The sequence below is a fragment of the Choristoneura fumiferana genome, chromosome 12 (genome assembly GCF_025370935.1).
Source record: "Choristoneura fumiferana chromosome 12, NRCan_CFum_1, whole genome shotgun sequence".
Lineage (NCBI taxonomy): Eukaryota > Metazoa > Arthropoda > Insecta > Lepidoptera > Tortricidae > Choristoneura > Choristoneura fumiferana.
Window position 1 is genome coordinate 1,561,327 of NC_133483.1, and position 274,597 is coordinate 1,835,923.

General features: G+C 38.3%; 14 protein-coding genes and 1 long non-coding RNA gene across 27 annotated transcripts in view; 7 read left to right on the forward strand and 8 right to left on the reverse strand.

Annotated features, from left to right (window-relative positions):
• Window positions 1-4,941: 4,941 nt before the first annotated feature.
• On the forward strand, window positions 4,942-37,812 carry Cad74A (cadherin 74A). The gene is made up of 26 exons (XM_074094897.1): window positions 4,942-4,985; window positions 11,205-11,415; window positions 11,758-11,901; window positions 12,614-12,762; window positions 13,650-13,778; window positions 14,238-14,456; window positions 14,752-14,964; window positions 15,272-16,096; window positions 16,189-16,384; window positions 16,674-16,974; window positions 17,509-18,391; window positions 18,479-18,664; window positions 18,746-18,920; window positions 19,265-19,384; window positions 19,936-20,156; window positions 21,724-21,850; window positions 23,121-23,296; window positions 24,181-24,301; window positions 24,458-24,624; window positions 25,783-25,849; window positions 26,263-26,371; window positions 26,814-26,951; window positions 27,728-27,788; window positions 31,872-32,026; window positions 33,206-33,456; window positions 35,104-37,812. Exons 1-26 carry the CDS (start codon window positions 4,962-4,964, stop codon window positions 35,211-35,213), a joined length of 5,478 nt encoding a protein of 1,825 aa, XP_073950998.1. The 5' UTR covers window positions 4,942-4,961; the 3' UTR covers window positions 35,214-37,812.
• A 2,654-nt stretch (window positions 37,813-40,466) lies between these two features.
• LOC141433077 (esterase FE4-like) lies at window positions 40,467-48,404 on the reverse strand. Of its 2 annotated transcripts, none has more exons than XM_074094899.1 (4): window positions 48,211-48,404; window positions 45,354-45,485; window positions 43,598-44,895; window positions 40,467-41,563 (listed from the first exon to the last, which is right to left on the reverse strand). In XM_074094899.1, exons 1-4 carry the CDS (start codon window positions 48,298-48,300, stop codon window positions 41,380-41,382), a joined length of 1,704 nt encoding a protein of 567 aa, XP_073951000.1. In that variant the 5' UTR covers window positions 48,301-48,404; the 3' UTR covers window positions 40,467-41,379. The 2 variants fall into 2 exon arrangements, with proteins under 2 accessions (XP_073951000.1, XP_073950999.1); XM_074094898.1 differs by having other exon boundaries at window positions 48,148-48,404.
• Window positions 48,405-59,328: 10,924 nt separating this feature from the next.
• On the forward strand, window positions 59,329-65,819 carry tap (Basic helix-loop-helix neural transcription factor tap). The gene is made up of 2 exons (XM_074095839.1): window positions 59,329-59,454; window positions 64,407-65,819. The coding sequence occupies exon 2, from the start codon at window positions 64,419-64,421 to the stop codon at window positions 65,676-65,678; it is 1,260 nt and encodes a 419-aa protein (XP_073951940.1). The 5' UTR covers window positions 59,329-59,454; window positions 64,407-64,418; the 3' UTR covers window positions 65,679-65,819.
• A 25,267-nt stretch (window positions 65,820-91,086) lies between these two features.
• Window positions 91,087-102,617, forward strand: LOC141433079 (tubulin alpha chain-like). Of its 2 annotated transcripts, none has more exons than XM_074094900.1 (9): window positions 91,087-91,242; window positions 92,162-92,390; window positions 96,437-96,609; window positions 96,720-96,848; window positions 97,708-97,878; window positions 98,533-98,673; window positions 99,399-99,614; window positions 100,491-100,654; window positions 101,630-102,617. In XM_074094900.1, the coding sequence occupies exons 1-9, from the start codon at window positions 91,240-91,242 to the stop codon at window positions 101,760-101,762; spliced, it is 1,359 nt and encodes a 452-aa protein (XP_073951001.1). In that variant the 5' UTR covers window positions 91,087-91,239; the 3' UTR covers window positions 101,763-102,617. The 2 variants fall into 2 exon arrangements, with proteins under 2 accessions (XP_073951001.1, XP_073951002.1); XM_074094901.1 differs by having other exon boundaries at window positions 92,165-92,390.
• A 467-nt stretch (window positions 102,618-103,084) lies between these two features.
• LOC141433088 (uncharacterized protein ZK1073.1) lies at window positions 103,085-202,282 on the reverse strand. 10 transcript variants are annotated; one of them, XM_074094913.1, is made up of 10 exons: window positions 199,903-200,150; window positions 196,410-196,767; window positions 157,194-157,244; window positions 150,742-150,765; window positions 146,637-146,700; window positions 145,769-145,886; window positions 145,196-145,517; window positions 142,877-142,998; window positions 142,307-142,469; window positions 103,085-106,732 (listed from the first exon to the last, which is right to left on the reverse strand). In XM_074094913.1, exons 2-10 carry the CDS (start codon window positions 196,614-196,616, stop codon window positions 106,544-106,546), a joined length of 1,260 nt encoding a protein of 419 aa, XP_073951014.1. In that variant the 5' UTR covers window positions 196,617-196,767; window positions 199,903-200,150; the 3' UTR covers window positions 103,085-106,543. The 10 variants fall into 10 exon arrangements, with proteins under 10 accessions (XP_073951014.1, XP_073951019.1, XP_073951018.1 ...); XM_074094918.1 differs by having other exon boundaries at window positions 196,410-196,545; window positions 199,903-200,124; XM_074094917.1 differs by having other exon boundaries at window positions 196,461-196,767; window positions 199,903-200,124.
• On the reverse strand, window positions 117,337-119,927 carry LOC141433089 (retinol dehydrogenase 13-like). Its single transcript, XM_074094924.1, has one exon. The coding sequence runs from the start codon at window positions 119,881-119,883 to the stop codon at window positions 118,894-118,896; it is 990 nt and encodes a 329-aa protein (XP_073951025.1). The 5' UTR covers window positions 119,884-119,927; the 3' UTR covers window positions 117,337-118,893.
• LOC141433614 (tubulin alpha chain-like) lies at window positions 126,283-131,613 on the forward strand. The gene is made up of 3 exons (XM_074095724.1): window positions 126,283-126,294; window positions 130,098-130,222; window positions 130,627-131,613. Exons 1-3 carry the CDS (start codon window positions 126,283-126,285, stop codon window positions 130,757-130,759), a joined length of 270 nt encoding a protein of 89 aa, XP_073951825.1. The 3' UTR covers window positions 130,760-131,613.
• On the reverse strand, window positions 137,976-141,374 carry LOC141433090 (retinol dehydrogenase 12-like). Its single transcript, XM_074094925.1, has one exon. The coding sequence runs from the start codon at window positions 140,088-140,090 to the stop codon at window positions 139,101-139,103; it is 990 nt and encodes a 329-aa protein (XP_073951026.1). The 5' UTR covers window positions 140,091-141,374; the 3' UTR covers window positions 137,976-139,100.
• Window positions 202,283-207,514: 5,232 nt separating the features above from the next.
• LOC141433092 (uncharacterized) lies at window positions 207,515-208,809 on the reverse strand. Its single transcript, XM_074094929.1, has one exon. The coding sequence runs from the start codon at window positions 208,572-208,574 to the stop codon at window positions 207,837-207,839; it is 738 nt and encodes a 245-aa protein (XP_073951030.1). The 5' UTR covers window positions 208,575-208,809; the 3' UTR covers window positions 207,515-207,836.
• Window positions 208,810-218,024: 9,215 nt separating this feature from the next.
• LOC141433094 (uncharacterized) lies at window positions 218,025-221,498 on the reverse strand. The gene is made up of 3 exons (XM_074094931.1): window positions 221,221-221,498; window positions 219,984-220,194; window positions 218,025-218,231 (listed from the first exon to the last, which is right to left on the reverse strand). Exons 1-3 carry the CDS (start codon window positions 221,328-221,330, stop codon window positions 218,049-218,051), a joined length of 504 nt encoding a protein of 167 aa, XP_073951032.1. The 5' UTR covers window positions 221,331-221,498; the 3' UTR covers window positions 218,025-218,048.
• A 5,157-nt stretch (window positions 221,499-226,655) lies between these two features.
• On the reverse strand, window positions 226,656-230,886 carry LOC141433091 (NAD(P)H-hydrate epimerase-like). Of its 2 annotated transcripts, none has more exons than XM_074094928.1 (4): window positions 230,806-230,886; window positions 229,803-230,002; window positions 228,536-228,859; window positions 226,656-227,587 (listed from the first exon to the last, which is right to left on the reverse strand). In XM_074094928.1, the coding sequence occupies exons 2-4, from the start codon at window positions 229,970-229,972 to the stop codon at window positions 227,353-227,355; spliced, it is 729 nt and encodes a 242-aa protein (XP_073951029.1). In that variant the 5' UTR covers window positions 229,973-230,002; window positions 230,806-230,886; the 3' UTR covers window positions 226,656-227,352. The 2 variants fall into 2 exon arrangements, with proteins under 2 accessions (XP_073951029.1, XP_073951028.1); XM_074094927.1 differs by lacking the exon at window positions 230,806-230,886 and adding an exon at window positions 230,119-230,641.
• Window positions 230,887-231,003: 117 nt separating this feature from the next.
• LOC141433095 (uncharacterized) lies at window positions 231,004-235,596 on the forward strand. Its single transcript, XR_012451899.1, has 2 exons — window positions 231,004-231,092; window positions 233,175-235,596. It is a non-coding gene; the product is annotated as an uncharacterized lncRNA (long non-coding RNA).
• Window positions 235,597-236,752: 1,156 nt separating this feature from the next.
• On the forward strand, window positions 236,753-245,276 carry LOC141433080 (transmembrane protein 115). Its single transcript, XM_074094902.1, has 4 exons — window positions 236,753-237,351; window positions 238,425-238,620; window positions 241,510-241,686; window positions 243,507-245,276. The coding sequence occupies exons 1-4, from the start codon at window positions 236,841-236,843 to the stop codon at window positions 243,736-243,738; spliced, it is 1,116 nt and encodes a 371-aa protein (XP_073951003.1). The 5' UTR covers window positions 236,753-236,840; the 3' UTR covers window positions 243,739-245,276.
• A 1,464-nt stretch (window positions 245,277-246,740) lies between these two features.
• LOC141433082 (uncharacterized) lies at window positions 246,741-257,518 on the reverse strand. Its single transcript, XM_074094907.1, has 8 exons — window positions 256,911-257,518; window positions 256,377-256,564; window positions 255,670-255,744; window positions 254,737-254,838; window positions 252,932-253,033; window positions 251,512-251,694; window positions 249,281-249,434; window positions 246,741-246,883 (listed from the first exon to the last, which is right to left on the reverse strand). The coding sequence occupies exons 1-8, from the start codon at window positions 257,122-257,124 to the stop codon at window positions 246,774-246,776; spliced, it is 1,128 nt and encodes a 375-aa protein (XP_073951008.1). The 5' UTR covers window positions 257,125-257,518; the 3' UTR covers window positions 246,741-246,773.
• Window positions 257,519-257,617: 99 nt separating this feature from the next.
• Window positions 257,618-274,597, forward strand: part of Lk6 (MAPK interacting serine/threonine Lk6 kinase) — a 78,641-nt gene continuing 61,661 nt past the window's right edge. Inside the window, exon 1 of the mRNA XM_074094904.1 lies at window positions 257,618-257,714. The gene's annotated coding sequence lies outside the window, so the exon portion shown is untranslated. The remainder of the gene's footprint in view (window positions 257,715-274,597) is intronic.

Below are 274,597 nucleotides of genomic sequence, written 5' to 3' on the forward strand. Positions count from 1 at the left end.
AATGACGAAAGTACGAAATCCCGAAAATGGGGTATGTTATTAAATACCGAAAAATCATATTACCTACAGTCGAAATATCGACACTTAACAAATCGAAATTCAGAATACCGAAAGTACAAAACCCCGAAAGTAAAAAAAAATTTGATATGTGCGAGCGAGCGAAGCGAGCGAGCAAGACGGTTCGAGGCAAAAGCGACTTGGATAGGTTAGGTTCAGAAGGCTAAGGCGGGAGCGAAGCGGAGCGTAGCTCCCGCCTTAGCCTTTCGATGTTAGGTTTTTTTTTATAGCAGCCCGGATAATATTGCTTCACAAATGATCTTTGCTGTTGAATCTTATCCAACCTACTTTCTAGTGGCAGTTAAGTATCTGCCTGCTATTAAAAAAAAACCTAACATCGAAGGCTAACGCGGAACTACGCTCCGCTTCGTTCCCGCCTTAGCCTTCTGAACCTAACCTATCAGAGTCGCTTCTCTGCGAACCGTCTTGCTCGCTCGCTTCGCTCGCTCGCACAATCTTTTCCTGCTATATTTGTTTTCGTCTTTGGTATAACGGCAGTTTCGGTTATTTTTGATTTTCGATATATTGATTGTCGATTATTTTACTTGTAGTGATTATGACTGCTCGGCATTATGAGTTTTCGACCTTTCGAGTGTAGGTATTTTGATCTTCGGGATTGTAGTCTTCGGGTTTTAGGCTGCCGGTCAAAATGTACTTTCGGGCTTTCAAAACTTTCGGTCATATATCCATTCGACGTTTAATATTCGGCCTTCCATCCATAGGTCTTGTAAATTCGGTCTTTCGTTTATCGGTATTTATAATACATACCCCTAGGTAGATACTGTACTATCGAAACAACTGAATCGTCTCTCTCTGGAACCTTGTCAAAGAAAATAGCCGATATCGCACAATATTGTAAAGAAAAATAAAGATAACACTTTTTGTGAGAATATTCTGCGACGGGCCAAGAATCAATTGGTTCTTAAAATGGTATCGATCTCAAAAGGAAGGATTGGAACCTTACCTATAGGATCACTTCGTTGTCCGTATTCATCTGTTAAGACCCTTTTTCTTAATGGCGCGTGGGGGTATCCAGCTGAAATTAAAGAGTTCCCAGTACGCTCGAGTCCCCATACAAACTTAGTTTCGTTCTAATTTACAAGCAGCATTACAGTGCCCTTAGTGTAAGTTTTCGGTTACAAAATACGTCTCGATCGCGTTCGCGTCAAAATCTCAATTTGTATGCAAACACGAACAGCGCTTCTAGCGGAACGTTTGCGATGTTCAAGTTTCCATACAAACGCAACTTTGCAACTATAATGGGAGCAGCCATTACGATGTTTATAACTAGTTTTGGTTAAAATAAAATGTAACGGAAAAAAACAATAACGAATTTCCATTTCTCATACAAAACTTAAAACTGTGATTTTATTTTGTTACATAGAATATGAACGAAAACTAATTATAAACATCAAAATAGCTGCTCCCATTATAGTCGCAAAATTTTATTTTGTTTCAGTGTGTTGTTTGTAAATTAGAACGAAACTACTTTTGTATGAATATGCGAGGATTACTGGCGACTCTCAATCGAAATTAATATCAAATAGTGTCCCTATCCACCTAAACCCGGATTTTGAATCCCGCGGAAAAACAAACACAACAAATGTAAACAAAGTTTCGTCATTGTCAAAGTGACATTTCAGGGGATTTCAAGGTATGGGCCGCTAGAAATATTATATAAAGTCCTGTTGTCGCCATGTTTTTTTTATATTTTCGATAAAAGAGCCGTTTTTACAGGAGACAACTTACAAGTCGTCTTTTGACCGAGAAATACTCGGACCGGAGTCCATGTTTCAACAAAAATGAACGAAAAACAACGGGAAACTTAATAATGAACCACTTAACCAAAATATATAACAACAATGTCGACAGTAAAAAAAAAACAGAACAAGAGTCACTGGAAAACGATTACGAATTCAGTCTCGAATGTTAGTGCATTGAGTGACGTCTGGCGTCAAGCGGCCCACAGCTTAAAAGCCCGGGTTTAATACCAGGACAATAAATAAATTATGCATACGAAAACAGTATTCTCTTTGTAAATTAATATATCAAAGCGTAGTAAATGTCATCAGTAAATTAAAATATTTTATCTTGATTACGAAATACAGTTTTTTAATGGGAAGTCGATTTCTGGCAAATGTGGACAGAATAAAATATCTTAAATTCGGCAAATGTTTTTTGATAACGGCAACACCTTTGTTTACATTTTTTCCATGGGATTAAAAATCCGGGTTTAACCTAGTCAGGTCTGCTACTCCTGAAGCAGTGCAACAGCGCAACGCAACCAATTGAAGCAGCCGTAGTATTTTGATATCAATGTCAGCTTAATACCTCCACGCGTTCCTGAGAAAAATAATCTTGACAGACATACAATTAAGTGATGTTAAGGGTTCCATTTCTTTTTTAAATGTGGCTAATTTTCGAAAATACAAACTGAAACATAAATGCACAGAAAAAACAGAAAAAGAGACCAGCGCTGGAAATCGAACCCAGGTCCTCCAGTACCGCTACACCACCACTGGACAGGAGTACAGAGACAACTTTCTCCTATGCACCACATATCTCAGCTTGTTTGTTTCTTATTTAGTCACTTAAGCAGCGACACTAGTTTTATTAATTTGGCTAACTTTGTAAAACTCGCGAGGTCTATAGCTATCAGAGTCACTAGCTGAAATCGGTTCAGCGTACAGTCAAGTTCATAAATGTAATGTACCTACGTTTTAATAAGACGTCAAAAATATTTATTCTCTTTTATGACACTAACCGTCAAGTCGCTGGATATACTTACTTATATTAATATCGCTATACAGATAATTTATGCCATCGACTGTGCACAAAACGTCAAGGTATACGTACCTATGTACCATCAGCCAAATAAGTGGTCTATCAATTTTTAAACAAGTTCATATCAAAAATGAATTTGTCGCTAAAGTCGAACTTTCAAGTTGACTGACAGAGGGGTTACTACGAAACTCAAAGTTCGTATTGCACCGTCTCTTTCACTCGCGTATTAAATGACATAAGAGTCAGCGGGACGGCAACATACGAAGTTCGAGTTTTGCACTCCGTAGTATAGGGCCTGACACGTCTATTGGCATTTGGTATTGTTTTATGTCATGCAGCTTTAGGGTGGTAGACCACATATTTGACTGATGGTACCTATATTGAAAATACAAACTGAAATATAGATGCACGGAAAAAACAGAAAAATAAGACCATCACTGGGAATCGAACCCAGGCCCTCGTAATCCGTACCGCGTGCTATACCGCTACACCACTGATGGTCAACGGTACCGACACGAATTTCCCTATGCACCTCATATCTCAGCTTGTTTTTGTTTCTTAGTCACTAAAGCAGCGACGCTAGCGACATCTATGCCGTAGCCCTCATCGAGAAACTTTTTAGGTTTTACGGGATGACCGTAAAAGTAAAAATTTGAATTGAAATAAAAAATACAAAAAGATTCCAAAAAACCAATCTTGACAGTACCTATGTCATATGTAAATATTTTGCCTTGAAGTAAGCTCCGGATCCATTCGACATTTAACCTAGCCATCGAGCCGGAAGGAACAAACTTTTTCAAACAGCGTAGCATAACTGTGTAAGTTCTTCACAAAAACACGTAAACCTTCAATGGGTTCCCACGAGCATTGTTCGCGGGTCACTGGCATGCCACGCGTAAGGCTTGCGCACGCGCTTATGCTATACTCTGTTTCTACGGCAAGCGAAAAAATGAGCATTGAAGAAGTAAGTATATATTTTGTCCGATACACTTTTTATCATTTGCTCTTAGGACAAACTTTCAAAGTATGGGCTGTTAGTGGTCACTCAAGACTATAAAACTTGGCCTGCCATAGAAATAGAGTATAATGCAATGCGGATCGAATCCACGCACCCAAAACTTAGTTGCAAGCACAGACATTTTTTACGGAGAGTTTTCAAGTAAAAAATAAGTTTTACATAGATACTGTCAAGGACTTTAATTCCTGGCCCACCATGGAACCTTTTCATAGGAAAAGTCATTACGATTTTCATTGTTAATTAATGCGATGTCAACATGACGTTTACTGTGAAATGGTTCCTTGGTGGGTCAGGGATTCAACAATCACACTTCTTTCCCAACGAAGTATGGTAAGCAGATCACTATTGGTTTCCATCTGCTTCGGAAGTACTTTATAATGATTTTCCATCGGAAAACAATCAATAATTGTATTAAATGAGTGATGGTCTTATATCCATTAATATGGAACTTTATTATGTGCACTGAAGCTAATTCAGAGTGCATGAATATGAACTTTTCTGTTAAAATACCATTGCGCACTACATGGGTGAGTAGCAGAGCCCGGACTTCTCACTTATCGACTTCCGATATTCGATATCAATATATCGATACACAACATGTTAAAAAGATTTAAAGTAGAGGTCATGAATAGATGGTTTTGTCGTTGAAGAGCGATCTCTTCCAATTAACTTTTGAGCAGTCGAAAATGTGAAATAGACGTAAATATGCATTATACAATGAAAACAATGAATAGTTAACAAATTTCTAATTTAATAATTCAATTTCATATTCAAAGTCTGTTGTAGTGCCAATAAATGTTCCATTAAGTCACTACTTATGATACTTTATGAAAGATATTACGATTATTATTGTTAGAATTATATAAACCAAACAATTTAAGTAGACCATTTAGTACCATAAACATCTGTAAGCTGGCGCCACTGTCTATGGCATTTTTACCTACCACACTTGGTTGGTTTATCTTTCTCTTCTTCTATATCATTGTTGGGCTGTCATTACAATTTATTTCGCCAAAATCCAATCAATTATTTTACGATAATATCATTATTGACATCATTTAGGTATATTTGATAAGTGAGAAGTCACTATGACAGATCAAAAATGCCGCGAAAATTCCGGGCTTTGGTGAGTAGTAACATTTCTCACTAGAGAGCTTTCTAGTTTAAAAATCAGTCTTTAACACACATACAAACAATCTCGCCTCATTCCCAACGAAAGGGTAGGCAAGGCAGAGACTATTTGTTTCCATCGGCTACGACGGCCCTAAAATACTATCATTTATAAAGTGTACCTACTAAATATTATTATGTATGTATGAGTGTGTATGGGTAATCTACAGCAACTTTTCTGTTCCACTTACCGACACTAACTTGAACTGTTACATTGTGTCGCTTCGCTACGCCTCGTCGGATATGACCGTCGGCCCTTGTAAACTTTGTGCGCTTATGTGCCTATAAAGACTCGCTTACATAAGTCAAATTGTTAGTACGTGTTTAGTGTCAAAATCGAGCCTGCTTAAGTATTTATTAAAAAAAAGCAATTAATAAACCACATCCACAGCGCAGCAGGGCTACTACGAAACTCGAAGTTCGTGCCGTGCGATCCCTCTGACACTTATACTATTTAATACGAGAGCGAGAGGGACGGTACGATACGAACTTTAGCCCTGCATGTCCATTTATTAGGCACGCGTGCTAAATCTTAGACCACATCTTTGCTTACCATCAGACGTGATTGTAGTCAAAAGCAAGCCTGCAGGGCTACTACGAAACTCGACACTCGAAGTTCGTGTCGTGCGGCTCTCGCTCTCGTATTAAATAGTATAAGTGTCAGAGGGACCGCACAACACGAACTTCAAGTTTCGAGTTTCGTAGTAGCCCTGCTGTTTATGTATAAAAAAAAAGTTTCATTAGAGATATCAAGAAGCTTCGTCAGACCACTGAAAACACAGCCCTAAAAAATTTTAGCAGTTGAATTAAAAAATATATATTACTAGCTATTGCCCGCGGATTCGTCCGCGTGGAACTCGGTTATCGCGCGTTCTCTCGGGATAAAAAGTAGCCTATGTCACTCTCTGGCCCATAAACTATCTCTATGCCAAAAATCATGACGATCCTTCGCTCCGTTTCGACGTGAAAGACGGACAAACATACAAACACACACACTTTCGCATTTATGTATGTATGTATGTAAACTCTTTATTGCACATAAAAATAAAAATACAAATACACAGAAAGGAGAACAAAGGCGACCTTATCCCTGAAAAGGGATCTCTTCCAGCTAACCTAGTTAGGAAAAACATTTGGTTATATAGAGGATAAGCAGACAGTGAAAATTACGTGCGGTAAAGAGACAAAACAGAAATACTCAAAAGAGATAAAATAAATACAACATGATATTAGTATGGGTATGGATGAATATATCGTGGTCTTCATTGACGTTGCACTAAAAACAACTATGACAAATATCATGACTCTAAACCCAGTGGTTGAGATTTGTCAGTCCAGATGTCCAGCTATCCACATACCTACCAAAATACATTCAAATCTGTCAACTGTTTTATCATGAAGAAGTAACAAACATACACACACATACTCACAAACTTTCGCATTTATAATACTCTTAAAAATAGGATTAGGTAATTTATTTAACACAAATAGCATGCCACACGCTAAATACGTGCCTCAGCAACGCAAAGCAATGTCGACAGCAAAAAAAGGCATCATCAAACAACTAAATAGCAACGAGGCAATATTGAAGACACAAACACTCGCTAAAACCAGAATTACCGTGTTTTACGTTATGTATGATTGCTGTTATGGTTGGTTTAGTACTAATTTTAATTGAACATTATTTTTGCGGTGGTATTAATCGCCGATTATAGCTTTTGTCACTAATTGCTGCTATTAATTATAAGACAGTTTTATGACTGTACTTTTTTTATAGTTTTAATGTACTTACGTGGGCGGCCAAGAATGGAGTTTTTTTTTTTGTTAAAACGTGTGTTTCTGGACAAAATACGTATTTCTATTTACATGAATAAGCTTGAAAGATACAATGTTAACTAAATAAATACCAGATGAAAAAAACAATCGCTTTGGACCTAGATTTTAATAGATCTCTAGTTTACTAGTCCAATAATACTTTACCGCTGAACCACCCTCACCCTGTATGCCTCTGTCTCTCAAGACATCTGCCAACTCTTTTACCCGGAACGCGAGGAGAAAACAAGCTCATATGCAGAGAGCCGGAGGAGTCTAAAAGAGCGAAAATTTTACCCCTAGGAGCTTTGAGAATTTCTAAAATTAGTTTAGACTACCTACTTGCATACCAAATTTGAAGAATCATGTTTAAGGAGATATGGTTCATCATCTCATCATGTCAGCTGAAAGACGTCCACTGCTGGACAATAGGCCTCCCCCAAGACTCTCCACTCAGACCGGTCTTGTGCTTTCCGCATCCACCGCGATCCCGCGATCTTAACCAAGTCGTCGCTCCATCTTGTTGGAGGCCTACCGACAGCCCGTCTCCCGGTCCGAGATACGGTTGCTCTGAATCAAATATAAAATCATGTGCGTGCATCATCGCTACCTGAATAGGACTCCACCTGACCATATCCTATGAAAATTCTTGTGTCTTGTGTCGGAGAGCGACTCAAATCGTCGGCTGCCAACAATCTGATCGACTTTACTCCTTGGCGCTGCGTAGAGATACAGCTGCAAAGTGCTCCGAGGAGTTCGGGTTGATCCCTGCCGCATCCTTCCGCCACCGCCTTACGCAACAACACTTCCATCCTCACTATTTAGATGGTTGGCAGTCCTACTGTGCGTTTTTCCAGAAACTTCCTGCCTTGCACAGCAAACCTCTGGGATGAACTGTCACCTACGGTATTCCTGGACCGATATGACCTTCGAGCCTTCAAGAAAAGAGCGTACTCCTACTTTCCGGTGTTGCAGGTATCCATGGGCGACGGTAATCGCTTACCATCAGGCGATCCATTTGCTCGTTTGCCCCCTATTCCATAAAAAACTACTCTAAGCTCTTGTTTCGGGCGATCACGGTACCAACAACTTCTCATGGAGACCCAAAATCAAAGGGGTATACATTACCTAACACAGTATTTACTACACTGTAGCAACACCTGCGCAAACGCAATATTAACACATTTAACTAAATTCTCAGCGGCGTTGCCTCAGCTTGATCCCACTGGCCACAAGCTTCGCAACGAGATCTTGCGATCTCGTGATGTAACGCATTGTCTTTTATAGTAACCTAGTTAGGGTTGCCATCGTGGGTTTTTGTGGCCTTACTGTCTATGCCGTTTTTATAAGAAAAGGAAACAGAGCAGTTGGGATTTCCTACGGAATATAAGTATCTATTCCATCAACTGGCAGTGCCATCTGCGCGAACTGTTACTTGTAGGTAGCTTAAATTATGCGAGTAGAATCCGCCCTGGACTTTAATTTGCTGATTTGGGACCATTTCGTGACATGCATAACTTTATTTTTATTTTTTTCTTTATTTTATTTTTATCCATTGTTCTTATGTTTGTCACGAATAAATGTTTTCTCTTTCTTTCTTTTTTAAAGCCCCATAGTCAGAGACACCCATAGTCACCGATGGTTTGGGAACTTTAGGCTACACTATGCCAATTCCCTTCTGGCATGAGCAGCCCATGATGAGCTTCGTGTAATTCATTATTATTTAATTGTTTTTTGTTCTATTCTGTCTTATAGTGCCTTAGTATTTTAGTTGTCATGCTAGGTAAGTTGTTATACATAAATCTCTCTAATATTTATTATAAAGTGATTCTTTCTGTTAATGGACGTTTTCCAGCTGATGATGACGTAGAGAGATGAGAAAGAAGAGGTCTTAAGAGATAGGGACCAGGACCTTTGTTGCACGTTGATACTTTACTGCCCGCCCTCTTGTTCTGAGAGGAGGCCTGTGTTTGTAAGTTTTGACGCAAAAATGTCTCAAACATGTTTGCTTTATGGTCTCATTATTATACATACCGAGCTACCTAAGGAAATAAAGGTGCTGGTCAACAAATCCTTTTTGGCAACCGCATCCCTAGCTGTAGCTAGGAGTATCGTTTGGTGGTGTCGTTAACACCGAACGGCCTCGAGAATTGCTTTGCCTATTGGCTCTGAGATGGTACGATAATCCGGTCCTAATTAGATAGGTAAGTACATATAATACAGCGGCGGAGCAGCAAAGCAGCGTGTCCACCAGAGATGTGCTAGGATGTGTTACGAGGAACTTATTTTTCATTAACCAATAGAAACTATTCAAGTACCTCGCCTCGCTCCGATTAGCTGTTTCCACCAGAGATGTGCTGAGCGAGGATGTGTAAATGAAACGTTTCTATTGGTTAATGAAAAACATCCCTCGCAACGGGTATGTATTATAAGACCGACAAATCATAATACCTACAGTTGAAATGTCGACGCATAAACACATCGAAATTCAGAATACCGAATGTACAAAATACCGACAACCGATACACCGAAGGTCGAAATATCTATTTTTAAATGACCGAAAGTACAAATCCGAAAATGGGTATGTGTTATAATACCGAAAAATCATATTACCTACAGTCGAAATGTCGATATTTCTTAACAAACGAAATTCAGAATACCGAAAGTACAAAATACGAAAGTAAAAAAGTTTGATATGTGCGAGCGAGCAAGCGAGCGAGCAAGACGGTTCAGGCAAAAGCGACTTGGATAGGTTAGGTTGAGAAGGCTAAAGCGGGAACGAAGCGGAGCGTAGCTCCCGCCTTAGCCTTCGATGTTAGGTTTTTTTTATAGCAGCCCGAGAATATTGCTTCACAAATGATCTTTGCTGTTGAGTCTTATCCAAACTACTTTCTTAGTGACAGTTAAGTATCTTGCTGCTATAAAAAAAAACCTAACATCGAAGGCTAAGGCGGAACACGCTCCGCTCGCTCCGCTTCGTTCCGCCTTAGCCTTGTGAAACCAAACCTATCCGAGTCGCTTCTGCTTTAAACATGCTCGTGCTTCGCTCGCTCGCACAAATCTTTTCCTGCATTTTGCGTCCTTGTATACGGCAGTTTCGTATTTTGATTTCGTTATATTTATTGTCGAGATTTGCTTGTATTGGCTCTGACTGGTACGATAATCCGACCTTTAGATGTAGTATTTTATCTTCGGGAGTAGCAGCGCTGTGGTAAATGTACTTACGGGATTCTTACTTTTCATTATCCATTAGAAAGTATCGCCTTCGTCCGATAGATGTTTGTCGGTGTTTGAAACGTTTATTGGTGAATGAAAAACCTCCCTCACAACACATCCTCGCACATTATTGGTGGAAACGCTGCTTTAGATGGAACTTACACTAAGGCAACCCTACTACTACCCTACTTAAACAAGTATTGTAAGCATCTGAAGAACCTTGTCGCAGTGAGCCGCATGCTGACATTCCGGAGAACTCATTACGACACTTTGTTGTGAAAAGGTACTAGCGAGCAAACCAGTACAATGAACTGAGTCCAAAAGTGGGATAATAGTGCTATTACAATGTACAGATGATGCGTGACCGGCGCACGATTCGATTGTAACTGCCAGAACGCACTATGCGGTTAGCCGCGCGGTTTTTGTGCGCCGTCCCTCTTCAAAGTGTCGCTTGAGAAAGAGACGGCGCCCTAAATCTGCGCTGTAAGCCGCTTAGAGCGTAAGTAGCCTAAAGTTTTTTTATTATGAGAGGGAGGAAAACGAGCAAGCGGTTCATCTGATGGGAAATGATCTCCACCGCCTACTCAAGGAGAGTCATTGGTCCATTGCCGGCCTTTTAAGAAAGTATTTATAAGCCCTCCGATATCATACGAGAGTTGTCCGGAAACACCGCTGACGGAAGTGTAAAGTTACAAGAACGCACTATGCGATTGGCTACGCGATATTAGCGCGCCGGGAAAAAAAAGGTCGTAAATAGAAAGTAAATCTATGTTACCCCAAATTTAACGCGAGCGAAGCTAGTTGATCATAAAACTAAATATTCTGTGAATATTTCAAGCGTCTTCCTGTTGTCGTTATTAATATCAAGCAAAAAATGGCAAAAATATAACGTTTGTTGTATGGGAGCCCCCCTTAAATATCTATTTTATTCTGTTTTTAGTATTTCTTGTTATAGCGGCCACAGTAATACATAGTCTGTGAAAATTTCAAGTCTGTAGCTATTACGGCTCAAGAGATAGAGGCCTGTGACAGACGGACCGACGGACGAACAGACAGCCAGACGGCGGAGTCTCAGTAATAGGGTTCCGTTGGCACCCTTTGGGTACGGAACCCTAGAAAGTGTTTTATGCATATTCTTTTCTTACAGATGGCAGAAATTATAGCGAACCGCCGCAAGGTGGCGACGATAGTGAATGAGCCAAACCCCCTTATCATCCTCCTTATCCTGACGCTGCTGCAGTACTGCGCCGCGCAGGTGGTCAACCGAGCCCCGCACTTCGTGCCCCAGATCGGGGACATGTCGCAGTTCAGCCTGTCTGAGGATACTCCCGTTGGCACGCCTGTGTACCACTTACAAGGTACGATGAAATGATTGTATTACAAAAAGATAGAGCGAAAGAGTTAAAAAAATACATTAACTTATTCTGTAAGTAACTCAGAAGCCTGCAAAGTTTTCTTTTGCATGTCACTTTTTATAGTACTACCAACGCTTTCGGAAAGACCATCATTGCCAAGCAGACTGCGCCGTATGAAACTTGGCAACACAAAATCACTATGTTTTTGTTTTCCGTTAACTTTAAGAGAACATTCTACAGGTCAAATGAAGTTAACTTCTCCAAGACACTAATGGCCGAACGCTTAGGTACTGTTTAAAATATAATCAAGAACTAATTCATTATTATAATCATTTATATTCACAGGTATTGATCCAGAAAACAGCCAACTCCGGTACTCCATATCGGGGCAGTTCTTTACCGTGGACCCGCTGACCGGCGTGGTCACTCTGGCCAAGAACCTGGACCGCGAAGAACAGGCGTCACTGGAAGTGATCATCAGTATTACAGGTCAGTAGACTTCGTACTCCAAACCCGTTTTTTTACTTCAGGGGAAAGGTATACTGTATTTTATACAATACAATATAGTTTTTTTTATGTATGTAAACTCTTTATTGTAGACATTGAGATATATTTAAAAGGCGAATTTATCCCATTAAGGGATCTCTACCATGAATTCTCCTCTCATCCACTCAAAGGTTGACTGGTAGAGATCCCTTAATGGGATAAATTCGCCTTTGTAAATATGTATATCTCAATGTCTACAATACAATATAGTAGAATATAAAAAGTGTTATGTTTTCTTAATCACGTGCTACAAACAGTTTATTATTATACCAGTATTTTCAGAAAAACCGCCAATGCCCAAAAAATAATATGCTGCAAGGAACTCCACAGAAATAAGTTTTTATTTAAATATTAGTTTTTTCCTTCTGTATATGGATTGACTACTTGCATTGTTATCCAAACTAAACAAGTTTCATGTCGATACCATTGCCCATTGAAGAATTCCGTTTTGCGGAAAAAATCAGATTTTTTTTATAACCGTTGAATTTCCCGTTAAGTTTTTAATGTTAACAATACTATCAGAAAAACAATTGCATTGCCAAAAAGAATGCACCGCAAGAAACTTGGCAAAAATACAATTTCCTGTCTAATAAATGTCACTAGTACTGTTGCAAACTAAATAACTACGAGTAAACACTTAAATAATCGTTTGCAGATGAAGGCATAGCCAACACTGACCCAAACACGGTGTCGTTGCGCCGCGTCATTCCCGTCAAAGACGTCAACGACAACCCACCCGTCTTCCACAACAGGCCGTACATCCTGAACATCAGCGAAGCTGTTCTTGTTGGCAGTGAAATTGAGGTACCTATCGTATGTTTCTTGAGCTTGAAGGCAGGCCCGCCGGGAACGTGTAGGACCTGCACCACACATAGGTGGCATTGCTAAGGGGGCCGCAAAACCATATCGAAACGAAAACGAAACATTCTCATAATTCTCAAAATTTGCATGAGGTTGTATATGGGGCAGCTTAATCGGTATTGCACGCGGGCGTTACAACAGCTAGCGGCAGGCCTGCTAAAAGGAATACTAATACTATTTGATTCAAGATAAATGAGTCAATGCCATGAAGCGGACAATCATTGATTATATACTTTGAACAAATAGCGCCATTATTCTTCTTCTAGGTCGTTATACTCTTAATAGAGTTTGATCCTAGTCCTCGGTTGAATATTAGTAGCACTAAATCTTCAAGTAGTGTGGTGGCTTTCGATTGGCTTCCACATTGCAGTGCTGGAGTCTGGTGCTCGTGATTGGCAATTGAAAGCACTGCAGCCCACTGTCACATCAGATTCCTTTGTCATCTTTTGGGACAGTCATGGGAAGAGATGGGTTCATTCTAATCTTAAACCGGGCATGGCACGGAAATAGACCACTAGACTAGAACTGTACAGGATTTATTCTATTGGATTCTTCACTGATTCACTTAAAGATACATAAGAATGAGAGCGGGGCGCGTGTTATGGTTCCTCTTCATGTTAGCAGAAAGTCGTGGAATCCTTTTGGATCCATTTGGGAGGAAAATCCGTGCTTGCTAGGGCACTCTGGACATACTCGTATTTTGGATAAACCGCATGGAATTCTCTATCAGATTGAGATTGTTTTTTGGAATCTTTTTGTATTTTTTATTTCAATTCCAAATTTTACTCTATCAGAGTTCTGTAACTCACTCTAAAATATTTGGTTTATAGGTAAACCCTAAAATAATAGTGACGGACAAAGATGAAGGCTACAACGCTGAGATCAAAGTGACGTGCACTACCAAGGCGAAGGGAAGCGACGCCGAAGCGTGCGCCACCTTCAGGGTGGTCACTGATATGGTAAGACTTTAATTTATTGTCAGAACTTTTTACAACGTACTTAATTTTCTATGGACGTAATCCTTAAATTTTAATGACGTTAGATTTGCTACGAGATGTAAACTGTGATAACTTTTAATGAGCTTAACATTTTACAACGCGGTCGTATTCTACAAAACCTTGGATTTTTTATTCTTCAATAGGTACTACTAGGTTCAATTTCTGAACTGAGTAGGTACGTTTTCTTTAACCTGTGACGCAATTATTTATTGTCACTAGAATCAATGATGCAATACAATACCAATATTCTTTATTAAACTCCACAAACTAGCAAAAAAAATACAAAAAGTAGTAAATACAAAAGGACTACGAAACCGTTCAGAAACAAGTTAAAATATTTAGAAGCATTGCAGGTATTGATTTCAAAGCAAATGACTACGCTACACTTTCTCCTTGAACAACTCATCATCTCCTTCCCAGATATCCCCCAACGAGTTCCAGGCACGTCTCTTCCTCCAGCAGCCTTTGGACTTCGAGAGCCGTTCAGCATACGTCCTCAGCCTGGAAGCTGCTGATGTGTCGGAGCGACCGCTGCGTGCGTTGGCCAGCGTCGCTGTTGCAGTGCGAGACGTCCAGGACCAACCGCCGGTGCTCATCAATGCACCATACTCTGCTACTGTTGCTGAAAACACACCACCAGTAAGTTCCTTAGCTTAGACATGATATCTTATTGTCTATCCCACTTCGAATCCCAATCGTTTTCACCACTTCTTTCAGTCACACGGTATAAGGCGAGGGTAAAATGAGATGGTGATTGTGATAGCGAATGTCAGCGCATTAGACAACGCAGATAATGTAATTAGTAAACTGTCTCCTAACAGTAAACGTCTTTCAAGGGCTAGTATTAAGAGAACATGCATGCATATTTAGAACAAGTTCAAAGAAAAAAGAACTAGCAAATACTGGCTGGCTGTACTATTTCTTCCATTTTCAGAATACCAGCATAATGGAAATCATAGCCAAGGACGGTGATACCGCCAATCCTCGACCAGTATTGCTGACCCTCGAAGGTGATGGCGAACACTACTTCAAGCTTCTGCCAGAGAGACCAATTGGTCGGGCTGTGCTGGTTACTACAGAGAATCCTATCGACAGGGAAAGCGATATAGTCATGCATAGTGGGGGAGTTTATAATCTTTTTGTTAAGGTAAGCACGTGTTTTACAAAATGAGTTGAGAAATTGAAATGTTTTTAACTCCTATAATCTGTATCTTAACATAACCATTTGCAGAAAATTTAGCCAACAGACTAACAGCTTACTTTCTCGCATTCTTCTTAATAATGATGGTATTTTCAGAAGCGCTGGTAGTTTTAAAAAAAAAGTAACGCACAAAAGAGCCCTTTGTGGCTTACTAACAAAATAAACGATTTTTTTAATGTCATACTTTTATTTCTACTAACTTATTTCATTAAAAAAAATGTAAGTACCACCTATTGAATTATTTTTATTTCAGGCAACAGAACTGATTAATAATGAAGTGCCATCAGACTATACAGTCACGCCAATAACAATAATAGTAACAGATGTGGATGATCACGTACCGAAATTCAATAAAGAACAATTTGATATATCGATCCCTGAAAACATTGAAAATGGAAGTCCTATACCTGGCCTATCCATTTACGTAGAAGATAACGATATAGGTCAAAATAGTAAATACGATTTGTGGTTAAGAGATGTATTTAACTCTGAAGGAGTATTTTCTATTAGTACAGATCATGGTGAAGGCAGAACACCCGTCAGTATTAAAGTTAAAGATTCGTCACGTCTTGATTACGATGTCGACGATGATGATAAAAGACTGTTTAGCTTTGATATAGTAACATCGGTGGGTAATATTGAATTAAGTTCGGCCAGAGTTAACATTAAACTTCTAGATATGAACGACAACGCACCAATTTTTGACCAATCGAGTTACAAATTTAACGTTAACGAAAATGCTACAATCGGAACTAAAATCGGTGAAGTAGCAGCCACAGATAAAGACTATGGTATATATGGTGAAATTGAATATTCTATCACTGGTTTTGGATCACATCTCTTCAAAACTGATAAGGCAAAAGGAGGTTTGTATGTTGGGCAAAAGCTTGATTATGAAAAGCAGAAAAGTTACAGTTTAACGCTTATCGCCAAAGATGGAGGTGGTAAGGTAACTACTACCAGCCTGTATGTCGAGGTGCTGGATGTCAATGACAATGCTCCAGTTTTCGAAGCACCGGAATACAGCAGGACCATAAGAGATGGAGCTACAAGCTTTGAGCCTCAATTTGTTGTTCGTGTAAGTAAAGTACTTATTTTACTAGAGTAGTATCTCACGGTAGTTTTAATTCAAAGATTTACAATATTATTAAGATAAATTAATTTTAACAGGCCACAGACGTCGATGGTCCCACACAAGGTGGCGGTCACATCAGATACTCCCTAGAATCTGACAACAGCATCACACATAAAGGCAACGTGTTCACGATAGATGAGGACACAGGCGAGATAATGATTATTGAGAAAGTGGAAACGATGGATACGCCAAGAGGACAGTATGAATTAGTTGTGAGAGCCACTGATTATGGTGAGATTTTGAAACATTATTTTATGACGATGTTGGTATCTTAATACCACCCAGATTTTAGTGCAAATACTTATTCTCTGCAAATAAATATATTCTGTTCTATTCGTCACATAATAAGAAGTGGTTGATCTGTCTGCTTTTAATTTTTTAACACAAGGTGTGTTTCAAGTTTAAGGCTGCCAATAATACAGTAGATTGTAAATAAGTTTTAATATATTTTACTGGCTCTTGCTTAATCAAACCACAAAGTCAAGTCTTGCACCACTCCAATCACCATTCCTTTTCCTAGGTTCACCACCCCTCCACAATGAGACTCGCGTCTACATACGCGTAGGAGTCCCCGGCAATCAGCGCCCCACTTTCAAAGGCAACTACCACCATTACAAATACACGGTCACCCAACATCCTGACAGCAGCGAAGACTTCACCTTCGACCTCAACCCCATGAATTACAAGGCCAGCATCAAAGAAGATGCAAAGCCGGGGCAGAATGTGACGATGGTGATAGCTAACGACCCAGATGGCTTAGATGATCTGTTGACGTATCATATCGTAGCTGGCTCGAAGGATAACTTTGTTATAAATGAGAAGTGAGTAGTAGAGTGAGTGAGAAGTGAGTGAGTCAGGGTTGGACCTTAGTTCCCACATGGGCCCACCGGGATTGGGTAATACACAGATAGGTACCAGTCGAATCCCGGTCGGGGCAGATATTTGTATGAATAATACGAATGTTTGTTCTCGGGTCTTGGATGTTTAGTATGTATGTTTTGGACTAGGTCAATTGGTGACAAGACTGTCAAGTGTCCCATGATTTAATTTCTTTGCAGGTGTGTTTAGGTTTCCTCGCGATGTTTTCCTTCACGGTAAAGCTAATGGTAAATTTCAAATGTAAAGGCTCGAACCTATGACCTTCGGCTTGAGAGGTCATAGGTCAAACTATTCAGCTACTGTACCACACAATGAACAGTACCAGTGCAATGAATTCTAAATTTATTAAATCCATCTTGGAGTAGTTATGTACTCAAGACTATAAAACATTTAAATATACATATCGTGACGATAAGAAAATACTCCCTACGCTACTTCATTGTTTCGATTAATTATATAGTAACGCTTAATTTTAGGACCGGATTGATCACAGTCTCAAATGACGCTAATCTAGATCGTGATGTTAATGCTGATCGATATGAAATCATAGTATCAGCGGTGGACAGCGGTATGCCAATACCCGAAACCGCAACTACCACCGTATTTGTGACCATCCAAGATGTTAACGACAAGCCGCCGAAATTCAACGACACTGATTCCACGACGTACATTTCAGAAAAAACTAAAGTTGACGATGTTGTTACTCAGTTAGTTGCATACGATACAGATGTGAATTCTAAACTTAAATATAGCATTATAGATCCTATAAAGGCATTTTCTAAAGCTGGTGTACAATTAAAACCGAATACACCCTACGACTATAAACACATTTTCCGTATCAATGAAGATACTGGGGAAATAATAGTCAATGGTACTTTAGATTATAGTCAAGCGTCTATTATAATTCTCACAATAAAAGTAGTGGATATAAATGGAGAAATTGAGACAGATAAACAATTTGCTGTGGTTGAACATACAATTTATATTCAACCTTACGCCGATAAGAATCCACAATTTACAAATCCTGGTTGGACTACTTCTCACCCTCTAATATATCACAAAATAAAGGAAGAACAACCTATAGGCAGCACTGTCTTAGTACTTATGGCTGAAGATCCAATTTCAGGGCATTTGGTATCAAGTTTTAAAGTAATCAATTCAGAGACTGGTTTATTACAAGTAGATCCACTAAGTGGACAAGTTGTGTTAACTAAACATCTTGATTATGAGGAACTAACTACGCCAAATCTGACATTGACTGTGAAAGCAACGAGTAATGATGGCAGTAAGCATACAATGGCCAAAATTATTATTGAAGTTATGAATTTGAATGACAATCCACCAAAGTTTGAGAAAGAGGTTAGTTATATAAACAACATCGAATTTATAAATACTGAAGTAATAACAGTGGTATTTAAGTAACTAAGTAATAAAGTTGCATTTCAGCTGTACAAGGTGAGCGTTTTAGAATCAATAAAGGATCAAGAACAGATCCTGACAGTAACAGCAACCGACGCAGATGCTGTGTTGACTGGCGAAGATACAACTAAAGGCTATTCAGAATTGAGATACACGTTAAGAGGGGACAACTCTGATCTATTCACTATAAATAATGTTACTGGTGTAATAAAGGTAAAAGATACTGATTCTACTAAGCTTTCCTCGCGTCAACTATTTTCTGGAAAGAAATGTAATATTTTTATAATGTTTCAGCTAGCACCTAATAAAACGTTAGACCGAGAGCGGCAGTCTGTACTTAGATTAGAAATAGAAGCAGTGGATATGCCTGGAGGAGGCGCGGAAAGGTTGAAATCAACAGCAACTATATTAGTTGATGTACTTGACGTTGATGACAATGCACCAACTTTTGATAAGGCCGTGTATACGGGTAATGGAAATTTTCTTACTAATCAGGTTATACAGTGAAGTTTAATTCACAGGGAAATAGCTTGTATTTCTTAAAGAAACCAAGATGATGATTCCATTGCCATATCACCATTTAATTAGGTATCGTGCGTGAGTAAATCGAAAGTGGATAATTACACAAGATTTTAAAACAAAAGTTCTTAAGGTTTTGAAACAAAACAATCACTTGTATACATCATTAGTAATACTACCTACATTATGATATTAAAAATCAGAAGCTATAATAATAAAGCTCACTAGGAAGTCACAGACTAAGGATGAGATGAATAATTTAAAACATTATTTTAATAATTGAATTGGTTACAGCGGTGGTTCCTGAAAACGTACCAATAGGAATCAGCGTGATCAATATTACCGCTACTGACCCTGACGAAGGATTAGGAGGGGAAGTTAAATACGAGTTCCTGGACGAAGGGGAAGCGAATGGTAAGTCCTTTTTCACATTAACTATCTTAAAACCTACGATCTTGATGTAAATTACATTACGGTTTAATTATTATTTATTTATTTATTGAAGGCTCCAAATTGGTCCTCAGCCTTCAGATTCTAAGAGATCTGTTCCCGCCTGAGGGTCTTATGTAAGCTGGAGATGACAAAACACTCCACATTCTACCGCCGATACCTTCCATAATTATTATATTTCGTTAGCATCGTCATGATCATGTTGCTGATCTGTAAAAGTTTTTAGAAACTATCTTCTTTTTCATCATAATATTGTCTGTTTTTTTCTTAAACTAACCTGGTACAAAGGCCTGTAGATCTCTTCACCTCATGTTCTGGCGCAATGTGAAGCTAATCCCTTGCATATGCGTCCAAATCGTCTCGCCATCTTCTTCTCAGTCTTATGTTTAGGTTATTATAAGTTTTTCAAGAGACATGTAATCATTTCAATTACCTATCTATTTCAACTATCAATGCAACCGGTTTTAAATCAATAACCTCTAAAAACATCACTGATGATCATACCTGTTTCGCAGGTCTGTTCACAATCGACGCAAAAACGGGCGAAATAAAGTCCCGACGCGACCTGACGGGTCGAGGGCGGACGGATCCGTACCTTCTACTGGTGGGGGCGACTGACGGCGGCGGGCACATTGGGGACGCGTCGCTGTCCTTGTATATTGGGGACGTGAGCGCCAACGACGGCGTGCCGAGGTTCATTAGACCGGCGGCGGGGGAGCAGCTCAGTGTTAGCGAGGTAAGACAGCTTAAGACCAGCCAGTAGCCGTATTGTCTAACGCCCGGGCACTTGCGAACACCACCACTCACCATCACCACCACCATCTCTTTTTATCATCATCGTCCACCGTGTAACCGAACAAAGTGGTGAAACCGATTGTGACAACGTAGAGCCTTTACGATTGAAACTAGAGATTTGAATTTTGGTAAACATATTCTTTGTATAGAAGTGATTTTTCAAAATTCTCATAAGATAGAGACCAACCATTTTTAGGGTTCCGGAGCCAAAATGCCAAAAACGGAACCCTTATAGTTTCGCCATGCCTGTCTGTCTGTCTGTCTGTCCGTCCGTCCGCGGCTTTGCTCAGGGACTATCAATGCTAGAAAGCTGTAATGTTGCACGGATATATATGTAGGTAAACTATGCTGACAAAATGGTATAATAAAAAATAAAAATTTTTAGGGTACTTCCCATAGACGTAACGATTGATTTTTTTTTCGCATCCAGCCCTAAAGTGTGGGGTATCGTGGAAATCATTAGGGGTTTACTAAGACGATTTTTCGATTCAGTGTTTTTTTTTTGCGAAATATACAACTTTAAAGTGCAAATTTTCATTAAAATCGAGGTTCCCCCCCCCTCTAAAATTAAACAAAATTGTTAGGAAATTGGTGGAAAAAAAAAAATTCAGGATGGTAGGCTAAGTTTGCTTGAGAATTATTAGTAGTTTAAGAGTAAATAGCAGCCTAAGGTATAAAATATACCTAAACTTCATTTTTTCGTAATGGCTACGGAACCCTATTTCGGGCGTGTCCGACACGCTCTTGGCCAGTTTTTTTATTTTCAGTCAATGATAGCCACCGATGTCGTGTCGCTGCGGGGAGAGTAGGGATTTTGGTACGGGGGGGTTTGGTGTGTGGGCGCCATCTTGTGGGTTGTCAATATTAATCTCAATCGATGACACCTTACTAACAAATTCGATAGATGATATTGTTGCAAGTGGTGTCAAACCTTTACTTGGTCGGTTTTTAGGGCTCCGTGCCTCAAAAGGTAAAAACGGAACCCTTATAGGATCACTTTTGGTTCGTCTGTCTGTCTGTCTGTCTGTAAAGAACCTTTTTCCCAGGAACGCGTGAAGGTATCAAGTCGAAATTTATATCAAATATTGAGGTCTACTGTCCCTTGGAGCTGTCATTAAATCAAACTTCTAAGCCAACGCAATCAAAAGATGCAGCCGTTTATGCTGCAAATTTCCGCAAATTTTCGAAGCTCGCAAGGGAATCAAAACCTACCTATAGGGTACTTCTCGTGAACTCAGAATCTTGAAATTTGGTATGAAGGTAGCTATTATAACACAACCAACTAGAAAAGTCTGAAAATCTTGATTTTTTATGTCTGTCTGTAAATATAATCTGACCCCATACTGCATTCACTGGATGTATTAAATCACTCGGAAAAAGCGAGAAATACCTTCAAGACACGATTCCCGTTTACTTATATACCTATAAATGTGCACTTGCCCGGTTTTTTCCATACGTCTATCCTGTCCTTGGTTTGGGGTTTAACATCCATTGCTTCTCTATTTCAGAACGCAACGATCGGCTCGCCTGTATACCAGGCAGTGGCTAGCGACCCGGACGACCCCACGCAGCCGTCGGGGCAGCTGTACTACTCCATACAACAGTCTAACGCCGACGCTAAAACTTTTGCTATTGGTAAAACATCTCTTATTTAATTACAGTTTATTTTTTTTATTAACAAATTAGCAACTGGGTCACCATAAATATCTTCCTTCTTTGCGTGTCTATATATATCAACTCGCATGTGTTTAGATTCTAAACTTAAGAATATATTCTTCCCTTATTCTCTCCTATTACCCTCTGCTGGCCTGTAGGGTACACATAAATGTCTTCCACTAACTTTCGGTCAAGTCTTCCCCCCTATCCTCAAAACAACCATCTCTTGCTATGTGGAACCACGCCAAGAAGTAGTTTTGGTGCGTCATTGCAGGTGGTAGGACCTTGTGCAAGGTCCGCCCGGATTGCTACCACCATCTTGCTCGCTAATCCTGCCGTGAGGCAGCAGTGCTTGCTGTTGTGTTTCGGCGTGGAGAGTAAGACAGCCGGTGAAATTACTGGCACTTGAGGTATCCCATCTTAGGCCTCTAGGTTGGCAATGCATCTGCAATCCCCCTGATGTTGCGGGTGTCTATGGGCAGTGGTGATCTCTTACCATCAGGAGACCCACTTGCTCGTTTGCCATCCAGTCGAATAAAAAAAAAGTGTTTCCTGGACCATTCTGGAAGTGGGTTTCGGGGGACCAATCAAAGATGTACTAATGCTAATTTATGAAGCCGTGCGAGGAAGATACACCACTCGCGAACATCCATACATAGCCCACGCATCCAGGGCACGCATCTTTTCATATAATAAACATAGCTTAGTCGAACCAGTTTCCACCAGTGCTATGCTGTGAACCAATGAATATGATTGGTGGGTATCAAACGCATCCATAGCAACGAAGCATAGACACTCAATGAACAATGCACCCAATGCCATAACTACGCAGAAGTGTAAAAACTTTAAGATTGGTTTTTGGAGTATTTTTGTATTTTTTATTTCAACTCCAAATTTGTTACTTTTACGGTCATCTCGTGAAATTCAACGAAAATACAAACTGAAACGTGGATGCACAGAAAAAGAGACCAACGCTGAGAATCGAACCCAGGTCCTCAGCATTCCGTGCTGCGTACCATACCCCTACACCACCACTGGGCAGGAGTCTAGACACAATTTTCTCCCATGCACCGCACATTCTAGCCTGCCTTTTCTTAGTCACTTAAGCAGCGACACTAGCGATATCTATGTTTTAGCTCTCATCGAGAGATCAACATTCGAGCGCTGGTCTCTTTTTCTGTCTTTTTTCTGTTCATCCATGTTTCAGTTTGTATTTTCGTTGTTAAAACTTTGTTTTATTTGTCCCCAGACCCTCAATCCGGCTTAGTAACGACTCGGCAGTCGCTGGACCGCGAGCGCAAGGCTTCGTACACGCTGGTGCTGCTGGTGACGGACCGCGGCGCGCCGCCGCAGCAGACCACTCGCATCGTCACCGTCGCCGTCACAGACGTGGACGACCACAAACCGCACTTCGCCAGGAACCTGGTACAGTAACTATGCTGAGTGGGGCCACTTTATACTATTCGATGTTATTTTTTTTTCCATCTAATGTATTTTTATGTGTATGGAATATGTGTAAATAAATGTTTCTCTCTCTCTCTCTCTCTCTCTCTCTCTCTCTCTCTCTCTAACAATCCGACTATTATGGCTGAGAAATCATTGACATTCCACTTACTAAAGTCATTCATTAGTCAAGCAAGGTCAGATAAATCGCACATGAAATCAAAAACTGTCGTAACTGAAAAATTACTCGATTTTTCTGTACCTATGCCTTTTTTTAAAGCCCCAGAGTTACGACAGTTTTTGATGTCATGTGTGAAATGTTGGGCGAGATAAGTCCTCAGATCATCCGTCCATCTCGTTGGTTGGGTTCTCTAAGTTTTCGCCGAAAATAAGTTTTACAAATGATTAATTTCTCAACTGCTTCATATGGACAAACGACTTTTTTAACATTACTGGAAATATTTCAGTATTGTTATAAAAACTAACCTCTCCAAACCTATAGGGTTCTACAGGATATTCTTGAAATATATCTTGAATGGTTTAAAGTTTTAGAAAGAAAATCGTTCGTCCATATAAGAAAGAAAGAAACATTTATTGACTATTCGCAAAAACAACAGCACATGGAGTATACAGCTTGAAAAAAAATAAAAATAAAAAGCAAAAAAAAAAAGCAACAGTTATATGAAACAGTTGGAAATGAATTATTTGCGAAATATATATTTTCTGCGAAAAGCTAGGATCTCCGTTGGTGGACATCCTACGCTGCTATGCTATGTTGGTGTTCTCCCAAATAGCTTCGACATTGCCACTATGTTTAATTGTTTCACGGGTGAAGCTGACAGAAGCTACATTAACTTCTTCAACAGGACGACCCTCCAGTCCTCCTGACCACGAGAGAAGAGGTTCCAGTCGGCACCGTCATCGGACAGCTCCAAGCCGTTGACGAGGATATTGGAGACAATGCCGCTATTGACTACGCCATCACAGGTGAACTTTGAAAATTATGTAGTTAGCATTCATAAAAAAAAAGAATTTTAGGCTAAAAAATAGTTTTCTTTAAGTATTAGATTGCTTACTGATTATTGCGTTATGGGTGTCAAGACTGTCAAGTCAACTCCTTTGTAACTTTTTTTATTTTTTCAGCTGGCAACGAGCTCGGCTACCTCCGTCTGGAGCGGACCAATGACAGCAAGGCATCCATCGTGGCGGCGGCACGGATCGACCGAGAGGCGGTGTCTCGCTTACTCATCACTGTAAAGTGCTTCAAGTATGGGACCAAACCACGACTGAATAAAGCTTACAATCGATTGGTGAGTCGATTGTAGTGTAGAATTACATAGCTCTGGTAGTCCTGTTCCTGTTTATTGAAGTTTACGATTGAACTGCCTGCAATAGGTATTTGAACTTTATTTTATTTTTTCTAAAATACGAGATACCGTCTAAAGGTCTCTACACATTACATCGTATCGTACTAGAGCATCTACACATAATACACTCGTAAATCATACTAATGACCTGTTAATAGAGAGCTTGTCGGCTCTATGCAAAAATATTTATATTCTTTGTATCGAAAAGTATGAGATTATCTAGAGTATATAACACGTTTCAGTAACAAACCGTCGACGTCGCGTGTCAATCGTGCTATGTTATGTCATTTATGCGTTTGACATTCCGTTTGACTCTCCGTCTGACACGTTCCTGTTACCGTCACGGCATGATAGATAAGGTGCAGTGTGTAGAGACCTTTAGACAGTATAAATTCATGGACTGCACATGAGATACTTGGAAACACGTTGTTCAAAACCTCTTATTTTAGAAAAAATGTGTAGACCTTAATACACGTTTAACGTGTCTGTCTACATCGCAACCATTATTGAATGTTGAACTAATAGTTATTTATGTGGCTGGTGCATAATGAGAGGCATTAAAGTACGAGTGTGGCTCGTTTCATAATAAGATCACACGAGTGTTTTAATGCCTAGCCGCATACATAACTTTATCTACATGCATATCATAAGTTTTCTATAATATGTTCAGATATGGCCTGTATTTTTAAGTTAGTGTTACTGATAACTAGTTTGAAGTACCTACCAAAGCTTAAATAAAACAGATGATAAAAAACTAAAGTTTTATTTATAATAATAATTATTATCTACATGCATGTCATAAGTTTTCTACAATATGTAGTATTACCGATACTTTAATGTAAACATTAAGATGCACCCGCAGATACCAGGTTTCTTAATAAAGGCCATTTGATAGTCGTTTCTGAACATATAATAGGGAAGTTATGATATGCATGTAGATAAACTTTTGTAGGGAATCATTGGTCATTAAGGGATACTTATCAATATCGGGACCATATCCTTGCGAGGCCAAACCTCTGGGCTACCACAGCTAGTAGGTAGGTACTAACTAAAAATGATTATTACTAACCATTTAACCAACAATACCTACTTGTTTCCCAGGACCCATCAGAGACCCAAGCGCTCATAAAGGTGCTGGACATAGACGACCACCTGCCGCAGTTCGAGGGCAACCTGACCAACCCATAGACACCTCGACCGTCGCGCCATGCCGCACCATAGACACCAGCATCGCCACCGTACGCGCCACCGACAGGGACCCCGACGCCCTGCCTATACACTACAGGTATCAAACTAACATAGACACCAGCATCGCCACCGTACGCGCCACCGACAGGGACCCCGACGCCCTGCCTATACACTACAGGTATCAAACTAACATAGACACCAGCATCGCCACCGTACGCGCCACCGACAGGGACCCCGACGCCCTGCCTATACACTACAGGTATCAAACTAACATAGACACCAGCATCGCCACCGTACGTGCCACCGACAGAGACCCCGATGCCCTGCCTATATACTATAGGTATCAAACTAACATAGACACCAGCATCGCCACCGTACGCACCACCGACAGAGACCCCGACGCCCTGCCTATACACTACAGGTATCAAACTAACATAGACACCAGCATCGCCACCGTACGCGCCACCGACAGAGACCCCGACGCCCTGCCTATACACTACAGGTATCAAACTAACATAGGTACATACAAGTAGTCAGGTATAGCTACAGCTATCACACTGCTACCTGTGTCTGCGTGTGATAGCTGTAGCTGTACCTGACTGCCTGTATGTGACCATCCCCAATCTTTTCAACGGGTCCATATCGGCTCTCATACTTATTGGAAGTCCGAATGTAATGGTTGTCAGAACGATCGTTATCATAATTCTTTTTTTTTTCTCTGAGTCCAATAATCAGTTCAGAATTGTTATAAAACAAACCTACGACTAACCTAACATATAGTTTTCAATAGGATGACCATTTAAATTTTTCACAAAACTGTAAGGTTTCAGTGGGAAATAAATTATGACAAACGATGATTCGGACAAAAATTACGGTATGACTAGCGAAGAGTATGCGAACTTTGGCGCTCCCCATTTCAACACTCGTTTCAACCTTTTCCATAGATTCGTCAACACGAGCTTCGAGTCCCCGATCAAAGCGCGTTCCTCCAACAACGTGTCAGACGTCATCGTACTCAACAATGCCACGGGAGATCTGAGGATCATGAAGAACCTGATACACTACGCTGATGGTATATTTAGGTAAGTTTGACTTGGAAAGTCTGCAAACCGCCGTCAGAATCTCCGTTATTGTCTAAAGCCTAAACTCGGCCGTAAAGCCAACTAGTTTGTAGTGGTCAATCGAGCGCCGCAATGGTCGCACGATTTTTCTTGCAAGTCTAAACTCGGCTTAACGCGCTCACGTTCGCGATCGCATTCACCATCTCTTTCTACCCTCGTCTTGTAACGTGTGACAGAAGGAATGAGGGTTTTCACAGAAGCGAAATATCGCTAGATGGCGTTCGTATCGCGAGGTCCATTTGACGTTTGACGTTTGCTTGCGATTGGCTCATTTCGTTTTTTAACCAATCACGAGCAAACGTCAAACTAACGCCATCTAGCGATATTTCACCTCTGTGAAAACCCTCAGGTGCGTTAGACAATAGGATAGGTAAGGCCTAAGCTTTTATTTAGCTTGACAGCCATGATAGTCTAGTGGTTTTTACCTATGGCCTCTCGTCCAGAGGATCGTGGGTTCAAACCCGCATCTCTGTGTTTTTAATTTACTTGGAATCAATGTTTTAAGAATATTTTTTTTTCATTCATTTTAATTCCATTTTGTATACCTACGAATGTTGGCGCATATGTGTGCGTGGCTCCATGGCGCATGTTAGCATGTTACGTACCTACATGTAATAGATTTTTTTTTTAATCTTCCCCCGTTCCATGTGACCAAGATTCGCTGACCAAACCTTACAAACGAATTTTTTAACAAAAACTGATTGCTCTTTTAATTTTACTTCGCAATATCTTTTCAGGTTGACAATAAGGGCTAATAATTCTCAAGATCCGGAACGGTTTAGTGATATCCTGGTCGAGGTAAGCATTATAACAAAAAAAATCAAGATATTTACAATCTTTGAACGTTATTTCGACACCTCCTACGTATACTGGTACAAGTGCATAATCATAAATTTACAGGAGAGCTGTTCAAAGGTTCCAAAACTTGTAACTTTCTCATTTGATGATATAACTTTTCAAAATTTTGCATTGGTTCCAAAGAAAATATTTGCTTTCTACCTGTATTCATGGAATTTTGAAATTTCTTATAGTTTTTGAGAAAATTGCAGATACACTACTATACGCGTATTTTACATCTTGTAGTTGTGCGGTATACTGAGCTAATTACCACTTGCTCCAGTATACGGCGTAATGCGTAGATTACTGATCTAACGATATTTTTATATTGTATATGAATTTTTAGATGAAATACTTATATGGCTTGCAATGAACAATAAAACAGATGCTCTTTTACCTTCATCTATTGATTTATAAACGTTTTTATCACTTGCATCAATATACGCTAACATTAGCATGCCACTTGTACCAATATACCGCTAGTAATGTTTTAAACGTGCTATACAAAATACAAAAATATACCTTTATAAAAAACCTCACTTGAAATATAAATGGTTTTATTAAGAAAAGTAATTGTATTAAGTGCTTTAAATTAATGGAAGCACATTCAATGGATTCGTATTCCTGTTCAAATGTGTACTCGTATTTTATTGTTAAAGGTTCCTCATGTGATACATATATCGCATCGCACCCATTTGTACATAACGGTTTAGCTTTTTGTGCCTCTTCAGGGTTCCGTACCCAAAGGGTATAAACGGAAACCCTACTTCTATATACTACTTCGCTGTCCGTCCGTCTGTCACCAGGCTGTATCTCATGAACCATGATAGTTAGACAGTTGAAATTTTCACAGATTATGTATAACTGTAGTCGATATAATATATATATAACAAAAATAGAACAGAATAAATATTTAAGGGGGCCCCCATACAACAAATGTATTTTTTTTGCCATTTTTTTGCTAATCCTAATGAAGTTGTATAGATGGTATGAACCCTTCGTGCGCGAGTCTGATTAGCACTTTGCTTAAGCCAAGCTTTGACATGAAATATTGAGTCAAAGTCAAAATATCTTTATTCAATTTGGATTGTAACAAGCACTTATGAATGTCAAAAAAATCTACCACCGGTTCGAAAAAACCTCTGTTGAGAAGAGTCTGGCAATAAACCTAGGTATATTTTGTAAACAGATTTACAATCATATTTTAGTGATATCTATACATCACAAGTATTTAGCACAACTACATATTTAAAACAGTTCTCAATTCGCTATTTGGAGTAAGCACTCGCCAATACGGATCGGAATTATTTCCAAATTTCCCTATACATGATATAATCATTAATTTTAATAATACGCCTTATATATTAATGTCTTCTTGACAATAGATTTAAATTTTGTGTCTGTTTCTGAGTCTTGGGAAACTTCTATAACTTCATACGGTTTACCCGTTTTCGCCATATACATAGCCAGGTACCATTTCTTAGGTGTGTATAAAAAAATGTGTATAGGGGGTTATTAAAAACCTGTACTATACTTTAAACCACATTAGGGCTACTAATTACTAATATGATCCAAGTAGAAAAATACTGTGATTCGAAAAAAAAAAGTTTTGCATGGAAGTGGAGTCGCAAGAAGACTTTCTAATTTCGATGTTTTCCCACTTATATCGTATTAGTAATCAGTAGCCCTAATATGGGTTACAGTATAGTACAGGATTTTTTTTATCAACCTGTAGGTATATTGAAATTGAGCATGCATGCCTTCGCCTTCTTTTTGGGGATGCTCAACTACCAGAATGCAATGTAATACTGCAATGTTATATATTTATATTTATAGCACGCGTACATGTAGGTATAGCCGAAGAAACTGAATCACGTACTGGTACTGGGGTGGAACCGTTGTACTACCAATGTTATGTTGACATCCCATACATTTGCCAAAGAAATCATAGCGAAATAGATCACGAAAAGGTTTCACATTGGATTTAGTTTCCATGACTGTCTATGAGAAATACGGCAATTGTGGTCTCTCCCTCCGCAATTGTCAGACCAAAACATGTTTTTTTTTATATATACTATCAAATTATGTGTTCGTAGAACAGTTTAAACGGTCCGCACGCAGTGACGGCTAGCGCGTACACTGAGGCAACTGCCAGTTACACTGGACTTCCCCGGCCCCGCGACAATATCGGTGCCGCGTATAGTGGTGCATGTCGGTTGCCTCAGTATACGTTGTACCGATTAGCAAAACGGTGTTAGATGCATTCATATACGTCACTTTATTTCCAAAACTAATAGGAATATCCGTGCAAATTTTTTGTGGTAGGTAAATAAGGAAATATTAATCACAAAATTGCAAAAAACTAAAAATCAGAAATTTGTCACTTGTACCAGTATACGTAGGAGGTGTCGATTTCAATCATTGTTATACCATTCCCTGGCTCTCGTGATATTCGTAACAACACATTATCGTAAAGGAAAAAAGCAAAACAAAAAGTTTCTTTTTCTAATAACATACTTGCCTCCACCCTCATCTTAAGCCCAACGACACATAGAGGGAAAAAAATACGATAATCAATAGAGCGCTTCTAAAATTGGCCCTAAATCTAGCCAGAGCCACCCTCGCGGTGGGGAACTGAAAAAAAAACCATTTCAAGGGCGAGTTACCTTCGGGGAGATTAACTAGTCTGTTTAACCTCGAAAGATTAGGCAATTACAAGAAAAAATTGAGTTTAAGTTTTGAATGGCCTCTCAGGAGCCAGGACGAACGGCGATCGGATGTCTAGAGCCGGGTCCAGACGAGTGTAACGTGTAATGTAACATTACGTGTAATTTAGCGTCAACAGTGTGGAAAAGCCGAACGTTCGGCACACGAACTCAAAGCAAACGAGCACTGCGAGCGCCTTTGTGTTCGCGCGAAAAACCGACAGCCGATGGATCAACACCGAGCGCCGCGCGAGCGTTACATGTAATGCTCGTAGTGACGTCCACACGTAGAATTCGTGTTACATTACACGATAGATTACATTACACGTTACACTCGTCTGGACCCGGCTTAACTTTTTTTTATTAACAGTGTTATCAAGGTGTTATTGAGACATTAACTTTATAGTGTTCTAATGAATGACAAATAAATTTAATTGTCAGGGGACCACTCGGTTTGCAATCATTTTTTTAGGAGCATCCCTAATTTATATTTAATTAAATAGCGTAATGTAAGCTAATTTACGCAGTTTAAAGTGATAGTGGTAATACATTACGCTACGTTCAGCAACTAAAGAACATCAATAACGTGATCTATGAACATTAATGTATTTAAACGAAAATAATTTGTTTTGCTCACCCGCGACCTTATGATAGCTAAGTTTATGCAAGATATGCGCGTACCGTACACCATGATACCAGATGTTAGACAAGAAGGTGTTGCTCTGAAGATGAGCTCTGGTTGAGGTCGAAACGGGTCAGTTTAGTGTGGTGATGGTGATAGATGTGTTTGTGTGTATTCTTACAGTGTGGAGGTGGAGGAACTGCATGAACACGCATATCTTGCATAAGCTTAGCTATCAAAAGGTTGCGGGTGAGCAAAGAAATTATTTTAGTTCATTGATATGGACCTCCGCAAAGTAAGGCCTGATGAAATAAATTACAATAATTGAACAGTTCGGATGCCGTCGTATTCCGATAGAGATCCGACTTTTCCCGATGGAACACGTTATGCACCACAGATATAGATTACACTAGATTACGCAAATGCATCTACTTCGCGTGTCCGAACCCCGACCAAACGTCGGGGTTGGCCCCCATACAAAGACTGACCGCTAACTGACTAATCATGACTAGTGACTGACTCGAGCCCCACGGCGCGGGCGGGCGGCGCATTTGAATCGATTTTGCGCAGACATCGGGGAATTCACATCGCTAATTCGCTTTAGAGACGTCACAGTAGATATAAAAAAGTGACACGGTTGGTTTTCATACAGATTGAGGTGTTTGCGCTATCTAGTGTAATCTATATCTGTGTTAGTGACTGTACTGTCGTCGGCAGGTGGTGGTGGTCCGCGAGCGCGACCTGTTGCGGCTGGTGGTGGCGGCGCGGCGCGTGCCGGCGCTGCGCGCGCGCATCCAGGCGGCCGTGGCGCCGCGCGGCCTGCGGCTGCAGCTGCATGACGCAGCGCACGCGGCTCTGCTTGACAACCCCGGGTCAGTCTGGGTTTGGGTCCCCCACTATTAACGTCAGCCGGAAGAAGAAATTTCAAAGAGTCATTCGAAAAAAAAAGAAAAAAAAAAAGGGTAAATTGAAAATACAAACTGAAATATAAATGCACAGAAAAAACAGAAAAATAAGACCATCACTGGGAATCGAACCCAGGTCCTCGGTAATCCGTACCGCGTGCTATACCGCTACACCACTGATGGTCAATAGTATTATTTTTCTGTTTTTTCTGTACATCTATATTTCAGTTTGTATTTTCAATTTAGGTTTTACGGGATGACCGTAAAAGTAAAAATTTGGAATTGAAATAAAAAATACAAAAAGATGCCAAAAAACCAATCTTAAAATTAGGGTATTTTGGAACTAGAGTGTTTTGAGAACTATGCATTATGAGAATAAAGTATTACGCCACCTACAGGTGAACACAATTTGGGGTATTTTGGGAAAGGTGTATTTTGGGACTAGTTCTCAATGGTTCTCGTGTAAATCGAGAATGAGCCTTTTTGGAAATATGGTGTTTTGGGCCTAGTTTCTTATGAGAAGAGGGGCTTTCGAAATTAGAGTATATTGACTAATAGTGCGTTTTGGGACTAGTGCATTCGCCACCGGAGAGCTATTTATTGAGACACAGTTGCTTGCATCATGATCACGGGTAGATGGAAGAATTTGCAGTTGGATGTGCATAACATCCCATCGAAGGGAAACCTTTGGAGACCTATTTTTAACCCCCGACGCAAAAAGAGGGGTGTTATAAGTTTGACCGCTATGGGTGTCTGTGTGTGTCTGTCTGTGGCACCGTAACTTTTAAACGGGTGAACCTATTTGAATGAGTGTTTTTTATTTGAAAGCAGGTTTTCTAGCGATGGTTCTTAGACATGTTTTATCAAAATCGGTTCAGCTGTTTTTGAGATATTGAACTTTGAAGTGACAAAGTCGGGGGTTTTCCAACTTTTTGTTGGTTAGGTAATCACGCATGACTTAGGTAGATCGTAATCCTAGACTATTAAAGTCTAAGCGGCTGTTTCACCATCCATTGATCAGTGTTAACTGACGGTTAAAATGTGATGCCGTCTCCGTCTATTCGAACAAAACAAATAGAGACGGCATCACATTTAACCGTCAGTTAACACTTATCGCAATTATTAACGTGCATATTATGTTTTCAGCCCATGCTTCCAATTCCGCAAAAGCGACACCGGCGAAGCGCTAACACCTAAAGCTATGAAAGCCATCATCCGTTCGCTGGGCGCGGAGTTCCAGCAAATACTGCAAGCGTTCGACGTCCACAACATAACGAGTTGCGGCGTGTCGCGCGCAACGCATACTCCCGCGCAGCACGCGTTGCTGGCTCTGGCTGGCGCGTTGCCGCTGGCTGCTTTGATCGCCGCGCTAGTGCTGTGCTGTATGCATTCAAACGGTTTGTGTTCTAACGCATTAAAGCCGTTAAGGCTGCGTCTCCACTAGAGATACAATTTATTGCACACCAACACATAGCAAGCAGTATAGAAAACGGTTTACTAATGTATCGGCGAAAATTATTTAGCAAATTATTATCTCCCAAACTATTTATCCCATATTTTTATTTAGGCGAAATGTTATTTCCCAACTCAACGTTTCGCACTGATATCATTTCCCAACTAATGATTCGATAAATTATTATTATGCAAATTATTACCTGGAATTTTTTTAAGATGTCATTTATGTTTTCGTCAAATGTATTGATTGGCATACCTTGATTAAGCAACTTATTGAATGGCATCCAACCTACTTTTCTAGTGTCATTTATCCTGGCTGCTATAAAAAAAAACCTAACATCGAAGGCTAAGGCCTTAGCCTTCTGAACCTAAAGTATCCAAGTCGCTTCTGTTCCGAACCGTCTTGCTCGCTCGCTTCGCTCGCTCGCACAAATCAAATTGAAGTATAACTTTGCAATGTGAAAAATTGCCCAAATGATATTTGACAATTTGTTATTTGCCTAAGCCAATCATTTGCTACATAATTATTTGCCACATAAATGTGTGATGAAGTAAAATTTTGCAATGTAAAAATGTTGCGAAATAAAAAAATGTGAAGTAAAGTTATGCCAAATATTAGTTTGCCAAATGAAACTTTGGCGAAACATATTTCGCCGAAAAGGCAGTACACCACAGAAAACAGGTATATACACAGAGACTTTCTGAGGTAAGCAATAGGCGGCCTTACCGCTTGAGAACAATCTCTTACAGGCCACCTTTACAATGGAATGGATGGAGAAGTAAGGATTAAATTTTAGCAGGTGGTGAATTTACATTACATTACAGCAATATCACAGTATAACAAGTTTCCCTCCAGTAATCCGATGGAGACGTCTAGACCGAGCAATCGTGCAGGGCGTGGGGGTGAGACGCGGGTGGGAGGAGCCCCAGCTGCATACTTCGCCGTTCTTAGTAGCTTGGGACAAGTCTTCTAGGGCTATCGCTTTTTTAACATTTAAATTTATAATAAAATTAATTATTGTGCATAGGTACGACATGTATTGTGAGTGCGTGCAAATCTTCATATCGTATAAATAAGGAACTAAGATTTCATCTATTTATATAACTATATTTATTTATTTTTTATACAATTAATTAAATTCAATAACAGGAAATTTAAGTCCGTTAAGTCTAGAAACCGAAAGTACGTATTTGTCGGTTAGGTACTAATCTAATCTATGAAAGTATATTTTGTAGAAAAAAATGATTTTTATTTAATAAATAGTATATTTTGATAATTCTTACCCCTAATAAGTATGCCACACCTAATTTATTTTGTTTTATATAATTTCGCAATACCAATATGTACTAATTGGTAAAAATGCCGGTGCCGATTTAGTTTACAATAGGTATTTTAATCCTTGTTACAAAATACCTGCAATAAAACAAATCCGGACCGAGAATCCTACAAAACCGGTCAGCCATGTGCACCCACTATCCGATTTTGGGTAACATTATAGTGGTGCCATCTGTTGATAGATTCTAAATCTAAGGAATTTGATAACAGCGCCATCTAACGAAACCAGTACACATTTTTTTTTATTTCACAGCCAACCGTCGAGCGAAATCGGTCATGCTTCTGTCCCGGGAGCCTCCATCAGTGGCCAGCAACATATCTGCACCTACCAGACTATACGCGGAACCTTTGTACAGGACGTGACAGCGTTACTCTAAAATACAAAACCTGTGTACTTTAGTCATCCCGGGATGTAAGTAGCCATTACAATCCGCTACACGCAGAAAATTCCACTTTCTCGAGGAGACTTTCTTGGCCTGATGAAGACGTAAAATTGTGGAAACATACATAGAACTATGGAACAGTCTCGTCATTCCGTGCACAAAAATACTACCTGAGCGACGAACGCGCCTACTTTTTGCTGTTTTCCAGAATTAGTTATTTTTCAAAATATGTAATAATTATTTAAAAAATGATATGTTCGATTGGTGTTACCAATAAGGTACGTAACCTACACTTTAACAGCATGAATTACTTTCAAACAGTAAAGCAGATGAATCGGTTATTTAATTGTAGGTATAGCAGTGAAGACAATCATCATCATCTCAGCTTATACAGTGGTGGCCACGTAATTAAGAACGATTTGAAGTTCCAGATTATTTTTAACTAAATCATGTCATGTGTAGTCGTGGGTCCTTCTTAGAAGTAACTAGTTACGTTATGAAATAGGCACATGAATAGAGCAAACGGGATTTAGAATAAAGAATAAAATTACTGTCATTTTTACTCAAATTTTGTTTTTATTCTCTTTAGTAACAAATTCAAATAGTAATGAAGCTGGACAAATAATTAAGAACGATTTATTGAACGGTTCGAAAGTTTTTTTATTTGAAACTTAGATTAACTAAATCACACTAACGTGAAGTTTGTACAGAAAAAAAAGCAATGTTATACATTTTAACTAAAATTAATAGTTAGTAGCATGTCCACGGCTTTTTATTACTGCCTTACACCGGCGAGGCATTGAATCTATCAATTTTTGACATTTCGCAAGAGAGATAGAGTTCCATTCTTCTAAGAATACGTCATACAGTTCTCTTAAATTGCCACACTGTCGATTTGAAACTTTTTTCTTGACTTCGCACCAAAGATGCTCTATTGCTCTAAGATCGGGGCTGTTGGCTGGCCAATCTAAGACAGAAACTGATTGCGATGTGAGGACTTAACTGTACGTGCAGTATGCTTGGGATCATTGTCGTGCTGGAATGTCCAAATAACCGGAAGCACGCCTTCAGCATATGGTAACATTGTTTCTTCCAGTATGTTTTTGTATTGAAATTGATCCATGTTTCCTTCTATCAGCCTAACAGGTCCAACACCATGTCCAGAAAAACATCCCCAAATTTTTACATTTCCCCCGCCATGCTTTAAAGTTACTTTTGTGTACTTTGGGTCGGATGCTTTATTTGGAGGCCGTTTTACATATCGTTTGCCATCAGAACATACCCTATTTATTTTTGTCTCGTCAGAAAAAAGAACGTTTTTCCACTGTCTGACTGTCCAGTTTTCATATCTTCTTGCAAATGCAAGCCGGGCTTGCCTATGACACCGTTTCAACATAGGCACCTTCCTTGCTATCCTTCCGTGCAACTTTTCTTCCACCATACGCATTCGAATACTGCGTGCCGAGATTGCTGAAGGGTTGTTTTCGCCAAAATATTCTTTTCTCAACTCATTAGACCCTTTAAAAGAATTTTGTTTTGCCAAACGAACGATATTTCGATCATCTCGACGAGATGACTTTCTTTGTCTAGGTACACGCGGAACATTTGAAGTAGTTTGATACGTAGCAAAATGCTTTATGGCGTGGAAAACCATAGTTTTTGAACATTGCAGATGATCGGCTATGTGTTTATACGACCAATTCTTGTCGCGAAGTTTTAGTATTACTTTTCTTGTAGATTTATCACAACTTTTATATTTCCTCGTTGTTTTTATATGAAGCAATCGCCTTTAAGACTTTTACGGCACTAAATGGCGCCAAAATTATTCAAATAATAACCTAAAACCACAAAGCGGCGGTCCGTTCTCTATTTAAATTTGAATAAAAAATAAACTATTCAGCGTTCTTAATTATATGACCAGCCAGTAAGTAGTAATACTAGGTTTAGATGTAATATATAAAGTTTATCTATTTATTTTTTAGCCAATTATATGTATAAATGAATTTACCGCTAGTAAGGAAAAGTTTTACGATACCGAGAGAAGTACAAAAATATACATACAGTTAGTAACACTTGTCAGTTTGAAAAAATCTTCTCTATAAAAAATCGTTCTTAATTATATGACCACAACTGTATACGTCCAACTGCTGAGCACAGGCCACCTCCCAAAATGAGAGGGCTTGTGCCTTAGTTCCCACGCGGGCTTAATGCGGATTGGGAACTTAAGACACACCATCAAATTTCTTTGCTTGTAAGTGTAGACTTCCTCACGCTGTTTTCCTTCACCGCAAAGCTCGTAGTAAGTTTTAAATGTAAGCCTTATGCTCGAATCCACAACCCTTTGCTATACGGGGCGAAAATGATCAGTTATCGTCCATGAAAAGGAAATGGCGTCACAATTCGATTTCAACATTGGTCATCTCAACTATGTATAACCAGTAACGTGTGATTCGCTGTCTGCTGTCAGTAAACTTCGTCGAATAGCACGAACGCACTATATTTTATGATCATGCTTTGACATTGGTTGTTTATGATAGTGCTCCACTGGGCGAAAGTCACGAAAATGCATACATTTTGCTCAAAGCATTTTGCTATTGACAAGATTTCATATTTCTAAGACTATAATTTGATTCGTTCTCTGTATTCTGTTTGGAAAGAGAAAAACGCTGATATTATTAAAATTTCGCTACAACTATTAATTAATTTATTACAATTTTTTTAAGATGTGCTTATTCTAAAAGGGCATAACTCCAAAACTACGACACAATAGATCCATTACTTTTGTCTAGTCTCTTAAAAAAAAGATCACGTAAATCTCACGTAGACGTTGCATAGAGACAATATCAAAATTATGACAGCTCCTTTTTCTGGTGATAAAGGCAAAGGAAAAATATCTATTCTGTTGTAGTGTTGGCAAATTCAGACATATTTTTTAAATTTTTTGTATTTTTTTTAATATGGAGAAATCAATTATAATAAATATTTTCCCATGTTCAGGAGGCAAAACTCTTTCGATTCCTGTAGTAATTAAAAGATGTTAAAAAAATGAAATCTTGTCAATTAGAATTGTCTCGGTGAGCGGTTGGTTCCGAAAGAATGTGACGTCTGTCGACGCAACATAGATGTCGCTAGTGCTGCTGCTTAAGTAGCATAATAGAAATAAGCAACCTGAGATATGTATGCATAGGAAAAATTCGTGTCTAGATTCCTGTCCAGCAGTGGTGTCGGGGTTATATATAGCACGCAGCACGGATTGCTGAGGACCTGGGTTCGATTCCCAGTGTTGGTCTCTTTTTCTGGTTTTTCTGTGCATCCATGTCTCAGTTTTATTTTCGATATAGTTTCACGGGATACCCGTAAAAGGAACAAATTGTGGAGTTAAAATAAAAAATACAAAAATAATCCAAAAAACCAATCACGTACCTGAATATCGAAAATTTAAATATCGATAAGGAGTTTAAATATCGACGGTCAAAATATCGAACCTAACTTAACCTAACCAACTTTCGATATTTTGACCGTCGACTTTTTAACATTAGATAATATTAATTTTCGATATTCAAATACGTCCTCATTAGTATTTCTGCAGTACCGTGTCAATTAACTAATAATATCATTTATTAGTTTTTTTTGTATATTTTTTATCATGTACAAAACTGTGTCATGAAATTAATATAAGTGTGATAGTAAATATTAAAATTTATTTCTAAGTCACAAATTTTAATTAATTTTCAATTAATATAGAGGTACCTTGATTATTTCATAAAATGTATATAGAAAAATAAATTATTCGTGTTTTTAAATTTTGTTTTATTTACAAATTCAGTGTAAAAATAATTTACAGGTTTTTTTTTTACCTATTTAACCTCTTCTATACAATTGCATATAAATATTTTAGGAGTAGGTATAGTAAAAATATTCTTTAAAGCTCATTAATTACATTATATAACCGTTTTTACCTGTATGCAAACATATCGTTAAATCATAGTGATTATTGTAGGTGGACCAATAATAAAATGGTACTTGCACGTTGCTTTAGAAATTCGTACTCCATTTTAAGAGCATTTAATTTTAATCATCAACCATGAATTTATAATTATAAGTATTTATAAAATATAACATTTTTATGTAAAAAAATAAATATTAAATCGTACTTAATTTAAATATTTGAGTTTTACTCGTCAACCAATTAGAGTATTTTTTAGATAATATTGAGACATAATAATATGTAAAAAATATATATATATATATACAGTTGTGGTCATATAATTAAGAACGATTTTTTATAGAGAAGATTTTTTCAAACTGACAAGTGTTACTAACTGTATATTTTTTTGTAATTCTCTCGGTATCGTAAAACTTTTCCTTACTAGCGGTAAATTCATTTATACATATAATTGGCTAAAAAATAAATAGATAAACTTTATATATTACATCTAAACCTAGTATTACTACTTACTGGCTGGTCATATAATTAAGAACGCTGAATAGTTTATTTTTTATTCAAATTTAAATAGAGAACGGACCGCCGCTTTGTGGTTTTAGGTTATTATTTGAATAATTTTGGCGCCATTTAGTGCCGCAAAAGTCTTTAAGGCGATTGCTTCATATAAAAACAACGGGGAAAAATAAAAGTTGTGATAAATCTACAAGAAAAGTAATACTAAAACTTCGCGACAAGAATTGGTCGTATAAACACATAGCCGATCATCTGCAATGTTCAAAAACTATGGTTTTCCACGCCATAAAGCATTTTGCTACGTATCAAACTACTTCAAATGTTCCGCGTGTACCTAGACAAAGAAAGTCATCTCGTCGAGATGATCGAAATATCGTTCGTTTGGCAAAACAAAATCTTTTAAAGGGTCTAATGAGTTGAGAAAAGAATATTTTGGCGAAAACAACCCTTCAGCAATCTTGGCACGCAGTATTCGAATGCGTTTGGTAGAAGAAAAGTTGCACGGAAGGATAGCAAGGAAGTGCCTATGTTGAAACGGTGTCATAGGCAAGCCCGGCTTGCATTTGCAAGAAGATATGTAAACTGGACAGTCAGACAGTGGAAAAACGTTATTTTTTCTGACGAGACAAAAATAAATAGGGTATGTTCTGATGGCAAACGATATGTAAAACGGCCTCCAAATAAAGCATTCGACCCAAAGTACACAAAAGTAACTTTAAAGCATGACGGGGGAAATGTAAAATTTGGGGATGTTTTCTGGACATGGTGTTGGACCTGTTAGGCTGATAGAACGAACATGGATCAATTTCAATACAAAAACATACTGGAAGAAACAATGTTACCATATGCTGAAGGCGTGCTTCCGGTTATTTGGACATTCCAGCACGACAATGATCCCAAGCATACTCTCACATCGCAATCAGTTTCTGTCTTAGATTGGCCAGCCAACAGCCCCGATCTTAACCCAATAGAGCATCTTTGGTGCGAAGTCAAGAAAAAAGTTTCAAATCGACAGTGTGGCAATTTAAGAGAACTGTATGACGTATTCTTAGAAGAATGGAACTCTATCTCTCTTGCGAAATGTCAAAAATTGATAGATTCAATGCCTCGCCGGTGTAAGGCAGTAATAAAAAGCCGTGGACATGCTACTAACTATTAATTTTAGTTAAAATGTATTACATTGCTTTTTTTTCTGTACAAACTTCACGTTAGTGTGATTTAGTTAATCTAAGTTTCAAATAAAAAAACTTTCGAACAGTTAAAGAATCGTTCTTAATTATTTGTCCAGCTTCATTACTATTTAAATTTGTTACTAAAGAGAATAAAAACAAAATTTGTAAAAAAATGACAGTAATTTTATTCTTTATTCTTAATCCCGTTTGCTCTATTCATGTGGCTATTTCATAACGTAACTAGTTACTTCTAAGAAGGACCCACGACTACACATGACATGATTTAGTTAAAAATAATCTGGAGCTTCAAATCGTTCTTAATTACATGGCCACCACTGTATATATATATATTTAAAATAAATATTCCATAACCAACGCGGTCGTTTAAGTATTTGTGGTATTCTTATCATAAAAAACTTAAACACGACTTAAACATTCCTTAAATGCTAGTTTTCTACGAACTGAGTGTTAAACACATGTTCAACGGTTATCCTGCGGTAACGGCAAGGTTAAAGCTACAAGCTGCTCTTAGTTATATGAGGCAAGCCGACTTCTGCATACATCTTGTCCCAGAACTCTGTTCGCTCCCTTTCCGCGTATTTGCCTGGCGTCAGCTTAACGTTTATGTCCAAGAACTCTTTGTTCTTTACTGTGTACTGCGGCCACGATACGCCTAAACTTCCATCTGGGGTTGGGTTACTGAAATAAAAAAAACATGGTAATGATTAGGGATCGGAAATTCGGATACATATTTACCTGAAGTTGACAAAACTCCGGAAAAAGCTAAGAAATTTGGAGTCGGCTTTTTTTAATTTTGTTTTTAATTATCTGAGTGCCGGGATTCCGGGATTGAACACTAGGACGTAATATAATAACATATAGTATACTAGCTATTGCATACTAGCTATTGATAGTTTTCCTGTCAGTTTTGACTGACAAGGTAAGTACAAAAATTACGAGTATCGAATTTGAAATCAAATTAAATTACTGACTTAGCAAAAACATACGAATATTATACGAATAATTAAGGCGTAATGTAGCATTGTATCAAACTAACCTAAATAGGTACAGTCAACTAAAAAAAATAAGTACCTATATATTCGAACCAATCAAAAATATGTTACTTACTACGGCCTTATTGCGTCGGAATAAGAGGCCTGGTACTTATTTTTGAAACTGAACAACTTCATATTTTTACACTTGACTGTACGTAATAGTTTTTGTTTAATAATAAACTTGCTAACTGTAGTGTTCATAGACTAGTACTTTTGTATATAAGTATGCCAAATTTCAAATCAACCACTGGAAATGGATTTAAATTAATTTGCAAGATTTGGACCAAACAGAAATCAGCAACTAATATTTAGGGCAAGCTAAAAAGAACTTGTAAAAAGACAGTTAGGGTTTCTGAGTCTGAGATTTTCAGTTATTTAATTGTCACCTTGTTTAACTACTCCACAAAAGTCTACGCGTGTATTTTCAGCATTAGGATTCCATTTTCATCGCGATCCAGTACCAGTAAGACAATGATTTGATTACTTACTTTTCTAATGTCATTTATTCATGGACATTGGATCTGATAAGATAATCTTATGCGGTAAATGATAAAGGGATTATTTTAAAATTTCTCACAATATGTCGGTCGTTCAACAGCTAATAATGTCTGCAGACTTTATTTTATCAATATTGTTATACCGATGGGACAATTTTTTTTTTGGATGATGTAACTTGTACGCAATTTTTCTAATTTAACTGTACACCTAATCCGTTTATTATGTATGTAACTAATTATTTGTGATTACTCTTAAATTCTTCATTCATTTCATTATTTGTAATTCATCATCATCTCCAGCTTATATACGCCCCACTGCTGGACATAGACCTCTCAGAATGGGAGGGCTGGGACCGTAGTTCCCACGCGGGCCCAGTGCGGATTGGAAACTTCACAAGTACCATTGAATTACTTCGCAGGTTTGTTCCAGGTTTCAACACGATGTTTTCCTTTACCGTAAAGCTAGTTGTCAATTTAAAATGTTATTTCGCACGTTCACGATCCTCTGCTTGAGAGGCCATAGGTCTAACCATTAGGCCACCACGGCCTACAAAAATCACGAAACTATTCGTATGACCGTTAGAACGTCTTAAATGTTTTTGATGGCTTTATCTTATCCAGTATTACTGTCGGTGACTTACAAAACCCTAAGGAAAAACCAAGTAGATGACTATGCATTGTCATGACTCATTGGATTCAAAATTACTATTCAGTGGTTTACATGAGTCAGTGTGGTAACTACAAAATCCCCAGTTAAGGAAAACGTAATAGAAACAAGAACTATTAACTTAGCCTTTGTTCGCGGCTTCGCTGGATCTCCGCAATTCTACTAACTTGCCGTGGGAATTCCTATAAATTACACAGTGATTTTAATTTGACACCCATATTTGTAACAATTAAAAAAAACCTCCTCCATATTTTTTGCCGAACGCCATTTTGAAACTAACTGATATACGTACATACAATACGCTCGAGAAACATAGCCCTTCTTTGGGCTGTCGGGTATAAACTGCCTCTATATTTTACTGCCGAGACCCAGCTACCTCCATAGTAAATTTCATTCGAATCCGTCAAGCCATTTTAGTGTGAAAGAGTAAATAGGTATCTAACAAAAACACACTCAAACATTCGCACTTACAATATACCCTGCCTAGTTGAATTAGAAGTCATCTGTTACTAACCTGGTTTTAGCGAAGTCAGTCCACATCTTCGTCACATTCCATACATAGTTCTTCAATTTATCTTGCGCTTCATATACATCTCTTGTCATATTTGTCGTAAACATATAAAACAATTCATCGGCGTGACAAGCTCCTTTGATATTCGGGTTTGATATGTTCTTCACAAAATTGAGATCAGTTTCAAAACTAAACCTGTACATATACATCGGTTTGTTGTACTTAGAGTATAAGTACGCGAATCTGTGAGTACCGTACACGAAATGCATATCCGAGAGCATCGCAGTAACTTGTTCTGCATCTTCTCTCGTGAATTTCCTATCTCCAACGTAAAACTTTCGTATTCTCTCACCGAATTCAGTCATTTTCTCTTGCGTTACTTTTTCAGCGATTTCTCTAGGAACATCAAAGGAAGAATTGGCATTGTAGAAGTCTAATTTCTTCAATTTATCTTCAAGCATTATTATACCTTCAGCAGAATTGTATCCGATCATTAAAGGAACACTATGCGCTCTATTTGAGAGGAGAGTATCTAATGGATTTTCAGTTAAAAACGCTTCGACGTTATCGAATTTTTTCTCGGCGACCGGTGCGAAGTGTATCGGCAGTCCTCTGTATTTCTCATCTGTGGACATTGTCTTCATAGTCATCCTAGTTAAGTCAACCGCTTTGGTGGTTCTTAATAGCTCCAGGAGCTCATTTGTATCGTTGGTTTCTTTACCTAAGACTTTGCCAATTTGGAACGCCCTGCTCCTACCGTCTTTGCCTTCCGCCCAGTCATTGATACTGGTCCCGCTTTGAGCTATAGCTTTGTGGAACAGACCTCGGGACATAGGTGAAAGCAAGTGGAATAAGACGGACGACGCGCCCGCACTCTCGCCAAAGAGTGTAACATTATTGGGATCTCCTCCGAACTGTTCAATATTACTCTGAACCCACTTCAGCGCAGCGACTTGGTCCTTCATGCCGGCATTGCCAGGTACTTCCGGGGTATCCAGGGTTAAGAAGCCTAGCACTTCAAGTCTGTAGTTTAAAGTGACTAAGACAACGTCGTGTTGGACGAAGAACTTTGGCCCGTAGAGATCGTCGTTGCCTGACCCGGACATATAGGCTCCCCCGTGAATGAAGACCATGACGGGTTTCTTAGTGGAGGGTGCTAGAGATTTGGTATAGACGTTGAGGAAGAGGCAGTCCTCGCTGCCTTCGAAGACGGCGCGGGCTGTGAGATCGTGCTGGGGACAAATCTCGCCGTGCTGCGTCGCATTGCGGACACCAGACCACGGTTGGGGCGGTAAAGGAGCCTGTACAAACAATATCAAATGGAGAATTCATCGGCACACGACGCAGTATGTATCATAACGGAAAGCAAAGCTTAAACTGGTTGATTAATGATTGGTTTATGAAGAAGAGTTGTAATGTCAAAGTCTCTGTGTATATACCTGTTTCCTATACTGCTTGCTATGTTTTTGGTGCGCAATAAAGAGTTATTGTGTTGTATTGTATTGTATTGTCGGCGAATTTCAATAATTTTGGTGGCTACCATATTTCTGACTTAACTCGACGGCATTCTTTGCTTTTCGTTCAGATACCATACCTACTTTTAGTGGAGGATTACATAGTTCACAAAATAGAAATAGGGCTGCAACATTTTGTAATAAAACTTCAGTAAGTATCCTCTAAATCTATAGCTCAAAATAGGTATAGACATGTATACTTCTAAGCCAGAATAAATAGTTCGTGTGATTCAAGCAGAACTTACCCGAAACCTCAGCTGGCCGACCGGAGGCTGGGCATATGGAATACCCTTGAAGCTGTAGAAGGATGAGCCATCATACAGCTGGTCCACAGCACCCAGCAATTTGCCCTGCTTCACTGTCACCACCGGATCATTCTAGAAAACGAGGATTGCCATTGTCTAACTAAAATAACAATAATAACCCAACCAACAAAAAACCCCCGACATTGTCACTTCAAATTTCAATATCTCAAAAACGGCTGAACCGATTTTGATAAAACATGTCTAAGAACCATCGTTAGAAACCCTGCTTTCAAATAAAAAACCGCATTCAAATCGGTTCACCCGTTTAAGAGCTACGGTGCCACAGACAAACACACATAGCGATCAAACTTATAACACCCCCTTTTTGCGTCGGGGGTTAAAAAGAACGGTTTTGAAGTTGACTTGTGTTATCTATGAACTATAAACAATTACTTTGTTCACCCGCGACCTTACGATAGCAACAAATGTGTGTTCATGCATCTCCTCCACCTCCTCGCTGTAATAACACACACAAATCTCACAAACCCAACTATTACCACAACCACATTACGCTGACGCGTTTCGAACTCAATCGGAGTTCATCCTCAGAACAACAAACCATGCTTACCAGATTAAATTTTTTAAAAATTAAATTTTTCTATGCAAATTATTAATTCATGACATGTAGAGTAGGAGTTGCCAACCGATGGGGCACGCCCCCTAGTGGAGCATTGAAAGATGTCAAGAAGGTGGAACATCTTGACATTTTTGAAAGGCTATGGCTTTTAATACTCATTGTTTGAGTTCATTAGATACTGACCTATATATTACAACACTGTCAGTAGTAAATAATTTATTGAATCATGCGTTACTTTGCGGAGGTCCATATCAATGAACTAAAAGAATTTCTTTGCTCACCCGCAACCTTATGCTAGCTAAGCTTATGCAAGATACTCGTATGCGTGTTCATGCAGTTGCATAAGCTAAGCTATCATAAGGTCGCGGGTGAGCAAAGAAATTATTTTTGTTCACTGTCACTTGATTTTAAATAAGTATTTCACACTAACCAACTTATCTGTGAATTAGACCAAGCAATACTACACTTTATGGAAACAACATTAAAACTTTTTTGGTTCACTCACAGATAAGTTGGTCAGTCTGTAAACAATTGTTTAATGGTTGTAGTTATACTCTAATTAGAGTTTATTTTTACAAGCTTTTATTTGTGTTTGTATTTAAATTGCTCTCTCTGTCGTTGGTTTTTATTTGGGTCAAATTCAAATTCAAATGATTTATTCAGTAAATAGGCCGCAATGGGCACTTTTACACGTAATTTTTTTTAAACTACCAGCGCTTTCGGTAAGACCATCATTGCCAAGAAGAATGCGCCGCAAGTAACTTGGCAGAAAGTCATTTTTTCATAAAAATATAATTACAAATAAAATACTTAAAAACTATATTATACAATCAAAGAAAAAAAAATACAAAAAATAATAATAAAAGAAATACAGGGATGTATGGGATCCCTCAGGTCAAATCTTGAAGTTTGTTTTGACCCACTACCAGTGGTTGGATAGACTTGAAATTTGGTATACAAATGTAAGTCGAATGAGAATGCAGGTTACTTACAGTCAACAAAAAGTACAGTCAGAAAAAAAAGCTTGTATACCATCCCAGGCAATATACATCCCACTGCTGGGCACAGGCCTCCTATCAGAACAAGAGGGCATGGGCCATAGTTCCCACGCGGGCCCAGTGCAGATTGGGAACTTGACACGCACCATTGACTTGCTTTGCAGGTTTGTGCAGGTTTCCTCACGATGTTTTCTTTCACCGCAAAGCTCGTGATAAATTTCGAATGTTATTCCACACATGAATTTCGAAAAACTCAAGAGGTACGAGCCGGAGTTTGAACCCACGACCCTCTGCTTGAGAGGTGATAGGTCAAACCACTAGGCCACCACGGCTACTTCAGTCAGAAAAAAAACTTGTATAGAAATGATTTGTAACAGAAACTGGTTTTAAATCAAATCATGATAATATATAAGTATGTAAATATTATTTAGAATTGGGGAAGCCAGTCAGTAAAATTGTTAAGAAATCCTGTAGTAGAAAATGACAAGATAAAGAGTTTAACTGACATTTTAATTTTCAATATTTTAAATCAATATGCAAATAAAAGGTGCAACACAATAACTATTAAAATAATCTGATTCTTTTATATTTAACTAGCTGTTGCCCGCGGCTTCGCCCCCGTTGTTTTTTCTGTATTTTCTTCCATAAAAACCTTCTCCTGGCAGTAATGAACACAACAAAAAAGAATTAGCGAAATTGGACCAGTCATTCCCGAGTTTTGCGCTTAGCAACACATTTTACGATTCATTTTTATTTATATTATTATTATTATAATTTAATTAATTAATTTAATTATTTAATGAAAAGATTTACGTTTCATCATGGTTATGCCTAGTAATTGCCATATCAATAAATAATGAAAAGTTAAGCAGATTTAGGAAATGAAAAAATTAATATTTGCTCATTTTCAGTTACAATTTCAACTTATGTTAACTAACTAAACTGACTAAACTAATCTTCATTTAGCTACATCGTAATAAAAATAAATGGAATGATGGACCATACTCATTCCGAATCGGTTGACATTGCACTTAAATCAATTCGTAATTCAAAATAAAATCCCTTCATGGTCAACTGATCCCTCGTAAAAATCATCCCGCGGGCTGAAAATTAGCAAACTTTTTAAGAGCATTTAAATAAACTTGAACTTTGTACATACTTTCCAGCCTGACGTTTCCAACACAACACAAAATAACATAAACAGCGGGAAATACATAATCACCATTGCTTCGGCGGCGAAGGATAAGCTCTTTATGAAGCGCTTTGGAACTTGCACTGCTGTATTTATATAACTTGTTACTAACTTAATCATTCTAGTATAACTTATTTTTTTATTATTAGTCACTTGTTATGAGGTACTCTGGCTGGGATGATGTTGTTTTTCTTTTTCGTCTTCGTCCGTCCGTTTGACAGTGACAGTGACAGTTAAGATGGCGACAGATGGCGATAGTGACACAACAATGATTTTAAAAGTCGATATCGATAATTCGAGGAATAAATAGTAGCTGCTACCCGCTACTTCGTTTACGCTAATTCTGCTCCAAGGAAATCTGAACTGAACAGAAATAAATACAGTTTTTATTTTTTCAAAGTTTGACACTGTATGAATATGATGGTATCATACTCTCATACTTTAGTAATACAAATAATTGTAGGGCTTAAAAACGTACCACTATTTGTTACATTTTATTTTTTTATGATGGCCACATTAACTACTGAATTGGTAAAAAACATTTCATAAGCCTGCTACTTAATTCCACCAATTAGTAGGGCTACTACGAAACTCGAAACTCGAAGTTCGTATCGTACCGTCCCTCTCGCCCTCGTATTAAATAGTATGTGTCAGAGGGACCGCAAGACACGAACTTCGAAATTCGAGTTTCGTAGTAGCCCAGCAGGTGTCAATAAAATGTCGGGGCGGCGAAAGAGTATTTCAATTTCCAAGGTAATTATTTATGTTTTTCTATATTGTTCTCTATGATACATCGCATGCTTAGTAATAAACGGGCCTAACTCAAAATTGGCGTAAAATTAGTTATTGTATTAAAACGGCTTATATCTGACAGTCGTATCGGCTCTCTTTCTTAAACCAGCCTAAATCGGGTATTATATAATAAAAAGATAGCACGACTTGGTGCGTTTTTAACCGACTTCAAAAAAGGAGGTTATCAATTCGGTTGTATTTTTTTTATGTTTGTTACCTCAGAACTCCGTCATTTATGAACCGATTTGATTTTTTTTTGCGTTCGTCTAGGAATGCTTTCAATTAAGTCCCATAAGCACCAAATCAGGATCTGATGATTGGATCCTAAGGAAATCGAGGAAACTCTTCAAATGTTGTAGGGACACCTATGGTATTTTGATATATTTAGTAGTAACTCGAGCATTTGCACTTGAAAATTATCATTTGGTGAAGTGGAACTGAATATGAAGACCACAGTTGACCATCGGAGTTAGTATTCAATAACAAGTATTTCGTGGGTTGAATTTCAATTACTTTAACACAGTTGCCAAGCAATCTATGCTCCTCGTAATGCGTATGGTGAAATGGAATGGGTGGTGAAGCACCAGGACTCCTCAATAATGAAAGTCTTTGCATCGGAAAAAGCAATCTTTTGTAAAAGGTGACGAGCAGTTGACATTAAACTATTGTATCTTAGATTATTTACAGTAAAAAGGTTGAATTTTTTTTATATAACTAACAGAAAATTGAACCGACTATAAAAAAAGATGAAAATAATTTTCTAACAGTCTGAAGTCGGTGCCTCAGCACGAACCAAAACAAATTTTCGTTGCTAAAACCATTTTTCGATTCAGTGATGTGTTTGAAAAATATTCAACTTTAGTGCAAATTTTAATTAAAATCGAGCGTGTCCCCCCTCTCCCCCCCTCTAAAATCTAAACCGGGGGGTGGAAAAATTTGAAAAAATTCAGGATGGTAGTAAGTATTTTCAAACTTACAAGGAAAACTATAACAGTTAAGTTTTCTTAAGAATTATTAGTATTTTAAGAGTAAATAGCGGCCTAAGGTATACGAAATCCTTAGAAAAATATTATGACCTATTTCGGACGTGTCCGACACGCTCTTGGCGGCTTTTTTTTTGTTTTTATACTTAGAATTTTTTTAGTGAGTTCTGAAGAAGAAGCCTTCGTTTTATTGCAGAGTATTTACGTTTTTTATGTATTTCGTAAATAAATAATAATGTAATATGCTACTAAAGCTTGTTGTATTTTTTTCTCATCAACAACCGTTTATTTGGCAATGTATGCTGTGACATACATATTTATATTTAAGATTGGTTTTTGGAGTCTTTTTGTATTTTTTATTTCAATACCAAATTTTTGTTACTTTTACGGTCATCCCGTTAAACCCGTATCGAAAATACAAACTGAAATATAGATGCACAGAAAAACCAGAAAAATAAGACCAGCGCTGGGAATCGAACCCAGGTCCTCGGCATTCCGTGCCGCGTACTATACCGCTACACCACCGCTGGACAACGGTACAGACACGAATTTCTCCTATGCACCTCATATCTCAGCCTGTTTTGTTTCTTATTTAGTCACTTAAGCAGCGACACTAGTGACATCTATGCTGTAGCCTTCATCGAGAAATATTATTAGATATGTTATTTATCTGGTTTTTCTGTGCATCTTTATTTCAGTTTGTATCTTCGATATATTTATATTTATACTTGTTCAGAATAAAATAAATATATTTTTTAAATATTTTTTCATGATTAACTAGACCTACTACTGCTAAGTTTCTTGCGGCGCATTCTTATTGGCAATGATGGTCTTTCCGAAAGCGCTGGTAGTTTAAAAAAAATGACGTGTAAAAGTGCCCATTGCGGCCTATTTACTGAATAAATCATTTGAATTCGAATTTGAATTACGTAAGGTCGAAAAAAGAAAGCACAATATACATTTTCACCAACAAACTGTTATATCAGTTTGGCGAGTGGAAATGTACAGTACGTATGTGTATGTAATACCTACCTATGAGAAATAAATAAATAAATATTAAATACTTTTTTTTGCCTGCCAAATTAAGGATTAAAGTTTAAAATTATTTCACTCGATATCGATACTAACGTCTTGCTGAGGGTGTTGTGAAAACACGAACATCGCAAACGTTCCGCTAGAGGCGCTGTTCGTGTTTGCATACAAATTGAGATTTAACACGAACGCGATCGAGACGTATTTTGTAACCGAAAACTTACACTCAGGGCACTGGATATTTGATTTTACTTAGATTTTTTGACAATAGATTATCATTATACATTTACGAAATAATAGTTATTAAATGATAATGAAACGGATAACTCACCGAGTTTAGCTCGACATGTTTCGGGCTATTTCGTAGCCCTTCTTCATAGGAGCGCGCGAATCGGCGGCTGCCGCAAGACGCGCACTAAACGCCACCGCTCTGCTCACGCGCCTGCCCGACAAAACTAAAACCGGCACACAATTACCCGCATTTTAAGCCCCCCACTCCCACGTCCCACCCGCATTACCCACTTTACGCGCATTACCCACATTTCTTTGTGCTCCTATGAAGAAGGGCTACGAAATAGCCCGAAACATGTCGAGCTAAACTCGGTTTAAGACGTGAGTTATCCGTTACAATATCATTTAATATGAGTGAGTCTCACGGTAGTTTCATGTTCAAAATAATAGTTTTGTTGTTTTATCTTACAAAAAATATGTTTTTTTTTTTAATTCGACTTGATGGCAAACGAACAAGTGGGTCTCCTGATGGTTAGAAATCACCACCGCTCATAAACATCTGCAACACCAGGGGTATTGCAGATGCGTTGTCAAACTAGAGGCCTAAGATGGAATACCTCAAGTGCCAGTAATTTCACCGGCTGTCTTGCTCTCTACGCCGAAATACAACAGTACAAGCACTGCTGCTTCACGGCAGGATTAGCGAGCAAGATGGTGGTATCCATCCGGGCGGACCTTGCACAAGGTCCTACCACCTGTAAAACACCTGTCCTGTGTGATCTTAATCTAAATCTGTGTAATATTATCAATTGTCGACGTGATTATTATTGTTATTATTATTGTTATTATTATTGCTATTATTATTGTTATTATTATTGTTAGCCTATTCTATCCTATCCCACCAACTTCTGAGCAAAGGCCTCCCCCCGATACTCGTACTTCCACTGCTCTCTCTGTCCACTGCATAGGAACTGTCGAAGTGACACCAACAAAAAAACATTTGTTCACACCTCTCCTTCAGAAAAGTAACTTTTCCTCCCTGTTGAGAGGGAGCAAAGTGCAACTTTTCTGTTCAAGGCTTTTCGAAGTGTTTTATTGCAAATGGCATTTTTTGAAGTTGATAATTGTAAAGCCACGCCATTTTCTATGCTGGTTGTTTTTTAATTATATCAAGATATATTTTTTTCAAGTTTCTTAATGCTCGGTGGGAAAAGTTGTATGAGCCACTTGGGAGCAATATTATTTTCATCTTGGGCATTAACACTTGAATCCCTCATTATGCTCAGGATTCTATTGTAGAATCATTCGCTACATTCTGGGTTCAATGTACGCCCTCGCCGTAAATACACTATTTTGCTCCCTTGTGACACAAATAACTATTTCCCTCTAAAAGAAAACACAATTTAATAAAGTGTAAATTTAAGTATTTTACCTTCAACATTTATGGTCTACATATACTTTTCTTTTCATTTCTCGCCACATACTATATGGAACTTTTTTGCCTGGTATCATCGGAATAATATAGTAATGAATTTACAAAGTTATGTCTCAGTGTGACCAAAATAGAACTCAACTAGTCCACATACATATTAACGATTCAGCATAGACAGTGGCGCCACTTCTAGCTGCATGAATAAGTTGGCATCGCAAATACGCGCGCGATCGGACTCACGCACGTGGGTGTAAATAATGACAAAAATGGCACAAAAATATTAATGTATTTTTGTTAAAATACAGAATATTGTATTATAACGGGTGTTTGCTGTTCCGATAATAAATTCATTCCCCGGCTCCTGCGTTCGAATGACAGATTCGCGTTAAAATTTGCGATATGAAGTCAAAAATCCACCAATAGAAATGGCTGATTTTGTCTACCTGCATCCTTATCTGGCCACCCACTTCACCCACATTCAGTGTAAATAAAGGATTAGTAGTTTTATCAATAAAATTGTGGCCAGGAATGATTTTGAATCGCCCATTAGCTGCGATAGTTTGTAAAGTCGAACAATTGTGCAAATATGCGAATTTGTTAGATATTTTTTATTTGTTTAGGATTTATTATGGTTGTTTTAGATTTTTGAGGGCTTGCACGTGTTTTTTGTGTGTTTAAGTCACATTTAGGCGGGTCTACGCCACGCGTAGAGTTGCTACGCGCGGCGTCGATTTGATGCGTTTAGTGAAGTAACCTATCGCCTAAGACACTAATTTACGTAGCTTTATTTTGATTTTCATGACGACAAAAAATAGCTTAAACTCTTCGATATAACTTATCAATTGAGTAGTATTCGATTGTGTAGATATTTTTTGAAATCAAATAGAACTGTGGTATTTACGGTTAGCAAATTTGAAACAATCAAACAATATTTGCTCTGTCAGTACCTGTGCAGCTCTCTTATATTTAATTTTTTCTCAGTCTATAAATCTAAAGCAACATTTTCGTTTTTGTAATAGTCAAGAAAATTTAATTCATTTCCATGCGCAAAAACTTAAAATAAAAGATAGTACTTTAATTTACATCCAGAAATAATGTACTTTTACCGCCAGGAGTATGTGTATTCAATAAGAATTTAATAATTGTAACTACAATAAGAATCGCAGAAAATTATTTTTTACACGTCTACATGGAGGGCATAATATGTTTAGCAAAAAAATTGTAATTTTACTAAAATAATTTTAAATAAGAATGTTAATGGTTCCTGTTACTGCCACAAAAAATATGCAAAACAAGTTTTTAACCAAGCTCGTGACGGCTATTTCAATGCTGCAAATTTTGCCCCCAACTTATTACATGTTTAATCGCGAATCAAAATAAATAAAGTAAAAGTACTTTATTACTATTTGCTCAACAATACCGTGAGGATCAATTACTTCGAAACAAATCACGCTACAACTCGAAATCGCATATGTCACTGATCCAACAAAACTTTATTGCAAAAATTAATGAAACCACTATCTGTCACACAGCTGTAGCTGACGAAAATTTCCCACGATATTATCTCTGGACAAAACTATTCTTCACATTCTTATTTTTTATACCGAAAAAAGGGACTTAATAGCGAGAGTTAGTGACACGTTTGACGTGTTACAAATTTGTTTTGGATAGTAATAAAGTTAATAGAAATGTCAGCTTTTGACAGGTTGTCAATGCATATCGAGATAACTATGCAATAGATATGCAACGGAGTGCACGGGCGATATCATAGATGCAACGCCACGGTTAGTAACAGCAATGTGAAGAAAGATACTAAAGGCTGGGACAATGCTTATTAATATTATAGGTAATGTCGAGTGTTTCCAATAGAAGAAAAAAAACATTTGAATATAGAACTCAAGTTATCCTTCGTGGATAATTCTGAAAATAATCGTAAAGTGCGTTCATAATTATTTTTTTTTCACTCACATGTCTTCTGTATTTTTGTCCAAAATTTTTGCCAACGCACCACTATGCAAAAACTACCATCAAATAATATTTTGCTCTCACATTTTTAACCCTTCTAACGACCGTTTAGTGCACAGTGGAGCTGGAATCGCTCAGTCATTATTTACAACCCTTTGGCTAAACCCTTAACAACAAACCTTTTTAACATTTTAAAACGGCGTCTAACAATAGATGATGTATGTTTTTTTCTGACCTGCCAGGATTACGAGTCGGATTTGTAAATGTTTTAATATTTAAAAGATTAGCTTCGTGTACCGTATTTTGAGTATAAGTAAATATTGTAGTTCAAAATATTTATACAATAGATTTTTTTGACGTGCTGATTCATTTCAATTCAAGAATTATTAGAGTAGGTATGTTGGTCTATAATAAAAGACAGTTTTCAAAAAAATAATATAATATTGCATATTTTAAATAAACAATAATAGTGTTATTATTTTTCAGATACTTAAATTGTCAAAATTGCATTGGTGAACTTACGTTGCTGTACCAAAATATTCTACAAATGAACTACACCATCCTTTGTGCGGTACATAAACACCTTATTTAATTAATTAATTATTAAAAATACGTGATATACATTTCAAATACTCGAACTGCGTGCAAAAATAATATCCTTCGAAATTAGTTTTTCACGTAGTTTAACTAAATTATTATTTTTGTCGTATCCTTTTTTATTATAATACAACGCATTCTTCTTCAGTCAAAGATTGACCTACTTTTTTACTCAATCAAGTTACCATCAACACAATAAGAAAGGCATACATTTTAAAATCATATCCGTATGGTAATTGAAAGACTAAACTTTAATTAAACATCCAAAACAAGTTGATAAGTCTGAAACAAGCAAATAATCGTAGCTCAAACGACCCGAGTCCGCAGAATTATGCTCGGTGGCGAGCGGCGCAGGCCCGAGGGGCGCGCGCGCAGGCTAGGGGTAGCTCGCTAGTGCTGTGCTCAAGCATCGATGAACGAAAATTATAGTACTTTTCTTAATTAAATCGCCTACTTCTACAGACGAATTCTTGTGCAATCATCATCTTTCCAGCCTATGTACGTCCCACTGCTGCCTGCTGGGCACAGGTCTCCTCTCAGAATGAGAAGGCTTGGGCTGTAGTTCCCACACGGGCCCGGAGTGAGAACTTCACCCACATTATTGAATTGCTTTCCAGGTTTGTACAGGTTTCAAAATGTTTTCCTTCCTTCACCATAAAGCTCGTGCTATACTATACCCATTTCAAATGTAATTTTCGCACATGAAATTCAAAAATCACAGAGGCACGAGCCCGGATTTAACTCACGACCATCAACTTGCGAGGCCATAAGTCAAACCACTAGGCCTCTACGGCTTTTTCAATCAATACAATACAGTACAAATATTCGTCATTGATTGCACACTACAAAGCAGTACAGTGATTTGTAATAAAACACAAAAAGTGGCCAAACCTTCAGAATACAATACAATACAAAGACTCTTTATTGTACACCAGACATAGTAAGCGATACAGAAAACAGATACACAAATACTACAAAATAAAACTAAATAGAATTATACTACATTATATTATTTTTACTGACCTTACCGAAAGTATGCCAAATTTCATGTAAATCGGAACCCGGAAGTGGTCGAAAAATGGTTTGCAAATTTTTAAACCACATCTTACATAACTAATATTATTATATGAACAGTGCACATTAAATAAAAATAAAACTTGTAAAACAGTTACTTCTTGAGATATGAATAGTTAATTTGTTTTATACTTGTTCCATACTAAAATTATAATGTGAATTATCAACCTCACGGTCCTGCTTCTGTGTAATTTTCTTCCCTTTGCCGAATATAAGTCGATGAAATTAATATCGATATATTTATGTCATCGTCAACCCCGTCCCTTCCCTTCCAACCCTTCAACTGCTACACATGTCGGAGTAATGCATTCATGGGCTCTCGAGCGTGGCGGCGCAAAGTAACTAAACGGACACACCCCAAGCTTTCGTTTTATTATTTTAAACTGCGACTCATAATTTTCAGATTTGAACATTGAAAGGGTTGAGTAGGGCACCTGTTTTATTTTAGAGATTTTGGAGTAAGTCATTATTACTAAATTTGTTACGTATTTTACTGTGCCGTCAAGCATTTAGTAATTGGATGAAGCGAAGGTGCATTGACAGTACATTTATTACATACTAGCGTTTGCACGCGGCTTCGCCCGCTTTGAATTCGGTTATCGTGCGCTGTTCCCTCGGGAACTGTGCATTTTTTCGAGATAAAATGGAGCCTATGTCACTCTCTGGCCCATAAACTATCTCTATGGACAAACATACACACTTTCGCATTTATAGTATAAGTATATGGATTTTACTGTGCCGTCAAGCATTAAGTACTTAATTAGATTTAGCGAAGGTGCATTGAAAGTACATTTATTACATTTTAACGTGCTTGAGAATACGTTATTTTCGAGTAACTTTAGCAAGCCGCATTTAATTTCAAAATTAGTTACAAAAACAAGTAAGTCAACTGGTGCTAAAACTTTTTAACCCTTCAATAAAAGACAGGACCATGACGCAATTTGTCAATATTTGGCATGAAATCGCCGTTGAACTGTATCGAAAACCATTACGTTGACATGCCTACTCCAGCATTTACTTAACCAATGATGTAAGTACAAATGTGGCCGATCCGACGCGTGAAATATAGATCGTGTTCGCTTAGCTCGAGTACAATACAAAATTTTTGTAAAATATTGTCAACAAAATATTGTAAAAAGTTCAGTTTTGCACAGGAATAGTGTCACCGTACTTGATTCACAGATAATGGTTACCCGTGTCACCTACACTAGGCTAGACCTGTCCCGTTGGATGACACCTTTACAGTATAACGTTTTAAGCTTTCGTGATTCTCACTCATAGTCAAAAAAAATAATAGCGTGATAAAGAAAGAAAGAAAGAAAGAAAATATTTAATTGCCAACAGTACAAACAATGCAAGACAACAATATAACCAATACAAGTTAGTAGTCTGCCCTGCGGCAAAAGGAGCAAACCCGTCCCGTATATGGTATTTTGACACCTTTACAGTGTTTACCTATTCCTATTACACTATTCAAATGTTAATGAAAATACAGGCTAATATTATAAATGCGAAAGTGTGTGTGTTTGTATGTATGTCCGTCTTTCACGTCGCAACGGAGCCACGGATCGACGTGATTTTTGGCATAGAGATAGTTTATGGGCCAGAAAGTGACATATGCTACTTTTTATCCCGGAAAAATGCACAGTTCCCGAGGGAACAGCGCGCGATAAATGAATTCCACGCAGGCGAAGCCGTGGGCAAGACCTAGTCATAAAAATATATGCTACTTAACAACAACTTTATACTTATTCTAAACCAAAGATTTGTGTTTGTGTGTGTGTGATATTTAGATATAGGTATTTATGATCCGCACTGGGCCCGCGTGGGAACTATGGCCCAAGCCCTCTTGTTCTGAGAGGAGGCCTGTGCCCAGCAGTGGGACGTATATAGGCTGGGATGATGATGATGGATGATGATGATTTATGATTTATTGATTGGAAAAAAAACTCAAAAACCTAACTGCCTAGTTTTATTTAAAATATTTTAAAGCAGTTGGGTTATTATGAATATGGTCATGTCGAAAGTATGTTTGGCTTTAATATCACCTATGTTTACTTTTTTTATTCCAGGCCCGAAATCTTTCTTTCTTATATATTTATTATTTTATTATAGTCTGGCTTTCATGCGCGTCTATTTTTAAAAGGCATAATGCTTCAAAAGCTTAAATATCACAAAATAATCAGTAGGTAATTACACTGGACAACAACCTAAAAACTTTATAAAAGTAGTCCATTATTTACCATACACCCACCTGCAAATACGACTTAAAAAAAAAGAAAAGAAAAGAATAAATTTATTCGCCAAACTTGGCAGTTATATTTCCTCTCTAGTCCTCTAATAGGTTAATAGTGCGTGAAAACTTTTTTATTGCAACCCTTTTATCGATACGCAATAAATTATATCAATATTTGATCAGACACGGATTCGGGCTATTTTTTATTGATCTTTATGACACTGCCACATCTGTTCGGCTTTTGATCTGGCTCTCAAGAATGAAGGTTATCGTAGAAACCCCTTGGCTCTAAAAAAAAACTGAAAACGGACTTATTTTTTCCTTCTTATTTGATTTATTTAAACGGGTGTTTTTGATTGAACATGAAACTACCGTGAAACTCACTCATATTTAATGAAATTAAACCGGATAACTCACGTCTTAAATCGAGTTTAACTCGACATGTTCCGGGCTAATTCGCAGCCCTTCTTCTCGGTCTCGGAGCAACGCGACTGGTGGCCGCTGTAACACGCGCACTGCGCGCGTTTGATTGTTTTGATTAAAAATATATTTCATAATTTTTTAATGATCCTGTAATAATTGTATAATAAAAAAGCTATAATATAATACTAATTCATTTTCAAATGAGAAAGTCATCATTTTACTATAAGTATATAAATACCTTAAAAAAATTAAAATACCTAATGGCTAGCAAACATTTTCTATTTTATTTCCCCTCTAGCCCCTTGAGCCAAAGGGGCGTGCCCCCATACAGCCAGTCCTTATAACTGGGCGTCGCACGCTTAACCCCACAGTGCGTCGCCGGCGCACCACTGTGCAGGCATGGTTTGGACATTGGACAGTGGTGTAGTTTAATTTGAAGTACATGGTGGTCGTGCTTTGTGGAGAAATAGTTGGATTTTGACGAGGTTCTGAATTGTGACAGTGAAAGAGTAAGTTGCATCAGTATTTTTTCATTTGATATACTTAACTAAATAGGTAAGGCGGTTTGGAAGCGACTGTTTTTAACCCCCGAAGCAAAGAGAGATGGTATAAGGTCAATGTCTGTCTGTTTGTGGCATGGTAACTCTCAAACGGATGGACCGATTTCGATGCAGTTGTTTACGTGAATGGCCAATAAAAATTTTTACCGACACTAATCTGTCCGCGACATTTTTCAAACAATTGCAGATTGTTGTAAGTAAACATGTTTTTTTTCTGTAATTTGATAGATGGTGTACCATCAGCCAAATATGTGGCCTACCACCCTAAAGTTGATAATCGTTTGCATGTCATAAAACAATAACCCCAAAAGACGTGCCTGTCAACATGAAAGTTCGACTTTAGTGACATGTTTATTTTATAGGAACTTGTTTAAAATTGATAGACCACTTATTTGGCTGATGGTACATGAATACATGCCACCCTACGTAAGCTCAACCTATTATACCGTGAAATATATTGTTGGAAGTACGATTTTTTGGTAACACCAGAGACAATTTTGGTAACGCAGGAGACGCCCAGTGTCGGTAAAATAGTTGATTGGCCCGAACACGAGTTTCCTTGCGATGATTCTTTGCTAGGTATGTTTTGAGAAAAATCGGTTCAGCTGTTAAAATTAAAGTTTTGGCTAAAAGTGCCAGAATCAAAATTAACTATTTTTATTATTATTTAATTTAATACAGATTAGGTAGTGAATTTGAATAAAAAAATCCTGCAAGAATGTATCATTATTTTAATACGCAATCCTAAATAGCTAAATTAAACTTGGCAAACTTTGTAAGTACTATATTTTTTTTGATCTCAAGAAAATGATTTTTATACGGTTTGAAAACAAAAACGTTACAAACGTCTTAACAATAGGATCTATTAATGTACAGATGTATCTTTCACAATTAACTTCAGTAAACTTCAGTAAGCTAGTTGAGAAATCAAGATTAATACGAACTTTTCCGACAAATACGATGACAAAACATTATTTAATACATGTGTAACAACTAGTTGTTGCCCGCGACTTCATCTGTAAAGACTTAGTTAGATGCTATCCCGTGGGAACTATGCAATTTCCGGTATAAAAGTATTCTATGTGTTAACCACTAACTGTGTGCGGGAATGCTGCCTGCGTGATGGGCATCATGCCAAGAGGCCAACCTCTCTTTTTTAATTAAAGTTTTAGTTTTAGTTATTTTAATTTATAGTAGTTTTAGTCCTATGGATATTTTGTATTTTCTTAATATTTTCTTAATAAATCTATCATGCACTGTGTGCCAATTTTTATCCAAATCTGTTGTGACATCGCTGCGTGTTAAAGTATTATTCACAATACAATACAATACAATTACTCTTTATTGTACACCAGAAATAGTACCTAATACATAGTATTTAGTAATACATAATTTTATTTTATTATTTCCATGCTGTCGCAAATAAATGTTTCCTTTCTGCTCAGGCCTGAAATGTCTGTTTTCCTAAAATGTACAATTCTCAAAACGTCTGCGTTTCCACAATTAGCACTTCTTTTTTGTCAGCTTTCTCAAAATGTCTGCTATTTAAAATGTGTACAATCTCAGGAAGTCGTCTATTCATAATGTTTACATTCCTATAATATTAGCATTACCATAATTTATGCTTTCCTGTTATGTTCACTTTTTTGAATAGGCTTTAGTCTTGTTATGTTTGTTTACCCTAATGTCTGCTTTATTTTCAAATCAATTTTCCAAGGGATTTTCGTAGTTTAATTTTTTACTAAAATCAATGCTAATAAATGCGAAAGTAACTCAGTCTGTCTGTCTGTTACTCTTTCACGGCTAAACCGCTAAACCGATTTAGATGTAATTTGATTAGAGACATTTTGGGAATAAGACTTTTCTGGAATGGCAACAGTTGCAGACATTTTCATAATAAGCACTTTCTGAAAAGTGAAAATTATACAAAAACTGTCATTCTTGGAGACAGGAAATTTTAAATAGCTGACATTTTGAGAAGCTGACATTATGCAAAAGACGTGTTGACATTCTGCAAAGCAGACATTTTGCCAAAAATACATTTTAGGAAAACGGATATTTTAGGCCTGAAACCTTCTTTCTTTTTTTCAAACAAAGATAAAGTTTCTAATTTATAACATTTTAGAATCATAGTTCAAACTTCCAACCATATTTTTACATCATTCGAAATGTATTCAAATAATAATGGGCACCTTACCACCTGGCAGTGGTTTTGGGCAACTTTTTTATTTATAATTTTAGTTTGTATGTAGTTTTAGTTACCTTTATTTTGTTTTATATTATACAGGCATTGTGAAGTTTTAATTTATTCAAATAATTGAAGTAAACATTCAACCCTAAAGTGCCCAGTGGAGCAATTCTGCCTGGTCACCGACTATCGTACTGTAATCACATTGCCATTAACTTCCACCGTCACGCTCTAGCTAGCGTAGCCGCGGACACGTGGCCGTCGCGTGCCGGGCACAGGTGGCCAGAAACGCCCCCCTGGGCTTTGGCAGGGTTATTACAGAAAACTCTGATAATCAGTTTACCTTTAACGAGCCTGAAAAATGTATTTCCAAATGTTGAAAAAGCTTTTTTTAGGATTTAGGAGTTATTGGAGTTAAATTAAAACCAGTTGCAGCAGCTGCAACGCTAAGTTTGCACTATTTAACGCTAATTTATTTTAAAGCTGTTATGAAGATTAACAAAATAAAAAAACGGCCAAGTACGAGTCGGACTTTAGCATTGAGGGTTCCCCAATCAAATGGTCAATTTAAATAAAATTTTCTGGATTTCATTTAATTTTAAGCTCTTAGTTTTTATTAACCCCCGACGTAAAAAGAGGGGTTCTATAAGTTTGACCGCTATGTCTGTCTGTGGCACCGTAGCTCTTAAATGGGTGTACTGATATAATTGCGGTTGTTTGTATGTTTTTAACCCCAGACGCAAAAAGAGGGGTGTTATAAGTTTCCTCGGCAGCATGCCCGACTCATCTGGGAATTGCTCAGTGACCGCTATGTGTGTCTGTCTGCCTGTCTGTCTGTCTGTCTGTGGCACCGTAGCTCTTTAACGGGTGGACTGATTTTAATGCGGTTTTTTAATTTGCATTCAGGTTTTCTAGCGATGGTTCTTAGCCATGTTTCATCAAAATCGGTCAAGCCGTTTTTGAGATATTGAACTTTGAAATGACAAAGACGGGGGTTTTCCAACTTATTGTTGGTTATTCTCTGAATCCAATAATTAGTGTTTGTTGTTATAGCGGCAACAGAAATACATAATCTGTGAAAATTTCAACTGTCTAGCTATAACGGTTCATGAAATACAGCCTGGTGACAGACGGACGGATGGACAGCGGAGTCTAGTAAAAGGGTCCCGTTTCTACCTTTTGGGTACGGAACCCTAAAAAAAATAGGTAAAGTTCATGTTAGTATGTTCCGATGTATTAAACCACATATCAGTAATTTCTCCCTTGATACTGTGGCATTTGTTATGGGGCTTTGTACATATACTTTCTCCATTTATTTTAACATTTGAAACTTAACGCTAAAATTTGCACACGTTTCTAAATGAAACAACGAAACTATTTAAAATTGAGTAAACTTCTATAATAAAAACATAATAAATACAGCTAATAAATGTACATGTAGGTATTCATAGTCAATTTGTGTTCGAAATACCGAGAAACGTATGTGTTACTATTTGACCGTTAATTCAAACCTTAAATTAAAGGGGGTCCTATAGGTTAGAAATAGGTAGGTACAGTCAAGGAAACTGAATCACTTCCTACATACCAGGGTGTATGGGATGTCAACACGACATGACATTAATTAGTACAAATTAAGGTTCCACCCTGGTACGCGTTTCGTTTCTTTGACTGGACCCTAAGTAACACGTTCTATTCATCTCTGTTGAGAGTATTTTTGTATAAATAAAAATTAAATAGAAATCATAAAAATTGCTTTTAATTAGCGACACTTAAGAAAACAAATTACACCAACCCCTAAACGGAAATCACGCACCGGAAGTAGGAAGTGATAAAGTTCAACTGACTTCCTGACTTATCGACTTGATTGCGCCACCTGTCGGCGGGACACGGAAATTGCTGCAAACACATACAGGGTGGAATGGACACATTTGGCTGCTTGTAGTTTTTAATTATACCTACAATGAGCACGAGTCGCGCATTGAAATAGGGTTAGGTTGGCGATAAGCTAATTTTTTTTTTATAACAAAAGAGACCCTGCCTTTATATATTTCCAATTTACGTTGTTTTCTTAGCTTTTTTTTTAAATATAGGTAACTAATTATTGTTTTCAAAACCTAAGAAATCGCTTTATTTAATTACACGCTTTAAAATGACAGAAAATTCTTTAATTTACTTTTACTAAATTAAAGCAATGACTGAATAAGAATAAGAAATCCGCCGCAAGAAACTTGGCAGAAATTATGAACTAATCCATAGCTTCTGCCAAGTTTCTTGCGGCGCTTTTTGGTCCTTCCTAAGCGCTGGTAGTTTAAAAATCAAGTGGCATGCAAAAAATCCCTTTGCGGGCTACTTACAGCATAAAACCAAACTTCATAATTCTATTATCAACGCAAAGTACTTAACTACCCTTTATGAGGTTTTACTATGAAAATATACTTTTAAAAGGCTTTATCTCTTGACCGCGTGAATTTTGTAACAAATTTTCGCCTCTGAAACAAGTTAAGAAAAAAATTCTTGACAAATGGACAGACGGAGGAACAATTTCATCTTTCCTAATATCCTTGTAAGACGATTTTTTTTCCTTTTGAGGCAAGGAACCCTAAAAATCATAATATTTGTGACTAGCACTTCTACTGTCAGATTTCTCATATTGCTTTCTTACCGAACAATTTTGGGACTCAATCGACTAACATATCATTTCTTTGTTCCAAAGGCAAACCTCAAAATGTTCACCAACGACTTCGGCGACTACTGCGACTTCAACGACAGCATCTGCAGCAACGACTCCGGCTTCGAAAGGTCCTACAACGACTCCAACGCCACCGCTTCATCTCTTCACAGCACCCCAATGAAGCACGATACCTCAGACCTCGTCTGCGTAACTCCAATCAAATCACAAACAAGAAGAAAACTATTCAGCGATTCGTACGAATTCCCGTTTCAAAATCAAATCGAAGATATGAAGGTTTTTGAAGATAATATACAAATGGCCGTGACTTCAACTCCAGTGAAGAAAGAGAGAAAACCAAAAGACCCGAATAAACCGAAAAGAAAATACGCTAATGGAAAGAATAGAGTCACAAGGTGCAAGAGCCCTACGCAGATTATGAGGATAAAGAGAAACAGGAGGATGAAGGCAAATGATAGAGAGAGGAATAGGATGCACATGCTAAATGAAGCTCTTGATAGGCTCCGATGCGTTCTACCAACTTTTCCTGAAGACACTAAGTTAACCAAGATAGAAACCCTCAGATTCGCACACAATTACATCTTTGCTCTCAGTCAAACATTGGAATCGTTAGACAACATAACCTCTGGAGAAACTATCCCCGACAATTTAAGCTTAACCTATGAGAAAGTCCAAAGTTATTCTGCTGCCGGTGAAAAAGTAGCAAAAGACGCATTTAGAGATATATTTTCGATAAATAATAAAACAGAAGATTTCAATGGCGATGGCAGTTATAGGAGTTTCCAGGGATTCAGCAAGCCTTTTCCTAATGGTTCTAATTTTATGCAAACTTCTGAAGGAGTGCTTATTAACGTCGGTAATGTGACAGTATCAGTCAACAATAGAGGGGGTAATTGTATTACTTCTACTACAGGTAGTGGCTTTTTTACACATCCTTCTACATTCGGAGATGACACGACCCAACAGAACTATTACTACCAAAAACCATACATTCCATGTGTTAATAGTCCTAATAATCTGTATGATTCTACAGTCAATAACGGCACTGAAGAATATTTTAATCAAAAGAATTACGAGATATTCAAAAATGCGTTTGATACAGCTAAGAATAAAAGGTATCCTAAAACTGAAGATTATACAGCAAATAATGGTGAATATACCAATGTGTATGGGTACAACGAAAGACAAGATTATGGTAGAGGAGATTATAACTATCAGAATAGTTTTTATAATAATGACCAAAGACTGTACAGGAACTTTTATAACCGACAAAGTATAGTAAACGCTCAAATATAACGTTTGTATCCTAATTGTAAACTAGTCATTTACCTTTGTACAAAATATTATTAATAATATAAATGTATTTAGAATTAATTGAAACGGAACTAATTAAACAATTAATTGTGATTGTTAAATAGACAATAAAAATAATGTATACAGAGATTTTACCAAAGAGTTTCTAGTCATATTTTGATTTTTGATAATGTAATAAATATTTTTACAATTATTTGAGTTTTTTTTGTGAAGTTTATAGATGATTTACCTTGTATGAGTTCCAGTCATACAAGGAGCCATGAATATAAATCAAATTGGAACAATGGCCGTTAAAGAGCGAAAAGTTGTGAATGGGAGCACGGACCCCTGCGCCAGCGCATTGTTCGAGATCTTTTGAAAATCGCCAACTAAACCTTTGCGGCGCGATCAAGCTAAACTCGACTTTGTTTCGAAACCATAGGGGTTGTTTGAAAGCAAGGATAAATCAGCCAGGGGTGTTTACGGGGCACCCGTTCGGATTGAGTTGCGAGAATAATGTTTGCTTTGGAAATTCGTTACGGCCCATTTTGTTGCCTCAATGATTTGGGTGTTATAGAATTACATGTAAAATAATAATAAATGCAATCTTTTGTATGACGGAAGTTAGTGATCTGTATGGTCTTGCTCTGTTACTAGTGGATTTGAAGAAAAAATAACTAGTAGAATCGTATATATCTACTGTGCTTCGTATAAGTCTACTGTGCTTCGGATGGAAACGACGCATCCACCGACAAACTACGGCTTTAATCAGGTCATCTGTCCATATCATTGGTGGACGTCCTGCGGCTGATATGATGATGATGATGAAGTATACTTTAATATATGTTGCGGGATGATCTGGACGCGTTCTTCAGCCACTGACCAGACAAATATTCTTCTATTTCAAATCGAGGGCAAACTTCAAATTTTATAGGTACACCTATGGTGATTTTGGTATTTTTAGCATTAATAGCCGATATTATTTTCCAACCAATCACACAAAGTTTTTTTTTATATTTTTGATAGGATTGGTAGCAACAATTTTGTGTACACAATCTGTCAAATTTCATAAGACCGTCAGGTTGGCCGACCAAACACTAGATTTTTCACACTATGCAGGCTAATTTTATAGCAAAAATAAAATACTTGTGTTACCAATGCAATAAAGGATTTTCGTACATTATTTCTGCTCTAGAGCAGAAAAGTCCCGCTTTGTGCTGGATATTTAGTGCGGTTATGATAAAATTAAAGCATAGTTAGAAGAAAAAGTTATTTAATGTCGCCCAGATCCAGCATAAATACGAACTTTACGAGCATAAGAAGTGAAAATGGTATTTATGTGCTGTACGGAACGCCTTCTGTAGGTCTTGATCAAGGTAGAGCGAGATTGTCTACACCGCTTCCGCGCCCCTAAAAAGGTGTCAACAGAATTTTATTTAATATGCACGCAATTTTATTTAATATGCACGAAATTTTATTTAATATGCACGAATTTTATTTATTTAATTTAATATGCACTGGTAACTGGAAAATGGCGCCCCTTGCCATCGGGCGCCTAGAGCAGTGTTCCGCAAAGTGTGTGCTACGGCACACTGTTGTACCGTGGTCATTAGTTGGTGTGCCTCGGAAAAATAAGGTTATCTCATAAAGCTAAATAGACGATCGAAAAAAAGACTTACACAGATGTAAGTCATTTATGGTGTACCTCCAAAAATTTTAATTTTCCTAGATGTACCTTGAACACAAAATGTTTAACTTGCGGAATACTGGCCTAGAGCGACCAATCCTCTTGGTCTACCCCAGGGCCGACGATGGTGCTGTAAAATCATCTTCTAATCTTCAACCCAAGAATGCGTCGTCAGCCTCGCCTAATGTAATTAAAGCCACCCTCGGCGGTTTGCTGGTAATCCCAACAGCCCCTACCGCGATTTGTAATAACAATTCTACTTCTGTTCAAATAAATGGTTTCTAGTTTTTGCTATTTGCTGGGGATATTAAAAGTCACGTAAGAGCTTGAGCATGTTTATTTGCTCGAGATCATACATAGTTGAAACCACTAGGCCACCACGGCTGTTCTCTACACTCAGATCATATACAAACAAGGACTGTAAGTAGGTATGTAACATGTTAACTACGTATCTAAAGTTTTAGCGAACTCAAAGTCTTATACCGGGTGGGCCCTTTAAAAGGAGCCAACAATTAAAACAAGTAGATCGTAGTCTTCTAACTAAACGACATTAGTTTAGCGACTTTTCAAAATAATTGAGTTTTTAAAAGTTCCCATTTTCATATTAATTAAATAGTAGGTATTATCAATGCGCTGTTACCAAGGACATGGAACGAGCGCAGGACATACTGACAACGCAGGACCAAGCGTCCTGGCGCCTGAAAACGAGGATGGCCGACCCCACCAAGTAGCCACCAAGTGATGGGAGAAGGCACGGAAGAAGAAGAAGATAATGTACGCCTGTACGCCATCTTAGAGCCCAATCGACGTCGCCTGTCCTATCATGCTATAAACTTCAAAAATGTTGTTTTACACTGCTTCTTCCATCTTCTGATAAACTTTACAGTGTAATACTTACAAATAAAAATAATCTATTTTTTTTTAAACACTGAATTAATGTCGGTCACTTTGACGAGTACGATCTATGTTTTAACATATATATGTATTTTAACGCTAACGCGACTAGAAGTTCAAGCTGTCCGATCAAACAAAGCTGAAACCAAACCCTTATGTAATAAAAAATACTTAACAAAGCTAACTAAAACACATGGACGTCCAGCCCGGGGCTAATTGCCTCATTGTCTATCTTGTTTAATATTCATCCAGTTTCTTATTTGCTCAGTCCGTTAAGTTAATAATGGAAAACCAACTTAATTCATGACTTGTCTAAACATAAAATAACTACCATGGTACCCTAAAACTATGATAACTTAGCACTTGTAACAGTTCTTATTGCGTTAAAGTAAGGTCTATTATAGTTGTATCAGTGGTATTTGATATGGTGTTCGCTATGCAATGGTAGCGACATAGTTAAGTGCAAAGTTAAATTGGTAATTTTAGTTGGTTTGGCTTTTTTTAATAATGTTTTGGGGCGTTTTAATGGGGTAATTCAATGATTTTTTATTTGGTTTTGATAGAGAGTCGTTATGTTCGACATTAGTTTGGAATTTGAACTTGAGTGAAAATTATTGAGTTACTACCGTATCTCATTACGCGGGGTCGGCTTTCAAGACCTTAAGGCGCTATCTATTCACTGTTTCCTATCGCTTACTGACAGATCATGAAGAGAAGAAGACTGTAAGGTGTCCTGTCCACTGGAGCGGAGCGATGAGCAAGATAAAATCCACCATTAAGCCGCATTATAAAGGTATCGGTTTCATACATTTTATATGGTTGTGTTCACATTTATCTGATGCAGTGTTTTGTGATGGCTTGTGTTGTGTCGCATCACAAATATAGAGAGAGAGAGAGAGAGAGAGAGAGAGAGAGAGAGAGAGAGAGAGAGAGAGAGAGAGAGAGAGAGAGAGAGAGAGAGAGCATCAAAACACAACACGAGTACACGACAGATAAATGTGAATTTGGCTTTAGAATTTCATAAAATCCTATAAATTCATACTAACTGGGAATCGGAGCGAGGAAGCTCCGTCAGTAAGAACAGCGAGATATAATAATATACAGTTAAATTAAATTAAATAAAACTTTATTTCAGACGTTAATACATCCATAAAACGACCGGATGGCCAAGTGGTTAGAGAACCTCACTATGAAGCTTGAGGTCCCAGGTTCGATTCCCGGCCGGGGCAGATATAACGAATGTTTATTCTCGTGTCTTGGATGTGTTTGAGTATGTATTTATCTATAATAATAATAATAATAATAATAAAATCTTTATTCAATAAGACAAAATTGCACAAGAGAGGAATGAAAATTACAAAGAAAAAAGACAACTTAGGTTAAACATAGCACAATTAAAAAGTTGAATCCTGACTCACAAACTAGGCAAGGCCCGTATCTTGCAAGTCAGTGTTCGTCACGTATGCGAGCTAACAGAGAATAAACTAATAGAGTAAACTACGTATATCCAAGTAGCTACTAAGTAAACTGAAACATTTTTATTAAGAAAAGGAAAAATTAATAATTAATAAAATTATGTGTGTGTGTGTGTGTGTGTGTGTGTGTGTGTGTGTGTGTGTGTGAGTGTGTGTGTGTAAATGTGTGAGTGCGCGTGTGAGTGTGTGTATGTATCTATGGGTGTCGAAGTTTCTGAGTCTATATGGGTGACAGTATATGTGCAGGTACGTTTAAGAGAAATGTTGCTGTCTTAAGTCTTAAGTCAGAAGATACTCGGTATCATCATAATCGAGTTTTTGCAACCACTGTGAGACTTTCTTTTTCATTTGAAACCTACTTAATCTAATTATGTTTAAAACATTATTTATCTTATTATAAAGAAATGAGCTAGTGATTTGGAATTGTCTCGAAGAAAATTTAGTTTTATGGGGTATGGGAGGGCAAATTCTGTAGTGATTTCTTTTAGTAAGATCTGGTTGCCGTACTTGCGCGTGCCTGCGCAAAATGGAGCGGAGTATAAAGAGCTGTCTCACTGTCAACACTTTAGCGATATTGTACAGGTCTTTCGTTGGGAATCTAAAATTTTTGTAGTGTAAGACTTTGAGCACAGCTCTCTGAGCTCTCTCGACTTTAAGGAAATAAGTTTTAGCCGCACCACCCCATGCAGGCACACAGTAAGTCAAGACTGAGGTACAAAGTGCAGAATAGACAGTGTTTAGGGTTTCTGTGTCGGCAGATTGTCGAAGTGTTCTAAATATGTGAATAAGACGTCTGATTCGAGTGGCAAGCATGTCGACTTGTGGATACCAATTTAGGTTTCGGTCAAAATAGACACCAAGATATTTTATAATTTTAGTTTGCGCTATAGAAAGACATCTGCAGTTACCAGCATTGTTGCAATTTGCGTGAACCCTAATTTCATAGTTTGTAGGAGGTTGGGTATTGTTTTTAATGGAAAAGGGGATAAAAAATGATTTTGAGATATTGAGGGTTAGTAAGTTTTGCGTTAACCAATTGCTTACTATGGTCAAATTGTCCTCAGCCGTAGATTTGACGTCAGTCCAGCTCGAACCCTGAAAAACTAGTGCTGTATCATCAGCGTAGGTAAAAATTTTGCAGTTCGGAAGATTCAAGTCGCAGAGTTGGTTGATGTAGATTTGGAAGAGCGTTGGTCCAAGTATTGAGCCTTGAGGGACGCCGTACTCGATGGAAGCTTCGTCGCTTTGAAGTCCGTTAATTATGACTCTTTGTGAGCGGTTTCTTAGGTAGTCACGGAAAATATTTAGAGCAATACCTCTTACGCCGACGGAGTCAAGTTTAGACAGAAGGGCGGGAATATGTACAGTGTCAAAAGCCTTTTGCAAATCGAGGAAAACACCTATGCATTTAAGACCCTGATCAAGAGCAGATGTGATGTGAGAGGCAAGATCGACGACGGCGTCCTCGGTGGAAATTCCTGGTCGAAAACCGTATTGCTGAGCAGATACAATATTATTTTTATTCAAAAAATTTATTAGACGTCTGTTAAGAAGTTTCTCGAGTATTTTAGAAATAGTTGATAGGACGGAAATAGGTCTATAGTTTGATATTATACTACGATTACCATTCTTGTAGATTGGATGAACTAGGGCTTTTTTACAGGCGTTTGGAAATACACCTGTGCGGAAGGCTGTATTTGCAATGTGAGTTAAACTTGGAATTATGAAACTACGGATAGATTTCAAGATAGAGGGAGACAAGCCGTCCCATCCGGTGGCAGAATCGGACCGTATTCCCATAATAATGGATTCTATTTCTTTCTCATCGGTTTCGAGGATAACCATTGAATTGGGGTTATAGGTTTTCGGTAAGTATGATGCGATGCTTGCGTTTGCTATCGAATTCGACGTTAAATTTGAGGCTAGGTTTTTACCGATTTCAACGAAGTAATTATTTACACTGTCTAATGACTTACATGTGTTTTCTGTTAGTTTAAGTAATTCTAGAGGTGGGTTACGGGGTTTTTCTGTGTTTGTTATTTTCTTTATAGCTTTCCAAGTCGCTTTAACATCGTTTTTTGATTTCAATAAGATATTTTTCTCATGTGTTACTTTTAGTTTGCGCAGAAGGAGGTTACAAAAATTGCGGTAGCGTATGTACGTTGTCTTAATAATTTGATTGTTGGGGGCATTTTTAGAATCTTTATGCAGACGGTCTCTATTTCGAATACAGCGAAGTAATCCTGGAGTGATCCAGGGCTTGAGGATTCTCTGTTTCCTAGGTACTGGTATTAATATGGTATGCTTAGCGACGACGGAGGATAAAATAGATATTAAACTATCGGTTGCGGAGTTTGCATCATCTATAAGCAGAATGTGAGAGAGATCAGTATCAGCCATTTCGAGTTGAATACTAGCGATGTCAATGGTTGACCTAAGTTTATTGTCATGATTTTTGTTGTGTTTCAGTTGAAGGCAGAGGAGAGTCGGCAGATGGTCAGTAATGTGGGATTCTATTACAAGAGTGGTAGCTGTAAATTTAGATTTAAGTAAAATATGATCGATGCACTTATTTAATCTAGTGGGGAAAACATGTGTTGGTGACAACGCGTGAGAGGCATTCAGAGTTAAATATTCATCAGAAAATCTATCTTCGTTTAAGGGTTTGATGTCAATGTTAAGGTCACCTAAAAGAGCTATGTTATTATATGATTTTAAATTCGTAAGCGCATTGTTCAGGGTTTCAAGAAAAATTTCGAACTGATCCAGTAGGGTATAAGATGGAGACCTGTATACGGCTACTATAGCGATTTTATTATCTATGATACATATCAAGCTGTCAGCGTATTTAAGATGAGGTTCTGAAATTGTATGTGTTAGAGAGGATTTTACGTAAATTGCTACACCAGCGTTTTGATTGGAGTGATTTGAAGTGGAGTAGGAAATATAACCATCCAAAAGGGGCAAGTTCACATGATTTTGAAGCCAGCATTCGGTCAAAACTAGAACGTCGCAAGAAACTTTCATCTCTAGGAGAAGAATTCTAAATTGGTCGAAATTTTTATTTATAGAGCGAATATTAAGCTGGAGTATGGTTAATCCATTATTTTGTGAAGTCCCTAACATAGTTCTGCAGCTCTCGGGGTTACATATATAAGAGTTGCAAGCATTAAGGGAATCCAATTCAGAATTAATATCAATTAAAGAGGTCATTTTTGAAATGTAATTTAGCAATACGGTTTTGTAGTAAGATTATGAGTTTTAAACTGAGACCACAATGCCTCCAACCCACAATGGGAGTATGTCCGAGTATCAGCAACACCTTCAAGAGCTGGCTAGATATTTGGATGTGTGTATTTGTGTATGTGTATATTTGGATGTGTTTGTTTGTGTGTGTTTGGTTGTGTGTTTGATTGCGTGTTTATGTTTGGATGTATGTATGTTTGTTTGTGTGAGAATTATACGTGTAACTTTGACATTAACAGAAGTTATTAGACAAAAATTATAAACGGATACGAATAACAGATGAATAGACACTATAAATAATAAAGGCACTAGAAACACAATAAAAGCACAGGATAGTCACATTTCCTTTTGAAGATCGCGCAGTGTCTGCTCCGATTTGACTACAATGTATTTTGCTCCTTGCTCTTTACGAAGGAAGACTTTACCGTTACTCGACCAACAAAACCTGAAATTATTTCGGTTTGAAAATTCTCGGGCCAGGAAAAATAATTTCTTGATTGAGCTAGGAAGATGTTCTGCGACGTAGATGGGTTGGCGAACTTTACTGAGCCCGATGTGAGAAGTGTTGAGACGGTCGTCCTTAGACCGGCCCTTATTGTAGGTTTTCGCTGCGGTGATTACTTTATTTTTAACATCAACCGAGTTGAACTCTACCACAATTGGTTTGATGGTGTCGGGTTTGCCTGGGACGCGGTAAATGTCACGTATTGCATTCGTGGATGTCAATAATACTTTGCCAAGGCTCGACACTATTTGGGTAGGTCGGCCGCGGATTCGTTTCAGTGGCCGGTACATTGCGTATCTCTACTGAGGAGCAGCGCGAGCTCAGCTGTAAATCTAGCACTTTTTTCTCAAGTTCCTCAATAGTGAATAGATATTCCTTCCTTTCCCGATGGAGTGTATCAATTTGCCTCTTAATTTCCTCGTACTGCTGGTTTATGAATGCGACGGACTTTTCGATTTCAAGATTTGTCTTTTGAATCGACATTTTTGTGCTTTGAGTTCGGAGATGTCAGCAGATAACTTGCACATTAGCACATTTTGTTCCTTAAGGATATATATAATAAGTATGTTTATCCGTTGCTTAGTACCATAACATAACACAAGTTTGCTAAGCTTACTTTGGGACTAGGTCAATTGGTGTGAATACGGTATTATTATTATGCATATCGAGGTTACCTGTGGTCAAACCGATAAGTCGAAATAATTGACTGTTGAAAAAGAACACTATGTGTATTAAGTAGTTTAAATACGATTTTTTATGAATTATTAGATCGAGTTATTGGGTTTGACCAGGGAACCCTCGATATCGATATGTGATTCTGAGCTAATTGTATATCTTAGTATGTCAGTTTATTAACCTACTTAAATTAGAGAGTAAAGCTTCGCGCCTGTGAACAGACAACCCCCTCGCTCCGTTCCGCTGCCTCCGCTCCAGTGGATAGGCAGTCTAATTTCAATTCTTAGTCCAAGCCCAGTAATGGCTTTTACCAAGCTTTTACTCTATCATATAATTTTACCAGCCATAACGGGATAAATAAAAGCAATATTCATAACTATTAGGTCCCCTCGGCAATAAAATCGATGCTGTCACCGCTAATGCCTCTAGATGAATCGACCCACAAATTGGCCGCACGAATTATTGTTTGCTTTGGGATTGTGCCAATATATGACGCGTATCTGCAGAACTTGGAACGTAAACACAAAAATTGTGTTAAAATTTAGCTTATCTATTTCTACCGATTTATTAAATTACAGTAAATCTACTACTGTTACAACCGCTATCAGTTTCCTGTTGTGTATGAAAGACATGAAATAAATAAATAAATAACCTACCTGTTTAGAATACTCGTACAATTTTAACAAATTGAAATTGTACCCTAAGCACACTATTTCGTTTTTGAAAATAAATCCGCTTGGTATCGCTCATTGCTTAAATATATGTGACAAGACCACTAGTTGAATTGGTCTATTACTATATAGGTACTATATAGGCTGCATTTTCCGGGATAAAAAGTAGCCTATGTCACTCTCGGGCCCATAAACTATCTCTATCCCAAAAATCACTTCGAACATCACACACACACACACACACTTTCGCATTTATAATATTACTATGGATCAGTATGCTGCGGGCACAATTGAATTTTCCGGATTAAAAGCTATCGGTCCATTGTATCTAAAAGGGCAGTCGGGCACTTTAGTACCTAGGAACACCAGGCAAAGTTGGTCTGAACATAAAACTGTACCCCTAGTGTAAGTTTTCGGTTACAAAATACGTCTCGATCGCGTTCGCGTAAAATCTCAAGTTGTATGGAAACACGAACATCGCAAACGTTCCGCTAGCGGCGCTGTTCGTGTTTCCATACAAATTGAAATTTTAACGCGAACGCGATCGAGACGTATTTTGTAACCGAAAACTTACACTAAGGGCACTGTCATGTTTCAAACGAAAGAAACTTAAAAGGTACCAGAAATATCGTAAATCCCATATAACTGCGAAAGTTTGTAAGTCTGTTTGTTTGTTACCCGATCACGTTTAAACCGCTGAACCGATTTAGATGAAATTCGGTATACATATAGTTTGAGTCCCGGGGAGGACATAGGATAGGTTTTATCCTGGACAATTGCAAAGTTTCCGCGCGATAGCGATAAATGAATTCTACGCAGACGGAGTCGTGGGTAACAGGCTAGTTATTCATAAATATGTAACTCTTCAATTAGGTACTTGTACTCCTACCCTCAAACTTGTTTTAAAAACCCAAATGTGCAATAATAAAGTGCAACGGTATAAAAACCAAAAATTGCATGCGTCTGGTTGATATTTTGTTTGCCTTTGCCTTCCCGTCGACCATAAACACTTGAAAAATCTACCAACCATACGCAACCAGAGAATCAAAGAATGTTCAACCTTATGGCAAAGTGATAGAATCTAATATACAAACGAGATGTTAAGCGGCGTTACCAACTTAACTCGAAAACAGATTCAGTGAAAAAAAGACGTTATTTTCTACGTGTGTAGAGCGAGTGGCTTTTAAAATAGGGTTGCTAAATTTTCAAACATTGTTGTAACATTTGGTACTTTGTATCCCTTAACCTCTCGAGATTGATTGAAAACTAACGGTAGCTTTGTCGGTCTGTTTGTAGAGATAATAACGTGACGTCACTTGTGCTTGCGCATCTGCACTTTTAATTATACATTGCCAATCGTTTAGTGGGAATAGTGGATTGTACTTGATGGTTAAACTGGCAAGTGGCAACAGGTTGTATACAATTAATCATTATGATATAGAATCACTAAACATAATTCTATTATTATAATTATTGTTAGCCTATTCTGTCCCACTGCTGAGCAAAGAACTCCCCTCAAACTTCCACTACTTTATGTCTACTATATCCAAGGGCCAGTCTTTCAAGGTTTGCCAGGTTGCCTTTTCGAGTTGATGGGCGTCCACTCGGTTCATGTGTATTCATGGGGCATGGGACATGGGAAACCAATTGACCTAGTCCCAAACTAAGCAAAGCTAGTACTATGGATACTAGGCAACGGATAAACATAATTATATAGATAAATATATACTAAAATACATATTAAACATCCAAAACCCGGGAGAAAATATTCGTATTATTCATACAAATATCTCGAACCCGGGACCTTAAGCTTTGTAGTCAGGTTCTCTAACCACTAGGCCATCTGGTCGTCCATTCATCTGGCAAGTCTTGGATAAACATGATTATAACTAACAGAAAATATACGATGCTATGCGGTGCTATGTAGGACTGAAAACAATTGTTAATTTGCTGTATAAATTAAATTTTCACATTACATCACTCAAAAAACTCGTACCTCAAAATCGATAATTTTTCAGAATGAACTTTATAAATATTACTAGCTGTTACCCGCGGCTTCGCACAAGAAACAGCAACAGACAAACTGAGGTACCCTAAAAACTAGGACCTATGTAACTTACGGCTTATATGTACTTGAAGGTTTCAAGGCCGTCATACTTATTAAGCTACACCACATAAATTATGCTTGCCACAAATTAACCCTTAAACAGTTTATCCAATAAGTATTGTGGGTATAAGTCACGTGCGAAACACGCGCGGGTCGCGTGCATATAGTTACGCTTCCTGAATGGGTTTATATTAATACGTAAGCGATATCTTGATAGAGCTTGAGCCGATGTTGTTTGACACGTGTTAGGATCTACGCCACTTCAACAGGTCTTCCCCCACGCGTAATTAGTCAGTTAACAGTTTGTGTAATAAGCCTGGAGGGTATAAGTCACGTGCAAGTCGCGCGTCGGTCGCGTGGACATGTTCACGCTTCCAATGTGCTTATCTGTTGGTGATATCTTGCTTAATAGAGCTTAGTACGGTATCAAGTACATATAACGATAAACAACCTAACCTATCTAACTAAGAGAAATTGAAAACCCGCCGACATCGTCATTCCAAAGTTCAATCTCAAAACTATTTTCATGAAATATAGCTAAAAAAACCGCAAGGAAACTAGCTTTTCACTTTAAAAAAACTGTATCGAAATCGACCCTTCCGTTTGAGAGGTATGATGCCACAGACATAGGCAGACAGACATTGGCGTTAAACTTATAAAACCCTTCTTTCTGCGTCGATGGTTGAAGATGCCAAATCAGCCGTCAAATCTTAGCTTGAGTAAACTTTTTGTTCGCAGAAATTTACTTACCCTAAGATTTGACTCAACTATGTAACTTTGTTTAACTTGTACAACTGTTTTCATTAAACTAGAGGTGGATTTCAGTTTTTTTTTTGATGCCTTGGCCCAGTAACGCCTACAATACAATACAATAACTCTTTATTGCACACCAACACACAAATAGTAAATGATCATTTTTTTGCTCACTGTACAAAATGCTCCAGGTGTTCGCCAGGCAACCCTGTAATTTAAGACATACCTTTTTAATATGTAACACCCTAATAGATCAGTCGCATCTTACTACTCGATGAGGTAGGGTTGCATACGCCCCCCTCTTAGTCTATAAGCAGTGTAGAAAACAGATAATATAAACAGAGATTTTCTAAGGTAAGCAATAGGCGGCCTTATCGCTTCAGAGCGATCTCTTCTAGGCGACCTTTACAATGGAATTGATAGAGAAGTAAGGAATAAATTTTAGCAGGTGGTGAATTCACGTTATTTACGTAGACTTTATTACGAAACTTAATCACGAACAGACTATATCACGAAAAGACTTTACCAGAAAAATACTTTATCACGAAAACTTAATCACGAATAGACTTTATCACGAAAAAACTTTATCACGAAAACTATATCACGAATAGACTTTATCACGAAAAATGTTTGTTACTTCTTCACGCTGAAACTATGACCTACCGCCTACTACAGGACTACTACAGGAATCAATTATTTATAACTATTACCAATTGTTCAAGTATTTCAAGAGCCACAGTGTAAATACAACCGTAATGATCCGTTTTATCTTGGTGCCATAAAATAAAATAGATATACCTATCGAAATTATTGAACATTATTTTAAGGGTAAATTTTCTTGAGTATTGATTTAATATACGCATTCTTTTAAAGTAGTCACGATAGGCTTTTAATGTCTCCTAAATATTGTGACTATTTCATATAAATAATATCAATATTCCTTTCAAAAAAACGATCCCACGACCTTTTCTATTGTAGGTATATATATACTCTAACCAAATGCGTGCCAAAACGATCCTAAACAAACTTTCGCACGGTTATGATTAACCCTATTAATGCTCACAGCTTTTTAAACACCATGTAATTGTCACATCATCCCACTTGAGGTGACCCGTGCTGTCACTAGCGACTAAATGGCACGAGTGGGAAACTGAGAAGCACGCTTGCCAAGTTTCAAGTGTGTGTTTAGGCGGATTTGCAAATGTGTAGTTATAGTGTGGGAAAAAATATTTTAGTTTATTCCAAGTGTTACGGATGGCTTAAGAGACCGCTTAAGTGTTAACAGGACTAGAATTTCCTAAATCGTACCAAAACAAGAAAACAGGAAAAAAAATATCACTGGTAAGAAAAGGTATATTAGCCTAAGTTTTTTGTGCAAGTTTTTATATATTAATGGAAGTAGCTAAATTAGTATTTAGCGGTACTTATGTAGCTAAATTAGTAATTAGTCTTTACCGGTACTTATTTTCTTTATGGAAATAGAACCTGAACTGCCAAGTCCTTTATAGTAATAAATAAGTATGTCACCATTTATGTTATAGTAACTAGAGAGATTAGTCTAGTCTATTGTTGTTTAATCAGACAGAACAGAATACTAAGGGTTTGACTACTTCAGAATTTGAATATATTTATCAAATTCCTACTATTATGTGTGAAATCGCCTGCATTAGTATTCGCCACAGGGGAGCGTGCAAAAATATTTCACACGTCGTACCGGTCCTAGAAATTGTCGTTTCAAATACTTATGCACGCTTTTTTGTGTCAAATATTGGTGCTGGCGTCTGTACCTAGTGGTAGTTTAAGTATCACTACTTCGGGCTTCATTTTGTCAGTAATGTGATGGTGAATTTACACACTTTCACCCCACGATCCACTGTACACAAGCCACCACAACCGTTCTCTTGACCGATTGTCGTGGTGTCAAACCGTTTACCCTTATCGAGCCATCTGTCGATGCAACTACAATGGAATGCATTCATGCCGAACTTTATCAAAAAAATACCTTTTTTATCAAAAAAAATGGATTTTGGTGAAAGAGCTTTTTATACGGGGAAATTGTGCGGCGAGGGTTTTATGCTTGCTTTGTTAATTGGGTAAAAGTTTAGTTGATATCGATTTAGATGGACATAATACAGTATATAAACTCTTAGGTAAGAGAACACATAAAGTAAGAGAACGTTGTGGCATAAAAGATGATATATTGAGACTCGAATAGAGTTTTGTTAGACATGTAGGGTGGATGGAAGATTTACGAAAGATATAGTATTTACTTACAGATGAATCCATACCGTGTCAGTAAAGGCTTATCTAAATTGCCACCTCACTTTCCAGCAATGTGACAAAAAAAAATCAGTTTAGAGAATTCCGAGTTTTTTTCTCCAACATCACATTTAAAATACTCCATTATAGAAAAATGAAAATATAAGCGCTTTGACTAGGTGTTTCTGTTTCGTTTTACGAGAGATTGTCTATTACAGTACATACAATACAACCAGTATGTAAATCTCGCTCGGGGCTCCTCGGTTTTCTTCATTTTCCTGAAGATTTAAATGGGAAAGAATAACAAAACCGACTTTTTGTTTCGAGTTCCTAACGACATTAGCAAATTAGCTTACCTAAGTGTACATACATGTTACAATTATTGTCCCTAAATTAATGGATTAGGAAACAGAGCGCAAGCAAAAACACAGACTTTCTCTGACGCAATAACATACTTACTTACTTACCGACTAACAAGTCACTATGAATTCTAACACCCTCGCGATAATAACGAACCATGAAATAGGCTGTAGTCTCCATAAATAAATACAAACAGATTGCTGCGCGGGCGCCAGCGGCGTAGCGAATTTACCAATAACACTCATTTCACGGCCATCGGGATGGTAATTGGTTAAACATTATCATATTGGACATGGATTTGTCGTTTACTTCTACTGTTACACGTGTATGGTTTTTATATTCTGTCGATGCCCATTTTGCCCAATCGTCAAGAAAATCGTAATAATGTCACAATAACCAATTTAGATAAGTTCAAACCTCCAATCCGACATTCTCTAACATACAATAGTTCAATAACTCAAAAACAGCTGAACCGATTTTTAACCCCCGACATAAGGAGGGGTGTTATAAGTTTGATCGCTATGGTGTGTCTGTCTGTCTATGGCACCAAAGCTCTTAAACAGGTGAACCGATTTGAAAGCGTTTTGTTTTATTTGAAAGCAGGTTTTCTGGCGATGGTTCTTAGACATGTTTTATCAAAATCGATTCAGCCGTTTTTGAGATATTGAACTTTGAAGTTATAATGTGGGGGGTTTTGCAATTTTTTGTTGGTTAGGTTATTATCAAATAAACTATATACATAGAGAAGAAACTCCTCAAGGAAACTTGCTTTGACGTTAAAAATCCGCATGGAAATCAGTCCATTCGATTGAGAGCTACACAGACAGGTTTGACAGGCCGACTAACATTGGCGTTAAACTTACAACGCCCCTCATTTTTTTTAACCCCCGACGCAAAAAGAGGGGTGTTATAAGTTTGTGGTTAAAAAAGATCTTACAAGTGGTAGATGAAAGTTTGCAGGTGGTAGGACTTTGTGCAAGGTGCGCCCGGATTGCTACCACCATCTTGCTCGCTAATCCTGCCGTGAAGCAGCAGTGCTTGCACTGTTGTGTTTCGGCATGGGGAGTAAGACAGCCGGTGAAATTACTGGCACTTGAGGTATCCCATCTTAGGCCTCTAGGTTGGCAACGCATCTGCAATACCCCTGGTGTTGCAGAGTTTATGGGCGGTGGTGATCTCTTACCATCAGGAGACCCACTTGCTCGTTTGCCATCCAGTCGAAAAAAAAAAGATCAGTGTTAATAAATATATAATTGCTCGTTTAAAGGTGTCGGATAGATAACAAGACATTAGATAAACATTGCTCATAAGTATCAGATGGCACTACCAACATGGCACCAAATTAGTGGCACACGCCGGCACGCTTCCTCACTTACTGGCACGTGCCAACTGTGCCAACCGAACGGGTGTTGGGCGTGATAAGCTAACACTCAGCGTGCTAATATACTTTGACAGTTGGGCGTTGGGCCAGTTGGCAGAGTTAGCTAATTAAAGAAATAAGAACTATACAATAACTCTTTATTGTACACAATATTGTAAACAATAAGACTACCCGAGAGCTTAGCTAGTAATTAGAAAACAAACAACAACTACAAAATATGAGGTCACAGGTTCGATCCTCAGTCGAGGCAGATATTTGTATGAAACATAGGATGTTTTTTCTCGAGTCCTGGGTGTTTAACATATAGGTTTAGGTTAGGTTTAAGATTCTTTATTCCCATTAAGAATTTAACAATTCACTTACATGAGAACTTAAAGTTATTTAATACATTACTATTTTATGGAATGAGCGAAAAAAGAAAAAAAAACAAAACAAAAAGGGTAATTTAACAAAAATAACTAATATCAGCCGATAACTTCAACATAAACAAGGTAATTAGTGAGGTGATTCCGGTTCTGCCAGTGAGAAATTCGTTAAACATGGTAATATGGCTCTTAGTGGTTTAAAATTAGAGTCGTTATGATCGCTTCTTTATCAATCACTGTATCTTTGTAAAGTACAGGTAACTCACCGATATGTATTTATATGTATCTATCTATGTTGCAGTTCTGAGGGTGGACATCTACCTGTCTCGGTTGGAAAAGAAGACGACGCCTGAGAAGGTGTTCGAGGCTTCGAGCACGTCCGCGAGACGGTACAGCGCGGTTACAGGGAGCCCAGCTAGAGCTGTCCATCATCCCGCTCGAGTCTCAAAGGGCTAGCAATTTTAACTCATTTAGACTCCAAGTGCCTGCCAAGCACCAGCAGATGTTCCTGCGCTCAGACTTCTGGCCGGAGGGTGGGGTGTTCCGTCGTTTTTGGGTAGCAACGAAGACGACGTTCGAAAATCCCTAATTGTTTTTTTTTGGTTTTTTTTTATGTTTCTCTTATGTATTTTTTTGTGTATAATTTGAATTTTCCAGTGCATTAGTTTTCTAACTGTAATGCTGTAATTTTTTATTGATAAATAAATAAATGATTAATATCCGTTGCCTAGTACTCATAACATTAGCTTTGCTTATTTTGGGACTAGGTCAATTGGTGTCAGTGTACCGTGATATTTATTTATTTATATACCTAATACAGAAAACAGGTATAGTTTTTATAGGTCTCCGCTTTATTTAGGCTAACAAGGACACATAGTTCGACTAAACTCTATTGTATTTACTTAGCAGATCGATAAAGCAAGTAGCACATCAAAGGGAAAGCCACCATTGACACGCCATAACTACGTCACTAAATCACAAACGAAATAAAGTCAACCGACTCTTTTGAAGAATATGCCAACTTAACATTACCGTGGCAGAGGGCGCCGCTGCCATCGAATCTCGAACATTTTACTAGCAAATGGATTAGTTTTATAGTTCACCACCGGCATTGTTAAGTTGGTTTTGACGTCACCTGGTGAGGGAGCTATTGTGTGCACCCTCCCTTACTCTCCCCATAGAAGTAAAATATTTAATTACTGTATTTCGACTGATTTGCTTTGCTACTGGTTTGTTGTGAGATCGAAAAGTATTGAAATAGTAAGGACAGTTCGATGATCACGCGCAGGCACCGTATCGAGGGAAGTTTTAGTTTGGGAACCACTAGCCTCCACCCGTGGCTTTGCTCACATTATCCATTATATCTGGCATTTGAATTGAATTCCAGGAATTTCCAAGAAATCCAAAGGGGATTTCCTAAAATTGAGAGGAGAAAACATCTGTGCCAATTTTAATCTGTAAACCTACCAGTTAAGATTTGGGTATAAATAAAAAGTGCCTACCGTAGGTAAGGGCTAGGTTACTTTGTTTGAAAAATTACAAAAATTAAACGATTATAAGACAAGAACGGTACCTACGACTAGTTTCGATCTTTTCGGAAGATCTTTTTCAAAGGTGTGCTGTGCGCGTTCACGACAGTGGCGCTCCCCGCAATTCCTCGCAAATCAGAGCTTCCGTTAATCAATTTATAGCATTGGTTTTCTCAAAATATTTTCCTTCACCGTTAGCTCGTAGTCGTAAATGTCATTCTAGATATCCAGCTATCTACACACTACATTTTCATTAAATCCGTCCAGCTGTTTTAGTGTGAACAGACACAACTCACACACTCGTATCCCATAAAACTTTCACATTTAGGTATAATATTAGAAGGTAGGATATTATCTAGATTTTTTGACTTTGATAAAGAATTATGAAATTAATTCTTTATCAAAGTCAAAAAATCTAGATAATATCCACGTCAGGGGATCATTTAAAGTGGCCCCCCCAGTCGCAGAGAAACTTAAAGAAAGTCGACTTCGCTGGTACGGCCACATAAAAAGAAGAGATGAGAGCTACTCCGTTAAGATAGCGCTAAACATCCCTACTAAACCCCGTGGTAAAGGAAGACCGCCGTCTACATGGTGGACTAAATTCGACACCTCCTAAGTATACTGGTACAAGTGCATAATCATAAATTTACAGGAGAGCTGTTCAAAGGTTCCAAAACCTGTAACTTTCTCATTTGATGATATAACTTTTCAAAATTTTGCATTGGTTCCAAAGAAAATATTTGCTTTCTACCTGTATTCATGGAATTTTGAAATTTCTTATAGTTTTTGAGAAAATTGCAGATACACTACTATACGCGTATTTTACATCTTGCAGTTGTGCGGTATACTGAGCTAACTACCACTTGCTCCAGTATACGGCGTAATGCGTAGATTACTGATCTAACGATATTTTAATATTGTATATGAATTTTTAGATGGAATACTTATATGGCTTACAATGAACGATAAAACAGATGCTCTTTTACCTTCATCTATTGATTTATAAACGTTTTTATCACTTGCATCAATATACGCTAACATTAGCATGCTACTTGTACCAATATACCGCTAGTAATGTTTTAAACGTGCTATACAAAATACAGAAATATACCTTTATAAAAAACCTCACTTGAAATATAAATGGTTTTATTAAGAAAAGTAATTGTATTAAGTGCTTTAAATTAATGGAAGCACATTCAATGGATTCGTATTCCTGTTCAAATGTGTACTCGTATTTTATTGTGAAAGGTTCCTCATGTGATACATATATCGCATCGCACCCATTTGTATCCACATAACGGTTTAGCTTTTTGTGCCTCTTCAGGGTTCCGTACCCAAAGGGTATAAACGGAAACCCTACTACTTTATACTACTTCGCTGTCCATCCGTCTGTCACCAGGCTGTATCTCATGAACCATGATAGTTAGACAGTTGAAATTTTCACAGATTATGTATAACTGTAGTCGATATAATATATATATAACAAAAAATAGATCAGAATAAATATTTAAGGGGCCCCCATACAACAAATGTATTTTTTTTGCAATTTTTTTGCTAATCCTAATGAAGTAGTATAGATGGTACGGAACCCTTCGTGCGCGAGTCTGATTGGCACTTTGCTTAAGACAAGCTTTGACATGAAATATTGAGTCAAAGTCAAAATATCTTTATTCAATTTAGATTGTAACAAGCACTTATGAATGTCAAAAAATTTACCACCGGTTCGTAAAAACCTCTGTTGAGAAGAGTCTGGCAATAAACCTAGGTATATTTTGTAAACAGATTTACAATCATATTTTAGTGATATCTATACATCACAAGTATTTAACACAACTACATATTTAAAACAGTTCTCAATTCGCTATTTGGAGTAAGCACTCGCCAATGCGGATCGGAATTATTTCCAAATTTCCCTATCCATGATATAATCATTAATTTTAATAATACGCCTTATATATTAATGTCTTCTTGACAATAGATTTAAATTTTGTGTCTGTTTCTGAGTCTTGGGAAACTTCTATAACTTCATACGGTTTACCCGTTTTCGCCATATACATAGCCAGGTACCATTTCTTAGGTGTGTATAAAAAAAATGTGTATAGGGTGTTATTAAAAACCTGTACTATACTTTAAACCACATTAGGGCTACTAATTACTAATATGATCCAAGTAGAAAAATACTGTGATTCGAAAAAAAAAAGAGTTTTGTATGGAAGTGGAGTCGCAAGAAGACTTTCTAATTTCGATGTTTTCCCACTTATATCGTATTAGTAATCAGTAGCCCTAATATGGGTTACAGTATAGAACAGGATTTTTTTTATCAACCTGTAGGTATATTGAAATTTACTGTTCTCATTTTAATTAAAGCATGCATGCCTTCGCCTTCTTTTTGGGGGTGCTCAACTACCAAAATGCAATGTAATACTGCAATGTTATATTTCTAGCATGCGTACATGTAGGTATAGCCGAGGAAACTGAATCACGTACTGGTACTGGGGTGGAACCGTTGTACTACCAATGTTATGTTGACATCCCATACATATGCCAAAGAAATCATATCGAAATAGATCACGAAAAGGTTTCACATTGGATTAAGTTTCCATGGCTGTCTATGAGAAATACGGCTATTGTGGTCTTGCCAAACCAAAACATGTTTTTTTTTATATATACTATCAAATTATGTGCTCGTAGAACAGTTTAAACGGTCCGCACGCAGCGACGGCTAGCGCGTACACTGAGGCAACTGCCAGTTACACTCGACTTCCCCGGCCCCGCGACAATATCGGTGCCGCGTATAGTGGTGCATGTCGGTTGCCTCAGTATACGTTGTACCGATTAGCAAAACGGTGTTAGATGCATTCATATACGTCACTTTATTTCCAAAACTAATAGGAATATCCGTCCAAATTTTTTGTGGTAGGTAAATAAGGAAATATTAATCACAAAATTGCAAAAAACTAAAAATCAGAAATTTGTCACTTGTACCAGTATACGTAGGAGGTATCGTAATGTTGAGAGGGACCTGAAAGCCCTGAATATCTCACCAACGACAACCCAGGACAGAGCGTCCTGGCGCCGACGTACAAGGAGGCCCGACCCCAGTTGAAATGGGAGGGGGGCAAGAAGAAGAAGAAGATAAAGAATTATGAAATTGAAACTCTTAGCCTTACCTAAAATTAACGTCTCGAACTTTTGTTACGGGGGTTTTAAATAACATTTCGCGACCAACTAATGCTTTCATTCCATATTCCATTCAAAGCTCCCTCAAGATCTTATCTCGGCACATTAGCGATCATTGCGGAGATATATCTTATATCTGACACTATCTGACCATCTCCCCCTGGTGTTACTGCTATTTGTCAGATTCCCTGCAAATGGACCGGCTTTGACGATGTCAGTTAAAATTATTAGACATACCATCTTGATACATTAGAATTTCAAGGTTACATCTCGTGGCACGTACCTAAGTGTAACGGTGACGGTAAATGCGTAGAAGTATAATACAGGGTATCGCGGGGGACTGAGCGAGGTGCGGGGCGGGCGGGGCTGGCAAGCTGAGGATCGTGAGTGTGTGAAGTACCCAATCCGCACTGGGCCAGGCCCACATGGGAACTACAGCGCAAGGCCTCTCAATCTGAGAGGAGGCCTGTGCCCAGCAGTGGGATATATAATGTGATGATGATGATAATAAATAAATTGAGATGCCGAGACTAAAACTTGATGCTGGGACTCCCCCCTATTAATCAGTCACCCTGCGTTACGGCAATACCAAAAAACTAGATACATAAGGAAAGCCCAAAAATCCACATCATTCGGCCCAGTGGCGGAACACAAACGACAATGCCTCGAGGTGTGGGCAAAATAAAAAATCCCATTTGGCCCACGGACGCGGAATAATGACCGCTTTTTACCGGTTTAATCCGGATCAGATAGCTGGAGCCCTGCTACGTGCTAGTAGGGTTGTCACTTGTCAATGTTGAGCTGCTGTTTGTCGTGTTTTGAAAATTTCTGGTAATTTCGTTTCCGGTACATATGTGACATTCAAAACTTTGAACTATAGACTGGTGAGAATGGCCCATTCCCACCCATCATATCCCACGAAAGTGGGCGTGCATTACTCGTGTTTATAGATATTGAAGCTTTAAACTTATTTATGCTTTTTTATTTATATTTTTTTGGTCTGCCAGCGCCAAGATTGCAAAAAGAATACTTAGTACGTTGTAAGACACAGCAAATACCTATTAATGTACTAAACTAAAACTAATCTAAATCTAAACTAATCTTAAACACCCCGGGCATTTTTTTATACCGTTTATTCTACAATTGTCAGTCGTCTTCACTTCATTCTTGCATATACGAGTATGTACATATGTACCTGTTACCAATATACTTCATATTTCACCCTATAAACTCTAGGCTCTTTCAAGTAAACAAGTAAGCAAATGGATGGTTCCAACGGAAGAACAGCGTTGGCCGCAAGGTTCACATCATGCTGTTGGGACCATTTCGTGACAAAATTTGTCTCGGTTTCCTTTCTTGTTTCTTTTTATCTGCTTTGTAAATGTCACGAATAAATGTTTTTCTTTCTTTCAAATACGTATTAGAAATACAAAATTGACAGCACAACACATAACCAGAACACACCGCAACTTTAATAAAATTCAAAGCAAACTTGGCGAACAAAATTTCGATTGTTGGAAAGATGACAGCCCTAGGGTAAAGAGCACTATGTGATGCTGGTTTGATATTCATGATAGATCTCCCTCAGGATTGCTAAAGCAGAGATTTGGTTTCATTTGATATTAATTTAGATGGGCTCGTAATTGCTGGTGGTGTCGATGGCTCAGAGAAAATATTTATTTTCAAAGACAATTAGATAATTTGGATTAAGAGAGACATAAGATCTGGTTTGAAGTAGATAAGCTTTACAGTTTATCGGTAGTTTTCTGCATACTATACACATTACATTTTTTTGGTCCTTTTATTTTACGCAGAAAACATTTTTCCCATGATTAATTTCCCAGTGTTTCTTGATAAAATTAACCTAATCCAACTTGTAAGGCTCTACAGGACAGTTCTAAACTAGATTTATCCCGAACTGTTTACAGTTATATGTAGAAAAAAATAGTTCGTTTATATGAAACAGTGGGGCAATGAATAATTTGGGAAAGAAAAATAAGAGAACCAGAAAATTTTGTGGTTTAATTTTGTGCAACTTCGAATTAAATGTAATATGTATTAATTTCAAATCAGCTCCTACGTCTCTCTTAATCAAAATGATCTTATTCTTTATAATAATTATAAAATTAATCTAAAAAACCATTTTTACCACCATTATTACCAATTTTAGATTAATTTTATAATTATTACAAAGAATTAAATCATTTTGATTAAGAGAGACGAAGGACCCTGGTGGGTCCCAATTATGATAAACTTAAAATTGTATCTCATCGTACAAACTATACTTTTCTTTTAATACATAAATAAATCGTTACGGCACACGAAGTGATGTTAATAAGTATGACTAGGCATTAAACGACACCTAACATGACGAATCGATTGTCTCGCTCTTTCCCGCTTTATTTACCCTAACCACTGTGACAACAACACAATGACACAATTAAATATTCAAAATAATTCACGCACTTGAAAAGAATTGCCAATTATTTATTCAAGAATAAACATAAGCATAAGTGGCATAAGCGACATTTTTTTAAATTAGTACACGTCAAACATTCGCTGGAGTTCTTTTAAGTTTAATAATATACTTATTCTTTCTTAACTAAAATAGTCATGGATTTTCAAGTTCAAATTAATTTCACTTCGTAATCTATTGAGTTTTGATTCATTTACATTTTAAACACTATCACTGGTTATAATATCTAAAAAGTCTAATCACTGAAAAACATCTAGCACAAGCACAATAGTGTTCTACCATTATACCATATAAAACTTATGCTACTTAATATTCTGCAGAATTATATTCGGTGATACAGTGTTCTGCTGTTTAATATTCTGAGAAATGACTATTATACCAACTGATAATTGTGCAAAGTAATCATTATGCGAAAGTATCATTCGGCTAAAATTGTTTCTGTGAATTGTTTCTATTACGAGGTGTATTTTCGGAGAATCGATGTTATGCGAGGTACAGGGAACCCTGCTTGTAAATTTATTCTTTAAAACCGACACTTGAAATTCTTTGCGGCTTAGTATCCGTAAACGTATCAATAAAATTTAAATTAAATTTTTCAAGAAGTGTTATTTTGTCGCTTAGCACTTTTTGCTCTGCAACTTCAAACCGACGCGACGCTAACGTTTACAACTATTAACAACGGACCATGTCACGCTGATTACGTGACAAAAGGTAGTCAGTTGATTTACAGTTAATCCTTTGTGCGGTTTGTTTTGGTAGTAAAATGATTTGTGGTCATCATTTGCATTTCCGTGAATAATTTTAATTATGAAACTGCGATGGTTACGCCGGTGCCACCTGCCGGCAGAGCAGAATGAACTAAAAATGTTTATAGCTGGTGCAGTGCTCATACTCTATACAATACTTTTCCACCAATATCTTGGATACTTACGTACTAATTTGGCACTAATTTTATAACCTTTGACAGTTGTCAGTCGAAGACGCACTTCGAAGGTAAAACTACAGTGTTCTTATAGAAAATATCCCACCATCGTCAAAAACGCAACACTTTGACACATTTCCTTGAACGGTGGTGCGTAAGTTGTAGTCGCCAAGAAACCAAATACTGACATTTGGGGAGTCTAAAACTATTTCTATTCTCTAAAGTTGTGTGCGAGGGTGCCAAGTGTCACAAGTAGTGGGGGAGGACCCCAAAGCCGGGCTATTAGGGCACAATGCCGATCGATCCCACTGTTGGGCGTACCCCACTGACCCTCTGCGAGTTAATTTGCATTTTTATGCTGTAGTGGATTGATATTTTCTTATTTTTAGGGATGCGTATTCAAAATGGAAAAGGAGCCCCTATTGTTTAACATGCCTGTCTGTCTATATACCTACGGCTTAGCTCAGATACACTTACTTGAAAGCTGTAATTATTCGGATTGCAACGCACCTGTGATACCCCCCGTGTTGCTGGTGCCCATGGGCGGCGGTGATAGCTTTGCATCAGATGACCCGCATGCTCAAAAATATCGAAAAGACGCAAATTATCTAAAAGTGCGTGTTAAGATATGATGTCCCTTCAAATCTTCTTCAAACTCTTACAATAACAATATTGTCACACAAAAGCAAAACAAGCACACAACCAAATGTTTTTCATGACAACATACATAGTCATAAAATTCCACCACATTTTCACACTTGCAGACTTCGATCATCAATACTTGCAGAGTTTTAAATTAATTGTAGTACTAATGTAACCTCTTTCATGTGTATGTATTTCCATAACCTCTTTACTTCGCGTAACAATACTGGCAGCTTTCAACTTACAATGGACTTGAATTCAAACATGGAATAAAAAGTTACAATAGATCCAAGCGGCCCATCAGACGGGCGGTGATTCGCATTTTTTTTTCAAAATTTCAGTCTGTACCAAATTTTTGTAGGAAAACAGTTTTATTTTCTACTTATTTATATTTATTTTTACACCGGATCCCGCAAAATTATAAAGTGTTCAATATGGTAAGTTTTTCTAGTGTTCTTTTCTTTGCTTATTCGAGTCAGTAATTATTAAGTAATTACATTTTCTCAAGAATTGGTGCAATGGGTTTTTTGGTCAAACTTTCATAATTTAAAAAGAACCTGAATTTTTGTAAAGTTGCACATTTTGTTTATTACGTTTCTGTGCAAGCAACAAGTGAGAAAGTAATTAGTTAACGCCGAAGGTTTAGTGAGTATAACTTTCTTGTTAATTTATTTAGTTCATCTGTGGCTGTAATGATAATATTTACACTCAGTAATAAATAATATCATATGATTATTAAGATTTATTCATACTTTTGACTTAACTGAAGGAAATTGACATATGACACAAATTTTCAATTCCAATTTCGAAGTGTAACCGTTTTCTTGTAAAAGTAGATTCCAGTGCATTGCATATTGAAACTAGATTTTATTTGGTATAAAGCTAATAATACCAATTTCTAAATATTTTGCAAACTTAAGCCAAGACGTTTTTTATTGTTACATTTTTCCATGCTACCCCAATCGTGGTGATAATTTGGTTTTCATAATTTCCTGGTCCTGAATCGTTTCAAATCATACCCATACCATAGCAAACATTTCCCCAGGTCCTTATGCCTAGGGTTATTGGCGTGCGGTGAGGGTAGGCAAGGTAGCAGCTGCACCAGTCATTCGCCAGCACCAGCAACAGCCCTACCTAGACCAGCCACGTCTACACGCCCCAGCTAGGGACCTAATTCTGAAGAATGAGCATGAAAAGTTGTATCTATGCTTCAGGGTTTAGAGACTTCGATAGTACGATGCAGGATGTTCTAGTTGTTCTCTGTGACGACTAGATGGCACTAGGAGTTGCGACGTCAGCATTAGAGGTTATGCTGATGATAACGATGAATAACGTGTAATCTTTTTTGCACGCGAGCAGAGGGAGTGCATCTCTATCCACGTCGGTCAGGCGGGAGTCCAGATGGGGGTGGCTTGCTGGCAGCTCTACTGTCTCGAGCACGGCATCCGGCCCGACGGGACCCTGCCCGCGTGCGACACTGACCCTAACTCTAGTGACTCCTGCTTCAACACCTTCTTCTCCGAAGCGGATCGGGGCAAGATGGTGCCGCGGGTGGTCATGGTGGATCTCGAGCCTACTGTTATTGGTAAGTGGGGCAAATTGCAGATTTCTTTGCATGTGACATTAACTCTAGTTAGTATGCAGAGGGTAAAGCAAGATGACCAGTAAAGGAGAAGAATACTATCGTAGACCTAACGATCCTTGCACTGCAGCACTGGCATAGTTTAACATTCATATTTCTTCAAAAGTAAGTTGCATCATTCCGGGGCAATACGGGTGGGGTGCTGTTGATGTAGGTACATAAGTCCTGGTAAATATTGTCCTGGTAAGTCGCGTCTCCATTTCCATTTGAGTTCAATACATAAATTGTCAAGCCTTACATTATTATATCTTACATTCTAGGCTGTATTTTTTAAGACTCGCAATACCCGCCTTCAGTCCACTTGTGCGTGGCAAAAACAAGCTGTATATCGCCATAGCGTTCTTATCAATATGACAGGTTTAAATCTAAGTCACGTGGCGTGCCTAGTTTTAGAATAACTCAAAAAATCTTTTTAATTTAAGATTAGAAGCTAAGGTTAATCAAGTAATTATGCAATTTTTATTGAAATAAACATTTTAAAGTTTAGTTTTACTACAGGGGAGACTCTTCTCGAGGGTGTCATAAAAGATGACAAAGCAACCTTTTGCGGGAGCGGGCTGCAGGGCGATTATTCGAGCATTTCAACCATCTCATTTTTAGGGTTCCGGAGCCAAAATGGCAAAAACGGAACCCTTATAGTTTCGCCATGTCTGTCTGTCTGTCTGTCCGTCCGCGGCTTTGCTCAGGGACTATCAATGCTAGAAAGCTGTTATTTTGCACGGATATATATGTAAACTATGCTGACAAAATGGTACAATGAAAAATTTTAAAAAAAAACTTAGGGTACCTCCCATAGACGTAAAGTGGGGACGATTTTTTTTTCTTATCCAACCCTATAGTGTGGGATATCATTGGATAGGTCTTTGTCTTTTAAAACCATTAGGGGTTTGCTAAGACGATTTTTCGATTCAGTGATTTGTTTGCGAAATATTCAACTTAAAATGCTAATTTTCATTAAAATCGAGCGAAAATCTAAACCAAACCAGTGGGTGGAAAAATTTGAAAAAAATCAGGATGGTAATAGTATATCAAACTTACAAGGAAAACTATAACGGCTAAGTTAGCTTGAGAATTATTAGTAGTTTAAGAGTAAATAGCAGCCTAAGGTATAAAATATACCTAAACTTGGAAGATTCCGTATAAAATACGCGAAATCCTTAGAAAAATGACTTAATTTTGTCGTAATGGCTACGGAACCCTATTTTGGGCGTGTCCGACACGCTCTTGGCCGATTTTTCTGTACACATTTCTGTAAAAATGGCCGAATATTCTGATAGTTTTTTAGTTATCTGGTAGAAATACAGGAACTCTAACAAATAAATAAATAAATATCACGGGACAATTCACACCAATTGAGCTAGTCCCAAAGTAAGCTTAGCAAAGCTTGTGTTATGGGTACTAAGCAACGGATAAATATAATTATATAGATAGATACATACTTAAATACATATTAAACACCCAAGACCCGAGAACAACCATTCGTATTATTCATACAAATATCTGCCCCGACACGGGAATCGAACCCGGGACCTCAAGCTTCGTAGTCAGGTTCTCTAACCACTAGGCCATCTGGTCGTAATAAATAATTGAAAATGACATCAAAATCTCCAACCAATCTGTAAAAAATGTGGCCAGAAAAATGTGGCTGTTGAAACGTTCGAATAATCGCCCGCAGCGGTCTCTATTCAAACCCGGACTCTACCACTGTGGCATGAAAGACAGGGGTAAACCTGAAACCACCCAACACACTATTCTCCCACTAAAGTTGTCGAAAAGGTTTACAATGATTTAAAAGATAGAATTAGGGGGTGTTTCACCATCCATTGATTAGCGTTAACCGACGGTTAAATGTGATGCCGTCTCTGACTATTTGAACAAAACAAATAGAGACGACATCACACCTAACCGCCAGTTAACACTAATCAATGGATGGTGAAACAGCCCCTAAATCTGTAAGCTACCACCGTATGTAATCCTACTAATATTATAAATGTGAAAGTTTGCGAGTGAGTGAGTGAGTGAGTATGTTTGTTACTTTTTCACGCTTAAACGGCTGGACGGATTTGGATGAAATTTGGCGGAAAGTTAGTTTATAATCTGGATTAAAACATAGGATACTTTTTATCCCGATATTCCCACGGGATAGGGATAAAATCTCGAAATAACAACCGCTAGGCTTAGAGTCATGAAATTTGGTATGTAGGTAGTTGGACGTCTGGAATAAAACATAGGTGACTTTTTGACCCGATATTCCCACGGGATACCTAGGGATAAAATCTTAAAATAACAACCGCTGGGCTTTGAGCCATGAAATTTAGTATGTAGGTAGCTGAACTTCTGGAATAACACATAGGCTACTTTTTATTCCGATATTCCCACGGGATAGGGATAAAATCTCGAAATAACAACCGCTGGGTTTAGAGTCATGAAATTTGGTATGTAGGTAGTTGGATGTCTGAAATAACACTTAGGCAACTTTTTGACTCGATATTCCCACGGGATACCTAGGGATAAAATCTCGAAATAACAACCACTGGGCTTAGAGCCATGAAATTTGGTATGTAGATAGCTGGACCTCTGGAATAACACATAGGCTACTTTTTATTCCGATATTCCCACGGGATAGGGATAAAATCTCGAAATAACAACCGCTGGGCTTAGAGGCATGAAATTTGTTATGTAGGTAGCCGGACGTCTGGAATAACACATACGCTACTTTTTATCCCGATATTTCCACGGGATAGTTTTGTAACTAAGGGACCCCATACATCCGTGTATTATTGTTATTATTATTTTGTATTTTTTCTTTAATTGTATACTTACTGTAGTTTTTAAGTATTTTATTTGTACTTATTTTATTTTGAAAAAATGACTTTCTGCCAAGCTTCTTGCGGCGCATTCTTCTTGGCAATGATGGTCTTTCCGAAAGTGCTGGTATTTAAAAAAATGACGTGTAAACGTGCCCATTGCGGCCTATTTACTGAATAAATGATATGAATTTGAATTTAGATAGGGAAAAATTTTGAAATTTTAGCACTGGGTTTAGAGTCTTGAATTTTGTACAGTTATTCACTACACAACCTCAATGAAGACCACGATATAAATTTTGGAAATTTCCAGGGGAATTTTATAAAATCCCAAAAATTTCAATTGCAACTACCAGACCGAATAGTTTACGCGTGCGAAGCCGCGGGTAAAAGCTAGTTTACTAATATGGCCCTATAACATCCATATTGGGAGGGTGCGAAGTACTAGGTGGGTGTAATGAAATCTATCGCAGCGCTCATAGTGGCCAAAAGAAGAAATAATCTAGGCTCTATCATCTAGCTGTCACACTCATATGAATCTGTCATTAACAAAGCAATTTGTATAGACTTTAACTACCTACTTTTAGTAATAGATGTTTGTTTGATGCGAGCTTGAATTATTGAACACTGTCCCTGTTTTGTTCTTAATTCCTCTACATCTCGGACATGTCCAGCAACAATTTTCCTTATGAAACGGGTTGTGGTTGAGATTTTATATTGAGTGATACTCACAAAACCGGTCTTCAAAATGATACTCATTTTGATCTGAAAACGATATTTAATTGATTACTAGCGATATAAGAACAATTATATAATTTTACTATTATTCAAAGAAACCAATAAGATGGCTTTATCTTTTCGTTTTACAGTAAAAGTACAACTAAACATAAAGTAAACAAACCCTGACATAACGAAAATAAAACACGCTTGTTGAATAAATTTTACTTACCGCATTTAATTTTAATGACCAAAAATTAATTCACAACCTTTTGTCCACCCAAATTACGGTATCACAGTAATTTTGTATTATTAAATAATACGTTATAGGTTTGATTTTTGTCACAATGTCGCGATGAATTTCAAAACGTCTAGCATCAGAGCCAAAAATCGTGCACAGTACCTTTTTCCTCCAAAAATGCCTTGTGATTCCCAAAGCTTTAGGTATAACTGTTGTTCTTCCAGACGAAGTCCGCACCGGCGACTACCGACAGCTCTACCATCCAGAGCAGCTCATCACGGGTAAAGAGGATGCCGCCAACAACTACGCGCGAGGGCACTACTCCACGGGGCGAGAGGTCCTCGGCCCTGTCATGGAGCGCGTGCGGAAGCTATCTGACCAGTGCACTGGACTCCAGGTATGGTCCCATTGTCTAGATGCGTTGTCATGATCCATCAGAAAACACCCATTGCTTGCTGCTACAAGGATTGAGGGAGGGTCAGTTTTTATAAAAGTTGTTGTTTACAGGGCTTTTTCGTGTTCCACTCATTCGGAGGCGGTACGGGCTCTGGCTTTACGTCTCTGCTGATGGAGAACCTGTCTGAAGAATTCGGAAAGAAGAGCAAACTGGAGTTCGCCATATACCCCGCCCCGCAGGTTAGTCGCTTGTTGCCGACTCCTATTGCGTGGATCCCATTTATTTTATAAAACTGTGTAACCCCTATGAAGTTTAGGAATTGAAAATAGTACTAAACGCTTCGGGAGTCACGTGGTCTACTTAGCTAAAAAATACAAATCAACCAGTAACATCTTCTCGCTTTTGTATCCTAGATAATTTAAAACGCCACAAGCACCAGCGACTACCAAGAATGCTCTACACATTTATCCTCCTGGATCCCTCGGCCGGTCGTCACGGACATAAAAAAAATTTGAACTTTACTAGATTGACGTTTGGTTCAAATTGTGAAAACAGAAATTTTACGTCGGGCCCCAGGAGGTTATATCCAACTGTTCTGATAGATAAGCATTGCTTGTGTCTTAGGATAGAAGGAGTTACCCCATATGTTGGCACAAAACCCGCGACAGCTTGGAGTCTTCACCATGGAATGTGTACTCCTGGCTGTTTTCCCACAGATGGTACTACCTACATAAGATACCAGCTATGATCCTCGTCATAAATGGATATAAATTCATATTCCATGTTATTAGCAAATCGATTCAAAAGGAAAAACCGTCTCTATCATTCGATCAATACTAAGAAAACTTACTCAGAACTAGCAGTAAATATAAAAGTTTGTTGTCCGTTCGATGGAACAAGCCTGTCGGACCACATGGCCTTAAGCCTAGTTTAGACTTGCAAGAAAAATCATGCAAGTTGCATTACATTGCGGCGCTCGATTGACCACTTCAAAGTCGTTCGCTATATGGAATCTCAATGTAACCCAACTTGCACGGTTTTTCTTGCTAGTCTAAACTGTTCTTGAGGATAACATGAATGTCACCAATGTGTTTCCAGGTATCAACAGCAGTGGTGGAGCCATACAACGCTGTCCTCACAACGCACGCCACCATCGGGCACTCCGACTGCGCGTTCATGGTGGACAACGAGGCCATATACGAGATCTGCCGCCGGCGGCTCTCCATCGAGCGGCCGTCGTACGCCAACCTGAACCGGCTTATATCACAGGTGAATGCTCATTACTATGTTTTAGACTATCGCGGTCATAACTAAGTAACCCCCGGCGCAAAAAGAGAGGTGTTATAAGTGTGACCGCTATGTGTGTGTCTGTCTGTGTGGCACCGTAGCTCTTAAGCGGGTTGAATGAGGTTTCTTTATTTGAAACGGGCTTTCTAGCGATGGTTCTTAGACATGTTTTACCAAAATTGGTTTAGCCGTTTTTGAAATATTGAACGTTGAAGTGACAAATCCGGGGGTCTTCCCACTTTTTGTTGGTTAGGGTTATTTTACGATTTATATTTTGGGTTTTGTTCCGCGTACCTTGGTTTTAGAGAAGCTCCATATTTCGGCACAGTTGCATGCGCCATGATCACGATAAGAATAAGTATTCGAGATAAACTGTTATTTTTATTTAAACCGTTAATAAACATTTGTTGGTTTTTAAAGAATATAAAAGTCATGAGTAATCATTGGAGTAGACACATTAACTTATATATTAAGAAGAGTTCTATCAGACTACATTTTTAATTTTCATTTAATTTTTATGGAACAATCGAGAAAAACTAACAAAAATGCAACGTTGCCAGCTCAGCAGGTATAAACGCTCTTGCATAATTATCAATTTTTGGATTTGAAAAGCTTCACCCTTGCCTCTGTGAGCAGGTGGTGTCGTCGATCACGGCGTCGCTGCGTTTCGACGGCGCTCTCAACGTCGACCTCACGGAGTTCCAGACGAACCTCGTGCCCTACCCGCGCATACACTTCCCGCTCGCCGCGTACGCGCCCGTCGTCTCCGCTGATAAGGTAGCCTCAGCTGTCTCTGTTAAGGCTTGTTCGGACTAGGCTAGTATTTTAGTCTAGTAGCGAGTAATTTAGTAGCTAAACGTGTCTGAACACCAAATAATTAGTCGAGCAGATTAGTAAGTAATTTAGTCGAGTCAATCCATTTTATTCTATTTTTTTTAGTAGTTTAGTAGTGAGTAGCACCCCCCACCACGCGTCCGTGCTTACTCGGCCGCCGGCTAAACAAGTCCGAACCTGTCGATTTACTCGAGTTCATTAGTTGGCGTGAAAATGTCGTTTCGCTGGAGCGAGGAAACCACTTTAATACTCGACTGTAATGCGAACGATTTTTAGGCAGTAGCGAATAGTTTAGCTACTAAATTACTCGCTACTAGACTAAAATACTAGCCTAGTCCGAACAAGCCTTTAGGGGCTGTTTCACCATCCATTGATTAGCGTTAACCGACGGTTAAATGTGATGCCGTCTTCGTCTATTCGAACAAAACAAATAGAGACGGCAACACTCCTAACCGCCAGTTAACACTTATCAATGGATGGTGAAACAGCCCCTTAATGTTGTAAAAAACTCGAGTCTTTTACTGAGACTTGAGTAGATTTTTCAAGACTAGGACTTATTTTGCAGCGTTGAGACAGTTTTTCCAGCAACGTTCTTCAATTTTTTTAACAACTTAGCTTAGCTTTTGAATCCACTGAAGCATTAAACTAAATTCTGTCCATTTTTCCAGGCGTACCACGAAGGCATGTCAGTGTCGGAGATCACATCAGAGCTGTTCGAGCCACAGAACCAGATGGTCAAGTGCGATCCGCAGAAGGGCAAGTACATGGCGTGCTGTCTGCTGTACCGGGGCGACGTCGTGCCCAAGGACGTTAACGCCGCCATCGCCGCCATGAAGGGACGCGCGGGGATCAGATTTGTGGACTGGTGCCCCACGGGCTTCAAGGTAAAGCGAAGCCGTAACAGTTTTTAGTGATTACTGGTTAATTATGTTAGTGCCGCTTTTTAACCCTAAACTTGTCAAGGTGAGACAAGCCTCGTTGGATTCTTGTAGAGCTAACAAAAATAAATTTTAAAAAATATACAAAAAACTATACGCTGCCAATTTTAGGGTTAACATCGCCTGGTGGCAGAACAAAATGAACAGTCGACATAAGTCTGCGTTTCAACTAGAAATTTGCGAGGATGTTTTTTTTTATTTGACTGGATGGCAAACGAGCAAGTGGGTCTCCTGGTGGTAAGAGATCACCACCGCCCATAGACACCTGCAACACCAGGGGGATTGCAGATGCGTTGCCAACCTACAGGTCTAAGATGGGATACCTCAAGTGCCAGTAATTTCACTGGCTGTCTTACTCTCCACGCCGAAAACAACAGTGCAAGCACTGCTGCTTCACGGCAAGATTAGCGAGCAAGATGGTGGTAGCAATCCGGGCGGACCTTGCACAAGGTCCTACCACCCGCATGTGTTGCGAGGAAATATGTTTTCCATGAACCAATAGAAACGCTTCATTTACCTAGCCCCGCTCTGCTCAGCTGTTTCCACCAGAGCGGTGCTTTGCGGATATTCGCAAACCCCTATATTTTCTATTGGTTCATAAAAAACACATTCCTTGCAATACATCCTCACACATCTCTGGAGAAAAGTAGCCTTAGGTGCCGTCGACCAAAAGTGCCGGTTGTATTTATTCGTGTAATATATTTTTTCCTGTGTATGGAATATGTGTTAATAAATGTTTCTCTTCTCTTCTTCTATTCAGTCGACAATAAATGTAATCGACAAAAAGCATAATGATCAATAATAAGTATTTCGTTTCCTCAGGTGGGCATAAACTACCAGCCGCCGTCGGTGGTGGCGGGCGGCGACCTGGCGCAGGTGAAGCGCGCCGCCTCCATGCTGAGCAACACCACCGCCATCGCCGAGGCCTGGGGCAAGCTCGACCACAAGTTTGACCTCATGTACTCCAAGCGGGCCTTCGTGCACTGGTCAGTTTACTATACCATCAACTACCAGCTTCAGTCGGTCATCGTCGAGGCTTGGAGCAAGCTCGACCACAAGTTCGGCCTCATGTTCTCCAAGCGGGCCTTCGTGCACTGGTCAGTTTATTAATATACCATCAACTACCAGCTTCAATCCGTCATCATCGAGGCTTGGAGCAAGCTCGACAACAAGTTCGACTTCATGTAATCCAAGCAGGCATTCGTGCACTGGTCAGTTTACAATACCATCAACTACCAGCTTCAGTCGGTCATCGTCGAGGCTTGGAGCAAGCTCGACCACAAGTTCAGCCTCATGTTCTCCAAGCGGGCCTTCGTGCACTGGTCAGTTTATTAATATACCATCAACTACCAGCTTCAATCCGTCATCATCGAGGCTTGGAGCAAGCTCGACAACAAGTTCGACTTCATGTAATCCAAGCAGGCCTTCGTGCACTGGTCAGTTTACAATACCATCAACTACCAGCTTCAGTCGGTCATCGTCGAGGCTTGGAGCAAGCTCGACCACAAGTTCGACCTCATTTAATCCGAGCGGGCCTTCGTGCACTGGTCAGTTTACTATACCATCAACTACCAGCTCCTGTTGTTGGTAGTGGAAACAACACCACCGCCATCGCCGAGGCCTGGGGCAAGCTCGACCACAAGTTCGACCTCATGTACTCCAAGCGGGCCTTCGTGCACTGTTCAGTTTACTATTACATCCACTACTAGCTCCCGTCAGTGGTGGTGAGGCAATATAAATTCGAGTTATCTGTTTTGCATTTGTCTTTACTCAATGACCAGTAAATCCCTTTAATAGCGCTAAATTGTAAATCGTTTAAAAACGGACAGAAACGAATTTCATTCCTTAATAGTCTGAAAAGAATTTTGCTTACCCCCCATTTGAGACTGAACCGCAACCAGGACCTACTTTCGTCTTTTTACACTTTTTACATATTTATTAAATCGTTGCATGCTCTCCAGGTACGTAGGCGAAGGCATGGAGGAAGGCGAGTTCTCTGAAGCACGGGAGGACCTGGCAGCGCTAGAAAGAGACTACGATGAAGTGGCGATCGAAACGTCAGACATGCAGCCCGGCTGTGACGATGAGCTTTGACCAGCTTCATGACGTCTCCCAATTATGACCTGTAGGCGGTAACATGCGACACCATTAACTTCTAGCTGAGGTAGCGTCTGATGAGTGCATGATTTTGAACAGTTTTTAGTCTGGCTATATAGTTAAATCTGATTCCTTGGGTCCAAATAGGTATATAGGTGATGGGTTTTCTTAGATAGTACCTGCTGTTAGCATGTAGGGTTTGTGAGTCTAGATGGCGTGGTCAGTCGTAACTTTGAAGTTGGTATACAGCATGCTTTAGAATAGAACCTTGCGCAGTATTCCGTGAGTCTTTTTAAACGCTTTCTTCTGACAAACTTTGACTAGCTCAAGAGCCTTAGTGAATGCTTGGTGGGCGATGTGTGGAGCGCCGACGCGGGCGCCTAAAGCCGCGGCCGTATATTTTTTTAAACAATATTGATTATGGCAGAACTGTGAAAATATTAAAGGTTCGAAAATGTCCGCGGAAGGCGCGAAATGCAATGGCCCTTAACCCCCGCATGCTAACTTATTTCGTAATCAATTTTATCAATAATAGGCGACGTGTCAGAGTGTAGCTCCCTCGTTGCTTTGCATTTTCTCCGTCGAGCAACCTTGCGACTTTTTTTTATTTTTATTTTTGGTTTTTCTTTTAAATTTTTTTAGCAAATGCTCGACAGAGAAGCGAATTTATTCACATTTTTTAAACATTTATTTGAGGTTACTTAGTAATAATAGTCCAGTTGGTGGTTTCGTGGTGTTGAAAACCTAATATTGTAAGTGTAATCGTGTCTTTTGTCCGTTTGTGTTGTTAAAATGTTCAAAAAGTTTTACAGTTCCGTTTAAAGTCCCTGTCTAATAAATTGTACAGTTTTACTGTCCTGTTTTATTTTTTAGATAGAATTATAGTAGATACCTTAAGCTTAACCTCTTCACCGCCCTAGTCATCTAGTCGTGGAATGCCTCAAAGTTGTATTAACTAGCGTACAATTTCGTACATTTTTCACGTATATTTTTTTCTGAATTTGAAAAGTCGACTGCTACATAGTCTAATAGATAGCGCCCGCCAGGAAGGATACTGATACCAGGAACCTATATAAGTATAATGATACCAGGAAGGTGACAGATTATTCATTGTTTTCTCGTAACTACGTGTAGTACACTTTTTTTAATTAGCGTACAATTTAGTAAATTTTTCGTAATTTTTTTGATGTGATTTTAAGGTTAAAATTACAGAAACACGTTAATATAACCTCCCTTAAACAAAGCCTTGTGGTCGGCAACACACTGTAGGTATAGATCTAATCTAGGATCCCAAAAAAAATTACCAAGAACAAAACAAGTCAATTAGTAAACGTATATTTTTTCATAAAATATACATTTCAATAAGTATTTATTTTAAATACACATACAACATTGCACTAAAATAGGTTCCTTAATCAATTACTCTACATTGCTATATTCAAAAATATAATTTAGAAAACAATCAACGATAATGGCATTTAAATATTTATTTTCAAATTTTCCAACAATCATTAAAATTAAAGACTTGGTAGTGGCCTGCAACTTCAATATATAAAATATATTGTAGACGGAATTTTCAGTGGTACATACAGTCGAGTTCGTAAACTTCTGAGCAAAAATTTGTTCAAAAATATCTGAACACGCTTCTACGCCGTTGACAATATTATAGTCGTGTTCATATATTTTTGATCAAACTGACTCGACTGTACCTAAATAGGTACATCTGCTTCTTGAATACTTTCATTTCTCGTTGGCTAAGAATGCAATCAATTATAAGCAAAAATAAAATTGCAGAATTGAATTAAACTATACGCCCAGAATGCATCAGATTTAAATTAAAAACTTGAGCCAAGGAAATGTAAAGTTCCTGGTATTTAGTGACAGATTATGTAAGGATTATTCACGGTAGTTCCTTTGGCTGTTCCTTCGAAGAAACTATTGCGTTTAACCCGACTGCGAAGAACGCGTGTGTATGTATGTCTATTCCTATGTCCTCTCGTAACTACTCAACGGCTTAACCGATTTTGATAAATGATACGTCATTGGATTTGTTTTAATGACGCGAGTGACACTGGGTACATGAAATTCTTAAAAAATCAAAATGGCGGATTTTTGGCGCCAAATTGTTAAGTTTTCAAAAACGTTTTTCATTAAAACCTATGAAGTGGTGTATCAAATAAAAGCTAATAATTAGCCCATTCTAGAAATATATGGGTTATAACCGTTTTAATTTACCATTTTCACAGAAAAGTGTGAAATAAAACAATAAATTAAAAAAATCAAAAAACCTGACTGCCTTAAATGCTAAAAAGAAGAAAACAAGTCTAGGGGTCCCGATTGTTGAACTTTAAGTTAGCTACTTAACAAAGTTCTAGCCAACTATACTTGTTTTCTTTTTAGTATTTTTTAAGGAAATCGGGTTTTTTGATTTTTTAAATTTATTGTTTATTTTTTCGCCCTTGTTCAAAGGAGCAGCACTTTCAGTTCTTGCAAAGACAACAACTGACAGTGCTACTGCGAATGGAACAAGGGCGAAAAAATAAACGCAGTAGCTCCTTCGAAGGAACAGAGGGCCTACTCCGAAATTCGAAAATCGAAGTGATATCATACCGTCCCTCTCACTCTCGTATTAAATAGTATGTGTCAAGGGACGGAAAGACACGAACTTCGATTTTCGAATTTTGTAGTAGGCCCCGCAGCTACCGCAAATAATCCATATGTAATGCCGTTAGTATATTCCTACAAAATATACAGAGATAACATCACTGATAATCTTTGTTATAAAATAGCAGTAACTTATTAGAGAGCGATGACAGTGATGAGACAGGTCCTAACTTTGCCAAATTTGATTGCAGTGCATGTTCAGTTGTAAATAAAAAATATATCAGTATAAAGCCAAATACGCTATACTTTAACTCCTACATAACGCAGTGTGCGATGATAAGAAATAATAAATAAATAAATAAATATCACGGGACAATTCACACCAATTGACCTAGTCCCAAAGTAAGCTTAGCAAAGCTTGTGTTATGGGTACTAAGCAACGGATAAATATAATTATATGGATATAGATACATACTTAAATACATATTAAACACCCAAGACCCGAGAACAAACATTCGTATTTTTCATACAAATATCTGCCCGGACACGGGAATCGAACCCGGGACCTCAAGCTTCGTAGTCAGGTTCTCTAACCACTAGGCCATCTGGTCGTCTAAAATCTGATAATTTACGTCTTTCAAACACAACGTATAACTATAGTATCTGAATAAATAACTATATGAACTAATATCTAGTAGAGATAAATATATAACAATCTTCTAACCTATATTTACGAGTATGTATGAATCGGGCACATACAGGCTTCCACTCAGAATCCTTCTGAGAATGAGAAGCTTTTTGATTTGTAGTCAAAACTGGGTCAAAGATATGCACGTTTTATTTTACTCAGATATACAGGCATTTTTTCTTGTCTCTACCACTTCCACTAGGACAAGTAACATTGTCCGTATTTCAACTAGGGAGGTAATAAGAACAACTTTTTCCTGGTTCTGCTAGTTGTGATAAGACGTATGCATTTAAGAATAATTACAGGTACATTTAACTTTCTAATTTTAAAGTATAAGCTCTTATATAATACAGTACACCTAGAATAATAATAGGTAGCTTGTAGGAAACTGCGCCTGCAAGGAACGTAGCTAAGCGCACTGCGACACTTTTGCTACGAGAATAATTTAGGTGTAGACAGTTCAGCTAAATCAAGTTGCTAAATAACGATTTAAACTTTCGTGATTTTTACTCATAGTTAAAATACCACAAATGGGGCTTATCACGCTAAAACACACGAGTAATATTTACCTCAACATTTCAACCACATTTTACAGTGGCCGTGGTCACGAGTAGACTATAGTGTAGTGTGTCAAGTCTGCCTAGCAGGTAAACGTCGAGGTAAATATTACTCGTGTGTTTTAGCGTGATAAGTCCCGTTTGTGGTATTTTGACTAAGTTGCATAATTTATTAACGTTTTGTTTTGCATTGATAAATGACATAAAAGGGCTATACTTCTAAGATTATATTAACTACTAATAAAAATTGTACAAGTTGCGCTCGAATGACCACTTGAAACTCGTTTGCTCTACGGCTTGGCAATGTAATGCTTCTAACTTGCATTATTTTTCTTTGGGGATCTGAACTCGGTTTATTGAATATTTTATTCTATATGACACAGGCAAAAAATACGCCACGTGTCAGTAGAATCTTGTTTTGACCTATACTAGAGCCAATTTCAACAATCTTTTTACGAGTGCCCGGTATTTCTTGTGACAGATGCTTGGAATTTATAAGAGAATAGTGAAGCAGGTAAACAAGTATTATACAGTCACGAGCGTTAATTTGGGACTTTACTTAAGATCGAATATCTGTCATTTTGTATGACAATTCAAAGGATTTTTTCACGAAATAGGTCCCAAAATAACGCTCGTGATTGTACTAGTTTTCTTTCTTAGTTATACAATGTGATTATCAATGTGATATTTTATGTGAAAAGATTTCACAAAATCACGATTCTATATAAAATAGTATCTAAGACTGAGACTCATCGCTAATGAGCACATGTCGTTTATATTTGACGAAAATCGCTAAAAGAGCAAAATCGACTAACTGCGAATACATACGATCGGAATAATTTAGCTAATCCCGAAATATAGTGCGAACAAGCCAAATCCTCCGCTCACACCGTTCACTCCGGCACGGAGTCGATGGTGGCAGACGAATTCTACAGCTTCCGCGAGGGCGGCGACTCGGGGACGCTCGGTGTGAGTGACAGCCTGCGGATGTTGGGTTTGTCGTATTCTTCCATGGACATGGCGCGGGACATTCGTCGCTCCACGCCTGGCGGCGGCAGCGAGGTCAGGAGACCCTGGCCTTGGCAGAACAGCAGGAGGGACTGAGCCACCTTTGCTGGCTGGAAACAAGTTGGAATAAATTGAAAATACAAACTGATATATAGATGCACAGAAAAACCAGAAAAATAAGACCAACACTGGGAATCGAACCCAGGTCCTCGGTATTCCGTACCGCGTGCTATACCGCTACACCACTGTTGGTCAACGGCACAGACACGAATTTCTCCTATGCACCACATATCTCAGCTTGTTTGTTTCTTATTTAGCCACTTAAGCAGTGACGCTAGCGACATCTATGCCGTAGCCCTCATCGAGAAACTTTCGGCATTCCATTGGAACTAACCACTCACCCGGACAAGAGATGTCGTTATTAAGCAATCAAATTAAGATTGGTTTTTTGGAATCTTTTTGTATTTTTTTATTTCAATTCCAAATTTTTACTTTTACGGTCATCCCGTAAAACCTAAATTGAAAATACAAACTGAAATATAGATGCACAGAAAAACCAGAAAAATAAGACCAACACTGGGAATCGAACCCAGGTCCTCGGTATTCCGTACCGCGTGCTATACCGCTACACCACTGTACAGTGTACATTTCAGTTTGTGTGTATATTTCAGTTTGTATTTTCAATTTAGGTTTTACGGGATGACCGTAAAAGTAAAAATTTGGAATTGAAATAAAAAATACAAAAAGATTCCAAAAAACCAATCTTAAGTTGGAATAAGGTTATTGCCGGTATTTGTTTTTGCTTTAAGGTCTCTACCCACTACACCGTAATAGTAACGTGTCAGGAACAGAATTTCAAGCTCATACATTACACGCGACGGCAGACGGTTGGTTAGGAAATGTGCTTGTGGGCGTAAACCCGGATTTTTAATCCCATGGAAAAAATGTAAACAAAGGTGTTGCCGTTATCAAAAAACATTTGCAGAATACAAGATATTTTATTCTTTCCACATTTGCCAGAAATCGACTTCCCGTTAAAAAACAAGATAAATTACTGATGGAAATCTTTACTTCGGCATTTAGGCTTTGATAATTTAATTTACAAAGAGTACGTTTTCGTATTTATTATCCTGGTATTACAGCCGGGTTTTTAAGCTTTATCCTGGTATTACACCCGGGTTTTTAAGCTGTGGGCCGCTTGACGCGAGACGTCACTCAACATTCGAGACTAAATTCGTAATCGTTTTCCAGTGACTCTTGTTCTGTTATTTTTTTTACTGTCGACATTGTTGTTATATTTGTATTGTAGTAAAGTTGTTAATTGTTACGTTTTCCGTTGTTTTTCGTTCATTTTTGTAGATGGACTCCGGTCCGAGTACCTAATTCTCGGTCAAAAGGCGACTTGTAAGTTGTCTCCCGTAAAAACGGCTCTTATCGAAAATAGAAAAAAATATGGTAACAACAGAACTTTAAATAATATTTCTAGCGGGCCCATACCTTGAAATCCCCTGAAAAGTCACTTTGACAATGACGAAACTTTGTTTACATTTTTTCCATGGGATTAAAAATCCGGGTTTAGTCTCATGCTTTTCAATACAAAGAATATATTTTTGCCCGACACGTTGCTTGAGTATTACGGCAATACAGTCATGATCATGATATGATACGGTGTAATGGGTAGAGAAGAGATCTAACACACTTGGATTGACAAACAATTAAGGGGTAAGTACATGTCAGCAGGGCTACTACGAAACTCGAAACTCGAAGTTCGTGTCGTACCGTCCCTCTCGCTCTCGTATTAAATAGTATAAGTGTCAGAGGGACCGCACGACACAAACTTCGAGTTTCGAGTTTCGTAGTAGCCCTGCAGCAGTATATGTAAAAGGACTTGATTAAATCTCAGGAATCGCAAAGGTTTAAAATTTTATAAAATCAAGAAATTAATCTCATAAGTTGCTAATTTAATGTGCAAAATTAGGTAGGTACTTTTGACATTTACCACAAGCTTTTCGGTGAAGGAAAACATCGTGAGGAATATTACACACACCGGCGAAGAAATTTAAATGGCCCCAATCTACACTGGGCTCGCGTGGGAATTATGGGCCAAGCTCCCTCATTCTGAGAGGAGGCCTGTGTTCACATAGGCCGAGATAATGACGAATATGATGAAATTGCTACAGAACTCTTTTAATTCGGATTGAGAAAGGGATGTTTGGATGGTTTGGGCATGTTGAGAGAATGAATGAGAATAGGCAGATCTATAAGATGAGCGTAAATAGGAACGTTGGGAGAGGAAGGTCTAGACGATTGTACCACGATCAAATCGGGGACGTTCTGAAGAAAGGTCGGGTCAGGAGTACTCTAAACCGATGTGCATGCATGAAAAGATAGATGAATGTAGAGGAAGCGAGAGTTGTATGCCAGAATCGTAGCAAGTGGAAGGACGTAGTCTCTGCCTACCCCGTTGAGAAAGAGGCGTGATTTTATGAATGTATGTGTACTCTTTTAATACCTAAATACTAGTACATAGGAAGTAGTTAACTTTGGTTGACACTTGACTTTCACTTGACCATTAAAACGAACGGAATATTGAAGTTATTTTATTTATTTTTATTTAGGCGCATAACTACTACTTAGGTACATACAGCAAGGTAAACGCGGTCATTAACGATCATTGACACCACGTAGGTTATCATCGAAAATTGCTTACATTGATACACAATCAGTAAAATATAACATTTTTGACGGCATAGTTCATGCCAATTTTTAAATAAAGAGAGAATTAAAAGGTTTTCAACAAAGCAGGGCTGTTCCATGGTGCGCTGATTCTTCCAGAACTGGGCAACAACAAGTATTTTTGTATTGTCTTTTCGTATTCTCTGTTCATTGCAGCCTTACACCTGCCTTGCGATTGCGTATTGGCTTATACAGCGATGAATGTTGCATTCCATCTCAACACCATAAGCCGACGACGAAATATGTTTTGTTTATTTTAAACTAAGTTCCAACTCTTTTTCAGTCAGCTGGACGAGTCGAACAGATTCTTCCCACAGTTTTGCTGTGTCCCAGTACGCCAAAGGTGAGACTAACGATTCTTTACAATTTCCAAACAAGCACCCGCTCATTTCGCCAGTTTTCTCATCCAGAGCCACGTAGATAGCCGTCTGCGCACCTTCTCTAGGTGTCTTGAACAAAAAGTAGCTCATATTTTTGATAAACAATCCACAAAGTCCAAATGGCTTGTAGATTCCAGTTCCCACAAACCCAGGGTTAGCACTGTTGACCACGACGTTAGCTCCTTTCAGCCGTCTCATAAGTTCCCGGGAAAATGATACCACACAAATTTTGCTATTGCAATATTGATAGCTGGGAATCCAGTAATAACCGCTCTTGTTCATATTTTCATTATCAATCCTCCCGAACCAATGTAAATATGACGACGTATTGACGATCCTGCTCGGTTCTGATGGCTGTCCAGTTTTTTTAAGAAGCGGAACAACAGCGCTTGTTTCAGTATTACGTCACAGCGGAGTTACTACGAAATTTGAAAATCGAAGTTCGTGTCGTTCCGTCCCTCTCACTCTCGTATTAAATAATTATAAGCGTTAGCGGGACGGCAAGATATGAACTTCGATTTTTGAATTTCGTAGTTAGTCCCCCAGGTATCAAGTACGTGCGATCAGTTCAATTGAAAGTGACCTAAAATTGAAATTAGGATGAAAAGCACACATAGTTTACGTCTTGAATTAACACAATAGTAGATTGTACAACAAGGATAAAACGAGTCATTTCACCCGAGGCGTTTATATAGCCACCCGAGTAGGTACGGCGAGGGTGGATAGACACGTCGAGGGGAAAATGGGTTTAATGCTCGAGTTTTACACTGCTTTTCACTTCGATTGCGGGAAAATTAAATAGCAACAATGGAAACAATAATGGTTTACTTACTAGGTGCCTTTTATTTTTCATGCATTGCTATAAAATTATATTTTTTTAGTTTTATTGATTAAAAATTACTTTCTTAATTTCTTTTTTTTAAGTAATTTTATGTCGCCTATATCCAGCATAAATACGAAAGTTTACGAGCATGAGAAGTGAAACAGTAGATAGTACAACAAGAGCATAAAACGATCTATTTTACTCGAGGCGTTCATAATAGCGACCCAAGCCGGTACGGCGAGGGTGAATAGACACGTCGAGGGGAAAATGGGTTAAATACTCGAGTATTAGGTACACCCTGCTTTTCAGTTCGATTGCGAGGAGATGAAATAACAACACTGGAAACATTGTTCAATTACTAGGAAACTTTTATTTTTTATGCATTGCTGAAATACTTATAAATATTTAGTTTTATTGATTTACATATTTTGATTTATTTGATTAATTTTTACTTTTATACAAATTATACCTATTAAGATAATACATAGTTTTTTTTATTTGTGGCTGTTGACACCTGGTTACCTTGGTCTTAGACGAAGATTTTACTTTATGCACTAGAGCACAAAAAGTCATTTTATGTCGTCTAGATCCAGCATTAACACGAACTATACGAGCATGAGAAGTGAAAAATATCCCTTTCACCCCTGTTTCTGGGTTTTTTCTGTGCATCCATGTTTCGTTTGTATTTTCGTTAAAAGAATCACTTGTATTTCTAAGTTTTTGCATGAAATTAGGAGTCTCAAAAAATCAAATGTTTGTTAATACTTTAAAAAATACAACATATGTAGGTACTTTAGTTTCCTGCTAACCTTAGCGGTCCCCACTTCCCCAGACACCGACGACGCTTCGATAAAAAATATATTACTAGGTACTTTTACTTAATTAACTTAGGCTAATTTTGCGGGAAATCAGCATAGTCCCCGCGGGATAGGGATAAACGAATTCTTCGCAGATGAAGTCACGGGCAACAGCTACGTAGTGCATAATTATTTTTTACTTTTTATTAGTTGTCTTTTTTGGGGGCGTTTTTATTGTCATAGTTTTTTTTTCGTATTTTTTTTATTTTTGCAGGCGGTTTTTTGTGCCGGGGGTTTTTAAATTTTTAATTTGATTTTTTATTTCATGATTTTTATAATTTGGTATAGGTATATCTTTTTTTCAAGTATACTAGTGAGTTGGATATCCTGGCTGCAGCATCAGCTCATCGTGTTGCCACCATTGCATTGTATGTAGAATCAGTCACTGATCAAAAGGAATCAAACACGACATATCTGCTATTTTTTTTTTTCAAGAGTAAACTGGTGTGCTGTGGATATCCTGGATGCAGCATCAGCTCATCTTGTTGCCACCATTGCATTGTTTGTAGAATCAAATACTGATCAAAACGAATCCAAACACGATATATCTGCTATGGTTTTATCAAGAGTGTACCTACAGTGTTCTGGATATCCTGGCTGCAGCATCAGGCCGAGAATTCCATAATCTTGCATAGTTATATAGCATACATGGGTGTTTCACATTTAAGGTCCCAAATATGTTTAAAAGTAAAGTAAATACCCATTATGCATTAAGCCGTGGTGGCCTAGTGGTTTGACCTATCGCCTCTCAAACAGAGGGTCGTGGGTTCAAACCCTGGCTCGCACCTCTGAGTTTTTCGAAATTCATGTGCGGAATTACATTTTATATTTACCACGAGCTTTGCGGTGAAGGAAAACATCGTGAGGAAACCTGCACAAACCTGCGAAGCAATTCAATGGTGCGTGTGAAGTTCCCAATCCGCACTGGGCCCGCGTGGGAACTATGGCCCAAGCCCTCTTGTTCTGAGAGGAGGCCTGTGCCCAGCAGTGGAACGTATATAGTCTAAGATTCCTACCGCAGCGAACAAAAGAGCTGATGATCTTGAAACGGCTGAACCGATTTTGATACATCATGTCTAAGAACTATCGGTAGAAAACCTGCTTTCAAAAAAAACCCGCATTCAATTCGGTCCACTCGTTTAAGAGCTACGATGCCACAGACAGACACACAGAGACACAGACAGACATACAGACACACATAGCGGTCAAACTTATAATACCCCTCTTTTTGCGTCGGGGGTTAATAAAAAGACACGTCAAGATCGCTTACTTCCTAAAGACGTCATTTGGTAATATCACAGAGGTCTCTCAAAATCTCCACGAGATAGGAAATCAGCCATTTTTATAAAGAGGCGAAACAGAAGGCATTAACTATTCTTAAATAAATACAGCACAGAAATCGCGGCCACGGCCTACACATTACGCAAGCAATTATGTAACACGTCACGACCGGTCATTCACATCGCAAAGGCAGCAAAATTTAAACAGCACCACTAAAAAATTAATATTTATGTAATAAACAATTTTTGATGGCATAGTTAAGACACTCTCTAAGGCACTGTTTCGACCTATAAGAAAAGTCGCGCGAGTTGATTTACATTGCGGAGCCGTAAAGCGAAAGAAAACGAAGTGGTCAATCGAGCGCGTCACGCAACATGCACGGTTTTTTTTTTTGTAGGTCTTAGCATGATTGAGCATATTGTTGTTTATGATATCAAAATAAGTAGATATTAGCTATGGTGAATGGAAGACCGAATGAACTACTTGTATACAGTTTTCTTATGTCTCAATAAAGTCACTCTTCGTTTAGCAGCAGAACTGTGTGTTTGTCTAAATCTTAATAGATACTAGATTTCTCTCAGGTTATGGGCTACCCATGCTCCGTAAAGTAATTTCAGTGCTAGTCAAGAATTAGATTACTAGTTCGAAAATTGTGTTTTTCGTGTGTAATCTGTGACAGAATAACGAAGATGTCGGCTAATTATGTTGCGAACGTGCCGAAGTTATTGGGCCGTGCCAACTATAGCGAATGGGTTTTCGCAGCAGAGAATTTCCTAGTCTTGGAGGGCGTGCAAAAATTCATTGATGAAGAGCCTAACAAAGAGGAAATTGCGGCAGATCAAAAAACCAGAGCGAAGTTGATTTTAACTATCGATTCGTCTTTATTTGTTCATGTCAAAGATGTGAAAACTACGACTCAATTATGGAACAGACTCAAAAATTTATTTGATGATTCCGGCTATGCAAGAAAGATTACGCTACTACGAAATCTTATTTCGATACGACTCGAAAATTGCAGTTCTATGACGGCATACGTGACTCAAGTTGTAGAAAATGGCCAGAAATTGAGCAGAACGGGTTTTAACATCAGTGATGAATGGATTGGCTCGCTTTTATTAGCGGGATTGCCAGAGAAATATTCCCCTATGATCATGGCGATCGAGCATTCAGGGATTTCTATTTCGGCGGACTCCATTAAAACAAAACTTCTTGACATGGAAGAAAAAAATTCAAATTTGAATTTGAACGAGAACGGAACGAATGAAATTGAAAGCGCATTTGCCAGTTCGCATTACCAACATAAGAAGAACAAAATGAAAGTCTATGGCGAAAAGCATGATGGCGGCAATTCGTCATTGTCAAATTCGAAAAATGTCAAATGTTTTCGATGTAAACAAGCCGGGCATTACCGCAATCAGTGTCCTAATGTTGAAAATAGTTCTTCGGCGTTAAAGAAAAGTACGCGAAAACCGTCAAATGCATTCAGTGCTGTGTTTTTGAGTGGCAATTTTAAGAAAAACGACTGGTATGTCGATTCTGGAGCTAGTGCTCACCTGACAGCTAACGAAAGTTGGATTAAAAATGGTTCATATGAGCCGGCCATTCGGGAGATTGTTGTCGCAAACAAGGAAAGCGTTCCTGTGTTGTGCAGTGGTGATGTGCAGATTGCTACAATAGGAAGCAACAGCGAATACGACATCGTTGTTCAAAACGTATTGTGTGTTCCGAATATAACCACAAACTTGTTATCAGTAAGTCAGTTGATTAACAAGGGTAACAAAGTGGAGTTCAATGATGAAAGTTGTAAGATTTTTAACAAGAAGGGAGATCTTGTTGCAACAGCTTCATTGATGAATGGAGTTTACAAGTTGAACATGCCAGAAAATACGACTGTTGCCATGGCCGCGTCTGCTGACACCTGGCATCGCCGCCTGGGGCATGTAAATAGTGCTTATATGAACAAAATGCAGAATGCAGTGGAAGGATTTAACCTACAAGGAAAGGATGGAGGAGGAAGGTGGACCATATAAGCAAGGCATCATGCAAGGTATGTTGTGAAGGGAAACAATGTCGCTTGCCTTTTCCCAATGAAGGCAACAGAAGTGATACACTGCTGAATATAGTGCACACTGACATTTGTGGACCCATGGAAGTTGAATCCATCGGGGGATCAAGATACTACCTGTTGTTTTTCGATGATTTCAGTCGTATGGCATTTATATTTTTCATTAAGAATAAGAGTGAAGCTCTGACGTGTTTCAAGGAATTCAAAGCAAAAGTTGAAAACCAGCTTGGCAAGAAGATTAAGATCTTAAGAAGTGACAATGGCCGGGAGTTCTGTAATAACCAGTTTGATGATTATCTGAAAGAGAGTGGAATCATTCATCAGAGGTAATAATTACAGTCCTGAACAGAACGGCTTATGCGAAAGGTTGAACAGATCAGTGGTTGAGAAGGCACGATGCTTGCTGTATGATGGTGGTTTAAGCTTGGAGTTCTGGGCAGAGGCTGCGAACACTGCGGTCTACCTGCGGAACAGAACTGTGGCAGCAGGATTAAACGGAAAGACACCATATGAAGTGTGGACCAACACCAAGCCAGATCTGAGTCACTTAAGAATCTTCGGTAGTACAGTGATGGTACATGTTGCCAAGGAGAAGAGACACAAGTGGGACAAGAAGTCTCGTCAATGTATCTTGTTGGGTTATCCAGAGAATGTCAAAGGATATCGCTTATTTGACCCGGAAACCAGATCTATCTTTATCAGCAGAGATGTGATAATCATGGAGAAGACTAATGACTCTGATTGTGTCATTGAGGTTCAGGAGAAGACAGACACCAATGGAAATCAGAAAGAAGAGTTGGAGATAAGTCGAGATTCAGTGGGGGATGACTATGAAGACCAGTCCAGTACTCTGGTAGACTCATCAGGAGACCAATTTACTGAATTTGAGACAGCTGACACATCAGAAAACACAAGTACTCCGATAAAGATAAGACCACAGAGAGAAAGACGTCCACCAGAAAGATATGGCATTACAAATATTTGCATAGCAGACAAGATAGATGATGCTAGCGGGCTATCATTGCAAGAAGCTTTACAAGGACCAGAGAAAGCGCACTGGAAGCAAGCAATGACAGATGAGTTGAAAAGCTTTGAAGAAAATGATGCTTGGGAACTTGTCAGTGTTCCAGATAAGGCTAGCATTGTGAAATGCAAATGGGTTCTTAAGAAGAAGTATGATAGTGAAAACCATGTGCGTTACCGAGCAAGGTTAGTGGCCAAGGGCTTTACACAAAAGCTGGGTGTGGACTATGAGGAGACCTTCTCGCCCGTGGTAAGATACACAACTTTAAGACTTTTATTTGCATTGGCTGTGCGATTAGGGTTTGATATCTCACATTTAGATGTAACGACTGCTTTCCTGAACGGTTTTCTTGAGGAAACAATTTACATGCAGATTCCTGAGGGTTTTGTTGGTGGTAATACTGATGGCAAGGTGCTTAAGTTGAAGCGTGCCATTTATGGCCTAAAGCAATCCTCAAGGGCATGGTACAGGAGGGTAGATGATTGTTTAGTTCAGAGTGGATATATCAAGTCAAAACTAGAACCCTGTTTGTATGTTAACAGTAGTAATGGTTTGAAGACTATAATAGCTTTATATGTCGATGATTTTTTCTTGTTTTCCAATGATGAGCAGGAAACAAAGCGAATAAAGCAGGAACTTTCTTCTCAGTTCAAGCTAAAAGATCTAGGACAGGTCAAACAGTGCCTAGGTATGAATGTTAACATTGATAAACAGAATAATGTAATAACATTGGATCAGGAAAGTTATATTGATCAATTGTTGCATAGGTTCAATATGACTGAGAGCAAAGTTGCTGAGACTCCTATGGAGGAGAAATTAAATTTAGAAAAAGCTAGCGATTGCAAAAGCGAATTTCCTTATCAGCAGCTGATAGGCAGCCTTATGTATTTGGCAGTATTGACCAGGCCCGACATAATGTATGCTCTGTCTTATATGAGTCAGTTTAATAACTCATATAATGAGCAACATTGGTGCTATGCTAAGAGGATTCTTAGATATTTGAAAAAGACAAAGCATTATTGTTTGAAATACAGTAAAGATGGAAAAGCAGAAATTGAAGGCTTTGTTGATGCTGACTGGGCACATAATGTAGGAGACAGGAGGTCTTATACAGGGTTTAATTTTATGTTGTCTGGAGGTGCTATCTCATGGGAGAGTAAAAAGCAAAAAACAGTTGCATTGTCCAGTACTGAGGCTGAGTACATGGGTATCTCTGAAGCCTGTAAAGAAGCAATTTATTTGAGAAACTTACAATTTGAAATAACTGGTCACATGTATGCTGTTGTTCTGTACAATGACAACCAAAGTGCTCAGAAGTTGCTGGCGAATCCTGTCTTTCATAAGCGGTCTAAGCACATAGATGTGCGTTACCATTTTTGTAGGGAAAGTGTAGCTGACAAGTTAGTTCAGACTTTGTACTTGCCCACAGCAGATATGCCTGCGGATCTGCTGACTAAAAGTCTTAGTGCAACTAAACATTATAGGTTTATGTTTATGTTGGGGCTAGTGCCAAAGTAGTTTAGTTTTTGATAATGCTTGTATATTTTGATATAGTGGGGGGTGTTGTTTATGATATCAAAATAAGTAGATATTAGCTATGGTGAATGGAAGACCGAATGAACTACTTGTATACAGTTTTCTTATGTCTCAATAAAGTCACTCTTCGTTTAGCAGCAGAACTGTGTGTTTGTCTAAATCTTAATAGATACTAGATTTCTCTCACATATTGATAGCATGATACCTAACTAACTAACTAACTAAAAGCGACTGTTTCTGATTCGTATAAGGATAATAAGGATGATGTGCCACTCTGTCTATTAAGACACTAAATATAAGCACAGTATGTCATATCTATTGCGAAACTTCGAGATACGTAGGTACCTAGATCGGCGTTCGGCGCGCTAACACGCGCCCTAGATTTGGAGATCGCGGCGCCGCTCCGCTATGCCGTATCAGCACAACGTGACAGCCCTCGTGCAATTTACTTAATTAAGATTTTTATTTGAAAAGATCATTGTGAATCTATCATCGATCACTCTCGCACATTAATTTTTAAATTACTTTTCACCTCAGCACCTCAAACAGGCAGGTTTTGCTATGAGAAATCAGTGAGCAAAATCGCATTTTGCTCACTCCGTGAGACAAAGTAACTTTTTAATTATTTTTTTTAAATGCTGAGTACAGTGTTGGGTCTACTCACTGAATTCCAAATATTTGAACTTTGCTTTGATCTGTCATTTCACTTCAACTCGAAAAAAGCAAGAGATAGGATCAAATTTGTCGATTACAAACTTAAATTAAATTTTTGGTATTAAAAATATATCGAAATATTTCCAAAATGTAAATTTTCCCGATCTTTTAATAAAGTATGCAACCTCGTTGCACGAAAGCCGCTTCTCTTGTTTTTTTTTTATAAAATAATTCCGTATACTGCCTCTACAGTATAATTATTATTTGTTAAATTGAATGATTTTTTAACAAATCTATTTATGTTTATGTAATAGAAATCTTAATAAAAATCATATTTAAAGGTTTAATTGTTCAACCTTTTCAATTACCCCCGAGATCAGGCTTTTTGCAGTATTAAAAAATAAGTGTGACTTTAATACAAGAAGTTAAGATTGCATGTTATGAGTATGCGATTTGTATTGTAGCTACTGGACTCTTTTTATGGTTTTAAATGTAATTATTATATTTGATAATAATCGGATTCTATTTTAAAAAAATGTGTTTGTTTTGTAAACAGGTAGGTATATGTGGTTTTATTCTTATGTTACATTTAAATTATGTTCTCGCTGCTGAGGTGAAAAATTGTATGTGTCACACGACACCAAAGTTTTTTTGCATCTCGTGTATTTCAATCCCTTGCTGATCTCAAGATTTTAACCTAGAATCACTCGCTAACGCTCGTGATTCAATTATAGAATCCTTCGCTTACTCGGGATTCAAAATCAACACTCGCAACAAAAAACAACTTTGCTCTCTTGTTGCACAAATAACTATTGTAACTTTAGTTAATTATATTCGCACTTTTTTTTAACTCCTGCCTTTCTCTTGCACCCACCGGCCGGAACCCCTATAAGTAATGATAATTGTTAATTTTGTTTATTTAAAACTAATTTCTAACTCCTTGTCAATCAACTGAACGAGTCGAACGGATTCCTCCCACAGTTTTGCAGTACGTTTTTCCCAGTACGCTAAAGGTGATGCTCGCGATATCTTGCAGTTCTTGAATAAATACCCGCTCACTTCGCCAGCTTTCTCATCCAGAGCCACATGGAGAGCCGTCTGTGCACCCTCCCAAGGTGTCTTATACGCAAAGTAGCATAAATTTGTCATCAACGATCCCCATAACCCAAAAGGAGCGAAAATACCAGTACCCACTGCTCCGGGGTCAACACTATTGACCACGACGTGGGCTCCTTTCAGCCGCGTCGTAAGTTCTCGGGAAAAAGCTATCACACAAATTTTGCTGTTGCAATATTGATAGCTGGGAATCCAGTAATAACCGCTCTTGTTCATATTTTCAACGTCAATTCTCCCGAGCCAATGTACAATTGATGACGTATTGATGATCCTGCTCGGTTCTGATGGCTGCCCAGTTTTTTTAAGAAGCGGGAGCAGCAGGATTGTCAACAGGAAATGTCCGTAGTAGTTGACTTGCATTAAAAAGTTCATGCCGTCTTTGGTTTGGAAGTCTTTCGGGGCGGAAGTGCCCGCGTTGTTTATCAGCAGATCCAATCTTTCTTCTGTTGTCAGAATATCTCCTGCAAATTCACGTACAGATTTCAAGCTAGATAAATCGAGTAACTTGAAAGATATGTTTTTGTTTCCTGTTTCTTCTATGATAGTTTTCAAGGCGTCCGATCCCTCTTGCTTGAACGGGCAAGCTATAATGACCCTCGCACCTATGTGGGCGAACTCCTTAGCAATTTCCAGGCCCATCCCTGCTGTTCCGCCGGTGACGATCGCGGTTCTACCGTCCAATCTCTTCTTGCTGCTGCATACCGCGTTGGTGGACTTTTGGTATAGTCTGATGATAATAATTATAACTGGAGAAGCGAAAATAACTGCAGCTACTAGCAAAGAAATCATTGTGTAACGCGCGAACGCGACGGCAACCAGATAGGAAATGGTTCGTGAGCGCTAGTCGGAAAACTTATTACCTTTTAAATGATATAAGTATACAGGCAATATAAGCAATATGTTAAGTATGCTTAATTTATGAATTTATACAACGCACATTGAGTCACTACTAATATTATAAATGCCAATGTTTGTAAGTGTGTTTGTTTATTTTTTATCTCGTCAACTGATTAAGATAAAACTCGTAGCGTGGGTGTCAGCCGCCCGGGGCGGAAGAAAATTTGGCCGCCCTCTTATTTAGGGTTCTCATTCTAATCGGTCCGAATCGTAGGTGCAACATTTTAGGGTTCCGTAGCCAAAATAGCGGAAACGGAACCCTTATAGTTTGTCTGTCTGTCCGTCCGTCCGCGGCTTTTTTAAATTTTTTTTAGAGTACCTCCCATAGACGTAAAGTGGGGCTGATTTTTTTTCTCATCCAACCTTATAGTGTGGGGTATCTTCGGATAGGTCTTTTAAAACCATTACGGGGTTGTGTATTTCCAAAGATTTTTCGATTCAGTGATGTGCTTGCAAAATATTCAACTTTAAAGTGCAAATTTTCATTAAAATCTTGCGTCCCCTCCCTCTAAAACCTAATCCGGTGGGTGGAATAATTTGAAAAAAATCAGGATGGTAGTAAGTATATCAAACTTACAAGGAAAACTATAACGGTTAAGTTTTCTTGAGAATTATTAGTAGTTTAAAAGTAAATAGCAGCCTAAGGTATAAAATATTAAACTTGGAATATTCCGTACAAAATACAAAATCCTTAGAAAAATATTACTTAATTTTTTCGTAATAGCTACGGAACCCTATTTCGGGCGTGGCCGACACGCTCTTGGCCGGTTTTTTTTATGAAATTATCATCATGATCCCAGCCTATACACGTCCCACTGCTGGGCACAGTCCTCCTCTCAGAATGAGAACTCTTGGGCCGTATTTAGATAAAATTCAGTATACATACAGATACTTTAAGTTCCATGGAAGAATAAAGGATAGTCTTTATCCCGAAAAATTGTATAGTTCTCGCGGGATAGCACAGAGTTTCGGGCGACAGCTAGTTAATATTTCACAAAATATTTACATAACAGGCCAACCTGAAGTCGAGTAGGTACTATGGTTTGGCCATGAGGCTTCAAAGTACCTGCGAGATTTTAAGACTAAGGTCCTATTATGGAAGGAATGCTTACAATACTTTTTATACAAGTTTTAACATTGAAATAATTTAGTATTATGAAGTTTTTTTTACAATAAAGTAAAACCGACTCCAAAAAAATAAAAAAATATCAAAAAAACGGAACCGACTATAAAACACTTGAAAATTTTTTTTTCTAGCACTAGGTACAGTCGCCATCAGATATTTCGGAGCGGCCAAGGTAGTCAAAAATATCGGCACATGCACTTTATTATTAAGGTATTAGAGTTCATGTATCGATATTTTTGATCACCTTGCCCGCTCCGAAATATCTGATGGCGACTGTACCCGGTACCTATTAGCTCGTAGTCGTTGCCTCAGCACGAGCCAGCAGCAATGGAACAATTCATCAAACATTCATCTACCTCACGTACAACCCGTACGTAGGTATGTATACCTACTATGGGTTTCATTCAATCCATCCTGCTGGGTCGTGCGAAGACACCGACTTCGAGCTAATTGAAGGAAACGAGAGTAGCAGGGGTAAAACGAGTATATTGTGTTAACAGTATGCGACACAAGATAGAAGTAATGACAGTAGACAAAGCAGAATAACAGAACAATATTCAAAATACAAAATACACACATATCAAAAATGGCCAGGGTGTTTAATATTATAAATATAAACAAGAAGGTTTAACACCCCCCCGTAATATAAACACTCTGTATATATACAATATATACAAGTAGACATATCAAAAATCTAAACTATACACTAACTTAACACTAACACAAACATAAGAAAAATAACACCCTATATATACAATATATTACACCTACTTAAGACTAACTGTACACACAAAAATAATAAACCTACTATGAAAGCCTAATCTAACTTAAACCTAACTGATTGGCGCACTTGCAGTGCTTGAGCTTTGCCAAAGGTTTAGTAAGAATATCGGCGATCATATCATTCGTATGAATGTATTTGAGATGTAGGTCGTGGTGTGTCAGTGTGTCTCGTATGAAGTGGTGTTTGATGTCGATATGTTTTGTGCGTGCGTGATAAGTGTTATTGTGTGCAAGTTTAATGGAACTTTGATGTCTGTGTGTATGATTATGGGATGAGTGATGGCGAATACTTCCGATATGAGTGACTTTAAGTAAATAGCTTCCTTGCAGGCTTCTGCGAGAGCCATGTACTCTGCCTCTGTGGTAGATAGCGCGACAGTGCGCTGTTTTCGCGCTTCCCAGGAGACAGGTGCTCCACTCATTAGGAATGCATAACCAGTAAATGATCGCCTATCTAATATGTTGCTCCCATAGTCTGCGTCTACGTAACCTACTGGGTAGTTCTGGCCTTTAGTGAAGTGTAGTTTGAGGTTTTTAGTACCTTTGAGGTAACGAATAGGGAATGCAATCCCGACTCGAGATCGTAAAGTCGAGATCCCGCGGGATTAGAAATATCAATCCCGCGGGATTCCGAGATTTTCGAGATCTCGTCTAGTTAAAAAATCACATCACTGTAACGATGAAAACTGTTTCTTGGTTATAGTGAGGTTGAATAAAACAAAAATTATTGGAAACAAAGCCTTTATCCTTTAATTTAACTAAAGTAACGCAATGCACCTCTTCTCACTCACTCGATACAGTTATTATTATCTGTCCCACTTCGTTCACTCGTCATCTGTCGCTAATATTCGGAAATACTCGGAATAGTTGCTCGGTACCCTTAGTGTAAGTTTTCGGTTACAAAAATACGTCTCGAGCGCGTTCGCGTTAAATCTCAATTTGTATGGAAACACGAACAGCGTCTCTAGCGGAACGTTTGCGATGTCGTGTTTCCATACAAATTGAGATTTTAACGCGAACGCGATCGAGACGTATTTTGTACCCAAAACTTACACTAAGGGCACCGGCACTGCACGCACTCCCGCCTACCCACCCGGCCGTCCGTCCGTCAGTCAGCGCACCGCTCGCGTCGCGACGGATGTGTAACGTCGCTGACCATTGCCGCCTAAATCCGTCATTTCGAACGAGATCTCGTCATATATGCTTCGGATTGATCCCAAAAAATTACACGGGATCTCGCGAGATCGGGATCCGCGAGATCGGGATTGCATTCCCTAGTAACGAAGGACCCTCTTAGCGGCTTTCCAGTGTACCCCCCCGTAATGTGCGTTAAATTGTGATAGATACGAGACCGTATGAGCAATGTCGGGTCTCGTACCAATCGAAACGTACCTACATTAACGAGCCGATAAGTTCCCGATAAGGCACTTCAACTTCATCTTCCTTCTCTGGTAAGGTAAGTTTAAGTCCAGGTTCCATAGGTGTAGTAACGGATATAGCGTCATGCATATTATATTTATCGATTAATTTATCGATATAAGTTGTTTGGTCTAGAGTAAGTGAACCATTCTTTTGGATGACTCTCATACCTAGACAGTCCTTGAGAGGACCTAAGTCTTTTACTGTAAAAAACGTTTTAATTCCGTTTTTAAACTCGGCTTTAAGCCGGTCATTGTTGCACAGTATGAAAAAATCGTCGACGAATACTGCTACGACTAGTATGTCGTTTCCGTCTCGTCTGTAGTAGAGACAGTGTTCACTCGTGGCTTGTGTCAATGATAAGGCGGACATTGCGTCACATACCTTTTTATTCCACTGACGTGGCGCTTGTTTCAAGCCATAAAGAGACTTTTTAAGTAGACAAACTTTACGTTTAGGGTCAGTTGAGAAGCCTTCAGGTTGCTCCATGTAAATTTCCTCCTCTAAATCACCATTTAAAAATGCCGTTTCCACATCCAAGTGCTCAATTTGGCAATTTAATTCAACTGCGAATGCCATCAAAATCCGCACTGAAGACAGTCTTGCAACTGGCGAGAAGGTTTCGCCGTAGTCAATTATATTCAGCCTGCATGGCTTCAAACCATTGATCCTTTTGCGGATGCTCTGTGACCTCTTTATATGTTTCAGGTTCCTCTGAAGTCATCTGCACTGTACAAACATACCGCGCAGGAGGATGCCTGTCTCTTGACGGGTATCTCCGTTCTGGTGCTTGGTCTGGTTGTATGGCTTCTGGTTCAGGTTCAGGAAGAGGTTGAGGTTCTACTTGCACAGGTTCGGGTTCGAGCTGTAATGACACAGGTGGTGTCTGGATGTCAGGCTGCGCATGAACATTAATTGGTGGTACTGGCTCTTCGAAGATCGGTATTTGGACTTGAGTTGATTCTTGCTGGGATTCTGGCATGTCGATTTGAGGTGAATTTTGATTGGACTGCTGTGAAGGTGTTTCTTCAATGAAGACAACATCTCTTGCAATTATCATTACTCGAGGATTTTGGGAATTGACGAGTCGATAGCCTTTGCTCTCGGTTGCGTAGCCAACGAAGATGCACGTTTGCGTCTTTGCGTCAAGTTTCGTACGTTTTTCTTTGGGTACGAGAATGTGAGCTTGGCAGCCGAAGACTCTCAGATGAGACAGGTTAACTTTCGTGCCAGTCCATATCTCTTCTGGAATCTGATTCTTAAGAGCTTGAGTAGGCGTACGATTTTTTAAGTAAATAGCTGTGTTGACAGCTTCTCCCCAATATGCCTTTGGTAACTGCGAGTCCTGGAGCATAGATCTGGCTTTCTCCATTATGGATCGGTTCGCGCGTTCTGAAATTCCATTCTGCTCAGGGGTATACGGAATTGTGGTCTGATGGATAATTCCGTTCTCCTTTAAGAAGGTTGACAGCCCGCGATTAACGTATTCACGGCCGTTGTTCGAACGTAGAATCTTGATCCTATGCCCTGTTTGATTCTCTACTAAATGCTTAAACTCTACAAATTTACTAAAAACTTCGTCTTTTGTTTTTAAAAGATATCCAAAAGTTTTGCGACTAAAGTCGTCTGTAAATGTTAGTAAGTAAAGGGCTCCGCCCCACGAGTGCGTACTCATAGGACCACATAAGTCCGAATGAATAAGCTGCAATACGCAACTCGACTTACTAGTAGAGTTCGGGAAAGGTCTCTTGGAAAGTTTACCTTGTAAACACGGAACACAAGTATCGTTCAAACTACCTGCGTAGTCTATGCCAACGTTTTTATTTTTTAAAATGTTTAAACATTTGACATTGATATGGCCAAGGCGTCTATGCCACAACATAGCAGACTCTTTACTATTGGTAAGCAAGGCAGTACTCGAACTTACATCTAGTTTGTACATGCCTTTATGGTTTGACCCTGTGGCAATGACATTAGTTGTCACTTGACAACCTCCGATAGGAAAAATACTCGCACCTTTCGATGTAAACAAAACATCGAAACCATTTTGATTTAATTTGCTAACAGAAAGCAAATTGGTAGCTAGGCCAGGAATATATAAAACATCGCTTATTTTACTTACACTAGGAGATATATTCATATTTACAGTACCTTTACCATGACTCAGTAATTGTTCTTTATTCGCAACTGTAATAGGGATCGTATGGGATGATAGATCAGAAAACCATTCGCTCCTGTTACTCATATGGGAAGTTGCGCCAGAATCAATGAACCAGTCTTGTTGACCTGTGGGAGGAATATTAGCAAAACAAGATGAAAGTGTGAATTCGGATGTATTGCATGATTTGACCGCCGAAACATTCTTGTTTTTGTTAATTTTGATACTCTTACACTGCGAAACTACGTGCCCTAACTTTTTACAATATTTACAAAACATTTTCTTAGATGGCTTGACGTGTAGCGCGGTGTAGTCAGGTCCTTGGGTACTGGATGTGGTGGGTTCAGCTTTAAGGCCTTCCTTGAGAAGAGCTGTCACCACATTCTCCGATGTAAGCTTGATGTTCGCGTGCTCCAGTGTGACGACGAGTGGCTTGAACGACTCTGGGAGTCCCGCCAGCATTATAATAGCAAGGAACTCGTCTTCAACTGCGGCTCCGATTCCTTGCAGCTCTTGCTGTGTCGCTAGCATATTGTTGACATATTGTTGCATGTTACTGTCGAACTTCAGTGCTAACAATTTCTTGATTAGGCTAAGGCGTCTTGTCAAGCCGTGGTCAGCGTAGGCTTTCTTTAAAGATTCTATGGTTTCATACGCTGATGTGGCTGACCTGATGATTGGGTAAACCGATTCGTCGCAGGCGAGGCAGATCTTCGCTCGTGCCTTAGCGTCTCTCTTCTTCACGATGGGGTCTAACGTCTCGATAGGTTTTGAGCAGACGTCCCAAAGATCGAGATCAGTGAGCATGCACTCTAAGGTAAATATCCACGTGCTGAAATTCCTGCCGTTGAGCTTTGTTATGCTTACGGAACCTGATGACGTTGACGTTGCCATTAGTGCCGACGATTCTTGTATCGCCGATGAATTATGTAGACTCATAGCACTTTTTAGATAGCACTTTTTCTTCGTTTTTATTTACGCGACTCTGGGCCCATAACCAATTGAAGGAAACGAGAGTAGCAGGGGTAAAACGAGTATATTGTGTTAACAGTATGCGACACAAGATAGAAGTAATGACAGTAGACAAAGCAGAATAACAGAACAATATTCAAAATACAAAATACACACATATCAAAAATGGCCAGGGTGTTTAATATTATAAATATAAACAAGAAGGTTTAACAGAGCTAGTGGGTACCTAATACTAGAAAAATATTTTCAAGGGTTTTATAGTCGGTTCCATTTTTTGTTATTTTTTTGAAGTCGGTTTTACTTTTTTGTGAAAAAAAATCTTTATTTCTCACTTTTTAGTGATTTGTAGCCAAAGTACATCTCACAACGATGCCATGAAGCCCAAACACGGCTTAGTTACGTTGTTTTATAACAGAGTTCCGTTGCCTACCTTTCGGCTTCAGCATCAGATCAGTTCAAAAGAATCATTAACTTAAATCTCCTTCTTGGTCGCTTATCTAGGTATATTAATAATGATCGTTTATAGACGAGCGAGCATTACTTAGCTTTGACGAGTTCCATTGGTCATCTACGGTCTTCTGCATCAGGTCCAGTTTACTAAATGAAATGCTTATCTTAATGCTTGTCCCTATAAAATTTGAGGTTTGCCCTTGTTTTTCCTAGGATCCCATCATCAGATCTTGACTTGGTGACAATGGGAAGAAGAGTACCCTTTCGAATAAAAAAAGAATTTTGAAAATCGGTCCACAATTGACTGAGTAATCGGCGAACATACATAAAAAATTGTTTTTACAAAAATTGGAACATAGAAGCCCCTCCTTTTTTGAAGACGGTTAAAAATCACTTCCTACTATCTGTACACCTAGATCATTTAAACTTTTTCACGGATTTTTTTTATATGTTTATGTAATTTTTAGCGACGCGATACGATTTCGCGTGGATGTACTTTTTGGGAAATGAGAGCACAAAAGAGCTGAAGTTCCTTTGATACAAGACCTTTATTTTAAATTGAATTGAATTATTCAATTGAATGGTTGCTAGTTATTTAATTTATTAAAATAAGTCAATAAAAATACCATAAAGTTCTCTAATCTTTGTCTATGAGTAGTATAAAAAGTGGTCTGAATTAATTGTCTATTAGTTTTAAGGAATCCCAAGGCAGCAGACTGGGTAGGTGGGTATTAACTAATTTCAACCAATCGGAAATCCTACTTTGTTTCCTCATTTGTTTAATAAATTAATCTTATATCAAATAAGCGCTATTTCATTGCAGACACGATGATTATAATAACCAAAAATAACCAGACTTTTATAGAACATGATTCAAACCATTGAACTTGAATGGTGGTTGTACATTCCAAATTAAGTACTGGAATTGTTGACTTGATTACTTCCAGATTACTTACTTCTATATATTAAGTATACATGTCGGCGGCCGATCGTAAAATCCGCCAGATCACGAAATTCCTAGGCATATCGTGAAATGCCGCCATTTCATGAATTGGCTAAGGGACATCCGCCATATCGTTCAAAACTAACCGTTTAGCGATTTGCCTAGTGACGTTTAGGCAGATCATGAAATTCCTAGGCATATCATGAAGCGCCGCCATTTCATGATTTGGCCAGTTTAGGCAGATCATGAAATTCCTAGGCATATCATGAAACGCCGCCATATCGGTTCTGGCACTTCGCCGGCCGCTGCCGCGGCACGCTCGCTTCGCTCGCTCGGCTCGTGCGTCGTGATCACAATTAATACTAACCACTCCTCGCTTCGCTCGTCGTACCTAAATTTTTCTATATAAATAAATAACAACTAGTGAATACTTTATTTACCAACAAAATACGCCCATGATTTTTTCACATTGTGCACAGAATTCGTTTGATTCACAGAAAAAGAACGGAGCTGATGTTCAAAAGCTTCTTTTGCACTTCTATTTTGAATTCAATCACTATTTCGGTTTAAAGATCATTTTGTTGCGACGCCGACATTTTTCACGCGCTAAACAAACACGGCCGGTCAGCTGGTCACGGCCGCCATTGCATACGCAGCGCCACCAGTGGCCAAATAAGAAACTATTTTACGATGTGCCCGGTATAGAGCTAGGAATATCGACGAATGCGTTGCTCTAATCGATCTGCCGTATTATTTCTCAGGCACATCGTGATATGCCTGGCCAACGTTTAGGCATATCATGAAATGGCGGCGTTTCACGATATGCCTAGGAATTTCGTGATCTGGCGGATTTTACGATCGGCCGCCGACATACATATAAATGAACTTAATAATATACCCCGTTTTTTATATCCGTTAACTTCGGCAGACGGCTCAGTCCATTGATATGAAGTAGGTACTTAACTGAAAATTAACTTTTTCGTCAAATTATTGAAGAAGACAAAAAAGTTTTTCTTCGAAAAAAATCTATCTCCGTCCATCCTCCATCGTCCATTCTTGTCCATATCCATTGTCCATTGTCTAACCTCATCCATCGTCCATCGTACATCCTCGTACAATAACAAAATAATTATAAAATAAGGTTTGCCAATGAAGTAATCTAGTCTGGAACTAGACTTAAGTAATTCAGATTACAGAAGTACTTGATTACCGAGGAATCAAGATAACAGTAGTGGTTTACAAAATACATTCGAAAGGAATGGATTACAAATGTAATCATAGTACAGTATTTTTTATTATCCATGTAATCCATTACTGGGGAATCACAATTACTGGAATGTAATCGTGTAATTAATTCCAAATGCAATTGATTACGCTTAATTCATATCGACATGGATGCACAGAAAAAAACAGAAAAAGAGACCAGCACTGGGAATCGAACCCAGGTGCTCAGCATTCCATGCTGCGTGCTTTAACCCCTACACCACTGCTGGACCATCCATGTCTCAGTTTGTATTTTCGATATGGTTTCACGGGATACCCGTAAAAGTAACAAATTTGGAGTTGAAATAAAAAATACAAAAAGACTCCAAAAAACCAATCATACGCTTGACTCTGTTACGGGTACATAAAAAAACTAACCGGGAACTTTTAAGGCAACTCACTTGCGATATAATTGTTTTCATTAGTTAATGGGATAGTGGGAAGTGGTGGGATTAGCGGGATGTTCATAAAACTAACCCAACCATCTCCTGAAATAACTTGAAGACACCTTGTGTCGAATCGAATCTTGTACAATCAACAACAAAGATACGGCCAAAATTAAAGATATCTATACGACCTCAATGTTAAGTACAGTCAAGTGCAAAAATAAATATCCATTCAAACTAATCAAAAATATGCTACACGGTCTGTTCAGTGACTACGGCCTTATTGCGTCGGAATAAGGGTCTGTGGTACTTATTTAAGAAACTTTGAATAAGTTCATATTTTTACACTTGACTGTACATAAAGTCGTCGTAAAGGTATTTTTGTAACTTTGGGCGTATCGGATATACTGACTCTGTCACGACGTTAGCATGACTGACGTCTGAGGGTATACTCCGAAATTCGAAAATCGAAGTTCGTATCGTACCGTCCCGTTGATACTAATAGGTATTATTCAATACGAGAGTGAGAGGGATAGTAGGTACAATACGAACTTCGATACGTATACGTAACGTCTGTATGCTTTATTAAAAACGTACTCCAAGCAGGCCTTCGTTCACTGGTCAGTTTACTATACCATCAACTACCAGCTTCAGTCGGTCATCGTCGAGGCTTGGAGCAAGCTCGACCACAAGTTCGGCCTTACGTACTGCGAGCGGGCCTTCGTGCACTGGTCAGTTACTGTACTGTCAACTACTAGCTCTTGTTGTTGGTAGTGGAAGCCACACCACCGCCATCGCTGAGGCCTGGGGCAAGCTCGACCACAAGTTCGACTTTATGTACTCCAAGCGGGCCTTAGTGCACGGTCAGTTTACTATTACATCAACTACTAGCTACCGTCAGCGGTGGTGAGGCAATATAAATTAGTTATGTTTTGCATTTGTATTTACTCAATAACCAGTAAATCCCTTTAATAACGCTAAATTGTAAATCGTTTAAAAACGGGCAGAAACGAATTTCAATCGTAGTATGAAAAGAATTTTGCTTACCCCCCATTTGAGACTGAACCGCAACCAGGACCTACTTTCGTCTTTTTACACTTTTTACATATCTATTAAATCGTTGCATGCTCTCCAGGTACGTAGGCGAAGGCATGGAGGAAGGCGAGTTCTCTGAAGCACGGGAGGACCTGGCAGCGCTAGAAAGAGACTACGATGAAGTGGCGATCGAAACGTCAGACATGCAGCCCGGCTGTGACGATGAGCTTTGACCAGCTTCATGGCGTCTCCCAATTATGACCTGTAGGCGGTAACATGCGACACCATTAACTTTTAGCTGAAGTAGCGTCTGATGAGTGCATGATTTTGAACAGTTTTTAGTCTGGCTATATAGTTGAATCTGATTCCTTGGGTCCAAATAGGTATATAGGTGATGGGTTTTCTTAGATTGTACCTGCTGTTAGCATGTAGGGTTTGTGAGTCTAGATGGCGTGGTCAGTCGTAACTTTGAAGTTGGTATACAGCATGCTTTAGAATAGAACCTTGCGCAGTATTCCGTGAGTCTTTTTAAACGCTTTCTTCTGACAAACTTTGACTAGCTCAAGAGCCTTAGTGAATGCTTGGTGGGCGATGTGTGGAGCGCCGACGCGGGCGCCTAAAGCCGCGGCCGTATATTTTTTTAAACAATATTGATTATGGCAGAACTGTGAAAATATTAAAGGTTCGAAAATGTCCGCGGAAGGCGCGAAATGCAATGGCCCTTAACCCCCGCATGCTAACTTATTTCGTAATCAATTTTATCAATAATAGGCGACGTGTCAGAGTGTAGCTCCCTCGTTGCTTTGCATTTTCTCCGTCGAGCAACCTTGCGACTTTTTTTATTTTTATTTTTGGTTTTTCTTTTAAATTTTTTTAGCAAATGCTCGACAGAGAAGCGAATTTATTCACATTTTTTAAACATTTATTTGAGGTTACTTAGTAATAATAGTCCAGTTGGTGGTTTCGTGGTGTTGAAAACCTAATATTGTAAGTGTAATCGTGTCTTTTGTCCGTTTGTGTTGTTAAAATGTTCAAAAAGTTTTACAGTTCCGTTTAAAGTCCCTGTCTAATAAATTGTACAGTTTTACTGTCCTGTTTTATTTTTTAGATAGAATTATAGTAAATACCTTAAGCTTAACCTCTTCACCGCCCTAGTCATCTAGTCGTGGAATGCCTCAAAGTTGTATTAACTAGCGTACAATTTCGTACATTTTTCACGTATATTTTTTTCTGAATTTGAAAAGTCGACTGCTACATAGTCTAATAGATAGCGCCCGCCAGGAAGGATACTGATACCAGGAACCTATATAAGTATAATATGATACCAGGAAGGTGACAGATTATTCATTGTTTTTCTCGTAACTGCGTGTAGTACACTTTTTTTAATTAGCGTACAATTTAGTAAATTTTTCGTAATTTTTTTGATGTGATTTTAAGGTTAAATTACAGAAACACGTTAATTTAACCTCCCTTAAACAAAGCCTGGTGGTCGGCAACACACTGTATAGATCTAATCTAGGGTCCCAAAAAAAATTACCAAGAACAAAACAAGTCAATTAGTAAACGTATATTTTTTCATAAAATATACATTTCAATATTTATTTTAAATACACATACAACATTGCACTAAAATAGGTTCCTTAATAAATTACTCTACATTGCTATATTCAAAAATATAATTTAGAAAACAATCAACGATAATGGCATTTAAATATTTATTTTCAAATTTTCCAACAATCTGCAATATAAAATATATTGTAGACGGAATTTTCAGTGGTACATACAGTCGAGTTCGTAAACTTCTGAGCAAAAATTTGTTCAAAAATATCTGAACACGCTTCTACGCCGTTGAGAATATTATAGTCGTGTTCATATATTTTTGATCAAATGTGTGCTCAAAAGTTAATGAACTCGACTGTACCTAAATAGGTACATCTGCTTTATTCTTGAATACATGCTTTTCTCGTTGGCTAAGAATGCAATCAATTAATAGATAAGCAAAAATAAAATTGCAAAATTGAATTAAACTATGCCCAGAATGCATCAGATTTAAATTAAAAACTTGAGCCAAGGAAATGTTAAGTTCCTGGTATTTAGTGACAGATTATGTAAGGATTATTCACGGTAGTTCCTTTGGCTGTTCCTTCGAAGAAACTATTGCGTTTAACCCGACTGCGAAGAACGCGTGTGTATGTATGTCTATTCCTATGTCCTCTCGTAACTACTCAACGGCTGAACCGATTTTGATAAATGATACGTCATTGGATTTGTATTAATGACGCGAGTGACACTGGGTACATGAAATTCTTAAAAAAATCAAAATGGCGGATTTTTGGCGCGAAATTTTAAGTTTTCATAAAACGTTTTTTCATTAAAACCTATGAAGTGGGGTATCAAATAAAAGCTAATAATTAGCCCATTCTAAAAATATATGGGTTATAACCGTTTTAATATACCATTTTCACAGAAAAGTGTGAAATAAAACAATAAATTTAAAAAATCAAAAAACCTGACTGCCTTAAATGCTAAAAAGAAGAAAACAAGTCTATGGGTCCCGACTGTTGAACTTTAAGTTAGCTACTTAACGAAGTTCTAGCCAACTATACTTGTTTTCTTTTTAGTATTTTTTAAGGAAATTTATTGTTTATTTTTTCGCCCTTGTTCAAAGGAGCAGCACTTTCAGTTCTTGCAAAGACAACAACTGACAGTGCTACTGCGAATGGAACAAGGGCGAAAAAAATAAACGCAGTAGCTCCTTCGAAGGAACAGAGGGCCTACTCCGAATTCGAAAATCGAAGTGATATCATACCGTCCCTCTCACTCTCGTATTAAATAGTACTCTTTCAATTCGGATTGAAAAAGGATGTTTGGATGGTTTGGCATGTTGAGAGAATGAGAGAACAGATGACTAAGCAGATCTATAAGATGAGTGTGAATAGGAACGTTGGGAGAAGGTCTAGACGATCGTACCAGACGATAAATCACTGACGTCCTGAAGAAAGGTCGGGTCAGGAGTACTCTAAACGACGTGCATGCATGAAAAGATAGATGAATGTAGAGGAAGGGAGAGTTGTATGCCAGAATCGTAGCAAGTGCAGTGTAGTCTCTGCCTACCCCGTTGAGAAAGAGGCGTGATTTATGTATGTATGTGTACTCTTTTAATACCTAAAAACTAGTAAAAAGGTAGTAGGTAGCAGGTAGTAGGTAGGTAGTAGTTAACTTTGGTTAACACTTGACTTTCACTTGACCATTAAAACGAACGGAATATTGAAGTTATTTTAGGCGCATAACTACTACATAGGTACTACAGCAAGGTAAATATCATTAACGATCATTAACATCTTGACACCACATATTAAACATCGAAACATTGACATTGATACACAATCATTCGTATAGTTCATGCAAATTTTTAAATAAAGAGAGAATTAAAAGGTTTTCAACAAAGCAGGGCTGTTCCATGATCGCTGAACTGGGCAACAACAAGTATTGTTGTATTGTCTTTTCGTATTCTCTGTTCATTGCAGCCTTACACCTGCCTTGCGATTGCGTATTGGCTTATACAGCGATGAATGTTGCATTCCATCTCAACACCATAAGCCGACGACGACGATATATTTTGTTTATTTTAAACTAAGTTCCAACTCTTTTTCAGTCAGCTGGACGAGTCGAACAGATTCTTCCCACAGTTTTGCTGTGTCCCAGTACGCCAAAGGTGAGACTAACGATTCCTTACAATTTCCAAACAAGCACCCGCTCATTTCGCCAGTTTTCGCATCCAGAGCCACGTAGATAGCCGTCTGCGCACCTTCTCTAGGTGTCTTGAACAAAAAGTAGCTCATATTTTTAATAAACAATTCACAAAGTCCAAATGGCTTGTAGATTCCAGTTCCCACAAACCCAGGGTTAGCACTGTTGACCACGACGTTAGCTCCATTCAGCCGTCTCATAAGTTCCCGGGAAAATGATACCACACAAATTTTGCTATTGCAATATTGATAGCTGGGAATCCAGTAATAACCGCTCTTGTTCATATTTTCATTATCAATCCTCCCGAACCAATGTAAATATGACGACGTATTGACGATCCTGCTCGGTTCTGATGGCTGTTCAGTTTTTTTAAGAAGCGGAACAACAGCGCTTGTTTCAGTATTACGTCACAGCGGGGTTACTACGAAATTTGAAAATCGAAGTTCGTGTCGTTCCGTCCCTCTCACTCTCGTATTAAATAATTATAAGCGTTAGCGGGACGGCAAGATATGAACTTCGATTTTTGAATTTCGTAGTTAGTCCCCCAGGTATCAAGTACGTGCGATCAGTTCAATTGAAAGTGACCTAAAATTGAAATTAGGATGAAAAGCACACATAGTTTACGTCTTGAATTAACACAATAGTAGATTGTACAACAAGGATAAAACGAGTCATTTCACCCGAGGCGTTTATATAGCCACCCGAGCAGGTACGGCGAGGGTGGATAGACACGTCGAGGGGAAAATGGGTTTAATGCTCGAGTTTTACACTGCTTTTCACTTCGATTGCGGGAAAATTAAATAGCAACAATGGAAACAATAATGGTTTACTTACTAGGTGCCTTTTATTTTTCATGCATTGCTATAAAATTATATTTTTTAGTTTTATTGATTAAAAATTACTTTCTTAATTTCTTTTTTTTTAAGTAATTTTATGTCGCCTATATCCAGCATAAATACGAAGTTTACGAGCATGAGAAGTGAAACAGTAGATAGTACAACAAGAGCATAAAACGATCTATTTTACTCGAGGCGTTCATAATAGCGACCCAAGCCGGTACGGCGAGGGTGAATAGACACGTCGAGGGGAAAATGGGTTAAATACTCGAGTATTAGGTACACCCTGCTTTTCAGTTCGATTGCAAGGAGATGAAATAACAACACTGGAAACATTATTCAATTACTAGGAAACTTTTATTTTTTATGCATTGCTGATATACTTATAAATATATAGTTTTATTGATTTACATATTTTGATTTATTTGATTAATTTTTACTTTTATACAAATTATACCTATTAAGATAATACATAGTTTTTTTTTATTTGTGGCTGTTGACACCTGGTTACCTTGGTCTTAGACGAAGATTTTACTTTATGCACTAGAGCACAAAAAGTCATTTTATGTCGTCTAGATCCAGCATTAACACGAACTTTACGAGCATGAGAAGTGAAAAATATCCCTTTCACCCCCTGTTTCTGGGTTTTTTTCTGTGCATCCATGTTTCGTTTGTATTTTCGTTAAAAGAATCACTTGTATTTCTAAGTTTTTGCATGAAATTAGGAGTCTCAAAAAATCAAATGTTTGTTAATACTTTAAAAAATACAACATATGTACTTTAGTTTCCTGCTAACCTTAGCGGTCCCCACTTCCCCAGACACCGACGACGCTTCGATAAAAAATATATTACTAGGTACTTTTACTTAATTAACTTAGGCTAATTTTGCGGGAAATCAGCATAGTCCCCGCGGGATAGGGATAAACGAATTCTTCGCAGATGAAGTCACGGGCAACAGCTACGTAGTGCATAATTATTTTTTACTTTTTATTAGTTGTCTTTTTTGGGGGCGTTTTTATTGTCATCGTTTTTTTTTTCGGTATTTTTTTTTATTTTTGCAGGCGGTTTTTTGTGCCGGGGGTTTTTAAATTTTAATTTGATTTTTTATTTCATGATTTTTATAATTTGGTATAGGTATATCTTTTTTTCAAGTATACTAGTGAGTTGGATATCCTGGCTGCAGCATCAGCTCATCGTGTTGCCACCATTGCATTGTATGTAGAATCAGTCACTGATCAAAAGGAATCAAACACGACATATCTGCTATTTTTTTTTTCAAGAGTAAACTGGTGTGCTGTGGATATCCTGGATGCAGCATCAGCTCATCTTGTTGCCACCATTGCATTGTTTGTAGAATCAAATACTGATCAAAACGAATCCAAACACGATATATCTGCTATGGTTTTATCAAGAGTGTACCTACAGTGTTCTGGATATCCTGGCTGCAGCATCAGGCCGAGAATTCCATAATCTTGCATAGTTATATAGCATACATGGGTGTTTCACATTTAAGGTCCCAAATATGTTTAAAAGTAAAGTAAATACCCATTATGCATTAAGCCGTGGTGGCCTAGTGGTTTGACCTATCGCCTCTCAAACAGAGGGTCGTGGGTTCAAACCCTGGCTCGCACCTCTGAGTTTTTCGAAATTCATGTGCGGAATTACATTTGAAATTTACCATGAGCTTTGCGGTGAAGGAAAACATCGTGAGGAAACCTGCACAAACCTGCGAAGCAATTCAATGGTGCGTGTGAAGTTCCCAATCCGCACTGGGCCCGCGTGGGAACTATGGCCCAAGCCCTCTTGTTCTGAGAGGAGGCCTGTGCCCAGCAGTGGAACGTATATAGTCTAAGATTCCTACCGCAGCGAACAAAAGAGCTGATGATCTTGAAACGGCTGAACCGATTTTGATACATCATGTCTAAGAACTATCGGTAGAAAACCTGCTTTCAAAAAAACCCGCATTCAATTCGGTCCACTCGTTTAAGAGCTACGATGCCACAGACAGACACACAGAGACACAGACAGACATACAGACACACATAGCGGTCAAACTTATAATACCCCTCTTTTTGCGTCGGGGGTTAATAAAAAGACACGTCAAGATCGCTTACTTCCTAAAGACGTCATTTGGTAATATCACAGAGGTCTCTCAAAATTTCCACGAGATAGGAAATCAGCCTTTTCATAAAGAGGCGAAACAGAAGGCATTAACTATTCTTAAATAAATACAGCACAGAAATCGCGGCCACGGCCTACACATTACGCAAGCAATTATGTAACACGTCACGACCGGTCATTCACATCGCAAAGGCAGCAAAAATTAAACAGCACCACTAACAATTAATATTTATGTAATAAACAATTTTTGATGGCATAGTTAAGACACTCTCTAAGGCACTGTTTCGATCTATAAGAAAAGTCGCTCGAGTTGATTTACATTGCGGAGCCGTAAAGCGAAAGAAAACGAAGTGGTCAATCGAGCGCGTCACGCAACTTGCACGGTTTGTTTTGTAGGTCTGAACTGGGCTTAGCATGGTACCTAACTAAAAGGTATCGGGTAAAAGGTATGCAGCGACTGTTTCTGATTCGTATAAGGATAATAAGGATGATGTGCCACTCTGTCTATTAAGACACTAAATATAAGCACAATATGTCATATCTATTGCGAAACTTCGAGATACGTACGTAGATACGCCCTAGATTTGGAGATCGCGGCGCCGCTCCGCTATGCCGTATCAGCACAACGTGACAGCCTTCGTGCAATTTACTTAATTAAGACTTTTATTTGAAAAGATTATTATGAATCTAGCATCGATCACTCTCGCACATTAATTTTTAAATTACTTTATAACTTTAGTTAATTAGGGTAAAGGCACCAGAAGTCAGCCTTTTAACGGAAATTTCAAGTTTAAATAAACCTTTGTTAATTCTACAGGGTAGGGCAGATAATAAAATGTACTACTCAGTTTGGTTCATTATTTACTCTTGTTTTAATACAAACAATGAAATAACAAAAAAACTTCTTTGATAATTTTATATTTAATTTTAAACACAAAATAGCACTTTTTCCCAGTAATCAGCCACTAAAATCTAATAATCGGCCTCTGTGTACCCAGTAATCAGCCTGGCCACTTATTAATTAAAAAGAGATCAAAATCAACAATAATCATAATGATAATCAACAAAGTAAATAGGTACCTAATTTAGTACTTCTTTAAATAAACGGAATATAATATATGTACCTAGCAAGGAACGGCTGAACACTGGCGCCGCAAAAACCTAGTAGGTAGTCAGCCTTATAAAAACATATTTCGAAATACGGCCGATTACTGGGTTTTACTCAAAATTATGTAGGGAACGTTAAATTCCATTTGTATATTTAAATTTAATGGTTTTAATGGGCTGCTCTTGTTAAGATATGAGAAATATGTGTTTTACCCAGAAGTCAGCCCCAGCGGGCTGAGAATTGGATGTCGTATAAAAAAATAGTATCCAGTACCCAGCCCCCTAAATTTTTACGTAAATCAGAGATAATTTAGCTAAATATTGATGAAATTTAATAGATAAACTAGTAATTAACACACACAAGCAAAAAAAATGACACTTTTAACGTAATAACATAACTTTTCTTACCTTTTTAGAAAACACTATTTGCTGTTGAAAAATTAGCCGACATGGCACCAAAACTCTCGTCGACTGACAGCACTTGTTTAAACGAGTTTAATTCTACCCGTTGCCCGCTTACTGCACCAATCACGATATGCACCGACGAATGAGGAATCAAAGCATCTTTTCAACCACTCGTGATTGGTTAATTCGAAAAATACCGCTATTTATGAGTAATTAAAGACGCAAAAGGCTGACAAGAGGATCCTGGCTGGTCACTGGTGCCTTTACCCTATATTCGCACTTTTTCTGAACTCCTGCCTTTCTCTTGCACCCTCCGGCCGCAACCCCTATAAGTAATGATAATTGTTAATTTTGTTTATTTAAAACTAATTTCTAACTCCTTGTCAATCAACTGAACGAGTCGAACGGATTCCTCCCACAGTTTTGCAGTAGGTTTTTTCCAGTACGCTAAAGGTGATGCTCGCGATATCTTGCAGTTCTTGAAAAAATACCCGCTCACTTCGCCAGCTTTCTCATCCAGAGCCACATGGAGAGCCGTCTGTACACCCTCCCAAGGTGTCTTATACGCAAAGTAGAATAAATTTGTCAACAACGATCCCCATAACCCAAAAGGAGCGAAAATAGCAGTACCTACTGCTCCGGGGTCAACATTATTGACCACGACGTGGGCTCCTTCCAGCCGCCTCGTTAGTTCCCGGGAAAAAGGTATCACACAAATTTTGCTGTTGCAATACTGATAGCTGGGAATCCAGTAATAACCGCTCTTGTTCATATTTTCAACGTCAATTCTCCCGAGCCAATGTAGAATTGATGACGTATTGACGATCCTACTCGGTTCTGATGGCTGTCCAGTTTTTTTAAGAAGCGGGAGCAGCAGGATTGTCAAGAGGAAATGTCCGTAGTAGTTGACTTGCATTATAAAGTTCATACCGTCTTTGGTTTGGGAGTCGTTTGGGGCGCCGGTGCCCGCGTTGTTTATCAGCAGATCCAATCTTTCTTCCGTTGTTAGAATATCTCCTGCAAATTCACGTACAGATTTCAAGCTAGATAAATCGAGTAACTTGAAAGATATGTTTTTGTTCCCTTTTTCTTCTATGATGGTTTTCAAGGCGTTCGATCCCTCTTGTTTGAACGGGCAAGCTATAATGACCCTCGCGCCTCTGTGGGCGAACTCCTTTGCAATTTCCAGGCCCATCCCTGCTGTTCCGCCGGTGACGATCGCGGTTCTACCGTTCAATCTCTTCTTGCTGCTGCATACCGCGTTAGTGGACTTTTGGTATAGTCTGATGATAATAATTATAAGTGGAGAAGCGAAAATAACTGCAGCTACTAGCAAAGAAATCATTGTGTAACGCGCGAACGCGAGGGCAACCAGATAGGAAATGGTTCATGAGCGCTAGTCGCAAAACTTATTACCTTTTAAATGATATAAGTATACAGGCAATATAGGCAATATGTTAAGTATGCTTAATTTATGAATTTATGCAATGCACATTTATCCTTTAGTTTTTTTTTTCAGAAAATTTGAGCTTTACTCCTACTAATATTATAAATGCCAATTTTTGTAAGTGTGTTTGTTTATTTTTTATCTCGTCAACTGATTAAGATAAAACTCGTAGCGTGGGTATAGGCACCCGGGGCGGAAGAAAATTTTGGCCGCCCTCTTATTTAGGGTTCTCATTCTAATCGGTCCGAATCGTAGGTGCAACATTTTAGGCTTCCGTAGCCAAAATAGCAAAAACGGAACCCTTATTGTTTGTATGTCTGTATAGTGTCTGTCTGTCCGTCCGTCCGCGGCTTTTTAAAATTTTTTTTAGAGTAGGTACCTCCCATAGATGTAAAGTGGGGGTGATTTTTTTTCTCATCCAACCTTGTAGTGTGCGATATCTTTGGATAGGTCTTTTAAAACCATTACGGGGTTGTGTATTTTCAATGATTTTGCGATTCAGTGATGTGTTTGCAAAATATTCAACTTTAAAGTGCAAATTTTCATTAAAATCTTGCGTCCCCTCCCTCTAAAACCTAAACCGGTGGGTGGAATAATTTGAAAAAAATCAGGATAGTAGTAAGTATATCAAACTTACATGGAAAACTATAACGGTTAAGTTTTCTTGAGAATTATTAGTAGTTTAAAAGTAAATAGCAGCCTAAGGTATAAAATATTAAACTTGGAATATTCCGTACAAAATACGAAATCCTTAGAAAAATATTACTTAATTTTTTCGTAATAGCTACGGAACCCTATTTCGGGCGTGTCCGACACGCTCTTGGCCAGTTTTTTTGGTTATGGAATTATCTTTATGATCCCAGCCTATACACGTCCCACTGCTGGGCACAGTGCCCCTCTCAGAATGAGAACTCTTGGGCCGTATTTAGATAAAATTCAGTATACATACAGATACTTTAAGTTCCAGGGAAGAATAAAGGATAGTCTTTATCCCGAAAATTGTATAGTTCCCGCGGGATAGCACAGAGTCTCGGGCGATAGCTAGTTAATACACAAAATATTTACATAACAGGCCATCCTGAAGTCGAGTAGGTACTATATGGTTTGGCCAAGAGGCTTTAAAGTACCTGCGAGATTTTAAGACTAAGGTCCTATCCTATTATGGAAGGATTGCTTACAATACTTTTTATACAAGTTAAAACATTGAAATCTTTACATAATTTAGTATATGAAGTTTTTTTTTACAAAAAAGTAAAACCGACTCCAGAAAAATAAAAAAATAACAAAATAAATTAAGTTTTAAAAACTGAAACTCGACTACGGAAAAAACGTGAAATAAAAAATAAGAAAATGTTTAAGAACTACACGCAAATAATTTGCTCCTCCGTGACCAAAAATATCAACCTCCGCAGTGACGCCTGATTCAATCAAGCAAGAAAATATTCTTATCTGATATTCTTATATACACAGACTTCAGGAGGAGTGCCGTGGTCGCATGCCACCATAAAATTAATTGTTAAGCAAGCAAGCCTTAACGCAAGTTCTAATAGACCCTCGTTGGTAATCCCCTTCTTACGCCCCTTAATGCACAATGTACTATATCGCGGAGAGCAACGCGCTTGCCGCTAGTGCTAGTAAAGGTAGACTTCCGAGTAGAGCGGCTCCGGCGTCACTAACGCAGCGACAGTAACGCTGCGTTCGAATCGAACGTTAGTTCATACATTTCCGTACGCTTAGTGTATTTCCCCGTTCACAAAGTACGTCTCGATCGCGTTCGCGTTAAAATCTCAATTTGTATGGAAACACGGACGGCGCCTCTAGCGGAAAGTTTGCGCAACAACTTTTGTGAGTGTAGGTTTGCTACGTAAACTATTTCGTCCGCGTATCGTAACAAAAACGGGTGACGACGCCGCACCGTGGACATGTGGCGGCTACGTATCGACGATCGAACGCTCGATTTACGTCTTCGAATGGTAAACGAATGAATTATGAAAACGCCACACTAGAGGCACAGTACTGCAAAATACTATCGCTCTATCGCCGCGTTACTGTCGCTGCGTTAGTGACGCCGGAGCCGCTCTACTCGGAAGTCTACCTTAAAAATTGTAACTCACCGCTTCCGCTAGCACGTCCCCGACCTTCTCTATCTTGAGAATAGTAACTTTGTCCTTATCCAGTTCCTTGTACATCTTCTCCACGACGCTGGAGTACGGACTGAGGAGGCCCGTGATGAGCAGGATGTCCGGTTGACAGCCCCGGAGGATTAGGTCCTTGCGACTGAAATTTATGGAATAAAGCATGCATTGCGAAGTACGAGCCTAAAGTAAACTTATTTTATGAATACATTGTCGTCAATCAATGTCTCAGCAACTGTCGACGGACCTTTCTTTTGGCCGAGTAACGTTTGGTATAATTTCGTTACGCTTATTATTTGTTTCGCCGTATAGTCGGTAGGAGGAATATGGCGGCTCTTTCTAACTAATTAACAAGTTAAAATGTCCATATCTTCATTGTTTTTTAAGGTAGGCATTAAAAAAAAATCTTTCACAATTCGATTTTTCTAACAATAAAGATACAATTGAGCACCCAAAAAAAATCTTACATATTCTCTATTCTAGGGACAAGTGGAGGTACCACGCTAAAATTGATGTTTGACTGATTGTGAGCATCTTACTAGTTCTTACTTGATAAAAGCCTTGACGTAAAGCTTTATGTTGTGCGTGTTGAGGTTTCCGCGCAGGCGCGACCGGTACTCCAACAGCATGCGCTCTCGCTCCCCCACTTCGCAGGAGTCGATCTGGATTTGCTGTAGGACAATTAAAGATCTAATGCACTTTGATACCTACACTATAAATGAGGTATCTACCTAAATCAGTGGCGTGCAGCTCTTATTTTGGCAGCGCAGCAGCAATCGGGTAGGCAAACTGAGGGTGCAATGAAGGTAGGCAGCGCTAGTTTGCCTAGCGTAAACTGCTTCAACTTTGCCCTCTGGCCCCAACATTGCCTGATTCGATTTAGAGTCGATAACAAGCACCATTCTAGGTTTTTAAACTTTTATCCCCCCGTAATAATAATTCCCGTGTAGATAAAAGTTTAAAACCTATAAGAGTGCTAAGTTATCGACTCTAAATCGAATAAGGCAATGTTGGGGCCAGAGGGCAAAGTTGAAGCTGTTTACGGTACCCTGTTCCTGGTTCTGGTGGCTCAGTGCCTGTGAAGCTACTGGCGCTGCCTTCTTGAGCAGTACGACACCGCCCAATATGTATTTAATGTATGGAGCTGTGTTAAGACGGTACCACACCTAGTATGTGCAAACTATCCACTGTGTCCAGTAGATTTGCTTCGGGGTATAGTAATGTAAGGTTATTCCATTACGTAAATTACGTACACCTAATACGCGATATTTTTTTTTTGTCCGTTAACTTTGACAGATGGCTAACTTTACGTCACTTCTGTATCAACGTGCATGATAAATTAATTTAAATTCTTGATTATCTTTTAAACATAAGAGTACGCCAATAACTTTTAAAAGAAATTAACTTCATTTGACCTGCTGAGTGTTGTTGTACCGAACGGTGTACAAATTACAATTATTAAAAAAAAACATTTATTACTACGAAATATAAATTTTATGTTCTTGTATTACAAATTGGCATTGATCACTTTTTTACAATGTGGTCTTATTCCAAAACCATTTCGAAGAATAGGTTTATTAAATCATAAACATTTTAGTAAAAAATACTAATTGATCGTGTGTATATTTTCAAAATAACGTTTGGCCTTTTTTTGACTTTCATCGTAAATAAACGTTATATAACTAAACCAATCCTAACACTGCCAGGGGACAGAAGACACTACGTTTTATTAAATAATTGTGACGGGCAAAGATAAACGTAGTTTTTAACGCATTTATGTTTAGCTATAATTCCGGTAACTTCTAAATAGGGTAATAAATGTAAAACGCAACTAAAACCAAAGTCCTTCAAATAGGTGTCTTAAACTCGCCTATTTTATGAAAAAAAAACGAAAAAAAAATTTAAAATTTAACGTGTGTACGCGACAGAAAACATCTAGGTTTCTTATCATTCAAAAAACGCACGACCCGCAACGCAATATTACAGCCGTACTAAGGGTATATTTTGTTTTTAGAGACGACTTCGGGATTTTTTTCTATGACACGAACTACTGTACTTGGTAGTGAACTTAGTGGTGATTCTACAGTGTACGATTTATACAGTAAATCATCAAATATCTGACATATGATTTTCAAAACTGAAGTTAATGATACAGCAAGGAATTAAATGAATGCGCTACGAATATATGCGCTAGAAGCTCGGCGCGCTCTCTTAAGAATATCTAAGAATTATTTACAAATAATATTAAAGTATTTAGTTTAGGAATAGTTAAATACAACAATTTGATGTGAAAAGCAACTAAAGCTACTTAACTATGTACATATTTTTGTTAGTAAGTTAGTCCACTGAAACTAAGTTATTGTAAGGTAACTACTGGCTAAGAGAATTTTAAAGGTTGGATAAAATGAAGAAGACTACGTAGAAAAAGTAATAGAAAGAGATAAAAATGGTTGCAGTTTACTGATACTATACCTACATTCTAAAAAATTAAAGAAGTTCGATGCCATAAATACCTTATCTAGAGAAAAGCACCCATTTTAGAAATTTTCAAAATATAGATTAAATAATCTGTAGGTACGGTACATACATTAACTTAACCACCTCTGGTGGCTAGATCCATTCAGCACTCGTACTAACTATCCGTATCCGATTTTAATCGAGGTATCAGATAGAATTATTTCTTTAGTAAAATATAATCCGTGATTCATTACATCTTGTCTCAGAATATTTTATATTAATGCAAAAGACCGGCTTTGTGTTCTATTAATATATTAATATCATCACAGTATCACAGTAATTTTCCATTTAAATTCCGAAGTCTCCACCACCCAAATTAGTAGCGTTAGTTAGAAACAGGAAAAGAAGTACCTTGTAGCGGAAACCAATCAGCTCTGATGCATAACTCACATGTCCGAACTTGTGATATATCAGAAAGTCTTCCTCCGACTGTGAGATGTCGGCGCCGCGCCATCGAGAGAACCTGGATCTAAAGGCGTCAGCGACGGAGGAGGTGGAAGCTGTGCAGTTGACGAGGATGAGACCCAGTAGACGGCGGGGGTGCGCCAATCCGCAGCGGGCTAGGACGTTAGCGCCGGCGCCTTCGCCTATGCCCACTGCGTAGCGGACGTGGAGGAAGTCTAGCACTGTTATGAGGTCCTCGCCAAGGGTTTGGAGGGAGGGGAACTGGTAGCTGAAAGAGACAATAAGGTTGACGTCAAAGTTAAAATAGTTTTATTATTTGAAGGTCATCATCATCAGCCGGAAGACGTCCACTGCTGAATAAAGGCTTGCTATATTCAGCTGTTGCCCGCAATTCTCACGATGTCGTCGGTCCACCTAGTGGGAGGCCTGCCAACGTTTCGTCTTCCGGTTCGTGCTGGCCAGTCGAGAACTTTTCTCCCCCAACGGTTATCTTAAGGTTATATCAAGCAAACAACTCACGAATCTGGCAGGTCAGGCGAGTTCTCCTCGTGGCCTGGCACGTCGACGTGGATGAAGCACGAGCGCTCCTTGATCTCGGTCATCGCCGGGCTGTTTACGAAGTCCACCAGGGAGGAGTCTGCAACCACACAGTCACGGCATACAAACAAACAGGTTGGAACTAAGCTACTAATGTCATTTTTGAACATGAAACTACCGTGAGACTCACTCATATTGCTCACGTTTTAAATGGAGTTTAGCTCGACATGTTTCGGGCTAATTCATAGCCCTTCTTCCCGGAGCAACTTCACTGCGCGCCACCGCGGCAACATGTTAAACTCGATTTAAGACGTGAGTTATCCGGTTTTCATTAAATGCTAATAATGTCATATTGATACGACTATACCATAGTTTTGTCAAGAAAATCATAGTGAAATTGATTATTAAAAGGTCCACCAACCAGATGATTGAGTTTCTTGCCGGATTCTTCTCAGCAGAGGTTTTTCCGAACCGGTGGTAGTTTTTTTTTTTGACATTCATAAGTGCTTGTTGTAGCCTAAATTGAATAAAGATATTTTGACTTTGACTTTGACTTTGATCGGAAGATCTGGTTCAGGCCGCGGTGGATGCAGGTTGCTTCCAACCAAAGCAACGGAAGTTCTATGTGCTAGGCCTAGTCCAACAATGGACGTCTTATGGCTGATATGGTGATGATAATGATGAATATTAATAGGGAAGAATTAGGGATCTGTGACAGATAAGAAGCTAACCCCAGAATGAATACAGACTCCGTTTTGTCCCAGGAAAGTGACAATTTCTCACGGGACGCAACCAAAGATACGGGCTATGGCTATTCGTTAGAGTGAGACGCAAGTTTTATTTTACTTACGGTTGGTGCCGAGGTCATGAACCGTGAGGAACACGCATCGCTTGTCCTGCTGGCTGAGGTCCCCCTGAAATGACACAGTCAGCTAATTAAAACCTCTTTATTCCAGGGCTTATTTAAAGACCCTAGTGGTCCACTATATGCCATCGCCATCGTGTAAAATCTAGCGATGACCGTTAATTTCTATGCCAGTGATAGTCGCGCACGCCAATCAGCGCTTGCGCTTGCCAGCCGACCCCGCCCCGCGCATCGCTCAGTCCCCCGCTAAACACCTTGTTTTGTACTTCTGCGCATTAGCAATCACTGCTAGACTTTCGTACCGCCACTTCGGCGTAGTTGATAGATGTATGTCAAACTGCGTTTGTGCGGAGTCCACTCATTAAAGATCGTTTGGTGCACGGTAAGTACACGTCAATTACGGTCGTAGTTCACTGATATGGACCTCCGCAAAGTAACGCCTGAATCGACAAATGATAGTAGTTTCTTGCGGCGCATTTGTCTTGACAATGATAGTCCTTCCGAAAGCGCTAGAGCCACGAGAGTGCTAGAGTAAAAGAGCCGTTTGCGGCCTACATGCAGAGTTTAGACTGAATGACCACCCACATTGGTCATGGGAAATGTTATGATGTAAGTATGTGTTTCGCATATGTCTCCTTGTTTTGTTTGGTATTAAGGAACGAAATAATTGGTATGTAGATGGGCAAGTACGTAACTCACCCACCGCGAATGGTGGCTTAAAATAGGTTAAACCTAACCTATGTAACCCAACGTGACAAAATAAAACTAAGTTTTCTGAGGCTTATAGAAAATAATATTATGTAAATTAAAATGGCAAACAAACAACAGACGATGATTATTCTTTAAGAATTTGTTTTGACTTGTTGCTGATTCTAATTTAAATACAATAGAGATAGGTACAGTCGAGTTCATAAACTTGTGAGCAAAAATTTGATCAAAAATATATGAAAACGCTTCTACGCCATTAACAATAGAGTCGTGTTCTGATATTTTTGATAAAATTTTTGCTCACGAGTATAAACTCGTGAGCAAAAATTTGATTAGAGTTTGATTTGATTTGATTTGATTTATTTGATTTGATTTTGTCGAGTTCATAAGAACTCTACTTTATCTATAGTTGCTACCTAATAAATTCCTGGAAACTGTCTTTCTACTAATAGAAATGCGAAAATGTGTGAGCGTGGGTGCGTTTTTAATAAAGCATACAGACGTTACGTATACGTATCGAAGTTCGTATTGTACCTACTATCCCTCTCACGCTCGTATTGAATAATACCTATTAGTATCAACAGGACGGTACGATACGAACTTCGATTTTCGAATTTCGTAGTATACCCTCAAATCAGACAGCATCGTTTGATCGGTCCGATTTATCGTAGGTAAATTCTTATGCCACACACGCACACACCAAGTTACAGTTTTTGTCGTAGCAATCTTCACTTCAAGGAGGCTAATACAAAATTCGAAATTCGAAGTTCGTATCGTACCTTCCCTCTCACTCTTGTATTAAATAATATAAGCGTCAGCGGTACGGCAAGATACGAAGTTTGAGTTTTGCACTTCGTAGTATTGGGAAAGTTCCGATGGCAACCGACTACGCAGTTGCAACGAAATAACGGTTATGGGTTTAATTTATTCGTTCCGATTTATCTTTCGAATTTTAGTACCGTAAACTGCTTCAACTTTGCGCTCTGGCCCCAACATTGCCTGATTTGATTTAGAGTCGATAACTTAGCACTCTTATAGGTTTTAAACTTTTATCTACACGGGAATTATTATTACGGGGGGATAAAAGTTTAAAAACCTAAAGGATACTAAGTTATCAAGTCTAAATCGAATCAGGCAATGTTGGGGCCAGAGGGCAAAGTTGAAGCAGTTTACGGTACTGTTCCGTTCGACGGTACAGCTTAAAAACCGTACAAAACTGTATAGTTTTTGTTTCACATACACGATATGATAACATAAGTAAACGGTACCGGTTGAACGATGCAATCTGATCGTTAGGATATTAGGTTAGGATTTTCCGTAGCGTCTGTGGGCCCATTCAGATTTTCAAGAAGTCCCAGGGTCATTTTGGAAAATCCCGCAATTTTGTTCAATAAGTAACCAGTGTTAAGTGTGGAACCAGCTTCCAGGGACAGTGTTTCCGGAGCGGTACAACTGGAGCTTTAAAAAACGAACCTATCAGTCTCTCAAAGGGCCGGCAACGCACCCGTGACACCTCGGGTTGACAGGAGTCCATGGGCGGCGGTGATTGCTTCCCATCAGGTGACCCGCATGCTCTTTTGCCCCCTCTTATATAAAAAAAATCTAATCTAATGGTTAACACGTGTAAAGCCACGGGTAAGGCTAGTACTTAATAAATCGACTATCCCGCCCGCTATCTATCCTGAGAAGCCAATCAACAGATTAACAGCTCTGCGGGCGGCGAGGCCACAATACCTACCGCTAATTAAAAGTGGTGTACCCACTACATCTCCGGTTATACCTAAAGGTTGACTGTTAGAAACTGTAGAGGATATCACAAGGCAGGGCAGCTTTTATTTCTCTTTTTGGGTTGTGTTAAATAATGCTGTGTACCGTAAACTGCTTCAACTTTGCCCTCTGGCCCCAACATTGCCTGACTTGATTTAGAGTTGATAACTTAGCACCCGTAATAATAGTTCGGGAATTATTATTACGGGGATAAAAGTTTAAAAACCTATACGGGTGCCAAGTTATCGACTCTTAATCAAATCAGGCAATGTTGGGGCCAGAGGGCAAAGTTGAAGCAGTTTACGGTACCTGCATTGATAACTGCCTCAGCGGAACGTGCAAAAAGTTTTGACACGTCCTAGCAGTCCTAAAAATAGAGTCGTATCAGGTAATTTTATGCACGATTCGTTGTCAGATGGTGCATCACAATAATTATTGTGATGTATTGCGCTGTAACTACTTAAGCTGAGTTTAGAACTGCAAGAAAAATCGTGCAAGTTGCATTACATTGCGAGGAAGAATTTTTGAGCTGGTCATGATTTGAATGGGTCCCGACGTTGAACCTTAAGTTAGCTACTTAACAGAGTTCTAGCCCACTAGACTTGTTTTCTTCTTTTAAGTATTTTTTAAGGCAGTCGGGTTCGAAATCGATGAGTCGGGTTTTCAGTTTTTTTTTTTAATTATTATATTTCATACTTTTTTGATATTTCTGTGAAAATGGTAGATTAAAACAATTATTACCCAAATATATTTAGAATGGGGTAATTATTAGCTTTCATTTGATACTCTACACGATAGGACTGTTTTTTTTAACTCACTATTTGGCGCCAAAAAACCGCCATTTTGATTTTTCTAAAATTTCATGCACCCAGTGTCACACGCGTCGTCAAGAGAAATCCAATGACGTATCATTTATCAAAATCGGTTTAGCCGTTCAGTAGTTACGAGAGGACATAGGAGAGAGGAATAGACAAATCATACAGGTCAAACACAAAACCCTCCTTCTGCAGTCGGGTAAAAAGAAGGCTGTCATAAATTTGACGCCAATGTTTGACTGTCTGTCTGTGGCATCGTAACTCTCAAACAGATGGACCGTTTGTGATGCGGATTTTTACGTGAAGGGGGTCCTTGCGGCCGTTCGTAGCTATGTTTCATTAAAATCGGTTTAGCCGTTTTTGAGATATTAAACTTTGAAATGACAATGTCGGGGGGTTTGCAACTGTTTTAAGTTGGGTAGGTTACGATCTTTCCAATATTATAAATGCGAACGTTTGTAGGTTTGTTGGTTTGTATGTTTGTTTGTTACTTCATCACGTCTAAACCATTGAACCGATTTAAATGAAATTCGGAATATTGGTAGTTTGAGTCCCGGAAAAGGACGTAGGATAGTTTTTATCCCGGGAAATTCTATAGTTCCCGCGGGATAGCGATAAAAGGATTCTACGCTAACGCTAACTACGTAACGGCTAGATAAAAAAAATACACTTTGCCATGGACAAAAATAGATCTCTATTGATAGGTATGTATGTAAGGGCCCCCGCCAAGTCGTGCTCGAGGTAAACAGCTGTAGTACCTTTTCTCGAAGCCTTTTGGTGTATTTTCAAGAAGCACTTACCTGAGAGAATTTGGGAACAATCCCCTGCCGCGTGAAACAAATTCAAAACAATTTATAAACCCAACTGTCACCACCACACAACACGACACGTTTCGAACTCAAACAGAGTTCATCCTCAGCAACATAAATAATAACGCGTCAGTATTGTGTAATGGTGGTGATAGTTGGGTTTGTGTGATTCGTGTGTGTTCTTACAGCGTGGAGGTGGAGGAACTGCATGAACACACATTAGCTGCATAGACGTAGCTATCGTAAGGTTGCGAATGGGCAAAGTAATTAATTATGGTTAAAACTCAAAACGCCTTTAAATTTCACATAGCATTATCATATTAACACCTTTTTCATTTCAATATTACCCACTTTGGCTCGGGCCTGAAATATCCGTTTTCCTAAAATGTATTTTTTTGCAAAATGTCCGCTTTTCAGAATGTCAACACATCTTTTGCGTAATGTCAGCTTCTCAAAATGTCAGCTATTTAAAATTGCCTGTCTCCAAGAATGACAGTTTTTGTATAATGTTCGCTTTTCAGAAAGTGCTTATTCTCAAAATGTCTGTAACCTCAAAATATCCGCCTTCTTATAACGTTGGCATGCCAGAAAAGTCTTATTCCCAAAATGTCTCCAAACATGGTCTTCAAACAATCAAATTTCATCTAAACGTCATTATTCATTAATGTTATCTTGAATGCCAGTAATTTTATTAGGTATAGGTAGATATTTATGTTATCAAAGAGTAAGCATGCAAGCAATTAAACCTTTTACATTTAGAACATTGATTTGAAAATAACATTATTATTATGGGAAAACAAACATAACAAGACTATATAGCCTATTTAAAAAAGGTGAACATAACGGGAAAGCAGAAATTATGGTAATGCTAATATTATAGGAATGTCAACATTATAAATAGACGACTTCCTGAGATTGTACACATTTTAAACAGCAGACATTTTGAGAAAGCTGACAAAATAGAAGTGCTAACATTGTGATAACGCAGACGTTTTGAGAATTGTACATTTTAGGAAAACAGAGATTTCAGGCCCTGAGCCCCCACTTTACTTAACTCTAGGCGGTAGCAGTTAGCACATTCAAGAATTTAGGAGATCCACTCCCGAGTTCTAAATGAAGGTTTTCGTAACCCCTGTTTTGGGTTGGGTTACTATGAAATTCGAAAATCTAGGCTCGTAACGTACAGTCACCAGCACCAATATCTGACACAACAAGCGTGCATAAATATCTTATACGACTCTATTTCTAGGGCCGGAAGGACGTGTCAGATATTTTTGCACGCTCCGCTGTGGCAGATATTAATGCTGGTGACTGTACCATCCCTCTCTCTCTCGTATTAAATAATAGGTAGGTACAAGGTGTTCATTAAATAACTCAAAACCTCAGACACTCCAAAAATATTTTTTAATTAAAAAAAAGACAGTTGATTACATTTATTTTTGAATACCATCATTATTTTAAAAGATATTCGTGTGTTTTGCTTAGTCAGTAATTCTACTTCATTTCTAACTCTACGCTTATTTGTACTTGTCATTGCGCTTTGACGTTTTTAGAAGAAAATTGAAAATCACACATTGACAGCAAAACGGCCAGTATTCAATTATCAAAATAGTATGCAACCTCGCAACCTCGTTAAAATATTTAATTGGCGCATGTTGCAGTCGTAACTTTTAGACCGGGCGCAATAAAAAAAGGATTTTAAAACACAAACACAACCTAATTTAAAACATAGTGTAATCGATTCTACCCTCGATTCTGAGCAAACTCCAATACCTGACCACCTTCAGCTCCTTGGTTTAGAACTCTCAGCTAAACTGAATTTTGGGAGTTACATCGAATCCTTGGCAAAAACCGCTGCGAAAAAGCTTGGTATCCATCCAAGGTTAGGCGATACTTCACTACGGACCAGCTCATTGGTCTTTACCGAGCCCAAGTCCGATCCTGCATGGAGTATTGCTGCCACCTTTGGGACAGTTCTGCTGAATATCAGCTAGCTGCTTTGGATTCGGTAGAACAGCGAGCGAAGAGGCTCATCGGCGTCACTTGCGATGCGGATTTTTGTCGTCAGACCCTTCGTCATCGCAGAAGAGTGGCTTCCCTGTCGGTATTCTACAGGCTACAATTCGGAGAATGTGCTTCGGAATTGCACGGCCTTATTCCACCTGCTCCTTTCTTCCACAGGTCGACCAGAAGTAGGCGGGGTCTCCACCCTTACGTTGTCAGTGTTCCAAAAACCCGCACAAAGCATTTTCGCTCTTCCTTCATCAACCGCACAGCAAAAGAGTGGAATTCCCTGCCTGCGACTGTGTTTCCTGAACACTACAATTTGGCCGCCTTCAAGTCCAGGGTGAATGAGCATTTACTAGGCAAGCGCGCTCCATCGTAGGCCTCATACTCGCTTTCCATCAGGCGTGATTGTGGCCAAACGCAAGCCTATACTGTATAAAAAAAAACTACTTTCTGGTTTTCAGTTATTTAACTAACACCTTGTATAAGTCAGCGGGACGGTAAGATACGAAGTTCCAATTTTGCACTTCTTAGTATAGGGCCAGGCTAGTTGGCCTTAGCCACTTGACAGTCGATAGTGCGCGAGCGCAACCAATACGCCTCAAACCGTCCGGGTTTCATCATCTACGGACGAAAAGCGCCGCGCAGCCACAATTTTCTAACTACAAGGTTTTGAATAAAGAAAAAATACTGTGACATTAAGGGGTATGCTCCTGGTTAGCTCATGAGCAATGTCCCGTTAGATGGCTCTGTTATCAATATTTCCTTTTTTCAGGTTTTTTTCGTAAATTATGGAGAATTATTTCACCAAAAACTAATGTTAACTAAATGTTTACTCATTCAAGTACTATTATTTATGTAATAATATAGCTTATAATAAGATTTGTGCAGAAAAACAAGGTTAAACTTTACGACACTAAAGTATCCACGGACGGGTTGAAGCATTTTGGTTTTGGATACCATGGTATCGTCGGACTGATTAATCCTGAGGTCTGATTAACAACTTTGACATTTGCATCACGTTTATCTCTCTTCTTCATAAATTTAAGAGCTATGCTCTTGTCGGTAGAGTAATCGCCATTCCGCATGGCCTTTGGCCAGCTGTTTGACTTCCTGATACGACAAGACACCCGCCCTTTCCTTCACCAGAGGCCGTATAGCCTAACATTTCTGATGCTTGCAATCGCAATAAAAAAATGACAGTTTTTGTATGCGAAAACTGTCATTTAATTGTGATCGCGAGCGTCAGAGCTCTACCTCGTTTTCCTTCTATTTTGCCTTCCAGTAGGTTAAGAAAGAAATTGTCGTGTCGTATCAAGTGTCCTATCATATTTCCCCTTAGGCAATTTATGGTCTCCGTAACATGTCTATAATGAGGGCTATCGTTTTTTGTCTTTCTAGATGGCGCCACTGTTGCGTGAGGTTTTAAGTGTGTCCCTTTTTGTTCGGAAAAAATGGGAGGACAAAAGTTTCCGAAAGACAAAACTGTCTCCAAACACAGACATTCATTGCCCCGTAACGCATAATTGCCATAATTAATTTAAGGTAATGCAAAATATTCACAAAATTATTCTAATTCTAAATAAACCCGCGTAGCTCATCCAAAAACTATGAGATTTGACATTTCGGAGACTTCACGCTACACTAGCGCCTCTAGCGGCGAATTCATACGCGATAGCCCTCATTGGTTAAAAAACTAAATAAGTCAATCGCAAACAAGACTGTAACGTCAAAATAACACCAGGCCCAGTGTCCAAAATAAATTAAGTGCAACAAATCAACACAAGTGTTCGCGCATCCATGTTCAGGAGTGGGGGCTCGTGACGTCACACCGTGCTGAAAAACGTCACACGGAACTTTAGCTGGCCATATTTTCACAATTTTTTTAATCGAGAAAAGAAAAAATACTTGTTCAATATATATTTACTGACCTAATTGACGGGCAAGGTAATAAGATTTAGATAATTACAGCACATGTAACGTTATGTGATACAAGGGCTTCACACCATTAGTATTTTGCGTTTTTTAGATTTTTTTTAATGAAAACCATTTTTAATTAATTTCCAAAGCGAACAATTGCTCCCATCAATTGCTGCTCTATAAATAGTAGACGGGCAGTTATCGAAATGCCAGACGCCGAGCCTCTATTGGTATTATTTATGGCCATCAACGACCGTTGACGGTCTGGATGCAACCAGTCTTAGCCAGAATTCAGACATCAAAGCGAACTGAACTCTAAATAGTGAAGCGATGCGAATAGCACCATAGTTTGAGTGCGCGTGCACTCTATTTCTGCACTGGGTTAGAACTTAGAGTGCACGCGCACGAGGCCGGCCGCCGCGCCTACATATAAAGTTACGTCTAGATTTTACAGTGTACCTACAATAAAACCGCAAATCCTTAGGATATGAAAGTTCCACTAATTGGGTAGTCCTGTCCTGGGTAAAAAAAGAATAATCTAATATATAAACCTCCGATACGGCTTGACCGATTTTCATGAAATTTTTTGTTGAAGTATATTCGGTAGGTCTCAGAATAAGCCGTAAGCTATTTTTCATACTTCTACGCGGACGGAGTCGCAGGCAACAGCTAATAATAAATAATATAATAATAATAATGAATTCATTTATTTCGGGAAACGTGGCTCATACAATAAATACCTTACATACTGATATACATATAAACATAAATATCATGAGGACAATTGGCACAAACTAAACAAGCAAAGCTCGTAACGGCAACGGATAAACATACTTAGGTATATAAATAGATAAATACATGCTTAAATACAAATTAAGCATCCAAGACCCGAGAACAAACATTCGCATTATTCACACAAATATGTATCTGCCCGACCGGGGATTGAACCCGGACCTCAAGCTTCATATTCAGGTTCCCTAACCATTTGGCTATCAGGTCGTCAAAAAAAATGTCGCCGAGACGAGACCATATGGATCGCATTGATTGTCAAAAAGGTATCAGATCTCATGTCGAGCCAACTTCAAACTCTAAACGCCTTAACTCTACAAGCCCTAACTTCACAAACTCTACGCCTTAGTCAAAAGATGTGGCTTATTTTTATTATACTACAAAACAGAAGCAAGTTACAACAGGAAAGTACCTAATGGACAGTAAATAATTTTTTCACTTTATTTTGACTGAAGTGTAGAATTCGTAAAGTTTTTATAAACTAAGAAAGTTAAGTTAAAACTACGGAACCCAAAATAAAATGCCTCATGTTTCCTTGACCTTTCATTAGTTTCATGAGCCAAGATATTACTAACCCTGCTGTAGAATCGAATCGTTGCGCTGATTAAATTCTTAACTTAACAAATTTTTCTGATGTTTTTATTTCATCTATTTCTATTTAATCCATTCATATAAGTCAAACGTGGGGCCCAAGAAACCAAGGTGTGGACGTAAATAGCCAATAAGAGAGGTGACATTTTAATTTCCCACCGGGTTTCGACAAAATGGCGACTAATCGCCATCTTGGGACACCTTCGGGGCCGATTATGCGGGAAATGATTAAAAGAGAAGGTTATGTTTCCTGAAATATGAAGGGAGCGAAGATTCTTTTTGTGATCACTGGGACTTGTAATTGAATTATTTTATACTTCGTTTCATTTAATATTATGAATAATATAACGGTAACTTTCGTTTATGTTTTTAATAAAACGAATATGTTACTGAAGATCTTGTTAACATATTTTACGTTTGCTCGCCTCCCCGCTCCGTGCAAACTGCGTCAGTTGCGTAGGCCCTTAGGCTACTTTTGTGCTTGACTGTACTGTGAAGGACGTTAAGATAAGCTTTGGTTCCTTTTCCTTATTACATCTTTTCCCTCCAACTTAATAACCATCGTCATTATTTTCTTTGAATTTAATAAGAGATATTAGACGTCGCCTATCCGTCTTATTTTATAATTTAAACCGCTCTTCCGTAATAACAAACATAAAAGCGAAAGTAACTGTCTGACTGACACTTTTTCACGAAGGAAGGAAGGACATAATAATAGTTTTATACCGAAAAAGTGCATAGTTTTTTTTTTTATTCGACTGGATGGCAAACGAGCAAGTGGTAGTTCTCGTAAAAGAGCGATAAATGCTATTGCATACAATACCTAAACATCTTTATTGAGCACCACATAACAGTACAAATAAATTAACATAAAAAGACATACTTAATGCAGGGTAGAGATAGGCGTCTTATCACTTGAAAGCGATCTCATCCAGACAGTCATTAAGATATAGAAACTAATATAAATACGTACGAGTAAAAGAAGGTAAGGCTGCATATTTAAAGACAATCGTACGGTACGATTCGTACCTACTTAATAAGTAAATTCCAGTTATACGTCGGAATTACACACACACACACACACACACACACACACACACACACACACACACACACACGTATTTTTTTTACCTCACCTGGACATGGACATGGATATCACCGCTCCGGTCTGTGCTGACCACGTATTTCTGGAACAATAGACAAATATTATTCAGAAAATTGAAAAACTTCTATTCACTTCTACTTCACTACTTTCTCAAACAGCGCACTTTTCACATATAGCACATTCTCAGATGGTACAGTTTTCTAGAAAAAAAAACCGGCCAAGAGCGTGTCGTAAAAAGTTTGTATCCTTACATAATGGTAATTCTGAATTTTTTCAAATTTTTCTATCCACCGGTTTAGATTTTAGAGGGGGGGCGCTCGATTTTAATGAAAATACATACATATTCGTGCAAAATTACAGCTTTCTAACATTGACTGATTGTTTTCTGAGCAAAGCCGCGGACGGACGGACAGACAGACAGACAGACATACATGGCGAAACTATAAGGGTTCCGTTTTTGCCATTTTGGCTCCGGAACCTTAAAAAGCCATGGTGTCCTAATGGTTTGACCTATTGCCTCTCAAGCAGAGGGTCGTGCGTTCGAGCCCGGGTTCGCACCCTTGTGTTTTTCGGAATTTATTTGCGAAATTACCTACATTGTAAATTTAACACGAGCTTTAAGGTTTAGGAAAACATCCTGAGGAAACGTGCACAAGAAATTGAATGGTGAGTGTGAAGTTCCCAATCCGCACTGGGCCCGCGTGGGAACTACGACCCAAGCCCTCTTATTCTGAGAGGAGGCTTATGCCTATGTGTATACAATATTAGGTATCCAATCATCGCACAAATACATCGTTTTGTAAGATCACATTCACAAATTGATAATTCTACAAACTCTTTATTTGACAAACCATCATATAACAAATGATTATTTGGCAAACTACTCATTTATTATTTTCGTCATTAGATAAAACCACGATTGGCAAAAAAATGCATCATTTGGTAAACACTTTATTAAGAGTAATTAGAGGTGCCTGTAGGTTAGGTTAGAACTGAGAGTGAGACCCTAAGAAAAACTAACATAAGCCAGTAAAGTTGGTAAGGTTAGGTTAGAACTGCAACCTTCAGAAAAAACAAACCGCTGCCAGTACAGTAGGTTAGAACTGCGACCCATAAAAACTAACTATTGTCAGTACCTACAGTTGGTTAGATTTGGTTAGGTAAGAACTGCGACCTTATGGAATGCGAAACAAAAACGAGCCACGAGAACCAAAACCTACCAAATTAAACATGTTATGTAAATACTTTGTCAAATAATCATTTATAAATTGTTGTTTTGTAAAAGATAAGTCCGAGTTAGATAGATATTTATTTTGGTGTAAATTGTCATACAATATTTTATTCACAATAAATCTTTGGACTATCTTTTAAAAGTTAAATCTTTGGAGGGCGGAGGTGGCAAGTGCCCGCCGGCACGACAATTGTTGTTGCGGGCGAGGCGGTCCAGATCAAGGATCACATCAAGTATCTGGGACTTGTTCTGGACCGCAAGTGGGATTTTAGGGAGCTGGATAGGGAGTGGGATTTGATTGCTTAGAAACGATATCTCTTGTCCGGGTGAGCGGTTAGTTCGAAAGGAATGCCGAAAAAAGTTTGAGGGCTTACGGCATAGATGTCGCTAGCGTCGCTGCTTAAGTGACTAAGTAAGAAACACCAAGCTGAGATATAAGGTGCATAGGGAAATTCGTGTCGGTAACCGTTTGACCATCAGTGGTGTAGCGGTAATAGCACGCGGTACGGATTACCAACCTGGTTCGATTCCCAGTGATGGTCTTATTTTTCTGTTTTTTTCTGTGCATCTATATTTCAGTTTGTATTTTCATTTTCGGTTTTACGGGATGACCGTAAAAGTAAAAATTTGGAATTGAAATAAAGAATACAAAAGATTCCAAAAAACCAATCTTAATTTTAGGGAGCATTTTACACGACTTGCTCCCAGAATATTGGGCGCCGCCTCAGCTCTAAGTCGGCTGCTTCCCAATATAGGTGGGCCCCGCGCTCCTTGCAGACGCCTATACGCAGGCGTATTGAGGAGCATGGCACTTTATGGGGCGCCGATCTGGGCTGACCGGCTCTCGGAAAAGAATCGGGCCCTACTCCGCCGGCCGCAGAGAGTGGCAGCCCAAAGAATAGTTAGGGCCTATCGAACTGTGTCCCATGCAGCAGCATGCGCTCTCCTCTGCACTCCCCCATGGGAGATGGATGCCCAAATGTTAGCGGAGAGGTACGTAGTACAGTCAGAGGCCAGGACGAGGGGGGAGCGTCTTGATCCCGAGGAGGCAGAGCGAGCGCGTCGGCTGGCTACAGATAGGATGAGGGATCGGTGGAGGAGCAAGCTGGAGGACTCCTCCTATGGAACCGCACCATAGGGGCACTCCTCCCGTTTGCTTGACCATTGGTTAGAGAGGAACCACGGAGCCTTGAAAATACGGCTCACGCAGATAATGACTGGGCATGGTAGTTTCGGCCATTATTTGCACAAGATAGGGCGAGAACCTAACCCAGGTTGCCATGAGTGCGGCGATCCGGACGATACTGCCCAACAAACCTTGGAGGTGTGCAGTCGATGGGCTGTGGAGCGCCAAACACTCATAAGCGTCGTGAGGTTAGCCAATCTCTCGCTGCCTAGCATCGTCAAAGCCATGCTTCACAGCGAGAGATCATGGAATGCAGTGGCCTCCTTCTGTAACACTATTATGTTACAAAAGGAGGCCGCGGAGCGTGATCGCGAAGAAGCTGCAGACGCGCATCCGCTCCGGCGTAAACGTAGGGGGAGACGGCAAGCGTATAGGACTGGGGCCACCGGGGAGCGTCATGGTTGAATGTCCGCGATCCCATGGCGCTCCCATAACGGCAGAGTGGAGAAACGCCGATGTGTTTTTAGTGGGTATGCCAAGAAGAGTCCCACATAACTTTCTACGGAAGTATGCATAAAGCATTTTCACATCGCAAAAAAAAAAAAAAGGGTTAGATTTATAACAGCCCTTAAGTACAAATACTTCAATAAATCGTTCATCCGTAACAGTCGCGAAATGAATTGGGAAAAATATATTCGACAATAAATGGGAGAACCATCAATTACATATTTCAATTTTTAACATGCAAACCTACTTGATTAACAAGTCGTATTAAAAAAAAACTATGAATCAAAATGCAAGCAGCAAATACAAAGCTGAAAGTAAGCCGATTTCCCGCAGCTCCGCTCGCTAACGAGATTAACGCAACTAATACTGGTCGACACAGTTCGGTCATTAGGTGATTGTGATACTTTAAATAAGTTATATATATAGTTACAGTTAGTTGATTGATTCAAGCGTTGCTTTGCAGAGGTCTACATCAAAGGTATGATGAGATGCCAATGGTTATGGTATGTAGATTTGCTTTTAACCTCCCACTCCAAACAGAAGGGTTATAAATTAAACATTTGTGTCTGTGTAGACACGCTGTGGACACGATGAACTAAGTTTGACTAATAATTTTTGATAATGTTTTAATGATTCTACTCGTAAGCTAAATAAATGTCACTGGAATCGGTGAAAATATCGGAGAAATTTAAACTGCACTGAGTTTTTTGTTGGACATTAAAGTTGAAAAAAAATCACAAAATAAATAGTTCAACATACTTATATGAACATTCACATCCCCATTCAGAACTGATAAAACAACAATCCAACAAGAGCAACTTCATAATCCATTGTCTTTCTTAATCCTGTTTATCCTGATAAATATGAACACAAAAAAGGGCACGCAATCATAATCAAAGCACAGCAAACACGTATAAATATGAAGACAGAAGTTGCATACAAATACACACACTCTGTTATTAATGAACTAAGTGGGTAAATGTTGGATGCTGTACACGTAGCAGCCAATATTACACGCACCATTCAACATTCAGTAAGCCACACAGCTTTTTCCTTTAAGTACAATTTAGGTGTCCCTTGGTTAATCAGACCATTATCTCCTACGATAAATAGGGCAGAAATTATGATTGGTTATTTGGAGTATTTTGTATTTTTTATTTCAACTCCAAATTTGTTACTTTTACGGGTATCCCGTGAAACCATATCGAAAATACAAACTGAGACATGGATGCACAGAAAAACAACAAAGGTTCCGAAAGAATGTGACGTCTCTCGATGAGAGCGAAACATAGATGACGCTAGTGCTGCTGCATAAGTAGCGTAGTTGAAATAAGCAACCTGAGATATGTATGCATAGGAAAAATTCGTGTCTAAATTCCTGTCCAGCGGTGGTGTAGGGGTTATAGCACGCAGCACGGATTGCTGAGGACCTGGGTTCGATTCCCAGCGCTGGTCTCTTTTTCTGGTTTTTCTGTGCATCCATGTCTCAGTTTGTATTTTCGATAGGGCAGAAATGATCCTGGAACTGAAATCGTTTTTAGAATTCCGTAGCCAAAATGGCTTCTCCCATGCGCTGGGCTGACCAGATAAAAGCCCTAACCAATACTCCTCTCAACACTTGCGTCAGAGAAGCGACAGCCAGGGAGAACTGGCGTAGAATTGTTCAACGTGCTACGTGTCCACAACTGCTCTGCCAAGAGTATCTGACAAAGAAGAAGAAGCCAAAATGGCAAAAATGGAACCGTTATAGTTTCGCCATATCTGTCCGTCTGTCTGTCTGTCTGTCCGCGGCTATTCTCAGGGACTATCAATGCTAGAAAGCTGTAATTTTGCATGAATATAAATGTAAACTGTGCCGACAAAATGGTACAATAAAAAAATCAAATAACATTTTTTTTAGATTACCTCCCATAATCGTAAAGTGGGGGTGATTTTTTTTTCTCCATCAACCTTGTAGTATGGGGTATCGTTGGATAGGTCTTTTAAAACCATTAGGGGTTAGCAAAGACGATTTTTCGATTCAGTGATGTGTTTGCGAAATATTCAACTTTAAAGTGCAAATTTTCATTAAAATCGAGCGTCCGCCCCCCTCTAAAATCTAAACCGGTGGGTGGAAAAGTTTGAAAAAATTCAGGATGGTAGTAAGTATATCAAACTTTAAAAGAAAACTATAGCGGCCAAGTTTGCTTGAGAATTATTAGTAGTTTATGAGTAACTAGCAGCCTAAGGTATAAAATATACCTAAACTTGGAAGATTCCGTATAAAATACGAAATCCTTAGAAAAATATTACTTAATTTTTTCGTAATGGCTACGGAACCCTATTTTGGGCGTGTCCGACACGCTCTTGGCCGGTTTTTTATATCATCTTTCAATCTCATTTGCGGTCTGCCCACTGGTCTTTTCTGTTCCCATGGTCTCCAATCCAGAACAACTCTACACCACGAATCGGTTTTTCCCCTCGGCTTCGCTATCCTTCTACCAATGTCGGCGACTTTACTTTACTTTCTGAGCCATTTGTTAGTTTTCCTCTCCCTCCTTGTTGTCCCATCCCAAGGAGGGAAATAAATAAATTAATAAATTAATTAAAAACGAATGATGGCCAAAATGTCAAGGATATGTAAAGATACATTAATACATTAGGCAATAATTCAGTAACAATTTAAATGTCAATGTAAAAACAATAAGATAAAAACAAAATAAGTAATAAAACAAAAACATTATTAACAATTGTAAGAAACCTAGACTATTACCGGCAACTGAGCCGGTACCGAGTAATTGTCTGATTGAAACGTTCGTCAACACCGTTTCGATTTGCGTTGAAAATGCTCGGCAACTCCTGGCAGAAGGAAAACTGTTTCACGCCCGTCAGCGCTTGACAGAACCATTACACTATCTCAAAACAACTAACAGCCTAGTCTCGTAAAATCTATTGGCATAATACCTAAATCAGATTAGGTTATTCGGACAGAGAAATCTTCGACGAAAACCCTCCCTTTGGCGCGCCGATGTCGACAGAATTGGTATAAAAAAACGTAATCTAAGTAAGGCAATTCTTTTATAATTAATGAAAAAGTAGATTCAATAATATGACTCAGAAATTAGTACGCTTTCATAATAATTGCGAATTCATCAAACATACGTTACACACCTGAAATATCTATTCTCCGCACCTACCCAATAATAGGTAGCTAAAGTTCTACATGAGTCGCTTTTTTTGAGCTCAACTCCAAGAGAATCAGTCTTCATTCTCATGTAATAATTGTGGTAATAGATGTTGGTATATTACAGACCATTGCTTAGCCCATTCATACTGAAGGTACCACGCGACCTTTCCAAACGGGCCAGCTCGGCAATTGAGCGCGGCAGACGTCTCCGTTGACCTGTTTATATTTAGTCTAACTTTTTATTGTACATAAAAAGGAGGGAATTAGACGATATTTGTAGGCAATAATTTAAAAGGTTAAAGGGCGTCAACAATGTAATTTTAACTCGATTAATATAAGTAAAACAAACACACAAACAAGCTCTCACCCTTAAGCATATACCCTCTCCGTTCCGTCGTGAGTAAAAAAAGGTTAGATTGGAAAACATTAACGAGAGGTAGCTTAAGGATTACACGGCAAGTGGAGATGCGAAAAGGGCGAAAAAACATTAATTTATCTTTTATAATTTAATCTTTGATAACATGCAACTTTGGTTGCGTCTGCGCTGTTTACGAGCCACAAAAATAGACGTCATGATGCCGCCGTCCGCCGATACTTAGTAAAGCCCACCGCTTAATAGCCGACCGTAAATTAATGACTTGATTTAAACATTTGTAACCCCCGACGCAAAAAGAGGGGTGTTATAAGTTTGACCGCTATGTGTCTGTGTGTGGACCGTAGCTCTTAAACGGGTGAACCGATTTGAAAGAAGTTTGAAGTGAAAATGTCAGGGGTTTTCCAACTTTTTTTTGACCTACTAATCGTAAAATAATAAATACGAAAGTTTTTAGGTGCATTAAAATTTGTTACTTCACGTTAAAACGGTTGTACATAAAATGATGGGCAAATTTGTATGGAACTTGATCTATAGGTAAGCGGCCAAGCGAGCAAGATGGTGGTAGCAATCCGGGCGGACCTTGCACAAGGTATACCTCCATTTATATATACCTCGTTGAGTTTTTTGCTGAATTCTTCTCAACAGAGGTTTTTCCGAACCAGTGCTAGACGTTTTTTTACTGACATTCATAAGTGCTTGCATAATAGCCTAAATTGAATAAAGATATACAATACAAAGACTCTTTATTGTACACCAGACATAGTAAGCGATACAGAAAACAGATACACAGAGAAAAAAATACAAGGTGAGCAATAGGCGGCCTTATCGCTTAAGAGCGATCTCTTCCAGGCAACCTTTTTTACAGAAAGAAGGAAGGACTATACTGAGCCGCAAAAAATCTGGCCCTCAAATGATTGCAGTTTTAGGTAATTTTTATACGTAGAGTGAACCAAATTTTGTGCCGCTGAGTATATTTTGACTTTGACTTATTAAATAAAATGCGTCACAGAAATGTCAGGTGCCAATAAAACAGTTGCAAAAGTCAAGTCGCAAGGACTCTAGGGAAATCAGTCTAGTAAGCACTTCCCGAAAGCTAGCTGACGATAAAGGGCCTCATCGCCTGAAATGGACTTTACTTTTATGACTGACTTCAATAGCGGAGTGGCATAGTTTGAAAATTATAATAACGCAGTAAAACAAGATAGATCTTTCAGTTCGAAATAAAAAAACGATGATGAGGTCATAACACTGAGAACGACCCATAAAAAAGACTGTTGGTTGGGTAATTTGAGATTTTCAGTCCCACAAGCGAAAGAAAGAAAGAAAAAGAAAGAAAGAAAGAAAGAAAAGTTTATTTTGGCTCCAAAATGTACCACCTAAAACTAAGACTAGAACTAGCACTAAAACTATGTTACTAGGTGACACGGCAGGATTCCAAAAAGGGTCTCCACTCAGCATGTGTTGCCGCACATTATGTGCAGTAACGCTGGAAAGTTTGTAAGTCTGTTTGTTTGTTTGTTACATCTTCACTTCTTTAGATGAAATTCGTTATACAAATAGTTTGAGTCCCGGGAAAGGATATAGGATAGGTTATATCTCGGAAAATTACATAGTACCCGCGGGATAGCAATAAATGAATTCTACACGTTGTCTACACGGACGGAGTCGCCGGGACTAGTAACACAGTAAAAACAAGATAGAGTTTTCAGTTCGAAAGAAAAAACGATGATGAGGTCATAATACTGAGAACGACCCATAAAAAAGGCTGTTGGGGTATCTGAGGTTTTCAGTATATTAATAAACAGCTGATGGCCGATGGGGTCAGAAGGTTCTCGAATGGCGTCCGCGGACCGGGAGACGAGCTGTCGGTAGGCCTCCAACAAGATGGGATGCGGAAAGCACAAGACCGGTCTGAGTGGAGAGCCTTGGGGGAGGCCTATGTCCAGCAGTGGACGTCTTTCGGCTGACATGATGAATAAACAGCTTATCTATGATTGAAATGTATCATGTATAAAAGATAAATGATTATGTACTCGTAGGTATACCAAATGTCACATTCCGAGGTCCCTCGTCAAAACTTTTCCCAGAAGCAAAGGTAGGGTTTTCCAATTGTAAAAGTTTACTCATAAAACAACAAACCTTTTACCGAATTACTTTATCTCTAACATGGTGCGATTCGATAAAGAAAATATAAAAAATATTGTTTTAGTTACTGGTTATGTAGTGCATCGAATAGAAGTATAGATTGGTTCACAAGAGCTGGCACGAACTAATTGAAAAGTAACGTCATTTAGATTTTTTTGTATGAAAATGATGGATGCTTGACATTTTCATATTTGTATAAAGTATGTTCAAATAGGTACCTACACAGATACTTTCATTAACTCATTCAATCCATTCGTGCCAGGTCGTGTCGACCTGTAACAAAGTTACAAATAAAATATTTATATTCTATTCTATTCTAAATCTCTCGTAGATATTCATAAAGTAACTTCCTTACCATTAAATCTACATCTTGAAACTGAGCCGTCAGCAGTAACATTGTAAGTAAATATTGTTGCGTTTAACAATATCAGCATTAATAAACCAGGAAATTATAACCAGCCTAAATAAGTAAACATCGCAGGATGCTAATAACCTTCAAATGAGTTTTTCAACTTTCTTCGTTCCTTAAGTGCATCTTTGAAGAAATTAACACTAGCTTCTGGCGAAAATTCTTACGAAAATTAATAAATTAAATATCGAAGAAAAATTCACACTAATTGATGAATCCATACTTCCATAATAAAATATAAATGCGAAAAGTTTACACGACGAAACAGAGCAACGGATCGGCGTGATTTCTGGCATAGAGATAATTTATGGGCAAGAGAGTGACATAGGCTAATTTTTATCCCGGAAAAATGCACAGTTCCCGAGGAAACAGCCCGCGATAACCGGATTCCACGCGGGCTAAAGCTAGTTTAGTATAAAACTTCGGTAGGCCTACAACGACAAATTGTGAATATATTTTTGACCTTGACTGTAAGTACTTACTTACATTAATTGTTATGTTGCGAAAAAACATAAATAAAGTAAGTATCAAAGTTAAAAGAAGACTCAAAGAAAGTAAATATTGACGATATTTTTTTTTATAAATAAAATATCATGGGACAACTGACACCAATTGACCTAGTCCCAAACTAAGCAGAGCTTGTACTATGGGTATACTAGGCAACGGATAAACACATACATATACACTTATATATATATAGATGAATACATATTAAACACCCAAGATCCGAGAGCAAACATTCGTATTATTCATACAAATATCTGCCCCGGCCGGGAATCGAGCCCGGGACCTCAAGCTTCATAGTCAGGTTCTCTAACCACTAGACATTAAAATATTATTTATAACTCAAACAACACATAACCCTTCATTAGTGCATAAAAGCACTAGGAATCTAGAACAAAACAGACTATTTCGGGATCGCGGTCGATACGGCTGGCGAGCAACTCCGTCAACACCGCTGGAAATATTGACTGAGGTATTGACGTCTGTGATCGGCCGGTCAATATTATCAATCGGTCAATTAAGGCTGCGTTTCCACCAGAGATGTGCGAGTATGTGTCGCGAGGAACCAATAGAAACGCTGCATTTACCTATCCTCCCACAGCACGGCTCTGGTGGAAACAGCCGAGCGGAGCGAGGCGAAGTAAAGGAAGAGTTCTTATTGGTTCATGAAAAATACTTTCCTAGCAACGCATCCTTGCACATCTCTGGCTGAAACAGTATGTCGACCTGCTGAAAACGCCTCCAAGGTACGGAAAAACATACGATCAAAGTTTATCTTATCACCTAACCCACCGCCGCAACACTATAATATAATGCACAAGCCTTTTCTACTGGGCCAGTGATGGGCAAAGTACGGCCGCGGGCCAACTCCGGCCCGCGAAGGGATTTAATCCGGCCCGCTGACGTTCCTTCGAAGTGAAAATGTTCTAAACACACTTTTCTGTCGGTACTTAATGATTATTTTACTGTCACCGAATCTGTATAAATGATTAACGGTCATCAAAAATAACACGTTGCTATCTTGTTGACGGTAAGTACTCAAACACGGCGGCAGTGTAGCGTTAGCACAAGTCGATTGTATAAGTTCAGTGTTGACAAAGAACACTGTCAGAAATAGATACGTTGCCCTCCACGCTGGTAAACAAAAATGTTTGCAGCTGATTGCTGCTCGACAATAAAGCACTTACGAACGTCAACCAGCACTGTTAACAAATTGTTCAGTTGTTGTTGGGATGTCCACGTTCGCAGTACAAAATTATAACTGATAGACGAAATTGGATGTTCCTGTGCCTATTTATAACGACAAAGTGGGCAATTATCTTAATAAGGGATTGAATTTGAAGTATTGTTTTGCTGAGTAATCTCTGAGGTTATGTAGGAGTGCTCCCGTCATTTTTATATTGCGTACCCAAGCACGGAGCTTTAATAACTAATAAGTCAGCCTGTTTATCAGCAACAGGTCTTTGTATTTCAGAATGTTTTTCTCTACTACTGAAGTGTTTTACAAGCGTTAATTTAGTTTCACCTAGCCCGTTGCCTGTCTGTCTGTCTGTAATCAAATCTTGCAAGTTAAATTTGACCAACTTCTAGTAGTCAGTTTGACTTGAAATACTTATGTAAATTGCGTGACAATACAATAATCTAGTAGTGACATCCTGTACCCTTAGTGTAAGTTTTCGGTTACAAAATACGTCTCGATCGCGTTCGCGTTAAAATCTCAATTTGTATGGAAACACGAAAACAGTTCGTGTTTGCATACAAATTGAGATTTTAACGCGAACTCGATCGAGACGTATTTTGTAACCGAAAACTTACACTAACGGCATTGGTAGTCCAGCCAGGTTCGTCTCCGCAGGACGGAACTCTTTTACGGTTAATATCATCGACTTGAAATTTGGTATGCAAATGTAGTTTGGGTGACAATGCAAGGACAGTGAACAAAAAGCACAGACAACAAAAAAAGCTTGTATTAAAAATGTTTTTTTTATGGTTAGGTTAGTTTCCAAGCATTTTAAATACATTCCAATTAATTACAATAAGCACCCTCTGCTTACTTGTATCTATCAGGACGTCACATGTATACATAACGCCTGTAATGTGACATGCCTGTAATGTGTTAGTGTTCCGTTAGCCCGGACGAAGCGGTTTGCTTCATCTTTCAAAATGCGAACTGCTAAGGAATGGCATTCGCTCCCGTCGTCTGTATTTCCGGATAAATAGAATCTAGGGCTCTTCAAGGCTAGAGTGAATAGGCTGTTACTGAACTGGTGAGATACACCTTTGGCCTTATCTGCACTTAACATCAAGTGAAATAGGGATCATTCACTGTCAGTTTGGTGTAAAAAGAAAAATTGCAATAAATATTTGAATTTGAATTTGTCGTCACATTCTGGACAGTGGCAAAGTCTAAGAACTTATAGGCAGTAACGAATGCAGGTAGGTACATACCTTATTATAGGAACGTACTTGCATATTACTTTTTTGTGACAACCCTGATACATTTCCAGTGTCTAGCCGATTGTCGGCATTTCGCGCTCAGACAAAGAACATTAACCACTGTACATTTTCTTACACTGTGACAGTGGTCGTGGTTGTCGGATGAGGAACAGTAATGAACCGAGTTTAGACTTGCAAGAAAAATCGTGCAAGTTGCATTACATTGCGAGGCCGTAAAGCCAACAAGTGGTCAATCAAGCGCCGCAATGTAATGCAACTTGCACGATTTTTCTTGCAAGTCTAAACTAGGCTTAAAACCGAGCAATCAGAATGTTTGGCGTGGCCTATCCTGCGAAGGGAGCGAGTATACCGAGGGCGATAGACGTTGGAACCCCAGGCATAGAATAGGAGATAAAGGTAAGATTCAAACATCTTTATCTCATTCCATCGCGACGCCTGTCACTCATTAATTTCCCATAAAGACGAGCGTTGGTGACATCACTTTTCGGCAGTAAAGCTTCTGGTTTAGACAAAGTTAAACCGTTGATCTTCTGCCGTACATCATTCAACTATTTTCATTTCGCAGTGCGATCCGTAACAAATATTATTATGTTATTTCAACACATGTGAGGTGTTTTACGGACTCTCGTAAACATTACTAGGTTCATGAATGCTTTAAAAATACCGCGTTGAACATTTTTATTGCTTCTGTAATATTTCATAGCGGAGGTAGCCTATTGCAATCACTAAAAACGTTAATCCGAGTATAATTTATCCGAAACCGTTTCGTTTTATTATCGTTTAGCTGATGACAGGTGTTCGTAGTTCTTTCCTTTTTCCCTATGGTTGGTGCGTTATTGCGTTGTTCGTGCGAATAGTTTTCCAGGCGCAGTTATTCGCTCTATGCGTTATTTATTTAGTCTTTTTTTGATAGATAATTTTTCACATTCCTGACATCTAATACTCGTACGCATCAATTGAAAAAAAGATATTTTTCTAATAATACTGAATATTCGGTAAGGTTACATTAAAATTTGCTTTAGGCACAAAACGCGTTCACACGTGAAAAAGGAGCTTCACACGTTTGTTAACTAGCTCTCCAAGTAGCGAATTTTATATGAACTGAGGGTTAGTCTGACTTTTTAATAAATAATTTGGACATCTCCTGCCTTAAAATTTGAAATGAAAAACACGCCATTAGTTATTGGTTACCCGCAACTCTCGCAATGCCACCTAGCCTACCAAGGTTTCGGCTTCCGGTTCGTGGAACTAAACACTTTAGTACAGTTCCAGGTTCAGTCAAAACATTAAAATGATTTCGATATTCGTACAATCCCCTTTGTACCTACATATAAAAAGTAGACATTCAAGATACAAGGTTGGTGAGGTCACGTAATAAATAATAGTACAAGTAGTGAGGTTGGTCAACCCAAACTGGGCCGAACTACAATCTTTTAGAGGATGTGCCCAGCAGTGGAACGTATACAGGCTGGGATGATGATGATGATGATGTAGTGAGGTTGAAACTAAGATAAGGATCGTTGGGTAGTTTGAGATGCCCGAACAAACGTCATTGCGTTCATTTAGAAATAATAGCACCTATTTAGTATGAAGTGTTTCCGCCTATTACAAACATAACTGTTCTGTAGTAACTATATGGACAATAATAACGAGGAATTGGCTTTTGTTTAATAGAGAGAGAGAGAGAAAGAGAGAAATATTTATTTACACATATTCGATACAAATAAAAAATACATTAGATGGAAAGAATAAAAAAAATAACATCGAATAGTATATAAAGTGGGCCCCACTCAGCATAATGTTACGGCACGCCGCAACGCTGTTTTTCAGTGGGACCCATTTAAAAATTAAAACATATAAATACACACAAACACTATGACGACACGAACGCCAGCGGAAAGAAGTTCGCAAAGAAACTTTCAATCCCGAAGCATGCATGGCAACACTCCACACTCGATCAGTTTAATCATTTTCAAAACAGTTAAACCGTTAAACCTCAACAATTCAGGTAAAGATAGTAGTGTAATATTTACAATTTTAATAATTATGATTTTGTGATGCTACATGTATTTGTTGACGAGCAATATGTGTTTTGAGATTTATTTCAAGCTCTCTAGATGCTTTATAAAATAGTCAAGTGATGAAGGAAGAATAAAGTTAGAATAAGTTTTTGGTAAAAAAATATTTCTTAATACAAGTTTTTTTTGCTGACTGTACTTTTTGTTGACTGTTTTGATGATGATGATGATGACTTGTATTGTCACCCAAACTACATTTGAATACCAAATTTCAAGTCTATGCCATTAACCGTTAAAGAGTTCCGTCCTGTGGAGACGATCCTGGTCGGACTACCAGGATGTCTTTATCAGATTACTGTATTGTCACCAGATTTACATAAGTTTACCAAATTTCAAGTCGATCGGACTATTGGAAGGGGTTCAAATTTAACTTGCAAGATTTGACCCAAATAAATAAACGAACAGGGCAAGTTAATTATACGAGTTAAAGCTCGTAAAAAGAAAATATCACACGTATTTGAATGTTTAGAAGTTTATCGGAGCATACACTCACGTTTAGTAAATTAAATAGTCATGTTTACATATTATTGAACCATTAACCAATACAGCGAAAATCTATTTTTATACTACTTGTATACTAACAGTAATTTAATCTTGTTTTCGGGTCGGCTAAAATGGATCAGATAGATTGAAGCAAATTGGGTTAGACCCTGAGTCAGGCTTGTTGGTAAACAGTGCGCACTCACACTGGAGTGACGTGAGCCCGACCTCACCTTTCACAGGCCATATTATAAATAAAAAGTACTAATGCAAGTAATAATAATAAATGCTTATGTTGTACATTAAACAGGTACTTAACCTAACCACAAAATTTCCACCAAATACTCGATAGCAGTTCAAAAATAAACAAACCATAATTTACGACTTAAATACACCCTTACTCTGGCAACACCTTCTAACTTAATACGCATATCCCTCAAACTTAAATCTCGTACTATCAATCGAAATCAATCCATCCAAATTCCTTACCTGAATAGATTTATCTTCGGAGTCCGGCATCGTATTCGATTTTCCGAGTTCTCCGAGTTTTCCGAATTGTCCGAGTTGTCCGAATTCGAGTTAGAACACTTAGAGCAGACCGCGAGTCGGGAAGGCCGGGAGTGCAGTGCGCGCGTACGGAGGGACTCCGCGCGGCGATACGCAGGACGCACGCGCAATGGGAGAAATAAACGATATGTATAATTGGTTTGGATAGGTATTATCCTGAATGTAAACAAAACAACGTGAATTGGTGTCTTAAGTATTCCAATTCCCCCATTAAACTATATAAAGTGTTTCATAAATGCCCTTTCTTCCTGGTTGGTCGACACCTCTGGGGACCCAAGGGCTGCTGCGTATTTATCCCAGCGGATCGAACTTGCGGTCCAAAGGGGTAATGCGGCCAGCGTCATGGGAACTCTGCCACAGGAAGATCTTTTGGACGGAATGTTATTTTTATAATTTTAATTTTTATAGTAACATATATATAGATATATTTAGTTAAGGTTTCTTAGGTAAGTTTTCTTTGTCTTCTTTTTAACTATTAATTTCATGTGACTATTTTCTGATGTAAATAAATTGTTGCTAGCGTAACTACGCTGTTGTACAAAGAATGTTCTAAACATTTACATTTCTGTATTGAAATACACTAGTCGAGTTTGTATTACGATGATAGATAAGTAAAATGTATAAAAACCTTGAACATACCAAATCTGGCAGCTGAAGTTTGTTTACATTTAGTTAAATACCTATCCAAACCAAGTATAATTAACTTATATTCGCTGAGATAAGCCTAGGATAAAACGACGAGATTTCACGAGAGACGCGGGGGTTGTGGCATACGGAAGTGAATTGAAATTTATGATCGGACATTGTTTTCTTAACATTGATTTAACACCGTCTATTTTATTCTTTTGGACAGGTGTGTATTTATTGTGTGCTCTGAATAATATAAATTTGCATTTAATTTTCATTTAATTTTTACCGCCTGTCTAATTTTTGTACGTTGTTTGAGTGCCAAGGACCTTAGATCTTTGCTTTTGTTTTTGTTCTAGTTTTTGAAACTTTATATGGGGTGTTTTTTAGGAGATGGGGGAGTGCAGTCGGGAAAAGACTAATAGAAAGGTAGGACCCTGACAGTTCCAGGCTCATGTTGGCTAAAAAACCCGGCTTTACGTTCCCAATTCTCTGGAACTCATCCGTTTATTTACTCGTTGGCCCAACATGTAGAGCTAGGTTAATACTTATCATATCACCAATGCAGTATTCAACAAATTTATTATTATAAAAAATATAGATATACAGACAACGTTTAGCGAAGAGAAAAATGTTTCTATATAGGTAACCTTCTCTTTCTAAAATGCTTTTGTCTATGTAGCAGGTATGTATGGCGCTACTTGCATTTGGCGTCACAATACATGCAAGTATGTCTTTCTCTGTCTAATATCGAAAACGTAGCTTAAAAATTGTTTTTGTATTCGATGAAATGCATTATCAAGCTTTCATTTATAGAATAAATAAAAATTAATAAAATACCGTATTCAACAGAACAGTTTCCTAACACTGTGTGCGTTGACCATTACTCTCCGTACAAACATGACTGTATATGTGTACCGCTTGACGTGCGTGAACCGAAATCGCGAATAGCGGATTTAGTTACTACCCCGCTTAAAGTAAACACCCGTGAGACAGCGGCGTTCGGCAAACATGTTATTGTATATGTGTAAAATTGTAACAAAAAACACCATACACCGCCGAAGACTGGGAGGCCTTCGTACCTTTAAAATTGGCATTGATTACTTTTTTACAGTGTAGTCTAATTCCAAAACCATTTCGAGGAATAGCTTTATTAAATCATTTTATCGTGTGTATTATTGATCGTGTGTATATTTGCAAGAAAACGTTTGACCTTTGTTTGAATTTCATCGTAAATAAACGTTATATAACTAAACCGCCTCATTCTAACACTGCCAGGTGACAGAGGACACTATGTTTTTTTAAATAATTGTGATGGGCAACAAAAATCGTAGTTTTTAACGCCATGGCAACTATGGTTAGCTATAATTCCGGTAACTTCTAAATAGGGTAAAAAAATTAAAATTCAAATAGGTGTCTTAAATTCGCCTATTTAATGAAAAAAAAAAAACATTGTTTTTTTTTAGACCAATGCCAATTCTAAATTTAATATTCACAGTTCCAAAATAAACTTTAAATAAAACACATAAGTAGTTGAATTTTAAAATGAGAAAATTTCGAATTATTTCAGTTTAGTTTTAAAGGTGCGCTATGTTCGACAGTGGACGTCCTACGGCTGATATGATGATGATGACGATGATGATGACCGGATAGCTAAGTTGTTAGTGACCCTAACTATGAAGCTAGGGATTGCGGGTATCCCCGAGGCTTTGTTGTTATCCGTTGTGTACCTCTATAGACGATAGATAGATCCGTTTTCTACCACACATAGTAAAGCTTTGCTTAGTTTAAGGCTAGGTCACTTGGTGTAATTTGTCCCAAGATATTATTATTATATACGTATTTTATCATATTTTTATCATGATCACAGAGGAAGAGTGACGTAAATAAAGACAATATTGTCAATTTTAGAAATTCCCACGAGAATTTTGTGAAATCCCGGAATTACAAATACCAGATCTTACATTAAAGCGAGCAAAGCCATGAATAAAAGCTAGTACCACAACACTTTACTAAGGGACGGTCGGGACCACAGGGTCGCATTCTTTTTGCAGGTGCCACGGTCCCGGTTCGCCCTCGTTTCCCCATATTAATTAATCATGGCGTCGATGGTGACACCTAACACCTATTTCCCATCTATACCTGGCTACGAACCCTCGGAGCCGTTCTCAACGTGCCATCGAGATCTATCTTGATAGTGAGATTTCATTGGATCTATTTCTAGTAGATCTATTATCAATTCCATTCCATTAATGGAGTCACTTCCAGTGATAAGATTAACTTGAAATTTGGTACGTAAGTTCGGGGTACTTTGACCCATTGGAGAGATACTTTGACCCATATGAAAACCACATAAAAACTTGAAATAAAACGTAAAATAAAGACATACAAACGTGATCGATCAATTAACATCTGACACATGGCAAAGAGCCATATTCTCAAAGCAGTAATTAAACTAGGACCGAGTTAATCTCAAGGGCCAAAGTTACCCTTTAGGGCCAAAGTACCCCGACCTTACGGTATGTATAAATTGAATGACAATGCAAATACAGTCAAGAAAAGTTATAGTAAGCAAAAAAGCTTAAACAATTATTTTTTTTCATTATTTGCTCCTGTTGAAGGCCCCACCCGGTATACTCGTAGTATTGTAGTTGTTTGTCTAGCGGGTAGAGATACACCTCGCTCGTCGCTCAATTGGCGTAATTGGGTCGTCGTTAATTGTAGTAAGACTTCCTTTCAGCCAGCTCAGTATATCTGCGCGCCATATCTTTTGCCGTTACGCCACAGATGCGTTACACGAAATATAATAACAAATTCATAATACTAGCTGTTGCAACTCCATCCGCGTAAAAGTATGAAAAATAGTTTAGATCCTATATTCTCAGACCTACCGAATAGGTATGTAATGTACGCAAAAAAAATCGGTCAAACCGTTTCGAAGGAGTTTAGTCAGAAACATTTTTGACCAAAGAATTTTAATCTAATTTAAATGTTATGTTATTTTTAACCGACTTCAAAAAAGGAGGAGGTTATCAATTCTGTTGTTTTTTTAATCTTTGTTACCTCAGAACTTCGTCATTTATGAACCGATTTGAATTTTTTTTTGCGTTCATCTAGGAATGTCTTCAATTAGATCCCATAAGCACCAAATAAGGATCTGATGATTGGATCTTGAAGAAATCGAAGTAACTCTTCAAATGTTGTAGGGACACCTATAGTAAATTGTATATATCTAGTAGGAACTCGTGCATTTGCTCTTGAAAATCATCATTTGATGAAGTGGAACTGATGATGAAGACCAGAGTTGACCATCGGAGTTACTTACTACTCAATAACAAGTATTTCACGGGTTGAATTTTAATTTCTTTAACACAGTTGCTAAGCAATTTATGCTCCTCGTAATGCATATGGTAAAACGGGTGGTGAAGCACCAGAAATCAGATAAAATATTTTGTTCTACAGCAGCGTTTCCACCAGAGATGTGCGAGGATGTGTTGCAAGGAATATGTTTTTCATCAACCAATAGAAACGCTTCATTTACCTACCCATCCTCGCATAGCACATCTCTGGTGGAAACAGCTAAGCGGAGCGAGGTTTTTGTAGATAAAAAAAAATAGAAGGATGTGTGCGGGGATGTGTTGCGACATTATGGGAAAACCAACATAACAAGACTATAGTTTTATTAGTATTTAAAAAAGTGAACATAACGGGAAAGCAGAACTTATGGTAATGCTAATGTTATAGGAATGTAAGCATTAGGAATAGACTAGACTATAGACTAGGAATAGATAAGAACAACGCACCGCGAAAAAACCTGCTTTTCATTTAAAAAACCGCGTCCAAATCCGTTCACCCATTTCACACCTAACGGTTACATTCACAAAAAATGGATATAATTTACTCTTTCCTTTTACATTTTTTTTTATTGAATTAATAGTTATAGGTATTACGGGTGTCAGTTACCAATATCTTTCAACATACCACCACCACCACAATAGCTGACGGCAGTCTACTACAGCAGGGCTAGATACTATGAAATTCGAAAATCGTAGTTCGTATCGTACCGTCCTCGGGACGGTACCTACGACACGAAAATCAATTTTCGAATTTCGCAGTAGCCCTGCGCAGTTCGTTTCTTGCGGATCTCTTTTCCACGCACGGTGAAAATTTGGAATCAACTGGCAACACCGCCAGTATTTCCGGACCGGAACTTGGGGACCTTCAAAAAAGAGCCTAGGTACTCTTTTCTCAAAAGGTCGGCAACACATCAGTAACTCAGATTATGTCATGGATTTCCATGGGCGGCGGTGATTGCTTTCCATCAGGTGACCTGCCTGTTCGTTTGCGCCCTATCATAACAAAACATTATGTGGTCTGACTGTTAGACGAAACATTATAGTCCAATATTTTTATTATCAACGCCATCTGCCATCGACGTGCGAAAACAAAACACGGAAAGCTTCAGCTGAAACCTGAAACAGAAATAGTTCCAGCGTTTTCCATTCTTCAGCGTGGCGGTTGAATGTCGGCGCTTAGTAGTTTCATTTTAGAATTATAGATGGCGGTACGAGTTTAATAATGGAACTCCATTTCGACAGTACCATGATACCTTTTCACAGTAAAAATTATACTGACATCGCATTAATTAACAATGAAAATCGTAATAACGTTTCCTTTGAAGAGATTCCATGGTGGCACCTCAGATTAAATAAAAAAGTAAAGATGGAGAGCGGTGAACAGCCGAGTGAGGCCGATCAAACTACACCAATCAGTGTGCTTACACAGTGGCACGCACACACTTGCAACCAAACTAAACCAAAACCTTATCACTTAGCAACGCATTCCCGTGGAGCATGACGTATCTTAAACTTCGACAAATATAACTAATAATGCTAAATTGTGTCGTGAAAGGATGTAAAAACTATACATCCAAAAAAAAAGCAGGATGGAATCACTTTTCACACGCTAGTAAACTCGAAAACCAATATTTTCATTAAAAATCGAAATAATTTTGTTTGAATTTTGCTTTGAACACAAAACGTCAATACTAGTGTTGCCATTATAATAATTGTAGTTACCCTATTATTGGGTAAAAGTCGCCTAGGTAATACAATCTTTTATTTTTTATTTTTAAATTCTATTCTTTCTATGGCTTAAAACTTGAGAACGTGACACGTAACGTAAAATTATTTGGTTCTTGTAAAAGTTCATCAACGTTTTTTATTGTAGTAACGGTATTAACGTGACACGCAACTTAAAGTTATTTGTTTCCTGTAAACGTTTACTAACGTATTTAAATGTAGTTGTTTTAGGCTGGTTTATGAATTTAAAGCAATAAATAAAAACGTTATTAACGACAACGATAACGATATTTTTGTAGTTGCGGGGTACTGGAATTATTATGGCAACACCGGCCTACGAACACATGTTTATAAAACAGGCCTCACTTGGCTGTTTACCGCTCTCCATCTTTACTTTTTTATTTAATCTGAGGGTGGCACATGAACTAAAAAGTCCTTGACCGTACTTACAGTTTTAAAAAAAATCGTTCGTCCATAGGAATCATTAGGGAAAAACATTTTCCGTGAAAAGTTAGAGAACCATCTCAGATCTACAGAGAATCGAATTTATGTATTTATGTCACATCCATCACTATCACTCACATCATTTATTGTCAATTAACAGCACCAGAAAAAAACACAAGCTGTCTTTTATTCTGTTGGCACAATAAACATTCAACGTAGCGTTGTCATTTCGTCTGTCAGTACGTATAAAAATAGTTTATTATTAGAAAAGAATTCGGCGCTGTCATCGTTCATCCACCATCACCGCTCATATTTCGTTTTCTAGAATTTTTTTACCGTACAACGGCAAAACAAAAACTACTAGACACTGGCAAAATTGTCCTCCAATGGACAGAGCCATATTTTTTTAAAGAAACGACAACGATTAGAAAAGAAGTGCAAGCTACGGCCGTGAAACGAGAAAAAAGAAGAAATATTTTTACACTTCCGCTTTTTCATCATCATCATCAGCCGGAAGACGTCCGCTGCTGAACAAAGTCCTCCCCCTTAAAACGCCACAATGAACGACAACTCGCCAATTGCATCCACCGATTGCCCGCAACTCTCACGATGTCGTCAGTACATTACATAACAAGAGGTACCCTCTACATACAAGCTTTTGGGGCTCTGAACCTCAAAATGATAAAAGGAACCCTTAAAATATCACTTTCTTGTCTGTGTGTCAAGACCTTTTCTTCAGGAACGTGTGGAAATATCAAGCTGAAATTAATATCCGATTTTCAGGTCAGCAGCGAAGCTGTTGAAACAGAGAGTGGCTCCGGTGTAGTTCGCCCTGTCATGTGCCCCCAGATAATGAGGGCTATCGTTTTTTGTCTCACTAGATGGCGCACTGTTGCGTGAGGTTTTTAAGTATGGCTTTCAAAGTCTGTTATTACGGGCGTGAAAACAAAGTTTAGATTAAAATCATATTTAATACACCTTAAAACCGTACCATAAAAATATCGAGCATGCCACAGTGTTGCATAGTCCCCGTTTTGTTCGGAAAAAAGGGAGGACAAAGGTTTCCGAAAGACAAAACTGTCTCAAAACACAGACATTCATTGCCCCGGAACGCATATTTGCCATAATTAATTTCAGATATTGCAAAATATTCACAAAATTATTCTAATTATAAATTAACCCGCGTAGCTCACCCAAAAACTATGAGATTTGACATTTCGGAGACCTCACGCTACACTAGCGCCTCTAGTGGCGAATTCATACGCGATAGCCCTCATTGCATTATATCAAACAGTAGCACCAGATAAAGACACTGTCCATGTACTGAACATGGCTGCGGGTGGTTCATCCCTGAGGCTGCTTTACCAGAGATATCGTAGGATGTGCTGCGAAGAATGTCTTAGTCATGAACTAGAAACGCTTAATTTACCTATCTCCGCTCAGCACAGCTCTATGTTGGGAGAATAGATAATTTAAGCGTTTCTATTGGTGTGGTGTCGGGTTAGAATTAACCTCTCCATTTCTTCCGTGGATGTTGTAAGAGGTGACTGAGGATATAGGTTAAGGTATAACGTACGCGACAGGCTAGCAATCTGTCACTATTGTACCGTTTTTGTCAAACTTAAAACCTAAAATTGCTAAAAGTGACTCCGAAGCGGTAACGTTTCGTGTGCTCTGCCTACTCCATTTGGGAATACAGGCGGGCGTGATGTTTGTTTGTTTTCATCACACTTGCTCGTAAACAGTGTCGTAAACATGCAGGCTACCTTGGTTGCAACCCCCCAAATAAAACCCTCGACCTTAATGTGCTTGTCATGAAACCCGTGGTCGGTAAATGAGTCATTGCGCGTATAAATTTTGTTGTCATGAAGCCCAAGGTCAGTTAGTGAGTCAATGCCCGTACTGATGATGCTGCGCGCGCTGGCCCACCCGCACCCGCACGCTGCGGCGCATCCTGCTTGGGGGGGTGCTACCAAGAGCGCAGCCTAAGGTATTGGCAATATTTGGAAGAATTATATTTTTTCTTTTACAAATATAAAATTTTACTCGCAAATGTGATGAAAAACATTATATGTCGCACGGGCTGTACTAGAATTACGAACATCGACTCATTAAAGCCCTCAGTCTTCGACTGAGGGCTTCTAATAGACTCTCGGTCGTAATTCCTTATTTACCGCCCTTAAGACACATGTACTAATATCGAAAATACAAACTGAAATATAGATGCACAGAAAAACCAGAAAAATAAGACCAGCGCTGGGAATCGAACCCAGGTCCTCGGCTCGGGTCCAGGGGCTCGGTCAGTTTGTATTTTCGATATAGGTTTTACGGGATGACCGTAAAAGTAACAAAAAATTTGGAATTGAAATAAAAAATACAAAAAGATTCTAAAAAACCAATCTTAACATGTACTTATGTTCTATTGGTTCATGACAAACACATTTCTCGCAACGTATCCTCGCATATCACTGATGAAAACGCCTAACGGGGTCAAGTTTCGTGTCCAGATCGTACGCCTTTGCATCTCGTATCAGTCACCTTATCCTTTATAAAGTGCCTCGATTCGGGACGATGAATTGCCTGTTTACAAGGGATCTATCTTCACGTGTCTTTTCTGAATATCCTTGTATCGATATCGTAGGAATTACAGTAGTTTTGATAAACATTTTTATGTGCATATGACAAAAATGTAGATCTATAAATTGATTGTAAATCACCAACCCACTTGTACGGTTACCTGCATTAATATCTGCCACAGCGGAGCATGCAAAAATATTTGACACGTCCGACCGGCCCTGATAGAGTCGTATTAGATATTTATGCACTTTTTTTTATGCACGTTTTGTTGTGGCAAATATTGATTTTGGTGAATATCATGTTTAAGCAACTAAACGACTGCTTACTGATTTGATTATACACTAAACATAAGTTGTCACTAAAATTACCTATGGTGACGTTGCCTTGATCACACGTACCGAGCAAACGGGCGAGACAGTAAAATTTTTCTCGGCCGAGACAGTGATGTAAGCGAGAACTGTTGATGCCTTGATTACACGTACCGAGTAAACGGCGAGACAGTGCTCTCGGCCGAGTACTCGGTGCGTATAAACATAGCGAGCGAGCGAGCGCTTTACAAAACTCCTTAACATCACTACTAGCTGTCTCGGCCGAGAAACATTTTACTGTCGCCCGTTTGCTCGGTACGTGTGATCAAAGCATTAGAGAAGGTAAAGTTGCCTGCACAGAAAAACCAGAAAAAGAGACCAGCGCTGGGAATCGAACCCAGGTCCTCGGCATTCCGTGCTGCGTGCTATACCGCTACACCACCACTGGACAGGAGTACAGACACGAATTTCTCCTATGCACCACATATTTCAGCTTGCTTGTTTGCTTGATTTTACGGGATGACCGTAAAAGTAACAAAATTAAGTAGGAGTTGAAATAAAAAATACAAAAATACTCCAAAAAACAATCTTAATTATATCCTAGTTAGTAAGTTTTATAGTCATAGCCGCATCCTCCCAAGATCGTTTCCTTTTTAACCTTTATATACGGTTGTGGTCATGCGCAGGAGGTCGTGCAGAATAGACAATTCGAAGACTGGTGATGTACCTAATGCTCATTGTTTTTTTCGATTTCATTCAACTTCCACAGAAGGAGGAAGTTAGTTTTTCGTCGGTAAGTCATTATTGTTATGTTTACAGATATACTTTTTTTAATAGGCAATTGTAATTCGCTTTGGAACATTCTTAATTTATGATTGTTTTTTTGTAGTCTTTTGTATTTTTTTTTATTTCAACTCCAAATTTTGTTACTTTTACGGTCATTCCGTGACATCATTCATTCTTTATTTGTTTGAAAGAGATGATACCATCATCATCATAATCCAGTCATAATCATATCAGCCATAGAACATCCACTGTTGGACATAGGCCTCATCTAAAGAGTATTCTCCTTAAATCTCCTATTTCTAAATTGTATCAAAGCTCTGGTACTTTAACCCACCAAAACATTTCATGTAATTTTTTTTGAAACCGGTTAAAAATTGATATTGTAATTGGTACATCATAGAGACTAGTCACTAAGTAGTTCTTTAGTCGGTCCTGATGTATGCATAGTATCATATCATTGCTTTTTTTCTGCGAATGTAGTGGATGGTCACTCTGTCACAAATATTCTAGGACACCGGATGGCACGTCTCTATCCACTCATACTAATCGGGGGGCTCGAGCGTCTATTTCTGCGCAGACTGCAGTAATTGCAGTGGGTCGCGACTGAGGCGTAGGCGCACTAGCCTACGAATATAGCACGCTTCCATCTTACTGCCGTTAAGGATTGACCACACTATCTCATAACCTAACCAACAAAAAGTTGGAAAATTGGATTCACAAGAAATTTGAAAACACGACTGCTACGCTAAAAGATAGCTGCTACGCTAAAAGATAGCGCCCGCCAGGAAGCATCCTTCCTGGCGGTGACAGATTGATCACTGTTTTCTCGTAACAAGGGTAGTACAATTTTTTTAACTAGCGTACAATTTCGTAGATTTTTCTGATTCACAAGAAATTTGATAAGTCGGCTGCTTCACAGGGAAATAGATAGCGCTCGCCAGGAAGTATCCTTTCTGGCGGTGACAGATAGATCGTTGTTTTTTCAGAACTACGTGTAGTACTATTTTTTTTAATCCGCTTTCATTTTAGTACATTTTTAGGGTTCCGGAGCCAAAATGGCAAAAACGGAACCCTTATAGTTTCTTCAAGTCTGTCTGTCTGTCTGTCCGTCTGTCTGTTCGTCCGCGGCTTTGCTCAGGGATTATCAATGCTAAAAATCTGTAATTTTGCACGGATATAATGTAAACTATGCTGACAAAATGGTACAACAAAAAAAATCAAAAACAATTTTTTTAGGGTACGTCCCATAGACGTAGTGGGGGTTATTTTTTTTTCACCCAACCCTATAGTGTGGGGTATCGTTGGATTGGTCTTTAAAAACAATCAGGGGTTTGCTAAGACTATTTTTCGATTCAGTGATTTATTTGCGAAATATCCAACTTTAAAGTGCAAATTTTCATTAAAATCGAGCGTCCCCCCCTCTAAAATCTAAACCGGTAGGTGGAAAATTTTGAAAAAAATCAGGATGGTAGTAAGTATATTAAACTTTCAAGGAAAACTAGAACAGCTAAGTTTTCTTGAGAATTATTAGTAGTTTATGAGTAAATAGCAGCCTAGCAGCATAAAATACGAAATCCTTAAAAAATATTTCTTAATTTTTTCGTAATGGCTACGGAACCCTATTTTGGGCGTGTCCGACACGCTCTTGGCCGGTTTTTTGATGTGAGTTTGAATTCCATACGACACCATGTCACGCTAGGAGGTATGACACAGTCTGACGCGTTCTTATCACGCTCATGGCTGATACGGCGTTGTGTAGAGACCTTTATACTAAGACTATTCTTCAATCTAGTCGCAGGATAAGACCATTTATTTGAATATGCGTAGTAGGGGCAGGATTGTTTTTATTTACGATGTATTACGTAAGCCAGAGGTGTGTTTTATTTAAGACTAGCCGTTGCCCGCGACTCCGTCCGCAGAATACGTTTATCGGTATCTCGCGGGAACCATGCAATTTTCTGGGATGAAAACTATCCTATGTCCTTCGCTGAGACTCAAACTATATGTATACCGAATTTCATCTAAATTGGTTAAGCGGCTTAGACGTGATTGAGTAACAAACATCCAAACATCCAAACATCCATTAGTATGAAGGTATAGGATTAGTAGGATATTGCAATTATGTTGCACAGGGGACTGATTTTTTAAATCGCATCCATTAATATATTCGATGCTCCTATCGATTTGGAAAAAACTAAGTAAGGTAATCGTACGAGTGTTCGTCCCTGCCCCAATAGTTGGCATCTTGAACCTTATATCATTAGCAATAGAGATGACAGCAGGGTGTCGTCTATTGGGCATTAGCGTGTCGAGCACTGGGACGTTTACCTTACTTTCAGTTTTTCAGTTGTTGTATTAAGATCTTGTATAAGCCAATTGTAATTAATTGTTCATCCCAGCCTATTTTACGTCCTACTGCAGAGCACAGCCCTTCTCTCAGGATGAGAGGGCGTGGCCCGTAGTACGATTGAGCCCAGTGCGATTTGAGAACTTCACATACACCATTAAATTGCTTCGCCAGTGTGTGCAGGTTTCCTCACGATGTTTTCCATCACCGTAAAATTAATGGTAGTATCCATAGTACAAGCTTTGCTTAGTTTGGGACTAGGTCAATTGATGTCAAAGTGTCCCATGATATTTATTTATTTATTTACTAGCTTTTGCCCGCGGCTTCGCCCGCGTGGAATTCGGCTATCGCGCGTTTCCCTCGGGAACTGTGCATTTTTCCGGGATAAAAATTAGACTATGTCACTCTCTGGCCCATAAACTATCTCTATGCCAAAAATCACGTCGATCCGTCGCTCTGTTTTGACGTGAAAAACTGACATACATACAAACACACACACTTTAGCATTTATAATATTAGTATGGATCATACATACGGCTTTCAATGCCTGCAAAGCATTTTAAACGCTGTGGCCGCTTAACCGAAGATCCCGAGTTTTACTAAATCACTTTTTAAGTGCCACCAAAATAGATTTGGCATCGCTCAATACCTACAGCTTGCATAATTAACGTCCCATTGTCTGTTTGTAAACAAGATAGTAAAGTATATGTCGGACTAAATGCTGCTAATGTAATTAATGAAATGATTTTTGTTTTCCTTAATCAATGTCTGCTCGTATTGTTTTGTTAAGATCGTGGATTAAGACGATTTTGGTGTTAGGAAAACTCTGAACAACATTACGATGTAGATAAGTATGAATTATATTAGACTAGCCTAGCCGTTACTCGCGACTTCGTCCGCGCAGAATTCTTTAATCGCCATCCCGCGGGAACTTTGCAATTTTCCGGGATAAAAACTATCCTATGTCCTTCTCCGGGATTCCAACTATGTGTATACCGAATTTCATCTAAATTGGTTCAGTGGTATAGACGTAATGCTTAATGAAGTAACAAACAAACAGACTTACAAACTCATTTATAATAATATTTTTCTTTCTATCTCTCTACTCTGGTAAGCGATTAATAATATATTTCATCATCGTCCTCCCGGCCTATATGTATAATAATAAAAGTCCCACTACTAAGCACAGGCCTCTTCTCAGAATAAGAGGGCTTAGGACGTAGTTTCGGCGTGGGCCAGTGCAGATTGGGAACTGCACGCACATATACACATTGTAGGATCGTGCAGGTTTCCTAATAATGTTTTACTTCACCATAAAACTCGTAATGATTTTTTAATGTAATTTTGTACTTAAATTTCAAAAACCTCAGAGATGCGAGCCTTGAACCCAGGATCCTCTGCTTGAGACTCCATAAGTCAAACCACTGAGCCACTGGGCCCTTACGAACTACCCTAAAACTTTGTGTTTATACCAAAAATACCTACACGTTATATGGTAAAAGCTCGAATACCTTGATACTGTCACAGTACTGCAAAAAGACAAATTACTGACAGAATTTTTAATTAAAAAAAAAGAAAAGAATAAATTTATTTGCCAAATTTCGGCTCAGCAAAAAGAAAAAAAAACACAATTAAAAATAAGACAACCTTATTACATACTCTTACATACTAAAAAAGAAAGAAAAAGAAAAAAACATTGTGCCGAAAGAAGCAAAAAGGACTCAGCGTGTTGCCACGGCGAGCCGCAGCGCTGGTTTTCAGTATGACCCTTTAACATTATTCTGTCATTTCTCGGTGTAAATATGCGGGAAGATCATTATAATCACAGATGTCGTGGACGCGCTTCGCTAAATATAAGTCTACGTTTGTCTAACGTGCAATTACCTACTCTATTTATTGCTCCTCTGTTTCGAATTAGATCGGCCCACTTTCCCGCAGAATAATTTGATATTAGCAAGACCACTCGTTGAAAATTAAAAAAATCTTTTTCACTTCTCATGCTCGTGAAGTTCCTGTTTATGCTGGATCTAGGCGACATAAAATTACTTTTTATGCTCTAGTGCATAAAGTAAAATCTTCGTCTAAGATCAAGGCAATCAGGTGTAAAAAGCCACAAACAAAGAAGTTTCTACATATTTTGAAAAATATTATTGATATAAAACTAAAAATCAATCAAAATCTATACTAATATTATAAATGTGAAAGTGTGTGTTTGTAGGTTTGTCCGTCTTTCACGTCGAAACGGAGCAACGGATTGACGTGATTTTTGGCATAGAGATAGTCTATGGGCCAGAGAGTGAAATAGGCTACTTTTTATCCCGGAAAATTGCACAGTTCCCGAGGAAACAGCTCGTGACAACCTAATTCCACGCGGACGAAATTGCGGGCAAAAGCTAGTAAATCAATAAAACAAAAAATATATAATTATACAGAAATGGATGCATGAAAAATAAAAGTTACATAGTAAGTGAAAAATTGTTTCCACTGTTGCTATTTCATCCTCGCAATCGAAGTGAAAAGCAGAGTGTAAAACTCGAGCATTAAACCCATTTTCCCTCGACGTCTCTATCCACCCTCGCCGTACAGGCTCGGGTGGCTATATGAAAGTATTTTGTAAAACGGCTCGTTTTATGCTCTGGATGTACAATCTACTATTGTTGTTGGTGAGCGGACAGTTTATCAGCGCGTCGGTTTTTAAATTGGTCATTGCATCCCTATAAGTTCTATACAAGTGGTAAAAAATCCTATGTTTTTGGGTTTATTCATTACCTACAAAGAAATATACATTTAAAAGGAGAATGTTCATATAATATAAGTATCTATAAGTATTATCATTACTTGTTATAATGAAACTAATTCCATCAGTGGCCGCCGATTGCCTAGTTTACCCATTCCATTCTCCATTTTCTCTTTATAATATGTATGTATGTAAACTCTTTGTTGTACAAAATAAGTTACAAACACAATTGACAACCGTAACCGAAATTGGTAAAACCGTTGGGGGAGAAAAGTCCTCGAGTGGCGACCCCGAACCAGAAGACGAAGCGTTGGCAGGCCTCCCACCAGGTGGACTGACGACATCGTGAGAGTGGCGGGAAACCGATGGATGCAAGTGGCGATTTGTCGTTCATTGTGGCGTTCTAAGGGGGAGGCCTTTGTCCAGCAGTGGACGTCTTCCGACTGATGATGATGATGATGACAATTGACAGACATTGAGATATATGTACAAAGGCGAACTTATCCCTTTATGGGGTCTCTATCAATCAACCTTTGAGTGGATGAGAGGAGCATTTTAATATTATACAAACTAAAAGAAAGTAAGGGGCCACGTGAACAAATTATGTATGTATGTAAACTCTTTATTATACAAAAGAAAAGAAACAAAATACAATTGACAAACTTTGTGTTACTGGTACAATCGCGGATTTATCCCTTTATCCCTTTTTAAATCAAATTGAATTATTTAACATTTCTTGTCTAAAAATTGTTTTAGGTATGCAACATAACACAATACAAATATTTAGGTAATTTCATTCAATCAAATGTATTCAAATAAAAACGCAAATGTAGTTTCTATTTCATTCTACACATGAAACTCAAGTGGCCCTTGTTCTCTTTAGACTAAGTAGCATAGTTTACATTAGTAAGAGCGTTTTACTATGCAAGTGAATCATCTTCCGTTAGCTTCGTGTTTACTATCGTCTGTCTGCAGACGCAGCCATATATCACCCGCACCGAATTTTTCTCAGTCGCGGATATTGTAAGCTACGCTATGGCAGTTTGGCACTTTGTCTTTTGCTAGCTCGTGAATCAGCGGGATATGGTAATGGGGATCGGTTTTATTGCTAAAAAAACCTGTTAAAACGAAAGGTTGATATTTTACACGATATGTAAAATAACGTGACTGAATTTACGATTTGGGGAGTTTCTCTTTTTACCCGACTGCCCGAAGAAAGGTTATATAATGTTTATCGAGAGTGTCATTACTGAATAAAAATTTAAACCGTCACGATTTTGAACTTTACGTTATTTAACAGAATTATAGACTAGTACTGTACTAGATTTGTTTTCTTCTTTTCAGTTTTTTGAGGCAGTCGAGTTTTTGATTTTTATTAAATTCTTATTTTATTCGGATATGGCACAGCACACGGACCAGCAGCCTGTGTGACAGCTGCAGCAGCGTACTGATACTTGAGTCCGAGTGATGTTGAGATTGATGCATGTTTTTAATGCCCGACACAATAAAGTTCAATATCTCAAAACGGCTGAACCGATTTTGATGAAACATGTCTAAGAACCATCGCTGGAAACCGTAAATAAAAAATAACGCATTCAAATCGGTTCACCCGTTTAAGAGCTACAGTGAGCTACTCTGTCACCTGTAAAAACGATCGAGTCAAAGACATATGAATTCTTTTTTAATGTTTTTTTTATTCTGGACTATGGAACAACCCGTAACCGACCGGACTGTCGTAATTTGGCGGTAAAGAAAACTCTTTCATTTTTTTAATTAATTGATGCTACTTAAAAATTTGATATTTTTTTCTGTTAATTAGAAAGGATATTTCCATTGATATAAAGTTTCAAGTGTTTCTAAATTTTTCAGACATTCCCCCATTGACATTGACACCAATGAGGGCTATCGCGTATGAATTCGCCGCTAGAGGCGCTAGTGTAGCGTGAGGTCTCCGAAATGTCAAATCTCATAGTTTTTGGGTGAGCTACGCGGGTTTATTTATAATTAGAATAATTTTGTGAATGTTTTGCAACATCTAAAATGAATTATGGCAAATGCGTTCCGGGGCAATGAATGTCTGTGTTATGAGACAGTTTTGTCTTTCGGAAACCTTTCTCCTCCCTTTTTTCCGAACAAAACGGGGACTATGCAACACTGTGGCATGCTCGATATTTTTATGGTACGGTTTTAAGGTGTATTAAATATGATTTTAATGTAAACTTTGTTTTCACGCCCGTAATAACAGACTTTGAAAGCCATACTTAAAAACCTCACGCAACAGTGCGCCATCTAGTGAGACAAAAAGCGATAGCCCTCATTGACTTAGTGCTAGTTCCATACTGAGCAAAGCTTGTGCTATGGATACTGGGGAACGGATAAACATACTTAAATAGATAAATACAAACTTAAATACATACATATACTAATATTTGCCCGACCGGGGACCGAACCCAGGACCTCAAGCTTCATTTTTAAATGACAGAGTTTGGGCTTTTTCAACGTCTCTATAAGATGGTTAGGTTAGGATGGACGGTAATATAAAAAAGGTAATGTCCGAGTAATGTTTGCATGTTTGTTCTCGGGTCTTGGATGTTTAATATGTATTTAAGTATGTATCTATCCATATTATAATTATATTTATCCGTTGCTCAGTACCATAACACAAGCTTTGCTAAGCTTACTTTGGGACTAGGTAGGTCCCCAGATATTTATTTATTTATTATTATTTAATGTATAGTTCGGCATTACGCGGCAGTGTTATTGATTATTAAGCCAGGGATACACTAGGGGACAAATGTCCTGCGACACGTGTAGCCAGCGACGTCGGGTGAAGTTGCGCGACCTTGCCGCACTTCGCTTGACGCGTGTAGCTAACGACGTCGGCGGTCGCCAGGGGTGTGTAATGTTTGTCATAAGAATGATTTCATTTCTCATAAGACAAATAAATATCAGAATTTCAATCTGTCGAAATATTGAGAACTTATAAAAACAATATGCATATGAACAAATTGCCGAATTTCTCAAATCATATTATTCAATTAGCGTATCGTCACTACTTTTAAAAAAACTCGTAAATCAAAATAGATAATTTTTCTGAGTGAACTTTATACATATTACATCAAGGTTCAATTTTGTTGACATATTGATTTTAGATACGAGATTTTTTCAAAGTAGTGAGGATATTGTCTTATGCATATTAAGGTACCTACTGTATAATAATCATGCAGCATAATTAATCAAAGTTCATAATAAACGATTTTTATACAAACGTCGAGGAATGATCGAAAAGTATAAAACACCTGGTAAAAAACAAACAGCAAAGATCATTTTGTGGAGCAATTTTATCCGGGCTGCTATAAAAAAAATACCTAACATCGAAGACTTAGACTTCTGAACCTAACCTATCTGAGTCGCTTCTGCTCCGAACCGTCTTGCTCGCTCGCACAAATCAAATGTTTTTTTGCATTAAGATTGGTTTTTTGGAATCTTTTTGTATTTTTTATTTCAATTCCAAATTTTTACTTTTACGGTGATCCCGTAAAACCGAAATTGAAAATACAAACTGAAATATAGATGCACAGAAAAAACAGAAAAATAAGACCATCACTGGGAATCGAACCCAGGTCCTCGGTAATCCGTACCGCGTGCTATACCGCTACACCACTGATGGTCAACATGACCACAACTGATGGTAGTTGACCATCAGTGGTGTAGCGGTATAGCACGCGGTACGGATTACCTGGGTTCGATTCCCAGTGATGGTCTTATTTTTCTGTTTTTTCTGTGCATCTATATTTCAGTTTGTATTTTCAGTTTTTTTTGCATTTGGCACGCATGATGTTATACCATCTAATCATTATTCTAAACGTTGTTATAGATTTTAATCATTATATGAATAACCGATATTCGAAATGAAATTAAGGTTTTAATATAAGCATTATAGCAATTTATTGTTGCTATGACTAATGAATGTTATATTATTTAAAGCTTATGCTCGGTAATAATATGGAATCCCTTTTTATGCTAAATGAATATTATGATTCTTGAACGTAGTAAAATGAAATTATGCTAAAAGTTTGTATGACGATTGAACGGCACCCGTCGCCAGATGTCAGGCGAAATCGGCCGGCTTCGCTTGACATGTCGCCGACACATGTCGTGAGACATTTGTCCCCTAGTGTATCCCTGGCTTTACTCGCATTACAACAAGTCTCCCGCCCTTCGCATTGGCCCACGAGCGACTCCCACGCATCGCAGGTGTTTTTTTTATTTACCGCTCGTTCGCGGCGAGTGTGGAACATTATCGTAAATTTAATATTTTATTTCATAACACTGCCGGGAAAAATCAGCTGTCCACGGCGTTCCACTAACGAGGTTTTTGAAAAGTCGTAAAGAGCTCTGACGCACTGCAGCACTGTCGCGAATATAGCATTATTTGAGCGGTGGATACAATGGAAATAGGTACCTTTAAAACGGTTACGTAGCATAACATCTACAATCAAATGTCATAAGTTCTTTTTTCATAGTTTAGTTTAGTTTAGTTTATTTATTCATTCAATACATCATAACATTATAATTTACATAAATGTCAGTTATAAGAATTTGTATTGAAATCGTCAAAGGTAAAATGATTAGTAATAATTATTAATAAAATTCTAAGCATGTCATGTGAATGTAAACAATTAAAATTAGACTGGTTCTCCTCAAGGGATCGTCAGACTGAAAAAACATTGAAATGTATATAAAGAACGACATACGATCAAAATATATTTCAAATTGCATAACGTACGATAATAATAACTTCTTTTATCATAAATTTAAACTCGACTATCACCACCACACTACGCTGACCCGTTTCGAACTCAACCAGAGCTCATCTTCAGAACAACACAACCATTCACCATGCTACCTTGGTTTGTGTGTGTTAAAGTCTGGAGGTGAAGAAACTCCATGAACACACATTTCTTGTTTGGGGTTTTTAATTTTTCTAAGCCAATTGCAAGCAAGACTGTTGTAACGCCAAACGTACCATCAGCCAAATATATATGGTCTACCACCCTAAAGTTGATACTTGTTTGCATGTCAAAAGTATTTGTCAACTTGAAAGTTCGACTTTAGCGACATAATAAATTCATACACTAAAAGCGGTTCCAAAGCGGTAACGTTTCGTGTGCTCTGTGCCTCTAGTGTGGCGTTTTCACAAAACATTCGTTTACTATTCGAAGACGTAAATCGAGCGTTCGATCGTCGATACATGTCCACGGTGCGGCGTCGTCACCCGTTTTCGTTACGATACGCGGACGAAATAGTTTACGTAGCAAACCTACACTCACAAAAGTTGTTGTGCAAACTTTCCGCTAGAGGCGCCGTCCGTGTTTCCATACAAATTGAGATTTTAACGCAAACGCGATCGAGACGTATTTTGTGAACGGGAAAATACACTAAGCACACTGCCTACCCCATTTGGGAATACAGGCGTGATGTTTGTTTGTATTCATACAATACAATACAATAACTCTTTATTGCATACCAACACATAGCAAGCAGTACAGAAAACAAGTATATATACACAGAGACTTCATTTCATAGGAACTTGTTTAAAAATTTATAGACCACTTATTTGGCTGATGGTACCTCACGAAATTAACGCTATCTAACGATATTTCGCCTGTTAATAAACCCTCATTAGAGAATCACTCATTAGAGTGAAGCCGTGGTGGCCTAGTGGTTTGACCTATCGCCTCTCAAGCAGAGGGTCGTGGGTTCAAACCCCGGCTCGCACCTCTGAGTTTATCGATATTCATGTGCGGAGTTACATTTGAAATTTACCACGAGCTTTGCGGTGAAGGAAAACATCGTGAGGAAACCTGCACAAACCTGCGAAGCAATTCAATGGTGTGTGTGAAGTTCCCAATCAGCACTGGGCCCGCGTGGGAACTATGGCCCAAGCCCTCTTGTTCTGAGAGGAGGCCTGTGCCCAGCAGTGGGACGTATATAGGCTGGGATGAGAGAATCACAGGGCTTTTCATAGCCGCCGCTTTAATACAGATAGTCGCAAAAATTTAAGACAACATCCCACCAAGGCCTTGTTGGCACGTTCATGCAGCGGCGCGTACGCAGGTCGCACAATGTAATCGCAATCAGAACGATATTTTCACTGTCGCGACTGATTTAGCGGCTGACGCGAGCGCCGACCTCCGCGGTAAACAATGCCCGCGACTCGAACAGCCGGGCTACTACGAAACTCGAAACTCGAAGTTCGTGTCGTGCGGTCCCTCTGACACTAAAACTATTTAATACGCGAGCGAGAGGGACGGTACGATACGAACTTCGAGTTTCGTGTTTCGGAGTAGCCCTGCTGGATCGCCGCGCCCGTGGAAATGGATACTTTTTACTAAGGAGGTGAGACCCCGATGCAATAAGAGGGATGTTATAAGTGTCTGTCTGTCCGTGGCACTGTAGCTCTTAAACGGGTGAACCGATGTGAATGCAGTTTTTTTATTTGAAAGCAGGTTTTCTAGCGATGGTTCTTAGATACGTTTTATCAAAATCGGTTCAGCCGTTTTTGAGATATTGAACTTTGGAGCGACAATGTCGGGGTTTCCAACTTTTTTTGGTTATACAAGCTTTCATTTAGTTTCACTTGCCCTGAAACCTTATTGTCTATTGAAATCACAATCATTTTCACCAGTTTTTAGGGTTCCTTGTGGAACTGTTTTCTCTGGCGAGAGATAAGGCGAGATATGCGGAGCTGACCGTCAACCTAAAGTAGTGGAGAGGCACAGCAAGAAGAGAAGAAGTCCTAGTACAGTCACCAGGAGTTATTTCTGTCACAGCGGAGCGTGGAAAAATATCTGACACGTGTTACCGGCCTTAGAAATAGAGTCGATCAGATATTTATGCACGCTTTGTTGTGTCGGATATTGGCGTTGCTGACTGTACAAGGAACCCACTCGCCATGTCCGTCTGTCCGCGGTTTAGTTTAGACATGAGATAGAGACTGCTAGTGCTAGAAAGCAGCAATTTTGCGAGAATGAACTACGTCACCGAAGCGGCACAACGAAATGTTGAAATATTTTTTTGACAGACCTTTCCATAAAGTGAGGCTTTTTGGTCTTGTCCATAGAATAACTATTTATTTTAAAGAAAATCTGAATGATTTACATTTCCCTTAGTAGTAATTCGCTCTAACTGACCTTTTTGTAAAATAAAAGTTGACTATAAAAATAAATATATAAGTATGATTCTTCACATTTTTAGCATCCCTCGTTTTTTTCTATTTATCTCATTAAACCTAAAAGATACTCTTGAGCTTATTTCGTTGGTTATCTTTCTATTATACCCATCCCTTTCATTTTCAAGCAATTAGAACATGATGCTGGTTTGGCGACAAACAAAACATGCTACGCAACAAACTGCGTTTAGCCGAGGGGGTCTATTTCAATCGTTCTCGTATAGGCCCGATTTAGCACGCGCTATCGCCGATAAAATGTTTAGTCTGTGGCCGAGTCGCCTAAACAGAGGTGACAATCCATCAATAAACAATACTTACAGCAAACTTCAAAGTACATGTCCAACGCGGAGTAGCAATAGTAGTTTTTTTACAAATTCTCGCTAAAAAACATGAATGTTCCTAAAAAAAGGCCGTTTATTTTTAAATCAGTCAATCACTCATAGGTAAAAACTTTAGAAAACCTCTCTTGCCTTTACTTTACTCTTTATAGTACAGTCACCAGCATTAATATCTGCCACAGCGGAGCTTGCAAAAATATCTGTCACGTCCTTCCGGCCCTAGAAATAGAGTCGTATCAGATATTTATGCACGTTTGTTGTGTCAGATATTGGTGCTGGTGACTGTACAAGTATAGTATATGCAGAAAACTTGACATTCCAAATGTAAGTAATTCATCAAATTATAGAAATTAGAGATATAGGTACCGTAGATATCTCAGTTCTGTACACTACGCAGTTCTGAACGTTATGTGAATTAGATTTTGTATACAATAGACATTCGACACATGCATATTTATATACGCGGTGTTTTCCTCCATTTCCGTCAACTTCGACATACAGCTCAGTTCTTTGTTAGAAACTACCCAGTAATTAACTTTTTGGCCAAAACGTAATATTTTTTTGTAGGTACCTACTAATATAACTTCAGGGTAAAAAGTTACAGGTCAAATTCACAAACTTGACGAGACGTGACACTTAAAACATAAAAACCCACTGTTTAATTTCCTTTTGCTGTACTTTTTCTTGACTTTCCTTACATCGACATTCAATCAAACTACATTTGCATACCAAATTTCAAGTCGATGCTATTAACCTTGAAGAGTTTCGTCCTGTGGAGACGATCCTGGCCGGACTACCAGGATGTCACTAGCAGATTATTGCATTGTCACGCAATTTACATAAATATTCTAAATTTCAAGTCAATCTGACTACTGGAAGTTGATCAAATTTAACTGGCAAGATTTCATTACAAACAGACAGTCACACAGACAGACAATGACACTTTAGTTACGGACTTTATATAGCATCCTAAATTAAGAACCTTTAAACTGTTTTACTGCGCTTAATTATCTAAGTCTCGATTATCTTTTAAAAAATAAGAGTTAGACCACCATTGTCTTGGAGATATTAACTTCATTTACCTGTCGAATGTTCCTTCAACTTAACGGGAATCAAAAAAAACACATATTATAAAGCTTTTACTTCACAAGTCACAATCTTTCATAAACCTTTAATGTTTATTAATTTGTCGTTCATGAATAAATTAACATCTCAATAAAGAGGAGAATACCCACAGAGAATACCCAATAACTCGATACTCCCGGCTACTAAGAAACAAAGACCCAATAAACTAAATTGTGTTTAAGTTTGCTCTTAAGAATTAATATTGTTCGACAGTTTAGATAACAGCTACAGTAACTCTAAGGTCTTCATTAGTTACTTACGTAATAGTGCTTATGCTTATATCAAAGTTATAAATGTAGCTATATAGTAACGCCGTGTACCTACCTACTTTTAAAATAACAAGTTACTGCGGTCATTCTCCAATTTCACCAGGGAAACCTTCACACAATTTATTGACTAAAGATTTCTGGACAGAGATAACTCCACGTGCGAAGTTTGGAACTCGAGGTATCTAATAAATTATTTAAGCATTGCGACTTAGACTTATGACCCTTATGGGCATCACAACAAGAGCCTATCCTAAATGAACAATCACAAAAGCACACCACACATTAGTGAACAGTCTAAGGTAAGTTAACAATAGAAGGAGAACTATACCTGTGTACAGCATTTTCTCGGGCAGGGTACCAAATGGTAAATGTGGCTCACCGGCGTAAGCGCAGTCGGGATGCTCGAGGTCCGTAACATGGACAGCTTGCGACGCTGCTCCGCCGACAGCGACGCACGGCGACTTCTGCCGAGACCATAGCCGGACACGTCAGGCACTTCCGCGCTCAGGCCGCGGATGAGCGACGGGCGGAACATCGCGGGCACTTAGCTTAGCTGACGCACTGAGCTTGGCTCGGGCACTTAGCTAAGCTGACGCACTGAGCTTAGCTCAGGCACTTAGCACCGTTAAAATTAATTTGTAGCTCGAATTAGTGATGAAAAACAGACTGAAGTATCAGCTTAGATACTGTGTTGAAAAAATAATTAGTTATAGAGGCTATAGTTGCATTGCAATTCTGTCGAGGCTATACAGTTTAGGCTTTGCCGAATTCAAGCCAATGATGATCAACGGACGCAATATAGTGTGTTTTTGACTTATTTGGTTTACTTAGCTTAGGTAGGAAGGATATATAGGTCAGGTTACTTTCGCTAGCATCAGTGCATTCAAGGTCCGTATCATGGACAGCTTCACGGCAGGACACGTCAGGCACTTCCGCGCTCAGGCCGCGGGCACTTAGCTGACGCACTGAGCTTGGCAGGCACTTGGCTACGTAAGTGAGTTTGTAGCTAAAGTTAGTGATGAAGAGTAGACTGAAGTTTAAGTTTAGGGACTGACTGTGTTAAAAAGACATCATTATAGAAATATTAGTTACAATTATGCCGAGAAAATAACGTTCGTAGGTAATTAAGTCTTGACTTGGCCTGAGATATACCTACATAATATTAGTTACACTCAACCCTTAATTTGGCAGTATACACTATATTGGACACAATTTAAGGCTTGCTGTTTGTTTTTTTTTACATTGAATTTTTAGGACTTCAAAATTACGACGAGGCTTGAATCACGAACTTTTTTATTTTTTGTCAAATTGAGGGTTAAATTATTTCGGTACCTATATATCAATGAATTTCCTGAATTTATATTAGCATACGAAAATAATTAAACGATAGATAAGGATAGCAATCAAAGCTCCACTCATAAATTGCTTATTTATCTGTCTGATTGCGATCATAAAAACGCCGTCCGAATATTTATTCAGAAAAATATGAGTCGCCTTCACGGTCGGGCATTAGTTTGTTATTTTTGTGGGACAATGTAACGTGGACTATGTTGTTTAGTTATTTATTGCGTATCAGTAGTCACTAAATTTGTTAGCCTTCAATGCGGGCATAACGTTTTTATATTGTTTACTCGTATATCTTTAAGTAAACAATTCTTAAGATTGGTTTTTTGGAATCTTTTTGTATTTTTTATTTCAATTCCAAATTTTTACTTTTACGGTCATCCCGTAAAACCTAAAAAAATAGATATCTATATTTCAGTTTGTATTTTCAAAAAATTTGGAATTGAAATAAAAAATACAAAAAGATTCCAAAAAACCAATCTTAATTTGATTGCTTAGTAACGACATCTCTTGTCCGGGTGAGCGGTTAGTTCCAATGGAGTGCCGAAAGTTTCTCGACGAGGCGTCACTGCTTAAGTGGCTAAATAAGAAACAAACAAGCTGAGATATGAGGTGCATAGGGGAAATTCGTGTCTGTGCCGTTGACCAGCAGTGGTGTAGCGGTATAGCACGCGATACGGAATACCGAGGACCTGGGTTCGATTCCCAGTGCTGGTCTTATTTTTCTGGTTTTTCTGTGCATCTATATTTCAGTTTGTATTTTCAATTTAAACAATTCTTGTTTATTTCTTTATTTGTATACTTATATATATAATATTATATATATATATATATATAATATATATATATTATACACCGGATGCGGCCTATAACACGAGCAAATAATTAAACATTGATCGTACTCGTCAAACTGAATGACATTTAGTTCAGCGACTTTAAAATAATTAGTTTTGTTTCTTTCTATTACACTGTAAACTTTATTCGAAGAAGCAATGTAAAGCAACATTTTTTTTTAGCGTTACAGGTGAAGTCAATTGAGATCTAAGATGATAATATTTAATTGTTTTGAAAAACCCGCAGTCCTAATAATGCTGTAGGTGTCCATGGGCGGCGGTGATCACTTACCATCAGGTAACCCGCATGGACGTTTTCTAGCTGGTATTTTATAAAAAAGGGAAAATCCAAAGACTCAATTATTTTTAAAAGTAGCTGAACTAGTTGTCACTTAGTGGCGAGTACGATCTGTGGTTTAATTATTTATATGCTCCTGTTAAAGAGCCCACCCGGTATAATTGGGTTTACTTTAAAGCTTATAGGTTCTTAAAATACGTATCTTCACCAAAATATATCATTTACCTACCTGACGAAAAAAACTTCAAGCAAAGCTCGGTCGCATAAATATCTTTATATCTTTCAACAAGCAATACGGTATTTGACTAGTTTGTATATGTTTTATAAATTAAAACTACACAATGCCTGTTATCGAATAGAAAAACAATTTTTAAGCTACCTTTACAAATAACAAAGTTATAAAGGTTTGAAATTCAAGATTAGACAGAGAAAGACATACTGGCATGTGACGTCACACGCCAGTACCGCCATACTTGCTGCATAGAAAAAAGCGTTTGAGAAAGAGACTGGGTATATATAGATTTTTCAAAAAATCACTATAAATCCAATTTTCAACCGATTTAAATTTTCTCTTCGCTAAACACTATCTGTATATCTATATTTTCATAATAATATAAAGATATGGCAAAATCAGGAGTTGTCAAATACCGTATTCCCGTATAATATATAAGTATTTATTTCTTGTTATATATTTGTATATTTATTTCCTTCGATTATGTTGGAAACAGTTCTAACGATTGCAATGAAATTTGCTATGTGGGGGCTCTCTGTGGTAAACAATAATAGATTCATGGTCCTACCTAAGTACCTACATCTGGGAAAATGCGTGTTTTCGAAATATTATGGAGTTTTAGTGCATGCGCTCGGTAATTTCGATAACTGTTATCAGCGCGATGGTTTAGCGGTATAGTGTTGGAGGTTTAGTTCAAGTCTAAACTAGTGAAAATTGAAGGGTTATTGTCAAAAAGTGCCACAGGAAAGTGCTGTTTTATAATAAAGTTCGACTTTCACTAGTAGTTAGTTCATTCTCATACAGTGACATTAATACAATTTTAAGATTTCTCACTAAGAGAGGGTCCATCAAAAGCTTGAATAAGTTTAAAGCAATTCAATGGTGTGTGTGAAGGTCCCAAGCCGAACCGGGCCTGCGTTGGAACCACAGCCCGAGCTCTCTCTTCTCCTTCTGATAGGCCTGTTTCCAACATTGGCTGTTTCCAACACTTGATTATAAAACAAATGCGTAAATATCGCTATAAATGTTAAATTGACGTAAAACCTTAGAGACATTGTTGATTATTTATTATGTAAAGGTACACTTAATTAAAATTCCCTTTATCCTTAATCACCTTTTCCTTTCCATAGTTCCGATTAAACTTTTAACATCACATTCAAAACCGTTCTTAACACTCCTACCGAGCGACCGTAACCAGTAACGCGCGCGTTAGCGTAACCCGTTTGCGTAGACGTTGGGAAAGCTGAGTTTTCGGGAAACGAGGAAACGTGGAACGCGTGTATCAGGGCGAGACGCGGACTCAAGTGCCGAAACGAACGCGTTTACGAATGAAAGTGTATCGCCGAGTCGTCGCCAACGCGTTGCACAATTATCTATCTGACATTTAAAATAGGATCAGAGATTAGAGCGGGAGCTGATGCGTAATTATGTCGGCTAAATTCGTTTTAGGTAAATGTTTATGTGTTGTGTTGTTGTGGTCAACTAGTGGTTTGATTTATGGATTTTCAAGCTCGGATTTTTTCTCTGAGTTTTTCGGACTTTTTCTCTAACTTATATGGGCTCGGATTTTTTCTCTAACTTATAAATCACTGAACTCTTGACACCAATTGACCCAGTCTCAAGGTAAGCAAAGCACGTGGTACTTGGGTTAAAACTTAAGAACAAACATTCATATTTTGTCCTAGAGAGATTTTTTGTGATTTTTTTGCCAGTCTCAGTGATAAACAGAGAAACGGTCAGACACATAAGGGTGACTTGTTAGAGCCCTGTTGAACAATCTGGGCACGATAAAAATATCTTAAAAGTGAGTCTTTAATTTTTTATCTTGATGTAAATTTTAGCCAACCAGCGCCCGCGCACACTTAGTTTGTTGACACCGATTTGTACACGGTATTAATATTTTCTAAAGCCGGCGCCGTTTGTTATAATGGATACTTGGCAGACGGACCATTGTCTAAACATATGTATGTATACATTGTCGATACACGTTTAAAAAAAATCAGACGTAATATGTTTTTATGAGACACAAGAGGTGTCACGTGGGAGAATTTTCCGCCCACACTATATTAAATATGATGAACATAACTGTATTATATATAGTTTTTATTTTTATTACCAGAATATTTGCTCAACAAAATGTATATTTGAAACACAAAAATTTGAAAAAGTTTTTCGACTGTACGGTAGCACGGTCGGCATGGTCGGTCAGCCGTCGAAATCCCGGCACCCGAGGCTCCCGAGGGCACCCGAAGCAACTAATAGGTACTTATAAAAAAACTATAAAGTTATAAAGTTTATTTCTATTTCTATTTCTAGTTCTTACTTTGATATATTAAGATGTTAGGATATGGCTTCGCCGGTCGCCACTTGACTCCAACTCCAATGGAATGATGAGCAGTGAGCATGCTCTATAATAATAAAGGCACACTATAGGACACATTTGGATGATAAGTAGTTTACTTTTCGTTTTTCCTACGGGTAATGGGTACGTGCGGTATAAAATTCCAAAATTTCAACCGCTAAGATTAGAGAAATAAATTTTGGCGCGGGTGTTTTAAATGCGGTGTTAATGAAATCCGTAATACTATAGGTGCTTTTGTGAATTCACGTTGGAATTTAGTAAAATCCCGGAATTTATCTAACTAGCAACTAATCATTAAATTAAATTTGTTTGATGGATACGACACAATATAAAAACGGCCGTCCAAGTGCAAGAAATTGTAGGTACCTCTAAAACAACAATGATAATTATAACTACTTAATAGCATTTTTTATTAATAAAAATAAATAACGCTCAAAAATCGTTCTAAAAAGATGTTTTTCGCATTTATGTCGAAAAGGTGTAAATTTAAATTTACGGAAGTGTTGTTATAGAGGAAAGAAATATGCTCACATATTTGCATTAAAAAATATATAAGTAAAGTACCTATATGATGTTTCCAGGGATCAAATTGGTTGACTTTACGAGTATCTGCGAATACATAATTGGAATATGGAAAAGTAATTACGAACCATAGCCTAAAGCAGCGTTTCCACCAATAATGTGTGAGGATGTGTTGCGAGGGATATGTTTTTCATTAACCAATAGAAACGCTTCATTTACACATCCTCGCACAGCACATCTCTGGTGGAAACAGCTGAGCGGAGCGAGGCGAAGTAAATTAAGCGTTTCTATTGGTTAACGATAAACATATTCCTCGCAACACATCCTCGCACATCTCTGGTGGAAACGCTGATTAAAACCTTCCTAAAACAAAACAAAACCCTCATATTTATTTAGGACTGGCTGAAATCATTCCTTAAACCTTAAATACCGACTAAAAAAAACTTACCCGTTCAACAACAATACGACGTCGAAAAAAATCCGAAATACCGCACAAATACATTATCACTATCCTTTTCACACGTTCAACACACTGCACTTAAGTTACTAAATGTTACGTATTATTAAGGTATTTATTTAAAAATATATTTACATAAACTTAAGCTTGACCGATAACAAGCAGCTAAAGATTAAAAATGATGGCGCGGGTAGCGATCATTTTACGAAGCTAGTGTCGATGTATCTCCTTGTTGTTAATTGCAGGACCGGTACAGGCTGATACGATTGTTTATAGAACTAGCTTTTGCCCGCGGCTTCGCCCGCGTGGAATTCGGTTATCGCGCGCTGCTCCCTCGGGAATTGTGCATTTTCGGGATAAAAAGTAGCCTATGTGTCTCTGGCCCATAAACTATCTCTATGCCAAAAATAACGTCGATCTGTCGCTCCGTTTCGACGTGAAAGACGGACAAACATACACACAAACACACACTTTCGCATTTATAATATTAGCATGGATTAGGTATACTTACTTTAAGAATGATAATCCATACTCCATACTATATACTATATATACTATATATACTATATATACTATATATACTATAATATTATAAAATATTATAAATGCGAAAGTAACTCTGTCTGTCTGTCTGTCTGTCTGTCTGTCTGTCTGTTACGCTTTCACGCAAAAACCGCTGAACCGATTTGGATGAAATTTGGTACAGAGATAGAATAGATCATGAGAAAGAACATAGGCTATCTTTTATCGCGAAAAAAAGGCTTTAAGGGGTTGAAATAGGGGGTGAAAGTTTATATGGTGGAAGTTCGTCGCTGTCGGAAATAAAACCATGAAACTTGGCATTTAGGCACTTAATAAGAAATAAGTCGGTATGTGTTTTAGCTTTTTTGAAAATTTGACCTGTGAGGGGATGAAATAGGGGATGAAAGCTCATATGGAAGGTCGTCATTATCGAAGATAAATCGATGTTTCTTTATAAAACTTGGTATTTGGGCACGTGATAAGAGATCAATTATTGTTCGAGCGTTTTTTAAAATTCTTCCTGTGTGGGGGTGAAATAGGGGGTGAAAGTTTATATGAAGGTTGACATTGTAGAAGATAAATCGAAGGTTCTAGGGCACTTTGAAAAATAAATAGATATTTGTTCAAGGGTTTTTGAAAATTTTACCTGCGAGGGTATGAAATAGGATGAAAAAAAGAATGGGAGAACAAAAAAATTAGTTTAGATATAAAGCAATGTATTAAAATAGGTTATTGTCTATAAACCGTAGAAGTTTCTATGGGCTATTATTGGCAGAATACGTACCCTAAATAAATTAAATACTTTCCAAAGTTACTATTCCACGCGGACGAAGTCGCGGGCAAAAGCTAGTACCTTTAATATACAAGATTATGTTGTTGTTTTTAGTTTTGGCTACCTATAGGTAGATAACTACCTATACTATACCTATAGACTACCTACCTATAGGTTTCTTAGGCCTCTAGGTTGGCAACGCATCTGCAATACCCCTGGTGTTGCAGGTGTTTATGGGCGGTGGTGATCTCTTACCATCAGGAGACCCACTTGCTCGTTTGCCATCCAGTCGAATAAAAAAAATAAAAAAAAACTCGTTTAACCTGCAGTTCGTGAGATTTATGTTTATGGCCTTCAGATATAATATTGTATTGTATAACGCTTTATAGTACATAAAACATATAAAATGTGAATAAGATGTATAAAGGAACCTATCGCTTAAAGATCTCTTCCAGTTAACCTTTGAACTATTGGCAAGACATCAACAAGAGTAGACACTACACTAGGTATGGATAAAGATAAAATTACCGAAATTACTGTATCGGAATTTAGTAAAATACTGCTGGAATTATCATTCAGTAGCGGCGTTAGGGGAGGGCGCGGTGGGGCGACCGCCCAGGGCGCCGGACTTAAAAGGGGCGCCTGAAGCCTATAAGTCTATAAAATTCCCAAAGAGAAAGAAAGAAAGGTTTATTTTGGCTCCATAAGTACCAATACAATACAATACAATAACTCTTTATTGCACACCAATACAGTAAACAGTACAGAGAAAACAAGTATATACATAGAGATTTTCTAAGGTAAGCAATAGGCGGCCTTATCGCTTCAGAGCGATCTCTTCCAGGCAACCTTTACAATGGACAGAAATAAGGAATACATTTTAGCAGGTGGTGCAATTTACAGTAGATCAGAGCTGTATCAAGAATACATAAAACTAACACATACAATACACATACACAACAAATCTAAACAGATAGATAGGTAGATGGATACCATAACAACACATAAATAAGCTAACTATAACATTTATACGCAAGATGACAGGTAGTGCTCCCTAAGCATAGACCTAAAGATAGGCAAGGACTTTGCGCGCCTCAAGTCTATCGGTAGGGAGTTCCACAACCGAGTGGCCTGGACAGTGTAAGAATAAACATAGAATTTAGAGTTTGAAAGTGGGACAGTAAGGAGGAAGTTCTGAGAGCAACGAACAGAAGTAACATAGCTAAATCGCTCTTTGAGGTAGCAAGGAGTTGCAGGGTTAAAGAGAATGCCGTAGAGAAGATGGAGAATGTGAGAGTTTCGGCGAAAGCGGATGGGGAGCCACCTGAGCTGTGATCGGAAATTAGAAACATGATCATATTTACGTAGGCCAAATATGAACCGAATGCACAGATTTTGAATTCGCTCAAGTTTATTCAAGTGCTCTTCTAAAAGATCGGGATAACAAATGTCAGCATAATCGAAAATAGGGTGCAGTAAAGTCTGTGCAAGCGCAACCTTGGTAGCAAATGGAAGGAAATTCTGAAGGCGTCTTAGGGATCCCATCGCAGCAAACACCTTCCTGCTAATCTCACATACATATGGAGTCCATGACAGAGTGCGGTCCAAGATAACACCCAGATTTTTTACCTGATCGGCAAATGGTATCAGAACTCCGTCGAAAAATACAGATGGCAAAGATACAAAGTCAACCCTTGGGATAAGTTTCGAGCTGCCAACAATAATGACTTGGGTCTTTGTCGGGTTAACCTTTAGGCCATATCGTTGGCTCCACCTTAAAATCTTTGTCAAATCCAGGTTAATGGATTCGATAACCGACGGAAGGTCAGCAAGCATGCCTTGGGAATAAATTTGTAGGTCATCAGCATAAAGGTGATACGAAGAATGAAGATTATGAGAAATAGAATCTATGAAGATAGAGAAAAGTAATGGAGATAACACTCCACCTTGAGGTACACCAGCGAGCGTGTTGCACCATGAAGATCGTGAATCATCCACCTTTATTCTTTGCCGACGACCCACTAAATAACTACGAAACCATTCAATAACCGCAGGAGATATGTTAAGAGAACGTAAAATACCAAGCATAATGTCGAAGTCAACCATGTTGAACGCATTGCTGAAATCTAATAGGGTTAAAACCGTAAGTTTCCTGTTATCCATGCCTATTCGGATGTCATCAGTGATCTTCGCAAGCGCGGTTGCCGTACTATGACCGGGACGGAAGCCTGATTGGAATGGATTGAGAAGATCGTTTCTGGTTAGGTATGATGTCAACTGCTGGTGTACAAGACGTTCTAAAACCTTGGAAAGAAAAGGAAGAATGGAAATTGGCCGGTAGTCAGAAAAGGATGCTGGACTAGATTTTTTTGCTAAAGGAACAATTTCAGCGTCTTTCCACGCTGAAGGGAAAATATTGGATGAAATAGAATTGTTTAATATAATAGTGATGACTGGGACGAGTATATCAAGGATAGGGAGAATCATAGCACGGCTTACACTGTCGACGCCAACAGCGTTAGAAGCGATGGATAATACGTTCTTCCTAACATCACTGTCGGTAAATTGATTGAAACAAAAGGAAGAAGTATCAGGAGTTGATAGCGTAGAAAGATAAGAAAGTGTCGTGTCTTTTTCAGGACCATGAAAAATAGCCGAAGACGAGAAATGTTGGTTTAGCTGATCAATATTGATATCAACTGGAACAGAGTTTTGCCGAGATTTACCAACTCCTAATGATTTTAAAAATTTCCAAACTTTGGCAGAGTCCCCGTTTTCAACTGCGTTATGAATATGGCGTCTTTGAGCGTCTCGACAGATGGTGCTGCAACGATTTCGCAAAGCACGATACCTGTCCCTGTTCCTATCCGAAGGGTCAGCCTTGTACTTAGATCTAGCCAGATTTTTCTTTCTAATCAGCGTTTTGATGTCATCGGTGAGCCAGGGAGCAGGAAGATGTTTAACCTTAATAGGTTTGACTGGAGCATGCACGTCGTAAAGCTTGGTGAGAAGAGAGTTAAAAATATCAATTTGTTTATCAACCGTGCTAGCTTCAGAGACAGACCCCCAATCAACCTTCATTGCATCCTTACGAAGCAAATCAGTGTTCATACGACCAAAGCTGCGCTGCAGGATCACTTTATGTTTAACCTTAGGGGGACGAATTTTGTAAGAAAGGTAAATTAGATCATGGTAGGAGAAAGCATCAGCAGAACACTGGCCCGACTTAGCAACATGACCAGGGGAAGAGGTCAGAGCTATGTCTAGAAGAGAGGGAGAACAGTTCGGGAAATGATGAGTTGCATTAGAGGGAATTATACTAAGATTGCAAGCCTCGACGACCGACTTAAGGGACTTAGAGCGAGAATCATTTTTAAGGAGGCACGTGTTAAAGTCACCCATTAAAATATGATGCTTAAACGACGGTGAAATATCTTCAAGGAGCTTTTCAAGAGATGCAAAGTAATTTACATGGATAGAAGGGGAATAGAAAACTCCAAGAAGTACCTTTTCGTGAGACAAAGTTACATCGAGAAAAAGATATTCGGGGGCGTCGGAGGAAGATGACTGAGGTGACATGCTGACTATAGAGTAGGGAAAGCAAGAACGAAGATAGATAGCAACTCCTCCACCACCCCTACCAGAGCGATCATTGCGGATGAGACTGAAGCCAGGTATAGAATATGAGGTAGATGGAAGGCACGGCTTAAGCCAGGACTCAGAAACAAGTATAGCATGGAGGTTCTTTACATTAAAGCTTAATAACATATCGTTAAAATGGGCTGGGATACTTTGAGCGTTAAAATGAACTAAATTGAAATTATTCGGGACGTCGCGAAATTCAGTGTTAATCATGTCAAAGAGTGTAGGAGGTAACGAACTAAAACTTGTTTCACTGTCGGAAATGGAAGAAAGAGAAAAATAGCGAGCACTACCAGCGCTATCATCATGACATATAGATGACATAAAGTTTAAAGAGACTGTTTAATGTTATGTATACAATATATATAAATATACTTAATATGTGAAATTAAACCTAATTAAACAAGTTCAGCAACCACCTGCCAGCAGTATACAAAAAAAAAGGAGATAGTTTTAAGCAAGTCAACATAAACAAAAATACGAAGAACCAAACGCAACAACATCAAGCTGGCAACATTATAATTTGACGCCTACATCCAGGTGTCAACTGCCAGATATAGCTAGCTGTCAATTGTCATGCCGCAACGTCAATACACTTGGCAAAACGATAAAAAAAGTAACACATATTTGGAGGTAATTATAGTGAAAGTAATGACAATTTGTGGGTAAAGGTGATGGTAAAATACGCCCAAAAATGAGAGACACTTAGATCAAAAAATACGTTGAGAATATAAAGGAAAAAGTGTAAATGAAACAGAAAGAACAAAGTAATTATGCCGGTGCCTTCTTTTGCTGCCTTTTGGGTCGTCTCCGTTGTCCGTCACCCTCGTGAGGCGTCCCAGCGAGGCCCGCAGTCCCGGACATCCCGGTTGGGATCTTCTCAAGCTCGGCGAGAGAAGTGACGCGGTGCCTCCCACCATCCCCATCCAGCACGACAATGACGCCCTCCCTCGTCCAACACTTGTCCACTCCGAAACGCTCCCTGGCTGCCATGAATGCAGCATGCCGAGGATGAGTCAAGAACTCAGATATAACAATACCTGAGCCCCTCAATGCAGTCTTGGCAAACCAAACTTTATCACGAAGTGCAACATCATTGAAGTGAACCAGAATGGGCCTCCTTCGGCTGGACTGCGAACGCCCCGTCCTTAAGCACCTGCTCACATCAGCAGCAGACATGTCGCATTTGACCCGCAGCTTACAGACATCCACTGCCAGCTTGACTGTGTCCTCGTCCTCCACCTCAGGGACTCCATGAAAGAGAAGCATCTTCCGTCTCGATCTCGCTTCGATCTGATCCACCTGTCTAGTCAAGCAAGCCACTTGCTGCTGCAGGCACTCGAGAGCATTTGAAATAAAACTCTTGAAAGCATTAAAATCAGCAGCCACCGATGTCACAGTTGGGTTCCTCGTGTCCGCCTTGTCCAAGTTACCTTGGAATTCAGCCATCTTGGAGTTAAAAAGCTCCGCAAGGTTATCCAAGGTTTGCTTGACATTCTTGTTCGACATATTAGAGGATGGTATTAACCTGCTGAATTGTGAAGTGATCCGCTGAGATGTTAGTGTAGAACACTAAGTGCTTAAATTCGGTAAAACTTGCAAATGAATAGTAGATAACTGCCGATAGGTAAGTTGCACTATGTACACATAAGTCTAGACACAAATTTTTCAGAAAAACCAAGTATTAAATTTTTAATAAATAGTTTCTTAAAAAGTGACTTTACTCTTATAATGCCTACCCGCCGAAAAAACCTAAAACTAAGACTAAAACTAGCACTAAAACTATGTTACCTACTTGGTGACACGGCAGGATACCAAAAAGTTAGGGGCGTCGTGGAAATCTCGCCCAGGGCGCTGGAATTGCTAAAACCGGCACAGAAGCATTACTAACAGCTTAGGAGAAATGTGATAGTAGCGACATCGATTCTGAAAGGAAATACCATTACCATACCATTTCTATTCGACATATTATTATAGTTCTTTGTGGTGATATCATTGGACGGTTTCGAGGACAGGCCAGTACCGACGTCAGTCTCTGGTGTGAATTTATAAAACAACAAACGTGTTGGACGCATTTGCGTTTTTATTTAAAAATGTGTGAAAACTTTTTCGTATAGCCCAGGCATTCCCAATCTTTTTTGTGCTGCGTCTCTCTTTAGTGTCTCTACTGTTAGTAGATAAAAAAACAAAGAAAATGTGCTATAAAAACTATAATAAGTTATTTAAAATTTGTAATGTAATACCAGTGAGCGAAAAAGTTAATTATTTGTTAGCGTTGGATCAATATGAGAACCTGGAGTTTAAGCAACTTAAAATATACAATCGTTGTTTTAGACAGGCAATACGTAAAAAATATGTGGAGCCTCGAGCCCGTAACTATTAGGTATGGTAAAAGGACGAGGAGGTAAATTGTTCCAAAAATAAGTTAAAAACATGGTTGATAAAACTCTTTCCATACCTACAAAAAAAAATAGTTTAATCAGTACTGTATAGGTAATGTAATGTACTGTAACTATTGTGCACAATATTGTTAAAATTAGTGGTTCGCCAACAAATTGTTTTGTAATTTGGCGAAATATTTCTTATGGTAAAATGTGTATAATAATATTTTACAATGTAATATCCCTGTTTATATGTAATATCATTGGTTGCGTGTAGCTCTGTACAAGCGTATTACTTTTGATTTCCATTTTAAGGGAACATTCAAAACAGATCAAATTAAGTTCATTTCTGCAAGACATTAGTAATTTCACGGTTTAAAATATAATAAAAAAAATATTAATTATGCGTAGTAAAACAATGCCAAGCTTTTTAACCTATTACTCTTTTTTAAAGCCGTATTCGACTTATTCTTCCACCCTTTTCAAATGATGCAATTATTGTCGTCCTGAATATTTTATTTGTAAGTTTTCAACATCCTGTAGAATAAATTTAATTGATAGGGTATCTACAAACGAAGCGTAGATACTTGCGGCACTCCTAAATTTGTCTTTTAAATTAAGTATGTTGTTAAGTATGTTGAATTCATCGAATCTTTCAATGAGGCTGGCATAGTCACACAGGTGCACTTATGCCTCAAAAAAAAGAAAAAGTATGTTGAATTATTTGTAGATTATTGTACACGTGAATCAATGAAAGGCCGGATAAGTAAGAGTCACAAGCTTTATTTGCTGGCATTCACTCTACACACTTTCACAATATATCAATAACGTTTTGAACATGAGACGGAATAATTAAACGCCCAAACACAAGACATAAAGAAATGAAAAACGCAATGCGCGCGGAGCGAGCTCGGTCCCGTGGCGAGGCGACGCGCTAACTGACATTTTGGCGGGCGGTTAATTTGAAAATCGGCCGGGCGCGCGACGGCGGCGAGTGGATCGGCGGGAAGACGAAAGGTTTACGATAAGATATTTTTTTCTATTTATTTTTTGAGTTCTCTTTCTAATATACATAAATTTGACTGTTAGCCTATTTTTATAAATTTTACTTAACTGCAGAAAGAAATCCCACATATTAGACATAAGTTCGTATTTGTTTCTACTTACGTCATTCTGTGTAACTGTATTTTACAAGGTTTTTTATTTAACTGTCCCTGTTTGTTGTTTTTGTTGTTGGGTCAAATCTTGCAAGTTAATTTTGACCCATTAAAACGACAAACAACAAAACGATAAACAATGTTTTAGACTAGACTATCGCGGTCATTACTAATTTTATGAGCGTGTTCGTGTGGTGTTTGTGATAATACGAAAAAAGTGAGTACTGTGTATATTTTGCCGTGACTTTAAAGCGAGTTCGAGTTCCAGTAGTAGTGGGCAACTTGTCAGGAAGAGGGTAGATCGGTTACGTCCGATTTATTTTTCTGACTGACAGTTATACCGGCATACCCACAATTCTTCAGTCGTCTCGTGATCATGGCGCATGCGACCAAAGAGTATATAATCACTACGTTTTAAGAGTCGGAACTCTCATACAAAAACAATACCACGATTGTAGTATGAATTCAGTGTCTTTTTGGTGCCAATATCAAGAAACGAACTGCACAGACTAAACAGGGCCGAAAAAGTCACATTGACAAGTAGTGTTGTTAGGAACAGTCGATATTATCGATATTGTAACAGCATAGTGTTTGTGCTTTTTTATCGATATATTGTCAAAAAACGGCACGTAATGGTGCGCTTTTTATTAATTAAATGATCGAATTAAAGAAAAAAAAGTTGTTTTTCTTAATAATAATTTATTTTCATGTCATGGATCTGTTTTTCTTTACATATGTAAATACAGTTTCACGTTACACAAGTATTGTATTGTAGTATTGTATTGTCCGTTTTGCACTGCACAGCACTTGTGGAAGGCTGTGCATGTAAATATTCCACACTGGGCAACTCCAAAGCTGAACCTGAAACAAAGTTAAATTTAGCCAGTAGCTTACACTAACTAATGCAAGATAAAATAAAATTGGTACACACAATCCAATTTTTGTCATATTGCAGGTCAATGACCTATGTTTACCTAGACAACTTTCTTACAATTTCTTGCCTTATTGTCAAATATGTCTTTACTTGTAAAATGAATGAAATGAAATGAAGGTGATCTTGGAGTTAGTTGACAATACATAATTTTGTATACCTCTGATAAACAACCTACTTGCCATGCCAAATGTAATGAAATTAATTCTGTAGTTTTTACCCGATTCTGGTGAAGCCCAAAAGGAGGATTATATTTTGACCTGTATGTATGCAGATCCATTTCTATCTCCTCTAACTACTAAGCAGCTCAACCTATTTTAACCCCTAACGCAAAAAGAGGAGTGTTATTACATGAAGTGTACCATAAACACAGACAATACAGAAAAAATGATCAAGTACGAGTTGGACTCGTACATGAAAGGTTCCGTAAACAGTTCAATAAAAGTTTTTCTGAAAATTCTTCTAATATAAGTATTTTTTTTGCTGACTGTACTATATGCCCCTGGTTACCAAAGTACTCGTCAAGACGACAAACGAGTCCAAACTCGATGCAGTTGTGTTGTTTATCACAGTGTTCCTATGGTCACCCGCTAGCTTTATCATCAGATCAACTCTAAAATTCTAAATTACGCTATAAGTATAGATTTTTATCAGTGATAGCTTACCTGTTGTATTGTCAGTTTTACACTGCGCACCACTTGTAGAAGGCTGTGCATGTAAATATTCCACACTGAGGCAACTCCAAAGCTGAACCTGAAACAAAGTTTAATTTAGCCAGAAGCTTCCACTAACTTATACAGGTGAAATATAATTAGTGTGTATAGCCAATTTTTCTGTCTATTACTAATGCTCTGACCGGCAACTATACTATACACTCAAAATACCTAGCATTATTATTGATGACGAAGCAAATTAATTTATAACATATATTGTATGTAAAAAAAATATGTGCATGTGTATTGATGGTATTTATTAGGGTTATGGTTTATGGGGGCGACTGAAAAACAGCGCCTGTTAGCCAAGGGACTTTGTTCTGCAAGGTGCAGGCATAAGCTGAGTCGCTTTCCCTTTTGATAGTTTGATTGTACTTATTATTTGTTATGTACCTATGTAGAATTTGTAAACAAACTATTAAATCAATATCTTTTATTATTTTATTATTATTATTATAAGATGCAGTAAGTCAAGTTGCAATAGAGATAAATTGAAAATAAAATAAAGTGTTTACCTTGGCTGTTCTTGCCATCTTTAGGGGAAACCCTTCAAGAATTTCTTCAGAAAGAGGTGGCATGGGAAGTCCCAATTTTGGTATGGCTTTCTTCTTCAGCCGGGTTTTCGATTTTGTGAAATCTCGTTGCCAACTACTTTCACCCACTGCTTACAACTGAAATAAAATTTAATTGTCGTGATACTATATAATACGAATTGACGTCGGCCAGCCAAATATAACCTCAACACCTATTATCAGATTTATCAGTAACTTTACTTACACATGTAAACTTAGAGGAATCTAGCAAAGAACATTTTGTTTTCACAATGTTTTTCTTGAATACCACAAATTTCGCATCTCCTCATGTTGAATGGTTTCTTAGTAAAGGACAGCCGTGAAAATAACGGTAAAAACTAGAGTCCTGTCTCGAATAAATGCACTTTAGTGAAGGAAAAGTTAATGCGGAGGAGAAATCACGTTGACTCCCTATGTGGCAGGTTAAGCAGTGCGGCCTATGCTTTGCGCAAATTAAAGCCCATTCTGGCAGATGATGCACTAAAGCAAGCATACTTTGCGTATTTCCACTCGTTGCTTTCGTATGGTACCATACTATGGGGAAACTCCACGGACTGTGAGCGCGTATTGGTTCTGCAGAAGCGGGCAGTGCGGGTCATTGCCGGTATCAACCAAAGGCAGTCGTGCAAAAAATTTTCACAGAACTTGGTATCATGACCCTATCTTCGTTGTATTTGTTTCAAGTTATTATGTATACGCGCACAAACATATCTAACTTCAGTCGAATGGGCGTAGCTGGTAAGATCACTCGCAGCACGGGTCGCTTACGGGCAGTCCCTCATAGAATGGCATTAGCGGGAAAAAACCCGCGCGTTATAGGGCCCAAATACTATGAACACCTACCCTCACACCTAAAAAGCGAAAAGAACGATGAAACGTTTAGCCGTCGACTAAAGACCTTTTGTTGGAAAAAGCGTTTTATTCCGTAAATGAATTTATGAATCTGACATTTTAATTTTATTGTTTAAATTGTTATTATTATTTCTTGTTTTTATTTATTGTTTTTATATTGACATTTAAATTGTTACTCAATTATTGCCTAATGTATTAATCTTTACGTATCCTTGACATTTATTCTTTATATACATTTCAATGTGTTTTCAGTCTGACGATCCCTTAAGGAGAACAGTCTAATTTTAATTGTTTACATTCACATGACATGCTTAGAATTTTATTTTTTATAATTATTACTAATCATATTACCTTTGACGATTTCAATACAAATTCTTATAACTGACATTTATGTAAATTATAATGTAATGATGTATTGAATGAATAAAAAATGAAATGAATGAATGAAATGAAATAATCTCAAACTCAACGCTATTAACAAAAACAAAACACAAAATACACGAAAATTCAAACAGTAAACACAAAATCTCGCGAAGGCGTCCGTTCCCACGCAGCAGATGAAGGTTTGTGGGGCTGCCATATAAAATTGAAAAATAGAACTAAATTTTTTTCATTTACTTAAATAAAAAAGGATATCCAGTCAGAATTATTTTTATATTGTATTATTTATCTTAGTAATATTTTTTTCCGCTTATTTTTTTTTCACAGCTTAAAATGTGAAGAATTGCAAATATTATAATTTAAGTGAAATCTTCTAAACACAGATCATTTCATAAATATGGCAACAATAAGTTATTTTGGAGAGGTTGGTACAAAAAAGTCACTAGCTCCATACATTAGATTTTTTGTATGGATTTCAACCCACTGCATGCGACTGTGCCGAAATATCGAGCGTCACTAAAATTAAGGTCCGTGGAACAAAACCCGAATTTAAATCATAAAATTACCTAATTTAAACTCAGTTGAGTCTCTGGTACCTATTCAAAATCAAAATTCCCCGAGTCCCGACCGTTGAAGTTTGAATTATTTTACAGAGTTCTCGACTAAGTATCAGTTTTTTTTTCCTTTTTTGTTTCTATTTAAGGCACTTGTCTCACCGCCAGCGAGGAAGCGATTGGCTATCGACTATTTTCTCGCTCAAGAAACGAACAAAAGATATAAGATCCTGTGTGAGTAAAAGAGACACATATATTAATAGTTGATCGCTGGCTGTTCACACTGTCGGCGGGAACTCGCTCTTACATCTTGTGTCGCAGCGACAAGAGCTATAAAACTCGCTGAGCTATAGATACTCGCTCAGCGATGTCAGCTTGGCGGCCGCCCGCACGAGCGAGTCGAGTGGAGCTAGTAATCGCCCGTCGCACGCGAACACTCGCTTACAGCGAGCGACAAAACTACACTCGCTTCTCGCTGCTCGCCCACTCGTTTCTAGTTACTCGCTCTATTCGGTTCTCGCTCATCGTCAGCGTGGGACAAGTGCCTCAGTAAAGTTTTTTAATGCAGTCGGGTTTTTTATTATTATTTTTCAACAATTATTTAACAAACCTCTTCGCTTGCAAGCAACCTTCGTAACCGCCTCGAACCCGCGGGAACCAAATCCCATTAATTGTCGCAATTACTGGCAACAACGCCGCGATGTAACGTCAATCATTTACGTAATGTTTACGTTCGAACGGAAAGACATTGGTTATGGCAGATACTGGAAATACGCTAGGAAAAAAACCCAGAGGGGCTACTACGTAATCCGAAAATCGAAGTTCGTATCGTACTATCCCTCTCACTCTTGTATTTAATGATAAAAGCGTCAGCGGGACGGCAAGATACGAAGTTGAAATTTTCCACTTCATATTATAGGCCTTATAAAAGCCGTGGTGGCCTAGAGGTTTGAGCTATCGCCTCTCAAGCAGAGGGTCGTGGATTCAAACCCCGGCTCGCACCTCTGAGTATTTCATTTTCATGTGCGGAATTACATTTGAAATTTACCACGAGCTTTGCGGTGAAGGAAAAACATCGTGAGGAAACCTGCACAAACCTGCGGAACCATTCAATGGTGCGTGTGAAGTTCCCAATCGGCACTGGGCCCGCGTGGGAACTATGGCCCAAGCCCTCTTGTTCTGAGAGGAGGCCTGTGCCCAGCAGTGGGACGTATATAGGCTAGGATGATGATGATGATGATAATTATAGGGCTTGGAAATACGCAACGTATGAAACCCAGGGCGGCTATGTACGGTCCCTCTCAATTTCGTATTAAATAATATAGCGTCACCGGGACGGCAAGATACGAAGATTCATATTTGATGCAGAATTATTGTTTGAAAAAATAACGGAAATATAGGCAGCAGACTCCTTGAATTTAGATTTTTTTCTTAAACTTCGTTGTGGTGGCACCAGAGATGTGACCTGGGATGCCCTCTCCCAAATTCGGCCCTGACCTACCCACAGTACCTACCTACCTAAGTACTAGCTATCCTATATGTATACCTTTTTATTTAGGTTATATTGTACAGTCGACGAAACTGTATCACGTACCAGAACCTACTAATGTCTCGTTGATATTAATGTTGAATATTCCATACATTTTCCAAAAAAATCAAAGCGAAATTGTTTATTAAAAGGTTCCATCCTGGTAGGTACGTGATTCGGTTTCCTTGTCCTACTATAGTATAGTATAGTTTACTACTATAATATATAGTTTACGGATGAATTTCTGCTATCATTTGCACACTTGCTTGCAGGTTGAGTACGTATGCCCTAACATAATTTAAGACCTTTAACTAACCGTATTCTTGCAAGTAAAATATTTCTATTTCTATTTCACATTGCGAGGAAAAAAATGCAAAAAATTAAATTATTTTGTGTCCAAACACTTCACAGCTCAGCTCAAGAAAGACGCTAAGAAAACAACTGAATAAAATATGGCTACCCGCCAATACAGGGGGCTACTACAAAATTCGAAAATCGAAGTTTCACTGTCGTATTAAATAATATCAGCGTCAGGAAAACGATATGAACTTCGATTTTCGAATTTCGTGGTAGGCCCCGATTGTCACTTTTTTCGAGTCGTCTACCATAGAACCGTGTTTAGTTTAGAATGAGGGCTATCGCGTATGAATTCGCTACTAGAGACGCTAGTGTAGCGTGAGGTCTCCGAAATGTCAAATCTCATAGTTTTTTTGTGAATATTTTGCAATATCTGAAATTAATTGTGGCAAATATGCGTTCCGGGGCAATGAATGTCTGTGTTTTGAGACAGTTTTGTCTTTCGGAAACCTTTGTCCTCCCTTTTTTCCGAACAAAACAGGGACTATGCAACACTGTGGCATGCTCGATATTTTTATGGTACGGTTTTAAGGTGTATTAAATATGATTTTAATCTAAACTTTGTTTTCACACCCGTAATAACAAACTTTGAAAGCCATACTTAAAAACCTCACGCAACAGTGCGCCATCTAGTGAGACAAAAAACGATAGCCCTCATTCGAATGGTCTTACGGCCAGATTATTCCAACTTGCTAAAAAAATATCTACTCAAATTATTGCAAAACAATTTGATATAAATTTGAAATATAAAAATAACGAAGTTTCATGAAGCGTGGCAAAGTTTTATGGTGTAAAATTAGGTTATAGCTAAGTTTTAAAAATTTAAATAAAACGTTGACTGACTCGAGATCTCTTTAGTCTGAAATGACGTAGGTACCTGCTATTTTTTTAAACTAAAGTCATACCTAACACCCTTGGGGAGGAAAACTATACGCAAATCCATAATTCCCGCGGGAACAATTGAGGCAATTGTCTTTTAGTATACAGGCATGGAATACATCATTGACGAGCAAGTATGATGAAAAATAATAAATATTCTGCCCTCCTACGCCACTTTTGCGTTGTTAATGCTATTGTGTACCTAAGACATTTTGCATCACATGGTAGTTATTATGTAAATAGCTCAAAAGTGTTTTTTCAGGTAGCGGAGCAATTCACACAACTGACCGACAACTAGCTTTTGATAGGTGCGTATGAAATCCCAATCCACACTGGCCCCACGTGGGAACAACCAGAACACGTAGGAACCCTGGACAAAAACAGCCTAGAGTTTGTAGGCCATACATCCCTGTATTTTTTATTATTATTTTTTTTTCTTTAATCGTATAATATAGTTTTTAAGTATTTTATTTGTAATTATATTACTTATTATGAAAAAATGACTTTCTGCCAAGTTTCTTGCGGCGCATTCTTCTTGGCAATGATGGTCTTTCCGAAAGCGCTAGTAGTTTAAAAAAATGACGTGTAAAAGTGCCTATTGCGGCCTATTTACTGAATAAATCATTTGAATTTTGAATTTGAATTTTCAATAACCAACAACAGCTGTCGAGCAACCGTTTATTCAATCTGCGTGAGCGGCAAGTCGTCATCGAGCGTGTAGTTATAGCAGAAGACCCGGACGCGCCCGCGCAGCGGCCGGCCCGGCGGCGCGCGCACCAGCACCACGAAGTGCCGGTAGCCGGTGCCCCCGCGCAGCAGCGTCGGGATGCCGCCGTCTGTCTCCGCGGCTACGTGGTTTATCTGGCGAAATTGATACTTGGATTGGAACGTAGGAGTAGTGAGTCATGGCGTACCGATGCAAGCAAACTGCACACATACGACCGTCGACAAAATACCTTTTCACTTCTCATGCTCGTAAAGTTCGTGTTTATCATGGATCTAGGCGACATAAAATGACTTTTTATGCGCTAGTGCATAAAATAAAATTTTCGTCTAAGACCAAGGTAAGGTAATCAGGTGTCAACAGCCACAAACAAAGAAGTTTATATATATTTTTTTATAATTTTGAATTTGTATAAAAGTAAATATCAATCAAATATTATAATTAAATAGTAATTCATGAAAAATAAAATGTACATAGTAGGTGAACAATTGTTTCCACTGTTGCTATTTCGTTTCCTCGCCATCGAAGTGAAAAGCAGAGTGTAAAACTCGAGCATTAAACCCATTTTCCCCTCGACGTGTCTATCCACCCTCGCCATACCGGCTCGGGTGGCTATATGAACGTCTTGGGTAAAATGGCCCGTTTTATGCTCTTGTTGTACAATCTACTATTTCATACCTACGCTCGGCGGTCGCTCTAAGGTTGTCAACTATGGCTTATGCACCAAAAAACTATCGTGGTAGTGGCACTCGTATCTAGTTGTTTGATTTTGTTGAGAATGAAACGGGAAGAATGGAAATATAAATTAATAACTAAAATATTTTTATTGTCATTGTTATAGTTATTATAAATTTGCAACAGAAAATATCTTGAGACGATTTCGTTATTGGCGAAATTCACGATTATTTAATTTAAACAACCGTCCACTGAACAGTTATAATAACTTTTTTTTTGTTGCTCCATTATTGCACAAAAAAGTTCACAGACGCGTGTCTCAAGCGTTCCCAACCGGTCCGAGATATCGTGTCCGTGAGCAGTGTCTATGTGTGCGTTGCTCGAGCGTACTTGTATGGAGATTGATTTCTGAACCACGAACTATCTGTGTTTTGTGACTGTACTAAGTATGCATGCAATGCCAAGGGCGGATTTAGGGAAGCACATTGGCATACCTATGCCCCTCCCTCAAGGCGGTTGTGAAGCTTCCGCATGACTTTACAGTTGAACCATTTGATTCCTGACCCACCGTAGAACGTTTTCACAGTAAGCGCTATAATTAATTCCCTTGTCAAGCAATGCGATGTCACTATGACTTTTTCTACGAAAAGGTTCCAGAATGGGTCACAATTCAGTTGATTCGAATGTACATACTTTTTGTTACCTACCAAAATTCTTTGGTTCGTGGTAACCAAAAGTTTCCATAGAAATTACTTGGGACAATTTGCGGAAATCAAGCTCAGTATCGTTCAACCTAGTCGAAACTAAAATTGGCTTTTCTGAGATCATCAATATCATCATCATGTTAGTCGTAGGACGACCACCTGGACACAGGTTTCCCCACAAATCTCGAGTTGCTTCGTTTGAATGCGGCCAGCATCCACAGTGAGCCTGTGGCTTCAACCAGATCATCGTCCATCACGTTGGTGGATGTCTCATGCTGCGCTTGCCGATCCACCTTTTCAGCCCCAACGGTCATCTGTTCTCCGTGCTATATGGCCTACCCATTGCCACTTCGAGCTAATTCCCTTGACTATGACTATGTCTGTGACCCTTGCTCTTCTCCGTATTTCCTCATTTCTGATTCAATGCCATAGACTCTGTCTTCTAATGATATAGCTCGCTGAGCTCTGAGCCCAGATTTTTGAGATCAGAAAGAAGTAAACAATACTTACAACACAAGCAAACTCCCCTCTACAAAATAGTTGCTGGCCTGAGGGATTCTCAGTGTAATCAAATCGGTTGTTGTAGACACGTTTGTCCCCCTTTCGGCGCGCCCCCTGGTAGATGTTGTTGTAGGGGGAGCGGACGTAAGGGTCGGGATCCGCGGTCGTCGGCAGAGGCTCCGGGTGCTCCTTGGGATTGTACAGCCGACGGTAATTCTGGCTGGAAGTCAATAACTGAACTACTGCTTTTTACTTTGCAACTCCGCAAGCGTCAAAGGCAAGCATGGGGACAAAGGGTGAGCGTTCAGCATAATATCTAGTCACATAATTTTTTAAGGTCATTCATAATGTAATGTTTGATATAATTTATGTTAGTCATAATTTTTTTCCCACCGAAAGCAGAAAATTTTCAGATTTTTAAATGGTCATCGTGTAGAACTCTATAGGTTAGGTTAGGTTTGTTTTATAACAATTCTGAACATTCAATCGATTCAGAGGTCATTTGTAAAACGAAAATCGTAACAGATATAATTCTTTATTTATTCTTTGTCTATAACCTAACAAACAAAAAGTTGGAAAACCCCCGACTTTGTCATTTCAAAGTTCAATATCTCAAAAACGACTAAACCGATTGTAATGAAACATGTCTAAGAACCATTGCTAGAAACCCTGCTTTCAAATAAAAAAACCCGCGTTCAATATGTCCACCGGTTTAAGAGTTACGGTGCCACAGACAGACAGATAGACACACCCCTCTTTTTGCGTCGGGGGTTAAAAAAAGTTATATGACAAACATATTATGACTTTCAACAATGATGCGAGCCGATTATATTATTTAGATTAGTATTTAAGAGATAAGAGAGATGAAAGAGGCGAGGGATGGGCTGTACAAAGGCGAACTTATCCCTTAAAGGAATCTCTTCCAGTTAACCTTTGAACAATTGAAAGGACATCAGAATCAAGAGTAGACACTACAATGGAAAGATAAAAGGAACGAAATTTTTAACTTTATCGAAACAGTACAGTAGGTATAGTATAGTAGTGTAGTACAGTCACCAGCATTAATATCTGCCACAGCGGAGTGTGCAAAAATATCTGACACATCCTTCCGGCCCTAGAAATAGAGTCGTATCAGATATTTATGCACGCTTGTTTTGTCAGATATTGGTGCTGGTGACTGTACCTAGTATAGTGGCTATACTAAGTAAGTATAGTAGATAAAGATAAGTTATCAGAAAGTACTTACATAACACGGTTCCCCAGTCCATAATGATTCATTTTCTCGTAAAAATAACTCTGACTAGATCCCAGACACCACGCCACATAAATAATACAAAGTGTCAAAATTAATTTCATTTCTAGATTAACGGCTAATTATAAACTGAAAACGTATCCATTGTTTGGGAATTGATCGGTTTCGCCATACATTACACGGTGGGTTAGTTTACGACTCGGCGGCTTGTTTATGGCATTTTTTTATTATTATACGCCTACGATTTATCGGCATATGGTAGCTGTAAAATTTTCTGAAAACAATGAAATTCTGGACGGCCATTATAAAAGGTGGAATTTTGAACGTTATACAATAATGTTTCAAGCTCAGATAATGCGGGACTATATTATGGCATAAATTTATTTGATAAAAATAGTCTGATTAAATTTGTGAATTAACTTTTTTGGTGATTTGATAATTTAAAAACAGTATGAACATCCTAAATTTTATTAGATTAATTTCAACAAATTAATTACGTATTTAATTTACTATAATTTATCTTATGAAATAAAACGTAGTAGTAGTAGTAGGGGAGCCCAAGAGGGGATTTCGGGATTTACTAAAGCGCGACAGATTAATATACAGGGGGATACCTTGTACCCGGTTAAGTCCTTCCACCAACTATGAGCCCCATATACATGGCCGCCCGTCAAGGATAAAGGATCAGATTAGTAAAAAAAAAATCATCATCTGAAATTCCCGAGCGCGTCAGATTAAGGTAGGATGAGTTAGTTACATACTAAAACGTGTGTATTCTACTAATCTGACAATTTGAGAGTGACGTAAAGAAGGGGTAGGGCTAGAAAGTTGTAAAAAAAAAACGTCATCTCGACATTCTCGAGCGTGGTTAATTTTATTTTTATTTTGAAGGGAATAATTCAAGAATTACGAAAAATATATAATCTGACGGTTTCCACAAGCCGAAATAACAAACATTCATCGATAAAGTTTATTGCGTCCAGCTCAGCTACGTGATGCCTATATTCCCCTCTCCGCGTTTCTATTCCTCTCTCACTCTTTCTCTATCTATTACTCTCTCACTCCGTCCCCACTCTGGTTTCTGTTGCCATGACGCTATCACAGCTGATCACACAGACTCGTTCGTGGCATGATATTGTTTACAACGTATTTCCAACGTTTTTGCTTATTTGGTGATTTTAATATAAGTTATGTGAATAAAAGATTATAAATATTTACTATGAGTGATATTAATATAAAGTGTGTATTTTGTGGTGAAACCAATTTGCAAAAGACAATTAAATTTACATTAGAAACATTACAAAAATGACGATGATAATTGAGAAAAAATACTAAAAAAAAATAAAAAATTTTATAATTATTTCCTTATAAATACAGTATTCTACTTAAAAAAACATACACTTTTTTATTTGCATACTATTTCCTGAGCTTTTCAATAAATTAAGTTCAATGATTTAAAAAAATAAGATTTTTTTTTTAATTGTCAGATTAGGCGAATCCCTCCAGATAATCGTCAGATTATGAGACAGCACGTCTAGGGCATGAAGATGAACCATATATATCTTAATCTGACGCGCTTGAGGATTTCAAAATGGCGAATTTTTTATGCACATTCTAATAATGGCTACGAATTTGCGTCACATCCAAATCGTCAGATTATTATATAAGAGCCTTTTTTTAGGATCTCTTAACATCCCCTTAGAAAATCTGACGCGCTCGATTAAAAATTTTTTTTTTTCATTTTCAACCCTTACGTACGACCACCCCCATCATGGAAACAATCAGAATAACATACGTACATTTTTAAAAATACGTAGGACATGGATGATATCAATATCTGACGCGCTCGAGTATGTCCATGCACAGTTTTTTTTTACATTTTTGAAAATCTATAACAATTCCCCCACCGATGAAAAGGTATATATTATATGACATTTTTTTCTTCTTATGACCTAAGCTTCGCAACCCAATAGGTCTCTATGACGCTCGAGTAAATCCCGATTTAGCATCGTGGGCTCCCCTACTATAGTAAGTAGTGGTTTGAAAGTTGTATCTGAGTTTATCGCAATTTACGTGGAAAATTACATTTGAAATTTATCCACTTTGTGGTGAAGTTAAACGTAATTCCTGCATAAACCTGCAAAGTAATCCTTGTGACCCGATTCGCAATGAGCCAGCTCAAGCCCTCGGAGACGTGTATAGGTTTGTGTTATTTTCCACCAGAGGGAGTCACCAGGCAGACAAATACTGAAACACGAACCAATGTTATTGACACGTATATTGTGACTAACTGGATGCAGGATGTAGCTACGTTTCTATTTAAAGCTACCCACATAACAGTTTGATATGAGATGCACAATTTGTAATTTAGATGTAAAATAAAATTCCACTTATAAACATTGCATTTACTTAATTTTTTTTTATTGTATAGGGGGCAAACGAGCAGGCAGATCGCCTGATGGTAAGCGATTACCGTCGCCCATGGACACCTGCAACACGAGAAGAGTCACAAGTGCGTTGCCGGCCTTTAAGGTAGGAGTACGCTCTTTTCTTGAAAACTTGAAGGTCATAGCGGTCCGGGAATACCGCAGGCGATAGCTCATTCCAGAGTTTTGCTGTGCGAGGCAGGAAATTTCTGGAAAAACGCACAGTAAAGGACCGCTAACCATCTAAATGGTGAGGATGGAATTGTTGTCGCGTAGGTCGGTGGCGAAAGAATGCGGCAGGGATCAACCCGAATAACTCCTCGGAGCACTCCCCGTTGTACATGCGATAGAGGATGCACAGTGAAGCTACATCTCTACGCAGCGCCAAAGAGTCAAGTCGATCGGAAACTCGTTGGCAGCCGACTATTCGAGTCGCTCTCCGTTGTATGCGGTCCAGAGGGGACCTTAGCTGGTACTGGGGAGCCCCTGCCCACAGATGAGAGCAGTATTCCATATGTGTTAATATGTAGGTATTGTTATTATGTTGAATGATAGTCATTCAACGATGATCACATGTGAGCCACAGGCTGCAACACTTGCAACGCTGGTTCCTAATATAAAGCGATGTCAAAAAGTTGGATGTTTTCAATGAAATATAAAACCTTTTGTACCGACTCCCAGCGCCATCTAGTGAGCAAATATAGAAACTCCAACATCCAGCATTGCGCTATCCAAGTTCCTCAACTCGGACGCATATATACAAGTTCCGACGCTCGTCCTTCAGACTTCGGTCCCCAGGCATACTCATAGCATCTGCCTGGAGAGGAATCTCTGTATTAAGGTCTATCCCCGCTTGATTTATGTGGAAATGGAGGAGGGCGGGTTTCTGTACGATAATACGAGTACAAATGTCGCACAGACGAAACTTTCATGTATGCTTGCAGGGTAGCAAGATGAAAAGGTTCACTGGATGTTTTCTTAGACAAAGATTTACTAGCTGCCACAGTGATTATCGTAAAATTAGTCTTGTAATACAGCATGTTGTTTTTAATTTCCGTTAACTTTAAGGGAACATTCAACAAGTCAAGCACTTGGTGTAACTCTTACTGTAAAAGGGCCAATCAACTATTTTACCGACACTTTGGGCGTCTCCTGCGTTACCAAAATTGTCTCTGGTGTTACCAAAAAATCGTACTTCCAACAAGATATTTCACTGTTTAAAAGGGTGAACTTACGTAGGGTGTAATCTATTCCTGTACACCATCTATTAAATTACAGAAAAAACATGTTTACTTACAAAAATCTGCAATTTTTTGAAAAATGTCGCGGACAGATTAGTGTCGGTAAAAGAGTTGATTGGCCCAAAAAATACAATCAAGAATTAAGATAATTAATTATTATTACAGGCTATATAGCGCCTGTATTACAAGCGCGCAGTCAGCGGTATCGGCAATTTTTGAAAAAATATTAGTTTTTCTTTTACAAATATACAATTTTATTTTACTCGCAAATGTGATGAAAAACATTGTATGTCGCACGGGCAGTACTAGAATTACGAACATCGACTCATTAAAGCCCTCAGTCTTCGTTCGTAATTCCTTGTTTACCGCCCTTAAGACACAATGTACTATTGTTATGCCGATATTCCTTTGTTAGGTTAGTTAAGTTTTGTATAGGTACCGGGTGTGGCCTGTAATACGAGCAAAAAATTAAAACATAGATCGTCCTCGTCAAACAAAACAACATTAGTTCAGCGACTTTTAAAAATAATGGAGTCTTTGAATTTTCCTTTTTTCATACAAATTAAATACTGCTATCAATGTACGCCATCCTAGAACCCAACTGACGTCGCCTGTCACGCTACAAACATCAAGCAGTTTGCTTTACATTTCTTCTTCGAATAAACTTAAGTGTAATCCATTTTTTTTAAATTAAGTCGCTGAACTAATGTTGTTCAGTTTGAGGAGTATGATCTATGTCTTAATTATTTGCTCATATTACAGACCACACCCGGTATATTTTATGTTTGCTACTGACTTAAGAGTAGCAGTACAGGCAGGTGAAAAAGTGTTTAATTTAATTTAATTTAAATGTGTAAAGTACGAAAGCCGTACTGCGGGTATACGTTTGTGAGTATACGTTGCCTGTATGTAAGAACATATAATAGATTAAGGAGGCGTATTAGAGGCTATATAGCGCCTGATACTGGCTCTGAAATACAATCGTACCTATTACTATTACATGATTCAAATAATGAATGGTTGACACAACTAGCTTATTGTTACTTGTTGTGCTGACGAACTGACTTACACACGTCGTATGCTTGTATTTTGATTTATTTTACCTTTAAATACATATATTATTTCTGCTACAGTTCTACACAATTTCATTTATTACTAGATGAAAACCCGGCTTCGCTCGGGTAAATGTAGACTCATAATAACATGTTTGAAAAACATTTTTTGCCAGTGTAAAGACTGTCGTACCAACTTATCGAAAAATCTGACGTATAGCCTTAATATTATCACAAACGTACTTTCACAGCTAACGTACGTATCGGTATTTCTCTAGCAGATATTTCTCCTAAATCTTACTTGCCCAAATAACTATGATGTCTCTGTCTCATAATCAAAGAAATTAGACCTAAAGGGCCCCATATACGGAACGATTCGTCTGTACGATCGATCTGATGAAAATCGACGAATCGTACCGTGTGTGGGACCCTTTAAGAGGTCACTATGGAGAACGAAATACGAACTTGTGACACCTGTGACACGTGATGACGTGACACTAACGCCACTTTGATGTGATGACATTGACATGTTTACTTCGCAACGCCATTATATACTTAGTAATTTATTCAAGTTTATATTGAAAATACTCGATAATCCGAATTTTCCGCCTACAAGTTGTCGACTCGGATTGACTAATTTTTTACGCTCTTCAATTTGATGTGCATTTCGTTCGAGTCTACCGTACCCCTTGACGAAATTATTAATATAGATGCGCAGTAAAAGAGAGTAACAGTTCTCAATTTATGAGGATTCCAAAATCCGTAACCGAAGTGTTTAAATCACAGATATAGACTACACTAGATAACGCAAACACCTCAATCTGTATGAAAAAAAACCGTGTCACTTTTTGAAATCTACTGTGACGTCTCAAGAGCGAATTAGCGATGTGAATTCCCCGATTTCCGCGCAAAATCGATTCAAATGCGCCGCCCGCCCGCGCCGTGGGGCTCGAGTCAGTAGTCATGATTAGTCAGTTAGCGGTCAGTCTTTGTATGGGGCCAACCCCGACGTTTGGTCGGGGTTCGGACACGCGAAGTAGATGCATTTGCGTAATCTAGTATAATCTATATCTGTGGTTTTAATTCACAGATATTTAGCAAAAGAAGGTTCGAAAAGCGAATTTTTTTGATGTCCCTCTTATATTTCATGCCAACATTAGGTACTCGCCAAGTTTGTGAATTTTACAATTCGACCTTTAAAATGACTGTGAAGCTACATTATGTATAAAAGAAAATTGATGTAGCCAAAAAGTTAATTACCATGTAGCTTCTATCAATGAAAGAGCCATATGTCGAAGTTAACGGAAATCAGCAAAAACACTGTGTAATATGTTAACCCCTTTTTAGCCCATTGATTACAAAACACTTTATATTATACATATTGCACAAATAAAGCTTCCTTTAACTTCAACAAGATAACTGGACCATTTGTTCCTGCCCCGGATACGGTGGTAACGTTAAATTATACTTGGCGATAATTCCGGGAGGCAGGAACCTGCCACCAAGGTAATGCTTGGCGTCCTGTAGGTACTGCGGTTGTGCGCACAGTTTGGGGGCCGAGAGAGAGATCAGGAGACTTGGCTTCAGTGCTGGCTCGGAGCCGGGCCCGTTTTCCACATCCCAACCGCTTGGTATGTCCACACTAGAAAGAATGAAAGATATTTTAATTTAACAAATGGTGTATTTTGCTTTAGACATGGTAAAATTGGTCTTAAGGTGCTGAAAAACTTGAGCATTCTCTTGTAATGTAACAGAACATCGAGCATTCGCCGTTTTTAGGGTTCCGTAGTACATGTAAATGCTCAAGTTTATCAGCACAACAAGTATAATAAATAAATAGTGCTTGTAGCAAGTGATTCACAGTTCATTACTTTAGACATAAAATAATTTGCTACTCATAATCATGGTCTTCTTCATGTAGACAATAATGATTACTGTAATTTTTCTTATTTTCAACACAAAGTTACTTTACTTTTTTCTGTAACCTATTTGTTTTCTATTTATACAATATAGAATATAAACAAACAAACAAACAAAGTAACTCTGATTTTTAATAATTTTATGAAGTGTACAGGACTAAGCCAGTTTTCTTTCAGGACATTTTGAAAATATCTCACGTCCATGACTTGGAAATGATTTGATTATGTTAGGTAGAATTTACAATGAGTTGGCAAATGTAGCTTCCATTTCCATACAATAAATTACCAAAAAATTACAACTTTAAAACATCAGCAATAATGCAGCTTATAAAAATCGTACTTGAATTTTTTTATAACTTAATCTTTTTACTGACTACTGGAAAGCCAAAAAGAATGGTTGCTTATGTTATTTACATGGGGGTAACTATATGGTGGCAGGGCTGGCAAAATGCCACGGGCCCCGACCCAAGAGGGCCCCTGCCCAGGAGGCCGCAAGCTCAGAAATATTTTTTTAACATTGTACCTGAGTATTTTATTTTACTTAAAATTAAACTAAGTACAATGTGACGATTTTTACTGATAGGGCCCCATCAAAAGAATTTGCCACAGGCCCCAGATGGATGAATGGATTGATAGTTACGCCACTGCTTATTTATTATTTTATTCATTACCTGCATACTGGAACATCAGAGTTAATCAAAGCATCCAAGGCAGGTTTTAGTTGCTCTCTCACGGGCGGTTTAAAACTAAATCCAAACAGCGCATCAACAAGAACTTTGTAACTATTTTTCAACTCTGTTGCAGGGGGTAGTTCGTCAATAATTCGGACATCAAATCTCTTGCACTGTTCTAGAAGGTTTTCATACAGAGGTTTGGCTGTGCGCTTTGGGTAGTGGACAGCTACGGTGTACCCAAAAAGAGCCATGTGGCGAGCTGCTACAAGACCATCACCTCCGTTGTTGCCAGGGCCACATATTATTAGGGCTGATTCATGACTGTAATATAAGATTGAAAAAAATTATACAATGAAGGAAATATTTTCTTTTGTCTTCTTATCTATATGCTGGTTTCGTCATACTGACATATATAAATGCACAGGATGATTTTAAATACATAATGATAAATAATGACAATCAACGTTCAATCCTTCCTTACTAGTCCTTACTAAGTAACTGTCTGATCTGTTTGTCTGTTGCCTTTTCATGCTTCAAACGCTGAACCAATTTAGACTAAATTCGGTATGGAGAAAGTTTGAGTCCCAAGTAAGGACATAGGCTACTTTTTATTCTGGAAAAATGTATAGTACCTGCGGGATAGCGATAAGCGGATTCTACGCAGACTCAGTTCCAGGCAACAGCTAGTAAAATATATAGTGATGAAATAAAAAAATAACTAATGCATTTAAAATAAAATGTTTGACTGTGTAATTAAATGTTATTATCAATCAGTTTAATCTTCCTCATAGTCAATAAGTAGTAAGTAAACAACAGCATATTTAAACGATACACATACATACAACTTTGAATCTTCATTGTTGTGTGAAATATACAATTCATAAATATTTTAAACAATAAATAAATCCGCATGGGAACTATTGCCCAAGCTCTCTCATTCCGAGAGGAGGCCTGTGCCCTGCAGTGGGACGTATATAGGCTGGGATGATGATGATGATGATGAATAAATAAATCAGTGTAAAACCTACCCTCAATCATTCTGTATGTAGCTTGGCATCATTTGTCTGTCATCGGCATTAAAATTACGCTGCCTGGTCATGAAGGAAAGTTTTTAAATTTCATAGTGGTGCAGGATTTAAATTTGGGCACACCACGCATTAGATGACTTTCGAGACCCGAGACCCCTCAAACCGCAAGGCTGTAGGCGGTGGCCCTTCACCTACGCCTAACACCGCCTTTGTTAAATTTAATACAAATGTCTTACGTATGAGGAGGGTAGGTTTTAGCGACCGCCGCCGCGACGCTCAGCCCCGCTAGCTCCATCAACTGGTCTACGCTGAACTTGTATTCATTGAAGAGATCTATGTCCAAATCTGTCGCCTCCTTCTGTGTGAGGTATTTCCAGCGGCCGGTGCTGCATTTGTTCCCAGACATCCCGTTGCCCCACACAGATGTTGCTCGTAACTGATAACAATCCCGTTAGGAATGACAAGACAATTTTTAATGATAAGATTACCAATCGCTACCTGCTACTACTTGAAACTGTTGCTGAATAAATCACGAAAGAAAATTAATCTTACCAACAAAGCGCTTCCAAAAAGCCGGAGGAATAACATTTACTCTACTGAAATACTATTTTCTGTATTGTTATAGAACAATACCTACCAAAAGTTACTGAACTTTGCAATCAAGTTAACCATCAATCACAATTCACAAACGTTAGTTCTCTGTATAGTTTGTGACCGTAATAAAACAAATTTTGTTTTGATAAATAGGTTAGGTTAGGGCAAATGTCAGTGTTAAGTTATCAGCTGTCAATTCCTTTTTTAGGGTTCCGTATTCCGTAGCTGAGGGTCTAAACACGGGTCTAAGGCGCGGCCACATGCAAATCGCTCGACGCTCGTTTCCAGCGTCAAATCCGCAGGGCTACGAAACTCGGAACTCGAAATTCGTGTCGTGCGGTCTCTCTTAGTCTTATACTGTTTATAATACGAGAGCGAGAGGGACCACACGGCATGAACTTTTGAGTTTCGAGTTTCGTAGTAGCACCAAAGTAGCACAGACTAATAAGAGATACTATAAAGCTGAAAATGTTGAGCTTTATCGCTGAAAAAAAAAACTATTTCAATTTCGGAAAAAACACTGTATTTTTTTTTCATTCACTCCAATTTATTTTATATGTACCACTGCCACGACTGCCACTATAAGAGGTTAAGAAATCAGTTTCCAAGAACAAGGATCATGTTGTGATCCAAGTACTAACGTACAGAATGGCCACGCTCCGCACCGCACCGATTCGTGTTACCCCACCCCTCAGGCTCATTGCAGGAAAACCGCAGGAAAGCAGTCCGGTCCGCCCAGTCAGCTACATATTAGTAATCTGTGGCCCAGTCCGGTGCGCAACGCGGTGTATGTCGGTCGCAACGCGAGGCACTAAGTTTGGTTGGAAGCAATAATTTTGCGAAATGGTAGTATACTGTGCACTGTATGGGTGTTTGTCAACAGCCAAAGATAAGGAAAGGAGTTTTTTTAGATTTCCGAAGGACGAAAGAAGGTAAGTAACCAATTTTAATTAGCAACATGTACAGTTTATGGTCCATTTTTTCATTCCGTGTTTCCAGTATATAAAAAGTACTCTGTGATTCCGTGCAATTCTTTCATTTTTTAGTGTTACTAGGCAAAAAATAATTGCCGAAAATCTAAACGAGATAAAACCAAAACTAGGAAATAGAAAGCACCAATTTCTTACTATACATACTTATTAAAATTTGACATAATGTAATAAATCATTAATAAATACGTTAGAATAATTTTGGATCAAACTGTTTAGACGTAATAAATTATTTAACCCTTTTATGAGTAAAAAATAAATTGACTCTGGTATCATTGCTATGATTGCCATAATTAAAGCGCAAATCGCAAACCTTCGAACTTAAATTATAATTAATAGTTATTAAGTTTCAATATTAGTCTCAATAGGTTTATAATTTACAATTTCATAGACAAGGTACATAGGTAAGTACTTAAATAAAAAAAATCGACAAATAAATGTCATTCTTCTGTCAAAAAATATTAGTCATTCGTCGCGGCTTCAGCAGGGCTACTCTACTAGGAAACTCGAAACTCGAAGTTCGTGTCGTGCGGTCCCTCTGTAACTTATACTATTTAATACGAGAGCGATAGGGACGGTACGATACGAACTTCAAGTTTCGAGTTTCGTAGTAGCCCTCCTGGGAAACAATAATGTACAACTCGTAATATACGTACGCGCCGTATAATGTACGACACATAAACACGGATTATCAGGCCGTGCATTAACAAGTCGTACATTAACTACACCCGCCCTGCTGACTTGAATGTTTGAATGTGCTAGCTCTCTTGTTTCCGTGTTATTATCGTTGATTTTATTGTTATTTCCTTGTTAAGTTTTTGTTTTTTGTTACGTTTTGGTTTTTGTGACGTTTTTTTTTGTTTTGCAAAACAAGATGAAACCCCAACCAGCAGGGCTACTAGTGCTACTACGAAACTCGAAACTCGAAGTTCGTGTCGTGCGGTCCCTCTGACACTTATACTATTTAATACGAGAGCGAGAGGGATGGTACGATACGAACTTCGAGTTTCGTAGTAGCCCTGCAGGCCCAATAGTAGGTACATACATACATACACTATTTTTTTACTCGATATTTTCACGGGATCGAGATAAAATCTTGAAATCTCATCAGTTGGTTATGGAGTCATGAAATTTGGTACTTACTCGTACTGTTGTTTTGTTTATAATGCAATGTCAGTAAAGACCACGGTTTAAATTCCCACGGGAATTTTGTAAAATCCCGGAATTTCAATTCAGCTGCTGTAACTAATGATTTACGCGTGCGAAGCCGTGGGTAAAGTCATGAAATAAAGAGATTTAAAATAAAAAATGTTTGTTATCTCTGATACGTCAAAATTTTACATCTGTCAGAATTCCACGGAATAAAAAAATAGGGTAACAAAAAAATAAGGGTAGGTAACTGGGGAAAAAACGAATAGGTTTAAAACTTTGTACCTATAATGTATAAGTAGACGTCTTATATTAGTAGGTATTTGTTAAATTGATTTGTTATTTTTTTCCTAACAAAAGATCAATATCTACAATCACTGTACTAATTCTCTAATAAATTGTCTGTACAAAATAAATTAGGTATATACTCATTCACTTATTTTTAAACATTTTAAGACAAACGATACCTAAGTTCTTTCCGCAGCTATCTCTTTCTACGCCGCTATACTGCAGGGCTACTACGAAACTCGAAGTTCGTGTCGTACTGTCCCTCTCGCTCTCGTATTAAATAGTATAAGTGTCAGAGGGAGCGCACGGCACGAACTTCGAGTTTCGAGTTTCGTAGTAGCCCTGCAGTCGCGGCTACGCGGCTCACAGGAGCATGATCTTCCGAACGCTGTAACCTTGTTTTCGGTCCGCGCGGTCATAATAATTATTTGATCAGTTAGAGAGTAGGTATTTTACTTTTTTATGATATTTTTTTCTTACTACGTTATTTTCTTTTTACGCTAATAGTTACAATACGCGATTAGGCTCTTCGAGTAGGTACCTACGGATGAAATTTTATTAACATTTACGTTTTTTTTTTAATTTCAGGTGCAAACTATGGGTCGTAGCGTCCGGTCGTTCAGATTTGATCAATAAAACTGTGCAAAGTCTAAACGTCAGTTACTACATTTGTGATTTACACTTTAAAAGTACAGATCGTCTAGCAAAAAAATTAAAACGTAATGCAGTTCCGACTCAAAATTTGTCACAAGATTGTCTTCTGGATCGAACAAAATATACTCAAACTGAATGTAGTATTTCTCCGCACATGTCAACAATAGAAGATGCTACACAAACTTCAATTCCGAGTGTTTCAGATTGTTCAACACAGATTACTACAAAAGCTTTGCCTGCCAACGCACCACGTAAAAAAAAATTGCTTAAGGAATATAAAACTGAATGTAAACGGAGAAAAAGTTCAGAGAGTCAGCAAGAATTTGCAGCTGCTTATCAAAAAGAATGTGATATACCACCTCAATTTAAAAAATTGATTGAATTACGAAAGCAACTCAAACCCAACTGCCGCAGTAACAAATATGACAGGAGTTATAAGTTATTTGCTTTAAATATATATTTTGCAAGCCCATTGGCTTATAGAGTTTTAGCAAAAACTTTGAGACTGCCAAGCGTACGGACATTACGCCGCATAAAAATCGACATTGGTACAAAACTTGACTCTGACGCGTTCAATTGCTTAGAATCGAAATTAAAAAATCTTACGGAATCTGAGAAGTACTGCATTATTTGTGCTGACGAGATTTCATTAAAACGAAACTTGCACTATCAAATAAACAAAGATAAAATCGTAGGTTTTCATGAAATCGACGGAATACAAACAGCAGAACCAGCGACACATGCTTATGTTATTATGGCTAGAGGGATATTTTCCAACTGGAAACAGCCACTTGGATACTGTTTTTTGGCTAAAAGCAAAAATTACGAGGAGCTAAAAACGTGGTTAATTGACTTTATTTCAAAGATCATCAATATTGGATTTCACGTAGTAGCTTTCGTGTCTGATCAGGGTTCAAATTTCTTAAAATTATCTAATGAGCTCAACGTTTCTGTTGACAAACCTTACTTTCATGTAGGAGAGAAAAAAATTTACAATATTTTCGACGTTCCGCATCTAATCAAATCAGTGCGAAATAATTTTATGAAATATGACTTTGAATTTCTGGACGATGACGGAAAGAAAGTGACTGCAAAGTGGGAAGATATTAAAATATTTTACAGGCAAGATTGTGAAAGAGCTTATCGTTTGGCCCCTAAACTAACCGAATCGCATATCAACCCAAATAATTTCGAAAAAATGAAAGTAAAGTACGCTACCCAGATCTTTAGTAACAGTGTTGCTGCAGCTATGAGTTTTTCCATAGAATCCAACAGATTGAATAAAACTGCCTCAGGGACTGTAAAATTGATTGAGCTGATGGATAAGACGTTTGATGCGCTGAATTCATCGGTTGTGAATGATCCTAACAAATATAAAACTGCTTTCGCTGCCAAGCCACACCAAACTGAAATATTGGACCGGTTTGATTATTTCTTGTCAAACGTCACAATCGTCAACGTTGACAAAAAAAATGTCACTAATTCGGTTCAATGCTTGAAAGGCTTAAAAATTACTTTAAATAGTATTAAAAGCCTCGCAAAAGATTTACAGTCTGATGGTTTCGGTTTTCTATTTACACGCAGGTTGAATCAAGAAGCGCTAGAGAAATTTTTCGGGTCTGTTAGACAGCAAGGCCGGAATAGCCGCGAACCAACTCCAGTACAGTTCAGCATAGCTTTTAATAAATCATATATGATAAATATGCTGAAACACTCCGATCGTGCAAACTGTTCCGATGATTTGGACTATTTGCTCATGAATACTGACAAAACAAGAATAAATACTCAATCTGAGAGTGAAAATTTGCAAAATGAGCAAGGTACGACTAGTTTATTACCTATAGCAGTGGGAACAACAGATTACCGATTCGATTTGCCTGAAAATAACGCTTTTCTGTACGTTTGTGGCTATTTGCTCAAAAAATGTGTGGATATTCATAAATGTGAAGGAATTGTCCAATATGTAGGCTCCAACAACCAGATATCTGATGATAACTTTTTTATCAAGAGCAGATCTTTTAATCAGAATACTTTGTGTCTAATAAACCCTCCAGAAAGTTTTGTTGCTTGTATAAAAGCTATGAATGACCGATTCAAGCTCATTTTTGTAAATAAAATCCCGGATTCAGTTGGAAACCACATTCTGAAAGAACTTGCCGATATATCGGTGACCGATTGTTGTGAATGTTTTCCGAACATTTATTTAAAAAAGTTATTTGTTCGATTTAGAATATACAATGTCATACGATTTAACAATCGATTGTTCAAAGACAAATCCTTTAAAAGGAAATATTTTAGTGTAAGTAATCTTTAATAAGGTCTCAAATTATTAAAACAATAAACTTTAATTTATAAATCATTTATTTTTATTTATTTCCTAAAAACTCGAAAAACAATTATATATTTTAATAATTTGGGCGCTCGTACAATGTTACATAATTTTCCGTGAAATCCGCGCGCCGGCAGTTCATTGCTCGGTGACCGCAAGTCCGCGAGCAAGCGCCCACTTGTCTTGTCTGTGTGCGCGCGAGAAAAGAGGTACTTGTAGCATAGTAAAAGACAAACCAATAGATATTTGGTTTTAATTAGCTTGAATCCGACATACGATATTGAGAAAGATACATATGACAACTTGACAGTAGACATAAAAAGGCATCGACAATAATTTAGGCCAGCACTAGTAAGGAGGTTTATATATCAGTACTTACCTACCCTACCTACTTGGCTACTTCCTTTTATAAAGAAACTAGCGACCCGTCCCGGCTTCGCACGGGCAAAATAAATAAAAAAACGGCCAAGTGCGAGCCGGACTCCCACACGAAAGGTTACATAACTATACAACATTAGACACTACCAAAAAACGGCAAAAAAAACCACGTTTGCTGTATGGGAGCCCACTTAAATATTTATTTTAATTTGATTATTTATTCTCAAAGTGAATGAATATGAAAATACATATTCTGTGAATATTTCAAGCAATTGCCTGTTGCCTTTATTAATATCGAGCAAAAACGGCAAAAAATAATCACGTTTGCTGTACGCACCCTACTGAAATATTTATTTTATTCTGTTTTTAGTATTTGTTGTTATAGCGGCAACAGATATACGAGATATACATACAAACTTCAACTGTATATCGTCACTACTTAAAAAAAACTCGTACCTAAAAATTGATATTATTTCTAAGTGGACTTTATGAACATCATGTCAAGGTTCAATTTTGTTGACATATTGAATTTAGATACGAGATTTTTTCTAAGTAGTGACGATGTAACTAACGGTTCATGAGATACAGTCTATCTTTTGACAGACAGACAGACGGGCATTCGCATTTTGTTAGTTTTTTATTTTTTTACCAAGAAAAACAAAGAAATCTAGTCCTTACAATTTACAATCATTGATTTGATGAAAGCATGGTTAGCTTTTGGATTTAGTTACATTAAAATACGTTTTACAATTTAACTGAAGTTAGCAGAACAAACACATCGAATTTAAAACCCAATTAGATAAATATTATATTCTTAACAACGAATATGGTTTCCGCACGGAAAACAATTGACAGATTACTTACGTCAATTTTCTCAATCAACCGTCACAAAAATGGCTGCGCTAAGAGTATTTAGCCGTAATTTACCATATTTAAGACAACAGTTTTCCGCTTTGCTAGGAAACACATCACCTTCAGTCAAATTTATTTGCGTTGTCGTGGTCATTGGTTACGTGTTATCGTTCTCCGAGGACGTCGTGAACGTTCTAAGTGTTACTCCAGGATATTTGTTGCCACCTTCTTTTCAATTGTGGTCCACTTTTACATTCTGGTTTCTAGAGATACATTTATGGGAGGTGGTTATAGATATAGTGACTGTAGGCTTGTGTGGGAAGTTGATAGAACCGCTATGGGGTCAGATGGAGATGATGAAGTTCTTTTTCTTGACGAACTTTGGAGTGGCGTTTCTGACAACGTTCTACTACTTAGTAATCTTTGCGTGTACGGGGCAGGCGTCGTATCTGTTTGACATACATGTGCACGGCCTGGCGGGCTACCTCGCTGCAGTGAGCGTTGCTGTTAAGCAGATATTGCCTGATCATCTGCTGGTGAAAACACCTTTAGGTATGAGACATCCATATTACTATCCTTGTTAGTCTACTGATGAATTTTTTTATTATAAAAATGCAACATCTTTTTTTTATTAAGTATATTTGTGGAGCTGTGAAATGTCCAGGTGAGTATGTTAGCCTTGTGGGTTGCATTTAGTTATCTTTATAAATTTAAACTTGGTAATGCTAAACTGTTAAAACTAACATTTGTTATTTTGTTGTGCATAATATATAAAAAAAAAACATGTACCATCAGCCAAATATGTCGTCTACCACCCTAAAGTTGATAATCGTTTGCATTTCATACAACAGTAATGCCAATAGATGTGCCCGTCAACTTGGAAGTTCGACTTTAGCAACATATTCATTTGATAGGAATTTGTTTAAAAATTGATAGACCACTTATTTAGCTGATGGTACATAATCTGTACTTAAATAAATATTATTAGGTACCCTCAAAGGTCATGTCATAATAATCCATTAGCATATTAATATATCTCCAATTCAAGGTATGTTCTAATATGTCCGCAATTTCAACAACCAAGGTTATGAGTAGACCAAAGGGACCTTGGATCCTCATCAGCCTATATAATATACGTCCCACTGCTGAGCACAGGCCTCCTCTAATAATAAGAGGGCTTGGGCCATAGTTCCCACACAGGTCCAGTGCTAATTGGTAATTTCACACACACCATTGAATTGCTTCACAGGTTTGTGCAGATTTCTTCACAATGTTTTCCTTTACCATAAAACTTGTGGTAAATTTCAAATGTACAGTCACCAGCATTAATATTTGCCACAGCGGAGTGTGCAAAAATATCTGACGCATCCTTCGGGCCCTAGAAATAAAGTCTTATCAGATATTTATGCATGCTTGTTGTGTCATATATTGGTGCTGGTGACTGTACAATCTAAGAAAAATTTTGATTAACTCTGTGAAAATCCCACAACTTCTGCATGAGGCCATTGATCATATCACTAGACCAGCATGGGTATTTTGCATGCATTTTTCGAGTTAATACTACATATAAAATTTGTCTAAGGTAATTTTTGGTCCATGTCTAATATGTAATTCATAATTTCCAGGTAAGCTTACAAACCGATCCCTGCCGCTCCTGCTTCTCATAGTGGCAATAATCCTGTGGGCCGTCGGAGCCCTGGAGGGCACATACCCGTGCATGTGGGGCAGCGGCACCATCCTCTCCTGGATGTACCTGCGCTTCTGGCAGAGGCATAGCAGTGGCTCCCGTGGTGACATGGCTGACAACTTCAGCTTTGACAAGTGAGTGTGATACTGTTATGTTGGCAATATGCTATTACGCTGCCTGCCTTCTTAAGGCAAAAGAGGGTACCTAAAAATCTTCTGAATTATTTATACCATCTGATGTAAGATGTCTTAAGCTACACAATGGTATAACTCATCAAGTCAAATTTCTTTTATTTGAGATATCGCCCTGTACCTTAAGACAGCAATACAGTAATGTCAGACAGTGGTAAAAAAGTTAGGTCCATGCCTCAAAGTTGGTTCTGACTAATTATTGCCCAAAATGTATTTCTTATTTTTACAAGATTTTGGTGAATTCACCCACTTCTACTGTGGATAGATTGGCTTGAAATCCTACTAATATTATAAATGTGAAAGTTTATGAGTGAGTATAAATGTGAAAGTTTGTGAGTGAGTATGTTTGTTACTTCTTCACGCTAAAACGGATTTGGATGAAATTTGGCAAAAAGTTATTTTATAACCTGGATTAAAACATAGGATACTTTTTATCCTGTATTCCACGGATAGGGATAAAATCTCGAAATAACAACCTCTGGGCTTAGAGTCATGAAATTTGATATGTAGGTAGTTGGACGTTTGGAATAACAGACGACGATAAGGCGACTTTTTACCCGGTATTCCCACGGATACCTAGGGATAATCTGAAATAACAACCGCAGGGCTTAGAGCCATGAAATTTAGTATGTAGGTAGCTGGACCTCTGGAATAACACATAGGCTACTTTTTATCCCGATATTCCCCCGGGATAGGGATATAATCTTGAAATAATAACCGCTGGGCTTAGAGTCATGAAATTTAGTATGTAGGTAACTGGACGTCTGGAATAACACGTAAGGGACTTTTTGACTCGATATTCCCACGGATTCTAGGGATAAAATCTCGAAATAACAACCACTGGGTTAGAGCCATGAATTTGGTATGTAGGTAGCTGGACCTCTGAATAACACATAGGCTATTTTTTACCCCGATATTCCCACGGGATAGGGATAAAATCTTGAAATAATAACCGCTGGGCTTAGTCATGAAATTTAGTATGTAGGTAGCTAGACGTCTGGAATAACACATAAGCGACTTTTTGACCCGATATTCCCACGGGATACCTAGGGATAAAATCTCGAAATAACAACCACTGGGCTTAGAGCCATGAAATTTGGTATGTAGGTAGCTGGACCTCTGGAATAATACATAATCTATTTTTTACCCCGATATTCCCACGGGATAGGGATAAAATCTTGCATTCTTCTTGGCAATGATGGTCTTTCCGAAAGCGCTGGTAGTATAAAATATGACGTGTAAAAGTGCTCATTGCGGCCTATTTACTGAGTAAATGATTTGAATTTGAATTTTGCATTTGAATTTGGATAGGGAAAAATTTTGAAACTTCAGCACTGGGTTTAGAGTCTTGAATTTTGTACAGTTATTCACAACACAACCTCAATGAAGACCACGATATAAATATTGGAAATTTCCAGGGGAATTTTGTAAAATCCCGACAATTTCAATTGCAGCTACCACACCGAATAGTTTACGCGTGCGAAGCCGCGGGTAAAAGCTAGTTTGAAATACTTACCTATGTTTGTTCATAATGTATGTAGTCAACAAATCCTACTTTCCTACATATTATAAATGTGAAAGTTTGTGAGTGAGTATGTTTGTTACTTCTTCACGCTAAAACGGATTTGGATGAATAAAACATAGGATACCTACTTTTTATCCTGATATTCCCATGGAATAAGGCTAAAATCTCTAAATAACAACCACTGGGCTTAGAGTCATGAAATTTGGTATGTAAGTAAGGTAGCGAGAAATCTGGAATAACACAGGCTATTTTTTATCCTTAGGCTTAGGGGCTGTTTCACCATCCATTGATTAGTGTTAACTGATGGTTAAATGTGATGTGTCTCTATTTGTTTTGTTCGAATAGACGGAGACGGCATCACGCTTAACCGTCAGTTAACACTAATCAATGGATGGTGAAACAGCCCCTTAGAGTCATGAAATTTGGCATGGGTGTTTTAATTTAACGTCAAAAACCACAATTTAAATTTTAGGGAATTCCCACAAATATAAAATCCTGAAATTTCAATTCAACTGCTGTATCTAATGATTTACGCGCGCGAAGCTGCGGGTAAACGCTAGTTGTAAATAAAACGGGGCAAGTGCGAGTCGGGCTCGCGCACCGAGGGTTCCGTACACATTTATATGTATGTAAGTAGGTAAACGGGAATTGTGTCTTGAAGATATTTCTCGATTTTTCCGAGTGATTTAATACATCCAGTGTATGCAGAGCCCTACTCTTAGCAAAATGTATGCAGTGTGGGGTCAGATTATATTGGTCGATATTTACAGACAGACATAAAAAATCAAGATTTTCAGACTTTTCTAGTTGGTTGTGTTATAATAGCTACCTTCATACCAAATTTCAAGATTCTGAGTTCACGGGAAGTACCCTGTAGGTTTTGATTCCCTTGCGAGTTTCGAAAATTTGCGGAAATTTGCAGCATAAACGGCTGCATCTTTTGATTGCTTTGGCTTAGAAGTTTGGTTCTATCACAGTTCCAAGGGACAGTAGACCTCAGTATTTGATATAAATTTCAGCTTGATGCCTCCACGCGTTCCCGAGAAAAAGGGTCTTGACAGGCAGACAGAGACAGACAGACGGACAAGAAGTGATCCTATAAGGGTTCCGTTTTTTCCTTTTGATAAAGAATGAGGATAAGCTCTAGCATGGTTTTCTTTGAGTTGCGAGTGTCTTGTCAGTCCTGCTTTAACTTTTTATGTGTAATACATTGTCATTATCATCAATTTCGTAACAAAGTTTCTTTTTACGCATCATATTAAATCAAATTGGTCAAACTTAACTAACAAAATGTTTGTCACTTCCAGCTTTTTCCCAACAGTACTACAGCCTGTAGTGCGAGGAATATTAGGGCCACCGCACCGGTGTCTCGTGCGGATAGGTCTCTGCTCTCCCAGCCAGAGGAGAGTGCATCTGGCGATGAGTCCGCGCGGAGTTACCATCTCCATGCCTGGAGTTGAACCGCAGGATATGGAGAGGCGAAGGTGCGTTTCTTTTAACAATTTTTTAAAGACAACATTTTTCTGGTCAACCTAAGACGGCGTTATGCGTAGACGTGGGCCGTAGCCTACGGCCGCGCGGCCAGGGGCATCGCGCATAGACATTATCTCGTTTTTTGCTGTGTTTTAATGTGTGGTGTGCCCACGCTAAATTTTAGATCCTACGCCGCCACTGTCTTCAACAAACAGACTCCGTACTGCACACAAATTAGTTTTTTTTTTACATCAAATGGAAAAGCAATTTGTGCCAGATATTAACTATATTTAGTTACAGGTAACAAATGATTGCACCACATACATCAAACAGAATCTTGCATATAGAATCTTATTATCAGCTTAAACACATCTATTTACTAGTGTCCGACCGAAACACGATTTTAAGCCGAAACCGAAACCGAATATTCGGTTTTTTCTGATTTCGGCCGAAACCGAAACCGAAACCGAAATTTTTGAAGACGTATCAAAATATTCAAAATTACTGTACAACTCGTAAGGAAAAAGTTATTGCAAGGATTTCTTATATGAGAACAGTTACTTTTTTTGTTAAACAAAATAAAAAAACGTTTATTTCTAATGAAAATTGATATAATTAGAGGTAAATTATGAAATTTTAAACCAAATAAGTAAAATCAAATCTTTAAACTTTTAAACAAAGTTACCTAATTAATATAATACCTGGACAAAGTCAATTGCAAGATAAATCACAGCTTAAACATAAATCAACTTTTACATAAATTATAGTATTATCACTGTAATTGCAAGAGAAATGACAGCATGTATACTACTGTCTCTAGTCCCGGCTGGGACGTCCGCCGATGCATTACCTATACCACCCGGCCGAGCGCGCCCGAATAAAGCCGAGCGCTCCCCATGCGAGAGCCGGGAGAGGCCGCGAAGCAATTTCGGCCCGGCCGAAGGTTTCGGCCGCAGTCTGGCCGAAACCAAAACTTTGGCCGAAATTGGCCGAAACCGAAACTTCGGTCGGACACTACTATTTACCTGGATTACAAGTGTGTTGTCACACACAAGTCATTCAGTCAACATAAAAAGATATCCAGTATTTTTGTAATGGTGTTAATGAAAATTTTGCCATTAAAATAATCTTCGGAATAAGCATGGAAGTGCTAATGACTAAATATCAAGCGGAATTTGTCATTATTCATTTCAATAATACATTTACAAATTTTGTTAAACAAAAAAAATAGTTGTTCACTTATAACCTTAAGTGAAGTCAAAAAGCCCCTCCTACTAATACTGCTACAATCCTACTAATATTATAAATGCTGAAGTTTGTGAGCGAGTGAGTGAGTATGTTTGATACTCCTTCACGCTAAAACGGCTGGACGGATTTGGATGAAATTTGGTATGTAGGTAGCTGGATATCTGGAATAAAACATAGGCTACTTTTTATCCCAATATTCCCACGGGATAGGGATAAAATTTCGAAACAGCAACCTCTGGGCTTAGAGTCTTGAAATTTGACTTGATTGTTTTTAATGTAACGTCAATGAAAACCACGATGTAATTTTCGGGAATTCTTAAAAATCCCGAAATTTCAATTCAGCTGCTGGATCTAATGATTTACGTGTGCAAAGCCGCGGTTAAACGCTAGATCTGCATAATTGTTAAGTTTCTCATACAAAAAAGTGACAATTATGTAGAATTTTAGCACTTGCAACTTTTATTAATTAATAGGGGCCTTAGCGTAAAAGTGCCCTAAAATTCTCTAAAGTAACGGAAACTCGTTTGAAGCGCGTTTTATCTAAACGAGGATCATTGTGTAATTAATTTTATATACATTTCAGACAAATCGCGCTCAAGGCTTTGAGCGAGAGATTATCGAAGACGTCCGAACAGACGCGTCAAAAGAACCTGTCGACGAAAGTGAACATGGAGGCTGTCCGCAAGATGCAGTCCTCGCACGTAATTCCCCAGTTCCCCGCGGAGCCCGAGCCAGGCGCGGCGCCCCCGCCGGCCCCCGCCGAGGCGACGCTAGTCGACCTTGGTACTGATACTCCGACTACTAAACAGTCATGATCAAAGGATGTATTTCTCTAAAAGACTGTTCACAGAACCAAGGTGGAAGTTGAGTTGAGCTCTTAATCAATTAAAAGCCGGCTTTAAAACGTTCACAGGGTACCACGTGTAGTACACAATGCACATGAGTGAGTAACCAATGAGGGTTCCTGTTGGCTAGTTGGCGCTTGTATTGACATTTGCATCACGTCTGTTATTGGTTCGCAATTCGCAATTTGGAGTCGCATTCAAACTGGGATGAGTCCACTCTACCCTCTTAGGAGAGTATCTATCTTGGTCCACTAATCGCACATTGAGAATGAGACTGTCACTAAACTAAACTTGTCGTCTCTCAAAATTACACCAGAAAATTTTTAATGCCTAATTTAATTTTGCAAGTTGACTCATTTTGTTTAGTGACAGTCTCGTTCTCAATGTGCGTAATGTTTCGCAACTAACGTTTGGCAACCAGATTCATTTTGCAACGCAAGTTTAATATTTCTGAAACTGTAAATATTTCAGTATTTTATAAAACTAACTTAACCTAACCTAAAGGGCCCACCGTGGCCCAATGCAAACCAAACCAAATGGCACCATGGCAAACGGACGATGGCCCTGAAATTTAGGTTTGCGAAATGAATCAGGTTGCCAAACGTCATTTGCGAAATGAACGGATACCATCTACCTTATTTGCCTTTTCTTTTGATACCAAAATCGTAAAATTCTTAGAATTAGGCTTGTTTGAAGTTAGCAACTAACTTAATCAGCCAAATAAAGAACAACGGCTAACCGATAGTGTTTATTCCAACCTCGACACTGGCGGAATCATCGATAGTACCGATGGAGCTACATTTTCAAGAATTGAATTGGTTAGATTAGATTTTTAGAAAAATATGGCTCTGTCCATTGGAGGACAATTTTGCCAGTGTCTAGTAGTTTTTGCCGTTGTACGGTAAAAAAAATCTATAAAACGAAATATGAGAGGTAATGGTGGATGAACGATGACAGCGCGAATCCAAGAATTGAATTGAAGTCAGCCAATCGCAAGCAAGAATCAAATGTCAAACGGACTTTGTACTAACGCCATCTAGCGATATCTGTCAAGAAACCCTCATTGAGTTTGTTATATGGGGAATGTCACGAGAGAAGTATTTTACGTAGACTGTGGACGCGTTATGACGTTGTTAGGCTGGAATTGGCGATGATTTACGCTCTTCAGTGCTGAATAAAAATTGCAAGTTTGTAACGTACGCATTCTCTTTGTCAGATTTAGCTCTACTAGGCAATATTTAATAAACTAAAGCACTTTCTACAAATTTAACAGAATTTCTGCAATGGCGCTGTGAATCTGTACAATAGTATTTATTTTTATCTCTTCTATTAAGTCCAGTACTTCAGTATGGAAACACTTGCGAGTATGGTGGTATAAAAAAAAAATATTTTTTGCAGATTTTAATGCATTTGTTAAAATAGAGATATTGGATGTGTGAATGATGCGAGTCTTTGTAAATATAAATGATATTGACTAGTGTTACATTAATAAATAATACACAATCAGTGATGTTTCGTTTTATTTATTTACATTCCAATCTCGTTGCCACAGAGACGCATACTTGTAACTTTTAAAGTACGCTTCCAATGAAGCAAAAGTAAACATTTACAGGGACCAATCATGTTACATTACAAGGGGCGCAGGGCGTAATGAGGATTTTATTCCACTAATATAATTGATCGAATTCTGCAGATATATCTCTTAAAAAGGTAAAGGCGATTTATCGACCACATGCATTGGTTTGGAAGTTCAACCTTATTGCTTTTATAATACGTCACAATATCTATTGGAATTGTTGGAAATACGACAACCTTTAAAAATATACTTTATCCAAGTATGTATTCAATAGCTGCTTTTGATTCTGTGGTAGTATGCTCCAATAAATGGGGCCTATTAAGGGTTCAATGTATTTTTTCTGATTTCTCAATTAAATGACGTTTCGACCTGTTCACCGCCACAAAACAAACGAAGTGACGTGCTCTGTACGCTGAAGAAAAACCAGCGACAAATCAACTTTAACTTATACTCATTGATTGAAACAATGCCGGTGATACATTGCTGAGGTCCATTTCACAATTTTTACCTAGGTTTTCCGCTACAAAGTTCATTAAAATTCACTTTAATTTAAAGTTCACTATTTATCTTATATTTATCAGTTAACTATCTTGATAATTTTCAACCACGTCGACATGGCAGTGCAGCGAAAACCACCCCAAAGCGCGATCCAGTTTCTTCAAGGCCACAAAAAGGTATCTCGAGTGGCGCGGGCAGGCTACCGGTAGCTCATAAAATTATTGAAGGATTCGAGGGTGTCCAGGCTACGATAATAAGTCAGGAAGCGTAACTCAGAACAAATTCCACACAAAAAGTGGCCATACTTTAAACCAAACCGACTTATGATTCAAATAATCATTTTCGAGGTTGCAAATACACGTGCATGTTGATTGGTTAAAATTCAGAAGGATAGCAGGGTTTGTTTTGCTCGCATGATGCAATGACGGATGTCAGTCAAATGACGCACAGGACACGCTTTTAAGCCCCGCCTACTAGGACACGGATGGCCATTTTTATAACGAAGTTGCAATTCCTGATTTATTATTTGGGTCAATCAACTTTTTAGTGTAGTGGTTGCCATGGCAACGTCTCCTGAGTTACTTTTTAAAGCAGTGTGTTTTAAAGTATGATTTAATGGGGTACAAATCCAGAGGCGTCTTCACCTATAGTGCAGGGTGTGCGTTGCACACGGGCGCAGCGGTGTTAGGGGCGCCGGCCGCGGCACTTTGTACCTATTGCATTTTGACCGCGCGCTTCCTAGATGGCGCTAAAATAATAATTGCACACGGGCGCTTCATGGGCTAAAGACGCCGCTGTACAAATCCACTAAAAGTTGGAGGTGTTGTGACAGTTTCAAATTTTTCTAAGCAAGTGTATCACTTTTGCCTCCTGAGTTGACAGAATAACAACACTAAAATGTTGCTTGACGCATTTATTCGTCGTGTCCAGGCTACCGGTAGTAGTGGTGCTGGTTCTGGGGCCAGTGCGGCGGCGCGTGCGACGGCGCGTAGCCGTCCGGCCAGCGCGGGGGCTCCGCCGCCACGCCCGCCAGGCTGCTGCCTGCAAACAACACCCGTATAAGATAACAATTAGGGTTCCGTAGCCAAAATGGAACCCTTATAGTTTCGCCATGTCTATCTGTCTGTCTGTCCGTCCGCGGCTTTGCTCAGGGACTATCAATGCTAGAAAGCTGTAATTTTGCGCGAATATGTATGTAAACTATGCCGACAAAATGGTACAATAAAAATTAAAAAAAAAAATTAAGGGTGGTACATAAACTGGGAGTGTTCTTTTTCTCATCCAACATAGTGTGGGGTATCGTTGGATAGGTCTTTTAAAACCATTATAGGGTTGCTAAACGATTTTTCGATTCAGTGACGTGTTTGCAAAATATTCAACTCTAAAGTGCAAATTTTCATTAAAATCGAGCCCCCCCCCCTCTAAAATCTAAACCGGTGGGTGAAAAAATTCAGGATGGTAGTAATTATATCTAACTTACAAGGAAAACTATAACGGTTAAGTTTTCTTAAGAATTATTAGTAATTTAAGAGTAAATAGCAGCCTAAGGTATAAAATATACCTAAACTTGGAATATTCCGTACAAAATACGAAATCCTTAGGAAAATATTACTTATTTTTTTCGTAATGGCGACGGAGCCCTATTTCGGGCGTGTCCGACACGCTCATGGCCGGTCTAGCAATAAAATTGCATATTTGATTAAAATGCAAATAACATTGACTTTTCGACGGCCTTCACACTAAACTAATCACAATTTGCCCGTTTTGACAGCTGTCATCTCAGTACAGTTTCATTGCAGGTTATAAATTGTACTGGTTTTTTTTCGCACTGTCATCGTTCATCCACCATTACCTCTCATATTTCGTTTTCTAGATTTTTTTTACCGTACAACGGCAAAAACTACTAGACACTGGCAAAATTGTCCTCCAATGGACGGAGCCATATTTTTTTAAAGAAACAACAACAAATTGTACTGAGATGACAGCTCTCAAAACGGGCCTATTACATTGTAATTAGATAAGACTCTTTTTGTTTTGCGAGTGCAAATGAAGTCTTAATATAAAGTCTTCGCATTTCGAATCTAAACGCATTTAAGATTAACGTATTAAGGTGGATAAATGTTTTTTTTATGAAAATCATACATTACATTTCAGACAAGTCAAAAATACACGGGATTCCATGAAACAGAATGATGATCCAAAAAAACGACATCAATTATAATAACAACAAAAATATATCACTGTAGGTATAAAGTTAATTAAATAAAGTCAATAAACGAGTATGAAATATCAATGAATAAAAAAAATATAGTTACAGACTGTGAAAATGTCAAATAAAAACAAAAATAAATAGAAAAATTAAATATGTTATGTCTAAGCAAATGGTACTTAAAGGTATAGATAGACAATAAAAAAAAATCACCAGTCAATTATTTAAAATTAATTTCACTCTACTCTTTTACCGAGTTTTGGTACAAATGTCTAAATATACAATGGTTTGAAACGCCTCATTATCAAAATGTATAACGGTCAAAAAGTATGTAAATGTAAACATGTTATAATGAACAAAAGACAAATCAATTGGATGCCACAAAAACCTAAGAGCCTAAATACATGATAGAAAAAAACGAATAGAAGATAAATGGTCAAGATCTCAAAATAATCAATGGGTTCAAAAATTCCCTTGTCAAATTGTACAAAAGTCAAAAAGTATAATTATGTCAACATGTTTGTAGGGACGAACGACAAAACATTTAGTCAATAGCGTTTTGTACATTTTGGCCCCAGATTATTCTGTCCTGAAAACTTCCAGACACAAAGACATCTGGACCATAGTGAAAGCTGCCTTGGAAACATTTTGAGTAAAAGTGCATGTTGGCCATACCATGTTTTGTCCCTAAAATATTAACACAAATTGACCTGGTGGCACAAAATTTTGTACTTTTTGACAGTGTTTACATCACAACATTCAATGCATTTTGGCATTGGTACCAAAATTACCTGTTACCAAAAGCTTCTGCTCAATTTTCTTAATTTTTTTTTTAACACACGTTGCGACGCATGTACCATCCGCCAAATAAGTTGTCTATCAATTTTTAAGCAAGTTTCTATAATTTAACAAAATGACATGTAATAATGATATTACCAATAAAAGAGTATGAGTATGAGTATGTGTATCAAACGAATATGTCGCTAAAGTCGAACTTTTAAATAATTTATTGAATCAGGCGTTACTTTGCGGAGGTCCATATCAATGAACTAAAAGAATTTCCTTAAGAATTTTAAGTCGACAGACACGTCTATTGGCATTATTGTTTTATGACATGCAAACAATTATCAACTTTAGGGTGGTGGACCACATACTTGGCTGATGGTACAAACTTGTGTTATTTTATCAGTCGCCTAGTACTTGTCAGCGTATCATATAGTTAGTGTTACCTGCGGGCGCCGAGTATGGGGGAGGCGGGGGGTAGGACGCGCCGGTCGCGTAGTAGGGGGGCGGCACGCTCAGGTTGTGCGCCGGTACCGCCGCGCCCGCGCCCGCGCCCGCGCCCGCGCCTGCGCCCGCGCCGCCCGGGACGCCCACCGCCGGCTGACACACATACATTTATCAACAACACAAACATTATTTATAAATTAACTAATTAGTAAAAAAAAAACACATCACGCCTGTATTCCCAAATGGGGTAGGCAGAGCACACGAAACATTACCGCATCGGAGCCACTTTTAGCAATTTTAGGTTTTAAGTTTGACAAAAACGGTGCAATAGTGACAGGTTGCTAGCCTATCGCCTACGGTATACCTTAACCTATATCCTTAGTCGCCTCTTACGGCATCCACGAAAGAAATGGATAGGTGTAATTCTAACCCGACACTACACGGGTAAAAACTTTACTAAAAAAATATTATAATGCCTCAAATCCTACTATCTATCGATCTATCTAATACCTTTAAACGAGCAATTCTTGTACTCGTAAGGTGACCCGGGGCTATTGTAGCTGGGGGATATTGTATCTGAGCCGTCTGATGGCGTCCGTAAGACGCAATGTTCTTCTCGGCCATTTTACGTTGTGTTCGCCAGAAGACTGTCTTCACACAACACACATGAACATGGCGAACATGGCGTCGTAACAGTCTCCAACCACGCCGTAATTACGGTAGATCTACCGTAATTTTTCTAGATCTACCACCTACAGTAGAAATATAATTACGGTGCCCCATTCTACCGTAATTTTGTCAGTGTCCTTATTTCTACAATAGCAACACTTGATTTAGTCAAATATTACCATTTTAATAGGGCAACACTGAAATGAGGGTGCGGTTAAAATACAACCCGCAATTGTCGACCCGGAATGCGCAACAAAAATTGCTCGACCTGACAATTCAAACCTTCATGTCATTGGCATAAGGGTTTCAATTATCAGCTCTGTCATCGGTGTCGCACATTCCAGGTTGAAAAACACGGGGTCGTACACCACCCGCACCCGGGAATAGGCGATTTTTTTGTCTACCGTATTTTTTTTACCATCTACCGTAATTTTGGACCAGCAACACCGTAATTTTGATAGAGAGAGTTGGAGATACTGCGTCGTAAGGACGTCATCAGACTGCTACAATATCCCCCAGCTACAATAGCCCCGGGTCACCTTATATTTATGAGCCGTTTCCGAGATCCCCGAAATATACTGCAACGATTTCGATGAAATTTGGTATGTAGGGATTTTTGGGAATGACAAATCGATCTAGCTTGGTCTTATTGCTGGGAAAACGCATATAAAAGAGTTTTAGCCCGAGCAAAGCTCGGTCGCCCAGATACTAATATTATAAATGTGAAAGTTTGTGAAGATGTTTGGATGTTTGTTACTCAATCACGCAATAACGGCTGAACCGAACTAGATGAAATTCGTTATACAGATAGTTTGAGTCCCGGAGAAGGACATAGGATAATTTTTATCTCGGAAAATTGCATAGTTCCAGCTGGATAGCAATAATCACTAGCGCAAGCGTTGATCGCTATCCTTTGGGAACTATGGAATATTCCAAGATAAGAACTACCCTGTGTCCTTCCCCGGGACTTGAAACTACATCGATCGACAACTAAATCACTTCAGCGGTTTAGACATGAAGAAGTACTTAACAAAAAACAGACTTCGGAACTTTCGTAATTATATTATGAGTGGGATGAGATGCGAAAGTTTGTAAGTCTGTTTGTTTGTTTCTTACCTTTTCACGTCTTAACCGCTGAACCGATTTACATGAAATTCGGTATAATATTTAGCTTCTTTTTTTTTATTTTGCAAATATACTGTTTAGCTACTTTTTAAATTTTACTGTTTAGCTACTATTGGAATTCTAAGATGTAAATGTTATTTTGTTTGCACCTCTGTTCAGCAACTTAACCCCCCGTTTCAAAATCCATTGACTAAATGTATTTGACGGATAGTGTGATGTCGTCTCTGTTTGTTTTGTTCGAATAGATGGAGACGGCATCACATTTATCCGTCAAATAAATTTAATCAATGGATGGTGTGTGTCTAGTAACTTTTGTTTTTATTTCGTTGAGCAATTTTCGTTGCTGACTGTTCTAACAGGGCAGTAGCTCGTAGTATATTGCAGGTATACTGACGGGGTAGTAGCTTGTAGTATAGTATAGTGCAGGTGTACTAACCGGATAGTAGCTGTAATAGCGCTGGTCGGGCGCGGGCGGCGCGTCGTGCAGCGGCACCGTGATGAGATTGCTGCGCGGGTGGCGCTCCTTTCCCCCGCTCCCGCCCCCGCCCCCGCTCCCGCCGCCGCCCGTGGCGCCCGCGGGGTGCGCGTGCGCGCGGGGATCGTTCGCCGCCGGCGCCATCTGACACATACGAAATCTAGATCAAATTCAAACTATGAAAAGATACGTAAAATATACTAAGCGGCAAAAAAAATCTAGCCGTCACCAAAAAATAACAAAATTTAAAAAAAAAACGAAATAGCGAAATTTCCATTACTTAGTTTTTTCCCAAATCCTTTTTTCACAATCGCACTTTTCCCCAATTTTATTGACACAGAAACATAGGTAGGTTGCCTGGAAGCTTAAGCGATAAGGCTGCCGCGCATACCTTGTAATTTTTTCTCTGTGTATCTGTTTTCTGTATCGCTTACTATTTCTGGTGTACCAATAAAGAGTCTTTGTACTGTATTGTATTGTAGGTTTAGGTTATGTTAAGTTTCCATCGGCCCGAAGGGCAGAACTACACTGTGTCTGTGTCGCTACTGTGAAAATAAGCTTCAGTAAAACACCATAGTGGGAAAAAGCATTCAAGAAAAAATGCAAACGGAAAATTTGCTACTAAAAAATAACGCTTCTGGGAAATTGAATGCTATCAGTTGCACACAGCGGGCGTCAAACACGAGTGTCGCGTTTACTACATAGTAAGTAATTAGGGCCTACGTTACCTGACACTGTTTGCTCGGAGCGGGTGGAAACCTATCAAAAAAAAAAAGTAAAACCGACTCCAAAAAAATAACAAAAAATGGAACCAACTACAAAATCCTTGAAAATATTTTACAAGCACTAGGTACCATCAGCCAAATATGTGGTCTACCACCCTAAAGTTGATAATCGTTTGCATGACACAAAACAATAATGCCAATAGACGTGTCTGTCAACTTGAAAGTTCGACTTTAGCGACATATTCATTTGATAGGAACTTGTTTAAAAATTGATAGACCACTTATTTGGCTGATGGTACCTACCAGCTCGAAGTCGGTGCCTCAGCACGAGCCGTCTACCTCATCTACATACTATGGGTTTCAATCGATCCTGCTGGGTCGTACTGAGTAACCGACTTCGAGCTAGTAAGTACCTAGTGCTAGTAAAATATTTTCAAGGATTTTGTACCACAGTTCCACAATTGCTCCACAATTGACTGAGTAATCGGCGAACATACACAAAAAAAATACAATCACTGGAACATAGAACCTCCTCCTTTTTTGAAGTCGGTTAAATATTGTACCAGCATCCGCGCCCGCGCAGTGCACTGGTGCCAGATAGCGTAGGCCCTTGTGAAGTCTGAGGTTGCCAGACTAGCAATAAAAACGTGTGTTACTGTGATGGGTTTGACGACGGCGAGCGCGGGCGGCTCGGGCTCCGGCTTGGGCTCCGCGCCCGCCGACACGTGCCGGTGGTTTATATGCGCCTGCAAATCACGCTGGGGACAAAAATATAAATAGTTAATTTCCGAAAATATAAATAAAAAACACAGTTACATTTATACTGAGCCCTACACTGGGCATCATCATCATCCCAGCCTATATACGTCCCACTGCTGGGCACAGGCCTCCTCTCAGATGAGAGAGCTTGGGCACCTCACACACATCATTGAATTGCTTCGCAGGTATGTGCAGGTTTCCTCACGATGTTTTCCTTCACCATAAAGCTCGTGGTAAATTTCAAATGTAAAAAGTGGGCATGGCAGTGCAAAATTCGAACTTCGTATCTTGCCGTTGCTGACGCTATTATTATTTAATGTGAGAGTGAGAGGGAAGGTACGATGCGAACGATTTTCGAATTTCGTAGTAGCCCCCCCCCCTGTCTCGTGGGGTAAAACAATAACGAACAAACACGAGAGAGAGAGAGAGAGAGAGAGAGAGAGAGAGAGAGAGAGAGAGAGAGAGAGAGAGAGAGAGAGAGACATTTATTTACACATATTCGATACACATAAAAATACATTAGATGGGAAAAATAAAAATAACATCGAATAGTATAAAGTGGACCTCACTCAGCATAATGTTACGGCAAGCCGCAACGCTGTTTTTCAGTGGGACCCATTTAAAAACTAAAACATATAAAAACATACAACACACTATGACGACACGAACGCTAGCGGAAGAAAGTTCGCAAAGAAACTTTCAATCCAGAAATAATGGCAACACTCGATCAGTTTAACCATTTTTGAAACCTCAACAAGTCAGAGCAGGATTGTAGTGACTGCGACTACGAGTTAAGTCTCCACCAGAGCCCCGCGAGAAATGTGTTTGTTATGGACATATAGAAACGCTAGAGTTACTTATGGTCGCTGGGGCGAAGTGTCTGCGGCTTGGCCCAAAGTGGCGAAGCTTTCGCGAATATTCGGCTACACACATCGCGATAAAGCGAATGTTCGCGTTGTGTGTCCCTAGCATTAGCCAAAGCCTCCCAGCACGGCATAGCACTACAACGTTGGTCACTCGATGTGTCCAGCTAATGGCCAACATGCGTCTATAGTTCTATATTCTGAATGCTTCCGGAGTTCTTTTTTAACTGTCTAAACCTCACATCCATAAAGACCATTGAAAGTATTGACTAATAACTCAACTTTTACGACTGATACAAGTTCTTATTAAGCACCGCTTTTTATCGACGTTATCGATAAAAAAAATATGTTTTTTATTATTTATGTTACTTTAATACATAATTGTAAATATATTTTTGCAACAAATATTATTATAAAATACTTTATATTGGCTATAGTAAGAACTGAAGGAATACAAAATAATATTTTCTCTTTTATTTTATCAAACAAACTACCTAACGTGGTCTCAGAGGGATGTTTTCTCAAGTTATAAAATATATAGGTATTCGCAATATTAGTGATTTCAATAAAGCAATTTAAATGGATTAAACTTTCCGATATTTTGAACTTAACTATTTGAAAAAAGTATGTATCATCGGAAAGTTTGAGGTTTTATTTTATAAAAACATTAATAAAAAAAACTATTGATTTGTCGATAAAAAGCGGTGCTCTCTCTCCCTACAATCTGTCAATAGCCGCACGCAAAATTCCGGGCCTTAGTTCTTAAACTCAGGTCACATCTTACTGGTAATAGCCTGCCTTTATAATCTAATGTAAATCAAGAATCAAAATAGGTTTACCTGTGAGAGGTAAGTCCTTCGGCAGCCAGTGTTGCCGTAGCGAGTTCCAGAGTGTGTGCACATGAAAACTGTGCCCAGTCCTGTCTGCTCTACTCTTAACACCTGTAAATTATCGTTAATAAAATAAATATTATCTTAATAACTCATAACAATAAGCAAGAGAATGTTTCAGCGGGTAAAAAAACAATCATTCTCTATTTAAAAACCTTTGGGATGGACTTTTTAGGGTAGATGTCTACTCTCTCCAATAAAGTTATGCATGCATGAAGCTTCCTCTTTGTTATCAATGGTTGATTATTTAAGTATAATAGGGCCCACATACAAAACGAAAAATCAATCCTACAATCAAACTTCACAGGTGTGATTCATCGTAAATTCTTACGCCACTACTTTATCGTAGCGATCTTTACTTCAGTTCCGATGGCGATCGCCGATGCAATAGCGGGTGTGGGTTTAATTATAGCCGTAATTCATCCGTTTCCAAATTTGATACTGTTCCGTGCAATGGTACAGTCACCAGCACCAATATCTGACACAACAGATGTGCATAAATATCTGATACAACTCTATTTCTAGGGCCGGAAGGATGTGTCACATATTTTTGCACGCTCCGCTGTGGCAGATATAAATGCTGGTGACTGTACAATTTAAAAAAAACATACAAAACTTTAGCTTTCCCACACAATACGATAAACAGTACCGGTGGAATGATGCAGTCCGATTGTTAGGATTTTTCGTAGCGTCTGTAGGCTCTATTACAGATAGCGCGCGAGTTGAATGCAGAGCTCAGGAATGCGATAGTATTACGTACAACCTTATTAGAATGAATGTAGACGAATTTATAAAAGAAAAGTTATTTTAATTTTAAATTTTTTTTTTTTTAACCTTTTTGACTGCATTCAACTTGCACGCTATTTGTAGTCAAAAACTTGCCTTCTCTCTGCAGCGTGGGCAATGTGTGTGATCGGACCTCGCGCAAGAAAGACAGAATACGTGTTTGCATGGTATCTGAAACAGATTATTATTATTTATAATTTTTTATAATGCACAGGCAGCTAATAGTAAACTTTTTGTAGTCACGGACCACTTTCACAAATAAAACAATTCCACAGACCTGTCATTTTTTTTTTAATTTTTAATAAATATGTTAATAGACTGACCCATATACACACTCTATGGACTGACCTACTGCGGACCCCTGATTGATATACACATGCTAGGGGTCCGTGGACCCCACTTAAAGAAACCCTGCCCTAGAAGATTGTAATGAAAGTAACATCAAAGATTTTGTTACTTTTGCTACTACTCCTGCAGCAAAACAAACATGATTAAGAAATTTAAAAGAATCTATATGCTGACGTGACCTTTCATATGCTTTGTCCTGGATCAGTCCAAAATTTGAGGCTATCTTTTTGTATTTTTATCTTAATTCCCATTCATTATTAATATTTTAATATTATTTGAAGTAAAGGAGGCTAGAATGCAGGTTTTTTTACATTCAGCATATTATTATGAAAAATTATGACACTGGTTCTTCTCCCAAAACACCGGAGATCCTCTCAACCAATATACTCATAGTCAGGGTCAATGATAGCAGAGCATACATATAATAGAAAAAAAAAAACACCTTTTCTACTAACCATTCTACCATAGATAAGAATAGGCTTTGAGCATATATCACAGCAATATATCATAGGGTTCAGGACTTTCTCCCCAATGAGTGTGGCTCGGTGACTCCAGTCCAGCCTCAGCATAGGTTCGGGGGGGCCTCGCTGCAGCGTTGTGAACACAGGGGCTTCTAATTGGGATATGTCTGATGGTACCTCCACTGGAATGAGAAAATATGGTACCTACTGCAGATTATCAGAATACAGAATATTCAACACTAATTTATGTCTGCGGCTTTATTACCTACTCTGTGATAATTTAAGTATTTTTTGCCTTGACACTGAAATGTTAAAATTATGTATGTAAAGTATGTTTGGGAATTGCACACTTTCAAAACATGACATAAAATCAACATAATTGAATGCCCAGATAAAGGAATTCATAAATCATTACTTACTGACTACCTTTATTACTATATTATGATGATGTTTACTGTGAATACTGTGATTTGTGTTGCTTACTGAATGGAAAATAGACTAACTGTTATTCTAGTGTAATGTACTTACATTTGGGAGGTTCGACTTGTTCAACTTCCTCCTTAGGAGGCTCTTCGATTACGGACTCCTCCTGGTCTTGCGCAGTTTCCTCAACGGAGCACTCTTCTTCATCAGATGACATCACTTTTGGGACCTTTTTGCCCCGACCGCGGCCTCTCCCTCGACCGCGGCCGCGGCCCCTGCCTCGGCCACGGCCACGGGCATTTCTTTTCTCACTATTCATTTAAAATTAACACAGAAACTAACTGTTATTTGCCGTCAAAACGGCGATATTAGTTTTGTTGACACTTAACCTCTATTACAAAGATGTAAGTAGTGTTCAAGTTTTGATAAGAATTTAAGGACTAAAGGTAAACTTTTAAATGTTTCACAAAGTAATAGCACGTAAAAGAAATAGGAATGCGAACCTAAATAATGTCTGTGATTTTCGGGACGCAACCTACTCAAACTAGGTTCAGTCAAATTGAGGCGTTTTTCAATTATCTGTCAGTCAACCAACACACTTCCTACAAGCAAAAAATGTAAGCTGTACCTTAAAAAAAGTTTGTGAGAAATTGAACTGTGTATATCGGCTATAATGAGGTCCCAACAAACAAACCCTGTGCCCGCACGGAACCCGTTACACATAAAATTTGCATTCTATATCATATTGTCTATGGATAAATTTTGAGCAACAAGTTTTGACATGTCAACGAAATTTGAATTCACCGCTCCAATTCAGCACGTTAGCCGGAAGAAAATCTTAGGTTTTCTTCCCCGTTTATCACGAGCAAATGAAGGATAATGGGTGAAATAAAATATCCAGTTACCTTGGTAAGTGGAAATACTTAATATTTTACCTAATTTAATTGTTTTAATGGGTCACAATTCTATTTGTATGTTTTGCCTTTGAAACGGAGAAAATCATGTGACAATCATTTATGTTGATTTTTAACAAATTTTCACTGATTTACGTCGATGATACCTCTTGCCAACAAATATTAGTTGGTGCTCCTCACATGATACCGTTTTACCGGTACGTCCCACATCTGTAAACATTATTTTTATTTGAGGTTAGAAGAAACGTAAATAAACAAGTAAGCACATAAGTAAGCGATAAGTAGCTAGATGTCGCCGCATCGACACCGTAGACAAAAAAACAATTCTTTATTTGTGTTTTTAAATTGTTTGATCCGAAATAATTATGAGGATCAGTTGGAAAGAGACATTTTGCCTATACAAAAATCAGTATTTAACCCAAAATAAGCTATTGCTTATAGTACAGTCGAAGGCATAAATATCTACAAACCATTGAGTCTATGAGTGAGATTATGTAAACACCAACCTTATGGTAGTGGAATAGGGGTGTATAGATGACATTAGGTTGATTGGTAAATTATCATATAAATAGTTTTTTGACACACAACTCACTATCACTTGTTTTTATATTTATACTGACCACTCAAAACCCTATGATGTTCCAACTATTTCTTCTCAGTGGTCCTCAATGGATTATGAACTCTCACACTGCATGATAAAGTTCAATTTTGTGTACAAGCAGGCATAGTGTTAGAATGTACCTATTATAAATTCTACAAGCCCTTTGTATGTCCCTAATGAGGAATAACAGGAACACTTGTTTATCATCATCAAACAAGACTTTACTGCAAGTGATCTTTGAAAACTAGTTACATTATGCTATACTTATTACTTAAGTTACATTGTGCCAACACTTCGCTAGTAATCAGCTGCAAAATACATGACCATCTTGGTCAAGTGCAACATTAGTCATTATATTTCACGTTTGTGCGACTTTTGTTTTGGTTCTAGTATAAGTTCTGAGCCTGCCTACATCCTATTTTATTTACCACAAGTCTGTAGATATTATGGGACAAATGAGTAGTACCAGTGGCATAGCGTGGACTAATGTAGACATAGGCCAAGTTGTATCAGCAAGGCCCCTTTTCTATGGTTGCATCGCATTTAAAGAGGCCTTGTTAGGCCCTTTTAAGTGCGAGGCCGTGGGCGAGGGTCCACTTCGCCCACGCCTAGCTACGCCGCTGAGTAGTGCCTATGGAATACAGCTCAGGTAGGTAACGCTAATGCGGATCCTGTGGCATTTCTATGGCATCCGCAAATAGCAAGAGAGGGAATACTGGTAGGTTTTGAACGGGTAGGCCTTTCCTTTCATTACACACCGCATTATTCACACTCCGCATTGTCCCCACCCCACTACGCGGTCGTATGGTCTGTGCATTTTTTTATTTGACTGGATGGCAAACGAGCAAGTGGGTCTCCTGATGGTAAGAAATCACCACCGCCCATAAACATCTGCAACACCAGGGGTATTGCAGATGCATTGCCAACCTAGAATCCTAAGATGGGATACCTCAAGTGCCAGTAATTTCACCGGCTGTCTTACTCTCCACGCCGAAACACAACAGTGCAAGCACTGCTGCTTCACGGCAGGATTAGCGAGCACGATGGTGGTAGCAATCCGGGCAGACCTGCATTTTCGTAGTGAAGAAAAAAAAAAAGTGCGTCTGCTGCCGGCGGGTGCGCGTGCGACGGTGCCTGCCTAATTTGCGAGCCAGTGGTAGAACCTAAAAGTTGACAAATCATGACATATTTTTTAACTGTCCAGCTCTTGACCCTTAAGTACCACACTTGATGGTATGCAGATGAGGTCGAATATCAGTAAGTACTTGCGCCATTTTCAAATTTTAAGGACCAAGGGTTGGGACTAGTGTTGATGGCCATGCCAACCAGAACTTTTTCTTTGCACAGTATCTGGACGGCCGTCACGGCCGAGCTTCGCTCGGACTTCTTTTTAGGGTAACCAAACGGAACCATTATAGTTTCGCCATGTCTGTCTGTCTGTCTGTCTGTCCGTCCGCGGCTTTGCTCAGAGACTATCAATGCTAGAAAGCTGTAATTGTTCGATACAGCGCCATCTATAGTTCATCTGCTGAACTAGATAGCTTGCTAATTAATCAAAATGATCGATGCCCGTTGACATTCATGTACCTCAGCAGTTACAAAATAAAACACAAAATGTGGTGGCGCTAGTATCGCGCATCAATATAAATAAGGTTTTTAAGTTTGTTTGTCACTGTTCCATTGCAATCGGCTTCGGAGTAAAAAGTCCAAAAACCAACCGGTCTCTCATTTCGGGCACCCAACTTTACAGTAATTTTGCACGAATTTTTGACGATTTTTTGTAGAGTAGTGTGGGGTATCGTTGGATAGGTCTTTTAAAACCATTAGCGGGTTGCTAAAACGATTTTTCGATTCAGTGATTTGTTTGCAAAATATTCAACTTTAATTGCAAATTGCAATTTTTCATTAAAATCGAGCGCCCCCCCTCTAAAATCCAAACGGGTGGGTGGAAAAATTTGAAAAATTCAAGATGGTAGTAAGTATATCAAACTTACAAGGAAAACTGTAACGGTTAAGTTTTCTTAAGAATTATTAGTAGTTTACTTAATTTTTTCGTGATGGCTACGGAACCCTATTTCTGGCGTGTCCGACACGCTCTTGACCGGTTTTTTTACGCCTCCGTACATTTAATTGGCGAAACGGAATCCTTATAGAATCAGTCTATAGCTTTTAAGTTGCCTAGTCAAAAAAAATACAAAAAAAACCGTAATTTTAAAAATAAATAAGAAAAGAGGGGAAATATAACCAATACCCTCCCTCTCTATTATCTCGCCAACAACTGGGCTTGAAATTTTGAAAAATAAATATAGTAAGTAGTACTTTACCTACCTATTATAGATTACAGGAATTCCTACAAGACACGCGTAGTTTAAATATGGGAGGCACGATTAAAACATTTCGTCACACGGAACACTACGCGAGATCGACTCGCACTCGTCTGGTGTACATACATTACATTTATTGTCCGTTTTTTCTTCTGAAACATCTGATTAAGCATGACTAAGCATTAACATGAGTTCAGAGAACCAATAGAATGTTTTATGCTCTATTCATTATAATTCCATTGTATAATTTAATTTGTGTATCTTAAATCATTCATGAGGTCAATGTCATCGCCCCCTAAATTCTAACCAGTGGATTTGTATTCAATTAAACTTGTTTTCGCCGAGGAGATAGTTTGAATATAAAAGCAGAATGAGATATTGCACAATAATAATTTAGTTTTCTTTATTGATCGCTTAAAGTTGAAAATATACTGAGCGCAGCGGTACAAAATTTGGCCCACTCTATATACAAAAGTACCTGCCACTGCATACATTTGAGGGCCAGATTTTTTGCCGCTTTAGATATTATTTTCGATTGCTTCAGTATTGGCTCTGTGCACGACATCAGCGCCACCTAGCGTCCGCAACTTTTTTGCTCTGATGCTCTGACGTTTTGAAATTTCATAGCGACATTGTGACCAAAATCAAACCTATAACGTATTCATTTATAATACAAAATTACTGTGATACCGTAATTTGGGTGGACAAAAGGTTGTGAATTCATTTTTGGTCATTAAAATTAAATGAGGTAAGTAAAATTTATTCAATAAGTGTGTTTTATTTTCGTTATGTCAGGGTTTGTTTACTTCATGTTTAGTTGTACTTTAACTGTAAAGAAGAAGAAAAGATAAAGCTACCTTATTGGTTTCTTTGAATAATAGTAAAATTATATAATTGCTCTTATATCGGTAGTAATAAATTAAATATCGTTTCAGATGAGTATCATTTTGAAGATCGGTTTTGTGAGTATCAGTCAATATAAAATTTCAACCACAAACCGTTTCATAAGAAAAATTGTTGCTGGACATGTCCGAGATGTAGAGGAATTAAGAACAAAACAGGGACAGCGTTCAATAATTCAAGCTCGCATCATAACACAAACATCTTTTACTAAAATAAGGTAGTTAAAGTCTATACAAATTGCTTTGTTACTGACAGATTCATATGACTATGACAGATGACAGAGCCAGAACTATTTCTACTTTTGGCCACCATGAGAGCACTGCGATAGATTTCATCACCCCCACCTAGTACTTCGCACCCTCCCAATACCCCCTATAGGGGCATCATATTCAGGGTAAGTGCGAATTTAACCTAGTTCGGGTGTGTGTGTGTGTGTGTGTATAAGTACGGTCGTATATGGTACGGCATGTTAGGGAGCGCGATACCCCTATCTCCATTCCTAGTATGATGTATGAGTAATCATGATCAGCCGGAAGACGTTGAACAAGGCCCCCCCCCCCCTTAAAACGTCTTAATGATCATGAACGACAACTCGCCTCTTGCATGCACCGGTTTCCCGCAATTCTCGCGACGTCGTTAATCCACCTAGTGGGAGGCCTTGCCTACGTTTCGTCTTCCAGTTTATAGTTGCCACTCGAGAACCTTTCTCTTCTCCGCCAACGGTTATGTTCTTCTAGCGATGTGACCCGTCCATTGCCACTTCAACTTGCATATTTTTCGAGCTTTGGCGATGACTTTAATGGTGATTTTCCACCGGCGAGGCGAGACGAGACGAGGCGAGCCGAGAATTGAAATTTGTATGCATTCTCGCGCGCCCGCCGCGGGCGCTGCCATCGTCTCGTCTCGTCTCGTCTCGCCGGTGGAAAACCACCTTAACTCTTCTGTGAATTTACAAACATGAACTTACGTACGGATTATACGAAATAGAAATCGTTCATCCAATAGAATAATGACATTATTTACAAAAAAACAAGTTTTAGATTTTTAATTTACGGTTTGATAATCTTTAAATCACTTTTTAGGGTTCCGTAGCCAAAATGGCAAAAACGGAACCCTTATAGTTTTGCCGTCCGTCCGACCGCGGCTTTGCTCAGGGACTATCAATGCTAGAAAGCATTAATTTTTCACGAATATATATGAAAACTATGCCGATAAAATGGTAAAATAAATAAATTAAAAAAAAAATTATGGTACCCATAGACATAAAGTGGGGGTGATTTTTTTTCTAAAAATAAAAAAATCTGAAATATTTAGGATGATAGTAATAACGGTTAAGTTTGCTTGAAAATTATTAGTAGTTTAAAAGTAAATAGCAGCCTAAGGTATAAAATTTATCTAAACTAGGAAGATTCCGTATAAAATACGAAATCATTAGAAAAATATTACTTATTTTTTTCGTAATGGCTACGGAACCCTTTTTTGGGCGTATCCGACATGCTCTTGGCCGGTTTTTTAAGTAATCGTCGCACACAAAGCAATTGTGTCGATGGCCTGTTGGATGAGCGAAATGTAGAGTGCAATATCTGACACAACAAGCGTGCATAAATCCAATACGACTCTATTTCTAGGGCTGGTCCTGGTAGGACCTGTCAGATATTTTTGCCCGCACCGCTGTGGCAGATTAAAGGCAAGTGTCTGTATTTCAAACTTATTAAAGCCGATAAACACCTGTTACTCCCAGAGTTAATAGAACCCATTGAACTTCTGTTTATTAGTCCCATAGCAATAAAAGTTCATGATTTACAACCTCATTCAGATTCCCGTCATGTTGGCGTTGCGGTGAACAAAAGCACACAAAGCTTCGCGGGTTCGACACTACATTTTTATGATTCGGCTGCCGTATGAAGCCGCGACGTGATGTTCGTTTTAATCAATCAAGTTCTGCATTACTACGAGAATGTAAATATTTAATAGAAACGCTTTGTTGACACGTAGTGATAGATTTGTTTCAGGTTATCTGAGATTTTACTGAATGAAGGATCGTAAAACACACTACCGAAATCGCGACTCCCTTAGAAGGACAACTTTCTTTGAAGCACTTCTCAAAAAGCGCATTTCCAAATAGGTATGCAGGTCTTTGTCTTTGATTATATACAACACATGTCTGTGTACTTTTCAATTTGGTTTATTTTCCCAGAAACTTTTTCTTTCACACTTCTTTGATACAAGGGTATTTTCACCATTTTCGAGAAATTGTTCTTTTTTAAATGTTTTGAAAGTGTAGGTACATTTTGAAGTTTGGGGAGAGGCTGCAGTAGGTACCTACAGAGATCTCTATCCGGGCATATGTATGTAGTATGTACCTGGGGAGGGGACCGAAGTCCTAAGGAAGCTCACTAGATGGCGCTAGGAGTCGCTACTGAGAGAGGATGTGTTTTACAAAATCCTAAGCCAATCATAATTATGTTTAGAGCGCTTTCACATATAGGCTTTTGCGTCGCTAGCGACAGCCGCGCTTCACAGTATCTGCCACCGCTAGCTCGGAGCGCTGCAGTCGCGCTTCTGTCGCGCGGCCGTCGCGCTGCAGCTGCGCTGCGCCTGCGCTACTTAAATATGTATGATACGCAGCGCGACTCAGAAGTAGTGTTGCGCATAGTAGTTCACTACTAGGAGCGCTCGGTTTAGTTCGCCGCTCCTCAACGAACTAGTTCACTCTTTTGGGTCGAAATCAGAGAAAGGATTCACTATCTTTTGTAGTTATTATTTTGCTTATACTTTTTGCATTGCACTAAAGTCGGTTTTTAGTATATCAATTCTTTTGGCGATAAAACGTTGATTGTTTTCGGCTCCGGTAATGCCGCGCCGCGCTCTTCGTTTTCTCCCGCTCCTCTATTACAGTACATACAGTTCGTTCGGTCTTGGTCTTACTCATCGTATGAACTGAACTAAGGAGCGAGCGGTCTGGGAACTAGTTTGCGTAGTTCGTGTGCGGGAGCGTTCTTACGATACGACCTATATAGTTCGTTCGCGAACTACACAACCCTACTCAGAAGCGCTACAGTCGCGCGACAAAACGCCGGTGTACAGGGTATGTGAATGACAATTTGAAGAGAGTTACCTTGTACGCCACGCTCAATATGACAAACAGTAAACATCATCATGATAAAGTGGTACGGACCGGATCGAAATCCCTCTGTTTATTTCGACAACTGGCTTGTTTTGCCGATTTTATATATAGTGCTTACCCGCAGCTTCGCAGACTTAAATCATTAGATCGAACCCAGCAGCTGAATTGAAATTTTTATTAAAAAGCAGTTTTAAAAATTACCATGGGAATTCCCGAAAATGAAATCGTTGTTTCCCTATCACGTGAGAATATCGGAGTAAAAAGTAGGCTATGTTTTATTCCAGATGTCCAGCTATCTACATACCAAATTTCATGACTCTAAGCCTAGCGGTTATTATTTCGAGGTTTTATCCCTATGCCGTGGAAACATCGGGATAAAAAGTAGCCTATGTGTTATCCAGACGTCCAGCTACCTAGGTACATACCAAATTTCATGACTAAGCCCAGCGGTTGTTAGTAGAGATTTTATCCTTTTGACGGTCGGTGACCACTTCTGCATTTGGCCACTTCTGCATTTGACCACTTCTGGATTTGACCACCTCTGGATTTGACCACTTCTGGATTTGACCACCTCTGGATTTGACCACTTCTGGATTTGACCACTTATGGATTTGACCCCTTCTGGATTTGACCACTTCTGCATTTAACCCCTTCTGGATTTGACTACTTCTGGATTGGATCAAATGTCAAACGATGACATTATCTATACCTATAAGAACAGTACCGTGACTGACTGACTGTCAGACAGACAACGCACGGCCGAAACCCTTTTGACCGGGCAAAAGCTAGTATTATATATTTGTCTTATTTTTAAAACTGCGGCATATTTCAGACCTTGCTGTGTCTTTAGTAATTTGAAAGCCTCGTAATACAATTGGACTTTCTTTACTATAGTGGAACATAAAGTGAAGAAAGACGTGTTAGAGAAAAGTGGAAGGGAAACAACAAAGATTCTATGTTAATTTAATATGGACAGAAATAAAATGTCATCACTAGACATAAAATGAACTACCCTTAGTAAAAGTAACAAATATCTTTGAATTTGCATCAAAAACGTTTTAAATTAATTATTTCCTTGAGGAAATATATGTTCGAAATAGAGTCGTTTTCTAATTCTTGCAAAAGATGCCTCAATTTTTTATCGAAGTGGATGTCTTTGCCTTTTTTCATACATTTTTGTTAAAATGATAAAAACAGGTTGTTAACTGGCAGTTCGGAAAAACTGTTTGTACAGCGTTCATTACTACAATTTCACGGTCGCATTTAAAATTCTCGATTACTGCTCCCAATTTATCTTTTACCAATTTAAAAAATCGTTCATAATGTAGCTTCACTTTTATTAGGGAGCAACGCATAAATTACTGGGATGACATTTGTGGCAGTTTCATTCGAGCACAGATCAAGATGCAAGGTATACAACTGATAAAATACAGCAGGCACACATCGAAAGGTCCCGTCACCAAAATACATTATTTTCGTTTCAACATTCTTAACAATTTTTCTTGCGATTCTCGAACAAAAACTTATTATTTTATCCGTAACTCTATCTTCAACAACATTATCCTGCGATTCTTAGATTGGACGAGTTTATTATTAAAACATGTGTTAACGTGGGAGGGAATGTTTAAGCGTCTTAAATGTCGGAAGGTTTTTTGTTTGCTTACTATATAAATGAAAGCTGGTTAAATCAGAGACTGGTCAAATCCAGAAGCGGTCAAATGCAGCAGTGGTCAAATCCAGAAGTGGTCAAATCCAGAAGTGGTCAAATGCAGAAGTGGCCAAATATAGAAGTGGCCAAATACAGAAGCGGTCAAATGCAGAAGTGGCCAAATGCAGAAGTGGTCAAATGCAGAAGTGGCCAAATGCAGAAGTGGTCACCGACCGTCAAAAGGGATTTTTTTTATCCCTATCCCGTGGGAATACGGCATAAAAAGTATCCTATGTTTTAATCCAGGATATAAACTAACTTTTTGAAAAATTTGGTCCAAATACCGTCCAGTACGAGAGTGAGAAGGACGGTCGATACGAACGAACTTAGATTTTTGAATTTCGTAGTAGCCCCCTGGTCCCTTTCGGCGTCCATAATGATGATAAATTATAAGCTCTCGCTTTGCTCTGGTGGGCTTTAAGACAGCGTGGGCGCCCGAAGCATTCCACGGAGTTGCTTGGTCCTATGACATTTTGAAGTACAAACTAGCGTGACTACTTGTGCTAATCCTCTCTATCCCAACCTATATACGTCCCACTGCTGGGCACAGTACTCCTCTCAGAATGACAGGGCTTGGGCGTCGCCCACACCATTTAAATGCCTGGAAGGTTGTGCAGGTTTCCTCACGATGTTTTCCTTCACCGTAAAGCTCATGCTCGTGCTAATTAATTATACATTCAAAAATGTATGACTATCTGCTTGTACGCTGCTTGTTGCTTTAAATTCAAAATTATAATTCGTTTATTCATCAAACAGCATAATAGGTACCAATCAACCAAATCAACCAATACCAATCAAACATTGTCTATATTGATGACTTTTTGCTATATCCCCCATCTTTGTCAAGTGTATCAGCTCAAAATAAGGCACCAAATGGTGCCTACCATTTCACTGGAAGGTTTAAATTTATGCAATATTGGCATACCTTGCAACGCACACGAAGTCCCCGATACTATTTACTTGGCTTAACAACAGTACCGGTTTAATCCGGTACCGAAAGCGAACAATAACTAGTGTCAATATATTAGAGGCCGTTTTGTCCCTTTTAGTTCACAGATATGTAAAAATAGACAACGCATGCATGTTCCTCGCGTGCCCGTTTTGCGAAAGTAGCATTGTGCTTGCTTAGCACATCCGTTGCTAATATAATAAGTTATTCATCATCTCGGTCTACATACAGTCAATGCTGGGCGCAGGTCTCACTACAGAATGAAAAGGCTTTGGCCGTGGTTTCCACGCGGACCCAACAGTAAGTTATTGTAATAACCGGCTATTGCCCGCGACTCCGTCCGTATAGAATTCGTTTATCGATATCCCGCAAGAATTAGATACCTAAACAATTAAGATTGGTTTTTTGGAATCTTTTTGTATTTTTTATTTCAATTCCAAATTTTTACTTTTACGGTCATCCCGTAAAACCTAAATTGAAAATACAAACTGAAATATAGATGCACAGAAAAACCAGAAAAATAAGACCATCCTGGGAATCGAACCCAGGTCCTCGGTATTCCGTACCGCGTGCTATACCGCTACACCACTGATGGTCAACGGTACCGACACGAATTTCCCCTATGCACCTCATATCTCAGCTTGTTTGTTTCTTATATAGCCACTTAAGCAGTGACGCTAGCGACATCTATGCCGTAGCCCTCATCGAGAAACTTTTTCGGCACTCCATTGGAACTAACCGCTCACCCGGACAAGAGATATCGTTACTAAGCAATCAAATTAAGATTGGTTTTTTGGAATCTTTTTGTATTTTTTATTTCAATTCCAAATTTTTACTTTTCCTAAACAATTTTTCGAAAAAAACTATCCTATGTCTTTTCCCGGGGCTCAAACTGTCTGTATATAGCATTTCACCTAAATCGGTTCAGCTGTTTGACGTGATAAGGTAACGAACAAACAAACAGACTTACAAACTTTCGCATTTATAATATTAGTGTGGGATATAAATATTTTTTTAATGCAAGATTTGTGCTGTGATTTTTGTTGACTGGTCTGGCATTTCTGTCCAAACGACATATCCATACTAAATTTCAAGTAAATCCACACTACAAGTGGTTGAAATTCCACTGGCTAGATTTTTGAATACATTGCTAGAAACAGATATCCGCGTTATCTATTTCTACCAATGTCTGTGATATGAAAACTATCGATCGCATAGAAAAATATGTGGTATAAGTACATATTATTATTTTGTTGTTTTAAAGAATACGCCAAGTCGATCCAGTTTTATACTAATGTGATGTCAATACGTTAGAAGCTATTTTTGTTTCTCCCTTTATATGAATTACGCAAGTCTTCAGTTGAGTGGCCGGAGGACGGAACCCGGTCAGGGTCGGTTGTTGCTCCGACAGCCGGCATGGCAATGGAACGTTGCTACGCGGCCAGAAAAAATACTGTAAGGGCTAGAAATGGCCACATAAAATCTGAAGCGTGAAGATGTTGCACAGCTTTCAAAATAAAGGGATAGCTAATAGGTGTCCCTTGAGTTTCCGTCTGTCAAGCAGATGTGTTTTTTTTTAGTCGTCTTAAGGGCCCATTATTCTTACTTCCGTCGCTTTATGTTTTTGAAATAATCATGTATGTAAGGAAGAACGTATGTGATTTTCCCACTAACGTCGATAAGCCAAAGGCTACTAGAAACACAGGGCAGCTTATAGTTCCATCTTACAGACTGGCTAAAACCAAAAAGTCGTTTCTGGGAAATTGCATACGTTTTTATAATAAAATTCCAAAAAATATTACAAATGAAACGGATACAAAATTCAGATCTATTGTCAAGAAGACATTAATATCTAAGGCGTATTATAAAGTTAATGATTATATCATGGACAGGAATATTTGGAAATAATTCCGATCCGCATTAGGGATCCCTTCAAATAGCGAACCTACTGTGTTAAAAATAAAGTTGTGTTGTATATTAATAATATTGTAAATCTGTTTAAAAAATATACCTTGTTGAGTTTCTTGCCGGATTCTTCTCAACAGAGGTTTTTCCGAACCGCTGGTAGATTTTTTTGACATTTATAAGTGCTTGTTATAGCCTAAATCGAATAAAGAAGAGGGCGTGCTTTAAACAATATATGCATGCAGGGCTAATACGAAACTATAGTACAGTCCCTCTCGCTCTCGTATTAACCCTTAATAAGGTAGAGGCGATTTAGCGATCACGTGCATTGATTTGGAAATTCTAGAAAGAAAGAAAGAAAGAAAGACTTCGTCAACGTGTAGGTACTTTTTATCAGGGCATATGTTTTAATTAACTTCCGTTATAATTGTGACATTGGTATCTGTGTGCGCACACAGATAATTTTTAATTGTAATCGAGAACTTATACTCCTTTTTTTCATACTTCTAAGTCCAGAAATGGGAAAATTCCATATAAAATTCACCCCCCAGTTTCACCCCCTTAGGGGATGAATTTCTAAAAATCCTTTCTTAGTGCTTACTTACATCATAAAAAGAACCCCTGTACCAAATTTCAAGTTTCTAGGCTTAGCGGTTTAGGCTGTGCGTAGATAAGTCAGTCAGTCAGTCAATCAGTCAGTTTCTTCTTTTATATATATAGATATATTCATTGTAATTATTAAAAATACTACTAGCTTTAAAAAATCCTTTGCTAGGTATGTATTCGATAGCTGCTTTTGATTCTGTGATAGTATGTTCAATAAATGGGGCCTTATAAAGGGTTAAATAGTATAAGTGTCAGCAGGGCTACTATGAAACTCGAAACTCGAAGTTCGTGTCGTATCGTCCCTCTCGCTCTCTTATGAAATAGTGTCAGAGGTACCGCACGACACGAACTTCGATTTTCGAGTTTCGTAGTAGCCCTGCTGCTCCGTTATGCAAATCACACAACTACTACTCTGCAGAACGTTTAAATCTTTCAAAACCAGTAAGTACCGCACCCGAGAATTCCGTAAATTTAAGAGTAATAATTATTCTTTGTAAGCTCTCAATATATTTCAGCGGTTCGCCTTGCTTTTATGACGCTCTTAGAAATTCAGTTGTAAAACAGTCAGTGCCGATTAGTGAAACATTTGTAAAATTAAACTTTGGCAAACATTTTCTTGCTTCCCAGAATCATAGCAATTTTCCTACTGACGTCAGTTGAGGTTTCTCTGTTGCGGTGTGAAAATAAACTTTTTTTAAAAAAATTCCTCTAAAAGTATGTATGTATGTATGTAAACTCTTTATTGTACAAAATAAGTAACAAACACAATTAGCAGACGTTGAGATATATGTACAAAGGCGAACTTATCCCTTTAAAGGATCTCTACCAGTCAACCTTTGAGTGGATGAGAGGAGCATTCAGTTAGGGACAGACAAAAAGTGAGTTTAAAAGTTAAAATAGACAGTGGAAGCTACAATACAATGCTTTAAATAATAAAAGTAACAAACAAACAGTAAGTAAAAGTAACGGGCTTCGACGCTTTTTTGATGTTCGAAGCCTTTTATATTTTCTTGATTCTCCATTTAAGTAGTAGAAACTTTTTCCGTCGAGTTATAATTATTAATAACCCTTTTACGGCATGTAGGTATATTGTATTTTTTCTAACATGATTCATATGACAGATGCCAAACTGACGTAACTAGAGTCTCTCCTACTGTTACGTTAACTATCTATACTTTTGCACATGTAACTAGTGTTAAAAGTGGCAATAGCATTTTGTTGGTTTAAATGTTACGCTATTGAACTGAGTCTTATTTCAATTTTAAAATATAATTTGTTCAACAATTGGAGTGTTACTTACCGACTCTGACGAACAATTTTGCAAATTAAAAATAATTTATTTTATTTTACCGCTTATTTTTACCGATAACTCTCAACTCTTAGCAATTGCGGCCTATTGAAACAACATTGTAAAGGCGTTCATTAAAGAAAGTAAGTTATATTATGTACCTATATAACTCAGTGCCTACGCAGTAACATAGCAATTTGTTAGCGAATTTGAGTTCAAATTAAATATTATTAAAATATTCGAACAATCAGCAGTTATAATGTGATTTATTTTTTTTTAAGCATTATAATAATATAAATTATAAATGTATTTGAATTAGTAATAAAATCCCCAATGAAATAAAATTAGAAAATTTATAGATCGATAAATGTTATTACTCGGTCAAGGACTTTTTTAATGATGATAGTTTATAACGTAATTTAATAAAAATTTTAGTAGAGCAATGTTTATTCGATGATGTTATATATTTGTTTAGTTTTTAAGCCTATATTGTATGCCCTTCCAGGGCGTCATGTCCTGACTTATACATATTTTATAACATTTTGATTCAATATTATGTACATGACTTACAATGATTAATAAATAAATAGATAGATCATACACGCGTAACATTGCCTTTTTAACAGGCATAATATCAACGCCTTGGTAACTGGGGAGCAATGGTCGATAGTGCTGATTTATGGTATGGAGTTTGAGCTGTAGCTTGCTATTATGGGCTGGGCTCTACCAGGCTACGGAAGGCACGGGCAGTGCCCTCCTTTCACCTTCAGCGCAGATGTCGCGTCTGCCCACAGAACCCTGAACTCAATCGCGACCCGAGCCTTGCTGGTTATTTGCGCAGACACTATAACTCACTTAAATAAGCCTATAGTTTACTGCGAATGGCGTTTATGGAAACGAAAAGGAGTAAAGTGCTGAGGGTATCCAATACATAAATCTACACCAGTGAAATTATGATTATTTCGGGAAAAACGAGCAATTTCGATGAATAAATAGTGTTTTTGTTTTCTAGAGATGTGGATGATAAAACTTACCCATAGCATAATGTCTGTATATTGTTCTAGTTTAGTATTTTAACGCGGAAAAAACTAATCGTTTATAAATTTCAGGACAAAGTACTACAAGTAACCGATGGTTTCAGCACTTTCAGCTGAAAAAATATGCATTTCTCTAGACGCCCACTTCGTGATTATCTCTTCTACCTTCTATAAGCTGGGCTAAATACGAGATAAGAGTGCTGTGATTGTATCGTTCGAGTTATTAATTTCTTTATAGTTTTGATAGCTTTGCTTGTTCCATTTTTAGTTAGTCATTTAGATCTAGTGTTTTTTTCCTGCCCTTAGTAAATTTAGTACTTAGTAGCCGGCTAGCAGCCTAACAATTTATCATAGCTTGTATAATTTTGCTATCTGCTTTTATTATAGCTTACGCTTCGACATTTGTTTTTTTCTTTTTAAGCTTGCAAGCTCTTGTTTATTTTCACGCTTTCTGGCTTTTTCTTATCGCTTTCGCGGGATTATTAAATTAATTGACTTCCATTAGATTGATTGACATGTAACTTTTAATTTGTAGATATTATTTTGTTGCTTTATTTAGGGGCTATATTAAAAATGATTCCAATTTAAATTGATTCATACGTATTTACATACATGACTAAATATTGACTGGTAATGGTAAAGTTACCTTCTCAACACCGGCGGCGGAATTCAAAAAATAAAAAAGTTTTTTTAACGCAGGTTGCATGAGTGTGGTTGATGCAATAAATATAAATGAAAAGTAAGACACGTGAGTTAATCACAGTTTTTGTTTAATGTCTATTATTGACAGCCGCTATGTAAATACATATTATTATAAACAGCGTTAGCAGGACATTTTAATTCCCATTTTCCTCAACGGGACCTCTATTATTCAGGATTCAATTCAAGGACTTCAACAATTATTTTATGTATTTGCAATGTATTGATACGTAGTTACATATTATGTTTAGTTTTGGTTTTGTAACTAAGGTACCGCATACATCCCCCCAGTATTGTTATTGCTCTTTTCATGTATTTTTTGTAATTATTTTATTTTGAAGAAATTACTTTCTGCCAAGTTTCTTGCGGCGCATTCTTCGTGGCAATGATGAATCTTTCCGAAAGCGCTGGTAGTTTAAAAAAATGACCTGCAAAAGTGCCCATTGTGGCCTATCTATTTACTGAATAAATGTTTTGAATTTTAATTGAATGGAATTTAAGAGAACCTTCAAAAGAACGTCTTGACAAATCAATTTTCACTAAACGGTTATCAATCAACGATGGTACTGTACAAGTGATTTATTAAGCACTATTCGTCAAATGCGTATCAGATCTAAAAGAGGCGCTCTTGGGCTCGGCGCGTGTTGCGTGCGCGTAGCGAAATTTATTCTCCCATGTTTTTTAATACTACACAGTGATGGATGGAGTCATTGTTTTCTCGACTACTTATATCAATGTTATGGTATGGTGCAAAATCAATATTTTTGTCCTGTCTGCTCTATCGACCGCCGTAAAGATCATTCTCAAACATACATAAAAGTGGTCAGACATGAATGGTCAATTAGTGATGTCATTCTGTAAACAGACAGCCGTATATCGGTTGATTGTTATTATGAACTGAGAAATTGCTAATGCTAGCTATGAATGCCAGCAGACCAGAGGTGCCTTGATTATTTATTTAATACCGAAGTCTGCTGGCAACTGCGGCGCCATTACAAGAACTGTGCCAGAAGTGTGCTTAGTAAAGATTACGGAACTTGTACAAATGCGAAGTACGAAAAATGAGCTTCAAACAAAACCAGTTGATATCGCCTTTAGCAAGGACGTATGATATAACCTATAATTATTCATATTATTTCGCATAATATGCCATTTATTCTAGAAAGTTCTATTAGTATCCGTTTCTATCATATACCCAGTTGTGGATTATGGATACATATATTATAGGTGATATTTGTAATTTTGTTACGAAGTAAATATATCAACCTTTGAAGCTGGGATAACCTCTGCAGCAGCAATCTTTTCCCTTGGATTATAAATGTACTAGTCCTCGTCGCGTGGTCAAGCAAACTTACGTTGGTCGAATGGGAAAACATTGCATTAACTTTAGTTCAGCAGAACATACAAAGACTTAGTAGATGGTGTAGATTCTTAAAAATATTATATCGAGGTGGCTTGGGCGCTGAAGGGCTTTGTACAGTAACGCCACTATGTCGATGCAGTTGCAGGAGAGTACGCAAAATAACCAATCCAACTACAGCGAGCTGTGAGGCAGGGGAGGTTAATTCTCCGAACTGTTAACAATGCGTTGGAGGACGTTTTTTAGGCTCTTGGACTAAAACAAGTTTAATATCAAGTCTCCACAGTGATGACTTGATGAGTGATGATTTAAAGTCGTAAAATTACTCTGAAAGTGGATACTTTTAGTAAAAGACAAAAGCGGCACCTTAT

Excerpts from the sequence above, each read along its gene's own strand:
- LOC141433090 (XM_074094925.1), bottom strand. The coding sequence starts at position 140,090 with ATGATTTCTTTGCTAGTAGCTGCAGTTATTTTCGCTTCTCCACTTATA.
- LOC141433080 (XM_074094902.1), top strand. The coding sequence starts at position 236,841 with ATGGCTGCGCTAAGAGTATTTAGCCGTAATTTACCATATTTAAGACAA. Across the intron at positions 237,352-238,424 it reads GCTGGTGAAAACACCTTTAG|GTAAGCTTACAAACCGATCC; the intron begins GTATGAGACATC and ends CATAATTTCCAG. Across the intron at positions 241,687-243,506 it reads CAGGATATGGAGAGGCGAAG|ACAAATCGCGCTCAAGGCTT; the intron begins GTGCGTTTCTTT and ends TATACATTTCAG.
- LOC141433089 (XM_074094924.1), bottom strand. The coding sequence starts at position 119,883 with ATGATTTCTTTGCTAGTAGCTGCAGTTATTTTCGCTTCTCCAGTTATA.
- LOC141433077 (XM_074094898.1), bottom strand. The coding sequence starts at position 48,300 with ATGATTAAGTTAGTAACAAGTTATATAAATACAGCAGTGCAAGTTCCA. Across the intron at positions 45,486-48,147 it reads TGGAAACGTCAGGCTGGAAA|AATGATCCGGTGGTGACAGT; the intron begins GTATGTACAAAG and ends CTCGTTTTCTAG. Across the intron at positions 41,564-43,597 it reads ACTGACTTCGCTAAAACCAG|TAACCCAACCCCAGATGGAA; the intron begins GTTAGTAACAGA and ends TTTTTATTTCAG.
- LOC141433094 (XM_074094931.1), bottom strand. The coding sequence starts at position 221,330 with ATGAAATTAATTTTGACACTTTGTATTATTTATGTGGCGTGGTGTCTG. Across the intron at positions 220,195-221,220 it reads GGACTGGGGAACCGTGTTAT|CCAGAATTACCGTCGGCTGT; the intron begins GTAAGTACTTTC and ends ATTGACTTCCAG. Across the intron at positions 218,232-219,983 it reads GAGGGGAGTTTGCTTGTGTT|ATAAACCACGTAGCCGCGGA; the intron begins GTAAGTATTGTT and ends CAATTTCGCCAG.
- LOC141433092 (XM_074094929.1), bottom strand. The coding sequence starts at position 208,574 with ATGTCGAACAAGAATGTCAAGCAAACCTTGGATAACCTTGCGGAGCTT.
- LOC141433091 (XM_074094927.1), bottom strand. The coding sequence starts at position 230,154 with ATGTTATTCCTCCGGCTTTTTGGAAGCGCTTTGTTG. Across the intron at positions 228,860-229,802 it reads AAAACCTACCCTCCTCATAC|TCATGAATCAGCCCTAATAA; the intron begins GTAAGACATTTG and ends CTTATATTACAG. Across the intron at positions 227,588-228,535 it reads TCTGATGTTCCAGTATGCAG|TGTGGACATACCAAGCGGTT; the intron begins GTAATGAATAAA and ends CATTCTTTCTAG.
- tap (XM_074095839.1), top strand. The coding sequence starts at position 64,419 with ATGTTCACCAACGACTTCGGCGACTACTGCGACTTCAACGACAGCATC.
- LOC141433088 (XM_074094913.1), bottom strand. The coding sequence starts at position 196,616 with ATGTTCCGCCCGTCGCTCATCCGCGGCCTGAGCGCGGAAGTGCCTGAC. Across the intron at positions 157,245-196,409 it reads CGAGAAAATGCTGTACACAG|AAATACGTGGTCAGCACAGA; the intron begins GTATAGTTCTCC and ends CTATTGTTCCAG. Across the intron at positions 142,999-145,195 it reads TGATTGGTTTCCGCTACAAG|CAAATCCAGATCGACTCCTG; the intron begins GTACTTCTTTTC and ends ATTGTCCTACAG.
- LOC141433079 (XM_074094900.1), top strand. Across the intron at positions 98,674-99,398 it reads CCGTCGTCTCCGCTGATAAG|GCGTACCACGAAGGCATGTC; the intron begins GTAGCCTCAGCT and ends CCATTTTTCCAG. Across the intron at positions 100,655-101,629 it reads AAGCGGGCCTTCGTGCACTG|GTACGTAGGCGAAGGCATGG; the intron begins GTCAGTTTACTA and ends CATGCTCTCCAG.
- Cad74A (XM_074094897.1), top strand. The coding sequence starts at position 4,962 with ATGCCGCGAAAATTCCGGGCTTTG. Across the intron at positions 16,097-16,188 it reads AGCCTCAATTTGTTGTTCGT|GCCACAGACGTCGATGGTCC; the intron begins GTAAGTAAAGTA and ends TAATTTTAACAG. Across the intron at positions 16,975-17,508 it reads AACTTTGTTATAAATGAGAA|GACCGGATTGATCACAGTCT; the intron begins GTGAGTAGTAGA and ends GCTTAATTTTAG.
- LOC141433082 (XM_074094907.1), bottom strand. The coding sequence starts at position 257,124 with ATGAATAGTGAGAAAAGAAATGCCCGTGGCCGTGGCCGAGGCAGGGGC. Across the intron at positions 251,695-252,931 it reads CCGTCGTCAAACCCATCACA|ATGGCGCCGGCGGCGAACGA; the intron begins GTAACACACGTT and ends CGTATGTGTCAG. Across the intron at positions 246,884-249,280 it reads CCCATACTCGGCGCCCGCAG|GCAGCAGCCTGGCGGGCGTG; the intron begins GTAACACTAACT and ends TGTTGTTTGCAG.
- LOC141433614 (XM_074095724.1), top strand. Across the intron at positions 130,223-130,626 it reads GAGCGGGCCTTCGTGCACTG|GTACGTAGGCGAAGGCATGG; the intron begins GTCAGTTACTGT and ends CATGCTCTCCAG.